Source organism: Mirounga angustirostris, unplaced genomic scaffold (assembly GCF_029215605.1).
Source record: "Mirounga angustirostris isolate CCGP_5_RB_7025 unplaced genomic scaffold, mMirAng1.0.hap1 SCAF_2, whole genome shotgun sequence".
Classification (NCBI taxonomy): Eukaryota; Metazoa; Chordata; class Mammalia; order Carnivora; family Phocidae; genus Mirounga; species Mirounga angustirostris.
Window position 1 is genome coordinate 172,035,391 of NW_026991710.1, and position 288,358 is coordinate 172,323,748.

The 288,358-nt window shown below is 42.3% G+C and overlaps 5 protein-coding genes and 2 non-coding genes across 18 annotated transcripts in view; 4 read left to right on the forward strand and 3 right to left on the reverse strand.

Annotated features, from left to right (window-relative positions):
- Positions 1-3,541, forward strand: part of DUSP26 (dual specificity phosphatase 26) — a 5,339-nt gene extending 1,798 nt beyond the window's left edge. The window contains exons 2-4 of the mRNA XM_045879821.3: positions 493-775; positions 2,206-2,420; positions 2,948-3,541. Of these exons, the coding sequence (XP_045735777.1) occupies positions 555-775; positions 2,206-2,420; positions 2,948-3,147 (636 nt within the window). The 5' untranslated portion in view covers positions 493-554 and the 3' untranslated portion in view covers positions 3,148-3,541. The remainder of the gene's footprint in view (positions 1-492; positions 776-2,205; positions 2,421-2,947) is intronic.
- Positions 3,542-15,383: 11,842 nt separating this feature from the next.
- RNF122 (ring finger protein 122) lies at positions 15,384-37,889 on the forward strand. 3 transcript variants are annotated; one of them, XM_064585556.1, is made up of 6 exons: positions 15,384-15,829; positions 20,842-20,998; positions 26,459-26,504; positions 26,807-26,848; positions 28,474-28,556; positions 36,636-37,889. In XM_064585556.1, the coding sequence occupies exons 1-6, from the start codon at positions 15,805-15,807 to the stop codon at positions 36,664-36,666; spliced, it is 384 nt and encodes a 127-aa protein (XP_064441626.1). In that variant the 5' UTR covers positions 15,384-15,804; the 3' UTR covers positions 36,667-37,889. The 3 variants fall into 3 exon arrangements, with proteins under 3 accessions (XP_064441626.1, XP_045735776.1, XP_045735775.1); XM_045879820.3 differs by lacking the exon at positions 36,636-37,889 and adding an exon at positions 28,783-30,622 and having other exon boundaries at positions 28,477-28,556; XM_045879819.3 differs by lacking the exon at positions 36,636-37,889 and adding an exon at positions 28,783-30,617 and having other exon boundaries at positions 15,385-15,829.
- Positions 37,890-41,714: 3,825 nt separating this feature from the next.
- LOC123849172 (small nucleolar RNA SNORA70) lies at positions 41,715-41,848 on the reverse strand. Its single transcript, XR_006791998.1, has one exon. It is a non-coding gene; the product is annotated as a small nucleolar RNA SNORA70 (small nucleolar RNA).
- Positions 41,849-47,785: 5,937 nt separating this feature from the next.
- Positions 47,786-47,889, reverse strand: LOC123849181 (small nucleolar RNA U13). Its single transcript, XR_006792007.1, has one exon. It is a non-coding gene; the product is annotated as a small nucleolar RNA U13 (small nucleolar RNA).
- A 12-nt stretch (positions 47,890-47,901) lies between these two features.
- TTI2 (TELO2 interacting protein 2) lies at positions 47,902-58,686 on the forward strand. Of its 6 annotated transcripts, none has more exons than XM_064585562.1 (9): positions 47,902-47,919; positions 48,587-49,299; positions 50,456-50,642; positions 51,323-51,415; positions 53,087-53,274; positions 53,346-53,489; positions 55,519-55,681; positions 56,557-56,729; positions 58,543-58,686. In XM_064585562.1, the coding sequence occupies exons 2-8, from the start codon at positions 48,653-48,655 to the stop codon at positions 56,659-56,661; spliced, it is 1,527 nt and encodes a 508-aa protein (XP_064441632.1). In that variant the 5' UTR covers positions 47,902-47,919; positions 48,587-48,652; the 3' UTR covers positions 56,662-56,729; positions 58,543-58,686. The 6 variants fall into 6 exon arrangements, with proteins under 6 accessions (XP_064441632.1, XP_064441629.1, XP_064441628.1 ...); XM_064585559.1 differs by lacking the exon at positions 47,902-47,919 and adding an exon at positions 48,134-48,238 and having other exon boundaries at positions 48,584-49,299; XM_064585558.1 differs by lacking the exon at positions 47,902-47,919 and adding an exon at positions 48,149-48,256.
- MAK16 (MAK16 homolog) lies at positions 56,748-69,543 on the reverse strand. The gene is made up of 10 exons (XM_045879818.2): positions 69,391-69,543; positions 67,269-67,318; positions 67,067-67,176; positions 66,896-66,960; positions 66,155-66,306; positions 65,141-65,195; positions 59,243-59,317; positions 58,514-58,624; positions 57,508-57,573; positions 56,748-57,373 (listed from the first exon to the last, which is right to left on the reverse strand). Exons 1-10 carry the CDS (start codon positions 69,403-69,405, stop codon positions 57,179-57,181), a joined length of 894 nt encoding a protein of 297 aa, XP_045735774.1. The 5' UTR covers positions 69,406-69,543; the 3' UTR covers positions 56,748-57,178.
- Positions 69,544-74,900: 5,357 nt separating this feature from the next.
- Positions 74,901-151,646, forward strand: FUT10 (fucosyltransferase 10). Of its 5 annotated transcripts, none has more exons than XM_064585564.1 (6): positions 74,901-75,310; positions 82,703-82,853; positions 83,203-83,430; positions 86,212-86,506; positions 135,042-135,877; positions 146,149-151,646. In XM_064585564.1, the coding sequence occupies exons 3-6, from the start codon at positions 83,284-83,286 to the stop codon at positions 146,371-146,373; spliced, it is 1,503 nt and encodes a 500-aa protein (XP_064441634.1). In that variant the 5' UTR covers positions 74,901-75,310; positions 82,703-82,853; positions 83,203-83,283; the 3' UTR covers positions 146,374-151,646. The 5 variants fall into 5 exon arrangements, with proteins under 5 accessions (XP_064441634.1, XP_064441633.1, XP_064441637.1 ...); XM_064585565.1 differs by lacking the exon at positions 74,901-75,310 and adding an exon at positions 75,456-75,598; XM_064585563.1 differs by lacking the exon at positions 82,703-82,853.
- Positions 151,647-288,358: the final 136,712 nt, after the last annotated feature.

A 288,358-nucleotide genomic window follows, 5' to 3' on the forward strand; every position in this document is an offset into this window, starting at 1 on the left:
GCCCCAGCTGCTGCTATCTTCCTGCTCATTCTCTCTGGGTGGGTCCAAAGCCACCCCCCCATTCCCCTCCCAGCTCCCTGGGCTCTTTGCCTGGGGACCCAGGCAGATGAGACCCAGATTCCGGCTGGCGGGAGCTCCCACAATGGGCACTGCCACCCAAATATCAAATGTGTGCGCGTGTGTGTGTTTGTGTATGTGTGTTGGGAGTGGGGGTGGAGTGGTGGGGCAAAAAGCCAGCAGCTGGGCAGCTCCCTCTCCCGTAAACAAGGACATGTGACTCCCACCTCCTTGCCTGGCTGAGCCAAAGAGCAGAAAGGAGCTGCTGCAGCTTGAAGGAAAGAGTAATTAGGGAGCCCCTCCCCCCGCCCCCGCCAGGGCCAGACTTCCCTTCCTTCCCTTGAGAAGCTTCTCCCCAGGGCCCAGCCCAGTTGGCAAGAAGAAGCAGCTGCTCCGGACCCACTCAGGTGTGTCTCCCTTCCATCCCTCCTCCAGCAACAGCTACCTGGAGACTGACCCCGCGTCGGCGCAAAGCCACCCCTGCAGCCGCCTCTAAGATGTGCCCTGGTAACTGGCTCTGGGCCTCCATGACTTTTATGGCCCGCTTCTCCCGGAGTGGCTCAAGGTCTCCTGTTCGTACTAGAGGGGCCCTGGAGGAGATGCCAGATGTGCAACATCCCTTCCTCAATGTCTTTGAGTTGGAGAGGCTGCTCTACACAGGCAAGACCGCCTGTAACCATGCCGATGAGGTCTGGCCGGGCCTCTACCTCGGAGACCAGTACGTACCCGGCATCCCGGGGTCATGGCTGCGCGCGCGCGCGCGCGTGTGTGTGTGTGTGTGTGTACGCACGCAAGAAGAAAGGAGAAGGGTGGCAGGCAGGTGCTGAGTCGTGTTGCTGCTTCCGGGGTGAGGAGGGAGGGGCAGGGGTGCATGGGCAGAGAGTGGAGGCTGGAGGGTTTGGGGCAGTTGGGGCAGGATTATTAACTCTGGACAGATAGTCTCTGTTCAAGTAAAAACGTCACTCACTTAGCAAAATTAATTACTGAGTGCCAATGCCATGTGGCGGACACTGTAGATGACTTCCCTAACCTTCCATGTATTGTGCTGTGATGCTGGACACGGGCAGCCATCGGGAGCCAGGGAGTGGGTAGGAAGCCGAGGGGTTGACCAGGCAAAGCCGCCGTGTATGCAGAGGCCCTGCAGCAGGAGGGCCTGGAGAGAAGAGCATCCAGGGAGGAGGCCCCTCACTTCTCTGTCTCTCAAGGGCTTCATAGTCCACAAGGAGTTTTTCACATGCATTTCCTCTCTTAATCTTCACAACAGCCTTGTGAGGTAGGTACCACTGCCCCCAGGTTACAGATGGCAAAACTGAAGCTCAGAGACGTTGTGACTGGCCCAAGGTCACACGGGTCGTAAGTAGCAGAGCCAGGACTTGGAGGTTCAAGTTCAGGGCTCGTACTTGAGGAGTTTGCACTGGACAGGGCGTTGGCCCTGAGGTGTGGCCATGTTGCCTGAGAGATGTCTGCCACTAAGCTGCGGGGGATGGGCCAGAGGAACCCCCGAAGGTAACGTCGTAAAACATGGTCCAAATGAGCATGGAATAACTAGTAGAACATGAGAACATTCTGGGTGTCAACGAGAGCAGAAAGTAACAGGGGAGCTAGGTGTGGGAGCAAGGGTCAGAATCCTATCGCCTCAAGGTTAACAAGGAGGTTGAACGTGAGCTGGTCCAACAACCCAGCTGAGGTCCAGATCCCCTCTTGCGCATCCATGCCTATACACTGACCTCCTCTCTGTGCTTGAATACCCCAGTGACAGGAGAGTCATTCTCTCCCAAGGTGTTTCCGTCTTTCTTCAGCTGGATTCCACGGTTAGTACATACTTCTGTACACGAAGTACAGAGCCAGTCAGTCCTTCCCACAGATCAAGCTGCCTTGGAGGACTCTCAATATTTTATTATGGCTATCGTTCGCCCACCCCATTAGTCTTCTCTTCTCCAGGCAGAACCTCCCCAGTACCCTCAACCCTTGCTCAAGGACGAGACGCCAGGTCGTTGCCCATCTTGGTTCCCCCCTCTGGGTCCTCAGTAAGTACAGCGGAGGCATGGAGCCAATGACGTTAGCTAGGCAGAGGACAGGGTGGAGGCCAGGGCTTCTTGCCCCAGAGCCCAGCTTCCCCACCCTCCCTTTATCCTCTACTCAATGCAGGGACATAGCCAACAACCGCCGGGAGCTCCGTCGCCTGGGCGTCACCCACGTCCTCAATGCCTCACACAGCAGGTGGCGAGGCACGCCCGAGGCCTACGAGGGGCTGGGCATTCGCTACCTGGGTGTTGAGGCCCATGACTCGCCAGCCTTTGACATGAGCATCCACTTCCAGACGGCTGCTGACTTCATCCACCGGGCGCTGAACCAGCCAGGAGGTAGGAGGGGGAAGCCAGGGGGAGGGAAGGAACAAGGGACATCGGAGTTAGGGGAAAGCTGGAGGGTTCAAGGCTGGAGAGATTTGAATGACGTGACAGAATGCTCAGGATCTGATATGAAGGCAAGAAAAACACTCTCAACTATTTGTTAAAGGCAGTGCATGAGAAGAGAAGGAAATAATCCAAAGTGTTAACAGAGCACAGATGCTAATGCACTGGGGAACACTCACCAGATCCCCAGATCCTCACACTGTGCGAGACTCAGTTTTACATTAGTGATGAGCGTCTGTCTCCCTGGGAGCCCCTCTCAGGCTCCCGGACGCTGAACTGCTGCACGTTGTCCATCTTATCCCGTCCAGGCCTCCCAGGGGTCGACATTCTTCCCACCCCTAGTCGGCACCCCATCCTGTCTCCGTGTGCACCTGCTTCCCTGTCGTCCTCCTCACCTGGCCCCGTCGCCCTCTCCCTAGCTGCCTCCAGCCCACCACAGACAGTCCCACAGCCTCCTCATGTGTCTGTCCTCGCAGGGAAGATCCTGGTACACTGCGCCGTGGGAGTGAGCCGATCTGCCACGCTGGTACTGGCCTACCTCATGCTGTACCACCACCTCACCCTCGTGGAGGCCATCAAGAAAGTCAAGGACCACCGAGGCATCATCCCCAACCGGGGCTTCTTGCGACAGCTCCTGGCCCTGGACCGCAGGCTGCGGCAGGGTCTGGAGGCCTGAGGGGAGGGGATAGGGGGTCAGGCCAGGTGCATTTGGCCCTGGCTCCCAGCTGGAGGGAGGAGGCCCAGATACCCCATCTTCCCCTGTCCTGTGCCTGCGCAGGGAGTCAGGGATGCTGCAAGCACGAACGTGACGGTGTAGATATGTTGTGTAGATGGTGGTGTAGAGACAGACGGTAAAGAGAGAGTGTGAAAAGCTGTGAGACCAGAGGGAGACACTCACAGACTTGTTACTCCAAGCGCAGGAAGAGGAGGTGTGGGAGGATTGGCGCTGTGCCCGCGGGCGCTGGTCGCGGCCAAAAGCTGCAGGGGTGCATGCCTGGGAGTCTTTAGATGATGGCTCGCTTCCTGGCTGCAGGTGTCTTGAGGGAAAATAAAGATGGTGGACAAGACAAGATCCTGGTGAAGTCATTGACAGCTTGTAGGAGCTCCCCACCTCTCTCTTGGAAAACCCTAGCTTTCTGGGGATAGCAACAGTTCCTGACTCCCTCACCGTGGTCATAAACCTCCAGTGATTCTCGGGGGGTGGTTCTTTCTCTCAAGTCCAATTTTACTCTGGCCACAAGCGAGATCTTGAAGTGTTGTTCCCCGCTATGTCCACACAGGGGCAGCAGAGGACCAAAAACTTCAGGCTTACAACCCCTTTGTGCCGCTGCGAGGAAGGCACGTCCACCGCCCGGCTTAAAATAGGTTTCTGTTCCCAAGCTCAGGTGTGGACGAAATATCGCTTTATTTTCAAAAAATTTTCCAGTTTCAATATCAAGTCCCCATCGTGATTGGATAGCAGAATGTGAATCTTAAATCAACCCCCGCCCTAAATCCTACATTCCGGGGGGTCTGGGCTTTGCCTGGTACCAAGGAATTGGAGGAGAGGGAAAGAAGGGTGATGTAATTGCTTCCTCTTGTCATCTTTCCAGGTTTGCCTCATTAGAATGTAATGCAATCTACTTAGTAAACTTAGTAAAAATTTAGACTCACCAACCAGAGAGAGTAGTATGTTTGGTCTTTCTGTTATCCCAGCTGCCCAAATTGCCAGCCACCACATCCCTCCTTTTAAAAAAGACGTGTTCCCAGAACAGAATATCTGCATGAAGAGGAGAAGGGGACAGAAGAGAAAGTGAAAAATACAGGGAAAAGAAATCACTTAATATGCCTGAAGAGTCTATCTTACCCCAAAGTATAGAAACTCAGAATCTCAAAGCTGGAAGGTGCCTTCCTAGATGACCCATTTCCACCCTCCAACAAGGCATAAATAAATTACCTTTTTAATATCTTTGATGAGATCCATCACACACCTCCTTGGACACCTTCGATGGTACAGAACTTCCATACCATTGTACCAGCTCTGAATATGAGAAAGCTCTAATATCACACATGCATCATGCAGTCCCGTTACAGTGGTCGTGACATGAGGCCAAAAGATCTGCCAGCCTGAGCCCCCTGGCTATGAGAGCCTTTGGGCAGGTCACTTTGCCTCTTGTCCACCTCGTCTCGTGCGAGAGTTCTGTCTCTTCCATAGGGTTGCGATGGGAGCTTAATTAGATATGCGATACTGTGCTCAGAGCACAGTGGTATTTAATAAGTGTTCTTTCTCTTGCCCCATCCCTTCCCATGGTGTGAAGCCAGCTCCCCTGGCTCTCCTGTGTCCCCCGCTTTCCGCCCAACAGCTCTGATTGTTTCCAAGAGTCTGCGTTTGTCATGTTTCAAGTTTCCTCCCCAGCCAACAGCGGCATCTCTCTCTGTTTGTGGCAACCAGTGCTGGTCTCGGTGCTTCAAGCAAAGCGTGGTTGTCAGGACCTCAGATTTCTGGCACTGTTGAGGGTCAAGAGCATCTAAGGGTCATAGAGTGAGGCCTTCATTAGGAATGTGGATTCCAATTAAAATGCATCAACCCCCTATCAGAACCATGAGCAGGAGGACTTAAGAATAAGTACAAATAACCCAGAAGTAACTCAGGCTCTTGGACGGACTGAGTGTTGACCTGACCAGTACAGAGTACTGTGGACTTGGCACCTCCTTCGTTCTAGTCTAGTACACATATCTGTTACTATTGATGTAACCTGCAGCGCCTTCTAGCTTCTAGTAGAGAAGTATGGCTACTAACGCCGATTTGGCCAAAGATTATCCTCACAGAGCAGGTGAGTTCGAGCCCCACGTCGGGTGGAGATATTGCTTAAATAAATGAAAACACAGCTGTATGAGTGCAGGCCGAATGTGCCTCACGCGAATCCCCTCGCGTTGTTTCAAGCTGAGTCACTTGGGAATTTATTTCTAACTTCTAGTAGAGAAGTACAGCTATTAAAGTAGAGTTGGCCAAAGATCATCCTTCAGAGCAGGGTACGTGTTTGTAGATTTAACAAAGCTGTGTGACGGGGCTGCCGAGGCAGTGTCCTGCCTTTACAGATATTAAGATATTAACCCGTTTAATCCTCCTAAAAACCCCGTGAAAGGTGTCGTTGGCATTGCTTAAGAGCAGGGCAACTGAGGTAAATAATTTTCGGGAGGACACACAGTGGCCAATGAAAGTGCTGGGATTCACCCTGGTGTAATCATCCTGCTGCCATGCCTTTCGTCCCTGCCTCCACCACTGAAGGTTGTGAGCGTGCGTGCACGCGCGTGTGTGTGTGTGTGCGTGTGTGTGTGTGTTGTGGACCTATACGGTTCCAGGGAGAGAGACGGGGGGCACAGCCTGGTCATTACGCAGAATCAGTGCTATCCTCCCAAGCGGTTGGGGGTGGGGGGCGGGTAGCTGTCACAGGTTGGTCTTCCTCCCACCTGCCAAAACTGATGCTAAAAGTCCAGACTCCCTAATCCTCTTCGTGGGAGCAGTTGGCCATTTGAACCCAAGCGAAGGACTTGACGACGGACAGGACTAAGTGAGCTCTTGTCAGATGCAGCCTGAGCTTCCAGCTGGCCGGGCCCTGCCCCTCGGGGACAGGGCAGCCCACGTCAGTCTTGTCGTCCTGCTCTCTTCCTGCCCTCGCCGCCTCCAGCCCCAGCCTGGGTGATGTTGACTCCAGCCTTGGCGGCAAGCCCCGGAACCTTTGCCGCACCTGGGGAGAAGGAGGCCCCCGTCCCTCACCCTGTAAGTAATCCCAGCTGAGAAGCTCCACAGGGAGGGGAGCTAAGGGAGAAGGGCTGCTTCTGAGCCCCGAGGTAGCAGATGGCACCGGGGCCAGAGAGGCAGCTGAGTGTTCCACTGGCTGGAGCGGGCCCCGGCCTGGCGGCACAGAAAGGCCCCTGCTAGAATAATCTCTTACAGAGAAGGAAGCCTGATTGGGGCGGGGAGAGTGAGTCTGGTTATGAAGAAAGATAAACCCCAACTGATCGTTACCAGAGGGGAGGGGTGAAGTAGGTGATGGGGATTACGAATGCATTTGTGATGAACATTGGGTGATGTACAGAATTGTTGAATCAGGGACACCTGGGTGGCTCAGTCGGTTAAGCATCTGCCTTCTGTCATGATCCCGGAGTCCAGGGATCGAGCCCCACATCGGGCTCCCTGCTCAGCAGAGAGCCTGCTTCTCCTTGTGCTCGCTGTCTCTCTCTCTCTCTCTCTCTCTCTCAAATAAATAAATCTTAAAAAAAAAAGAATCTGTTTAAAAAGAAAAAGAATTGTGGAATCACTCTATTGTATACCTGAAACTAATATAACACTGTATGCGGAATTAAGACTTTTAAAAAATAATAAAACAAGAAAACAGACAGAAAGAAAGAAAGAAGCTGTTTATCTTAGGTTTCTCTCCCCAGAACTTTTTTTGAAGAAAAGATTCAAAAGTTTAGAGAAGAGCCCTGTTCATACCCTAATGCCTGGATCCTATAAAAATGTTCCCTCGTGTGGCAAAAGGGATTTTGCAGAGGCATTTAAACTACAACTTTGTGGGATGCCTGGCTGGCTCCGTGGGTGGAGCATGCAACTCTGGATCTCGGCGTCATGAGTTCGAGCCCCACACTGGGTGCAGAGATTGCTTAAATAAATTAAAAAACAAAAAACACTTTAAACTACAACCTCGTATGAGGAAATAACACTGGATTGCCTGGTGGGCCCAATCACATGAATCCTGAAAAGCAGAGAACCTTTTGATGCTGTAATGAGAGATTTGATGTGCGGGCTGAACCCCCTTGCTGGGTCAGGAAGGAAGGAATGCCGGCAGCTTCTAGAAGCTGGGAAAAGGCAAGAAAATGGATTCTCCTCTGATCCTCCAGAAGGGAACATAGCCCTGCAGACAGGGCTTGATTTTAGCCCCATGAGACCTGTGTCAGACTTCTGATCTACAAAACCGTAAGATAATAAATTCACATTGTTTAAGCCATTCAGTTTGGGGTGGTTTGTTTCAACACAATGGGAAACGAATATAAGCCCCTGGACTCTCCATGAAGACCTTCCCATGTGAACATCTAGCCACTGGTTCAAAATGCTGAGACTAATCTCCAACATGGTTTCATTGGGTTTTTTGTTTGTTTGTTTTGTTTTGTTTTGTTTTTGTTTTAAATTGGGAGCTGGTGACACACTGGAGGGAGAAAGATTCACGCAGGAAGGGCTTGCCCTTAGGGGTAAGCGAAGTGGCAGCCGGAGAGCTGAACCTGCCCGCAGAGGGTGCTCCGTGTTCTGTGCCGTGTGTCAACGCCGGGGAAATGTTCCACCAAACTTGGATGTCTAGTTTCTCTTAAAAAGTTGAAAGGGACAGGGACGCCTGGGTGGCTCAGTCATTAAGCATCTGCCTTCGGCTCAGGTCATGATCCCAGGGTTCTGGGATCGAGCTCCACATTGGGCTCCCTGCTCAGTGGGAAGCCTGCTTCTCCCTCTCCCATTCCTCCTGCTTGTGTTCCCTCTCTCGCTGTGTCTCTCTCTGTCAAATAAATAAATCTTAAAAAAAAAAAAAGTTGAAAGGGATAGTGAGCCTACGTCTCCACTTGACCGTGGTGATTGGGGCCTGCCCCGTTTCGATGAGGTACCACCTGCTGTCCGGTTCATTATGACCCATCACGATGTATATTCTAACCCTGGACCTGCCTCACTCCTTAAGATCATTTGCCTGCAATCCCTGTGCTAAACCAACCCCACGGGGTCCTAACGTCTTGCCCAGGAATGTAAGATATTCCTTATCCTAAGAAGCCCAGAGCGGTCCACCTTGCCTCCTTTCTTCCCAATCACCACTTCAATCCCAGCCATTCTTGGAATGTTCTGTTTGTGGCCAGTGGTCACTAGCCTTCGAAATGGCCTAGGATTGTCCCCTTGATTTGGCAGACACTTAAGCCCTCTGCCCAATTCCTGTTTAGCATCTGGAGGTGGCCTGGGAGAAGGTGGTGAGCACAGCCAGTCTCAGGAAGGAATCTTAAGCCGGTGGAAACAAGTAGAAAGTGACCTTGGGCAGCAGGGAAAGGAATGTTTATCAGCCACGTTCTGACGGTCTGCAGACTAAAAGAAAGGAACTCTCTTCCCCCTAGGTAACTTTCCCTGAGGCAGTTTATATTTTTGAGAATTGTGGGATTATTTTGGGTAGGGAAAAATCAGAGAGGAGGGGCCTCTCCCTGTTGCTCTTTGGAGTTCACTCACAAACTGGGTCAGGGCTGGGCAAGTCCACATCCACCACTTATAACCTCGAGGGAACCTGAGCTCCTAATCCCAGTTGAGGCCAATGGCAGCTGGGAAGAGGACAGGCAAGAGGGGCAGTAGAAATATTAACCTGGGGGTGGGGGGCACCTGGGTGGCTCAGTCGGTTAAGCGGCTGCCTTGCACCCCTGTCATGATCTCAGGGCCCTGGAATGGAGCCCCACTTTGGGCTCCCTGCTCAGCAGGGAGTTTGCTTCTCCCTCTCCCTCTGTGGCTCCCCCTGCTAGTGCTCTCTCTTTCTCTCTCAAATAAATAAGATCTTAGAGAGAAAGGAAGGAAAGGAAGGAAGGAAGGAAGGAAGGAAGGAAGGAAGGAAGGAAGGAAGGAAGGAAGGAAGGGAGGGAGAGAGAAAAAGAAAAGAAAAGAAAAGGAGAAAGAAAGAAATATTAACCTGGGAGGAAGACAGTCTGCTTCAAGAATCTCTACATCCCCACCTGTGGGACTGAACACAAGGATAAATTGTACTGGCAACTTAGAACACTCCTTCCTAGCTGCACGGCACCTTGGCCCCTGGCCCAGGGATGGGAGGACACTTGTTTGCATTAGGAGAAAGGAGAGATATGGTACAAGATAAGGAAAGGAGTCAAAGAAGTGAGGAGAGGCCTGACACCCAGAGCAAAAGCTCATTCTGGTGTGTCCCCTGCCAATGCATGCAGGTCCGGGAAACTCCCAGCTGCCAAGCAAGACAAGGCTGTGATCCAGCCCAGCTCAGGACACACAGGTGGATGATCACAACCTCAAAAACACCAGAACTGGAAGGAATCCAGGAGCATTTTTCATTTGGTGGATTTCTGACCATGCCTCACAGAGCCCCAGCATTTCAAATAACTTTTCATGGGGCCACCAATGTGGGAGCATGCTCAGGGAGAGATACCCCATGGTAATTCAAACAGAGCAGATCTGTTTTTATTTCTTTTATGCAGGCAGTTTCTGTTTTAAAATATTATTTAATAAAAAGATCCTGCTAAAAAAAAAAAAGGGTTTGGAATCCACCAATCTCATCGGATTCTGCACTTTCTAAATGAGAAAGCAGCCCTGGAGAGGTAACTAATTGAAAGTCTCAGAGAAGGCACCAACACCAGGACCTGGGTAGAAGAGATCACTCATCGTCCACTAGATTCAATTCCATTCTCCACTTCTTCCTGTTATTAATAGAACCACCCTGAGTTTCAGCAGGACTCATGACTGTCCACCCAGAGACTCCATTTCCCAGCCTCCTTTGCAGCTAGGTGGAACCATATGACTACATTCTCACCAATGGGACGGGAACAAGAGTAATGCTCTATTTCTTACAGAGAAGACGCTGTCCCCCCACTCTTTCATACCCTCCCTTGGGGTTGAAACATAAGATACATAACTGGCAAGCCAGCTTCTAATGGATGAACAAGGAACACATCTCAGGATGAGGCCAAGTGGCAAGAGAAAAGAACCTGAGTCTCTGGATGGCTTTGGAAAGCCGAACTTCCTCCTTGCCTTGCCCCTCCTTTTCTTGGAATATTTACAAGACAGAAATAAACTAGATTTTTTTGAGTCTCTGCATTTTTATGTCTCTTTGCTACAATAGCTGTATTATTTGTCCATTGCTAAACAGCACATTACCCCAAAACTCGGTGGCTTAAAACAACAAAAATTTATTGTCTCATAGTTTCTGTGGGTCAGGAATTCAGTGTGAATGAACTGTGTGGTTTTTTGTCTCGGGATCTCTCCTGCGGTCGCAACCAGGGTGTTGGCTGGGCCCCGAAGTCATTAGAGGTTTGACCAAAGCAAAGTATCTCCTTCCAAGCTCATTCACATGGCTGTTAACAGAGACTTCCCTGTTAACAGAGACCGTCCCCACCACATGGCTTTTCTGTAGGTAAGTGTCTTTGAAGAAAACTGCAGTGCATTTTTATGACCCAGTCTCCAAAGTCAGGAGTTGTCACCTCTGCTTCATTCTACTTGTTAGAAGGTCTACAAACCCAGCACACTCTCCAGGGGATGGGAACTAGGCTCCACCTTTTCAGGGGAGGAATATTAAAGAATTTGTGGACATGCTTTCAAAAACCACCCTAGGGACCCAGCCTGCATCCTAATTAATACACTAGACATACTGGCTCTTTGGTCCAGTGCCCCTTCTGAGCCCTGAGACTTCAGGATGTAGTTTAATGATAATAAGAATGAACATTTACTAGGGGCTTTTTTTGTTGTTGTTGTTCCTGTCATATGCCAAGCATTTATCACGCATTGTTCCGGATGTGATCCTCTACGGTAGATTCTACTACTAGCCCTAATTTTCCAGGTAAAGAAACTGAGGGTTAGCAGAGTTCACACCAGGCCATATTCCAGAGACTTCACTCGTAACCACTGTACCAGTGTTGAGGAAAAGGCTTGTTTAGTGGAGAGAGACGTCAGTTTGGTTGGAAATCTGTCACTAACACTTAAGAGTTCTGTGATTTTTGCTAAGATCTAACCTTCTTGGGCTTTCCATTTTATCCTATAGGCAAGGAGAAAACAATAGTACCTGGAGGGTTGTGGTGAGGAATAAAGGAAAATACACGAAGCACTGGGCACAGGGCTTGGCATGCGGTGGGTGGTTAATCAGAGGTGTGACTCTCCTCCCGTCTACTTTATTATCCTATCTCCACTTGCACACATGAGATGGTTCAGCTGTGGCCTAAAACATCAGCTTCATTCCAGAAACCCAGAGACACAGCAGAACTATGTATAATTCCTAGGAAAAATAGGGCCCTAAACCCCCCTAGCTTCTGTTTCCTTCCAGCCTCCTTTGATACTTACGAAGAGCATCACAGGGGTGCCCGGTGGCTCAGTTGGTTAAGCGTCTGACTCTTGATTTCGGCTCAGCTTATAACCTCAGGGTCATGAGATTGAGCCCTGTGTCAGTGGATGCTGCTTGAGATTCTCTCCCTTTCTTTCTGCCCCCTCCATGGATTTCCCATGTGGGTCAGGAGCTGAGAACAGGGTGAGGAAATTGCTGCTTCACTTTCCTGGGGAAAGAAGGAAATTATGAACACATTTCATCAAGAGTTGTATCAATCCCTGAAAAGCATCTTGGTACTGAGACCTCTAGGGTATCTGGACAGAGGAAGGCCAGATCTCTCAAGAATAAAATGAGTGACGGATCTGATTTGCCCAAATATACAATGAACAGCTCTCAATGCCTTCAAAGAATCGTGTGATCCTCTCATGCAAACTTCTCTTAAGAAATAAAACAGTTAGTTGGATTTAATTATCAGCTTTTCTTAAGATTTTATTTATTTATTTTTATTTATTTGTTTATTTATTTGAGAGAGATGGGGGATGGGCAGAGGGCGAGGCAGAGGATCCCAAGCAGATTCCAAGCTGAGTTTGGAGCCCAACATGGGGCTCGAAGTCACCACCCACAACCCATGACCTGAGTGGCCAAGACCCAGGTCCCAGGACCCAGGCACCCCTTAATTATCACTTAATTACCACCATGGTTAGCATTCTCTTCCATATCTTATGGCTGGCTTTGGAGAACCATAGAAGAGAGACTCTTACTGAAGGTGAAATGGGATGATCAAGTCTTCTGGCCCCGTGCTCCTCCACAGAATTAGCTGTCTCTCCCCAAAGTAGTTCTCTGGTGCTTGCAAGGCCTTAAAATGGGGGGGCTCCTGGAGTGTCTAAGAAGATGTTAGGGTAGGACAGTAGGGATAAAGACAACCCCTGACTCCTTAGAAGTTTTCCTGGAAGAAAACTTTCCTTTCCCTCTTTCTATGGAAGATTTAGAAACACCATTCTACTTCAGATTCCTCAAGTAACTTCGACTATATAATCCATCATCTTCTTCACTGTTTCAATGTCTTCCTCAATGAAATAACCAGATGTGTCTTCCTGATTCACAAGGGGCTGAGGGGCTGAACCATCATCTGGATGGGGGAGCAGGGGTAAGTTACCTAAATTGTATTGACACAATGTGGGAAATCAGCTTGTCTTTGATAAGACCTTTGGTCTAGGAAATGCTGGGAGACTGAACCAATCTTTTTAAGGATGTGTGCAAGACCAAAGCCCTTCAACCTATATCTCCCCCAGTCTATGCCATCATCTGAGGCACAGCCCTGTGGCCACAATGGCCAAGGAAGGTTGAGGGTGAGGAACTGGAAAGGGATGCATTGGGCTTGCCAAATTAGAGTCCTTTAGTGCCTCCGGAGACCTTACTGAATGTTTAAAATATCAGGCTTAGAACATAAATTGTTATAGAACATTGTGTCTGATGACTGAATTCATGGTCCTTGTAGGTATGACCCTAGACGTTCACTGTCCTGATTGACCAGCTCTATTCCCCATGAGAACTCCTGCTGTTCCTACCTTCAAGGCATCTTTCCGCCTTGGGGCTCTCTTTAGTCTAAGAAGGGTGGGAAGAAGAAGTATTTCTCACTTCTTGTCAAGTTTTCCTTCAAAGTTGGAAAATTTGTGCCCTAGAGGCACCTAGCAGGAACTCAATGCAATCAGGCTCATCTATCAACACCTTTCTCTTGAGCCAATGTATAGAAAGAATTATTGCGTAACAATTATACACATGTTTAAATCCTCAACACTGTTCCTAGAACATGGCTTGAATCGTATGGTTATTTATATACATGCACATACATAAATCTATTCCAAAAATACTTATTGGACCAGACACTTGGAACCACAAAAGTGGTTCATGCCCTTGAAAAATCTCTTATTAAGGAGGACTTATGAAGTGTTCAAATTTAGGAAATCATCGAATTATCTTTATAATCCCATAACATACTACATCGTACATGAAGTGTTGAAAGAGATGCCGAGACAGGGATGATGACAATGGTGAGCCACAGAAGAGGTGTATTCTTAGCTGAATCTTGCAAAATGTCAGGCACAGAAAGAAAAAGGGCATTCAAACATAAGTGATACCGTGTACAAAATCACAGTCAAGAAAGAATATCCTCTGTTCAAGGGACAACAACAAAAGCTTTGTGGCTGACCAATAGTATGTGAGGAAAAAGAGCATATTTGGCATTAGAAAGACAGGCAAAGGCCAGACTGAAACCATTTGAATGGGACACTCTACAATTTGGCTTTATCCAGTAAATAACAGGGACCAATAAAGGTTATCAAGCAAGAGAAGTAAATGACCAGGTTTAAGTTTTAGTAAGATAACACTGGCCCAGCAGAGAGGCCGGATTTGAGAGTAACATCAGAGCATTATTTCTCTGCATAATTGCTAGAGAATTTGGCAGCGGAGGGGTGGGGGAGGGGAGACAAGGCATTCTGGGGCCCACCCTTTAACTACTGAATCTCCGAGCTCCAGGCCTCGGAGTCTGCATATGTAGCATCTCTAAACAGAAGTGATTCACAGGGGCTCTAAAGTCTGAGGCCTAGACTAGAGTCAGAAAGGCCAGGTAGGAAGCTTTTGCAATTGCCCAATTAAGAGATGAAATGCTCTGGATCTGTACGTGATTCCGATCCTCAAGAACGGCTCATAAGAAAAAACAATTGTTTTAAGACAATTACGTAATTAAGTGCTAAAGTAGTTGTTCCAGACTGCTCTGTGATTTTAGCCAAGTTATTTAATACCTTAACCACCATGCTTTTAAATGACAAAGCACTCATATGCATAATCTTGTGTTGAGTGTCACAAATTCCCAAGAGTTAGGGAAAGTGTTTATCACCTTCAATTAACAGATTAAGCTTAATTGAAAGATGAGATTGAGTCATTCTTATTTGTTTGCTTGCTTGTTTACTGTCTGTCTCCTCAGGCACTGAAAATCACGGGAGAGTAGAACCCCGCTGACTCCGATGACCTTGATGGGTCCCCTGAGCCACAGTGCCTGGCACAAAGTAGGTTCACAGTGAATACATTCTGAATAAATGAAAGACAGACAAGATAGAAATAAACAAGCGATGCAACATCAGATAAAAAGAAAGCATGGGGGGGCGGTTAAGAGATTCAGTCTTTCCTCCAACTGCTATTTATTTCAACACCTACGTGGTGCTAGATGCTGAAGATACTGCCCGTAAGGTATTGCCAATGTCGATTCCGGGGTTTGATTCTGCTACTCAGGAGCGTGGAGCCCTGATAAGTCTACCTTAAACTTAACCTTCGGGCCTCAGCTCCTTGTTTGTGAAACGAGGGGCTGACCAAAAATGAGAGGACAACTCGAGCTCTTTCCAGATCTCACTTTTGTAATTCGTCTGCTTCACTCTCTTGCTCCAGTTCCTCCATTTCCATTGAGCAAAGGAACGTGGTAGCCGCCACCCAGGACCAAGTCCTTGCCCACGGAGCAGAAATGTGACGCCTCCCTAGAACTGGCTTCTCAGAGAGCAATGGAAATGCTAACCAGCAGCAACTCTGAAGGCGGAAAACAATGTGGCACTTCATTGTTCCGTTTCCTCCAGGTCCTCGGCGGAGGAGGCCGGCCCCCGCGCGCTCCGGGCACCGCACCGCGCGGCTCGCTTCTCTTTAGAGTGAAGTTTCCCGAGGACTGGGGAAGGCGAAGCGGGAGGCGCCCACGGTGCAAAGATGCTCTCCCCTCGGAGGGGGGCGGGCCTGCAAAGAATACCGGGGCAGCAGCAAGGCTCTCATTGGCCGGAGGGCGGGTGACGGGCGCGGGGCGGAGTTTCCCGGGGGTAGTAAAAGGGAGGGGGGTGTGCGCAGCCCGTGTCAGTTTCGGAGTCCTGGCTGTTCACCTTCGCGTCTCCGGGATCCTGAGCCCAGCTTCCCGCTGAAGCTTTTTCCCTCCTCGGCGGGCGAACTGGGCGCCCCCACCCTGTTCTGCAGCGCGCTGCATCTCCCCCAGCCCGGGGCCCCTTCCTGTGTTTCTTCTGTGGTGTACTGATCCAGGGGACTTTCTGTCTGTTTTCTCCTTTTCCCTCTTTGTTGCTCTAAAACCATTTAAGCCCAAACCCGCCGCGCAGGAGGGAGTTCGGTTTCTCCAGAAAGGCGGCTGCCGCGGGCTACACCGGCCCCTCCTGCGGACCCGAAAGCCGGTGCGCCCACCCCACCTGCCCTACCCGCCGCCTGCCTTCGTTCGCCGGAGGAAGCCAGCCGAGAGTTCATTGATGCACCCATTCCAGTGGTGTAACGGTGAGTCCCCGGGCCGGGAGGGCGAGCGGACGCTGGGCTGGCCGCAGACGAGGTGGGGCGCAAGGCTTGAAATCAGACAGACGGCTCGCGCTCTTCCTCTTGAGCTAAGTTTCTCACGAAATGGGACGGGCGAGAAAGCGTCCTGGCGCCCAACTCGGCTCAGCACAGCGCGGAATTTGAAAAAAAAAAAAAAAAAAAAAGAAAGAAAAAGAAAAAGAATCACAAGGCCCGGGACCGTCTCTGAACGTTGCGGCGGGCGGGGGGCGTGGGAGCCGAGGGGTTCGCGGCCTTTGTGTCGCGGCTTCGCTCTTCTACCCCCTTCCCTTGCCTTTGTGCGCTCAAACTCTGGTCTTTGTTGTGGTTGTCGGAGGAGAATTAAATCCGCGCTCGGGTGGGGATCTCCTAGAGGGAGCTCAAGTTCCCGGCCTGGAACTTTGCAGGCTATTTTAAATATGTATACAATGCAGCGTGCGGGACGGGGCGCGGGGGCGGCTTCTTCTGTGTCTTTGTTGGCTTCTCACTCGCTGCTAGGGGGCTTTTTGTTCGTGGAAGACGCCAGATTAAAGAGCGTGTCTCTACTGGGTTGATAAAGCCTTGCAGATGTCTCGGCGCCCGGGTACCTTTGGGTGCAGGGCCAGGCCGGCGGGAGCCGTGCTCTCTGGCCCCGAGGCCAGATTACCGCACCCGCGCCCGAATCCGGGTGGTGGCCGCACCTCCTTGCCCAGTCACTCCTCCACCCCACTCCCTACCCACCCTCCCGGGCCTGGAGTGATGCTAAATCCATCTCACCTGAGGCTTTTTGGCGTTTCAGGTGATACAGGTTGGGCTTGGGGCTGACTCCACCCAAGCTACCTTAAAGAAGGGCCTTTCTGAGCCGGTCAGTCAAAAGGTATTGGTTTGGGATACTAATACCTTCCAATGGCTTTGGTGTTTTAACCGTGTTGTTCCAAGGCATGGAGTTTCTGGAGAAGGGGGAAGGGGGGGGGGGGGCGTGCAGCTGGCCTTATCTCAGTATGGTAAGCTGGCTAGTTAGGGAAAAAAAAGGAAAAGAAAAAAAGAAGAGGAAAAAAAACCCTTCTTGAGAGCAGACCCCTGTCAGATCTTGGATGAATTCTTCCAAGCGGCTTTTGTTTTAAGGCAGGGTTTGGACAGCATGTGTATGAGCGTCCCCCATCCCCCTCTTCCTCTTGCTGGTAGGATCTAATTTCCTGAAAATGAACCAAGCTGTGTGTGATAGGCGGGCATTGAGGGACAGGGGGCGGAGGATGGGGGTGAGGGAGGACGGTGCATCCCAGCATCTGGGAAAGCTTCCCGTTGGCTGGGCAGGGGAAGCATTTCCCAGACCCACTGGTCTTTCTTGGCCAGCCCTTCTCTTGACGTCATTCCAGCCCCCAGCCTGCGCACCACGGAGATGAGACACTCTGATGTCAGGGCTTTGCTAGGTCAGCTGAGACAATGGAACAGAGACTTCAGAAGAACCAAGGTGGCTGGCACTTGATTCTGGCACTCCTATTTCACATGGGGTTTTTAGACCAGGAGAGGGCTTGCTGCTTTTTCTTGTCACTTAAAGTGACTGATAGATCCTGTTCTTTGACTCCAAGGAGGAAGCAGTCCCTTCCCCTGCCCCCAATCCCTTTGTTGGGGGTGGGGGTGGGGAATATCTGGAGTCTCTCTTTCCTCAGGTTGGTATTCTGCCCTTACAAGTTTTGGAGGAAAAATGACTCCTACACCTTTTGGCCAATATATATCTTTACCATTTATTTTTAATTGTAAGTAAATGTACCATCTCCTCTTGGCTGTGAAGCTCTTCTCACCTATATCTTTTTATCACATGAAGTCCCAAGCTCACTGACTCAGTCCTGGAACCCAGGAGAAGTCTCTGTCAGAAGAGCTAAGACGGTCAAGGTAAACGGATCAGAGGCCCACTGAGGCTAGAGTACCTGCAGAGTGCATACACATATCCTCTACAATAGCAGTTTTCCAGGACGGGAAACCAATGAGGTTCTTTGGGACCCTAAAGATAACCAGGATCCAGCTCATAAAACGTGCATGGAGAGCCAAGAGGGATTGGGGTTAGACCCTCTTATGGCATCAAATGTTGCTGAGGTAGGGAGCCTAGAAGCAAGGGCTTCCTGTTGAACATAGCAAGATTAGGAGCTAATTATTTAATCTTTTCAACAAAGTCTTTCAGGACAAGAACTACTTCTATTTTTTGTTTTCCCACAATGTCTAGGTCAGTGCATAAATCAGGCTCTCAATAATACTTGTTGGTTGACCGGTCATTCATTAGCTGAGGGCAGTTTCTGGGCAATTTTCCCAAATATCACTCTCCTTACTTTGAAGTGGGAGCCTTTGCCAAGGGTACCAGGTTGTCTTGAAAATCAGGAGTTATTTATCTGTCAACTAGTTAATTGAAAACAAGCCAAACGCTGGGCGAGGCACTGGAGAATATACACAAGTCCAAGTCCGCTGTCCTCAGACTTCACTCAGACTTACGAACATTCAAGCTGGTTAGGACTGTTTCCTTTCTGATTTTAGGATTCTCGTCCCACCTCTATTGCCATGCCTCCCTTGGTACAGTGAAAGCCTTTGTGTTTTCCTTATCCCTACACAGTAAAATCATCCAGTCATTCTTTGCTTTTTTATATTCAATGTCTGTCATGCTACTTGTCCTGTAGTCAATATTTGAGTTCAATTAAGTTGATGCTTGGAACAGCATCTGAGTGCGCAAGAACCAGAATGCGTTGTACAGGTTGTGAGCCCTGTAGAATTCAGAGGAAGAGGGGGCTTCCTGGGATATCATGAGGAGCAGGCTTGGTGGACTTCCAGAAGGCAGAGGGAGTTTCAGGCAGGGAAAAGTTGGCATGAACAAAGGTCTGGAAGCAGGTTAAGGACAGTTTGGACAAGAAATAGTGAGACAGGTTCCTGGTGGGTGATTCCATAAGACGGTGAGCGGAGGACGTTGAAGAGACCCAGGGCGTGTGTGTTTAGGAGGACTGGAAGCCAATCACAAGCTTGGGAAATAGTGGTGGGCTAAATTAGAGGAGGGACCAGACATCGATGAGGTGTCTGGGACAGGGACTTGGAATAGAATTGGGCCCAACATCTGAAAGAGGTTTGAAGGGAGGCTCATGAGGTTTGAAGGGAGTCTCACCAGATTGATCTAGGGGATGACAGGGCATGAGATGTAGGACGTCAAAATTGACTTCCAGTCCTTTAAACCAGTCTTCTGAGTTCTGGTAGCACTGGAAATTATAATCTAGAATTCTGAAGTATATTTATGGGTTCTGGCTCCCAACCAAGATGTCAGGCCAGTGCTTAAAACCCATGTTGAAGACCTGAGTACAGAGGTCTTTGGATACAAGCCTTCTTAGCTGCTTGACATTAGACAGCTTATTTAGTGATTCTTTTTTTCCTGTTGAAGGGGGAAAGTAAGTTTCACAGTGGCATTACAAAGATTAAATTGGTAGCCTGAGAATGTGCTTGGGATATAGCAGGTTTATGGTAGATGCTAGTTTTCTTGTCTCCACACGTGCTGAAATCCAAGAATTGTATTATGCTTGCCTTTTGGACCACTGTAGTATTTTGTCCTGGTTGCAGGACAGAACATTCCACCCGGCTTATTGTTTATATCCTGTATATATTTTTTCGTACTGTTAAACATTACAGGAAATTTACTGTTTCTCAAAACGAGTACTCCCAAAACAGAGTGGCTCCAGGATTGGTTCATCCAGCAGTAACCGCCATAATCTTGTCTCCTCTTTCCCTGTCCCTTCTGCCACCTTCTACCCTTGGCTTTATATTGAACAGCTTTCTCGTCCAGCTGTAACCTGGCTGTCACCATTTCAGTTGTCTCAGGAAGATGTGACTCTTTCCTTGTCCAGCAGGACTTCACTCTGTTTCTGGCCAGAACCCTGTCAACATACCTACCTCCACACCAAACCCTGGCAAGGAAAAGGTGACTACAACGATTAGTAGGCCAGTCGGGATTTACCCGAGTGATGGGAGAAAGAGAAGTTTCTAGTGGGGGGTCAGTGTTTCCCACAAGGCATGTGTAGGAATCTGCCAAGGACCTTGTTCAAAATGTAGATTCTGGAGGAAAAAAAATGGGGAGGTTGTGCTCAGGTCATGATCCCAGGGTCCTGGGATCGAGCCCCGCATCATCCGGCTCCCTGCTCTGCGGGAAGCCTGCTTCTCGCTCTCCCACTCCCCCTGCTTGTGTTCCTCTCTCGCTGTGTCTCTGTCAAATAAATAAGATCTTAAAAGAACTATAGATTCAGATTCGTTTTGTTCAGGGTGGGCCTGAGATTTTGCATTTCTTACAAGATTCTGAGTCGGTGCCAATGCCATAATATAGCTGCACATTGAGGCTTTGAGTGCAAGCGGGGAAAGTGGCCAAAGTAAGCGGCACCTGAAACACTTTCTGGAACACTGGCCCAGCCTTGGGGTGAACAGATTCTCTTCTGGTCCTAGTGCAGCTTGTCTCCTGGAGCAGGTGACTTCATAATGACAACTGACCTTTGCAACCGCACCTTGCGATTTTACAAAGCTTTGTTCTTACACACGGACTTGGTCCTCTCTGTTTTTTGCTTGTTTTTAAATGACAAAGGGACGCTTAGATAGGTCTATGGTCTTAAAGCCGCATCTCTAGGGAGAGGCGGTGTTTGCAACCCCAATACCCATGTTGTCAACCCAGGGCCCGTCATTTTGCTGCTGAGCTCTGTGAGCTTCTAGCTGATGGGATCAAGTCTTCCATTGGCTCGTAACCTTGATCCCCTAGGTGGGGATGCAGTTTTAAGTGCTAGATGTGCTATCCCATTTCACGGGTGACTTATTTACCCAAGATCACATGGCGGCTCAGTGTTAGAGCTAGGATATAGAGTTAAGCCTCTGTATCAAAGAGGTTTAGGAGCCCAGAGCCTGCCATTTCTCTCTCCATCCTGGCTGACCCAAGTAACATCAGCCTGGTGGTACATTTCCAACAATAAGTCTTCCTCTCCCTTTCTTTGCAGGGTGTTTCTGTGGCCTGGGACTGGTTAGTACCAACAAGTCCTGCTCCATGCCACCCATCAGTTTCCAGGACCTTCCTCTCAACATCTACATGGTCATCTTTGGTACGGGCATCTTCGTCTTCATGCTCAGCCTCATCTTCTGCTGCTATTTTATCAGGTGGGTGGCACCCTGGGTAACCTGGGGCAGGCAGGCAGGGAGAAGGAGGCCAGGGGTGGGGTGAGCCAAGTGAGACTTCCTCAGCAGAGCCCCTGGCTTCCCCCTGGGGCCCCTGCTTTGAGGACAGGGCTTAGCCTGCCCTTCACTGGGCCCCTGAGGCCTGCTGTTTCTATTTTCGTCAGCCTATCAAGTTGTCCAGAGCATATAAGGTCAACCATTGGTTGGGCTGCATCGCACCTCTTGGCCTGTTATCCTAGGGTGGCCTAGGATTACCGTCTGACCACGTAATATCGTGAGTCCATCCCTTCACTGTGTCTCACTACCCAGAGTTGTGAGCCGGGAGCCAGGGATAGGTGGCCATCAGTTACACCAGTGGCATGTCCCTCTGCCCTCCTGGGAAATCCTGTTGTCAGCCCTCCAGATGCTAATATTAGCAAGCTGATGTCTGGAGAGCTGGTTGTTTATTCTGCCTTGTAAGCTCTTATTTTTTGATAGTGGGGTGGGGGACACAAAAACCCAAAAAAAACTAAAAACGTCACTTGTTCTTATTACATAAAGATCCAGGGAAGGACTTGAGCATGGCAGGGCTCCTGAGGCTAGCCAAGCTCCAGGAATGGTTTCTTCACCTCCTGTTGAAAGACATGGGAACTGGTGGCAGGTTTTCTACCAAAAATTTGGGGCATGACTGGTACTTAGACTGGAAATTAAAGTAGTGTTTCTGACGAGGGCATGCTCTTGGTATTAACAGTCCCTCATTGTATGGGACTACCTTGCATACTGAGGAGTAAGGAGCATCCCTGGGCACCCTAGTGGTCCTTAGGGCCATTGTGATAACCACTCCCTACCCCCCCTACACACACACACACACACACACACACACTTGACCAAATGCCTGAGTAGCTCTCAGCTGGAGTCTTGCCACATCATTTAAGTTGAAGGAAAGAAGGAGTTCTGGCTCCCTACTGAGAGGTCTTGGTGGGTCTGAGTGCTTCACCTGGAGGGAGGCTAGGGGGAAGGCAGACACTCTTCTGTCTGTATTCCTGAAGCTAGAAGAGCTTCCTCTGAAAAAGGGGAAGTGCCCTGAGTGCCCCCAGCCAGCTACTTTAGGCCTCTTCTTTCTCAGAACTTAAAGTTCCTGGAACTGGAGTTTTCCACTTACAAGTTTATGCAGAGAAGATAGTGGTTTACTTTCCCTCTTTTACAATTGAGTCCAAAATTTGCATGTGGGAATGAGGGCAATTCTTCTAGTAGCTCTCCGTCCCCCATTTCTCTTTCCCCAAGCCTATATTTTCTTCCTCAAACTTTCTGGCTTCCTGACCACCAGCCACCCCCATCTCCCCACACCAAGCAGTTCATGCAGTTCCCCAGAGACTGAAGATGGACACATACCAAATACCAAAGGTTTATGTATGATGCTGGGGGAGGAGTCTGCAGAAGCAGCTCTGTCTGGTACACACCCACGCTGCAAAGTGGGGCGTCGAGTGAAGAAAAATCTAGAAAATGGCCCTGGGCCAGGAAGTGGGTGACCAGGGTTCATTTCCTAATTCTGCCACTAACAGGATAGGTGTGACCTTGGCTTTTTGCTACTGTTTACCAAGCACCTTCTGTGTGCCACATTATGGTTGGCGTTTTGGGACACACACACACACCCCCCCCCCCCAACAGCCCACTTTGTAAATGAGGAAATTCATGCTCAGGCAGTTACGGGTTTGCCCAAGGTCCTAATGTCAAGGAAGATCCAGACGTGGGCTAGCCTGGTGGTCATGAGCTAGAGTCTGTCAGATTCCATACAGTTGCCTTCTCTGATTCTTACTCCTTGAATGGGAAGGGAAGGGGCAGCTGTGGAAGGTCCCTCAGCACCCCCTTACCACTAGAGATGGGGGTCCCGCAGGAGGACAGGCTGGGGAGCTAGGCCTGGCTGACTTATTTTTGGCTGGCTGGAGTAAGAGAGCAATAACCAAAAGCTTTCCTGACTGCGGGCCGCTTGGCACCACCTGTCCCTTCTGTCACCCCACCTTCTGTTCTGCAGCCTGCCCAAAGCCAGCTGACCCCGGAGTTTCATGGTTCCAGAGGCTCACTGCTGTGTGGCAGCCTGGGGTGTCTATATATAGAAAGACACACACAAGCACAGAAGCCACTTCCTCTCCCTGCTTCTCAGTTTCCTCCACTGCCAAAATAGGCCCATGACCCCTGCTCTCCACCTGGCGAGCTCATTGGCCAACACCAGCCTCCACTCTCCCAACTCCCCCTCACTCCTTCCTCGGTCCCCAAGAGCTGACCTGTGGCCTACACAGGATGGAGGGGCCAGTGAAGTACAAATAGGCAGGAAAGGAACAGTTCTTTTCAAGACCTGGCTGCATTGTTTGTTCCAAAAGGGAAAAGAAGCCAGGGAGAGCCCACGGGCAGTGGCGAGAAATGGTCTCATTGAAATCCGATTATTTTTAGTAGCTTTTCTCACCCGACAGCTGAGAAGGCCACCTGTCCTCAGTTGCTGGCACCACAGCCTCTGCTGGATGGCCCAGGGGGTTTGCCTTTTGCTTTGTTTCCCTTGCAGCCTTTCTCAGCCCCCTCTCCTCACAATGTACACCTTCCTCTTCCAGAAATCTACACGCAGGGTGAAGGCTTTCAGTGTTCTGGTGGTGCTGGGCTCAGGGCCCCCCAGCTACTGGCTGGTCGTTGACTGTGACCCTTAAGTGGAGCCAGACAGACAGAAGGGCTGAGGGTGGGGAGGGGGTACCCCGCACATCCCATGAAACAAGCAGAGAGGCACGACACAATGTGCTCAGAGCCATGTAGGAGGTGAGGCAGTGGAGACACCAAAGATGTGAGGCGTCCCCTCGTTCTTGGAGTTAAGAAGCGGGCTCCTCACCACTTCCTTATTTGCTCTCCTACATAGCGGGTGAGAGCAACACTGTCTCCCTCAGAAGGCAGCTGTGAGCCCTTTGATCATGAGAACACTTTCTTCTTTCCCCAGCTTCATTCAGTGTCAGCCAGGTAACAGTTGCTCCTTTAGGCTTTGGATGCATCCATGTCTGCCCCTCTTGTTTGGAGGTGGGGACGGAGAGGCCTGCCTGTGAAGGGCTTTTCTGGACTAAGGAGTTCCCTGCAAAGTTAAGGTTGGGACAGTGGGAGTCCTGGTTAAGCCTTTGGTCCAACCCTCCAGTGACCAGAAACTCTCCAGTGGATGTGTTACCCTGGGCCTTAGCTCCATGGTGCGGGACTCCACCTGGACTAGAGTTCCTTTGTTTTTTTGTTTGTTTTTTTAAGATTTTATTTTTAAGTAACCTCTACACCTGACTTGGGGCTCAAACTCACAACCCTGAGATCAAAAGTCACATTTTCCACTAACTGGGCACCCTTGGGCAGGAGTTCTTTTTTTTTTTTTTTTTTTTTTTTTTAAGATTTATTTTGAGAGAGGGGAGCGTGCAGGGGGAGGGAGGGAGGGCAAAAGAATCCCAAGCAGACTTCATGCTGAGCAGGGAGCCTGACATGGGGTTCAGTCTCACCACCCTGAGATCATGACCTGAGCCGAAACCAAGAGTCGGGTGCTCAACTGACTGAGCCACCCAGGCACCCCTAGACTGGAGATCTTAAGAGGTTCCAGGTACACAGGCTCGCCAGGGCCCCTGACTTCTGTTAGGAACAACGGAGGTAGGTGGCAGCCTGATCTGGATCTGCTCCGTGACTGGGATTTGGGCATGGCTCTGCTCTGCCCCGCATGCTGCACCTTCCCCGGCTTGGGCTGCAATTCGCCTTCTCCACAGTGTCCGTGGAGCGAGCATCTTCTCTCACTCCTTTTGGTTGAGGCTCATGATTTGAGATCTCTAACTCAGATCAGCACTCTTATTTTGCAAAAGGACAAATATAGGGGCTTCGGAAGTCTTCCAATCTCTTAATGACCCCACTCTACTGGGCAGAAGCAGCCGTAGACAATAGGGAGATAATGAGCATAGCTGTGCTCAAATAAAAATCTGTGGACACTGAAATTTAAGCTTCATACAGGTTTCACAAGACATAAAATATTCTGGGGCCCCTGGGTGGCTCAGTCATTGGGCATCTACCTTCAGCTCAGGTCATGATCCCAGCATCCTGGGATCAGGCCCCACATCAGGCTCCCTGCTCAGCGGGAAGCCTGCTTCTCTCTCTCCCACTCCCCCTGCTTGTGTTCCCTCTCTTGCTGTGTCTTTCTCTGTCAAATAAATAAAATCTTTAAAAAAAGACATTCTTTTGATTTCTACTTTCCACCACTTGAGAATAAAAATCAGTTTTAGCTCCCAGGCCCTATAAAACAAGTGGTTCAGCTGGCTTTGGCCCTTAGGCCATAGTCTGCCACACCGATTATAACTTGATGTTTCCTTCCAATAACACAAATCTGGGGTAGGAGTGATCAGTTCAGAGGAAGCCCCATGGCTCCCAAGTACAGAAGGACATAGAGCTACCTGCTTAATTTGGAAGGTTTCTTTCACTGCAAATAAAACAGCAATAATAATAATACGTAATCATGGTCCCAGCCATTAGTTGTAGCCCTGCTAATGAACGGATGTTTCCCAAGTGGTCTGGTATCGTTCTCAGGACAATGATGTGTTCCACCTAATGGGAAACAGGCCGCAGTATGTGTTGAAGAGCTCAGGCTCTATGGTCTGGTAGACTTTGATTCAAACCCGCCTATGCTGCCAACTAGCTGTGAGGTTTGGGCAAGTTATTTAACTTCTCTGGACTTCGGTTCTCCTCTGTAAAAAGGAAAGCTCTCAATGTACATGCGTATGTTAACACAGGGATCGATGCACAGCAAGGCCACCATAACTACGGTGTTCTTGCCATTAATAACAACATGCTCTGTTTTGGCTGTTGAGAGTTAGGTTGTATGTAGGCCACCAGCTCGAAACTGGAGGGGAAAAAAGAAGGCAGAGGAGGGATCATCTGTGTTTGTCTGGTGCTGTGAAGGGGAGAGTATGCTTTGGTTCCAGAATACTTGAGTTCTCCAGGAGGAAAATTCCCCAGGGTCAACAGAGACTTATTTATCCTGCCGCCCTGGCTTAACGGCAATATTCCTTTTAAGACTATCTAACTCCTGTAGACTCAGTAAGAAGCTTGTTGATCCGTAGAGTTGGGGAGCCTGAAGAAAATGAGGTACTGGGAAACCACAGGCAGTAGGAATGAACCATTCTGCTAGAATGTGTTCGGCCGGAATTCCCCCATCTGTGGGACCTGCCAGGAAGTTTTGAGGCTGCTGGGCCCAAGAAAAAGCCTGAGTCTTTAATCCACTCTGGGTGACCTGCATGGGTCCAAACCACACTCCGTGGCATCTCTGGGATGAGACAGCCCTGTGGCGAGCAGCCTCCCCGGCCCCAGAAGAATTGCCCCGGCAACCCGCCTGCCTCTCTTACTCTGAATGGCTCTGTTTGTAGCAAGGCATAATAATAACTAACCTCTTCTCTCCCCTTTCTCTTTCTCCCCCAGCAAACTCCGGAACCAGGCACAGAGTGAACGATATGGCTATAAGGAGGTAAAGTGCTGCGTCTTTCCCTGAGACTTCCTGTCCTACTCCTTGCCCTGCTAGGGAGCGGGCAGGATGCAGGCAAGCTGGTGCAGTGCTGGCCTGGAACCCCCTTGGCCTCTCTTCTGGCTCCCTTGGAAGCTGATGCTTTGTTACAGTCCTCATGTCTGGCTTGTCCCAGGCAGTGCCCAGAGCCCTCCCCCTCCAGAGGGAGAAGACCCTCCTTGCAGGGCTGGCCACTCCCTTCTTTGTTGAGAGCACCTGGCCCTGTGGTGGGCTTCTGACACCATGCCTCCTCTCTGTCTTCCCAGGTGGTACTTAAAGGAGATGCCAAGAAGTTGCAATTATATGGGGTAAGTGCACTGGGACAGCATGTAGGAAGGGCCCCGGCCGGCAAGGCAAATGGCACCTTCTCCATCCAGCTCTCAGTCTGGGCCTTTCAGGAACTTATTATTTTGTTTTGTTTTGGTTTTTGGTGGGCAGCAAAGCCAAGGTTTATTGAGTGATAGCAGAGTGATAATACAGAGCTCCCAGGGAGGGAGGGTACCTGAAGGGGTTGCCCTTTCAGGAACTTTAGACCCTGTCTTCGTCTCCTTGGGCCAAATGGACTCATCCCAGCAGGTAATCCATATATGGGATGCATGATGTCAGCGCAGGCAGAGAACCTAAAGGGCTCACAGAAGGGTTTGAATAAGCGGGGCCACGTGGCCCCAGGAAGGCTGCTCTGCGTAATGTTGAAGGGGAGGGTGGGCACACAACTCCATGCCACAGAGTCCAGCCGTCCTTGCTTTTACCCCCATACATGCACCCTGTCCTACCCAGCTGCGGATCTGACCCGTGTAGCCATCCCCGCAGTGCTTCCCCGTTTCCCCCCAACCAGTATAGCAAGTCCTTGGGTCTCCACACATGGCCTTTTCAGGAGGCCGTTTTCCTCTTCCTGTCCTACGTGCGCTCATGAGATCATCTGACCTTCTCGAGGCGTCCATCCATAACCCCAAACACTTGTGCACAGGGGGTTTGTGGTTGTCTGGTATTGCTAGACACGAGACAGCCTAGGAATGCCTCATTGCATCCTCTCCTTTTTAGATTTTACTCATTTGCGAAAGAGCATGAGCGGAGGGGAAGGGCAGGGGGACAAGCAGACTCCCGGCTGAGCAGGAAGCCCGACGTGGGGCTCCATCCCAGGACCCCGGGATCATGCCCTGAGTCAAAGGCAGACACTTAACTGACTGAGCCACCCAGGCGCCCCTTGTCCCTCTTTTTGATGTTGCTGCATTTCAGCACATTGCTGGGTGTTCCCTGAGCCCTCCTTGAGAGGGAGAGTTCAGCTATCAGGGGTTAATATATAATGACAAAGAGCTGGATTTAAAGAATATTAACTGAACACCATATCCCCATCCTTAACCTCTAGTTATTGGTACATGCCCCCTTGCCAAATGTACCAGGCGAGAGAAAGGATTAAAAAATACTCTTCTAGGGGCGCCTGGGTGGCTCAGTTGGTTAAGCGACTGCCTTCGGCTCAGGTCATGATCCTGGAGTCCCGGGATCGAGTCCCGCATCGGGCTCCCTGCTCGGCAGGGAGTCTGCTTCTCCCTCTGACCCTACCCCCTCTCATGTGCTTGCTCTCTCTCATTCTCTCTCTCTCAAATAAATAAATAAAATCTTTAAAAAAAAAAATACTCTTCTAGAACAGTACTGGTCAATGAAGCTTTCTGTGAAGATGGAAACGTCCGATATCTGCACAGCCCAGTATGGGAAGCCCTCGAAATGTAGCTGGTGCAACTGAGGAACTAAACTTTTAATTTCACCTTCTTTTGGTCAATGGAAACATCGTGTGGTTAATGGCTACCCTCTGACTCAAGTGTCGGTGGCTGATGAGGAAACGGGGCCATAGCTTAGCTTACTTGGGTGGGGATGAGCTGATGGGTGCGTGTGGTTCTTGCCCGGCCTCCTCTCACACCACCCCTCCTTCCCACAGCAGACCTGCGCAGTCTGTCTGGAAGACTTCAAGGGGAAGGACGAGCTGGGTGTGCTCCCTTGCCAACATGCCTTTCACCGGAAGTAAGTGTCCACTGCGGGGAATGTGCTGCCCAGGGATGCCTTTTGAAAGCAAATAAGCAGGGGGCATCTTGTAGAACCTGTAATCCCTGCCCCCTCCCGTGTCCCCCTCGCCAGGGAGGCCTTACATCCTGTCTGGCCACCAGGCAAGCCGGAGGGGTTGGACTGGGGCGAGGGCGGAGATGTCCTGAGAAGCCGGAACAGGCTGGCTGGCTTCTTCTGCCCGCAGGTGTCTGGTGAAGTGGCTAGAAGTACGCTGCGTCTGCCCTATGTGTAACAAGCCCATTGCTGGGCCCTCGGAGGCCACTCAGAGCATCGGGATCCTGTTGGACGAGCTGGTGTGAGCACCGCTTCTGTGCCAAGACCTGGAAAAGACCTCCTGCCCCACGGGTGCCTGATCCCTCTGCACAGCTGCAGTGAACAAGGACTGTTGGGTGGTGATTGCCATGCTTACCTGAAGGGGCAGGGGTGCAGGGCTGGTCTCCCAGCATCAGGGTGAGACCAGCATCGCCCCACCTCTCTGCCCCTGAAGCCGCTTCCCTACTACTCAGAACTAATGGCGTCCCCCATAAAGAACACTGTATCCTGGTACTGGATTGTCTGCCTGCCTGTCCCTGCTGGGGAAAGCCATCCACGCTTATCTGGCTGAGCGCTTGGAGTTCACCCCCTGAGGGTTCCCCTTAGGAGGACAGGCTGCCCTGACCTCGAAGAAGGGTTAAGATGGGCCCTGCCCCCCCTGTCACCTCCCTCCCCTCTTCACTCCTTGCCTAGGAAGGTGAGAAGGGGAGGAAGGAATGATCAAGGAACCATCAAGGAACCAAGTGCCTCCACTGGAAGTGAGAGAGGCTCTGTAGGAAGTCAGGAAGAGCAGGGGACACAGAAAAAAGGAAAGTCAATGTTTACATGGGGCCTGTGGAAATAAAGGCTGGTGGGCAGGCCTGCTGACTACAGGGTACTGGAGGGCAAAGGCCTTCCCCCTGCTAGGATCTGTGGTGCTATCCGTTCACTCTCTTCCTCGGTTAATCTCAGAGCGTCCTATGCCGTGTTGGGGTTTGGGTGCCCCTCGAGAGGAAGGGCTTGTTCTACACTCATGAATTCCCAGGGGCTTTTTCTAAAGGAGCAAAAGGGGCCTGGGGATGGGGGTGTCTGTCTGAAGGTTAATTAAGGTAGCAGCAGATACCTTCTTCCCCTTTGTAAATAGTATTTTTATACTTCATCCTCACCATCTCAGGCTTTATACATGGAACCCCTGAATGGAGGGGGTAGGGTTTTCTCTCCCCGACCTGGAGTAGGTGAGGGGTGGGACAAAGGTATGTATTTAAAGAAAATTAAATTTAATAACAAGTTTCTCTAACTTTTTGCCTGTGGTTATGGCCTGTGTCTCTTGGCCCTTTTCTGCCAGCAAAGGAAAAAAGTTCTCTTACCGCTGCTTCTCACTTCTCCATACTCAAAACACATGCCCAAAGGTTCCCAAATCTTAAAAAGAAAAACTGATGTCAGGTTATTACCTGTATGCCATAGGACTAACATCCATGTACTTTAAGGCCTGATTACAATATTCTAGAAATGAGCTGAATGAGCCTGGCTTCAGGAAAGGTGATGCGTGCCACCATGGTGTGTGAAAAAATGCCAAGCTTAGTAAAACTTGAAATTAATAAAATCCCACACGACATTCAAGTAATTGTGCTCTTACCACCACTCAAGGTCCGGGTTGCTACCACAGAAGCTTGATTGCTTTCCCTTATTAGTTTTTTCTCACCTCCTTGCTGACAATCATGGACACATGCTACCCTCCTATACCAACATCTCTGAAGTGTTGCGTCAACAAATTCATGCCCCCGTGTGTGCTCGGATCTTTTACCCATGCCCTCCACCTTTGCGAGATCTCAGTGTCTCAAGGGAGTGTGGAATCACTAATGGATATGCAAAATGGACTAGGAGGGCCGAGAACAATTTTCTTGGCCATCATGAGCATGGAGCAGGTGGGCTGTGGTTCCCCAGGGTGGCCAATGGTCATCCCAGGAAGCAAGCCCTGGGTACTGTGCACACTAGGAATATGGAGCAGAGTAGAGGGTGGTGGGGGGTCACAGATGCACGAGAGCTGCCCATGGACTGAAAGGAGTCAGGCCTAAAGGCTAGGTGTGATACCCTCCCACGCCTGCAGTGGTACCATGGAGGCTGTTGGCACAGCTGGTGCTCATGCATGACAGACCTGAGGTGTAGCTGGGGCATCTGCCCATCCTAGGGAAGTTACCAGCACCTGTCTTGGTGGGGTCCTTCACCCAAGTACCTCCTCCACACTCTGAGGAGTGACTCCCGCTCCTTAAAGCCTCTGCCCCCTCCTTGCTGTTACCAACCCTATAGAGTCTGGTCTTGTCTTCATCAGGGGCCCCGCTTCCTCTAGTCCGGTCGGCTTCAGTGCAGGGAATAAAGTGCTTTTCCTAAGGAAGACCTCCCGCCCTCTAGCTCCTGCTGCAGCCTCATGGTGGATGCATTTCTGGGATGAGGAGGAAAGCAGGTGGTCTACAGGTTGGCTTCAATATCTACATGCTCCTACCTCACCATCTCCCTTCCTCATAGCATTGGCATATTCCGATTAAAATGTTGGCTCTAAAATGTTTGCAACTTGAAGAGCATTGTCCTGAAGTCGAAATGACAGGGTAAAAATGCCTTGTATTACTTGCAGCGCTTCAATCCAGCTCGGTAGAACAGTGCACAGAGGCGAAAAACTGTTTTCACAGATCAGAGAGGAATGACAGTAACCAGTCACAGGGTAAATAGTCACTGGTCCCAAATACACTGTCATTAGTGTGGTCTTGTTTCTCGGGGCAGTGTTTCTAGGGCACCTGCCAAGCTGCCAGGTGCTGGAAGGCAGGACAGCCCTTGCCTTTGGAAAGGGTGTAAGCACCGTGTATTTGGAGTGAGCAAGCTCATGGGGCAGAAACTGAGCTCAACTGGTGTGGATGTGACAGCAGGAGTCCTGTGGGGAGGTGATACTGGAGCTGAGTCCTGAGGCAGTGACCTGGATGAAAGCACTCCAAGGGTTAACCAGTCTGGTGGGTGTTAAAGTGTGCACACAAGTCAGATGAAGCTCAGGTGGGGAAAGGCTGGGGGTGAGACAGCCCCATGTGGGCCGGGAGCCTGGAACTTTAGGTTAGAGTGAGAATCCCAAAGTTCCTTTAGATCAGGCTTTTAAAAGATCCGAGTACCATTTGGAAGCTAAGACAATGCTTTTCTTCTCTGTGCACAAAATATTCAGAGGCAGCTACAGTGTGTTTAACATTACTATTACTGAAGAAGAATTTGCATCCTGATCATGTTTCAAGGAGTAAAAAAAAAAAAACGGGCACCAGTCCGTAGAACATGCGACTCTTGATTTCGGGGTTGTGAGTTCGAGTCCCAGTATGGGCATAGATTATTTAAAAAAATCAGGGGCGCCTGGGTGGCTCAGTCGGTTAAGTGTCTGCCTTTGGCTCAGGTCATGATGCTGGGGTCCTGGATCAAGCCTTGCATTGGGCTCCCTGCTTAGTGGGGAGCCTGCTTCTCGCTCTCCTCCCTGCTTGTGCTCTCTATATTTCTGTATCTCTCAAATACATCTAAAAAAAAAAAAAAAGTGAAAACCAAAGTAAAAAACTGAAGGAAGCTGAGTGATAATCGTATATACCAGGATCCGAACTCCAATGATTGGTGGTAAGCAAGCACCATTCAATCAGAAGACAATGACCACTTAGCCACCAAATTCTTTTACAAAATGTTTTGCTTTCCTTTCTGTATATGCCCCCTCTGAGTTTGGGATTAGGAAAAGAGTGTTGAGAAAAGCAAATAAATGGCTTACTCATAATTACATAGATGTGCAGATCTAAGTTCAATGTTGGCTTTGTTGACCAACAATAGCTTTGGAGGCAGACTGCCCTCCATGAAGCTACTCAGAGCAGGAGGTCCTGTTAGCATCTGGGCTGATGCCGTCATGGAAGACAAAAACCCCAGAGTACTGTCAAGTGATTTGTGTGCTTGCCATTAGCTAGGACCATGGATTTTTTTTAACTCCACAATAGATGACTTATTTTTTAAAGATTTTATTTCAGAGAGAGCACAGGCTGGGGGAGAGGCAGAGGGAGAAGCAGACTCCCCTGCTGAGCAGGGAGCCCAACACAGGACTCGATCCCAGGACCCTGGGATCATGACCTGAGCCAAAGGCAGACACTTAACCAACTGAGCCACCCAGGTGCCCCAGATTACTGCTTTTAAAGAATCTGCTGTGGATCCACCATTTACAAAATGGTTAACTGAAGTGGGAATAAGAAACTCAGAGCAGAATTTGAAAGCCAGGGACTTGGATAGATTGGGAAAATGGGTGCCCTGAAGAATGGCACCTTCCTGTTCCCCTTCTCTCCCAACAGGTCTTCCATTCCAACTCAAAGTCATCCATTGCCCACTGGGGCTTTTCCCATCCTCACTAGAGCCTTTCCTGCCTCCCCAACTTTGCCATGCCCACCCACCCTCCACAGACTGTATCTTCCATTCTACCACCCTCTTCTGTCTCTAGCACCCTCTTCTGTCAGCGTAACATGGATGCCCTTGACCATATCACTCACTACAGGTGAATCTGTCAAAGTCACATGCACAGATGCAGAGCAACAGATGGGATCCAATTGGAGACAAGAAGGTCAAATGATGACCAGTCATGTGGAGTGGTATATAACCAGTGCCATTCATGGGGAGAAAAGCAAGCTGCTTACCCTGCCTCAGACCCCAGACCATCAACAACCCTGAATTCCTACTGGTCCTACTTTTTAAGACATCATGCCCATTTAATTCTTCCTTTAGTAAACTAACATACTGGGGTGCCTGGGTGGTGCAGATGATTAAGTGTCTGCCTTTGGCTCGGGTCATGATCCTGGGATCCTGGGGTGGAGCCCCACATCGGGTTCCCAGCTCAGCAGAGAGCCTGCTTCTCCCTCTCCCTCTGCTGCTCCCCCTGCTTGTGCTCTCTCGCGCTGTCAAATAAAATCTTAAAAAAAAAAAAAAACTGACATACTATGTAGACGGGGGATATGACCAATGCCACTTTGTGCTTTGAAGTGGCTTCCGCTTCTGTCCCTATATGACAGTCTCAACAACAAACCAGGGCATGTGCTCTGTAGAAGGGGAAATGTCCAGTTGGTGGCTCCCAGTGCTCTTCACAGTCTTGTTGCTCTCCATCACTGCTATACCTCAGCACATTTTTTCTTGTTCACTTTCTCTCCTTTCTCATTGCTTTTTTCTCCCTCTTCCTGTTTTCTTCATCACAGCCTACTCTGTGACATTACTGAGAGCACCAAAGCCACCTCAGAACCCTCCTGATGGGCCATGATTGTCATGAATGGTTCAAAAGATACACCAGTTCCTAAGGGTTTTTACCCAGATGATGGTGTGAGTTCCTCTGGGGGCCAGCTCTGGGTTTCTAAGTGTTTAATATTTATATATGCTCATGAAGTCTTAAGATGGTGGCTGATCCCCTCCAAGACCGGAGGAGAATCCATGATGACTTTAAAGGCATGATGCAGTATGAGAGGGGCCGACAAATCCAAGCCCAACAGAAGGAAAACCCAGGTTTGCTTCAGTGGCGAGAAGCTGATTTGGAAGCACAGAGGATGTCAAGTTGGGCGAGAAAAATCCAAACAAATCCAAAATGCAATAGCGTGATTGTATCCAGCCAAGGGGTCATCCTCTCTGCCCTCTCCAGTATTCTTCAGTAGTAACCAAATCTCTGTTAAGTAATTTTAGTCGGATTTTTATGTCTGCAGGAAAACAGAGAAGCTATACAAAGTCCTCTGAGGAAGGAACTGGAATATTTTAAATCTGGATGGATAAAGAGGAAGGGGCAAATAACTTCGTGGTGGGCTTCGATATTATGTTGCAAGCATAAACCTCCATCACAAACTCAGTCACTCCAGAAATAGATTGTTTTCTTGCCTTCCAGTTGCCTTTGACCTTGAGCCACCCACTTCTCCTCATCTTTGTGTACACAACTGTGTTTGCCTTCCTTCCTAAATTATTCATGAGCCTTAGAGTCTTACGCAGATCACTCCTCTCCCCCCATCCTCTGTACACACTATGAAACAACCGATCTGTCTGTTCTCTGGGCCCCAGAGACCCCACATCTATCATCCCTGGTGCCCAGTCTGCAGTATGGGAAGCTTGCTGAGGTGTTGAGGGTCCAGCTCAACCAAGAACCCGCAGAACTTCCTCCACGGACACGCTCTCGGGCTGCCACCTGGGAGCTAAGGTGACCGTCCGTATTCACCTTGGGCCCCTCCACCATTTTCCTTTTCAGGTTGAAGTATAGAGTGAACCACTTACATTCCACAATGAACATATTGTTGAATTTGTTTTATCCCATAATCAATGTATTTTTCAAAGCATTTTAAAGTAAACTTCATAGACCGGGACACTTCTTATATTAAATTTTACAGTCAGCTTCTCTGTTTGCAAGTGAACTGATAATGACCAGAAATCTGCCTTGAATATGAAGATACGCACTTTCTGATAACTTGCTGATAAATTCTGAAGGGAAGTTCTGACGTCAGGGTGGTTTTAGAAATTACTCAGATATGAAATCATTTTATATTTAAAATGAGGCGAGTAAAGCATTTTTCACTGCCTCTGGTAACTTTTAACCTTGCTCAATTTTACGCTGGCATCAAGGAAAAAAGAAGGGATGCGGGAGGGGAGAAATGCATTGGGAGTGTAGGACATCCTCCTCTTACTGCACATACTAACATTTCTTGCACAATTACCCATGGAATAGTCTCATTTTGGACTTTTTCCACACCCTAAATTTAGCAAGCTAGAATTATCTTTTAAATACCACTTTAAACAACATTTTTTGAAAGGAAGAATGCCAAAGACGGGAAAATCTGCATTTCTTTGTGGTTAGAATATAATGGCCTCAACTTAATTATTCTGCAAAGCAGCAGATTACTCCTTTATTAAATGCTGAAGATACAGTAAAGACAGTAATATAGCAAATTCATTACAAGTCTGAAAATTAGAAATTTATCCATTCAGATTGAGAAACAGGCAATGCATTTACAGGCATCTCTACTTTATATGCTCTGGTAATGGCGCACATTGAAATGAATAATTGCCTTAAATGTGTAAGGCAGGTTTCATCACTTAAGGGAATTCTATGTTTGAGTCTTTTTAGGTCTAAAAAAGTCTTTAAAATGAGGGCTGAGGACTTTTTCGTTTAATTTCTGAACTTTGAAACACTAAAATCTTCATATAAAATCAGTTTTTTTTAAAGTGAGACATTGCTCTAGAATACAACGGAATTTCCGTAAGTTGGGTCTACACGGAGAAATGCATGAAGCGAGCACAAATGTAGAGAGAGAAATTTTGAATGAATGGTTTTTGTTCGTAATTATTAGTTTTACAGTGGGGGGGGAGGGCTCAGTATTTGAGAAACAAAAGGTTTACAGTGATGAACTGTGGCTTTTTTAGGAGATCGGGGTACCTTCCTTGCTGCTCCTCATTATGAGGTTAATTTGTGCAGTGGAATAAACAAAAAATGCGTTTTAAACCCAGCTCTGTCTCCAGTTAGCTGGGAGACCCAGCCTGGTTCTATAAGTGAGGCCTCACCCTTCTCCTCCGTAAAATGGAGCTAATAGTAACTGTATCCAGAGTGTGGTCAAGAAGTGTACCTCAGAAACCAATAACACATTACATGTTAATTAATTGAACTTAAATTTTTAAAAATGAAAAAAAAGGAAGAGTACATAAAAGCACGTGTAATACAGACTCAAAGTCACATTCAAATATAAGCTATTTTTGTTTCTAAATAGGGACTTAGACCCCCAAGTAAGTGGACCAAGTGAAAAATCTGCAAGAAATAAGAAAGCGTGGGTATCTCCCCCAACAGTCCAATAGTCCTGTATCAAGTATACACGATGTCATAGGGGCTGCACTTTGCTTTCCTTCACTGGGCATAGCTGATATCCAGCGAATAGGCTGTCTGTAGAGAAGCCAGGTATGGGTCATTGTACTTAGAGCCAAAGATGGAGGACTACGTATCTCAAACATTTTAAATTTATTCATCAGCCAATGCCGATGCATCGAGATTTGCCAATGAATTGAATGCCTGCTGCATGCAAGCCACTGTGCCAACCACGAGACCAAAATGGCCTCTGCTCCCAGGATGTGTGTGGTCGTATGAGACACTAAACGAACATCACGTATACATGTGCCAAACATGATCAAGCATGCAGCACCCACCTAAATTAAACGTGGGGTGGGTGTGAGTGCAGAAAGGAAAGGCCTTTCTGAGCAAGAGGCACTGAAGCAGGAACCTGAAGCATTCAAGAGCTGAGGGAAGACCAGACAGAAGAAGCATCTGTGAGGACGGGGAGGCCAGACGGAGCCTGGGTTGTCGAGGAACAAATCCGGTGTGGTTGGAGCTCAACAAGAGAAGGGAAATGGGGTGCAAGGTGAGACTGAAGGGACGCTGGGGCACGTCCTGTAGGGCCAAGTGGCCACAGTAAGGAGTTTTGAGTTGACAGTCTCAGGAGTTAAGAGAAGTGACACTGAGCTAACGTTTTCATGGAGATAATGGTGGGCAAGGATGGAAGTGAGAGGCCAACTGGAAGGCTACCCAAGCGGCTCAGTGAGGCGGGCTCGTACTGAGATGGTGGTAGTGGCAGCAGAGAGAAACTAATGAGGTCAGGATATATTTTTGGGGGGAAAAAAATCAATAGAACTCACTACCAGATTTCATGTGCGGAGGGAGGGACTAGAAAGGATGACCGGTTTCTGGCTAAATGGCTTGGTGGAGGGAAGGGTTATTCAATGAGAACGAGGTTATAGAAAGAAAAGCTTTGGAGGGGAAGATTCCGATTTCAGTTTGGAAATATTAAATTTACCCAAAGGCACACCGAAGGAGATGCTAGGCAGGAGTCTGAAATGCACCATTCCGAAGCTCAGCGGCAGGCGTGACCTAGATGTCCACAGTGGGGGTTGAACCTACAGATGGGATTGAAGGCCACGGGCAGCATGGGCTCCCCTTGGGGGAGAGGACTGGCAATGAGAAAGGGGTCCATGAGAGGTCCTGAAGCACCACCACCTTTCAAGACTGGGAGGGCAGAGCATGTGGGGAAGGAGAAGGAATGACAGAGGTGGAACGAGAACCAGGAGAGGTGAGCTCTCCACAAGCTAGAGAGAAGGCTTTACAGGGAGGAAGATCAAGAGTCAAATGTTCCTTAGCAATCAAATTAAGAGATGTAGGAAAGTGGCTGCTGACTTTGGCAATGAGGGCATTATTGGTGGCCCAAAAGCAGTTTTGCTGAAGTGTGGGGGGTGCGGGGCGGGGGGTGGAGGCAGAGTGGAGTGTGTTGAAAAGTGAGAAGAAAGAAGCCCTTCCTAAAATACTGAAAAGAAACAAAAATAAATGAATCTACTAAACGTAGATCAAGTTGGTCACAGAGCCATAAACGAAAGAAAAAAGTTGGGGGGGGGCGTGTGGGTGGCTCAGTCGGTTAAGCATCTGCCTTTGGCTCAGTCATGATCCCAGGGTCCTGGGATCGAGCCCTGCATCGGGCTCCTTACTCAGTAGGGAGCCTGCTTCTCCCTCTGCTGCTCCCCGCCCCCCGCTTGTGCCCTCTCTCTCTCTCTCTGTCAAATAAACCAATAAAATCTTTTTTAAAAATTAAAAAAAAAAAAGAAAAAGTAAAGAATTTTTTAGGTGGCTTGACGCGTAGCATTTGATTGTAATTATTTACTCGTTTATCCTAAAGACAAAAAAGAACAGCAAAGAAATCTTCAATCATATTCATTAACCTTTAGTGATAACACTTTTATTTAAATACCTATATGTGTATATTTAGGATAAAGCAAAGAAGTAATTGTTAATGTTGTGAGAAGATAAAATTTTCAGTGAAAGAGATGTCTCATACTTTAAAAATATAAGCCTAATATCTTAATTTCAATTGGAAATATCAACATGAGCCCATGATTTATTTTCATTTTCTAAAGAACACATATTTCCTAGATGTGTCTGCTGAGCCTGGAAACCTAAAATAAGAAAAAAACCTCAGGAGCAATGGCATTCCACTGTTCAGATTATAGCCTTTAAATAGCATTTCCCCTTAGAAGGAGCTAGGGCTCCTGAATGGTTGATTCAATCTTGCCATTCTAGAAATCAAGGAAGAAACCCAAGACTACTGCTCATGTCAGAAAGACACAGGAGCCAAAATTAAAAGACTCCCATTGGCAGGGCGCCTGGGTGGCTCAGTTGGTTAAGCGACTGCCTTCGGCTCAGGTCATGATCCTGGAGTCCCTGGATCGGGTCCCATATCGGGCTCCCTGCTCGGCGGGGAGTCTGCTTCTCCCTCTGACCCTCCCCCCTCTCATGTGCTCTCTCTCATTCTCAAATGAATAAATAAAATCTTTAAAAAAAATAATAAATAAAAATAAATAAATAAATAAATAAATAAATAAATAAATAAATAAATAAAAGACTCCCATTGGCCTCAAATATGTGTGGGGGAAGAAAAGGAGGACAAGGGGTATATAGGAAATCTGTACCTTTCGCTCAATTTTGGTGTGAACCTAAAACTACCCTAAAAATTAGACTGTATTTAAAAAAAATTTTTTTTTTTAAGATTTTATTTATTTATTTGACAGAGAGAGACACAGTGAGAGAGGGAACACAAGCAAGGGGAGTGGGAGAGGGAGAAGCAGGCTTCCCGCAGAGGAGAGAGCCCGATATGGGACTCGATCCCAGGACCCTGGGACCATGACCTGAGCCGAAGGCAGTTGCTTAACAACTGAGCCACCCAGGCGCCCTAAAAAAAATTTTTTTTAAGACTCCCTTTGGCCAGGGGCACCTGGGCAGCTCAGTTGGTTAAGTGCCCGACTCTTGATTTCAGCTCAGGGCATGATCCCAGGGGGATGAGATCGCCAGAGAGGAGCCCCTGTTGGACTTCCCGCTCAGCAGGTAGTTGGCTTCTCTCCCTCTCCCTCTGCCCCTCCCCTCACTCATGCAAGTGCGCATGCCTATGCGCTCTTTTAACTCTCTAAAATAAATAAATAAATCTTAAAAAAAAAAAAAAAGCCTCCCTTTGGCAAGGGATGGGACAATTTGAGTATGAAAAGAATAATGACAATGGAATGAAACTCATCAAATCTACAGAATTCCTTGAGATCATATGAAACTAACAACAGCAAAATATCAGGTTTCCACTGAAGGCTACTAAAGCACTAAACTCATTCTAAAACTTGGCCAATAAAGGGGAAGAATCAAGCCTTCACCCTGCTTTTCCTGAACAAACTAATGAAATATCAGGGGAAAGACTGTTGGGGAACTTTATAGCAGATCCATCTCTCATCAATAAAAGTGGGAAATCACAGGCCTCTAGTGATAAAATCGTTAAGTACACGGCCCTGCCCCCAAGGCTGATCCTGCACTTAATCCTGCCTCTAGGTCTGACAATCTCTCCATAGGAAATGGGGGAGACAAAGAGGAAAATTCAATGACAGCAAGAAGCACCAATCTGCCAAATCCAAAGGTTCAGTCTTTTTACAAGACAAACGGCCTTGTTTCTTCAATGGCATTTCACAGAGGGGAGCTATTATAAAGTTTTCAAAACTCAAGAGAGATAACCAGGAGCAAGCTTCCCATAACAAATGAAATTCTAAACGAATGATATAGGTGGGGAGTGAGAGACAACATGTGTGGGTTTGTTACTTTGTTTTCGGTTTTGAGACATTTTGCTGAGCAGAGAAACGGCCCTTGCTACAGAGGGGCATGGCGTCAGGGAGAACATTTGACCAGTGGAACAGAGTGAGCCTTTGGGAGCACCAGCGGGAATGATTAGGGCACAAGAAGGGAATGTCGTTGGGGTGAGGTCCTCCAAGAGACACAGTGAGAAGGAGCCCAGTCCCTGTGGAAGGAACAGCCCCTGGGTAAGATGTGCTTACATCATATACTCTCCTAATAAAAAACACGTGTAGAAATATTAAGCTGATGGCACAGATCTGAAAAAGAAGCTAAGTGAACCTAGGCGTTTAGGAGGGAGAAAGGTATACTGGAGATGTGATGGATTTATAGCACAGTGAAAGCTGACATGCTGGGTCAAATTTTCAACATGGCTCTGACTTTTGTTATTCCGGTGGATATTCTATGTTTACAAGATTCTTTTGTTTATAGCTCTCTTTACTACGGTATTTCAAAGAATTCCAGCTCATTAAAAGCCATTTGGTGCAAATAATTAGTATACTCTTTTCACCCAAACCAGCCTTCATTATGTTAAAACTTCTGTACCCTCACAGGCAAAAGGAGATAGTGGTCACCTCATTCTCCATAGGCCTTCAGGGGTTGTGAATATTGGACTCTCATTTTTCCAGTTGGCCCGTAATCAGAAAAGTGGCTTTGCTGCAAGCAGTAATTACCTTCCAGTGTGTTCCCAATCCTATTATTAACCACGCCGCGACCACGTGAACCCTGAAAGATGGAGCTGCAAATGCTGTCGTGCTCTAAACCCATCAGTTTTGACTCTTCGGAGAAGGAAAGGGAGCAAACACTTGTTTTTTTTGTTTTTACTTTCTCTCATTTTTGTTTCTCCTGATGAGGAAGTCTTCACCTCACATCGTCAGTCATATGGTCTCGGAAAACCTGAGAGGTACGGCTAAAGGTTTAGCCACCAAATCTCTGGAATTTATTGCATTCTTCCATTTCTCCTTAAAGGAAATAGTTAAAAAAAAATTTTTTTTGACAGGAAGTAGGTTTTATTGGTGGGCATGAATAGGGAGGGGGCAGTGCCGAGGTTCTCATGAATGCAGAGCCCTCCATTTGTCCAAGGGGCCACGATTAGGGATGTATTTGACCCCACAGCCATCTGGGATAAGCCGCTTTTCAGCCACCATGTCTTCAAATTCATCCGCATTAAACTTAGTAAAGTCCCACTTCTTGGAGATGTGGATCTTCTGGCGGCCAGGGAACTTGAACTTGGCCCTGCATAGGGCCTCAGTCACATGCTCCTTGTTCTGCAGCTTGGTATGGATGGACATGATGACTTGGCCAATGTGGACCAATGTGCCCTGGGGCTTTCCAAAGGCACTCTGCATACCTCTCAGCAGCCTAGATTGGAGATAGCATGAGGTCAGACCTCAATATCCACTGGAAAGGGCTGTCTTCAAGGTCCCGTAGGGCAACCCATACAATCAACAGGCTGCATACACTACCAAGGAGGCTACTGTTTGCAACCATGGCACACTGGGCCCCCAAGGACAAAGAGAGGAAATAGTTAAAAATTTAACCTCTTTGTCCATAACCACGTTCATAGATAATTTTATGTGGGTACGCACGGTCACATGTGTGCTTTGGGAAGAGGGGTGGCCAGTTTTTCCTTTCTGTGTTTTTGTTTTGCTAAGCTCCAGCCACTTCCTCTCTTCCTCCTTTTCCCCAGCTGAGCACCCAAGGCCATCTATGCTGAGAAGCTGGGATGTATCCTCCCGTGTTTTCTCCTTACTCAGGTATTCCTCGACCCACACCTAGGCATGTATCTACTTAGAAAGGCATGCATTTCTTATTTTATTTATTTTATTTATTTTTTATTTTTATTTTTTTAAAGATTTTATTTATTTGACAGAGAGAGCACAAGCAGAGGGAGAGAGAGGGAGAAGCAGACTCCCTGCTGAGCAAGGAGCCCAATGTGGGACTCAATCCTAGGGTCCTGGGATCATGACCCGGGCCGAAGGCAGCCGCTTAACTGACTGAGCCACCCAGCCGTCCCAAGGCACGCATTTTTTAAAGCACTGTCTTTTTTTTTTTTTTTTTTTTTTAAGATTTTATTTATTTATTTGACAGAGAGAGACACAGCGAGAAAGGGAACACCAGCAGAGGGAGCGGGAGAGGGAGAAGCAGGCCTCCCGCCGAGCAGGAAGCCCGATGTGGGGCTCGATCCCAGGACCCTGGGACCATGACCCGAGCCGAAGGCAGACGCCTAACGACTGAGCCACCCAGGCGCCCCTAAAGCACTGTCTTATAAACAGGTGGCCATAGCGTCCTTTGCATCCTAGGCTCACCATTGCACAACACCTTGCAGGGACCCCTCCTAGTTAGTCCTCTGGTTTAGCTCCACTTCATTCTCTTAGTAAATGGAGGGAGAATTCCCCAGTGTGGAGGTGCTACTGATGAGCCTTCACTTTGTGCTCAGGTTTTTGCCCTATGAAGCCATACAATGAACCTACTTGTTTATCCTCGTGGTCTCGAAGAACCCATAGCCTTACATAGGGTCATCCGTATTTGATAGGGTTTTAGGAGCACAGCTGCCAATTAATTCATTTATTGAATTTTTATTAATTTATTAATTTATTAATTTATTATTTATTAGGTGCCCCTAATTTCTACTATAGGAAAAAAATATGTATTTCACATAAAGAAAAGCTCTTGGGGGTCCTCAATACTTTTTTAGTGTTTTAACTGAGATTTAATTCACATACCAAAGAATTCACCTTTTTAAAGTATATAATTCAGTAGGTTTTAGTATTTTTACAAGGTTGGGCAACGATCACCACTAGCTAATTCCAGAACATTCATATCACCCTAAAAAAGAAACTCCATATCCGTTACCAGTCAGTCTCAATTCTTCCCCCTCCTCATCCTCTTTTGGACTCTGACTTGTTTGTTCTGAACATGTGATATACATGGAATCTTCTGTGTCTGGCTTATTTCACTTAGCATACTGTCTTTAGGACTCATCCACATCGTAGCAGGTGCCAGAACCTCATTACTTTTTGTACCTAATATTCCACTGTATGTATATACCACATTTTGTGTATTCGTTCATCAGTTGATGGACTTTGGGGTTGTTTCCACTTTTGGCTAGTATGAATAATGCTACTAAGAACATTTGTGTCCAAGTTTTTGTATGAATACATGTTTTTAGTTCCCTGGGCTCTATACCTAGGGCCAGAATTGCTGAGTCTGACTCTGTGTTACGCTATGCTTAACTTTTTGAGAAACTGTCAAACTGTTTCCCACAGTAGTGGCACCATTTTAGATTTCAACCACCTATGTATAGGCGTTCCAGTTCTCACAGCTTTTCCAAAATTCGTTATTTTCAGCGTTCTTGATGCTAGACATCCTTGGGAGTATGACTCAGTAATTTTTAGAAGTGTAAAGAGTTTTGAGACTAGAAGTTTTGAGAGTTGCTTTTCTGACATAGAGCTTATAAAAATAAACATAATAATGTCAATCTAAAAATTAACAATAATTCCACACGATTGTGCAACCTCAGGGTAATCAAGTTGGCCCGGACAGACCCAATTTACACCTTTGTAGCCTTTAACTTTCAACATGCCCCGTTTAGATGACAGATTATATGAACACCCTAATAATGAGTCAATGTTCAAATTTCTCCCAGGTGCCTTCAGTATGTCTTTTTCCAACGTATTGAGAACAAGATCCGACACTGCATTTGGTTGAGATGTCTTTAAAAACTTTTAATCTCTATCAGTTCTCCCTCGACTCCATTTCTTTCATGCTCGTCATCGATTGAAGAAACCGGGTAATTTGTGGAACTTCCCACATCCTGATTCGACTGATTAAACCATTGTCGTCTCTTTTCATCTGTTTCTTTGTCCTCCACGTTTCTTGCCATTTGGTAGTTAGATCTGGAAGTTTGATTAGATGAAGATTCAATGTTTGTGCAAGAATATTTCGTAGACGCTGTGTACTTCCTATTGCAACAGGAGGCATGTGCTATCTGTCTGTCTCACTCAGTGATGTTAAGATATATCAGTGGGTTCAGGGTTTTTAGTTTGATTCAGCCAATATAGGTTTCCCACCAACATATTTTAATTTTTATTTTTAAGTAATCTCTATGCCCAAAATGGGGCTTGAACTTAGCACCCTGAGATCAAGAGTCCCATGCTCTACCCACTCATTGAGCCAGCCAGGTGCCCCCCACCTCATACTTTTATTTCTTTTAAAGATTTTATTTATTTATTTGTCAGTGAGAGAGAGAGAGAGCGCACAAGCAGGGGGAGCGGCAGGCAGAGGGAAAAGCAGGCTCACCATCGAGCCGAAGGCAGACACACTCAACTCCCTGAGCCAGCCAGGTGCCCCCGACCTCATACTTTTAATAGCTATTGTTGCTTGTCCCAGTGTTTCTTTATGAGTTGTGAGGAGTGACTCTCTAAGTCCAACTGTTCTGTTGCATTTATTTTCCTTACAAACTATTTGGGTATCCTGAAATGATAGCAGAATAAATGCTTGATTTTTTCCCCTTATTTACCAGTTTTCCAAACAAATAGTTCCTTAGACAATACAAGAGTAAACAATGAGGGATTTTAAAAAATATTACTATGCATTCATGGATTTGTATACATTTGATATGTTTCAATCAATCAGTCATTATTCTTTCTTCAGCCCGAACTGTTCCATCTTTAGCCCAAGGGTGCCCCTTTATCTTTGCTCTTGGGCTCTTTTGACATAACCCCAGTAGTATTTATAGCCACTTTATTCTGGGGCATAACAAAATGCCACAGGCTCATCTTTACACAATCCCTGCCCCAGTTCTGAAATCAGTCATCTCCTAGAGGGGTCTTTGTTCCTCTTGGTGGGCAACGGCATTTAGATGATCAGTTTGGACACTAGGGGTGCTCATGGGCAATGGATTGCCATTGCTTCTTGGCCTTTTCAGTGGACACAGCTAACATATATGTATTTTGTAGAAAGAGAAAAATTAATTATGACTCATACTACCTTTGCTGATTCAAATTTTCCATTATACAACTTATCCCTAACATCATTGACTTGATACTTGTATCCCTTCATCTCTCACTGAAGACCTTGGTATCTAACAATATCAATTCAATTACTTATTTACTATTTTACTTAAACATATAGATGTAAAGTACAAATACATGCAATAGCAGCTAAACAACAATACCAGTATTATTACTAACAGATACTATTAGTAAGTGTAGTTTGATTTCTTTGCCATTCTTTTTTATCCTGAGGATGTGTCACCCTCAGGATATATAGTCAAAATAATGAGTTTTAAAGTCAGTTACTTATTTTTCCAGGTAGTTATGTCAGTAACTCCTGATACACTCTGATTAGTGGCTTTTTTTTTTCTTTTGGAAAATGCTTTATTTTCTTTTAAAAAAATAATCATGTAAGCCATTTACATGATTCCAAAGTCAAACTATAAAACACAGTATATGAAAACAAGCCTAGTTTCCACTCCCATTCCCTTCACTCTGTTTTTTCCTTATATGTAACCATTTTTATTAGTTTGTGATTTACAGTTGCATTGCCTTTTCTTGAAAATGTAAGCAAAAGCACACATCTTTGTTAGAAGAAAGGCAATGTATATGTGGTTCCAGCCTTGCTTTTTTCACTCGATGTATCCTGGAGTTCTGTGGCCTTCCACAGAGACGGGCTTCATTCTTTGGTAAAGCTATACAGAACAGCTTTGTGTGGATGTACCCTGGTTTATTCAGCCAGTCTTCTGTGGATAGACTTGTGGGTTCAACAAACATTTACTGCGTTGCTAAATCGTGCCAGGCACTGGGGATAAAGACATGGTCTCTGGCCTCAGGAAACTCACAGTGAAGGGGGGAGACCACTGCAATACAAGCGCTTTGCTCACAAGAGAGTGAGATCTTGGATCCACTCAGCACAAAGGGTGCGTGGAACAGGGCAGACAGGCTCACACACAGGAGGGACACAATGACACTCTGTTGATTGGCATCTTGCTCCCACACGGACCTTAATATGGGAGAATCCCCATGGGAGGAACTCAGTTTTGTTTTGTTTTTTTAATCAATGTTTGAAACTACTTAGAAAATCATGAGTGCCACCAATTGGTCAGAGAAGGCAAGGCCAAATGAAAGAGGCAGAGAGGAAGGGTCCCAATCACAAAACTCCCTCAAAAGAGGAAACGTAAATTAATACGTAAGCTGTGGTTTAACAATTAACGCCGGTAGTGAATTTAACACTCACCAGAGACGGCTCTAAGCTGTTGACACATACTTAACTCCTTTATTTTAAAATAACAATCCTAAGAAGTAGGGACTATCATGCCTCACATTTTACCGTTAAAGAAATTACGGCACAGAGAGGTTACTGAACTCTTCAAGGGCACACAGCGAGCGAACGAGGAAGGGAGCAAAGAAGCGCAGACGACAGGATACTCGCAAGCAGTGCCCTCTCCCCCGGGTGGGAAAAAAGCACTGTGTCTTCCCGGACCATAATCACCCGCTGCGGAGGAGAAACTACCGTTGACACCTCCCTCCCTACACCCCCCCCCCCAGATCGGAAAAACCCTGCAGGGCTCTCTCTGGACTCTTGGGGCGCGCAGGAATCCCGAGGCCCGTAGGCGACCTGCGGGGTGCACGGCGGAGGCCCAGCCGGCCCGCCCCGCAGCGCGGATTTGAGCAGCGGCCGCGAGCTGAGGGGTTGCCCGCCGAGGGTCCCCCTCGGAGCAGCAGCCGAGCCGGCTCTCCGACCCCTCCAGGTGTGCGCCGCCCATTTCTCCGCGCTCCCGCTCACGCCTGGGCAGCAATGAAGGCCGCTTCCCGGGCTCCTACGACACGGGGGAAGCTACATGCAGCCACGGACGAACTCCCAGGCATCGTTACCCTCCCATGGGGTACCCCATGTCAACTGGACACAGTTCTACACTCAGGGAACCCGCAGCGGGGGGACAAGCGGTGCCGACGTAGCATGACACGGGCAAGAACAAGGGGTCGCACTGGGCAGTGGCTCTCCGCCCCGCTCCGCCTCGTCTCGTCTGTCGAAACCGAGCCAAACACAGGTGGTTGTGGGCTGCCCAGCTCGAACCTGCAGATCGCCTCCGCCCGCCGGCTCGGGAGCTTGCTCCCGGCGCCGCCTGCCGCCCAGACCCAGTACTGCGGGGGGCTGCCCCGGAGCACCGCGCGCTCACACCCGCGGGCCCGCCTGCAGTGCGACTGCGCCGCCGCGCCTGGGTGGGGGGGGTCAGATCCCACAAGCCAAGTCCTCGTCCGACACTGGCACCTAACCTGCAGCAGCCTACGGATATGCGCTCTAAGAAGCCGACTCCTAGTTAAAAAGCTACAGCCAGCATCAAACCAGACTCTGAAACTGAACAGCCAGATACAAACAAACCGGCAAAAACTCTTCCTGCTCCTACAGACGCAACACAGCCTAAGAATAACTAAAGCCTCACTCTTTTGAGATACTCAAAAAGGACCCTCCAAGTTCACGTCAGACGGGTAATGTGCCCAGGTCGTAACAAGGTTTGAGGGAGGCACATGTCACACAACGGCGTGAACACCCAATCATCACGCTTATGAACTACAAAAGGATCGCGAGGTTGTGGCTGTTAAGGAGTCCCGAGTACGTCCCACTGACTTTAAAGAAAGGGTGACAGACTTGGGCTTTACATATTCAGTCTCACAGTAAAACTGGGTATAATTTTAAAATATCTTCGACATTTTTCTTTTGTTTCTACCTTAGTAAATGGAAACAAAAACAAAATTAGCGAGCGGATATGTCTATGCAAAATTTTCGCCCAAACTCCTCCCTTGTGGGGGAACCTGGTCTCTGTTGCTTTACGACAAGCGGGCCGTGAAACGACGAAGTGTTGCCTGAGTATTGGCGGAAGCGAGCCTTGCGCTTTGCGGCAGCGAGGCGAGCTGGGTCCGGATCCTAATAGGTACCTCCGTGCTGGAAGGTCCGGAGGCACCACCGGTGGTGGAGTTTGTGTGATGCCTTAGGGGTTTATTTCTTAAACTCTTAGGGTTTTTGTTTTTGTTTGTTTGTTTTTAATCTTCAGAAAGGCAAGAATAATTGATCTGTTGGGAGTCTGAGGCTCTGTTACTCCCGGAGAGGCTCCTTTTCCCTTTCCTGCATCTTTTTCTTTACGTAGACTTTACTCTTTTGCGGCTGAGACTCGCGCCCCCCCACCCCCACCCCACCCCCCGACGTCTTGCCGTTTTATTTGGTTTTAGTTGCGTTCTCCGGGAGAATGCCAGCCTCCGGGTGATCTTTTTTTCTCTAGCAGATCCGCACCAGCCTCCCATCTCGGCTCCCTGGAGGAGACCCGCTCATCACTGCCGCAGGCTGAGGAATGGAGCAGGACAGCCCTCGGGAATCCCCATCGCAGGAAGGATCTTCCTTGCCGGGAGAGCGGCCTTCCTCCGCCCTCGGACAGTCTTTCTCCCAGGTTTTGCATCGTCTTACCAGCCAGGAGTCCCGACGGGGCAAGGCCAGAAGTGCCGCAGTTCAGGACCTCGGTGCGCTAATAGAAGCCACAGAATGTGATCAGTTATTTGAGGGTAGTGGCACATCGCCCCGCGGAATGCCAGAGATGCTGGGGCAGGTGGCAAAAGCCCTAGAGGAGTATGCAGCCCCACCCAAGGAGCAGCAAGGTAGAGGTCATGGCCACTCTGAAGTGGCCGAGAAAGCGGCAGCCGTTGGGGTACTGTTTCTTAAACTGTTGGGGAAAATTGAGGCGGCCCAGAATTCCTTGCTTTGTCCTGCATGGAAGATAGGCGTGCGTCACTTGGCAGGACCCATCTATATTTTCGCGGTCGCACACAGCTTGGAGCAACCATGGACCAGCCCGAGATCCCATGACGTTGCTGGAGAGGTGCTCTCCTTACTCCTCCGAGTTACTCGGTGTGGTTCTGTGGCAGGATTTCTGCACGGAGAAAATGAAGATGAGAAAGGGAGATTTACTGTAATAATGGAGCTGCTCAAACCTGATCTGAATAAGTGAGTATTCTTGTCAAAAGGGCCACTAACTTGAGCTTCAGCCTAACATTTTAGAATATTAGAGCTCAAAGGAACCTGAGTTTCTTCGATGGTAAGATAAAGGTGTTGTGATAATAGCGGATCTCTTAAGGCCCAGGAAGGTTGCAGTTTGCTATAAATGACATTATCAGATATTGGCAAGTTCGACGTTAGAGCCCAGGTCGTCAGACTTCCATTCCCTAGTGCTCTTTCCAGTCCTCCTGACAACTGCCCTGGACATCGGAAGGCCTGTCCCATTTATTTACTCTAAAGTTTCTTAAGTTAGGTGACTATGGGGATTTGGAGAGGATTTAAACTTATGATTTGAATTTAAACTTAGGGATCTTGAAACTCATCACTAGTTATTAGATGAGGATGGTTGTTAGATATGAAAGTGGTGTTTGGGATGAAAAAAGCCCTTTAGATTGCTATTAGCTAAAGTATTTTCTGTAAGTTCCACTTGCTACTTTATATGTTACTATTAGTACCACGAGAGTGATGAGAGAAAAATGTGTACATAACTGTCACTTTACCAGGAACTTGGAGTTTTGAAGTAGTCTGGTACTTTTTATTGCTTCTGAGTAGGACCAGGTCAGAGAGCCTTTCTGAACCTGTTGCATTTTTTTTTTTTTTGGTAATATGAAGATAATATTATCTATTACACAGTTATTTTGAAGGTTGAGTAAAGTGTGTAAGCCCACTTTATAAGCTGTAAATTGCTTTTGTTCAAATATTGATTCACTTGCTCCCTTGTAATACTTATAATAATACTGAAGATATTTCTTTTACTCCTCTCTCCCTTAGCAGATCTTCCCTGTAACCACCCACACCATCACCACAGATTCTTTACAAGCTACTGTTATAAATGGCTCCTTCTCATTGGATAAGCTTTAGAGCCAGAGCCCTGGCTGATTCATTGTTAAATGTATTTAGTATCAGGTTATTTGTTTTTTGTTCATTTAGTGCAAGTTCTGTAAGTTATTTTGATCTAAATCTTAAAATGTATAACATCAGGAGTTACGTGTGATGTATTCTTTTCAGGGACAAGAAAATGCTCTGTTTAGCTTGAAGAGGTTGGTTTTCTTTGCTGATTAACACCGTGTCACTTTACTTAATGTGGTTTCACATTTCCGTGTAGGGAATCCTGGAAGAAAAACCCTGCCACCAAACATGTTTTCTCATGGACTCTGCAACAGGTCACCCGACCCTGGCTGAATGAACATCTGGAGAGGGTACTCCCCCCATCACTGCTCATCTCGGATGACTATCAAACTGAGAACAAAACACTTGGTGTGCACTGCCTCCATCACATTGTGCTGAATGTGGTAAGCAGCCTCTGCAGTCGGCCATCTGTGTGGATGGGACAGATTGAGGCATCATGATACCATTTTATTGTTGTCTTTTTTATCTTTTATTAGCTTCCTATTAATGTTATGTGACTAAATTCGCTTATTTATATTTTTTTCTGTATATTTTCCTTCTGCCAACCTAGTAGATTGTACCTCATCGGTAACACCTGGACCATTATCCTGCATGTCAAACTGAATAACCAGACCTTGAGTAATTAACAGTTGACTTTCAAGGAGCAAAAAAAATCAGAAACTGAAAGAGGTTTTATCCAAATATGCAAGCCATTATTATATTACTCAAGGAAACTTTTTTTTTAACTGTGTATTTTGGAGCTTTTAAAATATACACAGAAGTAGAGAGTGGTATAATGAATCCTATGGCATGATAGATTCTGTGTATCCATACTTCAGTTTCAAAAATTACCAACATTGGGTGCCTGGGTGGCTCAGTCGGTTAAGCGTCTGCCTTCGGCTCAGGTCGTGATCTCAGGGTCCTGGGATCGAGTCCTGCACAGGGCTCCCTGCCTCTGCTCCTCCCTGCTGCTTGGGTGCACACGCTCGTGCTCTCGCTCTTTCACAAAAATAAATCTTTAAAAAAAAATCAACATTTTGGCAGCCTTGGGAAAATTTTAATTGGGTAATTTGTCTGCTTGCAGCCGGCTGCTGATTTGCTCCAGTATAACAGAGCCCAGGTCCTCTACCATGCCCTTTTCAACCACCTGTACACACCAGAGTACAACCTCATTCAGGTAATTGTAATTTTTGTTTATAACTGTGAATCTCAGTTCTCAAATTTGAGTAGAAGGTGGTATTACGTGAATAAGAATAGTTGAGACATTTTCCTCTTTTGGAAGGTGAGGATGATAGTCGACTAAGTTATAGCCAACTTGAAAATAAAGAGGTAGCAAATGACTAGTGAAAATGCCTCAGTACTGAGCAGGCATCCACATTTCTGAGTCTCCACAGAAGAGCCAGTGTTTTTTCTTCATCTGGGTCAATTCTATATCACTTGAGGGCGGCTTTGTCTGAAAAGTTCTATTTTTATTAACTTGTGTCCTTCTCTGCCTCTTTGTATCAACACACACTTGAAACTCTTTGTAAGTTGGGTATTATAGTGCCATTCTTCCTTCCCAAAGACACTGAGTATCTACTGTGTGTGAGTAACCATTGTAAGTTCCAAGAGTGAATGGATCAGACAGGGTTTCTGGCTTTCAGAAACCCTTTGGAAAGACATGTAAATAAATGAGTATTTATACATGTCTGTAGTACAGGGTGATAAATCTATTAAGAAGAGGTTTGTATAGAATGCAGTGGGTGTCCAGCAAAGGGTGGCTAACCAGGTTTGGTGGTGGTTGGGATGGTTTTAGGAGGATTTAGGAAGGAGGTGATATTTGAAGGATGAACAGAAGTTTTTTAGGATGGGCAAGAACATTCTGAAGGCAGAAGAAACAAGTTATATAAAATCAGAGGTAGAAATAGCCTCTTTTTTTAATGCTTGTCCTCCCTTCCCCTCTCCCCCCAGCCACCTTTCTTTTTAAATATTAAGTATTAAATTGAGAATCCAGGTATTGACAGCCAAAATTTTAGGGCTCCTTAGATGATGGTTTACAAACAAAACAAAACTAAGAGGAAAAAAAAAATCCCAAGAGAGCTAGAAGGGAGTGCTTAGATACTGAAACTTCACATAGGGTGGTCAGACTGGACACAAATGAGGACCATTGTAGATTCTTTTTTTTTTTTTTTTAAGATTTTATTTATTTATTTGACAGAGAGCGAGAGAGGGAACACAAGTAGGGGGAGTGGGAGAGGGAGAAGCAGGCTTCCCACTGAGCAGGGAGCCCGATGTGGGGCTCAATCCCAGAACCCTGGGATCATGACCTGAGCCGAAGGCAGACGCTTAACGACTGAGCCACCCAGGCGCCCCCCATCGTAGATTCTTTGTAGGAGCAGTTTTATTGTATGTGTAACTATCAATTTAATTTAGAAATTTAGTGGCAATAGACTTAGACTCCTATAATTTCGGTTCAAGTCCCAGCTGTGCCCATAAGGTCCCATTTCATAGCTTAGCAAAGAACAGTCTGGAAGAGGAGGTGTTAGGGGCGCCTGGGTGGCTCAGTCGTTAAGCATCTGCCTCCGGCTCAGGTCATGATCCCAGGGTCCTGGGATCGAGCCCCACACATCGGGCTCCCTGCTCAGTGGGAGGCCTGCTTCTCCCTCTCCCACTCCCCCCTGCTTGGGTGTTAACTTGTTTGGAGATGATGTAAAACAAGCTTGAAAATATAAAGTAATATACACTTCATGTATTACTGGTATCTTTCAGAATTCTATCACACGGACCCCAAGGATAGATTAATGAAGTTGCTAGACCAGTCAGCGAATGTGAATGCAAACGGACGAACAGTTCTATTACTTCCTCCTAGGCTGTGCTCCTGTGTCTGCTGGATTTATTCCCTGTCCTTGAGAAAGGCCTGCACTGGAAGGGAGGTGCTGCTCGACCCACCACGCACTGTGATGAGGTACTGCAGTTGATCCTGACCCACATGGAGCCGGAGCACCGCCTTCTCTTACGCAGGACCTACGCGAGAAACCTCCCAGCATTTGTGAAGAGGCGAGTGCCTGGGCTGCTGGTCCGGCCGACTCTTCATCTCCTTGGTGCCACGTTTTCTCTTTCCTTTTTAGGTTGGGGATTCTAACTGTCCGGCACTTAAAGAGGCTGGAGCGAGTCATCATTGGTTATCTGGAGGTTTATGATGGACCAGAGGAGGAGGCTAGATTGAAGATTCTGGAAACTCTAAAACTTCTCATGCAGTATGCATGGCCCAGGTAAAACAGCCAAGCAGGCAGGCGTGCCAAGAGGGGCAGAACTCAGCCAGTATTCTCTTCAGAAATTGCCCAGGTGTACTTTCAGTACAAAGTCTTAAGGACATGCTTTATATTTGAATATCTCCCATTTTTACATTTCTATTGGATATTGAACTGCGGAAGTCACATTGAAAAGATAAAATATACCCGTTGTTACTGCAGGGATCTCTCTCTCTAGGTTTATAGTGTATATTAGAATTTCAAAGGCTATTTAGAAGTGATACAATGCTTAACTTTGTTCACCCCAAAGTTTTTTAAATCTAATTGAGAACAGAGAACTTCATAACACATTACTTGAACATCTGCAGAGCAGTGACCAGGAGAATACTAATTGAAGATGATTGCCTAGAAAGCATTCCAACTCTGGCTGGAGGTTGGTGTCAGGAACAATAAACTGGAACCCAGACACGTTTTGTCAGCAAATACTTTCTTGCATGGACAACAAAGTTTAATTCACCTAGGAGTCCAGTGCTCCAAAAACATCTCCATCTGTTCTGAACCATAATACTCTTGATTTCCTTAGAAGGTTCCCAAAGTCTTTACCCTTAGTTTTGTCTGTTACTGGACTGTCTTTGTTTACTTCCGGTCTTTTTTCCCTGCTGAGCTGTAAGCCCACTCTAGGATACTGAGTATACAAGTTTTCTCAGTACTTGGTTATTACGTACACAAATATTAGAAGAATGAACGGACTAGAACAGACTGAATGGATGGCAGGCCCAAGTAGGAAGGTTAGAAAAGGAATGCCTGTATGGAAGGAGCGGGGCTGGGAAGTGGGAAACAGCAGGTTTTATGTTGATGACAGGAAAGCTGAGCAGCAAACAACGTAGGAAACAGGCTTAATATTTACTAAATCGAGGGATGCAAACTTTTATTCTTCCAGTCACATTTCTGCCCAGAAATATGGTTTAGTATGCATATTTTCCCACTACAAATTATTTTTCAGCTCTGATTAAGGTTTTTAAGGTTTTTTTTATATAAAAAAAAAAGTACAGGGGCGCCTGGGTGGCTCAGCTGTTAAGCGTCTGCCTTCGGCTCAGGTCATGATCCCAGGGTCCTGGGATCGAGCTCCGCATCGGGCTCCCTGCTCTGCGGGAAGCCTGCTTCTCCCTCTCCCACTCCCCCTGCTTGTGTTCCCTCTCTTGCTGTGTCTGTCAAATAAAATCTTCAAAAAAAAAAAAAAGTATACAATTTACCATTTAAAAGTGGACTCAGTGACATTAAGTACCTTCACAATTTTGTACAACCATCACCACTATCCTTTTCCAGATCTTTTTTTTTGTCAAGATAAAAACTTTCAGAAAGGCTAATAAGTTGAAGTAAATAGGCTGGGCTTAACTGATGGTAAGCTAGGATCTGGAACTAAAGGACAGGAAATTCTAATTGACAGTGAGGTCCCCGAAACCAAGTTTCTTTCTCTCACTTTAATTTCCAGGCCCAATGCCAGGGTGGCTCAGTCGTTAAGTGTCAGCCTTCAGCTCAGGTCATTGATCCCAGGGTCCTGGGATTGAGCCCCACTCATCGGGCTCCCTGCTCAGTGGGAAGCCTGCTTCTCCCTCTCCCACTCCCCCTGCTCTCGTTATCTCTATCAAATAAATAAATAAAATCTTTAAAAAAAATTTCCAGGCCCAGGACTACATAAAAGTTAAAAGTATTGTGGACCATTTCCTCTTCTCTGGCCTAAAGTCTAAGCCCCTGGTAAGGGGAGATCCCAGTTCTTCCTTTTCAGGAGGGATTATTTCCTTACAGTAGAACCAAGCTTCTGGAAGGGAGCAAGGTATTTAGGCCAGAGTGTGTATATGGGTACACACTATGCTGCAGAGAAAAAGAGGGGCTCGCAGTTAAGAAATCTGGTGTCTGGTCTCTAGTTCTGCTTCTAGCACTTTAGTTCCTTCCTTTAGGAAATGAGGGCTTTACAATTTAGATGGCCTTTGAAATCTGTTTTAATATCCTGATTTAGAGAATGAACATAACTTTTTCTTCTTGATTCCAGAATTTCCTGTAGACTTGTGGTCTTACTGAAGGCTCTCCTGAAACTGATATGCGATGTAGCAAGGGATCCAAACCTTACACCCGAGCCTGTTAAGAACACCTTATTAGAGGAAGCCACAGATTGCCTGATTCTCCTGGACCACTGTTCTCAAGGACAGGTGAAGGTAAGAGAGTCTGTAACCTGGTCCTTAAGTAATTCCTATGACTGATAATTACTGTTCACATGCCTGACCAAGTTTGTAAATGAACATGGAGGGTTCAGGTTCCCACCTTGGAGACCACTAGCCTTCAACAGAGGTTGATTATTTTTCTTTTAAAGCTCTTCAGAATTTAGACCAAAGGTAAGGTCTCTGGGGTGAGGACAGAAAATGCACAAAAGATTAAGAGTTTATAAAACTTAAGTTCTGTTTTAGTCTGAATTTTTTTTTTAAATGGTGAAATAATGAGCTATAAACCACCAAGGAGTAATAATATGAGTGATTCAGATCGATCCCAGAAATGTTTCCAGTTTTTCCAGGGCAACTGTATTTTTCCATATCCACATGGGAGTTCTTCCTTTAGTTTCATATTCCACAAAAGTTAACTTCTCAAAGCCAAAGCATATAATAGCTATGTGTGTATATTTATATATATTTAATAAACTATTGCCTCATTTCTTCCATTTAGAAATCTTCAATTTAAATTTATAAAGCAGCGTGAAAAGAAATTCATATCCTAAAAGTATTTAGAAATACTGTAGTTTGTTATCAGCTTATTCAAATTACTTTGTGTTGGCTCTTTCATCTCAGGCAGTTTTCGAGCCCCTGGATCCAATCTGATTTGCATTGGCTGGTATTAACTCGCTTCTTCCTGAGCCAGCAGGACCCTTCCATGTACACCAACACTGTTTTTAACGTTAACATCTGTTCCACAAACTGCTGTCTAGTCTTGTCTGTTCATCCTTTCTTTGAGTATGGTACCAAGAAAGAAGAACCAAGGTAAAATGAAAAGAAATATCAATTAAAAAAAAAATCAAAGCCGATTTGGTTTCATGTTTCAGGGTCTCCTGGTCAAAATTCTCCAAAGCTGTGAAGACAGCAAGGTGGTGAACTGTATCAGAAAAGTGCAGCAGGTGTCTGAAGGCGCGTCCTGCGATGGAACTTAAATTTGTCTTTCCTACAGCAGGAAGGCTTCTTGGTCCAACTGTGTAAATGGAATTGTTTAAGAAAAAAGGTATTTTCACACTAAACATTATAACTTAGACCTTCTTTGTCCTTCTTTTATTCCCACAGAAGTAGGGAAAAGAGAACAAGAAAAAAAATGAAGTCTGGACATTTCTAAATAAAGTTGGGGGGTGGGGGGGCAGACGCCAAGGAAACGGGTGGATAGCATTTAAAATTTAGAAATATTTACACCCACAAATTCATCTGTTAAGCTTCTTGGGCTCAAGCTGTTACTTCAAAGCATATGCCAACACTATAAAAATACTCTGTTCACAACTTAAGGCTTCCTCCGCTCCCTCCCAGATTTTGTGCCCCACAGAAGTAGCATAAATATTAAAAACACAAATATTGTGTTAAGTACCATATGAAAGAGCAAAAACTGGAGGTGTGCCCGCTTATGGTAAAAGAAAGGAGGATGCTGAAAGTGTTCAGTCCTATTTATAAATGTCTGAAGAAAAGTCACGTTGTTTTGGCCTTGGCCACAGGCTCTGTCTCCTGCTCATACTCTATCTCCACATAGGCTCGTTTTCTCTGCAAGGGTCCTTTCAAGGGTGTTTTGCCTTTATGTCTGGTATCAAGGGCCTTTTCTTCTTCCTCGATGGAGGATTTATCATCCTGATCTTCATCACTGCTGGCATCCAGTTTATCCATATCCTGATACAGAGAGGAAAAGAAAAGAGAAAATTCATCTCCCAAACTCCTTTCATTGTACTCTCAATTTAGACCCAGAGAATTTATCTGCTGGTGTGTTCAGAAACTTTCTTTTCCCTGAAGGCCCAAAATCTCACCTCAAAATCACTTATGTCACTCTCATCCACCTCATCATCTTCCACAAACTCTCTCTTCCCCACATCCTAAAAAAACACAGAGCTGTTAAGTTCAAAATACAGAATGAAAATTCAGCTTACACATCTAGTTTTATTCTCTGATAAGTGCATAAATAACAAACAGATTCACAGTCTACTTACTAGGCTCAACCAAAATCTACTTATTTCCAAGTTTAATACTTCTGATTTAAAAACATTTCAGGGACATCAATTCTCATGCCTAACAAAAATCATCAGAGGTAAAACATCCTCATTTTAATTTGTTAAAAAAAATCAGTATATAGGTAGGGCTTTACAAACAATTCTGTACATTTAATTAAACCTATTAATTTCAAATATCAAAAAAGGGTTACTACTAGGAAAAGTACACCTATGGGGACGCCTGGGTGGCTCGGTTGTTAAGCATCTACCTTCGGCTCAGGTCATGATACTAGGGTCCTGGGATCTAGCCCCACATCGGGCTCCCTGCTCAGCAGGAAGCCTGCTTCTCCCTCTCCCACTCCCCCTGCTTGTGTTCCCTCTCTTGCTGTCTGTCAAATACATAAAATCTTAAAAAAAAAAAAGTACACCTATGTGCCTATTTGAGTGTACCATGTGATTAAGCAACTACTTGGTAAATCTGGCCTTTTCCTAAAAATACAATCATTCCAGTACCTCCCCTATATTAATAGTGAAATTAAATCCTGTATAAATTTCAGTAGGTTCCTTAATGGTATATTCTATCAGCTAATGAGGATTCTTCATTTGTCCCCTTGCAGGAAAAATTTTAGAATACCAATAAGTAAGATTAAAATTGTCAATGTGTAGTTTGTTGGCTGAACTAAAATTAACCTCATGATAGAAAAAAATGACCAAAGAATTATTTTTGGTTAGGGGAATGAAAATGATATTCTCTCGAGTACACGTAAAGAGATCTAGTTCTACAGATTACTGCTTGATGAAGCAAAAACAAACAAACAAGGCTTACTTCTTCATCTTCGTCATCTTTTTCCTCAGAATCTGAAGAGTCACTCTCTGCCTCCTGCTGTTCCAGGGCCTTGTCGAAGGCATGAATGGGGAAGTTGTAGATGTCGCCATACTGAAGGACAGAAACACACACCAGCTTTAATGACATCTCAATTTTACACTTGAAGTCCACTGTCCAATAAGCATATTCCTCAGTGATTAAATGAGAATACTTAATTCGATAAGTAGTAATATTTCTGTATTAATTTCAAGCCTAGAACCGACAACGTCTTTAAAAGCACATTTTAAATAATCAGTGGTTAAAATCAAACAGGTAACTTCCATGAAGAATAGAAGCACATCACTTAAAACTTAGTAGTGTATAAAACCCATGGGTTGGAACAAACGTAAATTTGCTGGCAGGAAGGAAATGATAAGGAAAAAGTAAGTTTTATTCATCTGTCTTTTAAATGACACTAATTTTTAAAAAGAGAATTAAAAACTCATTTTGAAGAACCTTAGAAGACTAGGGTAATATGCAGGAGGATCAGAACTGCATGCCTTTATACAGAGATCTGGAACTAAAATGGAGAAGCCAAGGCCTATATATTTGTTTTATTCCAGGAACAAAATCAAAGTGAAGCTCTTTCCAGCATCTTTGAAAATAAAACACATTTCCCCACTATTTCCTAGCATGATATTATTGGTCTAAAAAATAAAATTTACATCCCAAAGTTCCTGGCTTTCTCACCGTATCTTGTTTCAGTCTCTCTAGCAATTCCTTTTCAATAGCATTATCCAGCTGAGCAGCTATTAATGCCTTTTCCTGTAATAGAAAAATTTGAGTTAACCCATTTACTTCATTAATACTCATTTTCAGCCTGTAGAAGTGGAAGAAACCAAGTTTTTATTTAAAAAAAAAAAAAATCACTTTTTTTCCCCCCTCTTGCTATCACTGGGACTCATGCCTCTCCAGCCAGATATATTCCTGCTTTCAAACTTTGGGAACCTTTTAAATTTAAAAATTCCAATGGTTTTATAAACAGCATTTTAAATTAAATTCTAATGAAGCCTTTCATAGATACACAAAGCATGTAGGTCTATATACATTTAAGTGTCTTAGAAAATGAACAATCCTGGGGTGCCTGGGTGGCTCAGTCAGTAAAGCATCTGCCTTCAGCTCAGGTCATGATCCCAGGGTCCTGGGATTGAACCCCGCATCGGGCTCCCTGCTCAGTGGGGGGATCTGCTGCTCCCTCTCCTGCTCCCCCTGCTTTTGCGCCCTGTCAAATAAATAAATCTTTAAAAAAACCCACAAGAAAACGACCAATCCTGAAACAGATTTTGTAAAAGCTGAGAAAGGGAAATTGAGACTTTGACTCCTACTTTTTCTAAAACCATGTTAGATTCCATGTGACAGAAAAATAGATTAAAAATCTCTTCCTCCAGTGATCGCATCAAAAACGATAATGATACATGGTATCAAACTACCACCCACAACCAAAACATAAAAATCTAACCTCAATCTATCTTTCTCGCCTAAGACTGCATTAATTTAATAGTAAAGATCATAAAATTTTAAAGTCTTACTGGGGCACATGAGCAGTTAAAAGGCTATCGTGATGTTCTGTACTGTTCTCTAAAGTGGGTGCTCACACCTCAAGGGCGATCCACTGAGATGCAGGCAGAAAATAGTCAAAACTGCTGCGTATGTATTTTTTCTTTAAAAATTAAGTTATATTTTTTTATGCATAATAACACTGGTACCTTAACTCTGGCCATAAAGCAAATAGCTGTGTGTCCGATACAGTGAGGAAGATAACCTGAGGGAAAAATACTGTCCAGAGTCTGAAAGTGGGGATCTCACTACTTTATTCACATGATTACAGCATACAGCAGTTGATGTTTGCTTAAGTGGGTTTATAGATACTGAATACTTTGCAATACCACAGGCCGAGTTATAAAGGTATACTATTTAATTGTTTAGTACTTAAAAAGAATTGTACAACTTAAAAGAATTATGCATTTTTCACAAAAAGAAAAATGTTCCGAATTTTTCAGGATGACAAATGACTGTAATATGTAACAACAGAAGCTTTAAAAAATACACTTACTCCATTCTTTCAAGAGAAAAGCAATATTTTAACAGTTTAAAATGTTTTTAAACTTGTTCTGTGGATAGAACATTTGAAAAAGGAAAGTGATAACATTTATAAGTGACATTGTGAAAACATATGTCTCCCATAAATCACATACTCAAACAATCTGGAAACATAATTTTCCAGCTGATTTAAAAATCTTCCAAATCGACATTTTTCAGAAGGCTTCAAACTTATTTGGTAAAATCAGAACAACTTAATTTCCTCTGAAAGGCTTGCAAGAACACCTGTTTAGCAATCCGGGAAGAAACAAACTCACTAGCTAGATCTGAATAAAAACCTCTGCAAAATTGCTGATGAAGAATGAAAAATGCAGAGCCAGTACTTAATGTAAACTATCAATGATTCACTTCTTGATGTGTCTCTGAGGTACCTATCAGTTATGAGAGCCCTTAAAAACAAATTTCTTCTCTGCAAAGAACCAGACCTTCATTTCACTAGATCAGTAATAGGTATGTTAATTATAATATACCTATTAGTGAAAGTATACATGTATAATAACATTTATAAATAATATACCAGGGAGCATATGTTCAAAAATTTCTCTGGTGAGAAATCAAAACAGTTTGGAGACCAATGCTATAACAGATTTGAAGTCCAAAACTCTGTATGAGTGATAGGAACAAAAGCACCAAATTATTAAAGTGATTTCTTGATAGAATATGACAAATGATCAGGGAAATGTCTGTTGGTAGAGGGGAAGTATGCAGAGCAAATACCCAGAATAACTGAAAATTTGAACTTGTGAGGAAAAGTAATTCCTAGGTCTTGAAAAGCAGAAGAAAAGTCACCTTGAATGAGGTACCAGTGAGGTGGACAGGCAGACTGCTCTCTGCAAGAAAGGCTGGCATTTCCTGACTAGATTTTCCATGGATAGCATGGTATTACCATCACTATTCATTAATCTGGTAACAAAGCTGTGCAGTTTACTTCAAAGAAACCAATAATCCCAATCAATTCCTTATAACTAATTTCAAAATCCAAAAAACTCAATTTAGTGGCGTAATATGACCTGAACTGACATAAGGCTCCTTAAAAAGTTTTTTGAAATTCCATCTAGTGTGAACCTTCTTATATTTCACTGCAGAGCTACTAGTGTATCTGATTAGAATGCTCAAACCCTGGGGACCCAAATAAACAAAATTACTAATGAAAGAGGAGAAATAACAACCAACACCATAGAAATACAAACAAATGTAACAGAGTATTGTAAAAACCTATATGCCAACATTTGGACAACTTAGTATGAAATGGATAAATTTCTAGAAACCTATAACCCACCATAACTAAAACAGGAAGAAACAGAAAATTTGAACAGACCAATTAGCCAGCAATGAAATGGAATCAATAATCAAAATGCTCCCCAAAAACAAAAGGCCAAGACCAGATGGCTCCATAGGCAAATTCTCCCGAACATTTAAAGAAGAGTTAATACCCATTCTTCTCAAACTATTCCAAAAAACACAAGAGGAAGGAAAACTTCTAAATTCATTCTATGAGGCCAGTATTACCTTGATACCAAAACCAAAGACACTACCAAAAAAGAGAACTACAGGCCAATATCTCTCATGAATTCAAATGCAAAAATCCTCAACAAGATATTAGCAAACCGAATCCAACAATATATTAAAAAAATCATATACCATGATCAAGTGGGATTTATTTCCAGGATGCAAGCGTGGTTCAATATTCACAAAACAATCAATGTGATATATTACACCATTCAGAGAAAGGATAAAGACCACAGGATCATTTCAACAGATGCAGAAAAAGCATTTGCCAAACATCCGTTCTTGATAAAAACTCTCTGCAAGGTAGGTCTAGAGGGGACATATCTCAACATAATACAGTCCTTATATGAAAAACCTACAGCCAAAATCATCCTCAGTGGGGAAAGACAGAGCTTTTCCCCTAAGGTCAGGAACAAGGCAGGGATGTCCACTCTCACCACTTTTATTCAACATGGTACTGGAAGTCCTAGCCATAGCAGTTAGACAACACAAAGAAATAAAAGGCATCCAAATTGGTAAGGAAGACGTAAAATGTTCACTGTATGCAGATGACATGATACTATAAATAGAAAACCCTAGAGACTCCACCAGAAAACTGCTAGAACTGATAAATGAATGCAGTAAAGTCGCAGGATACAAAATCAGTGTACAGAAATCTGTTTCATTCCTACACACTAATAATGAAGCAGCAGAAAGTGAAATAAAACAATCCCATTTACAACTGCATGAAAAACAATAAAATATCTAAGGATAAACTTAACCCAAGAGGTGAAAGACCTGTATTTTGTAAACAGTGATGAAAGAAATTCAAAAGGATGCAAAGAAACGGGAAGACATTCCATTCCATGCTCGTGGGATGGAAGAGCAAATACTGAATGTCCATAGTACCCAACGCAATCTACACATTAAATGCAATCTCTATCAAAATACCATCAACATTTTTCACAGAAGTAAAACAAACAATCCTAAAATCTGTATGGAACCACAAAAAACCTCGAATAGGCAAAGCAATCTTGAAAAAGAAAAAACTGGAGGTGTCCCAGGCGTCTGGGTGGCTCAGTTGGTTGGGCGACTGCCTTCGGCTCAGGTCATGATCCTGGAGTCCCTGGATCGAGTCCCGCATCGGGCTCCCTGCTCGGCAGGGAGCCTGCTTCTGCCTCTGACCTTCCCCCCTCTCATGTGCTCTCTCTCTCTCATTCTCTCTGTCTCAAATAAATAAATAAAATCTTTATTAAAAAAAAACAAAAAAAAAACCCAAACTGGAGGTGTCCCAAGTCCAGATTTCAAGTTATATTACAAAGCTGTAGTAATTAAAACAGAATGGTACGGGCATAAAAAGAGACACATAAATCAATGGAACAGAACAGAAAACCCAGAAATAAACTCACAATTACATTGTCAATTAATCTTTGACAAAGGAGAGATGAATATACAATGGGAAAAAGACAGTCTCTTCAACAAATAGTACTGGGAAAACTGGACAACCACAGGCAAAAGAATGAAATTGGACCACTTTCTTTCACCATACACAAAAATAAACTCAAAATGGATTAAAGAGCTAAATATGAGACCCAAAACCATAAAAATCCTTGAAGAGAGCACAGGGAGTAATCTCTCTGACATCTGCCATAAGCAACATTTTTCTAGTTATGTCTCCTAAGACAAGGGAAATAAAGGCAAAAATAAACTATTGAGACTGTATCAAAATAAAGTTTCTGTACAGCAAAGGAAACAATCAACAGAACTAAAAGGCAACCTACTGAATGGGAGAAAATATTTGCAAATGATATAGCTGACAAAGGGTTAATATCCAAAATATATAAAGGACTGATAAAACTCAATACCCCAAAACAATCCAATTAAAAAATGGGCAGAAGACATGAACAGACATTTCTCCAAAGAAGACATCCAGATAGCTAACGGACACATGAAAAAATGCTCAACATCACTCATCATCAGGGAAGTGCAAATCAAAACTACAATGAGATATCTCCTCACACTGTCAGAATGGCTAAAATCAACAGCACAAGAAACAACAAGTGTTGTTGAGGATGTGGAGCATCTTGCACTGTTGGTGGGAATACAAACTGGAGCGGCCACTATAGAACAGTATGGAGATTCCTCAGAAAGTTAAAAATAAGAGAACTACTCAAGAGCCAGGCATCACACTATTGGCTATTTAGCCAAAAAATACCAAAATACTTTCATTTAAAGGGATGCATGTGCCACTTTTTATAAGCATTATTTACAATAGCCAAAGTATGGAAACAGCCCAAGTGTCCACTGACTGATGAATGGATACAGAAGCGTGTATATATATGGAATATTACTCAGCCATAAAAAAATGACACCCTGCCATTTGCAATGACATGCATAGAGTCAGAGAGTATAATGCTAAGTGAAATAGGTCAGACAAAGACAAATACCATAGGATTTTACTCCAATGTGGGATTTAAGAAACAAAACAAGAAAAGGAAAAAAAAAAAAAAAAAAGACAAACCAGGAAATAGACTCTTAACTACAGAAAACTGACAGTTACCAGAAGGGAGGTGGGTGGGAAGATGGGGGAAATAGGGAATGGGAATTAAAGAGGTTTACCTTGGGGAGGGGCAGAGAAAAAAAAAGAAAAAAGAGTGCTCAAACCCTGCTGAGAGTAGTATGCGATGTGTAAGAAAGGCAACATACCGAAGGTGTGATTTCTGAGACATTTAACCTCAAGAATTTCAGACAAGGTATTCCTTCTGTTCTCCATTATATATATACCTAAGAACCCTTACTTTAACCTGCCCTGAAAGTCATAAACTTAAAATATGAATATCCGGTATCTTATACAACTAATACAACAGTATTATCCATTAGTGAACCCAAGCCTGAGCAGTTCACAGACAATAGTGACTGAATCTTTTTCATGATCCCTACCTACACACCCCTACCCTCAATGAAAATACAGAAGCTATGAATACCAAAATAATAAGTTACCTCTCTTCTTTTTTCCCTCCGTTCCACCTTCTTACTCAAGGGAACAAGTTTCCTCCTACGGAAAATAAAACACATTATCAGAAAACCCAAGTGCACGTTCTGTGTGTACCTTTAAAAAAAATGAGAAGAGGGATGCCTGGGTGGCTCAGTCGGTTAAGCGTCTGCCTTTGGCTCAGGTCATGATCCCAGGATCCTGGGATCGAGCCCCACATGGGGCTCCTTGCTCAGCAAGGAGCCTGCTTCTCCCTCTGCCTGCCACTCCTGCTTGTGTGCTCACACACTCTCTCTCTCTGACAAATAAAGTCTTAAAAAAAAAATGAGAAGAAAAAAGGATTGGAGTTGATTTTGTAGGGCTCAGCTCAATATAGCCAAGATTATATACTTAACAATTTTCTAGGTATTTAATGCTATAAAAAGTCAGACATTTTCATATGTATTTTACTTTTTGTTTTCTTTAGGTGTTCTGAGACTTCTGAGGGCATTCACTATGCCAAGATTAATGCTTCAGTTAACAAAGAAAAAGAATTTTCTGTAGAGGACTGCCATCTTTAGCTTTCTCTGCAGGTCAAAATGAAGAAGTATTAGGATCTATCACTCCTTAGGAAGATATTCAGTTCTGTGGATTTCATATCACTTTTAAAAATTAGTTTTCAGCGAACTCAGAGTAAAGTTCTTACATTCTTATTTATTCAAAAATTTTTAGGTCATTGTCAATTCCTTAATTTTATGATTCTGTCAGGAAGTTATAAAGAAAATTTTCTGAAGCTGCTTTTCAGACAGGGAGGGGATCATCGAGTTTTACTAAACTGTTTTTTAAATCCTGCAACATCAAAGGGCACAATTTTAACTGGAGATAAACTTTCTTCTTGTCAGCATATCATAAAAGGTTATCTGAAATTGGATTTAATAAGAAGCATTTACCAAAGATTTCATAATCTCTCATCTTCCTAATATGACCCACAGAAAGATAGACTTAAAAAATAAATATAATAGATGAATGATCTAAATACTTACTGTCGCTTTAGTGTAAGTTTTCTAATTCGTATTAGGTACTGGGTGATCTTGGTGAATCTCTGCTTACACTTGTGTCGAATGAAACGGGGCCAGTAAATTAGATTTTCATCTATTTGCTCCAGTGCTTTCTCATAGTTTTTATGAAGCCGAACCTATCAAGCAAAAAGAAAGCTTAAAGAGTAAGGGTAAATTATTAGGTCTTCACTGCTATGATACCCATGGGACCTAAGGAGGTTGGCTTCAGAAGTTTAATCCAGGGGCACCTTTGTGGCTCAGCTGGTGAAGCATCTGACTCTTGATTTTGGCTCAGGTCATGATTTCAGGGTCCTGGGATCAAGCCCTGTGTTGGGCTCTGTGCTCAACACGGAGTCTGCTTCTCCCTCTGCCCACCCCCACCTCCCCGCTCGTACTCTCTCTCATAAACAAATAAATCTTTTTTTTTCTTAAAGATTTATTTATTTGACAGAGAGACACAGCGAGAGAGGGAACACGAGCAGGGGGAGAGGGAGAGGGAGAAACAGGCTTCCCGCTGAGCAGGGAGCCTGATGTGGGGCTCGATCCCAGGACCCTGGGATCACGACCTGAGCCGAAGGCAGACGCTTAACGACTGAGCCACCCAGGTGCCCCTCATAAACAAATAAATCTTAATTAAAAGTTTAGCTATGGTCAAGGAAGAGAGAAAAGCATGTGGCATTTTTGCTCTTGATTAATGATCACTGTAATTTTATGTCTAAGTCTTACCCGTTCCCAGAGACGCCTAGGAAAAGCTGCTCGCTCTATAACCTTCATATACAAGTAGCACTGTCCTGCAGGATAGAGTAAATACCATTAATATTATTTACAGAGAGACTAGAGAACATCCTTTTAAGAGCTGTTGACTAGTTCTTATGGAAGTTAAAACTGAGGAGTTACCTTTCTCTTCTTTGATAGTGGCATACTGACTGTTTGCCAGGGGACAAGATGACCGATTACACAGTCCAGTCAGGCTATATTCATTTCTGCAAAAACTCTGAGTCTTAGTTCTAGAATGGGAGGAAAAGAGCAAAAATTATAAGATGGGTTACCAAGAGGGCAACTGAAGGAATCTTTGTTCAATATGCAAATCTAGACTCACCTAATCTTAAAGGAACAAAACTGCTTGTTTCCTAGTGTATCCCAGATAACCTACAAGACAAAGAAAAAACCCAATTCAATTGCTTTGACCCAACAGATGGGAATATTAACTCCAGAAAACAATGCCCTAGAGCAGTGCCCTGGTTTACTGAGGAAGTCTCAAAGGGGTCTTTGAGGAATGAGCGGAGGAAGAAATGCTTTGTAAAATAGTCTGATCTGTTTTCTTTTTACACAGATTCTTGTAGAAAAAGAAAATACAAATTGGCAATAGCCATCACCCCATGACCCACAGATAAAATTTCATTAGAATTTTGTAAATATTTTTGAATTTTTTTCTATACATGTACTTTCCATCAACCAGTATGCCTATATTTTTAACAAAAATGAGATGTATATATATTTTGTAACATGTCTTTGGTGGGGGATGACAGGAAACAGGTGAGAGGAAATCAAACTGGGAAAGCAGAAGCTCATTCTAGCTTGTGGCTTTAAATATCATCTGTAAGTTGATGACTCCCAAATTGTCATCTCCTGGTCAAACCTTCTCTCCAGAGCCGAAGTATATATACACACATCTCCACTTGGATGTCTTGAAAGGTATCACACACATTAACCAAATGAAGCTCTCAATTCCACATCTCTCAAAATACTGTTTTCCTTCCCCATCTGCACAAATATAACCACCACTGAACTATTTGGACAAATCCAAAAATCCTTTGATTTCTCCCTTTCCCCTTCACTGAATGGATCACGTGGTGTTTTCAGTTATACCGATAATACAGATCTCAAATCCATCCGCTTTTCCTCTCCACCATTACTACCTTGGTTGAAACTACTTTCATCATATTCTAGTCTCCCTGCTTTCATTCTTTCTCTCCTTCAAAAGCCTTTCACATAACTACACAACTTTTCACAAAATAAGTCAGATGTCATTTCCCATTAGAAGCCCTAAAAATACTTCCTACAAGACTCTACATGATCTTGTCCTTCAAGCATATCCAACTCATTACCTCTCTCTCTTCCCTCGATTCCTATAGCACAGGTCACATTGGTATTCTTTAATATATTCCTTTTCTCTTACCTCCAGATCTTTGCATTTTACTGTTCCCATTGCCTGGATTTTTTGCTTTTCCCTCAGCCCCCCAATGACGGCTTATTCTCATCTTTTAGATCTCAGCTCAAATGTCTTCCATTCAAGGAAACCTTCCCAGATCAGCTTTGTCTGAAGTGGTCTCTGCTAATTACTCTCTACTTCATCAACCTTGGTCTTACTTTCACAGTATTATTACACAGTACAACGGTTTTCAATTTGTTCACGTGTTTACCACCTGTCTCCTCCACCAGAGTGCTCCAGGAAAAGAGGTCTTTTGTCTGCTTATTAAAAACTAAATCTCCAGTAATTACACAGTACTTGGCACACCGTAAACACTTTCGTATTTCTCATACATGTAACTAAATAAATGAATCGAAGGGCGTCTGCCTTCCGCTCAGGTCATGATCCCAGGATCCTGGGATCGAGTCCCGCATCGGGCTCCCTGCTCTGCAGGGAGCCTGCTTCTCCCTCTCCCCCTCCCTCTGCTTGTGTTCCCTCTCTCGCTATCTGTCAAAAAATAAATAAAATCTTTAAAAATAAAAAAAAACATTATTAAATAAATGAATCGAGGATGCTTCCAAAAAATTATGACTTGGGCAGACAATGGAGCAAATGTAAAGGAAAACCTAACACAGAAAAAGCAGACTTAAAAGTAACATACACCTGGAAGAAAGGGATCCTTAAATTTCATGTCCAAACTTGGCCATACCAACCCCCGCCCTTACCCCCCACCCGCGCGTGCCTCCCACGTCCAGTGACACCATAGGCAAAGTCCTTCATTGCTGGGTACCACGGACTGGATAAGCCAACCCTGTGGATTGAAATGACGGTGTTCCAGCCCCTTCACCCAGCTAAGGAAGCGGGCTGGGGATCCCGAGTAGACACGTGAGACACCCACGCTCGGAAATCGGGGTTCTAGAAGCCTCGGTTCTGGAGCAACACGAGGCTAATGCGATGAGCCAGCTGAGTATGTGGCTTCTGAGTCTCCTAAAGCAGGAGAACCCAGGTGGCAGACAAACACGACACTCACATCATCTGACTGCATGGCGTCCGCGGTTCAGATGGCAAAGCCTGGCCAGATCTAGGGAGCAGCCATGCTTCTTCCGGCAAATCACTTCCGGAGAGCCTAGTCTCACCTATCGCGAGAGTTTTGATTTCTCGGGCTTGCGTAGCGCCCCTTGGCGGCGCAACTTCCGCGTCCACCGCCACGTCCGGTCCGTCGCGGCCGGCTAATACCGCCTTACGTCTTGTTCCGGGTCTCCCTCTGGGACGGTAAACACGGTTAGCGGTCCCCTGCCAATCCGCGCAAGTTTCGGACAAGGCCTGGGGCGCGGAGGCGGAGGTCGCTGGGCACGCCCTTGTCCAAAGCGCGGTCTATGACTGCCCCTGAGGGTTGCTGGCCCACGCCGGCGGCGGGCCTCCTCTGTCCGGGTGTGCACCCGGGAAAGCGCGGTCCGCCGCCCGCCGCCCCTTAGCGCTTAGCCGTCGGAGCTGCATTACTTTTACTCCGCCGTCGCCGGGGCTGTGGAGCTCGAACTCGGTCCTTCTTCACCTGAGACCCGCTTTCCCGCACTCACTTCCCCCTCGCTTTACCCTGCAGACGCTGTTTGGTGTGACGCTGGGTCTTGACCTTTGAAATTTATGGATTAGGTAATATTAAAAGCAAAAAAAAAAGGATTAACAGTTTGTCCCCCTCTTTTTAATTTGACAAGAAAAAAAAACGTTTAGTAGCTCACACCGTTTTTCTCAAGAAAGGCCAGTTTAATACCAAAAGAGCAAAAAAGGCATAATCTCAGAATAAGGATGGGCACTTACTTTGCATATTGCATTATAAAATAATTAAGTATATCATAAGTAATGTATTTGCTGCATACAGGTGAAAACTATGAATTGAGACCACCCTGTTGGAGGGGTGCCTGGGTGGCTCAGTCGGTTAAGCTGAGGCTTAACTGATGGATTCGACTCAAGTCGTGATCTCAGGGTCCTGGAATCCAGTCCCTTCCCGGACTCCTTGCTCAGCGGGGATGTGGCTTGAGAATTCGCTCTTTCCCTCTCCCTCCGCCCCTCCCCTCCGCTGTCAATCTCCCTCTAAAAATAAATAAATCTTAAACAAAACGCCCTCTTGGAAACCATTGATTTGGCAGTGGTTTTTGGAGCCAAATTTAGGTTATAAAAACCAACTGCTATTTACTAAGTTATCTTTAGGCAAGTTACCCTTTAGCAAACTATCCCATTTGAAAAAGGGGGCTATATGATGACTGGTGGTATGTTAAATGCATAGTTTACATTGCTTCATAAGAAACAGTTTTGAGGGGCGCCTGGGTGGCTCAGTCGTTAAGCGTCTGCCTTCGCTCAGGATATGACCCCAGGGTCCTGGGATCGAGCCCCGCATCGGGCTCCCTGCTCAGCGGGAAGCCTGCTTCTCCCTCTCCCACTCCCCCTGCTTGTGTTCCCTCTCTGGCTGTGTCTCTCTCGGTCAAATAAATAAATAAAATCTTTAAAAAAAAACACAACAATTTTTTTTTTTAAAGATTTTATTTATTTATTCATGAGAGACAGAGAGAGAGAGGCAGAGGGAGAAGCAGGCTCCCAAGGAGCAGAGAGCCTGATGCGGGACTCGATTCCAGGACCCTGGGATCATGACCTGAGCCGAAGGCAGACGCTTAACCATCTGAGCCACCCAGGCGCCCCAAAACACAACAATTTTGATTGTTCTCACTCATCTACTTGCCTTTCCTGGTTTAAAGACCTAGAGGGCAGTCACACATACAATACTCTTCTATGTTAATAAAATCAAGTTTAAAATAATATGAAAGAGGGATGCCTGGCTGGCTCAGTAGCAGAGCCTGTGACTCTTGGTCTCTAGGTAGTGAGTTCAGCCCTCCCTTGGGTGTAGAGATTACTTAAAAAGTAAATCAAAAGATGAAGCTTCTTAAATAATAATGTGGAAGAGATCAAAAGCTAGATAATACTCACAAGGTTTACCACCCCACACTCCCCAAATTGTTTTAAGTAGGAGAAGTGAAATATTTTTCAGGTTGATTTAGAATAATACTCCTTTCCTGCTCACCACCAATAGGTGAATCCAATGAATAGCTTTTTAAACTGATTTATTATTGACATATATTAGTTTCAGTAGTACAAAATAATGATTGATAGATGTATATACTGCTAGAGGATCACTATAGTAAATCTAGTTAACATCTGTCACTATATAATTGCAATTTTTTTCTAATGATGAGAATGTTAAAGATCTACTCTCAGCAAATTTCAAATATGCAATTCATACTTTTTATTTTTAACTCTAATCACGATCTGCACATTAAATACCTATGACATATTTAAAAAGGCTTTTTATTTATTTTAGAGTGAGAGAACATGAGAGAGACAGAGTGGGGGGAGGGGCAGAGGGAGAGGGAGCATCTCAAGCAGACTCAGAACTGAGTGTGAAGCCCAAGGCTTAATCTCAGGACTCTGAGATCATGACCTGAGCCAAAATCAAGAGTCAGATGCTTAACAGACTGAGCCACTCAGGTGCCCTCCTATGACATTTTTGTAACTGTAAGTGTGTGCCTTTTGACTGCCTTCACCCATTTTCCTCCTTCCCCATTCTGTTCTCTGTTTCTATGAGCTCTGTTGCCTTTCTGTTTTATTTTTATTTTTTTAAGATTTCTCTATTTGAGTTGGGGGGTTGGGGCAGAAGGAGAGAGTCTACAAGCAGATTCCCTGCTGAGTGCAGAGCCTAATGCGGGGCTCATTGTGGGGCTGAATCTCATGACCCATAGATCACGACCTGAGCTGAAACCAAGATTCAGACACTTAACTGATTGAGCCACCCAGGGGCCCCTGTTTTTTTGTCTTTTTTTTATTCCACATGCAAGTGAGATTATATGGTATTTGTCCTTCTCTGTCTGACTTATTTCACTTAGCATAATGCCCTCTAGGTCCATCACATCACAAACGGCAAAGATTTCATTTTTTAATGAAAAATGTATGTATATACATTTACTTAAAAAATAAAAGGATGAAGCTTCTTAAGAAATAATAATGTGGAAGAAATCAAAAGCTAGATAATACTCACCAGGTGTACCACACCACACTCCCCAAATTGTTTAAGTAGGGGAAGTGATATATGTAGATATGTATGTATATACATTTTGTATGTATATACATTGTGTATGTATATACATTTTGTATATATATACATTGTGTGTATATACTACATTTCTTTTTTTTTAAAGATTTTATTTATTTGAGAGAGAGAGAATGAGATAGAGAGAGCATGAGAGGGAGAGGATCAGAGGGAGAAGCAGACTCCCCACTGAGCAGGGAGCCCGATGCGGGACTCGATCCCGGGACTCCAGGATCATGACCTGAGCCAAAGGCAGTCGCTTAACCAACTGAGCCACCCAGGCGCCCTACATTTCTTATCCAACTCATCAACTGATAGACATTTAGGTTCTTACGATATCTTTGGGTATTGTAAATAATGCTGCAATGAATGCAGGGGTGCATACCATTAACCCTTCAACAACATGGGTTTGAATTGTATGGATCCACTTATATGTGAATTTTTTTTTCAATAAATAAAGTGCAGTACTGTAAATGTATTTTCTTTTCCTTGGGATTTTTAACATTTTTTTTCTAGCTTAGTTTATGGTAAGAATACAGTATATAATACATACACCAAAAATGTATGGGGTGGGGGTTGGTGTGCCCCTAACTCCCACATTGTTCAAGAGTCAACTGTATATATATATATATTTTTTTTTGAGTTAGTTTTTCATTTTCTTCAGATAAATACCAAGAAGTGGAATTACTGCATCATATGGCAGTTCTATTTTTTAATTTTTTGGGGAATCTCCATACTGTTTTCCATAGTGGTGTGCCGGTTTGCATTCCCACCAGCAGTGCACAGGGGGTCTTTTTTTCTCCAGATCCTAACCAACACTTGTTATTTTTTGTCTGATTCTGGCCTTTCTGACTAGTGTGAGGTGATATCTCATTGTGGTTTTGATTTTTATTTCCCCAGTGATTAGTGATGTTGAACATTTTTTCATGTTTCCGACATTTTTTTCATGTTGGCCATCTGGATGTCTTCTTTGGAAAACTGTCTATTCAGGTCCTCTGCCCATTTTTTAATTGGATTGTTTGGTTTTTTTGGTGTTGAGTTGTATTAAGTTCTTCATATATTTTAGATATTAACCCCTTATTAGATATATCTTTTGCAAATATCTTTTGCGTTCACTAGGTTGCCTTTTTGTTTTGTTGATGGTTTCCTTTGCTATGCAAAGCTTTTTATTTTGATACAGTCCCAATCCTTTATTTTCTGCTTTTGTTTCCCTTGCCTCAGGAGGCATCTCCATAAATATGTTGCTAAGGTCAATGTCCAAGAGATTGCTGCTTATCTTTTCTTTCAGGAGTTTTATGGTTTTGGATCTCATATTTAGGTCTTTACTCCATTTCAAATTTATTTTTTGGTATGATGTAGGTAAGCAGTCCAGCTTCATTGTTTTGTATGTAGCTGTCCAGTTTATCCAACACTATGTATTGAAACAACTGTCTTTGCCCCATGTTATATTCTTGCCTCCTTTGTCATAAATTAATTGACCATATAGGAGTGGGGCTTATTTCTGGGCTCTCTATCCTGTTCCATTGATCTCTGTGGCTATTTTTATGCTAGTACCATCCTGTTTTGATTACTATGGTCTTACATCTTGAAATCTGGGATTGTGATACCTCCAGTTTTGTTCTTCTCAAGATTGCTTTGGCTACTCCAGGTCTTTTGTGGTTCCACACGAATTTTGGGGTGGGTGGATGTGTAGTAGTATATAATTGTTGTGTTAATCTGCATTTCTCTGATGACTAAAGAAGTTAAGCATCTTTTCACATACTTACTGGCCGGATTCTTCTTTGATGAAGTGCTGTATAAGTCTTTGGTCCCTTCTTTCCCAGAGGAGATTTTTATTAGGATGCTTTTTCAATTCTTTCTTACCACATTATAGGCATTCTTGGCTATATTCTGGATATGAATTCTTTCTTTAAATCTATTGCAAATATTTTCTACTCTGGATTGTTTTCCCTTCTAGCAATAGTGTTTTTGATGAACAGAATTTAGTTTCAATGATACCCAATTTATCAATCTTTTCCTTTGTGTTTGGTGTTCCTTGAAGTTGATACCATTATTATCATCAACTGGTTTTTACAGAGAAGTTAATTGAGGTGCTTGGCACTGGAACTCTCGGGGCCAGGACTACAGTGAGGCAGGCCTAGGGCAGCGATGACTCAGGTCCCTACAAGTGTGCCCAGCATTTACAGGGCTCAGTCAGTGTCTCCTCATATTTTGAGCCCTGGATGCCTCACTTGCCTCAACCTAGGCCTGGCCCTACCAAGGTCTTGAATTACCTCCCTACGTGTATCACCTTCCTGCAGCCTAGAGCAAAATAATTCTACTTGGGTTCTCCGAATTTGGAATTCAGTAGCCTGAAGTAAGTTTCATTTTACTGGCAAATGATCATCCTGCTCAGTCTACCAAACACGGTGCGCGATGAAAGGTACCCAGGTCTCTGCTCTGCTTACCACGTTCTCAGTTTTCCTGAATCGGTGACTGAATTTGCTTCAGTCCTCTCAGAGTTTGAGACGCAGAAAGTGTCCCACGACTGACTTAAGAGAATTTCAGGAGCTTCCCAGGAACTTTCAAGAAATGTGGGGGCTCGCGTGTGAGGGGAGGAACAGACGCTCCCGGGGACCCCTGTGGACTGGATTCTAAGCCCGGCACCGGCGAAAACCTGGATCAAGGATCGCTGGGCCTGGGCGCGCGAGGAGTTATGCCCCCTTCCCCAAGGGGGACTCCTTTCCGAGTCTTCGCCCCAGCTCGGGCAGGGTGCAAACTGAAAGTGGAAAACCGCGGGGCTGCCGGCCGCCGAGCGAGCCTCCTACCCCGAGACAAGGTGAGTGGGAGGCGCTGGGTCGTTTCTGGCTGGAGTGCTACTTGGTGGGGACAGGGTCTTGATGCCCACAAATCAAAGGAGACTTCCTGGTGCGCACGGAAGCTGGGAAGCCGCCCGCCGGACTCGCAGCCGCAGGGCACCCCCTCTTTGCGCCCAGAAGGGAGTGCGTGCCAGAGAAAGACGGAGTTGTGCGCGGAAAAAGAAGCCGAGTCTGTTTTGGGAAACCTTGGGCAGCGCTTTCCGGAGACCGCCTGAGATTTAAAACTATCAGGGGCTGGAAAAGCACAGGTGGGAGGCCGGTGACGCGCCAGAGCCCCCGCAGGAGCCCGGGGAAGGCCCGCGGGTCCCCGCCGCCGGCAACTGGGGGGATTTCACGTCCCTCCCCTTTGCCGCGATCCTCCCAGCCCCGCCGGTTCCAGAGCCTCACTCTGCCAGGTTGTGTTGAGAATTGCATCCTTCTTCCCCACATTTTCTCTGAGAATCACTAGTTGCTGGAATTGTGTGCAGAAGTGGTAGGGATTCTGACTGCCCAGCTATAGCGGGCATTGCGTATTTCATGGAGAAAATGCCCCGGGGGGAGCCCCAAGACCGGCAGGCTTTCGTTATCCATATGCAATCCGTTTCTTCGGTATTTTTCACCCGATTAGCGCCCTCATTTCGTGTAAGATGTAGAAATAACATCGATGTGATTTTCATTTCCTGGGCATCTTTTAATGATTCTTGAATATGTAGCAAATGTCACGCAAAAGGACTGTTTTCCTTAACATCACACTTCCCAACAGACTGCCCCCCTACTCGCTGCCACATCTCCCTAAAATGCGTGCGGTGACTTGGCTGGTTCATTTCATTTGCGGAGTGCTTGCGCTCTGGCTGGGTGTATGGCAAGTTGGTCTTCAGGACCTCATTCTCCTTGTATGCCCTTCCTTCCCTCCATATGAGACAACCCAGAAGCTCATGACCAATCTTGGGCTTGCTCGTGATGTCACACTACAACTAGGGCATTGTTTCTGGTCCACCCCGCGGTCTCTCAAAGGGAGGGGGCTTTCAGGTGGGTCCCAGCTATCCGCATCGAATAAGCAACCCAGGTATTTGCACACTAAAGTGGCAGACCCACCAATCTAGAAGCACCCTCACCTCAATTTCACAACTTTCTCCTGCTGTCTGCAAGCCACAAGCACTGTCCTAGCGGCAGAGGGTCATTAAGGTCAGCTCCATCTTTGATACTGCTGTAGGAACTCTTCCTTTGCGGGCTGCCTGCTAGATGGCAGTGTGTAACAGTGAATTAAATACACAGCCTTAACTGTTAGTGTTACTATGGCTCATCTTTTATCCTTCACTTAAAAGAACTGTTTATCCTACAAACAGTACATTAAAAAAATTAAAACTAGGGTTAAATTTTGAAAATAAAGAACAAGAACATAGTTTGGACAAACAATAATGTTATTCACAGATGTGTAAGTATTGCTCAGATGCAGACATTTCCAACCCATGTTTAAATGCTTTCTAAATGTGGAATGTAAAGTGTTGATTTCAGTGGGAATGCAATACCTAATTCAATTACCAGCATTTCCCGATAAACATTATAGTGTTTCTTTTAAGATTTTGTTTATTTATTTGACAGAGAGAGAGAGACAGCGAGAGAGGGAACACAAGCAGGGGGAGTGGGAGAGGGAGAAGCAGGCTTCCCTCGGAGCAGGGAGCCCGATGTGGGGCTCGATGTGGGGCTCGATGTGGGGCTCGATGTGGGGCTCGATCCCAGGACCCTGGGACCATGACCTGAGCCGAAGGCAGACGCTTAACAACTGAGCCACCCAGGCGCCCCCATTATAGTGTTTCTGAACATGGGTTGTTAAACATTAAAAAAAAATATATGTCTCTCTTTATTTACAGTGTTTTTAAGGTATTTATTTCTTTGAGAATAAAATTTGAGTTTTCAAAAGTTAATGCTGAATTACTAAAAAGGAGAATGAAGATAAAGTAACCCTAAACTTGTTATATAGAAATATTTCTTTATATTTACAGAACTATTGGTTTATGATGACTCAGACTATCTTAATGACTGTCTCTTTACTTGATTGGTCTTTCTTCTGTGGAGAGTTTTTGCTCCTGGACACTATTTGTGGGATCAGAGAGCTTCATTTTGGGATGAAGCCCCAGGAGATCCCCTGGTCCAGCCCTTTGTCTTTGGGCATGTGGAGTGTTAGCCACATTGTGTTGGTGTTATTTAACGGGTGCCTCACTCATGATTACATAAATGATCAAAGCAGATGAGGGATTTCAATTCACATCTTTCCGGTAGGAAGATTGTTACATTGTAACCAATAAACTCTTCTTCGAGAAAGAACAGTTACTAAGAAGACCTTCCAAGGAGAAAGATTGAGAAAGTCTTGCTCTTCGGAAGCTGACTAAGTTCTTGTTGTAATACAGAATCTTCACAATTTTGTGCCCTCACCTTTATTTAAAAAAACCTATTCCCTTTGAATGCTTCTATTTGAGGCTTCATGTCAGTCTTTTCTGTTTTTTGCTTTTTTTTGGTCTGGAAATGTTTTAAGTTAGTTTCTTCATTAAGTAGCACCACTAAATGAAGTTATATTAGTACTACATAATTTGAATGCTTCAGCATGTCCAGAATTTAAGTGTTAAGAATGACATCACCTTTGGTTCTACAATAGAGATGTGAAGGTCTCGGGCTGCAAATTCTCCCCGACTCCCCACCATTAATCACCAGCCTGGCCTCACATGACTGCCAGTATCCCTTCATCTCTCCTTATTTATCTGTCTTACCTGAAATGTGTGCTTGGTGGAAGAGGATGACCTTCCCAGATAGAAATCTTCAACCCTAAGCACTCTAGTAAAAATAAATGCTTAGCAAAATATGAAGTGTTTTTAAAAAGAGTGAGGAAAGCGAACACCAATAAATGTCAATAAAGAAAATTGGATGAAAGTGGAAATGAACCACCATGCCATGTTCGCCATATGCCCAAGGAACAGGCACAGGCACTAAGGAAGTTTTCTGCAAATTAAGAGTATGTCAACTTTTTAATGTTCGACAAGTGTTTTATATGCATCCAATAAAGCAACTTCAGAAAGTTTCCTGAAATCTGCCAGCTTCCTGCATTCTTTCCACTGCTGTGATAGAAACAAGCATAATGATATGGACCTAGATCTCCCAACTTGGCATTGGGAGGGGTAAGGCTGGCCAAAGCAGGTGGCCTGGAGAGTCTAGGAGAACGGCTGGGCTAGTGAAGGAGGTGTGGATGTGCTAGGTAAGGACTAGAGCACAGAATAGGAAGCTACACTCCAGGAAGAGTCGGAACAAAGGCTGTGTGTGGAGGAAGCTGGAGAAGTAGGGTAGGGTACAGGGAGTCTTGTTTTCGGAGCTGATGCATTTGATCTTAATCTTGAAATCTGTGGGAAACCATTGATGGATCGTAATCAGAGGAGAGAGATCCAGTTTACATCCCAGAAACAACTCTACAGTCAAGTGGAGAGTGCAAAGGGTCAGACTGGTAGGAACACCAGTTGTCAGGCTTTTGGAGAAACCAAATAGGAATGAAAGAGGAGTGTTGATGAGGACAAGTAGTTGAAAAGCTCCTGGAGAGTTGTCCAAAGGCCCTTAGACCTTCCCACCAGCCTGCCATCATCTGTCTTTCTCAGGACAGTCCTGTTTAAGGGATATTGTGAGGATTTATACGTTATAAAATGAAAACATACTTTGGGGGAGTCAAACCTACTTGAGAAATTACACCTTAGTGGGTATAATTTAAGCTTGGTAATTAGATACATTCCTTTTAAAGACTCTCCCTGGTCTAACCTTAAGCTCTGTTTAGACAGTCAGCGGCTTATTAACTCAATTGACCCACCAATGACTAGGGGAGAGATGATCAAAAGAGCCTTCCCAGAGTTCCCAGCCTCTGCCTCACCTCTTCCCCTTGCCCTGGGGACAGGAAGGGAGAGACAGAGACACATAAAGTGTCAGGGTCAGAAAACCCCATGCGTCTCCCAGGGTTACCTTCTCATTTTATACTCAGAGATGCAGGGCAGAAATCCTCTTCCGAGTCCCGTTTCTGAGACCCTTAACCTATGCCTTGGACTGGCACTGCGAGGCTGAAATCTGAAGCGGGCATCCTCAGACTGCTAATGTGCCCTAAGACCCCTCCTCTGTCCATTTTAACTCAAAACAAGGTGGAGAAATTTGAAATTATTTTAGGGTGAAGGTATTGCTGGTTTTGATGGACTAGCGCTTGCAGGAGTGTGAGCGAGTCATGCTCAGCTTCAGATCCCGCTCTGGGCAGCAGATGGCCAGCCCCAGGCAGTGCACGCGAGCCGAAAAATGCATTTCAGAAGCTCAGCTCTAGGGTCAAGAGGGTTGGTTAGCGAGCGTCCGTTTCAGACGTTCCCTACCATGGTTGTCTGAGCAAGCACACATTGCTTCATCCGGGAATGGAGTGTTCTGGGGCACCTTCTTGGCGGACTCTGAGATTCACCCTGCGGGCAGTGATGAAACAGGAGGGAGCTTTCCTCCTGGAGTCCCATTGCATGGTGCTTACTGACTTTTGCCACGCTCTCTGCAAGTCCATCTGTCCCACCAGTGGGGGCACTGGTGACTGGATGACAAGCTCCTGGGTAATTGATACCACATATTAGATTGATGTGCCCCAAGGTCTGGTTGATAGCTGCATGCTATAAATTGTAGTACCATCTACACTAACCGGCTCTGTTCTTTAGAGTAGTGGTGGGCATTTAACCACAGCTCAGTCCCTGAGACCTCACTATACCTCTGGCTTTGTGGGTATAAGCTAAATTGAGAGTCTTTGGATGAAAGGGAATTTGTAACCTTAAATTCCTCTGTCATAGTTCATACAGCCATGTCAAGACTTAAAAAGGCCCTACCTAGGACAGACCCTAGGACAGCATTGTGGTAGCTGTAAAAATACCCCAAACTATATCTTCCCATTCTCACCCTATCTTTTTTTTTTATGATTTAAAAAAAATTTTTTGTTTGTTTGTTTGTGAGAGAGAGAAAGAGAGACAGAGAGCATGAGGGAGAAGCAGACTCCCTGCTGAGTAGGGACCCCGATGTGGGACTCGATCCCGGGACTCCAGGATCATGACCTGAGCCGAAGGCAGTCGCTTAACCAACTGAGCCACCCAGACGCCCCTCTCACCCTATCTTTTGTTTTCCTTTATTACTGACCCTCTTTGACTCCTAACAAGTGGTCCTATTTCCTCCATCTCTTTTCTTTCCCATGAGCCTGAAGAGAGGTGACCTGATTTCTAGACCCACTTCAACCTATAGAAACTATGATCTTGGGCAAATCACTTAAACTCGCTGAGGCTTGGTTTCCTTATTGGTGGGAACTAAGAATAAAATCTACCTTGCTTACTTTACAAAGTGGTTATCAATAGGATTGAGTGGAGTGATAGATGTTAAAATCTTCTGAAGAAGATAGAATTTTATACCCACTTAAGGTGGTAATAATTCATTACCTAATCTGGGTTACATTAATTCTAGCTATAATAAATACCCTTTGCATATAAAACAAATTGGATCATCTTCCTGTAATGCAAGGGAAAGAAATAATGACAGTGAACGTTTATTCTTTATTGTGATGAAACCGAAGCTTACAAAGATTTAGTAACTTGTCCAAATTTATATTATGTGTAAATGACAGAGCCAGGATTGAAACCCTAAGTGCTAGCTCCACATTTTAGGTAGTTCATAGCTACTAACATCAACTGAGTAGAGGGAAGGCAATTTTCAGGTTCTTACAGATTTTTGTTACTATTTTCTCTGGTATACCGGCCGACCGAGAGCGATTTTATACAGGTTTTTTTCTCTGATGAAGGCAAATAATCTGTGTTAGTATTATTGGGTGGGAATTTTATAGTCTTAGTGTTAAAAAATATACAAGAATGCATGAACCTCAGAGTCTAATTAGTTTCTGGTTGTAGTCCTTATAAAGTTGTAGTGTTGGATAAATTAATCTACTTTTTTCAAATTGGGTTTTCTCATCCTTAAAAATGAGGACAGCAATTTTTCCTTCATAGAGTTGTGGGAGGATTGAATGATCTCATGCAAGCTGAACACTTAGGAAGGGCCTCGCTTACAATAGGTCACTCAACAAATATTAGTGATCTCCTTTACTTTGGCAAAGTGAGCGTGTCTCCTTTTGAAGTTCCAGTGGATGGGGCAGCAACATACTTTATATGATTCAGCTTCGTTTTACACTTAAAATATGATAAAAATTATAATGAATATTTATTTATTTTTATTTTTATTTTTTTAAAGATTTTATTTATTTATTTGAGAGACAGAGAATGAGAGAGAACACATGAGAGGGGATAGGGTCAGAGGGCAAAGCAGACTCCCTGCTGAGCAGGGAGCCCGATGCGGGACTCGATCCAGGGACTCCAGGATCATGACCTGAGCCGAAGGCAGTCACTTAACCAGCTGAGCCACCCAGGCGCCCTATAATGAATATTTAAAAATAAGATAGCAAATAGTTATTGGACATTTATGTACCACACTCTGAATAAGTAATCTTTAGTAATCTCATCTCATATAATTCTCAATAACTTCCTGATTAGGCACCCTTATTATCTACATTTTGGAAATCAAGATATTGAGAGGCTAGGTTAAACCAGCTGGGAGTTGAGATTTGAATCCTGGCAGGCTGATTCTAGAGCTGTTCTCTTAGTTACTGTGGATTGCAAGAGTTCCATAGGGAAAAGAGGAAAAACACATAATCGGTGATTTCTGAAACCAAGAGTCATTTTGTTGCTGAAGGACTTACCCTGGACTTAAAGTAAATCAAGGTAGATGCACGGGAAGGGAGTACACCTTTAAGGTTAATGTTTTTAACCAGAATTCTACATCATTTTTATATTTCTAATTATACCTTTAATGCTGTATCTGGGAGATGTACAATCAGATCTTAGAACCAGATATTTGGGGTACTATAAAACAGGTTCAGGAATGTTGATCCTTGCTCTGTTCTGAAACTCCACAGGGTCATTTGACCGAGACATTTGACTGCACAGAGCCCTGGGAATAAAAGGCATTGTTTGGAACTCTTTAGTTCATTTTTAAAACTTTTTGAAAAGATCATACATTTCAGACAGATGGAAATCTTATTTCAGAACTTCCAGAGAATCGTATTGTTCACACACCCCGCTGCTTTGTTACACTTGCCATAAAAGACTGAATAAATATATCAATAACCAGAATTCCTTATGTTATGGTGGAAGTTGTTTTCCTTAGGGAAAATTTGCGTCAGTTGATCATGATCTATTTTCAAACCAAGCCTGAACTTTTATTTATTTTCTCCTTAAATTTTACAGGAGTGGGTGGATAATTTTGGGAATTTTTTTTTTCATTTTTATTTTTAGAGAGAGGGAGAGAACACACACGGGGGAGGTAGACTGCGCTCAGTGTGGAGCCCAACACAGGGCTTGGTCTCACAACCCTGAGATGGTGACCTGAGCCGAAACCAAGAGTCAGAAGCTTAACCAACCAAGCCACTCAGGTTCCCCAATCATGGTAATTTCTATTCCACTTTTCTACGCCTTTGAAACCTAAGTAGAAGAGAATGAATACATGTATGTGACTTGTGGAATTCAATCTTCTGATGGCAGAGAAAATTAAGTGGAAACAGAATTTTAGACTCAGGACCTAATTGTAGACCTGTTGCAGTCCTCTAATGGGCTGTGTGACCTTGACCAAGTCACTTTACCTCTCTGATTTTGGTTTCCTTATCTAGGAGTGAGGTATCTCAGATCTCAAAGGTTCCTTTTAGTTTTAAAGTGTGAGGTTTCTATGTGATAACCCTGAAAGACTACATTTATTAAATCTTCTGCACTATGGCTAAAAAATTATTCATTTGTTACAGAATTTTTTGATGCCTTCTGGTTTGAAGAATCTCCAGCTGCTCTGTTGATAGATTAAGAAGACTGCATACTGTTCCCGCTCGATGCCAAGCCAGGACCTTGCAGAACCTGGGATCTCAGTCCTTCATGGAAACCAGATCCCAGCAGGAATGACAGTGGAAGAAATTTGTACCCAGATGGTTCCTCCACGTGAAGTTGTCTTGGGCTGTGGGGCGACTCGAGAACACCTGGTAACCAGGCTAGCCCTCTGTCAGTCACCCAGGGCCGGGCAGCATGGTGTGGATTCAGAGGAGGAAGCTTTTGGCATCTTGCCTATGCATCTCAGCCTCCGTCTTTCTGCTTGTCACACTCCAGGTAGCAAGAATTTGGGTTGCTTAGTGTCGATTGCTGAGCCATTCCAACCTTCCCACCCTCAACCCACCCCTGTTCTCTCCAAGTACTTTACTTTTTGCTTAATCTCTCAGGATTGGGGAGTTTTCTGTCTAAGGCAGGGGAAATACTCTTTTTGTCAATAGATAAAACTGAGGTTTAGTGAGTGGGTGTCAGGTAGAGATAAAATCACTGAGTAAGGGGTCAATTTATGACTCTTGTAGGGTCCTGGTTCTAGAAAAAGAGAAAGTAGAGCTCCGTCTGTCTTACTGGGTCAAATGTAGATGGATTTCTCAAAGCCCCCTATCACGATGACTTGTGAAAGATGGCATTCTTGAAGAAGTCGTGTGTATTCTAAGAATAAGCACATCCATTCTGTGGAACACAAGCATCCGCATTAATACATTTGTCATTCTTTTTTTTTTTTTAAAGATTTTATTTATTTATTCGACACAGAGAGAGAGATTACAAGTAGGTAGACAGGCAGGTAGAGGGAGAGGGAGAAGCAGACTGCCCCCTGAGCAGGGAGCCCGATGTGGACTCGATCTCAGGATCCTGGGATCATGACCTGAGCTGAAGGCAGACGCTTAACTGACTGAGCCACCCAGGCATCCCTGAATGTGGGTGTTTGAACTGCAGCATTTTTTAGTCTTGCCATCTATTTCATTTTGTCGGTGATTCTGAAGTTCATTACTGATTTCAAATTAAAGTAAAAATGATACAGCAATAGAAAAAGTATAGATACGAATTCAGATATAGTTTGGACCCATTCAAGCACCACCTGTCCATTTGGAAATCCAAAAGACTTCTAAAGATTATTTGTGGATGTGAGCAGTTCAGCTGTGGGGCTGATGGAAACAGAGGTGTTCTCTGGGCTTTTTCCTCTTGATCAAGATTGAATGAGATAATGCATATAAAAGTACTTTGGCAGACAGGCTGGTGCTGGACTTGTGCCACCTTCTGCTGCCAGATCAGGATTCTGGTTGGAGGAAATACTTGACTCCCTCTTCGTCTGTCTTGAGGGTGTCCGGGCTTGTGCGGGAGGGGCTGGAGTTCTCTACTCTCTGTGGGAAGTTACCAGAGCTTTGATCTTACCAGACAATTACTTTGGCACTTTTTTCAGTTATGAGGAATGGCTGTGTCGAAGCTAAGAGCTTTCCTTTTTTTCTAAGATTTTTTTTTTTTGTATTTATATATTTGAGAGAGCAAGAGAGAGAACGAGCAGGGGGGAGCAGCAGAGGGAGAGGGAGAAGCAGGCTCCCCGCTGAGCAGGGAGCCCGATGCAGGACTCGATTCCAGGACCCTGGGATCATGACCTGAGCCGAAGGCAGATGCTTAACCGACTAAACCATGCAGGCGTCCCTAAGAGCTTTTCTTTTGATGTCAGAAGACATTGCCATGTTTTTGGTATGCATGTCATTTCTGAGCTTCCATCACCTGTGGGGAATCGCTGTCCATCTATGTCCGCTCTGCCCGCCCTGCTCTCTAGACTCTTATTACTGATGGCCTAGCTATCCAGTGACCCAGACCATCCTAAAAGAAAGAAAGAAACATGGTTTTACATGGAGGGGAGCCCAGTACTCATGGTAGACTTCACTTGATGCCGCAGTAGAAATTATTAGAAATAGAAGACTTGTGTTATGACTCCTTTAACTGTAATAAAAAGAAACCAGTTGGTGATTTATAACGAAATCTCCCTAGAATGCAGTCTCGAGTAAGAGCCAGATAATTGCCCTGACTCTCACGGGTTTCATTAAGAGACAGAAGTATTTCCGGGTACTCTATATGCCGACGAAATGCAGAAATGTAGCTGGCATGTGTTTAGTAGAATTAAGCATGCTTGTTGATAAATATTTTGCCAGCACCCTAATCTTTGGAACTTGTGGGTATGTAAATTCACGTGGCAGAAGGGCTCTTGCAGATGGGATTAAGGTGAGACACTTCGAGATGAGGAGATTATCCAGAATTACCAGTGTGGGCCCAGTGTCATCACATGAGTCCTTAGAAGAGAAGAGTCTTCCCTGGCTGTGGTCAGACAGAGATGTGACAGCAAAATAAGCATCAGAAAGAGGCAACATTGCTGGCTTTGACGATGGAGAAAGGGTGGCGAGCCAAGCGATGGGTGTCTCTAAAAGATAGGAAAGCAAGAAAATGGATTCTCGAGAGCTTCCAGAGAAGAATGTAACCCTGCTGACGCCTTGCTTTTAGCCTAGTGAGACTCAGGTCAGACTTCTCACCTCCAGGACTATGCAATAATAAATGTGTTGGTTACTTTCTTCTTCTTCTTCTTCTTTTTTTTTAATTTATTTACATTTTAGAGAGACAACGGGGGGAGGGGCAGAGGGAGAGAGAATCTCAAGCAGACTCCTCACTGAGTGTGGGGCCCAATGCGGGGCTCAATCCCAAGACCCCGAGATCATAACCCCGAGATCACGATCTGAGTGGAAATCAAGAGTTGGATGCTCAACCAAATGAGCCACCCAAGCACCCCAATAAATGTGTTGTTTTCAGTTGCTGAGTTTGTGGTGATTTGTTCTAGCTGCAATAGAAAACTAAAACGAGGCTTCATCATCAAGATGAATGGGAGACGTGCAAGAGGCAATGAAACCATCTGGCTCTGTAATATTTGTCTTCTCTTTTAGGTAGTGGTTGAACTGGGAAAATTTGAAAGGAAGAAGTTTAAAAATTCCGATTTACCAGATGGACAGGCAAAGATGGAAGAGGAGTCTGCACATCTCTATCCACTGCCTAGGAAAGAAGCACTGACCTTGAATAGGAAAACCCAACTGGAAACTGATAGCTACCCCATCATGCTCTGGTGGTCCCCACTGACCGGGGAGACTGGAAGGCTCGGCCAATGCGGGACAGATGCGTGTTTCTTCACCATCAACCGGACCTTCCTACATCATCCCATGACCAAAGCATTCCTCTTCTATGGTAAGTAGGGCATTTGCCTGTCTCCCATGGCTTGCTGACATCCTACTCCAAAGCTGACTTACTGCTTACCTCCAGGGAAGAGAAGGTGGAGCTCCCCTTGGACACGTGGGACATGCCTGATTTCCTTTGCATTTGTTCTGTGAGAGGCCTGAGCATTTAGCAGATACAAGAAGTAAACAAGCTTCACCCACATAAAGGTGGTTGGCTGGCCCCTTGGTAATTCTGGAAGAGAAGGGATATTTCCTCTCGCCCTTTCACAATTGGACACTGTGCTTACTGAATTTGGTATTTAGGGAATTGGGTATTGATTCTATTGCTGATATTGATTCAGAATGTCACCTGCAATAATAAGCCAGGAGATTTTGATGACCTTAACAAATGTTTAATTGGACATTAGCTAAGCACAGTGTTCTTTATTTCGTTAGAGTAATCAGCAATAAAAATAAAAATATTGTTCAGCACTGGCTGAACAATATCGAGAGTAAGTTGGTATTCATCACTTCCTGAGGCTGATTATATGTCCTGCTGGGATTGAGGGCAACCAAACCCAGCAAGGGGAATTAGCAAGCTGCCAGGGGTGGCAGGAAATACAGAGCTCCTGGGGATGAGTGGAGGGGGCAAGAGGGTAAAGATGAGCCAACTCGACCAAATATAGGCAAGGTTGATCAGTTAGGAAGTCAGTAGAAGCCAATCTGCTTTAGAGTGGTGTAAATGTGTATCTGTATTTGTGTGTGTGTGTGTGAGAGAGAGAGAGAGAGAGAGAGAGGAGAGAGAGGGAGACTTCCACACTCTTCCTTTAGAGATTGGGCTGGGGTCTCTGCCTGAAACCACTAAGAGAGTCTGGTCTCCCCTTGCGTAGGCCAGAAGCAGCCATCACATCGCTGCTGTACGCCCTTGCCAAGTGTAGCTATTGATTTTTTAAAAAGATTTTATTTATTTATTTGACAGAGAGAGACACAGCGAGAGAGGGAACACAAGCAGGGGGAGTGAGGGAGGGAGAAGCAGGCTTCCCGCCGAGCAAGGACCCCGATGTGGGGCTCGATCCCAAGACCCTGGGATCATGACCTGAGCCGAAGGCAGACGCTTAGCGACAGAGCCACCCAGGCACCCCATAGCTACTGATTTTAATAGTGAGACATTTCTTTGAGAAATCTGATGCTACTCCAGGGCAAACAGGCTATGGGGGAAAAGTCATCTTAGTATATGACATGGCTCACTGAGACGACATAATGATGTCAACACTGATTACTAATCTATCTAAAATGATACAACTTTTGAGGAAGGTTCTGGGAGTGAGAAATTGAGTGGGGTGGGCAGGGGTGAGGGAGAGTTGAATATTCATCTTCTGTAGAAAGAATCAATATATACTGTCTAAAACTGACAAGTCAAGAAGTAAAATCTAAGCATGTTATTTGGGAATACTGGAGGTCTATGTGCATGTAGAACATGTTAAAAAGTTTTGTTTAGGGGCGCCTAGGTGGCTCAGTCATTTTGGCATCTGTCATGATTCCAGAGTTCTGGGATCGAGCCCCTGGTCAGGCTCCCTGCTCAGCAGAGAGTCTGCTTCTCCCTCTGCCCCTTTACCCACTTGTGCTCTCTCGCTCGCTCGCTCGCTCCCTCAAATAAATAAAATCTTTTTTTTTTTTTAAAGTTTTGTTTGAAAGGCCGCCACCGTGATATGACCACTTTGGATATTGGTCTGGCAATATCAGTCAACATAAATTCATACCAGATCATCCCACTGCTAGGCATGAAGCCTCACGAAATCTCACACATGCACATGGATTGCTTATTTGCATTGTTTGTCCTAAGTAAGGTTTTTAAAATCACCTAAATGTCCAGCGAGAGAAAAATGGTCAAATGAAGTGTGATATATATAAATTCAATGTGACACTACACAACAGTGGAAATGGAGCTCCTGGAGCTCCAAGCATTTCCAACATTGATAGACCTTGGAAATCATGTAAGAGGAAAAGCAAGTTAGAGAGCTAAGACAGAAAGTTAACACATCCTGTCTCCCCGAGATTCCTGACCTGCTCCAGTCTCCAGTTCTTGCCCTTTTTGGTGGGTACACAGGTGCTGTCCTGGCTTGCTGTTGTTCTGGGGGTTCCCTATGCCTTACTCTTGTGTTATCTCCCTGCTTCTTCTTCCTCTTCCTCTTCCTCCTCCTCTCCTTCCTCTTCCCCTTCCTCTTCCTCTTCCTCTTCTTCTTCTTCAGACTTATTTATTAGAGAGAGAGAGAACATGGGGGAAAGATTGTGGGGGGAGAGGGAGAGTATCCCAAGCAGACTCCCCACTGAGTGGGGAGCCCGATGCAGGGCTCAATCTCATGACCCCGAGACCATGAGCCGAGCTAAAATCAAGAGTCTGATGCTTAACTGACTGAGCCACCCAGGCACCCTTCCTGTTTCTTTTATGCCTTATTTTTCTCTTTCTTGGTTTATACTTTTGTTTCAGTGTGTTCTGAAGGTAAGTCTTCAGAGACTTTGTATGTGTGAAAATGTGTTCATTTTACCCTTACCTTCATTCATGGTTTGGCTCAGCATAGAATTCTAGGTGGGAAATGCTTTTCTTTCTGAATTTGAAAGACATTTTCCCTCTGTCTTCTAGCTTCTGCTGTTCTTGCTGGGCAATCCAAAGCTATTTTGATTCCCTCTCCTTTGTATTCTGTTCCCCTCTCCCTTCTCTGGAAAAATATCAAATATTCTCTTATTCACCGGTTTGGAAATTTAGTAATGATGCTTTGGTGTGGGTCTCTTTCCTTTTATTGAGGTGGGTACTAAAATATCGGATTGCCAGGAAGCCTACAAAGCAGTATTTAGCTTAGTGACTTTTCCAGGACTCACAGATCTATAGGTTCATGCACTTAATTTTATCAGCACACCAAGACTCGATTCTTCTTTCAGAGATGGACTTACCTCCAACCCAGTTCCCAGGAGACTGATGCATTAACTGGAATGCTTCTGGCTTGATCTTCCTATCTCAGGTTTTGTTATTCTCCAGCTCCTGAAAACATCCGTGACTCTCATTGAGATCTAAATATATGCCATTTTATTTTATTTTATTTTTTTATTTTTTAAAGATTTTATTTATTTATTTGACAGAGAGATAGAGAGAGAACACGAGTAGGCATAGTGGCAGGCAGAGGGAGAGGGAGAAGTAGGCCTCCCCGCTGAGCAGGGAGCCCAGTGCGGGACTCGATCCCAGGACCCTGGGATCATGACCTGAGCCGAAGGCAGACGCTTAACCAACTGAGCCACCCAGGTGCCCTATGCCATTTTTATTACCCTGGCATTCAAGGCCCTGAAATATGAATCCAGCCTGTCTTCTAAACTTCTAACCACTGTGATTCTATCAACCAAACCCTAGGTTTAAGAATCAAACTGCAGTAGTCACCATTTTAAGCAGAAGCCACAAATGTACTAATTTACTGCCACTGTTTATTCAGTTTCTGAGTCCTAGATTGTCCTTTCTATATGTGTCTTGTCAAACAATCTCCTGAATGCCCACCATTTGTTTGGCAACATGGATGAATAATGTAGCATCTAATGTCACAGATTATTATCTTGAGACAAAGATATAACCTGGCAGAAATGCAGTTCTAAGTGTACCATAACAGAAGTGTCAGTAAATCTTGTGGAATTTCAAAGAAGGGAGAGAGAACATATGATTGGAGGAGTCAGGAAAGGCTTTGTAAGACCGCCTTCATAAAACAGGAGAAATTTGAAATGTTGAGGGATAACGGAATTGGATTGGGTTGAGATTGGAGGACATGTCGGGATGAGGGATGGCGTGAATGTGAGCAGAGAAGTAGAAAGTTATGGGTAATATCTGAGGTACAGCAGGGCTGTAGCAGAGTTCTGGGTAAGAGAGAGATGGAGATTGAATGGTATATTGGGACCAGAACGAGGAGCACTTGAACGTTGGCTTAAGATTTTGCATCACATTGGAGAATGTTATCAGGGAACCCCTGAGAGTTGAATGGCCTTTTAAAAGCCAACTCAGAACACTGTGAACCACTCCGGATTCCCTCCCATCAGATGCAGCCTCTACAGTGTGCCAGGCACAATGCCAATCCTGAGGAATAAATAAGATAAATGAGGTAACTAGGCATTTGGTTTTGTTCTGTGTGATCTTCTCTTCCTTCACGGAGTGGAAAGTTTTGAGGATAGGGCAACGTCCGTTCATCTTTGTACCTCCTCTACCCCTTATATCTAGCACCTTATCTTTGGTAGGCGCTCAGGAAATCTTCACAGAGAGTCAAGCCAAAAAGGATGCAGGAGTCTAACCTTCTCTTCACCAAGGTAACAAGACTGAGGCCCTGGAAGGTGAGGGATGTGCCAAGATTGCACTGGGGTCAGCAGAAGAGTGGGACTGAGAGCCAACGGGCCCTCACACTTGGTTCATCCATCGCTCTTTTTTCTGTACCACATTTGAATGTATACTCATGAGTATAATTAAACCTGGATATTTGGATTTGGGAATTGCTTAAGATGTGTGGTTTTTAGCTGGCTGAATTAGAGATTCAGTTCATTAAGGAGGTCTGTTGAGCAAAATAGAATGAAGACACCACACGTTTCTGTCTGAGGGCTCCGCAAATTCTAATTAAGTAGGTCACTCACAACTGCGCCTGGGTCTCTGCCGCAGCAGGATTGAAAAAGAAAAGGCAGGGAAAATGATGCTCGTGTCAAAAGCTGACCTAATTTAGCCAAATGGAAACTTGGAGGATTATGTAACCTCGAAGCTATTGTAAACCAGAATATTTTTGAGTTTTCTTGTTTCCTTTGTAGCCTACTTTCTTTTTCTTCTTCCTAGATATGAGTTATTTACTTAATACGAACACTGTGAATACTGTGTCTGGTTTGAGCCATTTGAGAAATGCAAATCTTCAGCTTCATTAACAATTCTCTGAAATGAAAACAAAGCAGTCACAAGTGAATAAAGTGGTTTTTTTTTAAAACCCAAAGTCCAAGGGTTATGGGAGTCTTCGAAACTGTCACTGTAGTGATTTCTAACACAACTCTGGATTTTTAGACAGTTCTCTTGAAAGATGTCTCTCCGAAGGACGGGTTGGAGTCAGCCTTGACGAGAATGGGCTTAGTTAGAACAGGGGAACTGCTTATGTTTTAGGTGAGCTTCTCAACAGAGGTTTTAGTAAACAGAGGCACGTGGAGATAAAGAAAACAAGGAGGCTCCTGAAATATTTTACCCCCTTAGGAATGTGGGATGAGCACACCTTGATGAAGTCTGGAGGTTATGAAGAGGAAGGACATCAGGTTGGCCCTCCTCAAAGGACAGCTCCAGTCCAGCTCTCTGGGACTGAGTGCTGACTGCTTGCCGGGAGCTCCAGTACCTCCACCCTCGTGGTAGGCTCCATGTTCCCCCTACCGCTTCCTTGAACATGATCTCATTGCCTTCTCAAAACAGCCTCATAGGTGGGCATTCTATCTTTTTTTGATGAAGAAGGAAGTAAAGCACGGCATGAAAAGGCTTGTCTTCGGTTACCTGTGTGGGTGGTAGGAACCAGAACTTTCTCCTCATGGACAAGGCATGAGAAAATATAGTCCAGATTATATTTCCAGCCTCGGAGAAGACATAGAGTAAAGGAATCATTAGAAATGGGTGGTATCATTCCGGAAGACTAATTCAAGAACTGGAGTTACAAGGAAGGTCTTTAGCAGAGGAAGAGAAAAAGTTTCTGTTATAAGCCATCTACAGCTTACCAGTTCCCAGAGCGTTGTAATGAAATACATTTAGAATGAATGATAGCAAACCCATTGGGATTTCACTGCCGTTATCATTGCCCACTCTGCCAGGCACCAAAGAGATACTCTCCATGTATTCTGTTATTTAAAATCATCCTAACACTATGTAGTTGACTGGGTATTATTACCATTTTAGAGATGAGGAAACAGGCTCAGAGAATGTAAGTGACTTGCCCAAGGTCACACAGATGGAAGGTGCCTGATCATGTACCCAAATCGGAATATCTGATTCTAGAACTCAAACTCTGTTTACTAATATTTTACCACACTGTCTACACCAGAGGCTACGAGCCTGCACAACAGATCCATCATCTTTCTCCTTTGGAAATGCTAGTTCATCAGTGAACTCTGTTACCAGCCATCTCTCCATGTTCTGGGTTTTGTGCACAGGTTTATTCTTTTGTTTACTCATTCCCCTTCAGACATTTCATTCGTTCGTTCATTCATTCATTCATTCAAAGCCTGACGATGACCAAGCATGAGTTATGGAATGAGATCAACATGAGTGTGTTTCTCACTGCGCTTTAAAGCCTTATTCAGGGGGCTAATTTTCACCATCCCTAACTGGAAAGTCTGGCAGATCTCCAGCCTTTGTGCTCACTCAGAAGCAATGGACGATTTTATGGTCACTTTACGTTGCAAGTGCAGTTTCAAGCTTAGTAAGTGGCATGTTCAGTCCCAGGTAGAATCCCATCCCGACTCTGAATGTGCCTGGGTAACATTTGTTGTGTTCACCAGCTTGGAGCTCTTTTCATGCCGCAAGCCCACTGCCCCGGGCAAGGGACTTGTATTCTTTCTGCTCTCTACCCTCTGCTTGCTCCCTCTCCCCCCATCACAAGCTGCTTTTGGGAGCTCAGTGGAGGTGCAGTGAGGACAGGGAGGAGAATTAAGGAGATAGGACATTTCTTACTTGGCTGCGTGGCTTCATATCTTCTGAACCAGGCAGATGGTTTGAGCCGGTGTCCTTGAGTGGGTCGGGCAGAGGATGAAGTATACTTTTTCTATTCTGGGGCATTTGCATGCCATTTGGAGTTTGCCTGTTGGACTTTTACAGTTTCCTTTCTCAGGAAGCTGCGTCTCTACTCTGCGTAGTCAGATGGCTTCCCAGCTCCTGGCACCCTGCAGAACACATCCAGCTTCTTTCTGCTGAGGTCTCTTTGTTCCTTGTAGGGCTCTCGTAGGAGGACCCGAGGCTGCCGACTGGCTCCCCACATGTGTCAAGGGAAGTATCACCCACCTCTTGCTTTGGCTAGCTTTGGGATCATGGGCAGGTCACGTCCTCTCACCCTCTAGATTTTCCTAGGGAGATGGGTCAGGAGAGCCCATCCCTGGTCCACAGTCCTCGGGTGCCTCCTCAGGCGTGAGGTAGGCACTAGTCCTCTGTCTCTAAGTTACAAGAACATATTACATATTTCAGAGTTCTCCGGGCAGGCCTGTGGAAGCAGGGGGTTCAGAGCAGGGCACGAGTGCTCGCCATAGAAACACTTCAATAAGTGTCCCCCACAGGCTGTTCTCTCTCATCCTTTGCTGTATTCTTGGCCTTGTTATGGAATCCAAGAATCCTAAAAGAGGTTCTCCTTCATTCCATGCATAAATTCGGTGAGTGGGGACAAGGATGGGTTCTGTCTCACAATTACTTTGTATCTCAGGATGTGTCCTATTGGTTCTATTCAGACATGAAGTTGTACGGGGTTTCTGCAGAGCGGCACCGTTTGCCAGTCCCCTTGCCATGCCCTGGAGAAGCACAGAAAACAGACAAGTTTGGTTTCACATGAGTATATCACAGTTGATGTGCTAACAGCCTTGATGGATTTCCTTATATGGCTATAACCCACTTCATGAGTGACACATCTGTGAACCATGCTCAGGGCTAGAGATTTCTGCTGATCTCATCCATTACATGTTAGTTCTTAGTAACTTTTGTCTCCAGAGGTTGAACTTCTTTTGGGCTCTGTGCATTGAATTAGTAGCTAATTGTTCTTAATAGCTTGCCAGATTAAGACTTATTTGGGAGGGGGCGCCTGCCTTCGGCCCAGGTCATGATCCCAGGGTCCTGGGATCAAGCCCCGCATCGGGCTCCCTGCTCGGCGGGAAGCCTGCTTCTCCCTCTCCCACTCCCCCTGCTTGTGTTCCCTCTCTCGCTGTGTCTCTCTCTGTCAAATAAATAAATAAAATCTTTAAAAAAAAAAAAAGACTTATTTGGGAGATGGGAAGGAGATGGACTTAACTGGACTGTGTGGGCAGTAATGAAGTTGAACATGAAAAGAAGCTCATAATAACTAGGTGATAGATTGTATATTATATTATATACAATATATGTATACATATGTATATGTGTTTATCTGTCCACATATATATATTTTTGCTGTAATCAAACCTCTTATTTTATTTATTTATTTTTAAAAAGATTTTATTTATTTTGAGAGAGAGAGCAACTCACAAGCAGGGGGAGACACAGAGGGAGAGGGAGAGAGAGAATCTCAAGCAGACTCCCCACTGAGCACAGAGCCTGTCATGGGGCTCGATCTCCCAACCCTGAGATCATGCTCTGAGCCAAACCCAAGAGTTGGGCGCTCAACCAACTGAGCACTCAGGCGCCCCAAACCTCTTATTGTATTTTTTAATTTTTTAAAAAGATTTTATTTATTTATTTGCCAGAGAGAGACGGCAGGGGTAGGGGCAGAGGCAGAGGAAGAAGCAGGGAGCCTGATGCGGGTCTCGATCCCAGGACCCTGGGATCATGACCTGAGCCGAAGGTAGACGGTTAACCAACTGAGTCACCCAGGTACCCCAAACCTCTTATTTTAGATAGACATCTTATTTTGACTTACATAACTATTTGTGTGGTACTTTACAGAGGGTGAACCCAGTGGCAGGGCTCTGCTCAGACCCTCAGTGATGTCTCCTCTAGTTAGAATTCCAGGTCCTTACTGTGGCCTCTGAGACTGCGGGCTCTGCCCCGCTGGGTTCTTCAGGCTCACCGTGCTCTCTCCTCTCCACCCTGAGCTGCTCGCAGTCCCTCCTCACACACCGGGGAAGCCTTGCCAGCCTCAGGACCTGTCACTTGCTCTTTCTCTCCCTGGGATGCGCTCTCCTGGCTTGTTCCTTCCCACCAGTCGGGTGTCTGTGAGTGGTCCTTCCTCAGAAAGGCCTCTTTCCTCGCTTCGTTCTGGAGCAGTGCTCCCCTTCCCACACCACTTTATTTTCTCTTCATGGCACCCATCACCCCTGAAGTTGGCTTACTTGTCTGGGGCAAATTATCAGCTGTCTCTCCACGTTGGAATGTAAGTACGGGAAGACCAGGAGCTTTGTTTTGTTCGCTTCTGTCTTCCCACGACCTAGAACAGTGCCTGGCCCCTGGCAGGCTTCAGGGAGCCTTGTTGAATGAATGAGTTAGTGAAACTGGCCTGATCTCCTCATGTAGAGATGGGGAGGAAATGAGAACTTTGGTTTTTTGTTTTGTTTTGTTTAAGATTTATCCATTTAGGGGCGCCTGGGTGGCTCAATTGTTAAGCGTCTGCTTTCGGCTCAGGTCATGGTCTCAGGGTCCTGGGATCAAGCCCCGCATCCAGCTCCCTGCTCAGCAGGAAGCCTACTTCTCCCTCTCCTGCTCCCCCAGCTTGTGTTCCTTCTCTTGCTGTTTCTTTCTCTGTCAAATAAATAAATAAAATCTTAAAAAAAAAAAGATTTATCCATTTATTTTAGAGAGAATGCGCATGTGCATGCAGGAAGGCGGGGAGGGGCAGGGGGAGAGAATCCTCAAGCAGACACCCCACGAGGGCATAGCCCGATGGTGGGGCTCAGTCTCACGTTTCATGAGATCAGGACTTGAGCCGAATCCAAGAGTCCCACTCAACCAACCGAGCCACCCAGGCACCCCAGAGAGCATTGGTATTTTTACCTTCACTGGGTCTTGAGATATTACATAACTTACCCACACTGTGCCTGGCATTCTTTTTTTGAATGTGTTCATTAGACCCTATGATTAACATGCTGTTTTATTTAAATTATGTTTTATCAGTTTTTTTCGTGTCCACGGCTGAACGAAACTTTCTGGTACAAGGCTTATTTCAAAGAAACAGCAGACTCGGTCCTCACTTTCTAGTTCCTAGAAGCAATCACTTTTGGCTGTTTTAGCTATTTTCTTAGAACCATGTTATTTCCTAATTTTGTAATCAGGAGGAAGAACACTCACTCTGGCTGCCTGCAGCTCGGGACACACGGCGTGAATGCCACACGCCTGGTCCCGCACTGCAGCAAGTTAGCGTGGTCACTTGGGGGACAGGCGTGTTGTAACTTTTATCATGTCATTCGGGTATGATTGATTCTTACCTTGACTAGATCAGATCTGGCAGCCAGGGTTAACAGCAAGGGAATAGCAGTCATGAGAACAGAGGCATTCAGTCCTATTAATGCCCAGTGTTCAGGTGTCAAGGTCGTTGGTTGGAAAGTGAAAGTTTCAAACCAGGATCTCCACTCACACTTGGGCTTTTTCAATGGGAGTTGTGACAGTTTGTTTTGTTTTGTTTTTGATCATTCATGTAATATAATGTGTGGGTCATTCTTTCAACTCCTGTCAAATTTGTTTGCATCTCTGGAAAGTTTCCTTTAAGTAATGCTGGAACCGATGGAGAACCAAACCCAAATTCTCTGCCACTTAGATTTCTAAAACTTGAGAGTTTATGACCTTACTTATTTTGCTGTAGATGAGTGGTTTCCAAACACAGCTCACCCTAAGGTCATGGGTGAACAAACAAACAAAACCCTAACTCCGTGGGCTCTACTTTCGACATACTCAGAATCTCTTGTGCTGAAGACTTGTAATCTGCAAGGTATGTTGTCAGATTGGCTTAAGAGGCGTTTTATAGGGCTTTGGGAAGGTGTGGGAAGAGTTGGCCGGAGATTTGGAAACAAAAGAAAACAGATTTTTAAGAAAGAAAATGTAATGATAACACACTGGTTTGGCTCAGCAGTAAATAATATTTATACCTGCAATAATGAAAGCATGGATATATACATAATCAAAAATGGATGAGGAGGGCGCCTGGGTGGCTCAGTTGGTTGAGCGACTGCCCTCGGCTCAGGTCATGATCCTGGAGTCCCGGGATCGAGTCCCGCATCGGGCTCCCTGCTCGGCAGGGAGTCTGCTTCTCCCTCTCCTGCTTCCCCCTCTTGTGCTCTCTCTCTCTCACTCTCTCTCTCAAATAAATAAATAAAATCTTAAAAAAACAAAAAAACAAAAAATGGATGAGGAGTCAGAAGGGAGGTGAGTGAGGGGATGGGTTAAGTAGGTGATGGGGTTGAAGGAGCGCACTTGTGATGAGCACCGTGTGATGTATGAAGTGTTGAATCACTATATTGTACACCTGAAACTAACATAACACTGTATGTTAACTAACTGGAATTTGAATAAAAACTTTATAAAAAAAGAAAAAAGATGGAAGAGGAGGGAAGACAAATATGTGGGGGAAGGGTGATCTAGGTGAGTTCAATTTACATCTTCCATAGCAGGAAGATAGTAGGTATTCTCTAAAACTGAAAAATCAAGAAATAGCATGTTAAGCATGTTATTTGGCTGTTTTTGAAGTGTGAATAGAGAAGAAACACCTGAAAGAATAGGAGTGGTGACTTCTGGCATGTGGCAAGGGGGTATGGGTGTGGGGCAGGACACCTCTATCTGGTGTTAATGGCCTGATAAAAGGCCTGTCTCACTTTTAAAGCTATATGCAGGTATTAATTTGGTATAAATAAAAATTTAAATAACAAAGATATCTTGTCTCAGGAGAGAGTTAAGTGCAAGGACAGTAAGAACAGTTATTAATAAATTATCCAATTCCTAGACTTTTTGCTTTATTGGGATGCCTTTGGGAAGAGTGTTAATTATGTAAAGACATTAATATTTCTTCTAGCTAATGTATTCATTTCCTTCCATGAAAAAATTACATATTAATATTACTTGATTTTCATCCTTTCCACATAGAAGGATAAATCAACTGAATTTTGCTAGATTTCGTTTGGTGTAAGGACAGAGGCTTTAGTGAGCCTCATAATGTTTAGTTTTGAGGGTTGTTCAGGCAGGACGGGAATCCTCTTGGCCTTGTTTCTGACCTAGCCTCCCTCTTCTTTTTTAACCCTCTCTGTTCTTTTTTTTTATTTATTTATTTGAGAGAGAGAATGAGAGACAGAGAGCAGGAGAGGGAGGAGGGTCAGAGGGAGAAGCAGACTCCCCGCTGAGCAGGGAGCCCAATGTGGGACTCGATCCCGGGACTCCAGGATCATGACCTGAGCCGAAGGCAGTCGCTTAATCAACTGAGCCACCCAGGCGCCCCCCCTCTCTGTTCTTTTGGTAGCGTTTGGTTATATAGAGACTAAAGAAAGAGCAAAAGGGCTGAAAATCTGAAAGCATTTCCCAGACTAACCTTACAAATCTGGAAGGAAGCACAGAAGTAAAGAGGGCCAGAGCCCAGCACTTTCCTTCTGGCAGACATGAGGATGCAGTGGACAGATCTCATGACTGCAGCTTCAGCAATTTGGGCTGACGGATGGGTTGGCCCCGATCCAGTTCTGGGCAGATTCTCTGACACCGGGAAACCCTCCGAGACAAGCTGGCAGCTCCCGTCTGCAAAACAGCCAACCAGTGCTCATAGGCACCCCAAATAAAACCATGCAGCTTTCACTGATGTGTGCTCTTTGCTCTTAAAAATTAAAAAGCAGGGGCGCCTGGGTGGCTCAGTTGGTTAAGCAACTGCCTTCAGCTCAGGTCATGATCCTGGAGTCCCGGAATCGAGTCCCGCATCGGGCTCCCTGCTCGGCGGGGAGTCTGCTTCTCCCTCTGACCCTCCTCCCTCTCATGCTCTCTCTCTCTTATTCTTTCTCTCAAATAAATAAATAAAATCTTTAAAAAAATAAAAATTAACAAACAAACAAACAAACAAAACAAACTGAAGAGAGTACGGCAGACCCTTTGTTTTCACTGATTTTACACGCACATTTTGGTCCACCCCATCTAGAGCATTCTAAGGTGTAGATTGAGTGTCCTGGCCTTGGAGAGAGGAGGTGCTAGGGAGCGTCCCATGCCTGAGGGACAAGAACCGCCAGCGTCCATCTCTCAGCTGGCTTCGTGTTGCATATGCTGGAGATCTCTTGAAATATTAAAAATTTTTGTATTCGTGAAAAAGTAACCTCTCTGAAGGAAGTAAACTGCCAGTGCTGATAAGGAAAGTGAAGACAAGGCAGTGTTTTAAGAAACCGTGGTTATTGGGCAGCAGATAGCTATCTAGGTAGATCAAAGAGTAGAGCACTAGACTAATTTACAGTTTGGATCTGTGTGAAATGGTCCACCTGATGCCATGTTTTGAGGACATTGTATGCTACCATATGTGTGGTTTGGGAGAATTTGAGAATGTCTCAGGATGTATGCCCTGCTGGTGTCAGGGTCTGCTCCTCATTCATTTATATAAGAAACATCTTTTTTTTAATTATTATTTTTTAAGATTTTATTTTTATTTATTTGAGAGAGAGCGAGAGTGAGAGAACACGAGCAGGAGGAGGGGCAGAGGGAGAAGCAGATTCCCTGCTGAGCAAGGAGCAATGTGGGGCTTCATTCCAGGATCCTGGGATCATGACTTGAGCTGAAGGCTCTGATCTGGCTGAGCCACCCAGGCGCCGCATTTAAGAAACCTTTATTATATGCATAGCCCTCTGCGGGGTGCTGGGGTTATAGTGGTAAACACAGCAGGCTCTGCCCGTGGAGCTTATGAAATATGTAAATAGGATGCTACCAGCTAGGGATGAGCATTTTGGCTTTAGACAGAGTAACTGGGGAGGTCTCTATGAGGACATGACATTTGAGCCTGAGAACTGAAACATGGGAGGAGACAAACCTGTGTACAAAGTGGAGGGAATTAATTTCAGGTCGAGGGAGCAGCTGATGCATAGGAGAGCGGGAAGCAGTCTGATGGGAGGGAGGGTCAGAAAGAAGGTTGCTGTGGCAGAAGCACCAGGGGTGCGAAGGGGGAGCATAGGAGATGAGATTTGAGGGGCAGACACACTCCTGTGATAAAGAGCTCCAATAGACTGAGTTAAAGGTCTGGATATAGTCTAAGTGCAATGGGAAAATGCCAGAAGGTTTTAAGCAGAATTGCTATGATCTGATTTTGGTTTTCTTCTCTTCTGATTGATGTTTTAAAAAGATCCCTGATGGCTTCTCCATGGAGAATGGATTGGACAGTGAAGGTGGAAGCGAGGCACAGTTTCCATTAAAGAAGTGAAAATCATGGTGCTCTGGATTAGGGTGGGAGGTAGTGGAGAAAGAAATGGGTAGATTTGAGATGTGCTTTGGAGATAGAATGGATGTCTTGATGTCTTAGCGGTATCTATTTTTATATACACAGGTGTCCAAAGAGAAAAATTAACTGTGCTTTTTCATTTAACTCGTTGGCCTTTCAGACACTTAGTTCAACCTCACGTTATCAACTTACCACAACCATGATGCATAAACAGCATAAATGCAGCTATTCATTTCCTTCCTGATGGGTAAAAACAATATGTCGTAAATCATTGATCACTAAATATTTTGCTTCCACGGACACATAAATATTTAACCCTCAAGGTTATTGACATGTTCATATTTTACTTTCCTGAGTACAGACATCTAAATTTGATATCCTGATCATTGGTAACTATACTTTTTTTAGTCGCACGCGAAGAGCCGTGTTTAACCCGTAGTCCTATAATTCACTGCCAAATACATTGACATTTGTTTACTGATGAAGCCTTTGGCATTTAGTCAGAAAATCTAGCAGAAAAACATCCATTTTATATGGATCATTCCACACTCTTCCCCCTCCCCGACCCCACGCCCCCCACGAGTCTTTTGAATCACCTGGAAACGTTAAAAGAAAAATACAGCATTTTGTTTCTCATCCTAGACCAAATCAACATCTCTGGAAATGAGGTCCAGGAATCTGTGTTCCTTATCAAACTTCCCAAGAAGTAGCGATGTAGCTAGTCTTGGGGGTGGGGGTGGGGGTATTGGGAACAGCTCTGAGATGGTCTCTTAGGTGGCTTCCACCACTAATGTTTTATGACTTAATATAAAATCTCTAAATTCTATCATGAGAATTTATAGCTGTATCTTTGGTTTTATATCCTGTTGTTTCTTATGTATGCCTATGATTTATTTCATGCTTTGGTCTTTGGTAACAGAATATCCAATTATAACATTATGCCTTCGGGAAAATAAAATCCTCTTTAAGACATCTGCCTTGTGACAGTTTCCAAGAATGTCTCATGTCGAAATTGGAAAACTGTTCATAATTGGACATGTGAATTTGGATGATTCTTTCACAGGCATTATGCAATTACTGTATTCTTTCGGCCACATGGACACCATTTGGTCTTTTAGGAGCACTTCATTGTTGGACTAATAATAGAGCATCTGGTGATGTCTGAAAGTGTCAGAACCAGGGGCCTCTGCTTAGAATAAGATTCTTATGACTTAGCTGATGCTGAGCAAAAGCTTGGATCCAGGAGGGATGAGACAGAGATTCTTTCTGTACTGTCTCCACTCAGTAGCATGCAGACCCCGAATACACATTCCCTGGGGGAGAATTGTACATGCGGTCCTAAAACTGTGCAGCTCTGTAGGCCGAGAAGCTTCAGGGTTACTTGAGCCCGCTCTCTGCTGCAGTGCACATGTTAAAACAGTCCCAGTAGATTCCCTTTTGGTCAGTGACTGTAAAGCTCCTGGCTTTCCAGACCTTGATACCTGATTGGCTAGGGTGGCCCATCTTCTCTTTATTCTCAAGGCAACGAAGCGCTAGTTTTTACTTTCATACGTGACATCAAGCAGTCTGGAAGCTTGCTAGCTCAGTCGTCCTGCGGTTTGAAGCGAAGGCAAATGTTCACGCTCTCATTTCCCAAGTGGCCTATTTTCAACCTCTGGATTCAGCTTTCCAGATATTCCCTGGTTTGGGTCACCAGTATATGGAGAGGAATTGAAAGCATAGAGGTGAAATGAGCAGTTTTGCTGTTCATGGCAACCACTTTTCTTCTGCTTTGGCCCATCCTGTCACTGTGTCCCCCCTCGGCCCGTGCTCTGTCTTCATATAGACATTGGGCCACAGGACACCATGCTGCTCAAACAGGTGGGAGATTTTGTCAGTCACAGCGAATGAAATGGTGGTTGGTAACAGTGGTGGTGATGCAGGGGGTGGTGAGTTTTGGCACATGGGGAAGATTTGCTCAGCTTAAATATGAACTGGGTTATTTCTTTTCATTTTAGTTAAGGTCAAGTGTCTCTCCTCCTTGCTGCTTATACTCATCGCTCCTCTTCCTTATTTACTAGCCAAGATTTTTGTTGCTGTCCCCTCCTCCTCCTCAGTTGCTTGGTGCATTTCCGTCATGAGTTAGAGAAAGTACATATCCACTCTGTAACACCCATGATGCTCTATTTTATATCACATTATTTCTTGGAAGAAAGAAGCTGAAGGTCGTTTTATATTAGCCAGACTATTCTGAAATACTCAGACCGAGAGAAAGAACTTCTCTCGTCATGCACAAAGGCAGGTCTCATTGTATACATTTCCATTCTTTGCAGAAGTAACGGTGGCCTGTTTTGGGCGGGGAGAGCCACACCATAACCAAACTATATACCCCCACATTGCTTGAGAAACTCTGTGGTGTAATGGAAAGAACTGGGTTCGGACAGTCAGTTGGAGCAGGGCTGACTTGTTACATGTGTGACGTTAGCACCGTTTCTGAACCTTATTAAGTTTCTTCTCTCATTTATAATATGAGGATAATTCCAATTTCTGTAGTGTGTTTGAGAAGTTTCGAGATAATTCATGTAAAGTGCAAAACATTGCCAGGGGCATGGTCGATGCTTAATAAGAAATGACAGAGAGTTATTAATACTGAGAGTTAGCATAATGATTATGTTTATAATATTCCTTTATTATCATTTTAATGTCCATGGGATCTGTGGTGATGTTCCCCGTTTTCATTTCTGATAAATAATTTGTGTATTCTCTCTCTGCTTGTCTTAGCCTAGCTAGAAGCTTATTGATTTTACTGATCTTTTCAAAGAACCAGTTTTGGTTCCATTGATTTTCCTCTGTTGATTTCTTATTTTCAAGTTCATTGATTTCTGCTCTAATTTTTATTATTTCTTTGCTTCTGCTTATTATGGATTTAATTTGCTTTTCTTTTTGTAGTTTCCTAAAGTGGAGACTTTTGTTATTGATTTTAGATCTTTCTTCTTTTCGAATATGTGCATTCTATGCTATGAATTTACCTCTAAGGGGTGCCTGAGGGGCTCAGATGGTTAAGCATCTGATTCTTGGTTTCAACTCAGGTCATGATCTCAGGGGCCTGGGATAGAGCTTTGTGTCAGGCTCTGCGCTCAGTGGGGAGTCTGCTTGTCCCTCTTCCTCTGTCTCTGCCCCTCCCCCTGCTCATGCTCATTGTCTCTCTCTCTCTCTCTCTCTCTCTCTCTTAAATAAATAAATAAATAAATAAATAAATAAATAAATAAATAAAATCTTTTAAAAAATGTACTTCTAAGCACTGCTTTCTCTGTATCCCACAAGTTTGGTAAGTTGCATTTTCATTTTCATGTAGTCAAAAAATTTTTACATTACTCTTGAGGTTTTTCTTTGACTGATGTGTTACTAGAAGTGTGATGTTTAACCTGCACATATTTGGAGATTTTCCCATTATCTTTCTGTTCTTGATTTCTAGTTTCATTCCAATGTGGTCTGAGAGTAGACACTGTATGATTTCTATTTTTTAAAAATTTTAAGGTGTGTTTTATGGCCAGAGTATAGTCTATCTTGATGAATGTTGCATGTAAACTTGAGAGAATTGTGTATTCTGCTGGTGTTGGATACAGTAGAGCTTAGATGTCAATTATATTCAGTCGGTGGATGGTGTTGTTTGGTTCAAGTATGTCTGCTGATTTTCCACCTGCCAGATCTGTCCATTTCCAATAGAAGGGTGTTGAAGTCTCCAACTGTAATAATGAATTCACCGTTTCCTCCTTGCTGTTCTATTGATTTTTGCCTCATGTAGTTTGACAGTCTCTTGTTAAGTGTATACACGTTTAGGATTGCTATCATGTTTATATTCAGATGAGCGAATGTAAAGTTCAGGAGCAATGATAATAAGATTATAATAGATTTCAAAGTAGACTGGGGCGCCCCCCGGGACCAGACCACATGTCACAGGTGCTCAGTCAGTTAAACATCCGACTCTTGATCTCCGCTCAAATCTTGCTCTCAGGGTCGTGAGTTCAAGCCCCGGGTTGGGCTCCACGCTGAGCATAGGGCCTACTTAAAAACATTAAATAGAAAATAAAAATAAATAAAAATAAAAGTAGGCTAACAGAGATGGTTTGGGGCAAAGAAGTTTTCTTTCCTTTTGAGTAGGTTACTATCTTCCTTGCTGGTCCAAGGCCTCCATCCCCTTTGGTGGAAGGTTGGACTGCTACAGAAGAAAAGTTTGACATTCGTATGTAACTTTGATGTTCAGCTTTTCTTATTTCTTGTTATTGTCTTTCCTTTCTAAAGTCAGACTGCTCTCTTGTGGGGATTTTCTACATGTCTTTAGTTCCCACTTTAACATAATGGAAGCCAAGACTAGAGTACTCAGCTCAGAGACTTCTCCTCTTGAGAAGGTACCCCTTCCAGTCATGACTGCTTGGACACAAGCCTTGCGCCTCCATGGTAGAAGGAAGGGGAGAAAGCCTCGTGCTTTCTAGCCCTCGGTGTTGTGGGGCACAAACAAAGAGGGAGAAGTAAAGGAAGGTAGATACCAACATTTTGTATTTGCCCATGCCAACCCCAAACCCTGCCTTCGGGTCACATTTTGAAGTGGAGACATTAGAAATACCTTGATATGGGGCGCCTGGGTGGCTCAGTCAGTTGAGCGTCTGCCTTCGGCTCAGGTCATGATCCCAGGGTCCTGGGATCAAGCCCCGGGTCAGGTTCTCTGTTCAGCGGGGAGTCTGCTTCTCCCTCTCCCTCTGCTGCTCTACCTGCTTGTGCTCTTTCTCTCTCTCTCTGTCACATAAATGAGTACAATCTTAAAAAAAAAGAAATACCTTGGTAAGTTGAGGAAAACACAAAGACAGGAGGGTCCTGAGCTAAAACGTAGGGTCCAGCATAGTTAAGTGGTCAGCCTGGTGTAGCCAGGCAGGGGCTTCTGGTCTGTTCTCCAAAGCTTGTGTGTTCTTGTGTTGGAAGTCTGCGGAGTGTGAAGGTGCAGAATGTCCACTGGCCAAGGCGAGCACCTGGCCACGTTGTGGCAGAGCGTGCACACAGACTTACCTACAGGTGATTGTACACTTCGCCCTGGACAGCCCTGCGGTGCCAGCCTCCTCTGCAGTGCCAGCCTCCTCTGCAGTTAGTGCTCTCTGCCTCTCTCTCTCTCTAAGATTTTATTTATTTATTTTGAGAGAGAGCAAAAGTGAGAGAGATCACAGAGGCAGAGGGAGAAACAAACTCCCCGCTGAACAGAGAACCTGACCCGGGGCTTGATCCCAGGACCCTGGGATCATGACCTGAGCCGAAGGCAGACGCTCAACCGACTGAGCCACCCAGGCGCCCCTGCCCTCTGCCTCTTAAAAGTGACCCAATTGTACCAGAAACAATGTGGGTGTCCTGAGAGAGGCATACGCCTGTGAGCAGTGAGTGGGGCTGAGCCTTCAGCGGAGCACCCCAAGCCCTGGTGGGACCCCCCGGGACCAGAACACATGTCACAGGTGCCAGCCTCAGTGGCAGAAGCTGCACCTCGGAGGTCAGAGAAATGGGAGGACACCACACAATCCCAGAGCATCTTCTCCAGTGCCACACAGGGTGTGGAAAAGAGGTAGAGAGGGAGGTAGAAGCTGAGAAACCAGACAGCCATTTTTACCTGGAGAGAATGAATAGCACGACTGTTGGGAGGTTTTGCATTAGATTGCGTTGTATCTCTTGTTTTGTATTCATGCCCAGAGGATGCGGGTTTACAGCATTGGATTAGTTACACAGAAGATGCATTTCCTTTCCTCTCTGACACATCTGAATTGCACTTATGTGAGCAAATTTTGCAACCCAGTCACTGAACAGTTACGTTTTTCTGCAGCTTCTTCGCATCTTTGCTGGGCTTTGTTTTCGAAGGTCTCTCAAGCTGCTAAGACAAAATCCCTGTAAGCCTCATAGGTAGTGGTCAAAACTTTTCTAAGAATATTTAGCACCAACATGGAATAGACACAGCCCCCCCTTTTCACTGTGTCATGTATTCCTACTCATTCAGGCCTGGCCACAGAAGTAGGCAATACTTATTGGAGTTCACCTTATATCTGCAATCCCTTTAAGTGATCTTCAGGGATCTATTGTAGTATTTATAATTGGGAAATGCTTATAGGTAGTTTATTTTTTTTTAACTTTTAAATTGAGGTATGACATTCATAAATTTCACCAATCTTAAGCCATTGTTTTTGTTTTTTTGTTTTTTGTTTTGTTTTGTTTTGAGAGAGAGAGAAAGAGCAAGCAAGCAGGGCGAGGGGCAGAGGGGGAAGGAAAGAGAGAATCTCAAGCAGGCTCCAGGCCCAGCGCAGAGCCCAATGCGGGGTTCAATGTCACGACCCTGAGATCATGACCTGAGCCAAAATCAAGAGTCGGACACTTAAGTGACTGAGCCACCCAGGCGCCCTATCTTAAGCCATAGTTTTAAGATTATTGATTATCTTTACGAATCGGTAAATTTCTATGTGGTGTTTTTTAAACGACTTCCTTCTGTCTTGGACAACAGGGTGACTTAGGGGAGGCTCTGCCACTCCCTGACCTGTTCATTTGCTTATAGGAAGCTAGAATATGAAGGATTAATTCAGAACTCACAGAGTTGCGCTTAATTTCATAAAATCCGAAAAAGTGAATTTTATGGGCTGTCTAAAATGTTTCATCCGGTGAGAGGAAGCCCATCTGAACTCGGGCTCCAGATCCTTCTGCTGCCCATGATCCCACTTTCCCTTTCTTTCTTGCCAACCTCAACCAACCTGAGCTCCCCTGAGCGGAGGGTCCACGTTATCAGTTTCCCCTGGAGAGACAAAGGTCATGTTAGCAAATCTGTGTAGACAGTAAACAGTCCCCTTACTCACCTCATCACCTTTTATCATTTCCCTTTTGTGACAAATCCTCCCAGAACCATGTCATGGCCATCTCCGGGTTCTCCCTCTGCCCCTCCCGCACTTCTCAGCTCCCCGCTCCATTATTGGTGACATCCCTGCTGCCAAATCCTTCATGTTGCTAAATAAGATGAAGGCATTTTCTGGTCCTTGTCCTGTTTGACTTCTCGGCAACACTGGACATCATTAACGCGGACTTCCTTCCCTACATGTCCTCTCCTCTTTGCTTCTCCAGTTCAGCACTTCTGGGTTTCTCCTCTGTCTGTCTGCTCTTGCGAGGGCGCCCTTCTCTGGCTGCCCATTAAATGTTGGAATTCACCAATTGGATCTGCTGCCTTCTCTGATTCTCCCTCTAGATTCTGTCCCTGGGCCAGGGGTTTACAATCCCATCAGTCTAAATGCCTACTTCTTATAACAACATGTGACCTAAAACAAAAACATATACTGCCCTATCTGTAATATACAGGAAAATCATTTCTGTTTGGTGGGCATCTCAATATATGTGTGCGTGCCTGGTCATACAGAAGGCTGAATGAAGTCGGTACACGCTTGTGCCTCTGTGTCGAATCCGTGATTGTGAATGTGGTTATTCTGTATGTAGCATCTGCTGTGTAGACCGACGAAGGAGTGTTGACCTGGTGCTCAGTTACCGTGAGCAGTGATGCGATTTTTCTAAAATGGGGAGTAGCTCTGGGTAAATACTGAGGAGCAGTCCACTCTTCCCTTAATTTATATGCTTCTTACATGCCTGGAAAATTCAATGTAAATTGAAACGAGGCAGGAAATACAGGCCTTGGTGTTTATGCAGAAGATGAAGAGAATTAAAAACAGGGTTTTCACTTGCATGACATGTGGGACATGAGACGTTTCTTCTCCGTGAACTGTGCTGTGCTTTTCAAGGAGTCTCGCATTTTGGGGTCCCCTCCCATCGAGTGGCAATAGCACTCCCAAATCACTGTGGGACACCTGTCCTCATCTCCCCACCTTGGAAAATTCCAGAAATCCCCCTGGGGTTCCTCCTCAGTAGTTGAGAACAACCGCCCTCGGGAGTCTCCTCCTTGACCGGCTCTGCAGCCCCTAAGCAGAAAGCACCCACACTTATGTCTTTACTCCCGACCTCTCTTCTGACCTTCTATTGATATCTAAATAACCTGCCGTCTGCTTGGTATCCATTTTATGGGTCCCAAAGTCACCTCCAAACTCAGAGAACGGCTGCAGTGTCTATCTGTTTATGCAGGTCGGGAAACTAGGTCTCCCTTGGAGACTTCCTCCCCCCTTACCCTCCATGGGTATCCGACTCATCATAAAATTCTTTTGGTTTTATTTCCTAAATACTGAAGATATTTTCTAATTTTTTTTTTTTTTAATCTCTCCACTCTCCCAGGCTCTACCTTAACATTTTACTCCAAGCTGCCATAACCACTTATTTGGCCCCCACAGTGGCCTCTGGCTCATCCAGCTGCTTCCAGTCAGCCTCTTCTCTGCTCCCTCTGGCTACAGTGATTGCCCGTGGTCCCCTGTATTACCATGCTCCCTCCTACCAAACACATGCTGCCTCCCTTCTGGAATGTTCCTCCTCCTTCTTCCTTCTGTTTATTCCAGCCATCCTTCAGTCCCAGCCATGTCACTACCTCCAGAAAGTCGTCCTTGACCTCTCTGACAAGGTCAAGTCCCTTACTTCAGGCAACTCACTGCATTTCATAACCCATGTTTGAGTCTGGCATTGCTTTTACTTCTGTGAGGAGTTGATTAATGTCCGCCTTTTTCACTGTAAGCTCCGTGAGAGCAGGGGCATTTTCTGATTTTGCTCACCACCATGTCTCCAATACCTACCACAGTGCCCCGCACGCAGTAGGCCCTCAATAAACGTTGAGCGTTCCTGAAACCTGGAAGATTTTTTTTTGGCCAGAGCACGACCTGCTCCATTTTGTGACGATGGGGGGCAGCAGAGAGCCGCCAGAGGAGAGGTTAGAAAATCAGTTGTCAGGCCATTTAACCAGGAGTAGGCAAAGGGAGGGAAACAGGTCCAAGTGGAAACTGAGAAGCAAAAGAACAGATTTCGCAGAAGAAAAATGGAGCCAGAGTGAGGAAGTTGGAGTTAGGTGGAGGGGGCTGGAAAGGGACCTCTGATGTGACGTGGGCAGCAGTCTTCAGCGTGGCATATCGCTTCTCCCCAGGCCTGGCTAGGGTTGGAAAGACTCCTTTCTGAATACACCAGAAAGCCATAATGATGCAGGCAGGGAGGGAAGAAAGGGAGGTGCCAGTTTCTTCTTACGGGCACAGTTTTGTTTTGGAAGCTCTGGCTTTGCAGATGGTGACAGTTCTATCCTTGAATGGGGCGTGGGATTGGGGCAGGAGGGGCCGTGGGATGCTGGGAAGAAGGGGAGGAAACTAACATTTCCTTAATACCCTTTCTCTGTGTTACAGGCACAAAATAGTCCTGTAAGGTCAATATTTTCCTCATTGAAAAGACGAGGGTCCTGTGGCTCAGGGCTACAACAACACGCTCCGTGTGATATTCATGTGGCAACCTGAGTTTTTAGCCCTAACTCCCTCGGCTCAGAAACCCGTGTTCTTTCTCAGACACTCTGGTGCCTTCTTAAAAATTTTGGTAATGGCTTTTTTTTTTTTTTTACTTGCCGTTTCTAAAGAGAAGTATACCCTTTCCCATTATGTGCCATATTGGCTAGATTCAAAACTTACCTTGAAACTATTATCCCTGTTTATGAACTTGTTGGCTCTTGGGAAATGAAATGTGCCATTAATATAAAATATATTGCATCTTCAGTTGGCAGTTTATAATCTCTAGTTGCTGACAAAGACTCAGAATTTGAAACGTGCAAGCTTTTTTATGGCACGTCTGTAAGGATCAAAACTTGGGAGAATTGTCATCCTGATTTTATATCGAAGGATACAAATAAATTGTGAGGTTTTCTTAGTCACAGTGTTAATGAAGGGAGTGCTCATGGAGGAAATAGGATCCCTGCTCACTCATCATGAGCCCCAATTAAAATGACCTTAGAGCTGGTTAGACAATTTCTCACCTGAAATATAACTACCAGAGAAGGAAAATTCAGGTGGAAGTTTCGAAGAGAGCACTTCTCCATGGAACACAGGCTACGCTATTGTAGATATCGAAGCCAGCATGACTTGAGCGCCCCCGTCTAAGCCCGTCTCTTTGGGATTAGCAAAGCAAGTGTGCCTCTGGGGCGAGGAGTAACGGTGCAGGGGGAGAAGGGCCCAAGTCGGGGGAGCCACAGGGCTCTCTCCCTGTTACCTAGTAGCAGAGGAAAAGCATCGTGGAACTGAATGTGCGTCAACATTTTGGCAGGGAGAAATGTGTGATTTTATCAAATAGTAAATAATGCTCAGGAAGAAAATACATTCTTCTCATTGCAAAGAAAAGAGTGTGGTGAAAAGTGGAATTTTTTTTTTCCTTTCAGGAGGGGATGGAAGGCATTAAGGTGGACCTGTCATCCTAGATTCTATCATCTGTGTTGCCTTGTCCATATTCGTTAAATAATTTGGTTCAAGCAGTTGTTAGTAACAACGATCACTTTCCTGTGTGCCTACTTCATCCTTCAGATGGCCCACAAACAGCAGAATGCGTTCTGAAGCCAGGCACGCGCCAGACTCAATGTTTTTTGAGCATCTATGTGTCCAACTTCCATCCAGCACTATGTTTGATTCTGTAGCCATAAACCCTCAGGGAATCATGGAGATGGCACACAAATGGGTTCTTTTCCCCAACAGCATAAACGGTTGTTTAGAACTCAGTACACATTTCCCCCCTTCGTCATGAGCAGATTCCAAGGCCCTTCCATCAAAATATTTTGAATAATGACGTCATACTATAAAACTAATAATCCAAGTCTGAATTCTTGGACCTGGAACTGGGAGGCTGACTACCTGGAGAGGCTAGAAAAACGGGGATGAACAGAGAATGTAGCATTTGAAGGGGTCAGTGAATGTCTCGTTTACAAAATGTAAAATGCTTTCCCACGAGGTGACACTAGAGGGCAGTATATACAGGAAAATCTCACAATGGAGCCGGCCGCTGAATTCTTAAATTTCCAGCTATGCTTTTTTTTTTATGTTCAAATATCACTCCTTAATTCTGTTCATTTCTTTACATAACAGGGGGAAAAAGATACAGAAATCCTCTGTCATCATAACAAAAAAATCTTAAGAGGATGAAGAATTTTGTGAATGTAATTTTTATCAAAGTCTTGGTTAAACTTGGCTTAAAAAATCAAGTAATATTAAAAGTTTTTTTTTTTTAATTTAAAATAAAACAGTTCTCTTCCTTTGTCCTCTATACCTTTCTTTCCTGGAATTCTAGATAATATGTGCTTACTTGTATTTCTGGAGACAGACAGTTATGAGGTTATTTTTAATGAATTACCCCAGACACTCATATTTACTCTCCCCTCAGCCCCGAATCTGTCTAACATAGTAAAATTTTATTTCATAAGAAATCATCGTTTACTGTGTCATTGTTATGATTTCAAGTTTTCATCATGGTACTCTCACCCAGCTTCCACAAACATCAGCCTTGTCTCCTTTGTGTCTGATTATCTCTACATTCCTCCTCCTTCTAATGATTTGAAACAATTTTTAAACATCATATCATCTTACCAGCATTGTTTACTTTTTTATTTTTTAAAGATTTTATTTATTTGACAGAGAGAGACACAGCAAGAGAGGAACACAAGCAGGGGCAGAGGGAGAGGGAGAAGCAGACTCCCCACTGAGCAGGGAGCCCGATTCAGGGCTCGATCCCAGGACCCTGGGATCATGACCTGAGCCGAAGGCAGACGCTTAACAACTGAGCCACCCAGGCGCCCAGCATTGTTTACTTTATCCTGAGTATGAAATACAGCTCCACATGGGGCCAGTGATTACATTTCCTTTTCTGATACTTGATTTACCTGAGCTAATAATCATCTTTAAAAAATTGCCTAGTTTTTATGAATTACTTCCCATTAACTTTAGCTTTATTTTAGCAGTGTTCCATCAGCTGTAGCCAATAGCTGTGTGTGGATATGGCATTTTTACGTGTGGGTGTATAAAATACATTTTAGGTACATAAATAAAGTTTAAGTAAGTGGTCTGATGTGTCAGGTAATCTCTTGGTTTTACTTCTCCCCCAGGGAACATTTGTTCTGCTGCCCTCTCCTGCTTTAAACTGGACTTGTCCAGGGCGCCTGGGGGGCTCAGTCGGTTCAGCGGCTGCCTTCCCCTCAGGTCATGATCCCAGGGTCCTGGGATCGAGTCCCGCATCGGGCTCCCTGCTCAGCAGGGAGCTTGCTTCTCCCTCTCCCTCTGCCACTCCCCCTGCTCATGCTCTCTTTCTCTCTCTGTCAAATAAATAAAATCCTAAAAAAAATAAATTAATTAATTGGACTTGTCGCTCTCATTAGTCCTGCAGAATATTCTCGTCCTGGGGCTTCAAATATCCTGAGGAATTATTTTTTCCCGTTTTATGATGGATTCCCTATTTCCTAGGTCTGTTTCAGCTTTCTTGATCTACTCCCTAGAGTGTCTACAGCCTATTTTCTAAACGTTTTGTAAAGTGGGTACAAGGGTGGTTTGGAACTGGAGGCCTGACATCTTCCCTCAGAATTTTGAAGGGTTTGCTCCATTGTCTTCTAGAAGTCTGATGACGTTCTGATTCCTGCTCTTTTGGTAGTGAACCCTGTGGCCAGGTACACAGGCCAGTTTGACTAAGGGACCTCGGATTGCCGATTTGGGTTAGTGGCTATACAGTCTTATGGCTTTGAGGGGAAGCTGCCATAAATACAAATGGAAGAATATTGGCCTCTGGAATTGGCTTCATCTTTATATCAATTTAATACTCTTTGTGTCTGGTAGTATTTTGCTTCCCATTCCTTTACAAATAACCAGTTTTCTTTCTTTCTTTTTTTTTTTTTAAAGATTTTATTTATTTTTTAGAGAGCAAGCGAGAGAGAAATAGCATGAGAGGGGAGAGGGTCAGAGGGAGAAGCAGGCTCCCCGCTGAGCCGGGAGCCCGATGTGGGACTCGATCCCAGGACCCTGGGATCATGACCTGAGCCGAAGGCAGACGCTTAACCATCTGAGCCACCCAGGCGCCCAACAAATAACCAGTTTTCTGTAAATTTTGATGACCTGAGTTGGTGTGGGTCTTTTTCTCTCATGGAACAGGCACTTAGTACCCTTTCTGTCTGGAGGCTCATGTCGTTCAGTCCTGAAAACGTATCTCATACTAACTCCCGTTGTGTAGTCATTGCTGAAGGTCCGTTTTTGACGCCTTTGTAAATTTTCATACCGGCTTCCCATTTATACCTGGTGTTTCGCTTTTGTTTCCTTTGGCCCTGTAATTTAAGGTCTCCGAAGACATTTTGAGACCTTGCTCAAAAAAGTGACTTGGTAATCTTGATCTCAAAGGTTGTGAGTTTCACTCCTGCTGAGGATTTTACTGTCCTGGTTCTTTAGAGGAAAGATCTTGAAAATGTACATTAAGGAAGGATGGACTTTCTTTCTTTCTTTTTTTTTTTTTTTTAAAGATTTTATTTATTTATTCATAAGAGACAGAGAGAGAGAGAGAGAGGCAGGCTCCCCGCTGAGCAGGGAGCCCGACGCGGGACTCGATCCCAGGACCCTGGGATCATGACCTGAGCTGAAGGCAGACGCTTAACCATCTGAGCCACCCAGGCACCCATGAAGGAAGGATGGGCTTTCAATCCAATGCACTGTTATTTAGTCACTGCGCATCTGTTAACCTCCGTCAAAATGGGTTGTGTTGCTGGTAGGGTATGCACAAGATTTTTGACTTTTTGTTGTCCAGCCAGTGAATGAGAACCCAGGGATTGTCAAATGCCTGTTCTGAGCTCAGATGTTGAAAGTCCTGGGAAGTATAATGAAGCCCTGATTTTGAGATTCAGAGCTCTCTGCGGCTGCCCAGTGAAATTCACACGTGCTGTATTTAGAGCGGGGCCCAAGATGGTGTTCCAGATGACTCTCTCTTCATCTGGTGTATTGTTTTCAATCCAAAATGAAGATTTTTCTTTAAAGACTCTTTTTCTTATTAACTAATGGTCCTATGCAATTTTTCATTTTGAGAGAGAGAGAGAGAGCCATTCAGTAAAGTTGAAACCAGCCCATCCTCTTCAGCATATCTACTAAGGAACAGATTAATAGAAAATAAAAATATTACTCCAAGGTTCATTTTGGCCCCCTTCCAGCTGTGCTGTAGATTAAAACTACTTCAGCGTTTCCCTGTCTCGCTCCTTAATCCTGATCCTGTGTTATTCTATCTTAATTTCTTATGTACCTTGGATCCATGGATGTGCTATTTTTCTCATTACGTCATTCACCAATTCTAATCCTCTGATTCCTTTCATGCAAGCCCCAGGATATCTCTGTGGTGCCATTATTTTTCCCGAGCACTAGCTCCAAGTTACTGTGGGAGGATTTACTTTCAAGCCTTGGCATCCGAATGGCGGGACAGAATACCCAGCGGCTAGCCCCTGCTCGTTATTAGACAGGGGCCCGGGCTGTATGGTAGGAAGCCAGCAGGCAATGGCTGCCCCGGGTGGTCATCAGTAAGAGGCGGTCTGCCTGAAGGATCTGGTTTGGGCGGACGGCGCTGCATCGTGGGCCCCCGCGTGCCAGCTCAGCTTTCGAGTCACAGAAGAAGGAATTGGCTCTGGTGCTTCACTGCTCCAGGACCTCAGCTGTGTACTGGACCTCGTTACATACCATCCGATGGGAGAGTCAACCCAATAACTTTCCATTTCCCAATCGGGAAATAATTCTGGGAAGATGTTTGGCTCTATTGCTGACGAGCAGGGGCTGCTTTCCTGGGCTAACAGGAACCAGCCGACATTTGGCAAGTGGAAATGTACAGGCATGCATACACCCAAAGGCTCAGGAGTCTCAGTCTTTGCCAAGTATGTACCCCGGGGGAGACCCTGGATTTTCACTTGAGAAATTTCCAGTGCTAAGTTCATGGACACTTCCCTGCAGGCCTTTTATTTACTTATTTAAAGATTTTATTTATTTGTGAGAGAGAGAGAGCACACAAGCAGGGGGAGCAGCAGGCAGAGGGAGAAGCAGGCTCCCCGCTGAGCACGGAGCCTGACGCAGGACTCGATCCTGGAACCCGGGGCTCACGACCTGAACCGAAGGTAGACGCCTAACCGATTCAGCCACCCAGGCGCCCCCGCCTCCCCCCCTCCGCAGGCCTTTTAAAGACTGGGCCACGCTTGCTCTCACAGTCACCACTAGGAGGCAGCACCCCCCCTCCTGCAGGTGCTACACGCCTGTCTCCGACCTGCTTAGCAACAGAGCAGAGTCTATCATTTCCTGCTTCGGATGCCAACTATTTGCAGCGTTAGAATCACAGGAGAGGCGGGAAACTGAAAAGTGATAGTTTCCTTGGATCAGGGCAGATAACACTCTAAAAATCAAATATTCAAGGACTATTTCCCTGGAGTAGGGTCACTTCATGATGCATTGAAGGACATCTGTTTGGGACCTCTGGTCCCCTCCCAGGTACTTTTGTCCCCGAAGTGTGTGCCTCTGTTCCCTAGCAGCAGGCCAGCTCTCAAACATTTCCTTGAAGTGAGTGAGTAAGGCACCAAGGTCAGAACGGAGACTACCTTCCTGAGCCAAAGCCACTTCACACGTTTTTGTTAGATTAGGTTCCCACTGCTGGGGTTATCTCTGCACTAGAAGCTGTTTATATTGGGCTGCTCTGTTGCATTATTTAGAGGCACTGAAATCTGCACCGCCTCCCTTCCTACCCACTGTGCTTCTGGTCCTCTAGTCGTTTGATGAGTTGATAGTTGTAACAAGGATAAAACATCGTAAAGTGGCAGAACATTAGCTATGCTTTTCTTTTGATATTTCCAGAGAAGGAATCTGTACAATTTCCTGTGATGGATGACTGCACACATTCCGAGTGAATTTTGAATGTATTTCACATGTCGGAGCGGGGTAATGCACTGCGCCCCTAGAAGCCTCCAAGCGTTGAGCTGAAAGTGACCATGGCACTTCAATCTGCCCCACGCCCCAGAAATCTCTCCGACAGCATCCTTAAAACATATTGCTCCAATCTGTCCTGAATCATTTGGGTGATGGAAGACCTCACTCTTATTATTTTTTTATTTTATTTTTTTATTCCCTTGGCGGGAAGCCTGCTTCTCCCACTCCCTCTGCTTGTGTTCCCTCTCTTGCTGTGTCTCTCTCTGTCAATTAAATTAAATTAAATTAAATTAAAAAAAGAAAAGAAATCAGTTGATTTCAACTGATGATTTTTTTTTAATACTTCGGTTACCTATTCAGGATATATTGTGTTTTATTACTATTCTACTTTCCAGAATACTATTTAAAGAGCTCTGACATTTAAAAGTTTAAATGTAATCAAGATTACAAAGTATGTATTTGAAAGCACCAAGATTAGCTAGTAATTATTATTGTGTCAAAGTGCTTGGTTTGATGGACTCCAGCTTGATTATTTTGGTGTGTTTAATTTTAAAAATCCACCCAGTTTTTCTTTTTTTTTTTTTTAAGATTTTATTTATTTATTCATGAGAGACAGAAACAGAGGGAGAAGCAGCCTCCCAAGGAGCAGGAAGCCCGATGCGGGACTCGATCCCAGGACCCTGGGATCATGACCCGAGCCGAAGGCAGATGCTCAACCATCTGAGCCACCCAGGCGCCCAAAAATCCACCTAGTTTTTCAACCGAATTGCAAGGCATTGCTCTCACATGGCTTCTCTGAGGATGTGTGCTAATGTGTCATTTACATCCGAAATAATTCATTAGCTGGGTGTTAGCAAAACATATTCACCTGTTGATGTTCGAGTAAATTATAATCGGCCAGCTTTCTTTTTGGGGTGGATGAAATGCCTGGCAGTTAACTGTGCCATATAATTTTCCACATAATTTCTGAAATATGATACTCTTAAAAGCATGCAGGATTCCAAGGGCAATATTTTCTAAGCAGTGCTAAGGATGTTACGGCAGTTTGTGAGGACATTTGTGAGCTTTTATATATTATACAAAGTTTGTGAGATTTTTTTTTAATGCTTCTTTTCAGAGAGGGGTCTTGTTTTTTCCTTTAATTTTTTGATCTTTAAAAATTACACAAGCTGGGGCGCCTGGGTGGCTCAGTGGGTTGGGCATCTGCCTTCGGCTCAGGTCATGGTCCCAGGGTCCTGGGATCGAGCCCCGCATCGGGCTCCTTGCTCCGCGGGGAGCCTGCTTTTCCCTCTTGCTCTGCCCCCCACTGTGCTCTCTCTCTCAAATAAATAAGTAGGTAGTAAATAAATAAATCTTTAAAAAATACGTAAAAATTACACAAGTAATGCCTGAATATATCACTAAAAACAATAAAGAAGAGAAAAATGAAATTTCACCTTTACTTTCTCAATCCCTGTCCCAGTCAGACTAATGGCTATCCTTCTAGAATTTTAATGTATAATCGAATTCAGTCTGTAGTTTTCTCTGTTTTTTTTTTTTCCTTACCCTGAATCATGTCATAGATATATACTGTTTTTTCCATTAAACATATGTTTAAATTTTTTTTTTTCAGGTTAGAATAGATCAGTTGACTTCATTATTTTTTAAGCTACGTTTATTCAGTGTTATAAAGGTACCTAAATTAATTTAATCATTCCCTGTCCATGGTTATTTACCTTATTGCTGTTTTTTTTTGTCATGTTACTATGAACTTACTTGTATGTCTCTGCTCATATGTGTTATTATTTCTCCAAATATCTGAGAATGGAGTTGCTGTGTCAATGGATAAAGTAAATTAAAATTTTGGTACATACTGCCAAATTGGCCTCAAAAATGCTATACCATTGCTCCTCAAAGTTTGAATTCTTTTTACATGTGAAAAATTTGAAACAAAACAGGAACGGATAATTGAATTTTGCAAGCTCAAACAGCAAATTCGCAATTTGCTCTGCTTTTAATGAAATCTTATTTATGGCTTACTTATACATTTGACTTGTGTAAAACTTCTCAGAAAAACTTGCCACTTGGTTATTGATTTATCAGCTAGTTATAATTTCATGGACTTCACATGAGTTCAGGTTTAGAATGAATTTTAATGTTTTCTACTACTGACTGCTAAGAGGTTTCCGTATCACAAACACTGATGGAAATGTGGTCCTCATGGAATGGTCAAGACATTACCTCTGCCTACAAGGTCTTCTACACCAAAGCTCAGGTTAAGAGTCTAGTTCTTTAGCAGTTCCTTAATATCCCTTTTTCCATTTTTATAACTCACTAATTCCTTCTCAAATCATAGACTCTGTCAAGAAAAAATTTTTTTTTTGCAAAGAATTAATGACCGGATGCCAAAGTGTTGCTAAGACTTCACATTCTTTTTTTATGAGGTGGGAGTACCACTAACTAGTCCACCATGAGGTATTATCATAAGTAACTAAAATAAAACTGCTACACTTGTCGGAGTAAATGAGGCAGGAGAGTGTTACTAAGATGATGTAGGGCTTTTCTCATCAATTCATTTCACCTGCTTCTCCCTAACTTAATATGTCCCTTTATGGTCACAGAAACCTAATGGCCTCATTGGGTGGAGATCAAGTCATGAAAGCAAACAGCTAGGAATGTGAACTGAACTTCCTATCTTGTGATAGGACTGAAAAAGTTTTTTTTTTTTTTAATATTTTATTTATTTATTTGACAGAGAGAGACACAGTGAGAGAGGGAACACAAGCAGGGGGAGTGGGAGAGGGAGAAGCAGGCTTCCCACTGAGCGGGGAACCCGATGTGGGGCTCGATCCCAGGAACCGGGACCATGACCTGAGCCGAAGGCAGACGCTTAACGACTGAGCCACCCAGGCGCCCCAGGACTGAAAAAGTTTGCAGATGATACTTGTATGAAGGCATTCGATGCTTTGATTTAATTCTAAGACTTTTTTAGAGTTCTCAAGGTTTCCACATTTGAGCTCCATCCCTTTGGCACATACTTGCTGTTAGCATCAGTTTCTACTTTTAATTCTTGCTCTTTCTTTAACTCTACTGCCAAAGTAAGCTAAAGCTTGCCTTCTGCAAAATAAGATCTGAAAATGCATTTGTTTATTTTCCAAATATCTTTGAGTATGTACCACGTCCCGGGCATTATGTTAGGTTCTGCAGGCAAAGATTAACAAGGCATGGGTCTGGAAAGTTCTCCCTGTCTGGTGGGGGGCTAGACGGGGGCACACCTAATTGCAGTTGAGTACAGTGAATGCTGGAGTTTAGGTCCAGACCCAAAGCCACAAGATAACTGAATAGGGAACAATGGATATGAGGACGTGGGCAGCCTGGAAAGCTCTTCTTTCAATAGTCTTTACCTCCTAGAAGTCTATTGGCCATAGCAGTGTAGCCTGTTTTAGGAAAAGAGCAGGAAACATCTCATCAAACTCACTGCTTCTAAATATACCAGCATACAGACTTCCCAACTGTCATGTCACAGACTAATGCCAATGCCATTCAACTGCATTAGGCTGTAAGTATCAAAAACCTGACCGAAAGTGGCTTTGCAATCAAGACATTAATTTATTCAGTGAGCTGGAAATCTAGGGCAGGTAGGCCTGTTTTGTTCAGCAGTCCATCGTGTCACGGAAGACATCCTTCTCCTCTCATTTTCCCACATGGTCATCTGATGGCGGTGGCAGCTGAAAGCTCTGTGACCTCACCTACCTGAGCACATCCAAAAACCCCCAGACTCTGGATGATGGTGTCCCTCTCCGAGCCACTCCACGTCTCGTGCTTCTGTTCTGGGCACCTGCTCGCTTACTGACAGCCTGCTTACAGGCATTGCAGCTTGGGATGTCAGGGACCACTGAGCCATGAGGCAAGGCTTCCCTTGTTAGGGTTAGAGTTTCCGAGGGAGTTTTCATTTCTGGGTTTGGGGCCCATTCTGTTCTTCAAGCCATAGCTTCTACAGGATAGAGTGTTTGGGGACAAATTTCATCTTTCTTTGAGTACGAGTAATAGAGCATAAATTAATATCACTATAAATTCTTTTTTTTCCCCAAGACATCAGTAGTGATCGGACTCAGGTGTTGTAATAAGTGTGTTCTTATTTGAATCTCTCATGTGCTGACACACTCATACACATTAATAAACTCAAACACCCCGATGTTAAATATTGCTTTTCTTTGGGAATATGGGTGATGTATCTACTCCTCTTCCATCTCCCCTCTACTCTCTGCTTGTTCTTTTATTTTATTTTATTTTAGTTTTTTAAAATATTTTATTTATTTGAGAGAGAGAGCGAGAGTGAGAGAGAGCACAAGCAGGGGGAGGAGCAGAGGGAGAGGGAGAAGCAGACTCTTCGCTGAGCAGGGAGCCCAATGTGGGGCTCCATCCCAGGATCTATGCCCCAAGCCGAAGGCAGATGCTTAATCGACTGAGCCACCCAGGCACCTCTCTGCTCATTCTTTTATTTATATTTTTTAGCACAGTAGAATTTCTTGTATTGAGCATATGTTTACTAGAAGTTTGATGAAAAAATTTAAATAAAGTAAAAATTATAGGAAAATGTTTACGTCCTTTGCTGTTTTACTCTTTTTGACTGCCATAAGAGAGATAGGTGGATCTTACCTGTTTATAGTATTAAGCTGGCCTATAAAATATCATTTATACATCGTATCACTAAGGGCTCCTAATGTGGACCTAAAATTCTTGACCAAGTTTGTTGTTGTTTTCTTGTTGCTTCTGTGATGAGACATGTACATTAGAAAGTCAAGCTTGAAGTATGTTAGGCATGATGAACTTTGGAGGGCGGTGCTTTCTTCTGCACTGTTTCTCTCCTGGGGAGAGAGAGACTCTAAGATGATTACTTGGAGTGGGACACAGGAAGCTTTGAGAATAAGGAGAGTTTATTTCTCTAGGTCCTAGCTTCCCACTAAGGTCAAATGTGGCCCAAAGGCTAAGTGGAATACAGTGATTTGGCAGTCCCATATCCACCAGATGGATAGACTTGCTTTGGAAAAACCACTCAGTTGTCTTGATCTTTGCTTTCAGAGGATGTAAGAGATTTGGAGATTGATTGCTGTATTGAGAATTGATTTCTGCCGAATGTCCCTCCAGTAGAGAGCCTAAGGACAGACTCAAGGATGGTGTGCACTGAAGTCTTAGTTGCTAGTGAAGAAGTCCGCAATATCAAGTGCCTTAGGATGCAATGCACCCAACTTATGAAAACAGCTATTTCATGACCCACTTTTCAGGGTTCAGCTTTTGTCCCACAAAGTGGAATGTGGGGAGAATACTGAAATGACTATGTACATACATTAAATGGAACAATGCTATGTGATCATTACAAAGAATTGGGCAACTCTGCATTCACTGACATGGAAGTAGCTCCATGGTAGTTTCATGGATCCTGCCAGGTTCATGCAGTGTATATAGTGTGTTTTCATTTATGTAAAAAAAAAAAAAATCTACTTAGTTCTAAAAAGTATTTTTCCTCTTCAAATTTTAGCATCTCCACAATCACCATGTATTTTGTAGTTGATAGCCTCCCTTCAATCACCATCAGCAACAGGAGGGATATGGTTGTGACCGGCCATGTGGCCATGAACTAGGACCATTTGAGGAAAGAATGTAGGCCAAGTTAATGTTTGAACACTTTCTTCCTTATTTATTTATTTATTTATTTAGAGAGGGAAAGAGAGAGGAGGGGCAGAGGGAGAGGGGGAGAGAGAATCTCAAGTCCCTGACACGGGGCTCGATCTCACAATCCTGAAATCGTGACCTGAACCGAAATCAAGAGTCAGACCCTTAACCAACTGAGCCACCCAGGTGTCTCTAATTTTTTTTTTTTTTAAGATTTTACTTATTTATCTTAGAGAGAGAGCTCAAGCAGGAGCGGGGGGAGAGAGAGAGAGAGAGAATCTAGAGCAGACGCCCTGCTGAGCACGGAGCCCGACCCGGGGCTCAATCTCATTACCTTGAGATCATGACCTGAGCCAAAATCAAGAGTTGGACACTTAACTGACTGAGCCACCCAGGCGCCCCTGTCTGAAAACTTTCTTTGATACCTTCTGGTAATGCCAAGAAAGCATTGGCATCAAAACTTGGGGATGGGGTCAGTGGTTTGGAAGAAAATCCCAGAGATGAAGGTGCTGCATACTTTGAAGCAACGCTGTATGGCTAACAGCATTAATGACTCGGAGCGAAACATTGTGTTGAAAACCACAGGCATCAAAGATTCAAAAATGATTCAAAGAGGGGCGCCTGGGTGGCTCAGTCGTTAAGCGTCTGCCTTCGGCTCAGGTCATGGTCTCAGGGTCCTGGGATCGAGCCCCGCGTCGGGCTCCCTGCTCTGCGGGAAGCCTGCTTCTCCCTCTCCCTCTCCCCCTGCTTGTGTTCCCTCTCTCGCTGTGTCTCTCTCTGTCAAATAAATAAATATAAAATCTTTAAAAAAATGATTCAAAGAGTTGGACTCTGAATCTGAAGACATTTTAGATACTTTAACCAATTTAACATATTTTTCTGAGTATCCACAAGAGTGATAAATGACAAAAATCTATAAGCAAATCTAAAAGAGCTCTTTTAATAAGTATAAATAAAAATTCTAAGAAAGCACTAGATCATAGTTTAATTGGAAATACTTTCCTTAGTGACACAAAAAATAATGGTACATCTTATAATTTATTTTTCCTAGATGTAGTTAAATGTGGTATTTTCCTTCCTCCCTCCTCCCTCCCTCCCTCTCTCCTTCTTCTTTCTCTCTTCCTTTCTTCCTTCCTTTCTTTCTTCCTTCCTTCCTTCCTTCCTTCTTTCCTCCCTTCCTTTTTTCCTTCCACCTATGCATTTTTTAAAAAAATGCAGAACATGCAAGAAACTGTTAATGGAGGGGCGCCTGGGTGGCTCAGATGGTTGGGTGTCTGCCTTTGGCTCGGGTCGTGATCCCGGGGTCCTGGGATCGAGTCCCGCATCGGGCTCCCCGCTCTGCGGGGAGCCCGCTTCTGCCTCTCTCTCTCTCTCTCTCTCATGAATAAATAAATAAAATCTTAAAAAAAAAAAAAACCTGTTAATGGAGGGAAGGGACCTGGGTTTCTGGTACGTGGGAGAGGAAGACATTTCTCCTATACAATCTTCTGTTTACTTTATTTTAGTCTTTATCAAAGCTATACATACTCCAGTTTGAGGAGCAAGGAGTTAGCTCTTCAGGTGACTGACCACTCAAGACTTGTATCTATCTGATGACTCTTTTAGTTGTTACCCTCAGATCTTGAAATAACATGGTGGCAGGACTATTTAATGGTTTTTCAGTATTAGGCATTATCTACTGATGCTGTCTTGGAAGATGAAGGTTTATTCTTTTACCCTCTTCCACTCACTCACCCTTCTTGTATCCCCGCCGTCCACTTATATTATTGTATTGGATAGATCAGTATTCACTCTACATTTTTACGACTATGCAAATGATATTCATAGATGAACCAGCTAGTTCACTGATTACTTGTTTGCCTTGAGTTAATAATTGACTTTTATTTATTTTTTTAATTGCTTGTTTTTTTTGTTTTGTTTTGTTTTTTATGTACCTATAAGCAGTTCAGCCCCAAACTCTAACCAGTCAGAAATAATTATTCTGTTCTTTCTCCTGCTAGGGCTATTTGCATTGCTGTTATTCTACTTTGAATTTCAGCTAATGGCTTAACATTTACATTTATAATCATAAGATCCCTGGAGCTTATTTTGTTCCTCTTTGAAGGCACGGAGTTCCCAGTTTAATGCTTTCCAAATAGCAGAACTCAGTAAAACATTGCTTTTTGGGAGTGGCCCTGCTTCTCTGAGTCAGTGGTTTTGTCTCCTGTCTCCAGGTATTTGGCTGCAATCGAATCAGAATGCGAGACCCAGAGACGCCCTAATGTGGCTTTTAATAACGAAGAATAAATTCTTCACATGCCTTGAGAGAGATCACGAACCCTAATCCAGGGTTATGTAGCCTTGCCATGGAAGTCTCAAGTGAGGGCTTCAGCAGAACATTCTAGAACTCTCTGAAGTGGCTTTGTCAACAAGCCCTGGGTGACACCGCAGCTCCTGTCTCCCGGGGTGGGAGCGGGGAGGGCAGTGCCTTAGGCTGCACTGCAGATTGTCACTCCTGCTCTGGTTCCTTCTTCTTCTCACTCGTTCTAATTATTACCGTGGAAGAAATGGAATTCCCTTTTGTGTTTAGGTGTAGACGCTGTCAGAGGTACCTTAATTTGCTGTTAAGCTTATTGCAGACAGAAGTAGCAGGGAGGTAGCAATTGTAGAGGTATTTCAAACACTGGAAGTCCTTTGAGCTTCATGAAGCAAATGATTTAATCCGAGGCAGGAAACGAGAACACACTTGGTGAGGCCGCCGTGAGTTTGGCCGCGGCTGAGGCAATTAGCAATACATGTGATTTATGAGCCATTGCTAGCCAATACGCCCATTGTTTCTTGAGCTTTAACATCTTTTAGCCACAGAAATTTTCATTTCCGACGGGTAAAAGGCTCTGTAGTTAGATCTTTAAGCAACAAGAAAGTCTTCATCTCTTTCTTACATTCAAGGTCAGGAAGCACAGTGGAGAGGATTTGGAGTTTGTGACAAAAGGTAGAATTTGGTCAAATGGAGTTTTACTGGAGGTCTTGGCTTCTACCTCACCCTTCCTTGTAGCTATGTGGGTCATCAGTATTCTGTATGTTTTAGTTAGCAGCCCGGAGAAGGCATTTACAACATAGTACGTGAAGGAGCCACGTGCTTTTGGTTTCAAATAATTTGATGGTTCCTCTCATCAAGGGAGCCTCATTTTCTGATTTTGTATTTTCCCTTCTTAAACAAGAGGCTTGCATTTTTTTCTCCTTCCCCATTCTCACCAGATGGACTGAGAGAGAAATAAACGGAGAGGGGGAACTGGAAGGCTGGGATGGTGATAACAAGGGGGTGAGAACTGTGAAGAAACGTAATATTTTTAGGAAAATCAAGAGTTAAGGGAGCAAGAAAAAAACCTGCAACAGAACCTGGAACAATAAATTGCCATCGGATGGAAGTCTCAAGATTTTGAAATGGACTTCTGTATTAATCAGTGTTTGATAGGAAAAAAGAAATTGCTCCAGGTGTTTCAGACAATGGGAATTTATTATGGGGATTGGTTGCGAAGGCTTTGAAGGGCTAGTGGAGCAAAGGAAGGGAGGGCAAGTTATGCAGAACGAATAACGGGAGACTGCTACCATCCCTGGGCTGGAGAAGCACCGGGGGAGATCGTTCTACCCAGAGTGCGGGACAGCAGTCTCCAAGGCCCCGCTGTTGGAGGTAGGTGAGCAGGAACCCGTGAGCTGGCACTCCCAGGTCATCGCCACTGCCACCGTGGCTGTCCCCACAGTCTACGTGGCTGGCGTCTCCACTGCAACTGATGCAGTCACATTCCCAGGTCCTGCTGCTCTCTGTGCCACAGGAGAAGTCTTTAGGAAGAGACTCCTTCTTGCCCTTCTAACTTCCCAGTCCCCCTACAGTGCTCCATTGGCAGGACCTAAATGCAAGTCAGTCAGCAAGGGATGGATTCTGAGAAATAAAGTTTGCAGGGTCTCCGCCCCCTTCAGTGCAGAGCAAAACAAAGATAGGAATGGAGCTGAGAAACTAACAAGCCAGTAACTAACATGACCTCCTTTTAGAAAAAAGAGCTCAGGTCCCTCTGCTTTCTGTGAACCTGGCTGTAGCTGAGAGTACTGTAAACTTGGGCAAAAACCATTGTGATACTAAGCCTAGCATTTCAGTTCCCAAAGGAATGTGTGGTCCATTAGGGGACACTAGTGTATCTGGAAGAAACTAGTCTCCACCCGAGAGAGGGTCTCTGCCTTAAATTCTCTGCTTTCAGGGGGTGCCTGGGTGGCTCAGCTGGTTAAATGTCTGGCTCTTGATTTCAGCTCAGGTCATGAACCCAGGGTTGTGAGGTCAAGCCCCACCTTGGACTCTGTGTTCAGCGGGGAGTCTTCTTGGGATTCTCTCTCTCCCTCTCCCTCTGTCCCCACTCCACCCCCCCCCCACTGGGGCACACTCTCTTTCTCTAAAAATAAACAAATAAAATCTTTAAATTCTCTGCTCTCATGATGGATTTATATAAAGCATTGACTCATGGATCTATTTTGGTGGAAATTGTTTAAAAATTTTATAAAAAAGAGTAAAATCTTCCATTGCATGATGTTTTGTTCTCACAGGAATTTGTAATTGGTATGTTTCAAGTCACTCCAGGAAAAAAATGCTTGTAAAAAGCAACTTTGTCTGATCACATATAGTGTTGGTCTAGCATGCGAAAGTTTTAGGGATTTCTCAGATCTCTGGGCCATGTGCTCTGGGTGGCAGCTCCTTTATACGTTCTGGAGTTGTCTGTTGGAGTTAAGAAAATTTCGAATACCTGGGACATAGAGTTTCTGTAAGTTTATAATTGGCTCATTGGAGTAAGTGTTCCGTGTACCAAAGATTATAGCTAACCCAATTCTGTGCACCTGACATGTATTTTAAAAGGGAAAAAGCAAAGAAAGGGTTATATTCAAAGGTAGAGCTCCTAGCTTTCTCTAAGAGGCTCAAACCAACGTTGGTGGTAATGTCAGTGGAGAAAAAGAAGACACAAAAAGGATTGGGCTTTAGGGGAAGGTGGCTAGTTTAGTCAGGGCATGGTAGTTGGTGATTTTCTCTGGGCTATCTAAGTGGATATTTCTAGCATGCTGTTAGATATCTGGTTGAAGCTCAGGGGAACAATCTGGATAGAGTATAAATTTAGGATCCATCAGTAACTAGGTTTAGTTAAAACCTGAGTGGGAATGGGACAACAGTCATGTTGGCATATTTTAGAATAAATCACTGAAAAGGAATCATTTTGGGGGAATATGCTAAAAGCAAGAAGTAATCATCCCTCCTGCCCCTTCTCCTGCCCACCATATTGGATGTCATTGTTCAGAGGTTTTAAATCTGAATTTGTGTCCTTGTCCCTGTTACGCCAGAGCATGAATTCTAACCTCCAAGCAACCGTGCTTGGGAAGGATAATTGGCAACTTAAATTTGGGCAGTGGGGCTTTTGGACTCGGCCAGGAGGGATCCACTCTGGCTTTGTCCAGCTGTGCCCCTTCATTTGGGGCGAGGAGTTCATGGACTAAGGTCCGATGCGCCCCTGTAGCCACAGAGCCCATGCCTTCCCCTTAGACATCACACTCCCAGTACCAAGACCCCAGAATTCCCTGCCCCCAAGGCCAAAGTGGAGGCCACGTCCAGAGCCCACATCGGCCACTTCTCTGGTTTATCCTCCCAAGCTGCTAGTATGCACCCCTCGGCTTCAAGGTTGGCCAGGGGGTGACTGCAAAGGTATAGAATGTAAAAGAAAAGTTTTATACTGGATACTTGTTAAGAGAGATTTTATTCGAGCTACTGTAATAGAGGAGAGAGACTTCAGTCTAGAACTGAGCTCAACTCCCAATGCAGCAAAGACAGCTGAGGATGTCTAGCCAACCAGCCGCATGAGGGGGTCAGTGGATGGGAGGTTACTAAGAGGATAGTAGGGGCAGAAAGCTGTTTGCTAAACTGGCTTTAGGATTCATGCTAGAGACTGGCCAAGGACTTGGACATCAGGCGTGGGGGGATGAGGGACTTGGTCAGATATCAGGTGCAGGCAGGGGATTCTCAGCAAACCAACATGGCGGGATTCTTTGCTGAATCTGGGCTCTGCAGGCTGAGGACAGGGTGGCCGGCCATGGTAAGGCATGGCGAGAGGAGGTCTCAGAGGAGCCTGATTACATTTGGTCAGAGAGGGAGTTTTTGTCAGGACAGAACTTGGGCTTGCGGGTTGAGGTGTCCAAGTCTGTGTCACAGGGTCCCTCACGGTGTGGCTCAGAGCCGAGGGTGGAAGGGAAAGGGGTGCAGGCACCCCTGCACTCTAGGTGGGAACTCAGAGGATCTGGAGAGTTCTCAGTTTGAGCTTGGCCTTCTAGCCGCAGGTTCCTTTGTAACACTCTAAAGGCTGATGCCAGCAGGGATGGTGGGCACTCTCAGCTGAGGATCTCAGGAGCTTTAGGAGGCCCCTGGACAGTGGGGACAGGGAGGGGCAACACCCGGGACAGGCCAGGAGTGGAAGAGGAAGAGAAAATGGTTTCTCACCTGGGGTGGTGCTGAGTGAGTGGAAGGGAAGGTTTGGGGGGTGAGGTGAGGCTGTCAGCAAACGAAGGAGAACATCTCCCTTCTCCTTCCACCCTGTGCCAGGCCCCAATGAGAATCATGACTGAGGGCAGAAAACCACGTCGATTTTGAATGTGTTCTCCACGTTTGGTGTGAACTGTGGCTTTGCATGTTTTAAAAAAAATCCACGAATAAGGTGGAAGGATAAAACATTCAACATTTGTTAGATTGATTTATAGCTGTTGAGTGTTGAGGCATATGGTTCTCGGGACTCTGTATTCTTGTCTCAGGCCCTGCACTGCCAGGAAAGGGCTACAGAGTTACCGACTGGCCTAGAGCACAGGCCCAGTAAGGGAGCGTGAGAAATTTCCAGGCCCAGGGGGGCAGAATGAACAGATACTTAATTGAACAGGTATAATTGAGAGAAGGCTCCATGACGCAAAATTGATTAAGGGGCAGGCAGAAGGACTCATGAAGAGAGATGGTGGGAGAAGGGAGAATACCAGTCTAGAAGTTAGTATGAGAGTGTTTGGAGTCCAGTGGCCTGCTCCCTGTCCCCTGACTTGGCTGGAACCAGGCCACCAGCAGAGGCTTGTGTATGGCGGGCGCCTAGATGGCCTTTGGTTAGAATTTCACCTGGGGTGATCGGGGTCTTTCCCATGGGCCAGCACCATTCCTTCTCATCTTTAGCTAACCCTCAGAACCTTAGAGAAAATAAAAGACCTGATGGGGTTGTGTGGGTAAGTCGAGAAAATTCATGTGAAATGGGCTTTTAAAATAGCCATGAACCATGCAAATAATGGATATTAACATATGGTCTAAATTGTTTTCTCCCCAAAGTTTTAGTTTCCTCTACTGGGGTATTCTTTATGGGGTGCACAGTTTTAGGGCAGAATTCTTTTTAAAAACAGGGATTACCTCGAGAGGACATTTTGGGGTAGGGGGCATTTTTGTTTTCCTGGTGAAGGCATGTGTCTTCCCGAGTGGGCTGGGTTTAAGCTGGGTACTATTTTGGTGGGTGTGCCTGGGAGTGCCAGGAGCAAGTCATTGAAAAGAATCAGTGTTGTAGCGGGGGCCAGTGATCTTTCTGGTTCTTTAGCATTAGCTGGTCTGAACATTCTGGTCCCCACCAGGGGTTTTGGGTTCCAGATAAATGACTCCAACTTTGTTAGTAAAGCGGGGTTACTAATACATGTTGCCTTCTGTTTTCACCAGTCTGGGTGGGAATAATAAAAAAAGAACCCATGCCCATGCAGAGGAAAAGGAGTCCATAAACACATCATAAAGTACTGTCGCTCTTCTGCTCATCTGCCACTTCAAATTCCGGCTCCGTAGTTAGCAATCTGGCTTCGTTTGCCGGCATTAACTTTATTCCATTTGTATTCCAAGTTGCAATTCCCTTTACAGTGCACTTTAGTGCTTAAGATCTATGTGTCAACAGCTGTTATTTAAGGGAACAAATAAATTTGTCAGTATTCAGTAAACATAAAATCACCCAGAGAAAGGAAAGTTTGAATCCAAAGTTGTTAAATGCAAGAGCGAGTGAAGATGACTGTGGGCAACTAGTGAGCTAATTGCCTGCAAGTTGGTCACATTTTTTATGGATTACCATGGTGTAATTGAGTTTTATTTCTTTCACTGTTCCAGCTCTTGTTACAGTGGGCAGTGCCCTGGAGTTGGAGAGAGTGAAATAACTCAGTTGTCTCCCTGAGCCACACATATAGACATTGTTCAGTATCGTCACTCATATTCTAGACCATGATCTCCTCAGTGAAGAACAGTGTGGAACCTTGAACAATGCTGGGGTTTGGGGCACCAACCCCCCGACACAGTCAAAAACCTGGGTCTAACTTTGGACCCCCAAAACTTAACTACTAATAGCCTACTGTTCACTGGAAGCCTTGCTGATAATATAAACCGTTGGTTGACACATTGTTTGTATATTATATGTATTATATACTATATTCTTACAATAAGGTTAGCTAGAAAAAAGAAAATGTTATTAAGAAAAACAAAAGAAAATACATTTACAGTACTGTATACTGTATTTATTAAAAAAATCCACATGTAAGTGGACCCATGACATTCAGGTCTATGTTATGCAAAGGTCAACTGTATTTTAAGTCTGTTATGGTTCTCATTTCAGTATTCTCAAGTGTTAACAATCTGAAGCTGTAGGTTTAGGGGAGGAGCTCACTGGGCAAAATGCCATATTTTTTTATTTATTTACTTATTTAAATTTTTCTTTTTAGATTTTATTTATTTATTTGAGAGAGAGAGATAGAGATAGTGAGAGAGAGCACAAGTGGGGAGGAGAGGGAGAAGCAGGCTCCCCGCAGAGCAAGGAGCCCGATGTGGGACTCAATCCCAGGACCCCGGGATCATGACCTGAGCCGAAGGCAGACGCTTAACCGACTGAGCCACCCAGGCGCCTATATTTTTTAAATCTTTCCCAGAGAATTTTAGTTTGGAAGAATCTGATTTAAAAAACCTATTTTAATGTGATTTTGGGTGTGTCTGTATGTCTGTGTGTGTTGTGTATGTATTGTAGGGAAGTAGCTAGGAAATACTTTTTAAGGTAACAAATAATGGGAAATGTTTCTGGAAAGTTAGGTCTTCTTAACTTGCCTCTCTGTTTTGTTTTTGTTTTTGTTTTTGTTTTTGTTTTTGTTTTTTAAGATTTTATTTATTTATTTGAGAGAGAGAGAATGAGAGACAGAGAGCATGAGAAGGAGGAGGGTCAGAGGGAGAAGCAGACTCCCCGCCGAGCAGGGAGCCCGATGCGGGACTCGATCCCGGGACTCCAGGATCATGACCTGAGCTGAAGGCAGTCGCTCAACCAACTGAGCCACCCAGGTGCCCTTGTTTTTGTTTTTTTTAATTATTATTTTTTTTATTATGTTAATCACCATACATTACATCATTAGTTTTTGATGTAGTGGTCCATGATTCATTGTTTGTGTATAACACCCAGTGCTCCATTCAGTACGTGCCCTCTTTTTTTTTTTTTTTAAAGATTTTATTTATTTATTTGAGAGAAAGAGAGAGAGACAGAGAAACAGCACGAGAGGGGAGAGGGTCAGAGGGAGAAGCAGGCTCCCCGCCGAGCCGGGAGCCCGATGTGGGACTCGATCCCAGGACTCCGGGATCATGACCCGAGCTGAAGGCAGTTGCTTAACCAACTGAGCCACCCAGGCGCCCAGTACGTGCCCTCTTTAATACCCATCACCGGGCTAACCCACCCCCCCACCCCCCTCCCCTCTAGAACCCTCACTTTGTTCTCAGAGTCCATCATCTCTCACGGTTCATCTCCCCCTCCGATTTCCCCCCCTTCATTCTTCCCTTCCTGCTATCTTCTTCTTCTTCTTTTTTTTTTTTTCCTAACATATAATGTATTATTTGTTTCAGAGGTACAGATCTGTGATTCAACAGTCTTGCACAATTCACAGCGCTCACCATAGCACATACCCTCCCCAGTGTCTATCACCCAGCCACCCCATCCCTCCCACGCCCCCCACTCCAGCAACCCTGTTTGTTTCCTGAGATTAAGAATTCCTCATATCAGTGAGGTCATATGATACATGTCTTTCTCTGATTGACTTATTTGCTCAGCATAACACCCTCCAGTTCCATCCACGTCGTTGCAAATGGCATAACTTGCCTCTCTGTTAAAGAGGCATTCCCCCACTTTTAAAGATGACCCCACTCCTACAAACTAAACAGAATTCAAATGGATGTACTAGAACCTCACACACTCATTTAAAAAAAAGCTGTGTTCTTCCCCCCCTTTTTAAATAAGGATTTTATTTATATATATTATTTTTTTATATTTTTTTATCATGTTCAGTTAGCTGTGTTCTTTTTTAAAACATGAATATAAATAAACGTTTCTTGCTTAGATTCTGCAGGCTCCTTTTACTACCATAGATTGCATATGCAAGGGACCCCGCGCTCTTCTTCCCTTCCTTCCAACATTGAGGTTCCAGTAGCAATTTGGCTGAAGGTATAATGAGCTGGTAAGCTCTCATCTCCTAGTTATAATGAATGAAGGGCTCATGGCTCATAATTGGTACCAGTTTCAAGTCCTGTTCATATTATCAATACAATCTGAGCGGACCTAGAAACTGGCCACAGAAAGGTCTACACATAGCCATTTTTAGTGCCTGTTATGCTTTACTGATGTGGATGGGCAGAGATGAAACCCAGGCCCTCTCCATTCTCCAAAGCACAGGAGGCAGGCGTTGTGTCTTTCTGCTTCCCTGCTCTGCATTTTGGGTCTTTGCTGTGGCACACCCAGGGTGAGGCAAAGAATCACCCATGTGCCATATAGCAGCAGCAGACAGCCACTGGGGTCTGAGTCACTCCCTCAAGACACCTGTGCCTGCCCCCCCAATTCTAGACCCACTTTTGTTTTAATCATACCCTTCCAATTTTTTTTTAAAGATTTTATTTATTTATTTGTCAGAGAGAGTGCACGAGAGAGTGAGAGAGCACAAGCAGGGGGAGTGGCAGGTAAAGGGAGAAAAAGGCTCCCCGCTGAGCAAGGAGCCCATTGTGGGATTCGATCCCAGGACCCTGGGATAATGACCTGAGCTGAAGGCACAAGCTTAACTGACTGAGCCATCCAGGTGTCCCCATACCCCTCCAATCTTAATCTTACATCTTGATCCCTGCGTCTGACTCCTGTGGATTGGACTCTAGTTCTTCCTATCCCAGGCAAATGGCCTGGATTTTTGTTCTGCCTTCAGTGGAAACTTTCTGTTCTAACTCAAGTGGGTGGGTTCCCGTTCCCATTCTTGGCCAGTTGACCAGCAACCACTTCATGCAATAAATTGCTTTTCTCCTCAAATTCGCTTCTCTTTCAAGTCTTCACATTTGTCCTTTAACCTTTCTGACCACTTAACTCTATATGCCATTACATGTCAGGTGTGTAGATGAGCATTCTTTTTGATGCTAAAGGGCAAATATAGCAAATGCTAAGTAAACGAATACATAACCACTTTTATATGTTAGTCTTTCATTCCTGATCATTGAGAATAAAAGCCTGGTATCAAGACAGTAGTACTTTGTTCAGCAACTTCTCTGTGCTCAGTATATGTCCTTCAACATAATTTTATTCAGTCTTTGTTTAAAAGCCTTTCTTGATTAATTGATTTCTCATTGATGCACTGTTGGCACCAAAGAGTATATATTTATTTGAGAGAGTGTGCATCAGCATGAAATAATTAATTGTTATGAATTCTACCAGAGAATATGTTTTATTCCATTGGAAGCATTTATTTGGGCCTTTTTTTTTCCCCCAGTGAAGGGTGGCAGATGGATTTTTTTTTTTTTTGGCCATTTCCTCACATTTAAAAACTCAAATCAGGGGCCACAAAATCTTCAGTGTCAGAAACACTTTAGGAATTTGGTGTTACATATTGCAGTATTGTCTTAATCGTTTCTCAGTTATAGAAATGACGTCTTCCTGATTGAGTCTCCATCCACGCTGTCAGGAAACATCTGTTCACCACATCCATCACTTCTGTCTGCACATGATCATGTTTCAAAGGTTTCTCAATTAATCCTGTGGAAGCTAGAATCACTCATATTTATAATCCTGTTATGCCTTCTTTATTTCTTGATGTGCTGGTTAATTCATGTCCATCCTGCAGTGGTCTGTAGCATAGTGCTATTATCAGCCGTTTTGTCTTTAAAAGCCTCTTGTCTACCATTTTGACTGTGATTGATTCACTGCACTTTGTTGAAATCGATCATATTGGATGAAAAAAAAAATCTATCCTGCATATTTATTCTGGCGACTTTTGCATGATTTCACTTTTTTTTCAGTGCACCAAGCTGCCAAGCTGGTTGCTTTCCCCTTTTTGGCTTTCTTTCTCTTGCTCTTTTCTTTTTTATAAGAATTGTCTATTGCTTTCTTTCTTTTGTTTTTTTTTAAAGATTTTATTTATTTATTTAACAGAGAAAGATAGTGAGAGCAGGAACACAAGCAGGGGGAGTGGGAGAGGGAGAAGCAGGCTTCCCGCCAAGCAGGGATCCCCATGTGGGGCTTGATTCCAGGACCCCGGGATCGTGAGCTGAGCCGAAGGCAGACGCTTAACGACTGAGCTACCCAGGCCCCCATATCTCTTTATTTCTCCTGCCCTCTCTTAGACAACACCTCTGGGAAGAAAAGCCAGTTGCCAGAGGCAGTGGAATAAATTCTCCCTTTAGAACCAGGCTAGACACTACTCCCATTTCTCTTAACATAAAATCAGAAAGAGGGTCCCTCTCCTTTGTGCTCCTCTCCCTGAGCAGTTTCTAGGGTGAAAGAGTCATGATTGACTGCCAGGTATTTTGCCAACACTGTGACATGCTTCTTTGTAGCTTCAGACTTCTCTGTATTCTAATCTTACCAGGTAGACTCCAAGTTGGACACTAAAATTCTCTTGCACATACTAATGTTTTCTTTTCTTCTTCTAGGCACTGACTTTAATATAGATAGCTTACCTTTGCCTCGGAAAGCCCATCACGACTGGGCCCTTTTTCACGAAGAGTCTCCAAAAAACAATTATAAGCTCTTCCACAAGCCAGTCATCACCTTGTTCAACTACACTGCCACATTCAGCCGCCATTCCCACTTGCCCCTGACCACCCAGTACTTGGAGGGCGTAGAAGTCCTGAAGTCACTCCGATACCTGGTCCCTTTGAGGTCCAAAAACAACCTTCGAAGAAGACTTGCTCCACTAGTGTACGTCCAGTCAGACTGTGACCCGCCGTCAGACAGGGACAGCTATGTTCGAGAGCTGATGACTTACATCGAGGTCGATTCCTATGGTGAGTGTTTACGAAACAAAGATCTCCCTCAGCAGCTGAAAAATCCAGCCTCTATGGATGCCGAAGGCTTTTATAGGATCATCGCACAGTATAAGTTTATCCTTGCCTTCGAGAACGCAGTGTGTGACGACTACATCACTGAGAAGTTCTGGAGACCTCTGAAACTGGGGGTGGTCCCTGTGTATTATGGGTCCCCCAGCATTGCAGACTGGCTCCCGAGTAATAGAAGTGCTATTCTCGTATCAGAATTTGCTCACCCTAGAGAACTAGCAAGTTACATCAGACAACTGGATCATGATGACAGACTATACGAGGCTTACATAGAATGGAAGCTGAAGGGTGAGGTGTCCAATCGGCGACTCCTCGCAGCGCTCAGGGAACGGAAATGGGGAGTGCAAGATGTCAACCAGGACAACTACATCGATGCATTTGAGTGTATGGTGTGCAGCAAGGTGTGGGATAATATCCGGCTTCTGGAAAAGGTGAGCAAATGGAGGTTTGGCAAAGAGGCACTAGGAGGGCCATCTGTATGGTCTCTGCCATTTTGCATCCTTTGTCACAGCCTTTTCCCACAGCTCTTCATTCCCATTAAAGAGGCCAGGCACTGCAGGGAGATGAATATTTCATTACTTTCTTGGAGGACTGTCATGAAGTTTATGAGTCATGTCCTTCTTCCTGAAGGCCTTAACCTTATTGTTTCTTCCGGAGGACACCATGCTGCAAGTGCTTGCTGGGCAGTGATAGAAGCAGGCTGCAGAGGAGGGAAGAAAGCCAAAAAAATAAAAAATTTGGGAGTTCTGAATCTCATCCACATGGTCAGTCCTTTAACTTTTCCATCACTGCTCTGTTTTCTGTCAGACCCTTACATGCTTGCCTCATAGGTGCTTCTTCGAAACTTATTTTCAGGGGGCCTGGGTGGCTCAGTCCATTAAGCATCTGCCTTTGGCTCAGGTCATGATCCCAGGGTCCCAGGATCAAACCCTGCATCTGGCTCCCTGCTCAGTGGGGAGCCTGCTTCCTCCTCTCCCACTGCTGTTCCCCTTGCTTGTTCTCTCTCTCTGTCAAATAAATAAATAAAATCTTTAAAAAAAAAAGAAACTTATTTTCATTTCATGTATGCAATCAATTAACATCTCTCTCTCTCATCCCTGCTCTTTATCTTTCTGGCACACACATGCTTATTAATATAGAGAAAATGTTCAAATAATGATGGATAATCCTTAAAAGATTTCTTTTTCTTAAAGTATTCTAAAGAAATTTCTGGGTCCCTGGGTGGCTCAGTTGGTTAAGCGCCTGACTCTTGATCTCCATTCAGATCTTGATCTCAGGGTCATGAGTTCAAGCCCTGCATTGGAGCCTGCTTAAAAAAAAAATAAAAAATAAATTTCTTAGTATTGTCTTCAAATTTCTTGATGCTCTTAACATTTGGTTATTTGCTTACTTTACTTATTTTTACCAGGAATGGCCCCACTTTGTATATAGCTAAATTTGTTAAAAGGTAATTTACTGAAAGAAAAAGAAAGATTAATTTCAATTACTTTTGAAATTAAAAAAAAGAGATTGCCCACATATACTGCTTGGCTATCACCCATCATTCCCTTGCCTGACTTCCATATACACATAACATTTATCTAAATTCTCTGAAGACAAATAATTTTTGTTAAATATTGAAATGTTGATTTTGGCTAGCATATTAATTTCAGGTCAGACATAAGCCTATACAGTATGTGGAATTATTTTTGTGTATTATATGTATACCATATAAGGCTTTCATATTCTAAATATTTGTATGTTTAGACAAATTAAAAATGTTTGCAAGATCATTTTCCTCATTTTACTATAAAATTTTAAATTATTTTATCTGGTTTTATATAACAAATTTTTACTCGTAAAATCATTTATTTTAAGCCAAGTGTCTTGGTCAGCAACACGAACACTAAATATTATATCATTTCTCTCATCCTGATTTCCAGTGACTTCCTTTCTGACTTAATTTATAAGGCCACATTACAGCAAAAACCAAAATCCACACACTGCAAAAAACATGAGAGAAAGTAGAGGCCACATTAATTGCCCATGGTATCCCAATTATTTCTTCTGAAAATCTACCAAAGCATAAAACAGAACTGCTGACGGTGATGATTTGCCAGGGCTACCTATCACGATCCTTGCCAGGCTTGGGGATTATAGTCACAGAAAGCCAGAGAACTACACAAACCCTAACTGCTTCTGCACCTCACGGACACCCCGTTGGAATGATTGCTGGGGACTGGAAAAGAGTGTACAACAACACTGGTAGCTAGCTTTTTAAAAATCATAGGAGAATACATATATTCCTGCATTTCCAACAGAGACGGCTAACTATGGTGTTTCAGAGTGCCTGAAGGTGCTGAAGGTGGTGTAATTGAATGTCCTTCTCTTTGGAGTCTTTGAAGAGAAGTAGATGGAGTCGGTTGTCCTCTGGTGAGTTCTTATTCCTCCCAGAGGGGTGGTGAGTGAAGATGATTAAAAGGTTTTGCTTGCATTTCAATGATTGTGCTACAATTCTTAAATGCTAATGTGCTCATTATTGAAAAGCAGAACAAAATACATGGTGAAAGTAAATTAAAGGTTTTCGACCAGTTCTTTTCACTTGCATTTATTCATTTGTTTTACAAGATGTGTTACAACTTACATATGGCATGCCTTAAAGTAAGCTACTTATATGTTTCTTCACTTTTTCTCTTTCAGCCAAAGAAGAGCTAAAAGAAATAATTTGATTTCCTCTAACTCCGATTATTTTTTATCTTGTGGTTGATAATAATTTAATTATAGTACTTGGATGTAGAAAATACTATAAGAATATTGAATGCATTTCCCCTTTTTCTACTCTGCTCCTCCCCTGCTCTCCCTCCACACAGACCCAGTGAATTATCTACTGCTGTGTAAACAATATTGTCACAAACTTAGTGGCTTAAAACAACCCACACTTGTCATCTCACAGTCTCTGTGGGTTAGTTCATGGCTTAGGTGGGTTCGTGGAAGCCTGGTATCAATGTATCAGTCAGGGCTGGGTGTTCATCTGGAGGCTCAACTGGGGACGGGTCTGTTTCTAAAGTCACATGCTTGTTGGCAGATTCAGTTTCTTGAGGCTGTAGGATTGAGGGCTTCAGTTTCTTGCTGGCTGGAGGCTGGAGGCTGCCCTTGGCCTTTAGAGGCCACTCATAGTTCCTTGGTATATTGGCTTTGCCAGCCTGGCTGCCTGCTTCCTCAAAGCCAGCAAGGGAGTGAAAGTGCTACAACGGGTGTGTATGTGATCATGTATACATAATCACATACATTCTCTCACCTTTGCTGTATGTCATGGCTTAGAAGCTAGTGATGGATACCATGCATAAGGGCATGAATACCAGGAGGTAGGAATCCTGGGGGCCATCTGCAGTCTGTCCACCACACCTATTGAATCTGAGTAGGCCTGTACTCTGTGTTGCATACTTTATTTATGTAGGGGAAAGTCTTTCAATATTGAATTAATTAATTTAGTCAGTTAAAGAACATTTACTGATGAATGATCCTGTTCTCAAAAAGGCTATCATAGGAGATACAACGTGGAATCATCACAGATACAACTTCACAGAATTGGGATAAACTTTTAAAAAATTAGCTTTGAGGTATAATTGATTACAATACGCTGCACATATTTAAAGTGTATGGTTGATTAATTGTGACATATAACTGTGAAATCATCACCACAATCAAGATAACAAACCTTTCTGTCCTCCTTAAGAGTTTCCTCATGTCCTTTTTTAATCCATCCCTCTGACCCCTTCCTTAGGCAACCATACATCTGCTTTTTGTCACTTTTGACAAAGAAGCTAAGTCAGTTTTCTAGAATTCTGTATAAATGGAATCATGTAATGATTCTCTTTTGTGCCTGGCTTCTCTCACTCCACATGATAATGTTGACATTCATCCACAACACTGTGTGTATCAGTAGTTTCTCTTTATTGTTGTGGTTTGCACATACCAAAATGTCCTTAGCCATTCACCTGTTGATGGACATTTGAGTTGTTTCCAGTTTCTGGCTGTTACAAATAAAGCTGCTATGACACTTACGTACAAGTCTTTGTATGGACCTAGGTTTTCATACCTCTTCTGTAAATACCTATGAGTGAAATGGCTAGGTCATATAGTAGGTGTATGTTTCACATTTTGAGAAATTACCAAACTGTTTCCCAGAGTTGTTCTCTTACCTTCCCACCAGCATTGTATGAGATTTCCATTCATTAACAGTTGGTGTGGTCAGTCTTTTAGTTTTTGCCATTATGGTGGGAGCATACTGTGAGTTAATTTGTGTTTCTCTAGTAACTAATGATTTTGAGTATCTTTTAATGACTTATTTGCCATCAATGTCTTCTCTGGGGATATGTGTCTTCAAATCTTTGCTCATTTAAAAAAATTGAGTTGTTAATCTTGAGTTGTAAGAATCCTTTATACAACAAATGTTTTCTTCCAGTTTTGGGGTTGTTTTTCCATTTTCTTTTCTTTTTCTTTTTTAGATTTCATTTATTTATTTGAGAGAGAGAGCACAAGCAGGGGGAACGGCAGAGGGAGAGGGAGAAGTAGGCTCCCTCTGAGCAGGGAGCCTGACATGGGACTCGATCCCAGGACCCTGGGATCATGACCTGAGCTGAAGGCAGATGCTTAACCAACTTAACCACCCAGGCACTTTGTTTTTCCATTTTCTTAATGGTATCTTTTGAAGTGTATAGTTTTTAATTTTGATGAAGTCCAGCTCATCATTTTTTTCTTTAATCATTTGTGTTTTTTGTGTCCTGTTTAAAAATCTTTGTGTAACCCAGGGTCAGTAAGATATGCTTCTATTTTATTCTAGAAATTTTGTCCAGCAAGACACGTAGGTCTATAGTCAACTTACAGTTAATTTTTGTAATGCAGCATGGTGTCAGAGTTGAGGTTTGTTTATATGGATATCCAATAGTATTGGCACCATTTGTTGGAAAGATTATTTTTTCATGATTGAATTACCTTGGCTTTTTTTCAAAACTCAATTGGCCTTATCTATGGGTTAATTTCTAGACTGGTAAATATGCCTATATTTAAGTACTGTAGCTTCATAATAAGTCTTGAAATGAGATAGCGTCAATATTCCAACTTGGTTCTTTTTCAAAATTATTTTCACCATTTTAGGTCTTTTGCTTTTCCATATAAATTTTAGAGTCAGTTTGCCAATTTGTATGAGAATGCTTGATAGCATTTTCATTGGGATTGCATTGAGTGTATGTATTAATTTGGGGGAGAGTTGACAATATTGAGACATTTAATCCATAAGAATGATAGATCTATCCATTTATTTAGGTCTTTAATTTCTCTAGACATTACTTTGTAGTTTATTGTGTACAGGTTTTTTTTATAACCCTTTGGTCAAATTTATACCTAAGTAGTTCACATTTTTTGATACTATAGCAAATGCTATTTTTAAAAAACTTTATTTTCTGATTGTTTGCTGCTAGTACATAGAAGTAAAATTGATTTTATATGTTGACTTCATGGACTACAACCTTGTTAATTGCACTGTTTAATTCTGTATCTTTTTTATAGATTTCTTAGGATTTTTTTTTACATAAATGATCATATTGTTTACAAAAAAAAAAAAAGATGATTTTACCCGGACTTCCAATCCATTTGCCTTTAATGTCTTCTCTTTTTATCCCTTACTGCACTAAGACCTTCATTACAATTTTGAATAGTACTGTTGGGACCATATGTCTTCATCTTGTTCCCTGTCATAGAGAGAAAATACTGTTTTTCATTATTGTTTATGATGTTAACTGTAGGATTTTGGTTGATGCCCTTTATCAAATTGAGAAAATTTCCTTCTGTTCTTACTTTTATGAGGATTTTTATCATGAGTGGATGTGGAATTTGTTAAATGATTTTCTCTATCCATTGAGACAATCATATGGTTTTTCTTTTTTAGTTTATTTAATGGTGAGTTATAGTGATTATTTTTGAAGGTTAAACTGACTTGTTTTCCTGAGATAAACTTCGCTTGGTTATAATGTATATCCTTCTTATTTATTTTTGGAATTGAATTGCTAAAATTTTTGTTAGGAATTTTTGTGTCTACATTCATGAGGTATACTGTTCCATATTTTTCTCCTAATGCCTTGGCTAGTTTCCTTATATGGTAATGCTGGTCTCACGTTCCCTTTTCTTGTGTTTTCTTTTTATTTTTTTCTCTCTCTCTTTTTAAAGATTTTATTTATTTATTTGACAGAGAGAGACACAGTGAGAGAAGGAACACAAGCAGGAGGAGTGGGAGAGGGAGAAGCAGGCTTCCTGCAGAGCAGGGAGCCCAATGTGGGGCTCCATCCTAGAACCCTGAGATCATGACCTGAGCCAAAGGCAGATGCTTAACGACTGAGCCACCCAGGCACCCCTTTTCTTGTGTGTTCTGAAAGAGTTTGTGTAGAATTGGTATTATTTTTTCCTTACATATTTTGTTCAATTTACCAGCCAGTCATCAATCCATAGTTCTTTGTTTTGTTTTTTTTGTGGGAAAGTTTTTAAGTATAAATTGAATTGTTTTTAATAGACATAAAGCTGTTCCTCTTATTCATTTCTTTTTTTTTTTTTTAAAGATTTTATTATTTATTTGACAGAGACACAGCAAGAGAGCAGGGGAAATGGGAGAGGGAGAAGCAGGCCTCCCGCTGAGCAGGGAGCCTGATGCAGGGCTCGATCCCAGGACCTGGGATTATAACCTGAGCCAAAGGCAGATGCTTAACGACTGAGCCACCCAGGCTCCCCTTATTCATTTCTTTTTGAGTGAACTTTGGTAGATTGTGTCTTCGAAGGAATATTTTTTTCATTTTATTCAAGTTGTGAAATTGACTGGCATACCATTATTAGTATTCCTTTATTCTTTTAATGTCTGTAGTGTCTATATGTCACCTCCATCATGTCTGATATTAATTTGTGTCTTTTTTATGATTAATCCAGATGTTTATCCATTTCATTGATCTATTCAAATAATTAGCTTTTGATTTCATTATTTTTATTTTGCTTTATATCTTAATGATTTCTGTTCTTTATTATTTTAATTATTCTTAATTTGGGCTTAATTTGCTCTTTTCAAATTTAAGGTAGAAACTTGGGTCATTGATTTTAAGCCTTTATACTTTTATAATATACATATTTAATGCTATAAAATTCCCTAATCACTGCTTGAGCTACCTCCTACAAATTTAGATTATTATGTTAATGTTAATTCAGTTTAAAATATTTTCAGTTTTCTGTTCCGCTCCTAATCTTCCTTTTGCGTAACTGATGAAGGTCCATGGGAAAGAGCTTTAGAGTGGGTTTGAACTCTTGTTTTGTGTCTGGGGCTCCTAGGGATTCCAAACCAGCATAGTAGCCCATACTTCACCTTTAAGAATGTGTTAAAAATTTAACTGACTTATTACCTATTTGTATGATGACCACCTCTTTCTCCTGTGTTCTGTCAAAGGTTAAACAGATCATGTATCCATCTCTCTTTAGAGGGTCTTGTCACTGTGGAATTCAGTTTACTTGGTTGCTGTGTGATTTCAGTTCCCTGATGGGCTCAAGAAAATTTATGAATTTATAGTTTATTTGACTTTGTCCTTACTGTTAAAATAGGAGCCATGTCCTCTTTGGAAGCAAAATATTTGTTAATCATACTTTAGAAACAGCCTGTTTTTCTGCCCAGAACCACAGCTGGAAAGTCCATTTGGGACGCTGAAATTTTCTTACTTCTAAAATGTCATAACTATTTCATCAAACACACTTCCTTCAGGTCATACTGTGAAATATTTCTACAAGAACACTAGAGTTAAGAGTCCATTTCATAAGATTCTTTTCTTTGTGATATCACCTCAGATGTAACTTTGTCGTACACTGTTGAATGGACTCTGGAGTGGGCAGGCAAGGAAACAGAGTATTATTACTGGCTTTCTCATATAAACAGTTATGCAAGGTCAGGGTTGGGAAGGCCGTCCAACAGTATGTGGTCAGTATGGCTATCAGCCGACTGGTGATTCAAGTATCATGAACAAGTCATCTGCTAATGATCTTGGAACATTTCCAGTGTTGGCAATTTCATTATTTTTTAAGGCAGCCCATTTTATCTTCTGTTAGTTTTGACATTTATATTGTTCTTTGTTTTGAACACTTTCCCTTCTCTAGTCCATTCTTAGCTACCAGCTTCTGACTCTAGCTCAATGAGTTATAGGTTTGCACCTGTACCTATCGGTCAATAAATGTGAGCAGTGGCTTCTCAAAAGTTTTTTCATGGTAATCACGTTGGGTTCTCCTTACTTGATTCTGTTCTGCTCTTGCTCCAAAAACAGTTTCTACCTAGCCATGAACTCTGGCTAAAGTAACCCCAGTTTGAACTTCTGGTTTTTTGAAAAAAAATTTTTTTGTATTATTTTATATTATTGTTTAGACTTCCCAGATTTTAAGTTTAGCATTTCCTAGTGGTTTGCTATTTGGATTTGTGTTCTGGTTCTCTGTACTCAGTGTTGTCTTGGTAAAGAAACTATGCTCTAGTTCCAGGCCCTTGGAAGCCAAACTCCATGATCATTTGTCAGTGGTCCCTAAGAGCAGGGACGATTTAAGCAACTGTATCCTTGTCCCTCTTCCAAGAGGGATGTTAATTCATTCTTCTACTTAGAGTCCCTTCAGATGCTTGAAGAAAGCTTTATATGCATTCTAGTCATCTCTTTTTCAGGCTACACCCTAATATCTTCTAATATGCTTCTAATGGTAGGTTTAACAAAGAGAGAATATGTTGATCCAACCATAGGTAGGTACCCAAATTATTGTATTTCCAAATTGATTTTTCTCCTCTGCTTTCTAATTTCCTGATGGGTGAAGATTCTAATTATTACAGATCCAAAACATTATAGACCCTATTATCTTCGAGTTAAAATTTTTTTTAGAAAAAGATATATATGCACAAACTTAAACTATTAAGTAACTCTGCAAAGTTAAAAAAAGAACAGTCTTTTATTTTCCCCTTCCCCCCTCCCCAATGGCAATCTCTTACCACCACATTTAGCTAATTATTTTGGTATTTATTCATTGTTTCTAAATAACATGCTTATACACTCATTTTTTTTGATGTTCAGTGTTTATGTGATCACGATTGTGCACCTGCTATTCTGAGATGAACCATTTAGTGTACTGTGATCTGTTTCCCTCGCCTGGACAGCTTTTTGTTTCCCTCTCATTTGCCTTCTTGTTTGATTATTTTTATATGTACATATCACTCAGTCAATCCTTCTTGATTGTTTAACTCTCCTTTGAAGATGTTCAGATCTACCAGACATCCAGTTCATTCATCTTGTTGAAGAAATTGCTCACAGAGCCTTCTGAGCTTCCCCAGCGTGCCGGCTGCCCTCGCCACCTTGCGTGGAGCACCAGCCTGAGAGCTCCCTTCCCCAGCATGTGGGGATTTTCCTTTCTTATCTTTTTCTGACACATCTCTTGCATGCTTGTCTCCCTTTTCCTTAGTTCTGCTCTTTTGTTTGATCCTACCCTCGTACAGCTTCCCGAGAAGGGATACACAAGGATGTCTGAAATGTCTTCATTCTACTCTAACACTTAAGCAATAGTTTAGCTGAATGTAAACTATCCATTTTTCTTAGAATTTGGAGGCATAAAAGACTTTTAATTTTGAAATGATTTTAGATTGACAGAAGTTACAAAGATAGTACAGAATTCCTGTACACCCCACACCTGGCCTCCCCTATTGTTAACATTGTACATCACCATGGTACATTTGTCAAAACTTAAGAAATTAATGTTGACCCACTGCTCTTAACTGACCTGCACACTGTAGTCATATTTCACCAGTTTTTCCACTAAAATCCTTTGTTATCCTTTGTTCCAGGATCAAATCCAAGATACCAAATTGAAATTAGGTCTCATGTCTCCCTAGTCTCCTCCAAACTGTGATCAGCTATTTGGTTTCCTTATTTTTAAGAACTTTGATACTTTGGAAGAGCAATATTTTTGTAGATTGTCCCTCCATGCATTTGTCTGATGTCTTCTCATGTTAAAATGTAGGTTATGGATTTGGGGGAATATGACTACAGAGGTGAAAGGGCCCTTCTCTTCACACCGTATCAGGGGACACATCATATCAATGTGACTTATTACTGATGATGTTAACTCTGATCATTTGGTTAAGGTGGTATTTGCTAGGTTTTCTCTGTGCGTTTACTAGTTTTCCCTTTCCATTAAGCGAGTCACTATGTCCAGGCCATGTTCAAAGGGAGAAGAATTAAGCTCCACCTCCTTGAGTGCAGAATTATCAAACAATTTGTGGACCTATGTCTAACGAATAAATATTTGGGGGGAGGTATTGTGAGGCTATGCAAGTATCCTTTTTCTCCTTAAAGTTTTCCCCACTAATGTTCATTCATCAGTTAGTCTTACCATTGCTTTTTAACTTCCAGTGTTAATGTCAAGAGATCTAAAATCATCCTAACTGCCAATCCTCAGAATTAGATGTTTCCTCTCATGGAGGTTGTAGAATCTCTTCCTTCTTTCCTGTGTTCTGGAATTTCGTAAAAACGTTTAGCAGGAGACTGTTTGTGTCACTATGGAGTGAAGATATTTGCTTTAAAAGGAAAAGTATATGTTGGGTTCTGTTATTTTGTGGCAGGAACCCAGGACTTGTGCTTTCTTATATATTTAATTCTTTTTCCTTTCTCTCAAACAGGGTTTACCACCCAAAAGATGGAAGGCTGACGTGACACACCTGAGTTGCCCAGAACCTGCGGTGTTTGCTTTCTCACCTCTGGCTCCACGTTGGAGCTCTTTGCGGGACATGTGGATACCAAGCTTTGAGCAATCCAAGAAAGAAGCCCAGGCACTAAGGTGGCTGGTTGATAGGAATAAAAATTTTTCAGCTCAAGAGTTTTGGGCCCTGGTATTCAAGGACTAATTTCTACAAGTGTCAGAATGATATAGACTAGAGCTCTCTTGAGGTTTATTTTCTAGGTTGCCTTAATATATGAATATCATAGCTACTTTGTTGACTATCCTTTAGGATAAGGAGTACTTGCTGCAGTACTCATGATGAGCCCTTGCACATAATGGATGTGAATTGCCCTTAGGGGTCACCTCTATATTTTTTATACTAAAAAAGTAAATATTTCTTATGGTCACCTTCCATTTACATGTCTGGACCGATGTACCTGTCGCCTTTTGTGGAAATTTGGCTAATGTGAATTGAGTGCTCCCCTCCCTGCAAGGGAGGCAGAGGGCGGAGCTGTGGATTCTTGATACTCACCTCACAGTCTGCAGTTTATTAGTATTTGGCAAGCCCAGTGTCCTGATGCTGAGCATGAACGTGAAATGCATTAGAACTTGGCAATGAGAGATTCCATCTGTTGGTTTCCAGGGATGTAAGTGAGTAATAAAAGCTGTGTGAATTTTATCCGCTTTTTCTCTTCAAGTTAGAAGAACGTATGCCTGTCTGCCTTCTTATTCTTACTACCTCTCTTTCTTCTTTTCATCTTGCCCTGCTTCCTCCCCCATTTTTCCCCCCTGAAGTGGAATGTCTTCTGAAGATAAGCCTCCTCCTTGTGTGTTTTGAACAGTGAGATGTTCTCCATGGTCCCTTATCCTGCAGAACAGAGTAATAATCATGTGATCCCGGCCGGACACCCTGTACCCTCCGATCAATGTGAGAGTGGAAGTGAATGGCCCCCAGGAACTCTGGTTGTGTTGTGTAGGATGATGTACAGCCTGTAATAGTGGGCAGTCCACTCTGGTGGGTGAGCATTCCTTGTCATTTCTGATCCTGTCACAGAGAAGTTTTGGCTGTCCTGTCGGGAGCATCCACTGGAGCTCCTTGAAAGACAAGGAGACAACACTGGCTCGCATTTTCTTCCCATGGGGGGGTGGGGAGGCTTTTAGAGGATCCTAAAGCCTGTTGTTACCGGACATATCCTGGCTTTGGTGCTCTTTATTGTGGAAAGACGTCAGCTCCCGAGGACAGGAAGAGTCCCTGATTCTCATGTCCCCTATGTGGTGTGTGGGTGAAACTTAGGACAGCTCCCGTGGTGCCAGCTACCCCTTTACCCCAGGCCAGTGCCTTCATGTGCCAGCCATGCGCAATCTCTTCCACGAGGAGTGCTCTCTCTGGCTGTGCAGGGAGAATGAGGACTGAAACCATTGCTTCATGTGCCTGAAACCAGTCCATTCGCTCAGGAACAAGAAAGGTCACATTGCTGGGTGGGAGAAGGTTCTATGACTGCATTTTTCTCAATCCCAGCACTGCCATTAACTGAATATGATTTGGTACAACTCTCTTAACCTCCCTGGGCCTTAGTTTTTGCACCTAAAAAGAAGTGATTGGGCTGGTCATTGAAGTTCTTCTCTGCATAATGTTCTTTGTTTATCAAAATTAAGAAGTTTAATTTTGTAGAAGTTTTTACTCAGGCAGTAGCAAATCATTTAGAGCCACTGCATGGTTTTCAAGGGAAGAAAGCTCTTTGGAGGAAGAAGCATACTTCTTGGGTAGTATTAGGGATAGAAAGGTTGATACTCTGCCATTTTTTTTCTGATGATATCCAAAGGGAAAGCATTGGAAAGGGAGAGTGTTTGTTACAGACCAGATTTTAAATTGTATATTAAATGAGTTTTGTTGTCATACTCTTAGTAAAAAGCCCAGGATGTGATGTGTGCATTTGGTGAGGTATTATCCGAGAGATCCAGTTCTCCATAAATGCCTTAAACAAATACCCAGTGCTCATATGCTGCATATATGTTTTAAGCCTCAATATTGAGTGTAGTTTTGTTCTATCTTGGTTCTTCATCAAGACTCTGTAGACAAAATTCTGCCTAAACTTTTCTGAAGTATGTAGCCCTGAACAAATTTAGGGAAATGAAGTAATTGATTGTTTAATGGGGCATTAACATCTTGTAGGGGAAGAGGATGGAGGAGAGGGAATTCCGTGGGATTGAAAATGAGGTGTGTTTCAGAGAAAATAAATTAAAAGTTCTTTGGGACTCTTTGAGTACCCATAGATTTGAGACTTTAATTATTAATATATTTTTTTTGTTTAGCACATGTGTCTTCTGTAATAGGATTTGTATTAATAAGATGGTACCCTCGTCTGTGATAATTGCTGTCATGGAGTGAGAGGCGTGGCCCCACTGTAGCAGGATTCTTATCTGCAAATGGGGAGCTGTGCGGTTTTGAGTTCTATGTAAGTCCCTTCAGTGACATTGTATCCATTGATCCCATCAGACCATACCTTTCTCTTTACCACACTGTCTCCATTTGTGAACTATGATTAAGAGAGAGTCCTCTCTCACCAGGCTGCTGTGAAGAATGGCTCATGGCTGTGAAGGACTTGGTATGATGCAACATTCTGTTTAGGGCGTCAATGCGTTTTGCTTGGATTGTTCTCAGAGACCGATTTTCTAAGTGATATGACAAGGTGGATAGAAACCTTTTCAGAAATGTTGAAGAAAGGGCTTACTAATGTTAGTCAATAGTCTTCAGATCTTCACCTGAAAATGAGGTAACTTTGACCATTGATCACATAGCAATTATAAAATTTCAGAACCTGATTGTGGACTGGCTTCTTTGTTGCTCTTAAGAGCTAGAGTCCAGTAACTAGAGTATCAGTTGAGATTATTGTCATTATTAGTCACAGATTGAATGCAGTGTTGTATGCGCTACTGAGAAGTGGAAGACATAAGCAAAAATGAACGTCCTTGCATTGAGTCAAACGTTGTAGATTACACATAGGAGAACAAACCTAATATCTATAGAACACTGTATGAATCTGAGCACAGCACAGACCTGAACTTGAAATGTCCAGTGTTATACTGTGCATTTAAAAAAAAAACCATTAGTGTAGCTCATAATTCCTGCTAAAGATGACAAGGCATTAGGGGACTCCAATGGAGAGTTAGTTTTCAGTGAATGATATTATCTGAAGCATCATGGGTACAACTCTACATAAATAACATATGTTTTTCTTGGAATCTTTAAAGTATAAAATGTAAAAGTTCACAGGCTGAGAATAATGGTGGTTAGTTTATGTTTCAAATAACTTTGCAATCCTGAATGTTCTGTAAAACACTTTCTTACCCTTCTTTAGGGAATTTCTTTGTTTTCATTTTTGTTGTTGTCATTAGTGATAATCGTCTTTGCTGCATAATTCTAATGTCGACCTATATCTTTATTTCTTCTGATTATAGAAATAAAAATGCTTATAAAACTTGGAAAATTGAATTATGAACTATGACTCTAGTAAGAAGACCTAGTTTTAGTCCCCAACTCTCCAGTATACCATCTAAAGATGATATCTTGGGGGCGCCTGGGTGGCTTGGTCAGTTAAGCGTCAGACTCTTGATTTCAGCTCAGCTCATGATCTCAGGGTCATGGGATCGAGCCCTGTGTTGGGCTCTGCTCTCAATGGGGAGTCTGTTGGAGATTCTCCCTCTCCCTCTCTCTCTGCCCCTCCCACTCATGCTCCCTCTCTCTCAAATAAATAAATAAATCTTTAAACAAAAAGAAAGACAGTACCTAGGCCAAGTTATTTGGCCCTTCTAAGCTTCAGTTTGCTCACCAAGAAAAGCTTATTATATGTCCAACCGCTCGGTGAGGTTGTGAAGTGTAAATAAGCCAGTATTCATACTTCGCTCGATAAATGCTAGCTGTAGCTGTTACAGATCTCTGCAGTCATCACCCTTTGTTTGTGATGACCTTGATTGAGATTTGCACAGAATTATGTAATGGCTAATGATAGTACCAGCAATGGTACTCCATTTAGTTCTCCATTTAGTTATCTGATACCTATTTTTTCATTATAAGATAGGCATTGTGCTGGGCACCTTAGCCGGTGTGAATCAGACATGGGAGAGAGGTATGGAGGGTTCTGGGTAGGGCTTTGTGATATCAGGATGGTATTAAAGCCAGGGACTGAGGAATGCTCAAATTGTACTATCTCTTCCCTCCATGGGATTTCTGATGGAGTTTTACACAGAGTTCCTAACAGCATGATGGGAATCACACAACCTTTTTATAGTAGCTGTGCAAACCCAACTAAATCCAGTGCAGTGATTGCTGGCAAAAGCCTTTCAAGTTTGCAATTCTCAATCTTGGGAGGAGGCTGTGCCCAGACCATGAGAGAGAGAGAGAGAGAGGTGACCAGGTCTGGAGGTCCTGCCCTTACAAGTAATAAGTTTACTTATTCACTGAAAATCAAACAAGAAGAAAAGAGGAAGAGCCTGCTCAGGACTTCTCCTGGGAGACAAGCCCCGTTTTGCTCTTCATATTTATTGATGCAAGAATATGAGTGCAACGCATGGGAGCCCACTTTTAAGTCACAGTAACCTCTCTGACTAATAAAATATGGTCCATCAATATCGGGGCTTAACCCATTAAATTAGTGACCCTGGTGGTGGGTATTATTAAGGAGAAGGGCACAAGGCAGAGGTGTGGGGAGGAGGAGTGACCTTCATGATTTTTATCTTCTCAACTCATTGGGCTTAACAGCCAAGCTGTAGCTGTATCCCTAAAGGGTGTGACCAGTCATGGTCCACAGAAACCTCCTTTCACCTTCCTGAGGCTTCTTCCGAAATGTCCTAGAACCACTGACATGAGCAGTTGAGCTCTCTGAAACTTCTGAAATGAATGAGTTGCACACTGATTAATGCCTCCAAGGGTGTTTTGAGCCTGATTCTAGTAGGGGAATGAGAATGGAAATTCCCTATTGTATTTCTCATGCAAACCATGGCCACATCATCCAACCTGGCTTACCTAGAGAAGGTTATACAGCCAGCCCAAATAGGCCATTATGGATATTTGGAATTTTACTATCACAAACTCCTTAATTAAAAAAAAACCTGATTGAATAGGTAATTAAAGAAACTTAAAGACCATCAGGGTAGGTAGGGGGTGACATTAAGGGTTTTGAGGCAGGGGCAATATCTTTTTGCAGGAGCCTTTGAAATCAGCCTAACATAACTTGCTTCCTTTAGAGTAAACATGACTATGGGCACTCATCTAGTGGGTCACACAGGAAAAAAAAAAAGGCCAGTTTTATTTAAAAATGTCCTTGATGAAGCAATAAAAATCATTAATTTTATTAAACCTTGATCTTTGAGTCCATGTATTTTTAATATTCTGTGTGACAAAATGGGGAGGATACATGTCACTTCTATATACCAAAGCACAGTAGGAATCGCAAGGAAAAGCACTTGTGTGATTGAGTTGTGAGCTGATCTAGCAGCTTTTTCATGTAATACCATTTTTACTCAAAAGAGCATCTAGCAAATTACAGATATCCAGACTTGGGTTTTTGTCAGTCATCCTCATGAAAAAAAAGTGAGCCTGTCACTTTAAGAAAAGTAATAGATGTTGTTGCCCATGATTACATTTCAGCTTTCAAGTGAAAGGTAGGATTTTGGAAAACTAATTTCCACCACTTTAAGCATCAGAAACTGTCCTGATGCGATTGGTAGTGATATTAACAAATGCTGCTCTTGACATTGAATGAAGACAGAGATGATTATGTGTTAAGAGTGTTTCTAGTTTGTTTGTTTTTATAATTCTAAGAAAGGGAAAGAGGGTATCAAATACTAGAGAGAGAGCAATTTTTTTAAAAATTAAAAAAAATTTTTTTAGTTGAAGACTTCCATTAGTGAAAATGGAACTTCCATTGGGAGATTTTTAAAAATTACTGATTACCTCCTTGAAAACTGGTGTAAGATAAAAGGTAATGAGAGCTTTCATTGAGGGAAAAGAAGCCTTTGTTTTTAAATTGGGAAACAAGAAAAAATGGATTAAGAAACAAGAAAAATACTTTAAAAATATAACAAAATGATCATTATTTGGGTGACTCAGAATGTCAGGCTGCCTGGAATTTATTAATGTATTTAATACATTTTTATTGAGCCCTTACTACATGCCAGGAATTATCCTGGGCCATGGGATCCAGCAGTGAATGGAACTGACAAAATCCCTGCTACCACAGAGCTGACATTCTGATTCTAGTAGGGGAATGAGAATGGAAATGCATTAGCAGAATATAAACCACAGCCTGGAAACTTTATTTCTTTATTTTATAAGAGCCCCATGGGATGGAATTTACCTCCTGACTCCCTACCACCACAGTTGAAACATGAGATGGGATATAAATGGGTTCTATTGATAGAGTGTATTAAACATGCTATATTGACAAGAAGTGTTAAAAGTACTATGAGTGCAAATTTAAAATGAGTTGGCAAGTCTAGAAGTAAATCCTTTCTCTGTTCTTTTCATTCTTTTTTTTTTTATTCTTATGTTAATCCCCATACATTACATCATTAGTTTTAGATGAAGTGTTCCATGATTCATTGTTTGTGCATAACACCCAGTGCTCCATGCAGAATGTGCCCTCCTCAATACCCACCACCAGGCTAACCCATCCTCCCACCCCCCTCCCCTCTAGAACCCTCAGTTTGTTTTTCAGAATCCATCATCTCTCATGGTTCGTCTACCCCTCCGATTTCCTCCGCTTCCTTCTTCCCCTCCCGCTACCTTCTTCTTTTTTTTTTCTTAACATATATTGTATTATTTGTTTCAGAGGTACAGATCTGAGATTCAACAGTCTTGCACAATTCACAGCACTTACCAGAGCACATACCCTACCCAGTGTCTATCACCCAGTCACCCCATCCCTCCCACCCCACCCCCCACTCCAGCAACCCTCAGTTTATTTCCTGCAATTAAGAATTCCTCATATCAGTGAGATCATATGATACATGTCTTTCTCTGTTTGACTTATTTCACTCAACATAATACCCTCCAGTTCCATCCACGTCGTTGCAAATGGCAAGATCTCATTTCTTTTGATGGCTGCACAATATTCCATTGTATATATATACCACATCTTCTTTATCCATTCATCTGTCGATGGACATCTTGACTCTTTCCACAGTTTGGCTATTGTGGACATTGCTGCTATAAACATCGGGGTGCACGTACCCCTTCGGATCCCTACTTTTGTATCTTTGGGGTAAATACCCACTAGTGCAATTGCTGGATCATATGGTAGCTCTATTTTCAACTTTTTGAGGAACCTCCATACAGTTTTCCAGAGTGGCTGCACCAGTTTGCATTCCCACCAACAGTGTAGGAGGGTTCCCCTTTCTCCGCATCCCCGCCAACATCTGTCATTTCCTGACTTGTTCATTTTAGCCATTCTGACTGGTGTGAGGTGGTATCTCACTGAGGTTTTGATTTGGATTTCCCTGATGCCGAGTGATATTGAGCACTTTTTCATGTGTCTGTTGGCCCTTTGGATGTCTTCTTTGGAAAAATGTCTGTTCATGTCTTCTGCCCATTTCTTGATTGGATTCTTTGTTCTTTGGGTGTTGAGTTTGATGAGTTCTTTATAGATTTTGGATACTAGCCTTTTATCTGATATGTCATTTGCAAATATCTTCTCCCATTCTGTTGGTTGTCTTTTGGTTTTGTTGACGGTTTCCTTTGCTGTGCAAAAGCTTTTTATCTTGACCAAGTCCCAATAGTTCATTTTTGCCCTTGCTTCCCTTGCCTTTGGCGATGTTTCTAGGAAGAAGTTGCTGCGGCTGAGGTCAAACAGGTTGCTGCCTGTGTTCTCCTTTAGGATTTTGATGGACTCCTGTCTCACATTGAGGTCTTTTAACCATTTGGAGTCTATTTTTGTGTGTGGTGTAAGGAAATGGTCCAGTTTCATTCTTATGCATGTGGCTATCCCATTTTCCCAACACCATTTGTTGAAGAGACTGTCTTTGTTCCATTGGACATTCTTTCCAGCTGTGTCAAAGATGAGTTGACCATAGAGTTGAGGGTCCATTTCTGGGCTCTCTATTCTGTTCCATTGATCTATGTGTCTGTTTTTGTGCCAGTACCATGCTGTCTTGATGATGACAGCTTTGTAATAGAGCTGGAAGTCCGGAATTGTGATGCCGCCGGCTTTGCTTTTCTTTTTCAACATTCCTCTGGCTATGCGGGGTCTTTTCTGGTTCCATACAAATTTTAGGATTATTTGTTCCATTTCTTTGAAAAAAGTGGATGGTATTTTGATGGGGATTGCATTGAATGTGTAGATTGCTCTAGGTAGCATTGACATCTTCACAATATTTGTTCTTCCAATCCATGAGCATGGAGCGTTTTTCCATTTCTTTGTGTCTTCCTCAATTTCTGTCATGAGTATTTTATAGTTTTCTGAGTACAGATCCTTTGTCTCTTTGGTTAGATTTATTCCTAGGTATCTTATGGTTTTGGGTGCAATTGTAAATGGGATCGACTCCTTAATTTCTCTTTCTTCTGTCTTGTTGTTGGTGTATAGGAATGCCACTGACTTCTGTGCATTGATTTTATATCCTGCCACTTGACTGAATTCCTGTATGAGTTCTAGCAGTTTTGGGGTGGAGTCTTTGGGGTTTTCCACATAAAGTATCCTATCATCTGCAAAGAATGAGAGTTTGACTTCTTCTTTGCCAATTTGGATGCCTTTGATTTCTTTTTGTTGTCTGATTGCTGTGGCTAGGACTTCCAATACTATGTTGAATAGCGGTGGTGATAGTGGACATCCCTGCCGTGTTCCTGACCTTAGGGGGAAAGCTCTCAGTTTTTCCCCATTGAGATTGATATTCGCTGTAGGTTTTTCATAGATGGCTTTTATGATATTGAGGTATGTACCCTCTATCCCTATACTCTGAAGAGAGTTTTGATCAAGAAAGGATGCTGTACTTTGTCAAAAGCTTTTTCTGCATGTATTGAGAGGATCATATGATTCTTGTTCTTTCTTTTGTTAATGTATTATATCACGTTGATTGATTTGCGGATGTTGAACCAACCTTGCAGCCCAGGGATAAATCCCACTTGGTCGTGGTGAATAATCCTTTTAATGTACTGTTGGATCCTATTGGCTAGTATTTTGGTGAGAATTTTTGCATCCATGTTCATCAGGGATATTGGTCTGTAATTCTCCTTTTTGATGGGGTCTTTGTCTGGTTTTGGGATCAAGGTAATGCTGGCCTCATAAAATGAGTTTGGAAATTTTCCTTCCATTTCTATTTTTTGGAACAGTTTCAGAAGAATAGGTATTAATTCTTCTTGAAATGTTTGGTAGAATTCCCCTGGGAAGCCATCTGGCCCTGGGCTTTTGTTTTTTGGGAGATTTTTGATGACTGCTTCCATTTCCTTCGTGGTTATAGGTCTGTTCAGGTTTTCTATTTCTTCCTGGTTCAGTTTTGGTATTTGATACATCTCTAGGAATGCATCCATTTCTTCCAGGTTATCTAATTTGCTGGCATAGAGTTGCTCATAATATGTTCTTATAATTGTTTGTATTTCTTTGGTGTTGGTTGTGATCTCTCCTCTTTCATTCATGATTTTGTTGATTTGGGTCATTTCTCTTTTTGATAAGTCTGGCCAGGGGTTTATCAATCTTGTTAATTCTTTCAAAGAACAAGCTCCTAGTTTCATTGATCTGTTCTACTGTTCTTTTAGTTTCTATTTCATTGATTTCTGCTCTGATCTTTATGATTTCTCTTCTCCTGCTGGGTTTAGGCTTTATTTGCTGTTCTTTCTCCAGCTCCTTTAGGTGTAGGCTTAGGTTGTGTACTTGAGACCTTTCTTGTTTCTTGAGAAAGGCTTGAATTGGTATATACTTTCCTCTTAGGACTGCCTTTGCTGCATCCCAAAGATTTTGAATAGTTGTGTTTTTATTTTCATTGGTTTCCATGTATTTTTTAAATTCTTCTTTAATTTCCTGGTTGACCCATTCATTCTTCAGTAGGATGCTCTTTAGCCTCCATGTATTGGAGTTCTTTCTGACTTTCCTCTTGTGATTGAGTTCTAGTTTCAAAGCATTGTGGTCTGAAAATAGGCAGGGAATGATCCCAATCTTTTGGTACCGGTTGAGACCTGATTTATGACCTAGAATGTGATCTATTCTGGAGAATGTTCCATGGGCACTAGAGAAGAATGTGTATTCTGTTGCTTTGGGGTGGAATGTTCTGAATATGTCTGTGAAGTCCATTTGGTCCAGTGTGTCATTTAAAGTCTTTATTTCCTTGCTGATCTTTTGCTTAGACGATCTGTCCATTTCAGTGAGGGGGGTGTTAAAGTCCCCCACTATTATTGTATTGTCGTCGATGTGTTTCTTTGCTTTTGTTATTAATTGCCTTATATAATTGGCTGCTCCCATGTTAGGGGCATAGATATTTACAATTGTTAGATCTTCTTGTTGGATAGATCCTTTAAGTAGGATATAGTGTCCTTCCTCATCTCTTATTACAGTCTTTGGTTTAAAATCTAATTTGTCTGATATAAGGATTGCCACCCCAGCTTTCTTTTGGTGTCCATTAGCATGGTAAATGGTTTTCCACCCCCTCACTTTCAATCTGGGGGTGTCTTTGGTTCTAAAATGAGTCTCTTGCAGACAGCATATCGATGGATCTTGTTTTTTAATCCAGTCTGATAGCCTGTGTCTTTTGATTGGGGCATTGAGCCCATTTACATTCAGGGTAACTATGGAAAGATAGGAATTTAGTGCCATTGTATTGCCTGTAAGGTGACTGTTACCGTATATTGTCTGTGTTCCTTTCTGGTCTATGTTGCTTTTAGGCTCTCTCTTCACTTAGAGGACCCCTTTCAAGATTTCCTGTAGGGCTGGTTTTGTGTTTGCAAATTCCTTTAGTTTTTGTTTGTCCTGGAAGCTTTTTATCTCTCCTTCAATTTTCAATGACAGCCTAGCTGGATAGAGTATTCTTGGCTGCATATTTTTCTCATTTAGTGCTCTGAATATATCCTGCCAGTCCTTTCTGGCCTGCCAGGTCTCTGTGGATAGGTCTGTTGCCAATCTAATGTTTCCACCCTTGTAGGTTACATATCTCTTCTCCCGAGCTGCTTTCAGGATTTTCTCTTTGTCTCTGAGACTCATAAGTTTTACTATTAGATGTCGGGGTGTTGACCTATTTTTATTGATTTTGAGAGGGGTTCTCTGTGCTTCCTGGATTTTGATGCCTGTTTCCTTCCCCAAATTAGGGAAGTTCTCTGCTATAATTTGCTCCATTATACCTTCTGGCCCTCTCTCTCTTTCTTCTTCTTCTGGGATCCCAATTATTCTAATGTTGTTTCGTCTTATGGTATCGCTTATCTCTCGAATTCTGCCCTCGTGATCCAGTAGTTGTTTATCTCTCTTTTTCTCAACTTCTTTATTTTCCATCATTTCATCTTCTATATGACTGATTCTCTCTTCTGCCTCATTTATTCTAGCAGTTAGCGCCCCCATTTTTGATTGCACCTCATTAATAGCCTTTTTGATTTCTACTTGGTTGGATTTTAGTTCTTTTACTTCTCCAGAAAGGGTTTCTCTAATAACTTCCATATTTTTTTCAAGCCCAGCTAGTATCTTTAAAGTGATGATTCTGAACTCTAGATCTGACATCGTACTAATGTCCGTATTGAGTAGGTCCCTGGCCGTCGGTACTACCTCTTGTTCTTTTTGTTGAGGTGACTTTTTCTGTCTTGTCATTTTGTGCAGAGGAGAATAGATTAATGAAAAAACAAAATGCTAGCAGAGTAACAACGTCCCCAGAAAATATACTCTAAACAAATCAGAAAAGACCTGAAGCAGTGGGAAAAGAAAGGGAAAGAGAGAAAAAAGAAAAAGAAAAAAAAGAAAAAGATAAAGATAAAAACAAAAAGAAACAAAACAAAACAAAACAACAACAACAAAAAAACCAGAATGTGATCAGATATGATCAGGCTGGTATATAGATCAGTGCCACACACTTGATTTGGGGTGTATTTTGGTCTTTTAGAAGAAAGTGCCTCCCAAAATTTTAAAGAAAGAAAAACTTATATATGTACAAAAATAAGGGTTGATATGATGAAGGGATGGAATATGACTGTAAAGATGGAAATTATAAAAAATTTTATAAAAGGAATTGATAAGTTGTTTGAAAAAAGAAAGAAGAGGATTTAAAAAAAGAAAAAAGAAAAAGAAAAAAAAAGGGAGAGAATGTGATCAGGCAGGGGAATAGAAAACACCATATACTAGAGATTTAGGGTATATTTTAATCTGTTAGAAGAAACTATCTCAAAATTTTAAAGAGAGAACAACTTATATATATAAGCCAAAAATACGGGTAACTACTATGAAGGGATAGAATATGACTCTAAAAATGAAAAATTAAAATGTTTTTTTTAAAAAAAGGGATTGATAAGATGTTGGTTGAAAAAGGGAAAAAGAAAAATTCAAAAAAAAAAAAAAAGAAAAGAAAAAAAGACAGTTAAAAAAAAATTAACTTTGCAAGACTAAAGAATCATGGTAAAAAAGCCGTGAATTTTATGTGCATTATTCCCCTAGCGCTGGAGTTCTGCCATTCTCATTGATCGGTAAACTTGGTCTTGGCTGGCTGTTCTCGCTGATCTTCTGGGGAGGGGCCTGTTGCTGTGGTTTCCAGATGTCTCTGCCGGAGGCGGAATTGCCCCGCTCTTGCCCCCTCCCGGCTAAGTAATCTGCTCGGGTTTGCTCTCCGGGGCTTTTGTTCCCTGCGAGCTTCCCCTACAGCTTTGGAGGCGGAGAGTGAAAATGGCGGCCTCCCAATCTCCGCTCTGGAGGAGCCGAGAACTTGGGGCCCCGCTCCTCAGTGAGCCCCCAGAGAAAAGCCGTCAGTCACTCCCGTCTCCCCAGTCTCCGACCACACTCCGTGCTCACCCGGCCTGTGACCCCGCGTTTCTATCTCTGGCACCCGGCCCCGGGTGGAGTCTCCAACCCAGCAGATCCCTGCGGTGCACTCCCGCGCAGCTCCTCCCAGGGGAGGAAGGTGAGTCTCCCCGGATCTGCCGCTTGTTGGGTCCCTGCTGGAGGAGCAGGGGCCCGACTGTGCTGCAGATCACAGTCTATGGCCACCCCGAGCTGAGAGCCCGCGCCTGGGCTCCGTCTCTGCAGCCGGCTTCCCTGCTCCGTTACCTGGGAGCTCTGCCACACTCAGGCACCCCCGGTCTTTCTGTGACCCCGAGGGTCCTGAGACCCCACTGTCCCGGAGGGTTCCACCCCCCGCTTAGCCACCAGAGTGACGTCCCTCGGCGGAGCAGACTTTTAAAAGTTCCGATTTTGTGCTCCGTGGTTCTATCACTTGCCAGAAGCGGCCGACGGAGGCCCCTCCTCCGCCGTCTATCCTCCCGAATATCGCCTCGGATTCACTTCTCCGCACGTCCTACCTTCCAGAAAGTGGTCACTTTTCTGATGAGAGTTGTTGCTATTCCTTTCTTCAATCTCCTGTTGAGTTTGTAGGTGTTCAGAATGGTTTGATCCCTATCCAGCTGAATTCCTGAGAGGAGACGAAATCCAGGTCTCCTGCTCCTCCGCCATCTTGCTCTGCCCCCTGTTCTTTTCATTCTTTACTCCATTGTTTTATTCGTGTTCCTCAGAAGAAGAGGCATTTCTTCTGTCAACATTGGGTGATTTCTGGCAAGAATAAGAACTGTGACTGGGGATTGGCAATAAAGATGGCGGGCCCACTGGGCAAGCCACTCTGCTCTGTCTCAACCACATCTGTTCACGTTAAGTCCAGGGGCTGGGGCCAGTCAGCATTTACTTAGTCATAGCGCCTGGAAAAGTTTTATCTTACAAGCTGTATTCAGTCATCCTGTGTATGGTTCACACACCATTAATTAGAAGACTCATTTCACCACTGAAATCATATCTACTAGTGTGAGAGAATGCAGGTCACTTCGATGAGCATCTTTAAGGAGTGAAGTGTAATCACAGATGTCTTCTATTTCCTGTTTTCATGGTCTAAGATCCCAGCATCAGTGTGAAGTCAGCCTGGAGGTGATGGAGCAGGAACAATGAAAAGGAAACTTGTGATGTCCTCTCCATATTTGTTTGTTGATTTTTGCTGTAGCCCTAGGGATGCCATTGAAAATACATTTTGGTCATCTTTATTCAGAAAGATGATGCCGCTCCCTGTGCCTTTCAGCAACATATGCTGCATATGTTTTCTGGAAAGACTGACAATAGGTTGATGGCCTTATGATTTATTGTCCAAACTGGGACACTTTTGAGAGTGAAAAGGGGAGCTATTAATTAAGCCAGGACAATTGACCTAAACTGGGTTGTGTGGTCATCCTTGTCATAGGGAATGCAGGTGGCAACAGGGCATTTGAGCATCAGTCTGTTCCAAAACAGTCTGAGCATGGAGTGCTCGGATGAGGAAAATGTTACTAGTATTTTTAAAATTTTTTTAATTAACATATAATGTATTATTTGTTTCAGGGCTACAGGTCTGTGATTCATCAGTCTTACACAATTCACAGTGCTCACCATAGCACATACCCTCCCCAACTTCCATCCTCTAGCCACCCCATCCCTCCCACCCCCCTCCACCCCAGGAACCCTCAGTTTGTTTCCTGAGATTAAGAGTCTCTTATGGTTTATCTCCCTCTCTGGTTTCTTCTTGTTTCATTTTTCTCTCCCTTCCCCTATGATCCTCTGCCTTGTTTCTCAAATTCCACATATCAGTGAGATCATATGATAATTGTCTTTCTCTGATTGACTTATTTCGCTTAGCATAATACCCTCTAGTTCCATCCATGTCATTGCAAATGGCAAGATTTCATTTTTTTGATGGCTGCATAATATTCCATTGTATAAGTATATGTATTTATACAATGGAATATTTTATATATACCACATCTTCTTTATCCATCGGTTACTAGTGTTTTTTAAGGATAGGCACTCCTGGATACTGTCCTGTTAGTTGTTACAATAACCATTTGAGATAGATCGTTTTCTCTCCTGCTTTTATAATACAAAATACAATAAAACTCTGTTTAACCAGGGTGGGGTGACATTTTCAACATGTTTAAATTGATGGAAGCCATTATTTAAGCTTTGCCAATAGCTTCTTTAGGGGTAGAGATCTCCGTGTCTCCTGGGTAGAGAAGATCTCTGCTCCAGCAAGAACCTTTTGATCAATTGGTTTATATGCAGCAAGGTTAAGGCAGTTGGGTCCCCTTTGTTCTGGAGGAAGGAAGGAATTTTTTGTGCTTGGAAAAGGTAGCACTTTCAAATACCTTAGTTATGGAAAAATAAAAAACCAATTATAGGAAGAAGGGGAAGTTTGAGTAGAATAGGTGCTGTGGACCCTTGAAAATCACTGAGACTGGGAGACTCTCCCTCCTCATCTTACAGAACTTGTTTTCCCACACATCTTATTTTAACAAAATTTTAGAGCTGTAGAAGAGTGGTAAGAATAATATAATTAACACTTGACATTTCTTCAGTTAGATTCACCAGCTCATATATTTTGCCACATTTGCTTTACCTCCTTTTCTTTTATTTTTCTTTTATTTATTTATTTAGCCATTTGAAAGAAAGTTGTGAAATAGAAGTCATTCAAACTGGTAAGGAAGAAGTAAAATTTCACTATTTGCAGATGCCATGAAAACCTTAAAGACTCCACCAAAATACCTACTAGAATTGATAAATGAATTCAGTAGTCACAGGATACAAAACCAATGTGTAGAAATCGGTTGCGTTCTTATATACTAATAATGAAGCAGTAGAAAGAGTATAATCCTAAGTAGAAAGTAGAAGAAAAAAAAAAAAGGGAAACAATCCCATTTACAGTTTCACCAAAAATAAGATACCTAGGAATGCAGCTTGTAATCCAAAGAGGTGAAAGACCTGTACTCTGAAAACTATACAACACTGATGAAAGAAATTGAAGATGACACAAAAAAATGGAAAGAAATTCCATGCTCATGGATTGGAAGAACAAATATTATGAAAATGTCTATACTACCCAAAGCAATCTACAGATTTAATGCAATCCTTATCAAGATACCAACAGCATTTTTCATAGAAGTAGAACTAAAAATCCTAAAATTTATATGGAACTGCAAAAGACCCTGAATAGCCAAAGCAGTTTTGAAGAAGAGAAGCAAAGCCGGCGGTATCATAATTCCAGACTTCGAGTTATATTACAAAGTTGTAATAATCAAAACAGCATGGTGCTGGCACAAAAATAGACACATAGGTCAATGGAACAGAATAGAAACCTGGAAATAAACCCACAAATATATGGCCCATTAATCTTTGACAAAGCAGGAAAGAATATACAATGGGAAAAAGACAGTCTCTTCAGGAAATGGTGTTGGGAAAACTGGCCAGCTACATGCACAAGAATGAAACTGGACCACTTTCTTACACCATACACAAAAATAAATTCAAAATGAATTAAAGACCTAAACATGAAACCTTAAAACAATAGAAATCCTAGAAAAGAGCACAGGCAGTAAGGTCTCTGACATCAAGCATAGCAACATATTTCTAGATAAGTCTCCTGAGGAAAGGAAACAAAAGCAAAAGTAAACTATTGACACTACATCAAAATAAAAAGCTTCTGCATAGCAAAAGAGACAAAACTAAAAGGCAACCTACAGAATGGGAGGAGATATTTGCAAGTGATATATCTGATAAAGGGTTAGTATCCAAAGTATACAAAGAACTTGTAAAAATCAATACCCAAAAAACACATAATCCAATTAAAAAATGGGCAGAAGACATGAACACACATTTCTCCAAAGAAGACATCTAGATGGCTAACAGACCCATGAAAAGATGCTCAACATCACTCATCATCAAGGGAATGCAAATCAAAACTACAATGAGATACAAACTCACACCTGTCAGAATGGCTAAAATCAACAACACAAGAAACAAGTGTTGGTGAGGATGTGGAGAAAGGGGAACCCTCTTGCACGGTTGGTGGGAATGCAAACTGGTGCAGCCACTCTGGAAAATAGTATGGAGGTTTCTCAAAAAATTAAAAAGAGAACTACCCTATGATCCAGTGATTGAGCTACAGGGTAATTATCCCCAAAATACAAAAACACTAATTCAAAGGGATACATGCACAACAATGTTCATAGCAGCATTATTTACAACAACGAAACTATGGAGGTAGCCCAAGTGTGTATCGATAGATGGACAGATAAAGAAAATGCAGTATATATATATATATATGTACACACACAATGGAATATTATTCAGCTATAAAAAATGAAATCTTGCCATTTGCAATGAATGGATGGAGCTAGAGAGTATAATTCTAAGTGAAACAAATCAGTTAGAGAAAGACAAATACCATATGACTCCACTCATTTCAAAGGAGCAAAGGGGGAAAGAGAGAGAGAAGCCAAGAAACAGACTCTTAACTACTGAGAACAAACTGATGGTTACCAGAGGGGAGGTTGGGGGGCGGAGATGGTAAAATAGGTGTTGGGGATTAAGGAGTGCACCTGTGATGAGCACCGGCTGATGTATGGAATTATTGAATCACCATCTTGTATACCTGAAACTATTATTACACTGTATGTTAACTATACTGGAATTAAAATAAATTAAAAAAAAGAAAGTAAGTTGCAAACGTCACCCCTCCCATCTTCTATGAAGGACATTCTAAATAACCACAATCACAGAATCAAAACCAAGATATCAAACACTGATACAATAATATTATTTAATACACAGTCCATATTCAACTGCACAAATGATGAGTTCTTACAGCTGTTTCTTTTTTCTGTTCAATCCAAGATCCAATTGAGAATCACATATTGCTTTTATGTGTATATAAATAAAGATATATATTTCCTATATATCTTTTTTTAAAGATCTTATTTATTTATTTGACAGAGAGAGAGATAGTGAAAGCAGGAACACAAGCAGGGGGAGTGGGAGAGGGAGAAGCAGGCTTCCCGCCGAGCAAGGAGCCCGATGCGGGGCTCGATCCCAGGACCCTAGGATCATGACCTGAGCCAAAGGCAGACGCTTAACGACTGAGCCACCCAGGCACCCCTCACATGCCCTATTTCTTATATATCTTTAATCTCTTTTAATTTAGAAGATTTGTCTTGTTTTACCTTGTTTTGTTTTGCTTTGCTTTTGTTCTTTTGTGACACTGATGTTTTTGAAGAGTCAGGACCATCTGTCTTGTAGAATATTCCATAATCTGGATTTATCTGATTGCTTTCTCATGATTGGATTCATGGACCCCTTCTCTTTTGAAGTTCAACATCATTAGAACATCTCTGATGCACTGAAGAGACCCTAACTAAGAGAAGACACCAACACCTCCCTCCCCAAGTAGAGATTCACTATATGAGAAAAGAGAATCTGGGTCAGTGACTCAGTCTTGACAACTAGGTCTGGAGAATGGTTAGTGTTTTGTAGTGAGGTGTGTGTGTGTGTGTGTGTGTGATGAATATCTGAGATTGAGAGAATGAAGAAAGGAAGTGGAGGAGAGGGAAGAAAGCTAACAAGGTATTTAAAGAGAAAAATATATATGGTAGCAAAAGCAGTCATGTGGGAAGAGAATGGAAATCTTACAGTGTACAAATTAATTTTTCCAGTTTTTTCTCTTTAAGACAATTGTAAATAAGAACAACTCCTTGGGCTCGGGCGCCTGGGTGGCTCAGATGGTTAAGCATCTGCCTTCGGCTCAGGTCATGATCCCAGACTCCTGGGATCGAGTCCCGCATTGGGCTTCCTGCTCAGTGGGGAGCCTGCTTCTCCCTCTGCCTCTCTCTCTTTCTCTTATGAATAAATAAATAAAATCTTTAAAAAAAAAAAAAAAGAACAACTCCTTGGGCTAATAGACCCTTAATGTTCTTAGATTTATTAGGATAATTAGAAAGAGGGATAAAACCCTTTTTGAGATAGGAAAGATGGAAGTTCGCATTTAAAAAATATGTGATTTTGGGTGCCTGGGTGGCTCAGTTGGTTAAGTGACTGCCTTCGGCTCAGGTCATGATCCTGGAGTCCCGGGATCGAGTCCCGCATCAGGCTCCCTGCTCGGCAGGGAGTCTGCTTCTCCCTCTGACCCTCCTCCCTCTCATGCTCTCTGTCTCTCATTCTCTCTGTCTCAAATAAATAAAATCTTAAAAAAAAATATGTGATTTTATTTTATTACCTGAGTGAAGCAGGACCTATCATTATATACATAGCTTATCCAATGCCATATAACTAATAATTGACAGAACCAAATTTCAAACCCCAGATTGTTGTGTTTGCTCATGTTCTTTCTGCCATATTCCATTTTCTCCGATGGAATCTCTCATGGGATGGATAGGTTGTTGAGATTCTTTGTAGTACCCTGGAAAAAAATGAAATGCCTTTCCTACTGGTATGGAAAAATCCAGTTCTACCCTGATAGACTTTAAAATAAATATGAAATCCTTTATTAGTGAAAGGGAGTCTGTGTCCACATTTACAAGTCCATCTCTCTCTTTTCTTTTTTTTTAAGATTTATTTATTTATTCGGGAGAGAGAGGCAGCGTGTGCATGCATGCAGGGGGAAGGAGCAGAGGGAGAGGGAGAGAGAATCTCAAGCAGACTCCCCACTGAGCGCGGAGCCCAAGCCCTATACGGGGCTCGATCCCATGACCCTGAGATCAGGACCAGAGCTGAAATCAAGAGTTGGTCGCTTAACCAACTGAGCCACCCAGGTGCCCTGCAAGTCAATCTATGTCTTCTTCAGAAACTTTCATGTGACTTTGGAATTATAGTTTGGTTTGAGTGTATTAAACACTTGGGAAAGCCCATAGGAGCTGTGTTCACCTTAAAAGAGACTCCCATCTCTGGGAAGCCCTAGATTTGGTGGCATCTCACCCGACTCCTTTACAGGATGCTCTGTACCTCTGTACACACAAGTCCTTCCACTTCCGCATTGTGAGAGCTGACAGACTGAAGCCCACAGAGGACTGCGAAGTGATGATAATGTATTTGTGCAAACAACAGAAACTCAGACAAAAATAATGTTGGATGTTGGAGCTTTTGGAAATGACACTATAGCAAACCATGATCACAGTTATGGACAAACAGCTTTAATGTTCAAAGAAAAGAACATAATGTGTCATTTTCTGTGTCCTATCTAAGACATGAAGGTACCGCTCATCAAGTCTGGGGTTCTTTCTGGTTCGATACTTATCCAAAATGTCCTCCGTTTTTTGCAGCTAAGAGGATAATGTAGCTCCCCCGTATTCATATACTGCCCTGTCTTTTGAAGAAGCCACACCCCCAGATAAACTTTATAATAAGAGGCTTATACATTTTCAAAATGTGAGAGAGAGTGGCAGTGATAAGGGACAGAGGGGTATGGGCCACGAAGCGACAAATGCACTTTGCGAGGAGACGTGAAACGGTGTTAGGCTGGCGAGGCCAGGCTGTCTGGCGAGGCTGATGCACAGCCTTAGTTCTAGAGAAAAGACTTGCTGTGTGTTTCTTGACAGAGGCCAATATCTCAGTTTTAGTTTCAGGAAATCCCAAAACAGGAAACAAGATGTTGCACGCGTTGGGCTTTGGGGACAGACTCATGAGAGGGATACATTTCAACAACCTAAAAATTGCTCGGTGACTTTCTTGGCTTGTGAGGACATGTAGCCCAGCCAAGGTGAAGCCAGCCTTCCTCCCTCCATCTGCAGCTGGCTCAGGTGCCCACGGTCTTCGTCTACACAGCCACATTCCTCAGCTCTATGCTGGACCTCTCCTCACGTCACACAATCCCTTAGCAAACAAAGGGTCATCCACGAAGGGCATGGAAAACAAGGAGAAAACAACCCCCAATCTGTGTGGAATAGAAAGAATCTGTTTCGGCAGGAATGGGAGGGGGGCTGGTGTGGAGCTCAGGGTATAAACAGTCTGATCTCAGCGTTGGCAGCCTCTGAAATGACCTTGGAAAAGACCTTGTGTCAACTCAGTCTGAACCTCCAGACAAAATATGTGAGTTCAGCCAAACGTTTGAATGTTTCTGACAGTTGCCTGTTTGCCGTCATAGAGGGACAGTCTTCACTGCCCTGGGCTTTGTTTGATGGGACTCAGAAAAGCTGCTGTGAAGGGGCACCTGGGTGGCTCAGTTGGTTAAGCATCTGTGTTGGGGGCTCAGGTCATGATCCAGGGTCCTGGGATCAAGTCCCACGTTGGGCTCCCTGCTCAGCAGAGCGTCTGCTTCTCCTTCTCCCTCTGTTCCTCCCCCTGGCTGTGCTCTCTCTCTCTCCAAAAAAATCAAATCTTAAAAAAAAAAAAAGCTGTTGTAAAGGGAGCCCTCCCCACCCCCAATCCCTCCTTTCCCAACACCCCACAGATTATGGGGGAACATTGGACATTGCAGATATACTGAGCTATTGTATGACTCACATATCACCTAGAATAGAGTGGAGCTGGATTTAGATGAATGTGGAGATGACTAGAGAGTGACTCTAGAGACTTTGAACCTGAATGCGTCCACCAGGATTTACAAATCTTTTAAAATGCTGTTCTCCTCATGTGTGCGTGCAGCTTCCCAATTAAGCAGAGAACTCGGTGTCAGGCTGTGCGCAGCTTCTCCCATGTTTACATGTGTCACACGTTTCTTCAGGGCACTGCCCAGTGGGATCATTGATTAATCTGAGGTAGTCATTAATTGTTTGGTGTCTGGGATATGGAAGGATTGGACAGTCTCAGGGCAAATATAATTTGAGAATAGCCAGGGATGAGTGACAGCTTTGCTCTTCTCTCATCTCCCACTGACTCCAGACATTCAAAATGAGCTTGGCAATTATCTAAGAAAGAAAAGAGTGACATGTGGTTTTTCCCAATGGGGGATTTCATTGTCCATTTGGGTCCCTTTGTTTACTGCATCTCAAAGAAACCATGACAACCATATTTGTCTCTATTTCCTCTCCCCTAGATGCTTCTGATTCCATCTGTTTGATATTCACCAATGAAGTCAACTTTCCTTCTCTTTTTTTTCCATTATACTTGGAAGTACACTTATGTGACTTCATTTTATTTTGAAGTAAAAGAAAATAAAAATGAAAAGGTGGTGCTTGACTTGATAAATTGTGAAGTACCTTCTCCACACTTCCTCTTTCTTAATTCTCACTGGCATGTGACAGGTTCATTTATTTGACTTGCCAGAAAGTGCTAATGCAATGTGCTGAGATGGGCCATCCCAGGAAAACAAAGCAAAATCCCTTCCTCCCCCACTCTGTAAGTGTATAGCTGTGTGATCAAAAATGCCTCCTCTCTTTTAGTCATAGTGGTGTGCAGCTACCTCTAAACTTGCCCCTTTCTACTAACAAAATCTCAGGCAGTGGCAGCCAGGAACACCTCTCTACTTCCTCAGAAAGCATTTTTGTCTTCTTCTTTAAGGCTTTTACAAACGTGTAGGGTCATGTGGCTCTTTGATAGGTGTGAAACACAGAAAGCAGTAACTAAGGGAAAGAGAGACAGGGACCGACTTGAATGGGACACCGAGGAACTTCTTTTGTGCTGTAGGACGACCTTTAACAATTGTAGAAGTTCCTCCCTTTATAATCGAGTAGTCCAAGACAGAGCCATCCCCGGCTCGGGACTCCTGGCTGTGTCTAGCTTTGCCTTTGCTATGAACTACCTTTGTGACCTTGAGCGAAACATTTCACCTCAATATGAACTCCAGTTCCTTCATATGTAAAGTGAAGTAGTATTGCATGACATATAAACCTCCAAAGAGCCTTTAAATGATACTAGTCTGATTCACGGCTAAACTGCTACACTGGCTAACAATTTTGCTAGTTTTCCTCTCATACCCCTTATATACAATTCTAGCCTCAGCCCTCTTCATTTTTTTATTTTTTGGAAGATTTTATTTATTTATCTGACACGGAGAGAGAGAGAGCAGCAGAGGGAGAGGGGAGAAGCCAACTCCACGCCGAGCAGGGAGCCCGATATCGGGACTTGATCCCAGGATCCTGGGATCATGACCTGAGCCAAAGGCAGATGCTTAACCGCCTGAGCCACCCAGGTGCCCCCCTCAGCCCTCTTCAGATCCACTCTATATAGCTTCTTTCATCTATCCCGTCCACTTCACATTTACAACCATCATGAATATACTTATGACTCAAAACATTAAAAAGATTTTATACTACATTATAATTATATAAAATACAGTGCACCCATTTCAAGTTCAATGAGTTATTTTCAATATATATAAAGCTGAGTATCCACCACCACAATCAAGATACAGAACATTTATATCGCCTTAATAAATCCCCTAGTTCTCCTTTGCATTCAGTCCTCCCCCATTCTTGGCCCTACCACATCACTAATCTGCTTTTGACACCAGACTTTTTTTTTTTCCTCCTTAAAGCCGTGCTTCTAATCATGATCAAATATGCATGTTCAGCTCCCACTGGGAAATGTGACTTAGATGCATCACAGGGCCCTTGACCTTTACAAAATGGAAATCAAGATCTTTCCCCAATAAATCTGTCTAATCACCAAAATTGTACATCTGAGAGTCAGCTATGTTCCTTCCTTGCTTCTCTTTCTGATTTTAATCCATCCCACTTAAATAATCTACTCCCTTAATGTATTCACATCTGTCCTTTCCTTCTGTCACTGTTTCCGGTGAAGACCTCACCAACCACAGTCTAGTCCCACCAAGTTCAGAAGCCTCATGGATCTCTCTAAGGTCATGCCTTGCATCCTTCTACCACCCAGCTCAGATGACCTTTCCATAACCTTTTTCCAACAGAGAGAAAGGTTATATGGTGTGAACTTTATATTCCACTCACTTCAGGGCCTTTCTCTCAATAAAACCTTTCTCTTATAAATCAGATACTCCCTAACTTAATATCCTTTAATAGCCACTCATCCCATTTGGGATAAAGATTCTGGTATATGGAGCACTGGGTGTTATACGAAAACAATGAGTCATGGAACACTACATCAAAAACTAATGATGTACTGGATGGTGACTAACATAACATAGTAAAATAAAATAAAATAAAATAAAATAAAATAAAATAAAATAAAATAAAAAAGACTCTGGTACTGACTTTCCAGGCTCACCTTTTATTCCCCTCCCCCATTACCATGCCCTGTGCTCTGCTAAACCAAACTAATTATATGTTGCCTGAATACTCCATGTTTTCTTCATACCAAACATCTTTATAGACACTGTTTTATTTCCTCTGCCTGGAATATCAGCTTGATGAATTCCTATTTATCCTTCAAGACTCAGCTCAAATTATTCCCTCAGTGAAGCCTTCTTTAATACTCTCAAAGGCTATTAGTTACTCTCTTCTCTTTCATTACACATTGTATATATTTCTCCTTTACAAGCACCAAGATTACACTCCAATGTGGAGAAGGAGGGAATAGTACAGCCCATGCCCCGGAGTCATCTTAACAGGTTGATAGGTTGAGCTCATGTGAACATACTCACATTTGTGCATGTACACACACCAAAAGGGAATGAGGAAGAACACTTTTTTTTTTAAGGACTGACTTATTTATTCCAGAGAGAGAAAGCACGAGCAGGGGGTGAGGTAAAGGGAGGGGGAGAAGGAGAGCAGACTCCCTGCTGAGCAAAGAGCTCAACATGGGGCTCTACCTCCCCACTGGAAACCAAGAGTTGGACACTTAACCAACTGAGCAACCCAGGTGCCCCAAGGAAGAACATTTTTGATAGTCTTTGACTTTTGGTTCAAGTTCTACATTCTAGCTCTGAGAGAGTTTTAATGAGGAGTTGTAGCTTTGTGAGTGACTCTTCTCCACGTTTCATTAGGTTTTTCTCCAGTTTCTTTCACTGGTCTGGGACTTGGTATGTTCATTGTCTTCTGTTCCCCACTCAGGGTCCTGCTTCCTCTCTGCAGGTGTACGTCCTTGAGCGCTGTGTCAAGTCCTCTGCTGGATGCTACCCAAGGTGGAGGGAAAGAGGCATTCCCAATGTTCTGGGCTATGTAACATCTGGAATTCCATAGGCATGTTCTGTAGATTGTCTTGCTAAAATATCGTCTGTCTCCTGTTACCTTCTCTTACACTAGTCTAGTATGTTTCTGACATCATGAGGAGAAAATCAAGATGGGAAAAACCTCTCTTGCAATGTCTATAAAAGGACTTATTGTAATTTTTATGACCTGTTTACATCTTTGCCTCTTACAGGCTGAGTTTCTTGGAGATCAGGTAGTGTTTTTTTCTCTAGTGCCTGGCAAAATCAATGGCTGAATGAATCTTATGAGGAACTTGAATCCCGCCTGTATTTCTATTATGAAGGTAATGGTTTTATGTTAAATAGCACATTCTGCCTTAACAAATATCTGCTCATGAGTAAATGAAAATGTGTTTGAATATCTATAACTATGTTTGAATTTGAAATATTTCCATTTAAAATTAGCAACAAGCATAGGCAATATTTTCACATGCTGATACCTCTAATTTAATGCATTCTATTTTAAAATAGAAATTAAAGTGAAGTCTGGATAATTCATTTGGATAATTTATTTGCCAAGTCTTACTGCTGATGGTAGACATATAGATATATAAGATCAAGCAATATCTGAAGAACTTAGGGTACATTAAGAGAGAAGAAAAGAAACAATCAGAAAATGCAACCAAACAATATACAATTTTTTCTTTAGCATGTTTGAAAGAGGAAGCTAAGTGTTAGTTCAGAGTGCTGATTGCAGAGATCAAGGTAGGGCTGCTTGTTTTCCTCCGGGAGTGTAAGAGCCTGGACAGGTTCTCTTGTTTTTTCTGTGCAGAAGGTGACAGGCCCAGGAGAAGGAACACCTGGAAATCAGCTAGCTTTTGATAAACATTTGCTGAAGAATAGGTTGTGTTGTTAAGTGTCAGAAAGTTGGGTAAAATATTCAAGAAGTCCTTTGGAGATTATATATGCCTTTGAAATGCCTACAAGTGTACTGTAATTTCAGATCTTTATGGAGAAAGCATGCTCCCTTGTCAGTGGCTAAAATATCTTGGAAATTTTCTCTGACTAAACTACCTCATGATGGCTCTTGGTTTGCTTTAGCTATAACATTCATGTGGGCTGTCTAATATTCTCTATGTTTATATGATGTGTGACTACATGATACCTCAAGCTAATTCCCAAATTTTATTTCACCTACTAGATTATCTTGTCTTAGGGCTTCATGTTCTTTCTCTGCATTCTCTATAGCTCAATACTCATCTACTATGTTCTTAACATTTTTACATATGGCTATGATGTGACTTGAATCTCGAAACAACTTTGTAAAGTTAAAATATTGTCATTCTGATTTTTGCAGAAGGGAAAACGAATATAGACTGTCAAGTAACTTATACAAATTTGCATAGCAAGTAAGTGGCAGAGTCCAGATTTAGATCAAAGTTCATGACCATTCCTCAATATACTTTTTTTTAAAAAGAACAGAATTATTCCAAAAAACATTCTAAGAGGTCCGTTAGCTGATAAAATAAAATAAACAGGCAGTGTTTCTTGGTCATGGAATTGGTAGATCTTTCATGTCATCTGAAGATTATGTCTATTCCATGTTGGTCGTTCTTGGAGTGTGTAATCAAAGGTTCTGCTTTGAACTGGTGCTTAACAGAGATGGGTTTCTTGGCTGACAGTGTAAACCAAACCCTCAGATGATAGACCATGATGGTCGTCTGTTGATCTAGAAGTTTAGTCAAAACAGTAAGGTAAGTACACCAGAAAGGAAATGTAGCTCACAAGTAAGCAATGTGAATGCCTCTCACAGAGTTTTCTTTTTTCCTTTCCCCTGCACCGAGGAGTGGGCTATTATTTTTTAAAAATGTCATAAATACCAAGTTCTGTGATTGCTAATTACTATCATCTTTCCTCTTTTCATTCCCCACTGTTCCGTCTGCCATCATGATGACACCTCCTCCAGGCACTCACAAATTTCATCTCTCGAAAATGGAATATAAAAACCTATTAAAATACACCACATATGGCGATTAATTGCCAGAAGAAAATCACCCAGAACCTTGATCTCAGACCTATCTTTTAAATGATGTAAATCCAATTTATCTCACACTTAAGCTTCTTTGAATTCTAGTGTCCCAATCACCCTATGGTAGCATTGCTCCCTTCTTCAGGGTAATTTAATAAAAAGATGGAATTACCCCATATCCATTTTTAATTGCATCTCTTTAGATAAAATAGGTTGCTATCAGAGTCTTCTTTCCTGAACCAACTGCAAATGTGTTTTTAATACAAACTGTATCAGTCCATAAGAAATCTACTGGAGCAACAAAATGCTCATGAAAAATAGACCCTGTCCGCTAACTCATGAGTCCCAATTGCATTGGGCAATTTCACATTCAATCTATATTTTGATAGTTCTTACTATTCAGCTCTATTCCTGGGACCCATTGAGGGCTGTCACAATTATCAAAATGTCATAAAATAAGGCCACCAATGACATTATCTTTAGGTACAAAGTAACTCATCCATGTATGAAGGTAAGCTGTAAGGTAAATTGCTAACTTTGACTGAGCAGGGGATTTGTAGATTGTCTCTGGGATAATTTGGTAACTGCTATCTCGGGTTGTTTTCTGTCCTTTTGATGTGTGTCTATGCTCTCTAAAGCTCCTTAGGTTTTAGCTGGAACATCCACTCTTGTGGCTCTGAAGCAGAGCTAATCTGCTTTTCTGCATCACAACCTTCATCTGTGTTTTTGTTTTGCCTCTGCAAGTGAAGGAAAAGGATCAGGGCATTAATCTCTCACTCCATTAGAGGATGCATTTCCACTTTCATCCAATTAGCTGCTGTAATTTGAAGCTTTGGGGGCCTGCTGATAAGGTGGGAGGTTGGCTGCAGCAAGGCCCACAGAAAGCTTTCAGAAGGCATACAGTGAGCTGTTATCATGAGTTTCACTGAAAAGATCAAATATCAGGCCTGCTCACCCCAGCCTGATCCTCAAATCCTTATATATTCATTAACCATCGATATGCGGTTACTCGGGGAGGTTACACGAGGCTTCACACAGAGGTTCTGTAAGGTCTGAAGGCCCAGAACCAAAGCAGCCAGTAATGAGTTCAAATTTCTAGTGGCAAATTTCTCAGGGGCAAAGGATTTAAGCAGCTGTCTTCTTTCCCTCTTTTAAAACATAACAGTATCCTGGATCTTTTAATCTGACTCCCTTTGTTCATTTTTACTGATTTCTGACATTAACAGGGCAAAGGAACTAACAGGGACAATGGAACCTGTTATTTCTGGAAGCCTGAAGAGACTCCTGTGAATTCCCAGCACAATGAGGTGCTGATTTGCATAAGCAAAAGGGCCTGGAGGTCCTAACATCCCATTTTTATGTTTCTCAACCACCTCCTGCAATATGAGCGAAGAACACGTGTACTTCTAGAAATAAGGCCAGATACTCTCTGAAAACTTTAGCTTGACCATGAAAATGATGAACAAGAAAGGGATTCTGCTCTAAATTTTGGAGTTGGACATTTTCTCTTTCAGAATGATCTCCCATTTTTCCCGGGACAACTCCCACATCAAAAAACTGAGCAGTAACTGCACAAGGAAAATTCCTTCCACAAAGAGAAAACTCATGCACTTGGAATATCTAGTCAATTACTTCTGAGAGCAAGGATGGGCTTGGCAAAATGGAGAGGTCCAATAATAAACTTGGGGTCTGGATCTCTCTTATTTTACTTCTGCAATTTCCTCATTAAAATAAAAGGGTTCGTATACTTGGAAATTGCTAATACCTCTTTTGGTTTTAGTATTCTATGGTTGGTGAGGCAGCATATTTCAATTTAGGATTGGCAAATATTAAGCTTGTGTATTGCCATTCTTGTTGGTTATATTGATGGCATACACCTCTAATTAATTGTGAAAACTATTCCTGCTGACCTTGGAATTCCAAGGCCTTAAAATCCTTCTCAACACAGAATTTCAAGCAGCCACTGTCCATCAGATGAAGACAAAACTTAAATCCCATTCCAGATATAATGAACAGAGAGGTGATGACAAGACAAAGGAATGGACAGAGACATGGTCTTATGTCTGGCTTTACACTTCTGTGTAACTCTTGAGAAGTCAATTAAATATTTTAAAATTAAATTTGATATCGCTTTTGCATGAAAATAAGTTTTCATTTCTCTGGGATAAGTGCCCAGAAGTGCAATTATTGGGTCATGTGGTAGTTGCATGTTTCATTTTCCAAGAATTTTTCAGAGTGGGTGTTCCATTCCGACCAAATACATATAAGTCATCCAGTTTTTTTCTGCATCTTCACCAGCATTTAGTGTTCTCACTATTTTACATTTTAACCATCCTGATAGGTGTGTAGTGACATCTCATGGTGATTTTAATTTGCATTTCCCTAATGGCTAATAATGGTGAAGATCTTTTCATGGTCTTTTTTGCCTTCTGTATATTTTCTATGAAATGTCTCTTCATGTCTTTAGCCAATATTCTTTTTTAAAATTTTTATTATTATGTTAATCACCATACATTACATCATTAGTTTTTGATGTAGTGTTCCATGATTCATTGTTTGTGCATAACACCCAGTGCTCCATGCAGAACATGCCCTCTTTAATACCCATCACCAGGCTAACCCATCCTCCCACCCCCCTCCCCTCTAGAACCCTCAGTTTGTTTTTCAGAGTCCATCGTCTCTCATGGTTCGTCTCCCCCTCTGATTTCTCCCCCTTCATTCTTCCCCTCCTCCTATCTTCTTTTTTTTTTTTCTTAACATATATTGCAGTATTTGTTTCAGAGGTGCAGATCTGTGATTCAACAGTCTTGCACAATTCACAGCGCTTACCAGAGCACACACCCTCCCCAGTGTCTATCACCCAATCACCCCATCCCTCCCACCCCACTCCAGCAACCCTCAGTTTGTTTCCTGAGATTAAGAAGTCCTCATATCAGTGAGGTCATATGATACATGTCTTTCTCTGATTGACTTATTTCACTCAGCATAACACCTTCCAGTTCCATCCACGTCGTTGCAAATGGCAAGATCTCATTTCTTTTGATGGCTGCATAATATTCCATTGTATATATATATACCACCTCTTCTTTATCCATTCATCTGTCGATGGACATCTTGGCTCTTTCCACAGTTTGGCTATTGTGGACATTGTCTTTAGCCAATATTCTAATTGGATTTTTTACTGTAGAGTTTTAACAGTGCTTTACATATTCTAGATACTAGTCCTTTGTTGGATAAGTAGTTTGCCAACATTTTCTCCTACTCTGTAGCATGTCTCTTCATCTTTTTAACAGGAGCTTTTGCAAAGCAAAAGTTTCTGATTTTGAATTTATCATTTTATGACTTTATTTTTATTTATTTATTTGAAAAACATTTAACATTAAAAAACAATTTTTAAAAATTGAAGCATAGTTGACATACAATATTATATATTATAATATATAATATATTAATTTCAGATGTATAATACAGTGATTTGATATTTATATACATTACAAAACAATCACCATGATAAGTCTAGCTACCATCAGTCACAATGCAAAGTTATTACAACATATATTCCTTATGCTATACTTTATATTCTTGTGACTTATTTATTTTATAACTGGAAGTTTGTATCTCTTAATCCTTTCACCTATTTCACCATCCCCCTATCCCTCTCCTCTGGCAACCACCAGTTTATTCTTTGTGTTTGTGAGTCTGTTTCTGTTTTGTTTTGTTGGTTCATTTTGTTTTTTTGTTTTTGTTTGTTTTTTAAAGGATTTTTTTTTGTTATTTTTAGTAATCTCTACAGCCAACATGGGGCTCAAACTTAACAACCAGGAGATCAAGAGTCACATGTTCTAGCTACTGAGCCAACCAGGTGCCCCTCATTTTGTCTTTTTAGAGCACTGGTATAAGTGAAATCATATAGTAGTTGTCATTCTCTGACTTCTGTCTGACTTATTTCACTTTGTAGAATACCTTCTAGGTCCATCCACATTGTCACAAATGGCAAGATTTCATTTTTTATGGCTGAGTAATATATATATATATAGCTCAATATATATATCTCACATATCTTCTATCATTCTACCATATATATCTATATATATCTATATACATATATCTCACATATCTTCTTTCTATCATTTCTACCATTCATCTATCAGTGGACACTTAGGTTGTTTCCATATCTTGTGTATTGTACAAGCAAACCTCAGAGACACTGTGGGTTTGGTTCCAGACTATTGTAATAAAGTGAGTATCGCAATAAAGTGAGTCAAATGAAACTTTTGGTTTCCCAGTGCATATGAAAGTTATGTTTACACCATACTGTAGTCTATTAAGTGTACAAGAGCATTATGTCTAAAAAAACAATGTACATATACCTTAATTAAAAAATACTTTATTGCTAAAAAATGCTAACTATCATCTGAGCTTTCAGTGAGTCATAATCTTTTTGCTGGTGGAGGGTCTTTCCTCAATGCTGATGGCTGCTGGACTGATCAGATTGCTGAAGGATGGAGTGGCCATGGTAATTTCTTAAAATAAGGCAACAATGCAGTGTGCAGCATCGATTGACTTTCTTTCATAAATAATTTCTCTGTAGCATGTGATATTGTTTGATAGCATTTTACCCAAAGTAGAACTTTCAAAATTAGAGGCAATCCTCTCAAACTCTGTCACTGCTTTATCAACTAGGTTTATGTAATATTCTAAATCCTTTGTTATCATTTCAATAATCTTCACATCATCTTCACCAAGAACACACTCCATCTCAAGAAACCACTTCTTTGCTCATCTTTAAGTCGCAACTACTCAGGGCATCTGGGTGGCTCAGTTGGTTAAGTGTCTGACTTCAGCTCAGGTCATAATCTCAGGGTCCTGGGATTGAGCCCCACCTCAGGCTCCCTGTTCAAGGGGGAGTGTGCTTGTCCCTCCCCTCCTACCCTTCCCCCTGCTTGTGCTCTCTCTCTCTCAAATAAATAAATAAAATCTTAAAAATATATGCAACTCCTCATCCATCAAAGTTTTATCATGAGATTGCAGCAATTCAGTCCCATCTTCAGGTTCCACTTCTAATTCTAGTTCCCTTGCTATTTTGACCACATCCGCAGTTACTTCCACCACAGAAGTCTTGAATTCCTCCAAGTCATCCATGAGGGTTGAAATCAACTTCTTCCAAACTCCTATTAATGTTGATATTTTGAGCTCTTCCCATGAATCACGAGTTCTTAATTGACATCTAGAATGATGAACCCTTTCCAGAACATATTCAGTTTATGTTGCTCAGATTCATCACAAGAATCACTATGTGTGGCAGCTACAGTCTTACAATAAATATTTCTTAAATAATGAGACTTGAAAGTTGAAATTACTTCTTGATCTATGGGCTACAGAATGGTTGTTGTATATATACCCAGAAGTGAAATTTCTGGATCATACGGTAATTTTATATTTAATTTTTTGAGGAACCATCGTAATGTTTTTCATAATAGCTGTACCATTTTGCATTCCTATCAGCAATGCTCAAGGATCCCAATTTCTCCACATCGTCAACGGACAGTTGTTTGTTTTTGAGAATAGCCATCTTAATTGTATGGAGTTATATCTCATGTGGTTTTGATTTGCATTTCCCTAATGATTAGTAATGTTCAGCATCTTCTCATGTGCTTATCTGTCATCTATACATCTTCTTTGAAGAAATATCTATTTAAGTCCTTTACCAATTTTAAGGTTGAGTTGCTTGTTTTTTTATTGTTAAGTTGTTGGACTTGTTAAAATAAATTCTGGACACTAATTCCTTATCAGATATATGATAAAGTTATATGAGAACTCCAACTTTGTTCTTCTTTTTGCAAGATTGTTTTGGCTATTTGGGTCCTTTGAGATTCCATACGAATTATAAGATGGATTTTCCTATTTATGTGAAAAATATCACTTGGATTTCTTTTTTTTTTTTTAATATTTTATTTATTTATTTGACAGAGTTAGTGAGAGCAGGAACACAAGCAGGGTGAGTGGGAGAGGGAGAAGCAGGCTTCTTGCAGAGCAAGGAGCCCGATGCGGGGCTCGATCCCAGGACCCTGGGATCATGACCTGAGCCGAAGGCAGACGCCCAACGACTAAGCCACCCAGGCGCCCCTATCACTTGGATTTCTATAGGTATTTTTTTCTATAGGGATTGTATAGAATCTGTAGCTTGCTTTGGGTAGTACTGACATTTTCATGTTATCAAGTCTTCCAATCCATGAACAGGGGATATATTTCTATTTATTTGGGTTTTTACTTTCTTTTAGCAGTATTTTGTGGCTTTCAGTGCATAACTCTTTCATCTCCTTTATTAAGTTTTTACTAAGTACCGTATTATTATAAATGGAGTTGTTTTCTTAGTTTCCTTCTTAAATTGTCCATTATTAGTGTTTATAAATAGAACTGGTTTTTGCATGTTGATTTTGTATCTTGTGACCTTACTAGATTTGTTTATTACTGAATTCTAACAGTTTTTCTATTTGTGAAATATTTAGGGTTCTCTACAATAAGGTCATGTTATCTTTGACAGATAATTTTACCTCTTCCTGTCCAATTTGGATGCCTTTGTTTCTTTTTCTTGCCTATTGCTCTAAAAAAAATCAACTAGAATTTCCAATGTTATGCTGAATAGAAGTGGCAAAAGTGGGTACCCTTGTCTTGTTTCTGATCTTAGAGAAAAAGCTTCCAGCACTTCACCATTGAGTTTGATGTTAGCTCTGGGTTTTTCATATGTGGTTTTTATTATGTTGAGATGATTCCCTTCTATTTCTAACTTGTTGGGTGTTGTCGTTTTTAATAATGAAAGGATACTGAATTTTGTCAAATGTTTTTTCTGCAACAGTTGAGATTTTTTTTTCTCTCCATATTTCTGGTAATGTAGTATGTTATTTTGATTGATATTCATATGTTGAACCACCTTTGTATTCCAGGAAAAAATCACCTTTAGTCACAGTGTAAAATCCTTTCAATGTGCTGTTGCATTCTGTTTGCTAGTATTTTGTTGGGGATTTTTACATCAATATTCTTCAGAGATACTGGCCTTTAGTTTCCTTTTCTTGTATCCTTGTCTGGCTTGGTATCAGAGTAAGGCTAGCCTTATAGAATGAATCTGGAAGTGTTCCCTCCTCTTCAATTTATGGAAGAGTTTGAGAATTGGTGTTAACTTATCTTTAAATATTTGGTAGAATTTACCAATGAAGCCCCTGGTCTAGGGCTTTTCTTTTCTCCTTGAGAGGTTTTTGATTACTAATTCAATCTTCTTATTAGTTATAAACTGCTATGGGCTGAACTGTGTCCCTGCAAAAGTCATATATTGAAGCCCTAACACCCAATACCTGAGAATGTGACTGTATTTGGAGATAGGACCTTTAATGTGGTAATTAAGTCAAAATGGGGTTGTCAGTGTGCAATGTGACTGTTGTCTTTATAATAAGAGATTAGGACACATAGAGAGGCACCACATACATGTGTGCACAAAGGAAAGAGAACGTGTGAGACCTACACTGTGAGAAAATACTTGGTCTATGGTATTTTGTTATGGCAGCTCTAGCAAACTAAATCTTGGGTCTGTTCAGATTTTCTATTTTTTCATGATTCATGTATGTATTCATTCATGTATGTTTCTGGGAATTCATCCATTTTATCTGGTTACGCACTTTGTTGTTATATAATTGTTCATAGTACTCTCCTTTACTCCTTTTATTTTTGTAAAATTGTTAATAATATCCCCTCTTTCATTTCTGACTTTAGTCTTTGTGGTTTTTGACTAGAGTAGAAGTGTTATTGTCTAACAGTATTCTGTTTTGCAAGGCTATCCCTTTTCTGGTCCTTTGATATTTTCTAGTTGCCTGTTTCTTCAGCTCCAAATCTGTGTACATTAGGAAAAAAAAAAGATAGCACAGGGAACTCTCCATTGTGTCATTCCTTGGGTACCAGGTTCCCTAACAGATCCACCTCCTCTCCATTTTTCTAAGTCTTTTTTTTTTTAAGAGAGCTTCACACTTTAACTTCTTCAAAGTCTTTTAATGTTTTTTGGTTTTGTTTTTCTTTTAATAATGAGAAGGGTTTTGGGGCACCTGGGTGGCTCAGTTGTTAAGCGTCTGCCTTTGGCTCAGGTCAAGATCCCAGGGTCCTGGGATCGAGCCCCGCATTGGGCTCCCTGCTCAGCAGGAGGCCTGCTTCTCCCTCTCCCACTCCCCCCTGCTTGTGTTCCTGCTTTCGCTAGCTCTCTCTCTGTCAAATAAATAAATTAAATCTTTAAAAAAAATAATGAGAAAGGGTTTTGGTTGTACTTTTCAGAAGGACGATGGAAAAGTACTTCTACTCTATATTGCTGGATACAGAAGTCTCAGTTTGTATAGTTACTTGTGAAATATGAAGACTGGACTAGATTATCTCTAAAATCCCTTCCTGGTCTGTCCTGTTGATTTTCAGATAAATTTTCTGATTTAAAAATGACTAAACCCTAAGTAAGTAAACATAGTTATTCTTCCCTTTAGGTGGGGAGTAAATACATTAGGACTCATTGCTCACATAAAAAAAAAAGCAGAGGCTCCATCATTCTACTCTGCCTTTGGAGAAAACTTAGGTTTTCCCCAAAGCTTTCCATAGGAAAAGCACTTTTTTTGTTCTTTGTTTCTTTGTTTTTGTTTTGTTGTTGTTGTTGTTAGGAGTGGAGTTTAAAGGTTAACTTTTTCCTGTTCTCTTTCTCTCTCACTGCTGGTAAACATGCTTTGGGGGCTGAATATTTTTGCTGAACTTCTAACATTCTAGTTACCTTATTGTCAAACAGGGCCTAACCACTGGCATCAAAGGTTCTGGAGAGAGCAGCCCCACCAGGAGTTTGTCTTCTCCACTCTCCTTTCCCCTTTGGCAACCCTGTCATTGCTTCAGCCCCTGCCTTTGTTCCTTCAGTGTCCCTGCTAATGTCCGCTGTTGAGTAGGACAACTTGTTTAGTTCTTTTCTCACATCAGGAGTTGTTCAGCTATGTTCTGTTATGATTGCATGATTCCATCTGCCAGTTTTTGTTGACATGGTCAAGGGCTTGCTTAGACCTTCCTTAGGTCTAAATTCCTAGAGTATTGTCCCAGAGTCCCTTTCTGGGGACCCTCCATCCCACAGAGCCAGTGGTGTGCTAGAGTTCGTGCTGATTGGCACATGGGAGCAAACAGTTAAATTTTAAGGAATATTGTGAGCTGGGTCACAAAAAAAACCAGTCACTATTAAAAATTAAATTATGTTAACTTACAATAAATAATTTATTTAAAAACAAATTTCAAAAACACTCAGAATCTGTCACTTCTTAATTCGTTTACTGCACTTTTCTATTACCTATACTCATGAGATCATTTACATCTATTTTGCCTGTAGGCAGAAATTCTATAGAATGGCGTGCTACTGCGTGTTCCTGACCTAACAGGTAGTGATATTACACTGGTAGTTTGAAACTGGTCATGGTGGGAGCATTAGAACATGGAAGTTGGAAAATGCCACAAATCAGGGTTGGATTTGTTGTTTTGTTGACCGTGTATACTTAAGAAAATGATGGAGAAATGTTACTAATGCAGACTAAACTCATGTTTGTAGCTGTTACCTTATAAATAGTCCCAAAACTGAAGAAATATCTTCCAATCTTCAAAACGGTCATCCCCTGAGAAGTGATCCTCGTGTCATTGACAAGTGAGTGCAGTGCTAACATATGTTTATGTTGTCTCACTATTTTATTCATTAATGTAAACAAAAATATCAACTGATGTTCTCGCCAGAACTTCATTCATGCCATCAATGACATGAATGGCTTTTTGCTAAATTGCATGCTCGACAAGCATGTTTTCATGGGCTGTTTCTGTCAAAACATGTTTGGATTGCAATTATAGGTTAGCAGCAGATACAAGAGTGTGGTGAAAACAAGCAAAAGGATTCTGTGAGAATCAACTTATATATAGAATTCAAAATAAAATGTATTGCAAATTGTATTATTATTTATAAATCATGTGCTGCACATCTCATATATATTTTCATCTATATAAATAAATAGATAGATAGATAGATAGATAGATAGATAGATAGATAGATAGATAAATTTTTTAACCTGGAGAGCCAGTTATTAAACATTTATCCTCATACCACTGTATAGACCCTGATTCTTTTCAAGGAACTTCAGACCCCTTATTTTGAGGTTCCTTTCACAACCAGAAGATGCACTTTAGGCAAAGTTTTAAGTGTGAAAAAGTTTGCTCACTGGACTCAAATATTCTCAAAGCCTCCGTTGTAATCCACCATCTTACCAGCAGGTGTCACTGTGGTGTAGGGTCACAGTCTGAAGGGCTCCGGGTTTGAGCTTCCTAGAGGAGTGTTGGTCAATTGCTTCCAGTTAAGTTACACACTGAGTACCTCCTAAAGTCTCTTTATGGAAAGATAAGTCACATCCAAGGTCTCTGAAAACAGGCAGCACAGTCACAGAGGCATAATCTGCTAGTTCTCTTTGTGGGCTTGTTGTGTATTTTTAACTCTGCTGCTATGTGTATGTTCAGAAGGCCTAAAATACCTTCTGTTTAGCTCTAGAACTATATACAGCCTAGCTATTCAAAGTGTGGTTCATGAACCAGCATCACAGGCATTACCTGGGAGCATGTTAGAAATGCAGACTCTCAGCCTGTCCCAGACCTACTGAATAAGAATCTGCATTGTAATAAGGTCACCAGGGGATCCCTTTGCACATTCAGGGGAGTTGGGAAGCACCAGTGTAGGCGGCCCATATATTGAGAGTTACCACGCGAGGCTAAGAACAAAATGGAAACATAACTTGCAGCCTCATTGGTCAAGAGAATGAAGTTAGTGGGAACGAGGGGGACACTTCCCGATGTCTGATATTTGCCTTAGTGCAAATGGGCTGCCTAACCTTTTTCTTTTTTCATTCTGGAAAGAATTTTTCTGGGTCTTTTCCCACATAACCTGACCCAGCTAACGTCTCCACGGTATCTCTTGCCACCTCTCTTTCATACTCTGCATCTCGGGCATACTAACTTACCTCCCAGCGTGACCTTAAAGCTCCCATCTGATGGTTTCACGCCACTGCTTTTGGTAGCTTTCCTCCGGCTCCTAGTGCACAGACCAGAGTCCCTGCCGTATTTTACAAGAGCTTCTCAGATCCAGTCCTGACTCGCTTTGCCAGCTTCCTTTTCAGTCCCTCCTCCTCCTTAGATTCAACATGTGGCTCCACTGGACTTTTTGCCTCAGATGCACTCCACTTCCTCATAATTTCGGGCCTTGGCCCATTCCGTGTCGTCTCCCTGGATTGTTCTACCCAACTCATCTATTGCCAGACTGATACTTTCTTCAAATAACTTAGGAAGTCTATTCTACCCCCCTTAGAGGCATTAAAGTCCTTCATTATATGATCCTCTCATACTTGCATTGTCATTTCATATGCTTATCATATTTGTGATGACTCTTTTTCAGAGGTCTCTTTTCTCTGGCAGATTCTTCTCTATGAAGGAGGGGGGTATCCAAACAAGGCTCACATATTCCCCTCTGCAATGGCCTCCAACACCCTGCATGGTCTGCCCCACCAGTCCTTGATCGCTCTGCTTTCATTACCTCCTCCCACTCCTGGTTCCTCCCCTCCCCTTGTTCTCCTGCTCCCCAACTTTGCACTAGCTGACCTTTTGGTTCCGGCCTGTTCCTCACTGTTTTCAGTCTTTGGTCTTCGGGCCCAACCCTAGCTATACTTCTAGAGGTCGACTGAATGGGAAGTGTGGTCCTTTGCTTTGGTTTCAGTCTTGTGCTGCATCTGCCTTTTGGTGGGTTACTTTGTGGTCCACCGACAGGCAGAAAACAGCTGACCCGTCTAGTGCATATTTGACAAAGTTGTGACTCCGGGCGAAATTTCCTTCTTCTGGAACACCAGGTTGCTAAGGTTCACTTCTACACAAGCTCAGACCTGAAGAGGAAGTAGAAGAGAATGAAGAAAAGGTCACCATCACCTTTGGAAAATAAAGAACAAAGAAAACTTGGGAAACGGGGGATTTAATGGTAGTGAGAGTTGTTTGTTATTTTTTGGCCTCTCTATCTATGAGAGTCTGAGAAGTGGCTAAGGGCCCTTCCTTCGTCATTACTCACGAGCTGACAAAAATAATATTAGGGGAGAAGCTAAAATGAAGCCAAACAATCCAAGCTGTTCTTTCTCTTAGCGTGACAACAAAATTGTTGCTTAGAGAATAAATGTGTGTCTTCATTCTTTCCTTTATTCAACTCCCTGCTTCCAGAGTGCTCACTCTACGCAATGTCTTGCGTTTGGGCCCACGATCTTATTTTTCTTAAGCCAACTACAACATTTAAACACTCCAAACCTTGATCCCCTGATGAATTCATCCTTCAAAGCTTTCAAGTTAAACTGTCTGCTCCTATGGGAAACCTTCCACGATTCATTCTTTACAAAGAATTCCTCACTCTCCCTATGTTGATGTGTACAGTTTTATTCACACTATTTAATTTAATACGTAGCTAATTCAATTGAACAAATATTTGTGAAGTGTCTAAACTGTTCCGGGAAGTATGCTAGCTGCTGGAATTATAAATGTGAAAAACCACAGTGCCTCCTCCAAAAGGGTTTAAAATTGGTCTGGGAAGTCCACTCTGGATGGACAAGAGAGAATGAAAGTCATAGACTGAGAGACGCGCAATATCACAATGTGTCTGGGAAAGCAGTCCCGGGTTTGGAATGAACGGAGCACAGTTTTAAGGAAGGGAGGAAGAGGGAGCATGATGGGAGACAGAGAGAGAATAGGCAACAGCAATAATATTAACTCCAGGGGTGCCTGGGTGGCTCAGTCAGTTAAGCATCTGCCTTCAGCTCAGCTCATGATCTCAGGGTCTTGGGATGGAGTCCTGCACTGGGCTCTGTGCTCAGCGGAGGGTCTGCTTCTCTCTGTCCCTCTGCCCCTCCCCACTTGTGCTCTCTCTCTCTCGCTCCTCTTGAATGAATAAATAAAATCTTAAAAAAATATTAACTACAACTGCATTTATTTGTCAGGCACCAAGTCAAGCAGTTCACGGTAGCACAGAGATGTTAAGTACCCTGTGCAATACCATACAGCTTGTTAGTGGTAGAGCCAGAATATGACGTGCAGTGTGAGAACTTGAATCTTGTTGTAGGTAAATCATCAGGCCAACGAGCATTTATTAGACACCTTCAATGCATGAGACACCCTTTTAGCTAACGCATGTGTCTGTCTTCCCTACTGGTTTGTGATTTTTCTCTGATTTTTTTTTTTAAGATTTTATTTATTTATTTGAGAACGAGAATGAGAGAGAGAGAGCAAGCATGAGAGGGGGAGGGTCAGAGGGAGAAGCAGACTCCCCGCCGAGCAGGGAGCCCGATGCGGGACTCGATTCCGGGACTCCAGGATCATGACCTGAGCCGAAGGCAGTCGCTTAACCAACTGAGCCACCCAGGCGCCCCCGGGATGGAGATTTTTATATTTATCCTTGTCAGTCCCCTGTGTTGGAGAGAGCTTGGAATGAAGCAGCCATAATGGAATTGCAGCTCCGTGTCCCTTTCCATCCTCACCTTCCTGAAAGCAATGCCTTTCTCTTTAGACTTAGAGCTCTCTGTCATCACTAAACCCCAGGATCTTCTCATCTCTTCCCTGTAGTGTTAAGTATTTGCTGGTGAGGCGATTTATAAGGTAGAAATGATTGTTATTCTTTTATACTCCCTTAGGTTATGCTTTTGCCTAAGTGAATCTTTGGACAGAAAGCAACAGAAATGTTCTTTGAAGAGTAAAGACCCATTTATAAGAAATACCAAAGGCCTAGTGTTATATTAATGGCAGACTAGAAACATTAAATCTTACAAGAACACCTCATTATGAACACTCATAATTCTTGGCTGCCCACATTTACTTAGGAGTAAAATGAAAATGAGGGGGGTTGTCTTGTAGCACTGGGGACTCCAAGTCACATGATGGGATGAAAGGGACAATCAGCCTAGTGTCCCCTTTGCAGTGTCAAGGAGTTGCGTTATAGACATCATGGTTATGGGTGCAGTAGCAGAATGAGAACAAGGAGAAGTATTAAGGAAGGATTCCCAGCTTTCCCAATTCGACATAAAGATAACTGCCTCTCTTTTAATAGACCTCCTGAGAATTAGATGTTGTCTAAGAAAGTTCTACTGTTGCTTTGCTTTCTGAAAACCTACTTCCAAAAATTACTCGTAAGCCCTCTAAATGTCCTATGTTTCAAATTTTCCCATAGATAAGTATGACTGATCGATAGCAATACATTTTCCCCAACTTTTCCATTCTGAAATATTTATTTCTTAATTTTTTCCCATGTGATTCTTGGAGATGAGAAAGGAAAGGAATTGACTGGGAAAAACAGGATACTTTTTCTTTTTTTTTTTTTTAAAGATTTTATTTATTCATTTGACAGAGAGAGAGATAGTGAGAGCAGGAACACAAGCAGGGGGAGTGGGAGAGGGAGAAGCAGGCTCCCCGCGGAGCAGTGAGCCCGATGTGGGGCTCGATCCCAGGACCCTGGGACCATGACCCGAGCCGAAGGCAGACGCTTAGTGACTGAGCCACCCAGGCGCCCCGAAACAGGATACTTGACACAAATCTGAGGTGTGGTACGTTGCTGGAAAAGCGTAGATGGATGTCAGTGTGAGCAGTTGTGGGGTATTGTGTGCACAGCCTAATGGTCTTCAGAAAAGTCTAATATATTTTAATATTATGTCCAGTAGGCACGACACAAAATACCTAAATGTTAGGTAGAATATCAAAATTATCTTAGTAATAGGTTAAAATAAGCAAGTTTAACAATAGACGTAAAAAAGTGTAAAAGGGTTTGTATTGGTGTATAGTTGCTTGCTCAGCTCCCCTTCCTCAGAGGAGTACCCACCCCCCTTGCTCCCCGTGTCTCCATGGATGCTCCCTCTGCTGTTGACCAGGTGGCATTTTCTTTCTCTTGACAGATTTGGGTGTGGGTACACAAACCAGGATGGCCAACCAATGCTCTAATCTCCCTGGTCATGGCAATTGGTTCATGTTTGGGCAAAGGACTCACCAGGGGCAAAAAGTTGTGGCTTCTATTTCTTTGCCAAGGAAGGGTGGGGGGCAGATTTTTAGATCAGGCCTTACCCAGCACCTGAAGGTGAACAAGACAGACAGGTACCTCTGCTGAGGGCTGTTGGCTCATGAATTGCTCCCTCCAAGGGATCTGTGCCCAGAGACCCCTCCCATGGCAAGCTGTGCAGAGTTTCCCTGAGGAACCACCCACGTGTGGAAGACAATGCCCATAGCAGCGGGCAGCTTCTTTGCACCTCTCTCCCTTTGTACCATATTCTGAGATTTCTGAATAAGTGAGCTGCTTTGTTGTGCTTACAGACAATGCAGAAGAAAAAACTCCCTGGATAATTTCTCAGATTCCAACCACTTCACGCTTTCAAAGAGGGAGTTGAGTGTGGGCACAGCTAGGGGCCCAGAGGAAATCTTGTATCAGCTCTGAGTTGATGAGATGGCACTGGAGGAGTTGGCCCTTCTCAGGCAGGCTGCCCTGGAAATTCTGATTCACCAAGAAACATTGAAGCTGTCTTGAATGAGGTTATCAGCTCCGGATCCACTTGAGAGATAAGAAAACAAAACCACTACTTTTCCAAGAAAAGAATTAAAAGGGTAAATGAGAAGAGTGATTTATACTTTTAGCTGTCACCTTCAGCAGGCAGTTAAGATTGCCCTATTGAGTGGAAAGAAGGAGCAAAGAGAGAAAAATGGAGTTAATGTTACAATAAAGACATGACAGAGCCTTTGGTTTCCAGGATTGGCTTGAAATGAATTAAAGCCAAATTATACCAACAAATCTGTCATGCCGCCCTGAAAACAGGAAGTCTAGGCTGGGCCAATAGGAATTAGTCACGGGACACACTGGCAAACCCTACCAGACCAGGAATGAAAAATGTGCTTCATCTGCAAAAACTAACTTTTGGAATTTGGACAAATTTTCCATTACCCTCTTTCCATTACCCTCTTTCTTTTCTCCAAAGGCCAGTCATCAAATAATGCTTGGCTTACTTCTGCTTTTGCTGCACCATTAAGTGTGTGAATTTGTATGTGAAATGGAATCCCTACTAGATGTTTACCCTGAGATAAGTAATATCATCTCTCTGGACCTGAGTTTTATCTTCTGAAAAACAACAAAACCCCCCAAACGAGGTTGGCATCTCATGGTTCTGGGACTTTAATTTTTGGAGGGATTAGGAAATAATGTATTGGACATTCGTTGTGTACCCACAAAGTGTTCAGCGCTGTGCTGAGAAATGGTGAAACAAAATGAAGATTCAGTCTTTTAAAGACTTCCCAGTGCCTGCAGGGAGATGTACATTTAGAAAAATGTATTATAAAACAGTGATAAGGCCAACAGAAGTGTGTATATATATGTATAAGGCACTTAATAGTGTGTCAAAATGTTTTTTTTTTTTCGGCCCCAGAATCGTAGCCAAGGCCCAAATTTGGACAAAGGCCCTATATGCGGCACATTCCAAAGAAACTCTTGAGTTAAAGAGGCCAGCATTGCCTCCCTGGGGCTTATTTGGAGGGCCCAGAGCTATGCTGGCCCTATCTCCACCTACCTCTGTCAGGAGAAGGGGACAAGAAAGTAGAGAAGTCTTGGCTGAGTAAACAGTGCAGTGTTCCAAGTGAGAGACTATTGCCTTCCATCCCTAAAGCCAATAGAGTGGGATTCTTAGAGAATTTCTTGTAAAGACTGGGAGTAACTTCAAGACCTGGAAGTTGGCATCTCATTCCTTGGATGGGGGTATGCTGAATCATCAACTTTCTGGAAGCACCCTGATGCTCCTGTATACAGTGCATGTCTTAAGGGTTATTGGAGGAGTTTGCTGAAGTCCTAGGGCAGGGCCTATATTATCCTTTTCAGTCCCAGAATCTCACTGTGCCCTGAGGTTTGTGGACATACTTAAACCAAGAGGGTTCAGATCTAGAGACTTCTGAGGATGAAAGGCCTACTGGAATGGGCTACTCTAACAGGCTTGAACAGATCATAGTATCAGGTGTTTGGGAAAAAGATGGGACAAGCTGTGTTTCATCCTGGATCTTCATAGGCCTTAGAGGGTATAGGAGGGGACTCCAATGTCCAGAGGACGTCAGAGTCCTGGTGGCTCTACAGGAAGAGTACCAGGTTTAACTGAGAAGCAGCACCGTGGGCTGGCCTAGTGAGCCACTGTGCCAAACAATACACTGTTGTACCTGGAGAGTGTGGAGATGGTAACACCTTCTGGGAGAAGTCCTCAGTTATGGACGGTGCTGAGTTAAAGCCAATCTTTTTCTAAGAATGCCACCATACCACTGACTTAGAAGCCACCAGCACTGGATAGAACTAGATTGAACCAGAGTGAGTCTGGGGAGAGTCCCTTACCACGCAAGGAGATTCTGCCTCCACTATCCCCCCTTCCTTCTCTCAACACTAGAGGAACATCAGGCTAGAGAAAAAAGAAGCAGGGGTTTAAGATCCAAATCAAGAGATTTTCTGGTATCCAACAGGTACTAAAAATTCACTGAATCTGTTTCATGTTGTTAAAGGAGCTACTGCCCGGTGTGGAAGAAGGAATCAAGGTAACATAGCTGAAGGTGTAGTAAAAAAGTTGGAGTAAAAATAAAGCAGTTTCGTATTTATAGCCCAGGAAGCTGAGAAACTTTAAAAATTAAGTTGAAACATCATGGTGGTGAGGCTAACTCTGCTTGGGAACATTCAGGGACTCATCATCAACCAGAGGAGATGGACTCCATTAACTTTAGGACAAATCATAATTGATAGGTGAGAGAGGTTCGGGTAAGATGCTAGGGGAAAATGGAGGCAGACCAGATGAACTCTGGTTGGAGGAGGACTGTTACTCTCATGAGGTGATATTTGAGTTGGAGATGAGAAATTTGAGAGAAGGACGAAAAGGTGGGCTTTCTAGATACAAGGACGAGAACCAAGGAGACACAATATGAAGTGTGTGAGTAGTTGGTGTTGGCTGGAACACAGAAAGGGAGGAGGGGACTGTGGGAACTGGGATAGAACTCAAGGCCTTCCCAATATGGCTTGACCCTCCTTTTCAGCCTTTTTTTTTTTTTTAAGATTTATTTTATTTTATACATTATTATTTTTTAAAGATTTTATTTATTTATTTGAGAGAGAGAGAGAGTGTGCACATGAGCCAAGGGAGGAGCAAAGGGAGAGGACAGGCAGACTCCATGCTGAGCACGGAGCCCGAGGTGGGGCTCCATCTCATGACCCTGAGATCATGACCTGAGCCGAAATCAAGAGTCCGACGCTTAACCAACTAAGCCACCCAGGTGCCACTCTTCTTTTCAGCTTTAAGGATTATAGACTTCATACTTGCAGACAAATAAAAGCCACTGAAGTGCTCGATAACATATTTTAGAATGCTTTAATGATATGACTCTGGCAATATCAGAGGATGAAGAGGCCAGGGAAAGCAGGGGCATTTAGTAGGATTTGCAATAGTTCCATTCAGAAGCAATGAGTGTCTGAGACAGAGTGTGACAAGGCGGAGGAAGATCAGGCAGCAGCCTGGAGTTATCTGAACATGACTGGAAGGTGGTAAGAGCTGCGCGAGAAGGGCAGTGACATGTGATGTCCAGCTTGGCCTGTTAATGTAGGTGACCCTGCTGTGAATCATGGGATGGGAAACAGATTTGTGGGGGTGGAAGGAGGGAGGGAAAATAATAATAATCAACACTTATTAAGTTTCCACTAGGTACCGGCACTTTTCTGAGTGGTTTATGCATATGGAGTTATTTAATCCTTACCACAGCCTTAGCAATAGATACTATTTTACAGAGGAGATAAGATAAATTTGGTTTCATGCATGTCAAATTGGAGGTGCTTATTTGACAATCAGATAGATGTACAGTAGGGTTTTGGGAATCTCTCTCTTGAATTTAGGCAGTGAGTTGTGTTGGGACACTTGAGAGAATCCCATAGATAGTAATCCTTGCATCCCGAAAGCATATCCTTTTAGAACACTGCGACAGACCCTGTGAAACTGGAAAGTCCACTACTAAAAGAGCAGGGAGGAGAGGAGTGTGGCAGAGACAGCTAGCTGCTCACATAATCCATGTCCTCTTCTTCTGGGGCACCCAGTTAGGTGACATCTCACAGCTTCCCTTGCAGCTAGGTGTGGCTGATTTCTAGCTGGAGGAATGCATGCACAGAATCAGTGTGGCCATAGCCCATGCAACATTTCACATGGGTTTTTCCATGCTGCTTTCCCCTTCCATCTGACTGGGATGGAGAGGTCCAGGAAGACTGTGGACATCATCTGTATTTGACAAAGCCTCCATCAGCCTAGTTCTCTGAGTGATGGTGTAGGGCAGAACATTCATCCTCGTCATCACCAACCCTGATCACTTGAAATGGTCCTGGGCTGCTAGGTGAGCAAAAAATACATGTCTATTTGTACTTGAGTGATTACATATTCTGGAGTCTCCTTGTTACAGGGGTTACTACCCTAACCAAAGCACAGAGGTGTGCAAAAGCGACTACGAAACACTAAAGAGGGACGAACACTTTTCTATGCTGTAGCATCTTATGTCGAATTCATACTTCTTTCACAAGGACGCGTATGCTTAGGTTAGGTTTGTAGAATAAGTCAATAAAGTGACTTCACTTATTATAACATTTCTCACAAAACAAGTGAAGACTTAAGTCCCGGGGTGACTTAAAAAAAAACTGTTTTCCCCAAATCCATCCCCAGACATCTGATTTGGGCGGCTTGACTCTTGAAGTAGGAGCAAGTCTGCGGTGAAACCTCACATCACATGCTGCAGGGATAAGCTCTTTGCTTACTTCAAGGCATCTGACTTGCACGTGTTCTGCTCTATACAGTGTATCAGCGTTCCCTTTCTTTGCAGGCACAGCACAGAGGGAAGGTCAATCAGCACATAATTGTAGGAACATTGCTGTGTTGAAAGCAGACTTCATTACCCTTTGTGAATGCTACCTGATATTGACTGAGGCATCATAAGGAGGAAGAAATTTAATGCATCCTGCATATTTTGCAACGCGATGTACTGTGATTACTGTGGAGGATGTACTAGAACTTTGGTTGACAATGAAGCACATTTCCAACAGCATTTTGCACAGATTTGCAGACACAAAGCACACCGTCCAAATCATCAGGACACACATTTCAGGCATTTTCTAGGACCAGCTGCTAAGTCATGATTCAGACACATGCCTTACTGCAAATTCCACTTCAAGCCGCTGCAACTTTTTATTCTGTGCGTGTGTGTGCCCACAGGAAGCCCACAGAGGCTGGACAGGGAAATGAAATGCCCAAAGGGCCACTAAATAGGCCTCACCCACTTGTAAAATTGGAATCCTCAGCATTAAGATAAGATTGGGTGGCAAAATGCTTAACTGTCATTTAAACAAAACAAAGCTTCACATAATCAGGAAAACGCACCTTGGAAATAAGACCTAAGTCACAGTGAACTCCAAAGGAGAAAAGAAGGAACTGAATGCACCCCCATCATCAAGCATATCTGAGAGACAGCCAGTCTCGTAAATTTCACATCAACTTCGTTTGGCCTCTAAACCAAATCTGCCTTAATGCTATTTGTAGATATAGATTGCTGTCTTTTTCATTACCGTTATCAAATGATGCATTTGCGGCTCAGCTTGGAGCTCCTTGACCCATTAAGTGGATTAGATTGCCTGTTGCCTTTGTCTTTTTGGCTTTTGCTTTATCCTCAAATATTCTACCCTTCTATACTATGTGGATACTCTACACACATTATCATGTATGACATGCACAGACACATGCCCGCAATCCCAATTAGCCCGACGACCCCAGCCCTTCTGTTTTTTAAGAGGACTGTGTTCAAATCTCTTATCAGAGCCATCAATCCTTCCCTGTAGCAGCAGCAGCAGCTGAAATCTTCTGAGAAATGGAATGTCACAAGCCCAGCTCAGGGCTCCTTGTAGAGCTATACTCAGCAAATTGCGGATCATGCTCCCTATTAAGCTCCTGGCTGGTGCATCATGGTAGATTCCTTTTCAGGAGCAGCTTATGCCCCTGCCCTGTCTCTGTCTCATGCCTGATAATCACAAGCCCATAGGAGCTGCAGCAGGGGAAAAAAAAAAAAAAAAAAAAAAAAAGCTCTGGACAAGTCCTGATGGTGTTATTATCATGAAAATTGATGCTCTTGTACATTTGGGAAAAAGTTAAAGGGGGGAAAAATAAAAGAGGGAGACAAAGACCAAGGATTTGCTCCTGACTCTTGAAGCCAAAGGATACCTCTAGCAAAGTTTGCTGTAGTCACAATCAACCCCCATGATTGGCTGAATATTGAGGGTCCACCATGTGATGTACACTGCTGGGTACTGGGGATGCAGCTCTGAGCAGGACAGGTGCTCTCAGCAGCAGCTGGTTCAAGGAGACACATAGTTAAACAAGTAATCTTAGTAAAATATAGCAGCAATTGCTGTGATACGTGTACTTAAGTGAACATTCAGAAGGGGCTTCTAATGTGTTCTAAGGTAAAGGGGGTTCTGGGTCCAGTTCCAATGCAGTGGTCGTAGTGGGGGAGTTTTCCACACACTACCAAGCAATTCTTGGACACCAGTTAGGTGTCCTATTTCAACTCAATTCTGACACTATTTACCTGGAGAGAGAACATCAAGAACCCGCAGCACCAGTCCTATGAGATTACCCCCCTTTTTTCAGATGCCAGTCACAAGTCCAGGTTGTCATCTGTGCTTCTGACTGATTGGCTGTAGACTGGGGGTCCCAAATCTCCTCCTTAGGTTTGATAAATTTGCTAGAGTGGTTCAAGGAACCCAGAGAAGCATTTTACTTACTAGGTTACTGGTTTATTATAAAAGGACATAACTCAGGAACAGCCAGATGGAAGAGATGTATAGGGCAAGGTATGGGGAAGGAACATGGGGTTCCATGCCCTCCCTGGGTCCTGCCACTCCCCCCAGCAGCTCTACTCATTAACCAACCTTGGAGCTCTCTGAAACCTGTCCTTTGGTTTTTTTATGGAGGCTTTATTACATAGGCATGATTGATTAAATCATTGGCTATTGGTGATTGATTCTACCTCTAGTTCCTCTCCCCTCCCCAGAGGTCAGGGGGTAGGACTTAAAAGTTCCAACCTTCTAATCACATGGTTGACTATGGTGGCAACCAGCTCCCATCTTTAGGTATGGTCCAAAACTCACGTCATGAGTGTAACAAAAGACAGCTTTATCCCTTTCATCAGGAAATTCTAAGGATTTCTGTGCCAAAAACAGGTCAAAGACCAAACATACATTTCTTTTTTTTCCCCAGTTCTATTGAGAAATATGGACATACATCACTGTGTAAGTTTAAGGTGTAAAGCATGGTGGTTTAATTTATATATAGTGAAATCATCACCACATAGGTTCAGCTAGCATCCATCTTTTCATATAGATACAATAAAAAAGAAAAGGAAGAAGAAAAGAATCAAGGAAGAAAAATTTTTCTCCTTGTGATGAGAACTGTTAGGATTTACTCTCATACCTATTTCCTTATATATCTTACAGCAGTGTTAGCTGTTACATCCAACATGATGTAGTCAACAGGTTGTACATTACATCTCTAGTACTTATTTATCTTATAACTGGAAGTTGGACTTTTTGACCACCTTCCTCTAATTTCCCCTCCCCCACCTCCTGTTTCTGGTAACCACAAGTCTGATCTTTTTTTCTCTGAGTTTGTTTTGCCATATTTTGTTTTTTAGATTCCACATATAAGTGAGATCACACAGTATTTGTCTTTCTCTATCTGACTATTTCACTTAGCATAATGTCTTCAAGATCCATCCATGTTGTCACAAATGGTAGGATTTCCTTGTTTTTTTTTAATGGCCAAATAATATTCCATTGTATATATATACACCACAACTTCTTTATTCACTCATCCATTGATAGGTTGTTTTCATACCTTGGCTGTCATAAATAATGCTGCTATGAACATGGGAGTGCAGATGTCTTTTCATGTTAGTGTTTTTGTTACCTTTGGATATATTCCTAGAAGTGGGAGTGCTGGATCATTTGGTAGTTCTATTTTTATTTTTTGAGGATCTTCCATACTGTTTTTCATAGTGGCTGTACCAATTTATAATCCCACAAACAGTGTAGAGCATTTTTTTTTTTCTCCTCCTTATCCATGCCAGCATTTGTTGTCTCTTTTTGGTGAAGGTATGAAGTAGTAGCTCATTGTGGTGAGGTAATATCTCAACATTTTTTATTTTTTTATTGTTGTCTCTTGACAGTTCCTTATCAATGAGATTACCACTTGGGTGTTGCCAGTAGGAATTTGGTCTACCAAGATCCATGTGCTAGTTGTTGCAAGCACCTCCCTGCTTCCTGTCACAATCAGATTCCCAATGGTCAAACCCTACAGATTTCCTCTGCAATACCTATGGCGTAAGAGATTTGTAGGGGCTTCCACAAAGTGACCCACAATGCTGGGGGTGGTGCTGGTTGTCCCCTCTGGGTTCTCTTTTCCCACTGGAGGAATCAGAGGCTTAGGAGAGACCTCTCCATGGTGCTGCACTGGCCTGGGGGAGGGGCAACGTGGTCAACCTGTAGCGGCCTTTCTTACCCTTCTAATGCAGTGTGTCTTGGTCTATGAGGTGCAGGGGGATGCTTCCGTCTCACCGCTGTGTTAAAGAATTCTCTCAGCGCTGTCTTTTTTTTTTTTTTTTTAACTGAGCCACCCAAGCACTCCTGAATGGTGTTTTTAAAATTTTTAAAATTTTTAAATTTAAATTCAATTAATTAACATATAATGTATTATTAGTTTCAGAGGTAGAGGTCAGTGATTCATCAGTCTTATATAATACCCAGTGCTCATTACATCCCGTGCCCTCCTTAATGTCCATCATCCAGTTACCCCATCCCCCCACCCCCCCTCCCCTCCAGCAACCTTCAGTTTGTTTCTTATGGTTTGTCTCCCCCTCTGGTTTCATCTTGTTTTATTTTTCCTCTCTTCCCCTATGATCCTCTGTTTTGTTTCTTAAATTCCACATATGAGTGAGATCATATGATGATTAACTTATTTTGCTTAGCATAATACCCTCTAGTTCCATCCATGTCATTGCAAATGGCAAGATTTCATTTTTTTGATGGCTGAGTAGTATTCCATTATATATGTATATATATATATATACACCACATCTTCTTTATCAATTCATCTGTCAATGGACATGTGGGCTCTTTCCATAGTTTGGCTATTGTGGACATTGCTGCTATAAACACTGGGGTGCAGGTGCCCCTTTGGATCACTACATTTGTATCTTTCTCCCAGTGCTGTCTTGTTCTTGAATAGATGTCAGTTGTTCTTCTCTGTGATGGGAAGTAAAGTCAGGAATGACCTATGCTGTCATCTTGGCGATGTCATTCCTATATTATGGATCATAATATCACATACAGGAATCAAGGAAAACTGCCTCGAGAAACTGACATTTGGGCTGAGACATGGCAGAGCAGAAAACCTATTTCCCTAGGAGACCTCCATGTCTTTGGTAGATAATAAGGGATACTTGTAGCTTGTCTCCAAAATGGCCACCATCAATTCCTTTCCTCCTTCACAGACATGCATTTCCTCATTGAGAAGTGGATTTTCCCCTTTAATCCAGGCTAGTCTTAGTGACTTGGATTGATACTATAATATTGCAAAAGAGATGTTCTGGAACTTTTAGTAACATCTTTGGAGAAGTCCAGTGACCAGGTAAGAAGTGCAGCTATCCTAAGGCCACCATGCAGTGAGATGCTATAGTGGTGTGCAAATATCTTAGAGGTGATGTTGAGATGTCATGGAGATGGAGATAAAGAGGCAGGGAGAGAGAGAGAGAGAAGGGGAGAGACCAGGTAGCACCATGGCTCCCAATGTGTGTGGTGAAGAAGCCATCTTGGAGGTGATTCACCAGACCCAGCTGCTCCAGTTGATGCCTAACATATAAGAGCATATTTATATATGCATTTTTATATAGCCCCCTACCCTTGAATCTAGGCTGATCCTATGACTCATTCTTGGCCAATAAAATGTAGCAGAAGTGATACTGTGTACTTTATGAGGCTAGAGGCCTTGAAGCTTTTGCCTGGGCCTCTTGTAATACTTACTTGTCTTACTCTCCCTCTTGGAATCCAGCTGCCATGACATAAGAAGCCCAAACCCTATGGAAGCCATGTGCAGGCACTCTGGCCACTCTGGCTTAAAGGCCCAGGTGAGCTCTCAGCCCATAGCCGGCACCAACTGCCAGCTACATGAGTGGGCCATATTGGTCTTTAGCCCAGTCAAGTCTCGGACGGCTACATACCCATTTGATATGATAAATCCCAAGTGAGAATTGCCTAGCTTGGTCCAAATAACCCCAGAACTATGAAAGGTACTGTTTTTAAACCACTACATTTTGGGGCAGTTTATTTGTAGCAATAGATAACTGGAAGATAAACCATTGCACGTAGTATTTAATTTGGAAAAATCCATTATAAAACTTAATGTATCAGAAGAATTTAGACTAGGTCAACCCAAAAAATTTTTGAAAAATTAAAATGTAGCATGCCAAGTACTGAAAGGCAAATGAACTCTCTTAGGCTTTTAAGAAATCATTTGCAAATTTTCTAATTATCATTGATCATGATCTTACTTAGATCTACTTCAACTTTGGGTGATATCTTCCCCTTCAATCATTTTGAGAAGTGAAGATATTGAAGTTGCTCTGTAAGGAGGGATATAATCCTACCACTAGACAAAAAATGTACATCAAATTCCTCTCTTCCATATGTGTTAGTAATCAAAAATCAGTCAATCCACCAACAAATAAAAGTTTAATGACATCCTATGTATGACATATATATGGCATAATTCCTCTTCTTAGGTTCCCCAAGCATTTCCTAATAAAGTCTTTCTAGACAGTGGGTGGGAAAACACAAAGTCCTGAGCCCAAGGAAACTGTATAGCCTATCACAGTGTCTGACACATGGTAGTTCCTTACTAATTCTGTTGAATAAATCATGTGGGAACTCAGTGTCAAATACTGGTTACCAACTCAAGTCTAGGTGTGGCTTTACCTTCTGCAGCTCTTAAAGATGATATATGCCTCAGGGGCCTGCCTATAAGTCTGAAAATTCAATTGGTGTCAGGATCAAGGAGGTCAGAATTGAGAATATTTTATATATGTGTGTGCATATATATTTATGTATTTTTTTATAATTATACATTTATACACAAATGTAAATATGTATGTATATATGTATGTATGTATAAAATCTTGCCTCCCTCTTGCTCTTCTTCATTTTGTGCAAGGTAATGTGTTAGACATTATAGGGTTTATATACATGTCGGGTCCTAGCCTGAGGTCTTGAGAGTACCTAAGATTCTGATTTACTTAAACCTCTCTTTTTTAAAAGGTTAGTATACTATGGAGTAGTTTAAACTTCAGAGGGAAAGATCTTCAATAAATACAAAACAGCATGAAATAAAATAAGCCTAAGTACTTTACTGCACTATGGAATTCGTACATGGAAACTAAGACATAGAGACATAGGGGCTGCTCCCAAACATAGGTAAATGAGTAATTTATGCCCAGATCATCAAAAGATCCAACTCCCCAACTCTTCTGACACTTTGCCTGGAATTCCACCATTAGAGGCATTTCTTTGGGATTAGCATTTTATTCATCAGACATTTGTTCACAAATATATTGCACAAAAGGAGTAATGTAACCACTGGGAAATCAACAGAACGTAAGATCATGAATACAAGGGAGGCGACAAAAAGTGAGGATCAAGAATGGGGAGATGAGGGGCACATGAGTGGCTCAGTTGGTTAAGTGTCCAACTTGATTTCAGCTTAGGTTACGATCTCAGGGTTGTGAGATTGAGCCTTGCTTTGGGCTCCATGCTGGGTGTGGAGCCTGCTTGGGATTCTCTCTCTCCCTCTCCCTCTGCCCCTCCCCTCTGCCCTCTGTCTCCCTCTCTAGAAAAAATTTAAAAATTAAAAAAAAAAAAAAAGAATGGAGAGGTGAGGCTGCAAGCATTGGGGGCCTGTTGGGGAAAATGAAGGTTCTACCTACAAACTCTAATCTGGGACTGTGGTTGCTAGGGCAGCATGATGGGAGGCGGGAGAAGACATTGAACAACTGCTACACATATTTGCTCTAATAAGATGGTTTTTAAAATCTGCTCGAGGGACACCTGGGTGGCTCAGTCGGTTAAGTGTCTGCCTTCAGCTCAGGTCATGATCCCAGGGTCCTGGGATGGAGCCCCACATTGGGCTCCCTGCTCAGCAGGGAGTCTGCTTCTCCCTCTCCCTGCGGCTCCCCCTGCTTGTGCACTCACACTCTCTCTGTAAAATAAATGAATAAAATCTTAAAAAAAAAAAATAAAATCCGCTCAACCATTCAATATTATTTTCACTTGCTGACCATAGCTGTAACCTCAGAGAGGAGACACTTCCCCTTCATAACCATGGTTTTTCCACACTTTCCAAGGCAGAAAAGATGGAAACTAGTCTTGTAAAGAGAATCTTAGGAAACTCTCCTCACCCCACCATTGCCACCAGCTTCATAGGAGTAGCAAAGCAACTTCTCAAGAACCTCTCTGATCCCCATAATGACCCATTTCCCCCAATAGATAGTAGTTTGGTGACAGGAGATATAAGATGAACAAGGCTGCTCTCTGAGCATCACTGCCCTATTGGCACTGGCTCTGCTTCCGGGTAGATCGACGTGTTCTTGACATTTGGCAGCAAAGATAATAATCCACCTCCATCCACATAATTAGACAGTATCAGGAAAAGCCAAAGTTGCATGAAAATTAGGAACCTCATCTCTATCTAACTATAATATATACATTACTTTAAAGAAAAAATAAGAGATGTCCTGGATTTAAGTGATCCACCTTATGGCTTTATAGGCAGTGTCAAAGGAAAGGAATATATTTGTTAGGATTGGGGGGGGCGGTTGTTGCAGTGATAGGTTCCTAATTAGTTTAATGTGAAAAAGGAACTTATTCCTCAAATGCCAGAGATCTCATGGAATCCAAGGTCAGAATTGCAGATGGACTCCAGGAACAACTGGAACAAAAAATAAAATTCATCACAACCATCTCTGTCTTTTCATTTGTTCTTTCATTTTCTTTCTTTCTCATTTTTCTCTTTCTTCAAGATATCTGCCTCCATTCCTCCTGAATACAAGGTGGAAATACAGTCATGGAGGACTTAACTTTAAAGCATATGCTGTGAGCAATGGAAGGGTACCAGCTTTAAGCTCTGGCCTCAAGTCCAAAAATGGTGGAAGGGGCTCTGATTGGCTTACCTCAGGTCAGGGGTCATGGCTAGAATCACCCTGGAGCTAGAATCACACAGTGTAGATGGGATGCTCCTGAGGTAACTGTGTGCATGATGGCCATGGAGGTAGGAGTGAGGGAACAGGGGTTATAGCCACTAGATAAACCAAAGAGCCAGGCAGGCAAACATCATAGCCAACACAGAAACCTAAAGTCAGCACAGCAGACCTAAATGCAGGTGTGGGCATGACATGACCATTATGAGACCATTTCTCTAAGAACTGGGTTCTCCCCAATCCTGTTTAAGGATCCCTCTGTCTAGAGCAATAGAGATACTTGTTTAATCAAGACTGAGACTTCACCTAAACCTCACTGACAACACTGAAGTATTCCCCCCAGCAGACCTTCCTCTCTTACATCCCATAATTCATAGCCTCACCCGCTCTCAGAATGACCTCTGGGGAGGGAATGACAACACTCTCCCCTTACCTTCAGACTTCCCCTTTGCAACCATCATGGCTCTCTTAGCTTTTCATTTGGCAATCCTGGGATTCAGGGGAGAAGTGTGGCAGTAAGTGGCACAGAGAACTGCGTTTGTTATCCACAAATGTTGTAGATTTGCTGGGATGTTTCATTACCCATGGACACCATTTGTTTAAGCAATTAGGAATTTGGATCTAGGGCATTTCTAGGGATTAATGATCAGGTGTAAAAACTGACTGCTTACAGCCTTGTCAAATGCTGTTTATCAGCAGGAAATGACCTGCTTCAAGGTGACTGATGATATTTAGTTGGCAAATTAGATGAACAAGAGCACATATTCATTTTGAGTGAGTCAAGGAGGACAGTATAGTGAAAGCTTTTCTTGGGCAAGACTAGCTTCTCGGTTAGCCATTTGAAGCATTTTGCCCTTGGTTTTAGACACAGAGGTTCTCTCTGTACACATTCTTTTCTTTTAGTGGACCATAAAAAAACTGAAATCACAAAATGAGAAAAATATCTGCATCACTGTTGTGTAGATATTTAATCTTAAAGTTCATCAGAAATAAGAGGTTGTGTGATGCAGTGGAAAGAATAATAGACCAAAATTTGGGACCAGAATTCTAGATCTGACTGCCATTCCTTACCCTTGTGACCATGAAGAAGTCATCTCACTTCTAAGTTTATTCGTGTCCTAAATAAGGCATGTGGAAGAAGTGATGTCAAAGGTACTCCTAGCTCTGTCATTTTGTGTGTATGGCTATAGATTAATCACCATCAAGTTACCTGCAGAAAATCTGATGCAGTCAGCAGTATGATGTTGTACATATTTAATGCTACTTTTCCTAAGGCAGTCAAAGAATTCTGTACTCGCTGGTCACATGGGCTACTCAGCAACTTATTTTGGTGACTGAGTCATTTGCCTGGGAAATACCATGCTTCCTGCTGCCAGATTTGGAAGAGAGTTCTGAATAATGAGGTGGCCTGTTGACAAAGGGCATCGACCAGGCTGAAGGTAGGTATAAGAGTATGGAGCCTTGGGAAGCTCACAGGGCTGTGAGGGAAAGTTGGGGCACTGGGACCTTCATGCTTAGGTTACAGTGAAACCTGGATAGCCAGGACAAGGGAAACAGCCCCCTGTCGGAAAAGGCAAGTCAGGAGCTAAGGTTTCTTTGTGGCATTAGGATGATGAAATTCTCTTGTTCAAAGAACAGTCTTTTCCAACCAAGAATGCACATTGCTTTTCATGCAGCCAAAGCCATAAATCCAATAGGCATTTTATGGAACAGCTATGAACACTTAACTCACCTGGATCCCACAGTAGCTCTGTGGAGCAATGAGAAAGTTGAGGCTTACCTAGGATAAATAATGTTCCCACGGTCATGCAGCTGAACGCAGATACTATTCCTTGCCCGTCTGATTCCAGAACCTGTTATATCACACTGTTTCTCCAGGGGGAAACAGAGCAGATAATCTGCCTCCAGGTAATCGGGAGTGAATGATGAATTTATGTATTTAATGGAAGCTAACACTTAAATGGTGTTCACTGGGTGCCAGCTACTTTTTCAGTGCTTTCCACATATGAACTGATTTAATGCTTACTATGTGCCTTGGACTTAGTTACTATCACTAACTTCATTTTACAGAGCAGTTGAGTAACTAATCCAAGATTCCACAGCCAGCATTTGGTGGATTTTGTATCTTTGTGCCTCTTTTGATGGTTTGTCCCTGTTGATTTAGGAAGGTAAAGAATAAAAAAGAACACCCGGGGATTGGATTTAACCTCCATACCACATGGTTTAATTTTCACAAGAGGGGGCAGGCCAGTGAAAAAAGAATATGAGTTTTCTCTGTGATCCCACCCTCAGCTGGAGAGGCTGCCGGGCAGCCACACAGTGTTCTCTTGCTCTGAAACAGTGGGATTCACCTCTGGCAAGGGAAGCAAAGGACGGAAACAGAAGCTGCCATCAATTGATTTCTCCTTAAACATTAGAGGGGGAAAGATAGGCAGATGATAACTCAGCACTTTAAAGCTATGCAGATTGGGATGGTGTTAATCAAATCTGTAGGATAAAGTAGGCAGAGTTAGAGGGAGCAAAAGAGGATACCTAGAGGTCATTACATGCTGTGAGTCCTGACTGTCACAGCTACTGCCCTAACTTGTTAAATTTTCCCCAAAGGTAATGAAATCAAGAGGAAGGAGACTCCACAGAGTGGAAAGAGCTGGGACTGAAGACATAACAATTTCTTAGCAATCTTATTGAGTTTAGGTTCTGTAGGAATCAGCAATGCTATATGAGAAGAGTGGGCACAACTGTGTTTTCCCCATCAGATATAAAGTACACAGAATAGAGAATGTCAGAGATGATGGGCCCATTTTATTCTGTGGCGGTCAGAGCCCACCTGGAATAGGGTGTAGGAGGTCTGGGCATCATATCCACAGAGAGTACAGCTGGGGCAGAGCCACCAGAATGCTTGTAACCATTAGACCCAAAGAGAAGGGAGGATTATGACTGGGGAAGGGCTAAGGTTGGAACAGAAGCTGTCCCAGAGAGATGAGAGAAAAGGTGTGGATCTTGGGTACTGGGGGTTGACACTTTCTAGAAAATCAAAAGGAAAAACCTACCACGTTTCAAAGCAACCAACAGTTTGTGCAACCAAGTACTCTTGTTAGTTGCATCTTGCTATAATAACCAGGGGTTGGTTTTCCCTGACTACCCTTCTAAATTGCACTCCCACCTGACCCCTTTCTCTATCCCCTATCTCTACTTAATTTTTCTCTGTAGTCTTTATCAACACCTGACATGCTTTATTCACTTACTTATGATCTCCCTCTATTAAAAATTACACTCACAAGGACATTCATTGTCCATTTCCTCCTGCTATATTTCCAGTGCCAACAATTGTGCCTGACAGATTAGGTGCTCAGCAGAGAGGAATTAAACGGATGAACAAACGAATGAATGAATGAATGAATGAGGTAGCAGCAGCAGAAATAGTGAGATACTGAAGATATGGGGTGGTCCACACGTTTCACTACCTGGCTGCTGGAAGCACAGATGACTCTGACATGGGAGATTGTGAATGCCTTGTTGGGTGGAGGTTGAGTTAGATGATGATTTCTAGACTAGTGTTTTTTTAATTTTTTTAATTTATTTTTTAAATTTTATTTTATTATGTTATGTTAGCCACCATACAATACATCATTAGTTTTTGATGTAGTGATCCACGGTTCATTTTTTTCGTATAACACCCAGTGCTCCATGCAGTACATGCCCTCCTTAATACCCATCACCAGGCTAACCCATCCCCCCACCCCTCCCCTCTAGAACCCTCAGTTTGAATAGTATTTTTATGAAACTTCAGGTATATGAAGGGGAAGGGTGAAAAGAGCTTTCTGAGAATTTGATATACAGTATGGCTCCAGCTAATGCCACAAACTGGACAGAACAAACTCTAAAATGAAACATAAAGGTTTTCAGCTGTGGAGGAGCGAACATTCTGGGTGGAAAATGAGTTCTCCAGACTCTTATAAACTTTCTTAGTTTTGGTAGTCTTTGGTGCCAGGAGAGATTTTGAGAAACTTTATTTGGAATATAAAAACCCCTTAGTAGAACTAACCCATCACAGCTGAAGGCTAAAGATAGAGAAAAGCAGGTGGTAGAGAACATCAGGCTCATGTTCTCTGAAGGCTGTAGGGGAGAATCCTTCCTTACTTCTTCGAAGCCAGCGAGGTTGCCAGCAATCCTTGGCATTCTTGGGCTTGTAGATGCCTCACTCAATCTCTGCCTCTGTTGTCACGGGGCATTCTCCTGTGTGTCTTCTGGCTCAGTGTCCAAATTTCCCACTTCTTATAAGGATACCTGTCATTGGGTCAGGGCCCACCTTAATCCAGTACAAGCTCTTCTTAACCAGATTATACCCATAAAGATCCTACTTCCAAATAAGGTCACATTCACAGGTTCTGGAAGTTAGGACAAAAACATATCTTTGGGGGGAGGGAGCACAATTCTACTCACAACAAGAATATGTCAAAAAACACTAAGTTAGACATCTGAGGCCTGACTGAACCAATTTTTTCTGGATGGTCACACCTTGCCTCCCACCCTGCCTTTTGGAGATTGTGTGTATAACAGTAAAAGGGATCCTCCTACAGTCTCCTTTCCATGTTCAGAAATTGCAGGAGAGTACACTCTCCCAAACTCTGACCTCATAAGAAATGTAAACATAACTGAAAATAAAAACAATTTAAATTCAAAGTTTTTGCTTGGGTCTTTGAGTAGCTAAGGTAAGGCTCTCAAAGGGCAGATTTCTCTATAATGAGATTGTAGTTAATATTATTGTTGCTTCCCTTTGGATGAGAAACTAATGATGGCGTTCCCTCTCCCTTACCAGTGATTAATTCAGGTTTCAAGACAATTTGGGCCAATATGATTTATCTATTCTTCATTTATTCAACAAATATCTATTGAGTTTCTATTACATGCCAGATACCTCTGAAATGTGGCTAAAAATGCTCTATGCATAAGATGTACCCTCTGTTATTGATTTCTAAAACTTATCAATGTTAAAAAAGATGTCTAGAAGAACATGGAGGGGCTCCTGGGTGGCTCAGTCAGTTAAGCGTCTGCCTTCGGCTCAGGTTATGACCTCAGGGTCCTGGGATCGAGCCCCGTGTTGGGCTCCCCGCTGAGCGGGGAGTCTGTTTCGCCCTCTCCCACTACCCCTCACCCCCTCTTTTGCTGTCTGTCTCTCTGTCTCTGTCTCTCGCTCTCCCAAATTAATGAATAAAATCTTTTAAAACCATAAAAATAAATAAAAGAACATGGAGAAAAATGGTAGTTTGTCTGGAAAATGGTAATATGCAAGCAACTTTCAACTGGCATGCAGGAGGTCTTCATGCTTCAATGCTGAGGATATAGTAACAGATAAGGCAAGATGGAGAATAGGCTTGTTTGAGGTTTCTGCAAAGAAAAGCCAGGGTCCCTGTCCCATTGGGTATGAACAAGGATATATTGCTGTTACAGTTGCTGACTCTGAGGGTATGAGCCCTAAGATCAATCTAATGCTTTGTTCAACAGAGCAGAGAGAGGGAAAGAGCTCAAATATCTGATGATGTTGTTGAGTAACAAAACTAATCAAACCTTATATTAGGGCATTCTGTATTATGAGAAAGTAAATTCTGAAAATAAACACTGAATTGGGTTTGGATTGAGTTCTGATTTCTTGCATGCTAAAGATATCACTGACTAGGCATCATTTCTTCTTTCTTAAATTCTGTGCAGTCTGAGAGCCACAGGAGAATAAAGGGGAGTGACACCTCTCTGCTTAATGATATTGTTTTTTACTATGGTTTTTGTAGGAGATTTTAACTGTTGTGTTTTGAAAAAAGGAGACAGTTGGTGAGAAGAGAGTGCATTTATGGACAGGGTCTCAAGGCTAGGAATTGAGCTGTGTCTTCAAGGAGACTGCATGTCAAATACTTATCTTTTTTTTTTTAAGCTCTTTCTCTAAAGTACACAGTTTTAAAATATCTTCCTTTTTGTATAGTATGGTAGTTCCCCCTTATTCATGGGGAATATGTTCCAAGACTCCCAGTGGATACCTGAAAATGTGGATAGTACCAAATATACTGTTTTTTTCCTATACATACAGACATAGGATAAAATTTCATTTATAAACCAGGCACAGTAAGAGATGAACAATCTTAGAACAATTACAATATACTGTAATAAGTTACGTGAATGTGGTCTCTCTCAGAACATCTTATTGTCCTGCACTCACCCTTGTTCTTGGGATGATGTGAGCTGAGAAAAATGCCTATGCAATGAGATGAAGTGAGGTGAATGACAGGCTTGAGGCTACGGTTGACCTTCTGACCATCTGTCAGAAGGAGAGTCATCTGCTTGGACTCCAGCTGATCGAGGATGACTGAAATGGGGGAAAGCAAAACCAATGAGGATAAGGGGGCGGGGGGGCGCTGCTGTAATCCTTTTCGGTTACCTTCAGTTTAGCAAAATCTCAACAGCCTTGAGCTTGAGCTGAGGTGGAATCCTGGGGAGTGGGAGGAGGAGGCTGTAAGAAGTAGAGCCTGCTCACAGTCATCACTGGCCAGTGCACACGAGGAGACGGCCCACCAGGAGCTCCAGTCAGCGAGCAGAGCTGAGGATGAGTGGAGGTAAACAGTCGTTTGGTCATGGAAACCCGTGAAAGAGCAGAGAGCTCTGGAAAAGCAGCTGCAGGGTGGAACTAGCTTAGAGAAGAAATGAAACGAGCCCACCTTTCCCAGAATATACTAGAGTATTCACCTTTGCAGGTGAGAGAAATGCTGGCATTTGCATTGTATTTACCAAGAATTTAAATAAAAGAAAATTAATTAAATCTCAGACATCTTAAATGATTAAAAATACAAGAATGTCCCTTTTAATGGGCACCGATCCTTTTCTGGGCTCTGTGCCCTTTCCAGGATCTCCGTGCCCTTTTCAGGATCTCCTGTTTGAGCAATTTACTTAGATTGCAGGCAAATATGTATTGCTCTGTGACGTGTGCAAGAGGCAGCTCTGCGTGTATGTGGAGTGTGAGTATTTCGCTCTATAAACACATGTTCAAAGACTTTAGGAATTTACATTTTGAGAAGCTGACTCCTGCCTCCTTTCCCACCCTCCATCTGCCCCCTTTTAAAACTGCCTCCGATCCTTTCCCAAAGTTCTCACCAGCATGTGCTTCCAGATCTGGGGTGTGCTTTCTCTTGTCTTCTTTATTTTGTCAAGTTTTAATTTAAATGTTTTCCCTCTTCTGCCATCTGCTTTTTCTCCCTTTCTTTTTCATTCCCATCTCATCATTCCCCATTTTTCTACTTATCCCTAATAAGAACCCTATACACATGGGGCGCCTGGGTGGCTCAGTCAGTTAAGCACCTGCCCTCGGCTCAGGTCATGATTCCAGAGTCCCAGGATCCAGCTGCATCGGGAAATCTGCATCTCCCTCTCCCTCTGCCCCTCCCCTCTTCTCATGCTCTCTCTCTCTCTCCCTCTCTCTCTCAAAGGAATAAATAAAATCTTTAAAAAAAAAAAAGAACGATATACACTTTAAGTAATAGACTTAGACTGGCCTTTCCATTTTTGCTGTTGCCAAAAGGTACACAGAAGCAAATACCCACACACTTGCATTTCCCGTTAGGAGAATCTATTGTTGGAGAGGGATTATTGTAAGAAAGAAAGAAATACGGGGGGCTTGCTTTTATTCATTTATTTGTTTATTCTTTTTCACATCTTTATTGTTTTTCTTCTCCCTAGTGTTTTCTTGCTTCTTGTTTCTTGCTTCAGATTTTGTTGTTGTTCTTCCAGATTTTGTTCTATGTCTCTTATTACCACTTTTTCAAATCATTTGGGTATTGCATTAGTCTGCCAGGACTGCTGCAACAAAGTACCAGCCACTGAGTGGCTTAAACACAGAAATTTATTGTTTCACAATAAATGAAGCTAGAAGTCCAAGATCAATGGGTTGGCGGTGTTGGTTCCTTCACGGAACATGGAGAAATCTGTTCCGTGCATTTCTCTTAGTTTCTAGCAGCTTTTCTGGCAATCTTTCATGTTCTATGGCTTATAGACCCATGACCCCAATCTCTGCTGTCATCTTCACATGCTGTTCTCCCTGTGTGCATGTCTGTGTCTACATTTCCTCCATTTTTTTAAAAAATAAGGATGTTGGGGCACTTGGGTGGCTCAGTCAGTTAAGTGTCCGACTCTTGGTTTCAGCTCAGGTCATGATCTTGGGGTCCTAGGATTGAGCCCCACATTAGACTCTGTGCCCAGCACTGGGTCTGTTTGTCCTTGTCCCTTTCCTCCTCCCCCTGCTTGCTCACTCTCTCAAATAAATAAAATATCTTTAAAAAATAAAACAAAATAAGGACATCAATTATATTGGATTAGGGCCCACCCTAAAGATTTCATCTTAACTTGATCCTATGCAAAAACCCTATTTCCAAGTAAGGTCACACTCTCAGGTACTGTGGGTTAGGATATCAACATCTTTTGGGGGGGACACAATTCAATCCATAACAGGTATCTTATGATTGGTCATATGACCAGTCTTCCATGGTAACCCAAACACTGCTGAATATTGTGATTTCTTCTTTACATGTCAGCAATACATCAGGGATTTCTTAGGGACCATCAAACTCACAAATTCTATGTTTCTATTTGTCAGAGATAGAACTCAGATCAAGTCTTGAATCTGGTGAACAGATCCACATTAGTGTTTCTCAAGTGGTCGCAGACTTACGGTTTTGGGATAAAACCTCCTTCATTCCTTCCTATTTTTAATCCACTCAGGTACAGAGAAGGCATTAATTATACACATATATCATGCAGAGTAATTAAGCAGGAGAGTTGGGTTTTGAAGACATCCCTCAATACTCAGCATTGTTTGTGAGTCATCATAATGATGTAAAGAAGGAAGCATTGCCTTAGATAACTTCATTTTTCTCCATGCCAAGTAGCTAGTTGGCTCCATTTATAAGTGGGACTTGGCTAAAATGTCTTTATCCACAATAACCTAAAGGATAATATAATTTCAAAACTGTGATCAGAATTCATGAGACAGATTTTTATTTATTCCCACTGGCTACTGACTAAAGGGCCTGGGAAAAATTGAGGATGATACTTAGAGGATGACACCTCCAGTGTCGAGAATAGACTCTAAGCCAAAACCCCTTACTTTACAGAGCCAGAAACTGGGATCCAGAGAAAAGCTGATTGGGTTCCTGCCACTAGCCAGAGACAGAGATGTGGCCAAAACAGAGATCTCTGGGTGGAGCTCAGGAGGAATTCTTATAATTCCATTTATCTCCTTTGTTGCCTTACTAGCTATAACCCTTGGTTTTGCCTTAATATTTAGTCACTTCTCTAAGGTTTATAGTATTCACCTTTATCACAGTCGGTGTTCAAGTGATATTTTACCACCACTTCACATATAATAGAAGAATTTTATTTCTCTCTTCCCAGCCTTTATGCTATTGTTGCATTTTACTTATATAAATGCTATAAACTCCCAAATACATGGCTGTTATTTCATTTGAAAAGAGGCAATTGTATTTTAAAGAGATTAATTAAGAAAAAGGACTCATCTGTTTATTCATGGTCTTTTTGTTTCCTGTGCTCTTCATTCTTTGTGTTGATCCGTATGTCCTGCTGGTATCATTTTCCTTTGGTGATACATTTTTTCAGCTTTTCTAGGTCTGAGAAAGTCTTTATTTCACCTTCATTTTTGAAGGATAGTTTTTGCTGGATGTAACATTCTACATTGACAAACTCTAGCTGCCTTAGTCTCTTCAATTCGGGAAGTCTGCTGGGCTCTTCCTGGGTCTCCCTCCTGGCACTGCAGCCTGGAAACTTTCTCAAGGCAGCAAGCTGGGATAACCAGAGGGCTCATCTTTTCTGTTTTCCACTTCTTAGAGATTCTCAGAGCTCACTGTCCTTCGTTACCTGATGTTCAGTGTCTTAAAAACCATGTTTCATATAATGTGTCTTTTTTGGGGTGGAGGGAGTGGTTTCAGGTAGGAGGGTAAACTTGGTCCCTGCTAATCCATCTTGGCTCCATGCAGAGCCTGGAATGCAGAAGGCTGGGATGGTAGAAATTTAATCTTAGTGAATTTGGAGGATTTCCCACTCCTTCAGGGTTTTATCAAGGGTCAGGGCACCTCCTGTAGTACTGAGACATGGACTGGCAGGAGCGTATCTGGTCCTGAACCACTGATTTGTGCAGGTGGCTTCTGGGACATCTTTGGTCTCCATGATCCTACGGTTCTGGTAGCTCTTTTGCTGCTTCTGGGCTGTGCTGGATATCCAGGAGTCTTTGTGAATCTGTTACCCCCTAGACTCAGCACCATGTAGCCATTCTCTCTCTTTCTGTGATCTGTTCACCTCCCCAGGCCTTGGCTGGGGAGCATGTGCATGTTCTTCTCCTAAGAACACACTGATTTCTTGGGTCTTACCGTCTCTCTTTCTTCACCTCTTTCTCTCTCTTCCCCCACCTCTTTATTCCCTCCTTAGCTTTGGGGAAATCTTTTCCTTATCTGGAGTGGGAGTGGACATTGGGGTCTTGTCTATAAGCAAATCCAAATTCCTCAAGGGCTTGGGGCCTTGGGAGCACAGAACACAGCCTCTCAGGCCATTTGTGCTTTCTGCCTGTCATGTCCTTCTCCGCAGACAATGAAGAGAACTGACCATTTGCCTGAAGAGAGGAGGTAGGAAAAGTGGAAATGCCACGATAAAAAAGAACTTTTCTAAAGCAATGATATCAAAGTAATGAGAAGTGCTCTGCATTCTGCTGGGACATTTACTTTTTGAACGTATTCCATTTGTAGTGATTTAAAAGTAACAAAGTATTTTTCTTAAGGAAGGGTGTGCTAAACAGAGGCTTAACTTCTTTATCTTTTTTAGTCTTACTATATTGGTATGGTAAATGTAAGCTAGATTTGGGATATATAATTACTTGGCTGTATTCAACAGGAATGTTCAACATGGCAGACAAAGCTGTTATTTTTAGCATCCTGAATAAAGATGTTTTCTCTTCTTAGCTCTTGCCTTCCCTGCCACATCCATTCAAATTAACCTTGATACATTATTGATGTATCCTCAATACATAGTTTCTATACATAATTTTTAACCAGTAAACATCTTTAAAAGATCTAAGATGCTTAATTACATAACCTTGGAACTTTGAGGTATTTAGTGCAGTCTGGCTTCCAGCCCCACAATGCTCCTTTCCTGTGCTTTGGGTACAGGACCCCCAAATAGCCCCATGCCTGTCGCTAGGACTAATTCTGACTTTAAAATAGGTGAAACTTATGATTCTTATGCCCACACTGGGAGGTGAATTTCCAAGTTGCTCCTGGGTTGCTCCTGACCTTGTACTCCAAGCTCACAAACTGGACTTTTGATGTGCTTCTGAGACCCACTGAGTCTCAATTCTGGTGCTCAAGCCCCTCTCAACAGCAGATCTAGTATTGCTGTTCTCCTAGGATTGGATCACCGCCTTCTGGCAGAGAGAATGGACCTTTCTATCTTCAGACAGTCTTCTCCAGGGTTAATCATGTGCCCACACATCTAGATTTCTCTCTCTCTTATCCTTGGATCCCTCAGTTTATAGCTCTGCCTATTTACTGAACACTGTGGTAGTCAGAGGCCTATTCTAGCACACTTTCCTCTATGACACACACCATTTAAAGCGATGCTGTTTCTTAAGAACTCCTATTGTGCCTTATATACAAATCCCTTGCCTTAATAAGCAGCTCTATGTAGCCAGTGCCCAGTACTGAATATTTCAGCTGTGTGAGATATATGTCCTCCCCACATCTACTAGAAGGCAGCTTGGTCCTATGGTCTCCATGTCATAGTCTAGTCCAGAGTTAGATGTTAAGTGTATATATGTATTACACACACCCACACAGCTAATAAGGGTAACCCTGGAATTAGATGTGGAGTCTTCCCCCCTCTCAGCTATACTGAGACCCCTTTAGAGAATTGGGTTCCTTTCTGAGGGCTCTCTTCCTCCACTTGAAAAAAGAAGAATTAAATGTGCTGTCTCATGTGTATAATGGACGGAAATGATGGTTATAAAGAGATATTCCTTGAACTGTTAACATGGTGCTTCTGAAGAGTGGAGTTGTGTGTATAGGAGGGGAGAACACTTTCAATTTTATTATTCTGTTTTTAAATAAAACAAGTAGAGAAAACAAGTAGAGAGTTTTATTTAAAACAAGTTTTAAATAAAAAAAGTAGAGAAAAATGAGTTTGAAAGAATAATTCAGGTAAGAGCTGTTTTAACTGTGCTTCTCTATCCTCTCATGCTCCTGCTCCTCCAAATTCAGTTGCTTTCTGGTAGAAAATCTTTCCCATTCTAGGGAAGGACCACCACATGCTCTCAACATCCATTATGTACCACCCAAGTAGTTACATCACTGCTCTCAAGATCAACATGAGTCCTATGGTTGAAGGGGGCTTTCTCACCATCTGTAAGAATACTAGCTGCCATCTTCCATCTGTCATTACAGACTTCACGATGCTTGACTAAAGGCACAGAGCCATCAACACTGGAATTGTCAGACTTGTATTCAAATATTAGCCTTGCAACTTAAAGGTATTCATGGTCAAGATATCAAACCAATCTATGCATCATTTTTCTTTGTGTGTAAAGTGGATATAATTATAATCCCAACTCTATAGGGTTGTTATGAGTGTTAAATGAGATTATGCACATAAAGGATTTAGCAGAGTGACTGGAATATTATAAATCCTCATGAAAAGTGAGTTATTGCTATTGTTGTCGTTGTTGTTATGTTCCTAAGGGACAAATATTTAGTAACTGAACAAAAGGGTGATAATTTCCCTTATCTTCATTACTTCCTCGTTAGAATACCCATGTGGTCTACGGCCATACCACCCTGAATGTGCCCGATCTTGTCAGAATATCCACGTGGTGCCTTTTTCTCAGATTTGGTGGTTTCTTGTTTAAGAAGATTCCCTGTTATCTTTAAAAATAGGATTCTTTCAAAACAATGCCTCTTTGGTCTTCAAGGTGCCCTGTTTTGGGGTGTGAATCATGCCACTGGAAATTTTCTCACAGCTAGTGAAACATCACACCAAAGTCAGACTATGCCTTGCTGAACCATCACTCTTGCCAGAGGTATTCCAACAATGGTGCTTTTCCTAGGCAAATAGGACATCCAAGTGCCATCTCTTTAGCAAACGTCTCCCATTTTCATAACGGTTCATGTTAAAAGTTAAAGGAAATGATGAAGTAACTTAGTCCAGAGAAGCAATTTGTATGTCAAGGAACTATGTCATATATTCAGCATTTATGAGTTGACATTTAGTACGTACCAGGCACCCTACTGGGGGTTGGATGTAGAGAGGTGAATGAAATAGGCATGGTGTGTGCCCTTCATGGAGCTCACTACTGGGTGGGCATGGGAATGAGGCATTGGACTAATAAGTAGGTAAGCAAATGCATAAATATGTAATTATAAAATGAGGACATCTAACATAAGGAACAATGGGGTAGGGATCAAAGGAAGCCTATTTTAATCAGTAATATTTAACATGCAACTTTGATGATAAGGAGATGCCATTAAAGAGCATTCCAGACAGAGAAAATGGCAAAACAATGGCTCCAGAGCAGTGATAATCTCAGCTAGTCCAAGGAATTAAAAAGAGGCAGTTTGGTTAGAATGTAGTGAGGGGGGAAGAGTGAGTCAACAAGGCAGACAATATGAACAGGGGGCAAGATCAGGCATAGTCTTGTGGGCTGCCGTATTGTGTGTGAGCATTTCCAAAAAAGAAATGGAGAATGGATTAAAGGAAAGCCAAGGAGGAAACATCCCTCTTCTTTCCTTTTTTCCCTCTCTCCCTCCCCTCTCTTACCTTTCCGTCCTTCCTTCCTTCTTTCCTTCTTTCCTTCCTTTCTTCCCTCCCTAAATATTTGGCAAGTGCTTACTATGTGTCAGTATAATTCTAGTTACTAGAGACACTGAGCTACATGAAGAGGTAGAAATTTAGCCCTGTTGTTTCATACATTCTACTCAGGAGGCTGTTGCTGTAGTCCAGCATAAAGGGGTGGGGACCAGATGAAGGAGTGAAAGTGAAGAGGAATGGAAGTGGAAGAGTTTTACATCCCTCTTTTCACCCGTTGCCACTCCACACATCAACTCACAATGCCAATGTTTCACCTAGCTCCCAACTTGGGTATCGTAGAAAACCATTCCTTTAGCTCTCTTGCCTGACCTCTCCCCTACCTCGCTGTCATCTGACTCCATGTCTCATTTCCAGAAAATGATGATGATGAGAAAAGCAAGAGAAAGAGCCTGAAAGTACAAATCAATATATGAATTAGAACATGAATCAAATGAATGGAAGGAAACGTTTGAGGAGAATGAATGATGGCAGAATGCCAGCATCAATGTGCCCACTGCAAGAAGAATGGATCATGTCTTAGGGAAAGGATGGGTTAACTTGGTTCACTTGGAGAGATTAGGTATAGGATTTTATAAACTCAAGTTCTCAGTCAATTTTCTGGTTTGACACTGCGTGGGGGGGTGCTGAATCTTGGGGCTTTTACCTTGGTTGGTTGGTTTGTTTGGTTTTTAAAGATTTTTATTCATTTATTTATTTGAGAGAGAGAGAGAAACAGAAAGAGAGAGAGGGCGTGGGGGAAGAGTAGAGGGAGAGGGAGAAGCAGACTCCCCACTGAGTGCTGAGCCCAACGAGGGGCTCCATCTCGTGACCCTGAGATTATGACCTGAGCCTAAATCAAGAGTTGGTCCCTTAAGCGACTGGGCCACCCATGCATCCCTACCATAGTTTCAAAGAAAATAGCATGCATTTTAAGAAGTCATTGTAACGAAGAATCTAGGTTCTAGAAAGCCAGAAAAGAGTCATTTCCCCATAGGTTTTCTCTGTTATAGCCACTAGTGGCTCTTGAGTATTTAATACTATGTCTAGTCTGGACTGATATGTACTATAATTATAAAATACTCATTGGATTTTGATGACTTGTATGTTGAAATATTTTAGAAATTAGGGTAAATAAAATATATTATTAAAATTGCCCATTACCATTTACTGTTTTTAAATATGACTACTAAAAATTTTAAATTATATACGCAGCTCCCATTATGTTTCTTTTTTTTTTTTAAAGATTTTATTTATTTGACAGAGAGAGCACAAGCAGAGGGAGAGAGAGGGAGAAGCAGACTCCCTGCTGAGCAAGGAGCCTGATGTGGGACTCGATCCCAGGACCCTGGGATCATGACCTGAGCAGAAGGCAGATGCTTAACCAACTGAGCCACCCAGGTGTCCCCCCATTATGTTTCTATTGGATAGTACCACCCTAGATAGTCATAGTAACCAACACTTACTGGCACCCAGTGTGTTCCAGACACTGTTCTTTTTTTTTTTTTAATTTTAATAACCAACCTTTATTTTTAGATCAGTTTTAGGTTTACAGAAAAATTGAGCAGAAAGTACAGACAGTTCTCATCTACCACCCCCATTCCCTTATTATTAATATCATGCATCTGTGTAGTACATTTGTTATAATTAATGAACCTATATTGATACATAATTACTAACTAAAGTCCATAGTTTACATTAGGGTTACTCGTCATGTTATTCAATTCTATAGGTCTTAATAAAAGTATAATATCATGCATTGTCTATTACAGTATCTTACAGAACAGTTTCACTTCCCTGAAAATTCCTTGTGCCCCACCCATTCATTCTTCTGATCTCTCAAATCCTGACAATGACTGATCATTTTATTGTCTCTGTCATTTTGGCTTTTCCAGAATACCATATAGTTAGCATCAAATAGTATGGTGTCTTTTCAGATTGACCTCTTTCACTTAACAATACGCATTTAAGACTTTGCCATGTTTTTTCTTGCTTGATAGCCTATTTCTTTTTCTTGTTTTAATTTAAATTCAATTAATTAACATATAGTGTATTATTAGTTTCAGATGTAGACGTCAGTGATTCATCAGTCTCATATAACACCCAGTGCTCATTATATCACGTGCCCTCCTTAATGTCTATCACCCAGTTACCCCATCCTCCCCACCTGCAGCAACCTTCAGTTTGTTTCCTGTGATTGAGTCTCTTACGGTTTGTAAGCATGTTACATGTGAGTTCTAATTTTAATCCTCACAACTAATTTAAAGGTACATACTAACATAGTTCCATTTTTAGAAATAAAGAAAATAAGGAATAGATGGGTTAAGTAAGTTCTCAAAGCCCCTACAAGCGGGCAGTAGCAGAGCTGGGATTCAGACCCAGCCAGGCTGGCTCCAAAGCTCACATTCATTCACCCCATTACCCTACCTCCTGGTGTTGAGTTGAGAGTTGCTTCAGAACTTTATACGGAGCTAGGAGGATATAAGGAAGCTAACAAGGACTTGATGATTCTGTGTACTAATTAGCAATTCTAGGCTGTAAGAAACAAAGACACACCCAGGTTGCCTGAGTTGATGGGGACTTATTATAAGGATGGAGAAGTAAGCAAAGAGTCCCACCAATGTCAACATCAGGTTTCATGGGGAACTGGAAAGTTCTTTAGGATATCACAGTGATTCCAGTGTAAGACACAACTCTCAGACTACCATTCTTGGCTCGTGACTTCCCTCTGCCTCTGTCTGAATCCATTACTGACTCGCTGTCTCATAGCTTTTATTTACTTAAGACTACTAACTGCCTTATTTATCAGACAGAGAGAGGGAGAGGGAGAGAACTAGCAGGGGGAGCGGCAGGCAGAGGGAGAGGGAGAAGTAGACTCCCCGCTGAGCAGGGAGCCCGATGTGGGGCTCGATCCCAGGACCCTGGGATCATGACCTGAGCCAAAGGCGGATGCTTAACCGACTGAGCCACCCAGGTGCCCCCTAACTGCTTTTTCTTAACATACTGCTCATTTGCTTCTACACATCTTTGTTGTCTCTAAGATTTGCATTCTGAGTAGCAGTCCACAGGCAACCAGATGAGCTGGATTGGACATTTCCTAATACAGACTGGTTCTAGCAAACAGAATTTCCTGCCAGACTCCCTCAGGTCACTGGGCTTCGTTATGTTTAGTTATATTTTGGACAACAGCCATCACTGATTGGCTAGAGACAGCGTTCCAAGATCATATGACCCATGTAATGATGTGATAACAGGGTTTATTGGCTATGTCACTAAGTGCATTTATCTCCATTCATTCAGTCACCAAATACTCACTGAGTGTCTGCTATGTGCAAGTACCACTCTTGACTTTTGGAATTCGTCAGTGGGAAAGAAAAAGGCAAAGATCCCTGCTCTCATGGAGCTTACATTCTAGCTGAGAGAGATCGACAATAACTAAGAAGCATAATAAGTATAAAGTACAACGTTATTTAGAATGTGATAAGGACTATGGAGAAGCAAGTAGCATAGGATGAAGAGTGTTGCCTAAGGGGAAGCAGCTTGTATCGTGTCATTAGGGTAGGTCTCAACGAGAAGGTGACCTACGCACAAAGCCATGAAGGAGGAGAGGAAATTAGCTAAGAAGGAACCGGAGGAAGAGCATTCAGGCAGATAGAAGAGTTAAAGCAAAAGCCGGAAGCCTGGCATGTTGGAGGAACAAGGAAGTTAGAATGGCTGGAGCAGAATGAGGAAGAGGAGGAAAGAAGTAGGGGATGCAGTCAGAGAGGACAAATCAGGTTGCATTTTCCCTTTGCAAGGATTATGGCTTTTACTCCAAAGAAATACGAGTCATCATCACGGGTTTTGGCAGAGGAGTGCCATGACCTGACTTACCTTCTAAGAATACTCTGGATGCTGTATTGCAAGTAGACTATCAGGAGGCAAGCATGAAAGCATGAAAGCAGAGTTCCAGTTAGCAGAATATGGCAATGTTCCAAACGAGAAATGATGGTTATTTGTGCCTGGGTGACAAAAATAGAGGTAGTGAAGGTAGTGAAAAGTGGTTAATTCTGGATATAGAATATCTTGCTCAGATATATATAGATATATACCTGAGCAAACCCCAAAGGATTGCTTTGCCATAGATTGGATGTATGGCATGAAAGAAAGTGTAAAGTCAAATATACAAGGTTTTGGACCCAAGCAATTGGAGGGATGGAGTTACCATTGACAAAGACGAGGAAGGTTATAGGTACAACAGATACTGGCATGTAGGAATGACCAAGTTCAGTTTGGCCACACTGAGTTTGATATGAATATAGGCATTCAAGTGCACATGCTGATAAATAGTTGGATATTTGAGTTTGGTGTTTGCAAGGGAGTTCTAGGTTTATGATATATATTTGAGAGCTTTCGGAATGTAGATAGTATTTAAAGCCATGAGAATCAATGAGCTCATCAAATGAGTAAAGGTACATAGAACACCGAAAAGGGCCAAGGATTGAACCCTATGGTATTGCAACATTAAGAGTTTGTTTAGAACAAAATCCCACAAAGGACACAGAAGTCACTGGTGACTTAATAGAAAAACGGAGAGTGTGGTGTCCTGGGAGCCAAGTGAAGAGAATGGGTTAAGAAGGAAACAGCGTAAAACCATGTAACAGGTGAAGTAAGAAGAGGACAGAGAATTGACTATGGGATTAACAACGTGGAGGTCATTGGTGCCTTCAAAAAGAGCAGTTTCTGTGGAGTGGGGTGGTGGTGGATGCTGACCAGAGTGGGTTAAAGAGATAAAGAGAAGAGAGGAACGAGAAACGGAGAGTATAGATCACTTTCAAGGATATCTGCTACAAAGGGGAGCAAAAGAATCCAGCATAAGTTGGTAGGGGAAGTGGAATCAAGAGGTTTTACTTTGTCTTCCTTTTCTAAAATGAGAGAAGGGCTTACATGTTAGTATGCTAATGGGAGTAAATCAGTGCGGAGTGAAAAATTGATGATATAGAAGAGAAAGGAGAATTCAAGAGTGAAGTCCCAGAGCAGACTGCAGGGATGGGACCTGGGACCCATGGGGAGGGTGTGATTGTAAATAGCAACTTGAGAAGTTGATCCATTAATAGGTGGGATGGTGGGAGATAAGCTGTGGGAGTCTGCAGAAGGTCACTTCTGATTGGAGTGGAGGAAGTAGGAGGTAATGTCATGAGCTGAGAGTGAGGATAGTGGAGTTGTGGATATAGCTAGGTAAGAGAAGGTTTGGGATAATCTTCTAGGAAAATGGGGAAGTGAATGGATTCTAGACAGTGATGGGATTCCATAGGCAGCAAAGCCAGACCGCTAAGGATAGTAAGTGACTGTTTCCTGGTTGTTGTTGTTGTTGTTTTAATGCAATGAGATTTGCCATTTACTTGGTTGAAATGAGTCAAATGGGGGCACCGGGTGGCTCAGTTGGTCAAGCATCTAACTCTTGATTTTGGCTCAGGTCATGATCTCAGGGTTTTGAGATCAAGCCCCACGTCTGGCTCCATGCTGAGCCTGGAGCCTGCTTGAGATTCTCTCTCTCCCTCTGCCCCTCCCCACTTGCTCTTCTCTCTCTGTCTTCTAAAGAAAAAAGAAAGAGTCAAATGCTGGCTAGGCGGGGCTATTGGCAAAGGAGAAGAAAGGAGATAGATTTTCAAAAGCTGAGCCAGAGCTGGGCATCAGTGATTAAAATGAGCAGGTAATTCATCTCCTTTATTACATGTCTGGTAAATGCTTAACTAGCTCTGAGAGAGACAATGACATGCAACCATATCAGAATGTGGAGACCAGGAGAGATGTCATTCTGCAGGACTGAGCATCCTGGTTGTGGCCCGGTGGAGGAGAGAAATAGATGAACAGCTCCCTAACTTATCACAATGTGAAATGAAAAAGCTCTCTAAATGTTCTGCCTGCAGGTCTGTCACATTAGACTTGATTTCCAAGTTTGGAATCTCAATAGCCTCTAAATAAGGGAGAGAAAAATTAAAAAGAAAACAGAGCCAGGGTGAAAAATGATGAGGACAGCATGATGAGGATGGGATGTTTCCTGTCTGCCTTTCTTGGCGGTAAACCTGATAAACCAGAACCTCTCCACTATGATTTCCAGAGGGCTTGACTATGACTGTAAGACATACAGTCATATCAGAGGACTGGATGTTATCAGAGAAACTTACTCTAATTCTCTCTAGAGAAAATAGATGTGATTATCAAATTCCATTTACTTTTGGGACTTAGTGAAATCATATTAGTGGGCTTCTGTAAATGTAAAGTCTTTGGCATAATTCTGATGCTGAATGCATCATTACATATCTCACACTTTAGTCTTCTAGATTTTTAAAAAAACTTTTTGTTAAAATGAATGAAAATGGATGCCTCAGAGAACAAGTTCTTTAGTCTCTCTCTTTTTTTTTTTAAAGATTTTATTTATTTATTTATTTGACAGAGAGAGACACAGCGAGAGAGGGAACACAAGCAGGGGGAGTGGGAGAGGGAGAAGCAGGCTTCCCGCAGAGCAGGGAGCCTGATGCGGGGCTCGATCCCAGGACCCTGGGATCATGACCTGAGCTGAAGGCAGACGCTTAACGACTGAGCCACCCAGGTGCCCCTTCTTTAGTCTCTTTATTCCTGCTCCTATAATCTGGGGCTTAGACCAAGAACTGGGGAACCCAGAACCCCTTCTGGTCTGTAAGACCCTTCACTTAGGTCTCACAGCCTGGCTCACATCTGTGGAGGGGCTGGTTGTACACCCTGCTCTATATTGCTTAGAAAAGCATCTGATTTTCCTTCTTCCAGAGCAAAAGTACAGCCAACCTATATGGAGTGGAGACTACATCTGTGTTATTAATCTGTTCTAAATCTAAGCCATGGAAACTGTGAGCTAATTAACAGAATAGAGTATTCACCAGTCAGGAACGCGTTAGTGACCTCAGATTTGACATGCCCATCATACTGTGCCTATCAAAGACTTGGTGAAACAGAGGGTAAACCAGAAGAACATTCTATTCCTTAAGCATTCATTACACTGTTGCTGAGATTTATCAGGAATTCAAGTTAGAAAGAAGGAGACACAAGGAAGGTATAGTTTCCTGACTGTTTTCCCCCCAAGAATCCACCTTTCAATTTAACTGGTGTTTATCGAGCACCCAATATACACCTAGTACTGTTCCTTTAGTTTGATTTGGCTTTTAGACAAGAGCTAGTGAGAGGACCATCTATTTCATGTTGGTAGGTTTAACATGGTTTAGAGGATTGCCTTCTAGGACTGGAAAGAGATTGACATTTATACATTGATTAGCATTCTCTACCCATAAATTGAATAGGTGGTGACAGAAAAAGCCACAAATCTTCCAGAATTACTTACCCAGGGGCTAAAATTTCCACCATTAAGAAAAGAAAACATCCACATGCTTGAGCTAGTGTACTGACTGTTCATGAATTCTTCTAAAGCGTAAATGTCTTTAGGGGAACAGATAACTCTATTTTCATCATTGAGACCTTGGTGATAGATGAGTTTCTCAGAAAATTTGTTACTGTTCTGGAAAGTGAAGAGAAAGATCATGAAAGAGTGGAACACTACACCTGGCAGGATGCCATGGGTTGACCAAGGGGTGGTTTCACAGCAGAAGGGCTAGGGAGGCTACCTGGCTGCACAGAGGTTGTTTAGGTCAGAGAAAGAGCAAGTGAAAGCAAAGAGCAAGTGTGTGGGCAGACAGATTTTACATGTCTTAACCATCAGCTTTTGATTACTCAACAATTTTACCGAGGGCTACTCCTTGTCTCAAATCTGTTTAGTTCTTTCTAACAGACTTTGGGATTGTCAGAGCAACATTCAACACTTAGCTTAGTTAGTAAAGAGCAGTGACTTAGGACCTTAGGAATCAGTGTCAAGTTCAAGCTTTGTCTTTACTATTTAATGCCCACCTTTAGGCAAATCATTAACTTCAAAAAACCTCAGGTCTCAACCTATCAAAAGAGATAGTACAAAAAATCCTTGACATTGGAGCAGAATGCCACATGAGTTTTCATAAATTATCACATTTGGAAATATTGTTCTATTGTATCTTTACCTCTTAATTTTTTAATAAATTGGAACAGTAAAATGTTTAAGACATATTTCTAATGTTTAATTAATATAAATATAATTTGATAAATTTTGATATATATATATATACACACACACACATACCTGTGAAATCACCAGGACCACAACCAAGATAACAAACATATCCATTATCCACCAAAGTTTTCTTACATCTCTTTGTAACTTTGCCCCCCATCCTCCACCCCACCCACATATCATTAAAATTTAAGTTACCCTTCAGATCAAAGGAGCCCATGTTGGCATCAAGTAGACATGTTGCATCAGGATATGGATGTTGAGCAATTGGCCAAATTTACTCAGTTTTTAAGAACTTCTTTGCCACATTATATTGTCATAGCACAGACAATTAAAATATATAACTGCAAAATTTGAAATTAATCTATGTGATATATTTTCAGTGCTGCTTGTGACTGATTAAATCTAGACATGCTGATGGCCTATTATTCACTTCATGGGCTGTTTTCAGGACAAATGCAATAATATATGTAAAAGTTCCTCATAGATTGTAATGTGCGATACTTACAAAACGTATAATTTTTATTGTGAAGGTCACTGCTTTTCCCATATGGCCCCATGCATATGAATCTGTTGGTAGCACATACAGCTTCTCTGAGTCCAGTATTTTTTTTTTTTAAGATTTTATTTATTTATTTGACAGAGAGACAGTGAGAGAGGAAACACAAGCAGGGGGAGTGGGAGAGGGAGGAGCAGGCTTCCCGCCGAGCAGGAAGCCCGATGTGGGGCTTGATCCCAGGACCCTGGGATCATGACCTGAGCCGAAGGCAGACGCTTAATGACTGAGCCACCCAGGCGCCCCTCTGAGTCCAGTATTAATTATTAATTAGACATCCTTGTTAAGGGCTCCACAATGTTTATTGCTATGATGGAACCACTTTGCACTTTGCACAAAACAAAACAAAACTAAAATGACCATGGGTCAATCTTTTAAGGATTTTGGGACATAGAGTGTAGTATGCATAATCCATAATTTAAACAATACCTGGACTAATAATACCCGACGAGAATATATGGTAACAAAATCAACCATGAATATTTCCCTAGTCTATTCTGTCTCTGTTAATCCTTAGGTAACACATTCAGAATTAAAAAGCCTCTTTTCTCTGTGATACCTGTATGGAGAGATGATGGGCTAAGGACAATAGCATGAACTGAATACCATGAAGACTTCATGAGTTTTATCAGCCTCAAATATAATCTTGGCAGCTGTCAGAGTCTGTACTTTCTTTTTCTTTTCTTTCTTTTTTTTTTTTTTTTAAAGATTTTATTTGACACAGAGAGAGAGACAGCGAGAGAGGAAACACAAGCAGGGGGAGTGGGAGAGTGAGAAGTAGGCTTCCCGCAGAGCAGGGAGCCCGATGCGGGGCTCGATCCCAGGACCCCGGGATCACGACCCGAGCTGAAGGCAGACGCTCAGCGACTGAGCCACCCAGGTGCCCCCAGAGTCTGTACTTTCATAAAGTATTCTATATCTTGGAGGTAAGACAAAGTCCATTTACAACATTAATTGGATTTCCAGGCTTTCTCCCTGACCTAAGAAAGTACAAAAATCCCTCCTCAACCAAGAGAGCTCCGATTCTGAAACCTCTTGAAGTAGGGTAATTCATGGTTGAAGAATGAAGGGGAGGGCGCCTGGGTGGCTCAGTTGGTTGGGCGACTGCCTTTGGCTCAGGTCATGATCCTGGAGTCCTGGGATCGAGTCCCACATTGGGCTCCCTGCTCGGCGGGAGTCTGCTTCTCCCTGTGACCTTCCCCCCTCTCATGTGCTCTCTCTCACTCTCTCAAATAAGTGAATAAATAAAATCTTTAAAAAAAAAAAAAAAAGAATGAAGGGGAAAAAGACTAGGGGACTGAAAATTTACCTGAGGGCAGATAGGAGAATGTCAAAGACCTTAAAACAGTAGTAAAACATCTCTTAAAATAGTAGTGACAAATACTGTCCATTTCAATGAAGCTTTCACTCAGAGATGACTTTCTGAGAAGATGCATGCATGAGAGAAGGGAAGGGAGGTGGATTATACTGGAAAGAGGAATCATTGGCATCTTCCTCTTCCATAATGGGGCATGCTAAGTAGTCTAGTTTTTAGAAGAGCTCTTTGCTCCTTGTTATCAGTTGAGGTCAATTCCTTAAACTCATTCCTTTTGGGTTGCTTTTACCTGTGTTCAAAGAGGAGTCTTTAAGGGCTAAGTTTTAATCAATTGATTTCTTTGAAAGGTGTTTTTTTCTTCAGAAGGTTTTTCCAGTATTCTCTGAGAAACACTGCCAGCCTGCTTTGCTAGTTACTGGGAAGGGCTGGGTGATGGGCAGACATCTCTCTAAGATGAGGGCCTCCTCCTGCACTGTCTCTATATTGTTACTCAAGGTTAGCAGGTTGAGGTGACAACAGAGGCAATTTAAAGTCCCTTTGTCAGAAAGAGTCACTTCCAGTACTTATAAAATAATAATAGAGCATTTTTGCCAGTATTTCCTATGTATCAAGCCCTCTTCTAAATGTTTTCATGCATTATCTCTCTCTCTCTCTCTCTCTCTCTCAAGATTTTATTAATTTATTTTAGAAATAGAGAGAGACAGCATGGGGAGGAGCAGAGAGAGAGGGACAAGCAGACTCTGAACTGAGTACAGAGCCCGACATGGGGCTTGATCTCATGACCCTGAGAGCATGACCTGAGCCGAAATCAAGAGCTGGACGCTTAACTGACTGAGCCACCCAGGTGCCCCTTGCATTATCTCTTTTAATACTTATATCTGCTGAATGAGAGCATTTTATGATTTTTTTCAATTTTACGTGTGAAGAAGAGAAATGGCAGAGGAGAAAAGGAACTTGCCCAGGATCATATGCTAAGTGGCAAGGTAGAAGTACGTAACCAGCATTGTGATTCCAGACCTGTCATTCCTAATCCTTCTGTCAGTCTTCCTTCTTAGGTATCATTTATTCAACACCTCTTCCTGCAATCACAAATCCCATTCTGATCTTAATCCCCAACCTTGCCTGGTAGCAACACCTCACAAAACTACCAAAGCACCATTAAGTATTGCACAGAGTTATCTGTATTCATGAGAGAGCACAAAAATCATCTATGGTCTAGGGAGAAACACATGGAAGAATAAGAGTAGAGGTGACAGCCTTATAGACCTATCTGGTTTTATAATATTCTTTCATAAAATAACTTTACATTGACTTAGGGTGACTTCTGTGAGATATTCCACAATTCAAGTGGTTGTAAAAAAAGCATACAGAAATAAGTCTGCAAAAAATCCTAAATTCCTTTAAGAGAACTACAGGCTATTTTCTTTGTCTGTTACTTTTAGGGACTGCCCCCATCTGTAACCGCTGATTATTTTAAGAGCAGGAACACCAGTCAAATAATCTAATGTAGGACCTGCTACTTTTTAAGTTGACCTTGGGCCCACTTAGCCCTGACTGAGGTCACGGAGCAGTAAGAATAAGAGCTTTATTCTTGGCTTCACATCACATCTGTCCTTGTTTTATTTCTTTTGTCTCACTTTTTTTCTTATTAACCTTGTCATACTTTACATTCCATACTAAGCCTCCAGAACCTATTCCTTAACAAGGTGAGTGAATAAATAAGCTTTCTATTTCGTAGCTCTCTTGGAGAGTAAATGAGATAATAAGAAAATGGTTTTGAAAGAGTAAAATGCTATATAAATGTAGTTTATTGTCATGCCTCCCTTCCTGAATGTCTTTTCCTTCAACTTGCACGTAACACATTTTCTCTTGGTGATAGTTGTTTGGGTTCTCGTTACCACCAATTTTCTGGATGCATGTGGTGTGTTCTATGACACAAACAAATTATTTGGTCTCGTCTGTGTGTGTTCCTGTGCATATGTCCTTGACCTCCCCCATTATTATAGTAATTTTTTCCTGGGGGTTCTTCATTCTTTAACCCCTCATCCTCTCCTACCTGTCTGGCATACTCTACACAATCCTTGGACCTCTCATTTTGCCTTCAAAAGAGGAGAAAGATCAGAGCTGTCTGATGATACTTTAACCATTTTATCTCTATTCATTTATTTAAAAAAGGCACCATTACTTATTTTCTATGATCAGAATACAATCAGATTTTCACCCTTTGGCAATTCAATATCGGTCATCATTCTGTTTATGGGTCTTTCACAGGCGAATGCATCTCTGTCAGTGCAATTTTTTTTGAGAAAAGAAACTCACAAGGCAATATAGATTGAGAATGTACAGTCATCGGCATACTCTGCTCTTTATCATTCCTGATTTTCCAGGGTGAAGTAATGTATTGTACCATTTAAGTCTCAAAGGAAATGAACAGAAGGGTCATTCCTCACACAGGCTAGGAAATTGAGATTATTCTATTACATCCTTTGTAGTAAAATGCTTAAGAATGATGAAAATTTATATAATTTTATTTTGTATTTTCTGAATAAACGTGAGGATTCTTCTTATATAGTATCCTAAGAACTTGAATGTGGGTAGATATAGATATAATTAAACAATAATAAAATACAGTGTTAATGAAACAATGTACTTGAATTTAGTAAGAAAACCAAACTGAGGAGTTTCTGAATGAAATTGTAAAATATCTTGAATTTATCCCTTTGCAGTGATTCAAACATAATAAGAGGATACGCCAACAGGAAAGAACAATGCTGGGAAAATATTCAAATTTGTAACGTTGGATGCCCCCCAAAGGTACCTGAGCTGACCTACTGTTTGGCAATTTCAAGAAAGTGTCTGTGCCTTTCTGTCAAGGCTGCAGTCAATATGTTGGCATAAATCTCTTTTTAATGGAGTGATAGGAATCTGGTTCTCAAAGGTTTAAGAGGATTCACTTCTATCACGTGTTCATATCCACCTAGGTTAATTAATGTTTAGACAAAGCTAATCTCATTAATAGGATTGTCCAACCCTGTGTAACAAGAGGACACTGAAGGCGTGTCAAGTGGAGCCCTGTGGAGTTTGAAGAGCCGCTGGCCTCACCAGAATGCCGGGGTTTTGAGGGGGTGTGCATTACAGAGAGGTGTTCTTGTCCACCTTACCCCCCTGGCTTGTCTCCTTCTCTTTCCTCTTAAGATGGTCCTGTGGATGGCAAGGGTCACAGGCAGGGAGTGAAGACACATCCATCACCAGGAGATGACATGCTAGAGGCCCAAATGGGAACTGCGCCATCTGCCCACCCTTTCAGGGTCTCAGGGGGACAACACCCACAAAAGAGGCATGGGCATTGGGCTTATTTCGTGTTGCCCCCAGTTTGGTGGGTCAGGCTTGGTATAAACTGAGGAGGATGAGAGGCATCCTTACTAAGGGCCCAGAGTGAAACCTGAACCCCTCCCTCCCACTAGCTCAGTGACCCTGCAGGAATTTGATCTTTGAACTTTCACTTCCTCCTCTGTACAAGGCAGATACAAACAGAACTAACTCCTAGGGTTGCACTGAGGAGTAAATGAAAGAAATAACTAAGGCCCTTAGCAGCGTAGGGTGCCTGGTATTCAGAAAAAATTCACAAATGGATGTTGTTTTTGTTGTTGTTATTATGATATAATTTGACCGTTCTGTCTTTTTGGCCTCTTTTGGTGTGAGGCCCCACCCAGTGATGAACAATGCCCCGGGGGTCCGACCATGCCCCAGGCCCAAGCCCATGCATGGGAGAGTGTGAGTCCAAGAGGGAGAAAAGGCAGGCTGGAGAGTCAAAGCTTAGAAATGAATGAAGTCAGCAGGAAGAACACTATGTCATAGGAGGGGGGCCCTGAGAAGCTCCCCGCCTCCAGGGCTCTCTAGGGAGGCTCTGTGCCTTTGGTTGGGGTCGGGGAATAGCTCACAGGGAATGTGTCTCTTTCTGTTCAGTGATGTGAAACTCTCAGGTGTTTCTCAGCAAGGACACAATTACCACCTCCACCCCTCTTACCCAAAGCTCTTTGCTGAATTATATGCTGTAACTGTTATAATCATATTATTTTACTTGTGAGACTATGCTATTGTGGATATAATAATAATAATAATAATAATAATTCTGGCTTCACATTTATTATGCCCACAGGGTACCTAATGCCTTAGTAAACCTCTCCTCTTCTGTTGTACTTTCCATTTTGTCCTTCCTTAATTTTCGAAGCAAAGTGGCTGTATCAAGGACTCCGGTATTAGTTAGAAATTTAATGTTTTTTACGCATTCAGGGGACTACAGCTGATGACATTTAGTGCATAATCTTTTTTTCCCTGAAAAAATTAAATACCAGCCATGGAGTTGAGTTATTATAATGACTGAGATATTCACAATAAATGCAGTAGAAACCTCTTGGGGGGAGGCAGGGTCTAAGTGAATTAATGATTGCCCCTTTTCTGCTCACTGCCTTTCCAAATGAAGACCTTCATTTCCCCTTTTGTAAAACATGAAGCTGACCCCTAAGCGACTGGTTGGAACAGGAGTGGGCCCTTGAGCTGGGCCCCAGGAGAAAGATTTAGTCTCTCGGGGGACTGACTCACGGAAGAACAGAGGTGTGCTGGAAAAGCGAATGACGCTGGTAAGAAGAGAATGACACAGGCTTAAAAATGAGAGCAGAGAGATGGGGGAAAAAGTGTCAGGATGTGTTCCTAGTGCCTGGTTCTCATTCCTTTCTAAGTCTGGAAGCCTTCAGATCTGCTCTGAGGTTTTGTGATACACCGTTGAGTTCATACCATCAATTCCTTTTTTTTTTGCTTAAGCTAGCTTGAATTTTAATTTTATTTCTGTTATTTGCTGCCAGAGCTGCCTTGATGAATTGAGCAAATATTCCAGATCAACTTCCATGACCACTGGTGTTGGCTTTGGTTGGAGCGGGAGATAGGGCTCTGCTGTCCCATTGCAGGCTGTCCCTCGCGTCTTACACCTTGCGCTTCAAAAACGTGTTTTCCTTGAAGAGGCTCTTGAGAAGAAAATACTTTGACCTTGAGTTCCCCTAAGGAATGAGCCCTGAGCTATGTGAAACCCGAGAAAAACAACAGCTTTCTTTTCAAAATGTCAACATTTCTTTGTGTTGTGAGAGCCGGAGGCTCGATTGTGCCTTTGGGGCTGACAATTCCTTTGTTTTGGAAAAACATCCTACAGGTTTTGCAAAATTAAAGCCCAGATCCTGTGTTGGAAAGGGGACAACGAGAAGCTGAACTGCTCCACGAAGTTATGTCAAAGGTTGTCTTCCTCAAGGGTACGATAGCATCTCTGAGATTACGTGTGAGGAGAGGCTGGTTTGCAAGACAAGGGAAGGAAAAACGTGCTTTACTTTTTGTGTTTTTCCTTACCGCAGGTGGTGGCTATGGCCAGAGCCTGACACCAGCCTGCCTGACACCAGCCTGAAACTCAGCTCGGCCCTTGAATCAGTCAGAACGCAGACAGGCAGCAGAACCGCAACAGTCACTTGAATAAGTGAATTTCATAAAGAATTATTAACGAGGCAACAAGTTGTTAACTAGGTAACTACAAAGTATCACAGAGGCAGCTAAAAGAAGCAGCTATCACATCTAGGGCTGCGGGAACAAAGGGGCCACACCAGAATAGTTAAAACTTAAGTTATTGACGAAGGAGCCCCATGGAGATGAAACACAGACTTCTGAGGAGGGGCCTCTGATTGGCTGGTGCTGGCGTGTTTGAGGCGGAAGGAGGGGCCTTTGGGATCCACATCTCCCAAGAGGGGCTGCTGGTTGCCTAGTGCTAGTATCTTGGGAGGCGGGACAAAAGAAGGAGGTAGTTCTGCAAGGCATGTGTGTGCGCATGCATACATGGGCGTGTTGTAGGTCCCTTATGCCTTCACCCAGCTTTCAGCCAAAGCTTATCGTGTGGTGACAACCTGGTCTCAGCTTGCTTTGTTTTGGGAATTGATGGCTAAACTCATGTCCCGTGCATAGGGCAACACATGATGGAGATCAAAAGTCACCTGAGAAGGCTACTTTTGAGATGGCTAGAAGTAAACTGTGGAGGAGTGCAGCTGAGCACCAGGTCCACATGCAGACCATGCAGAAAAGGGACAGATGGGATCCATTTGTGACAATAAAAACATGCCATAAGGACTCTCAGAAATATGTTGGGGAGAATTGGCTCAAATGGAATTGGATGGGGAGTGTGGTGTCTCTCTCCATTGGATGGGAGCCCCCAAGACAACCCGGTTGAAGCCAGCGGTGTGGGTGGTAAAAGGATTCACCCAAGAGAGAACAAAAGAGATAAAAGTTTATTGAAAATACTGCAAGGAATTTTTGGTGGGCAGGACAGCAGAGGAGAGACTGTCTCCAAGGAGGCAGCGGGTGGGGGCTATTTTTAAAGAGGGAAGGTGAGGCAGTAGGTAGGGCCATATGTGGAATTTTCCCTGTTTTGATAACTGTGCCTGGTTGTAAGTAGCCCATTGGTCTTAGGGCTTATGGATATTTTGAGGTGGGTCTCGCTTGATGGGACTGTCTGTATTCAGCCTGGTGGTTGCTTCCAGCCCTTTTGCCTTGATCAAGCTTCCATTGGTCAAGCCTGTTGTCTAAAAGCAGCCTCTACAGAGAGGACTTAGGCTTCTGTCATGATGAAGTAACTCATTAGTTAATGATGGAGTCAGTGAGATATTATGACCACTTTGAAGAGCCCTTAGGAAACTTGGGTATTTATGCACAATTTAATGAGAAAACACTAGAGTGAGATTGGAGAGTTAAATATAAATCTGTTCGATTTTCAATAAGCAATCAATCTTTGGGATTATCTCTTCCACCGGACAGAAATTATTTGCATTTCTAACCAATAAAATAAAAAATTAACAAGTAACTTTACTAAGTCTGGAAATTTTAATCTATAGTGAAAAATGAGATGAGCTAAATATATTCTCCTAGGCAATCCTTGGGTGTCCTTTGCCCCCACATGATATTGAAAGGATATGCCACCCATGGTGGGCGCCTGGGTGGCTCAGTTGGTTAAGTGAAAGGATATGCCACCCATGGTTTTGCCTTAATTTAAAGGTTTGGATACATTTCCTGACATTATTTAAGCATAAAATAATGGTATGATCTTGAAAGCTTCTCTAGAGGACTCACATAATTCTGCATGGCAACTACATTAGAATCGACCTAAGGCTTTGTTCTGTCTTGGGTTCTAGGCCACCTTCTATTGGCTACTTTCTTAGTCTTGAGCATTTCCAGTTGCTTGGATTCCACCCAGTGTACCAAATGGTTCCTGCTGTATGCCTAGATTATTTGACTATTTTGACAAGGACTAGTTATCCTGGCTTTGAACTTAAATAAACTGACAGGTAATGACTTAAAATCATTGCCTTTGAACACTATGTATTTCCCAAACCACTTCTCCATTTATTATCTATAAATATAATATGTATGACATATGTAGTAACATATATATGAATATAGTATATAAATAAGTTATATAAGTTATATGAAACACGTTTGTGTGTGTGTGTATTTGTGTGTCCAGATAAAAAGTTCGTAAAAGCAAAAGTCAAAGCTGGATATATAAACCCAAGTTTCTAGTCACTGAAATAAGACCTACAATGGTACAGAAATGTCATTAGATAAACTAATGGTCATCCCAGCACCATTTCCCTTGCTGCTCCCAACTATTTGCATATGTTCCTATCTGCTTAGCTTCCAAGCGCATTTAAAGTCTAAAAGTTCTTTTTAATAAATTCAGTTAGTAAATACTCTTTAATAAATTTTCTGCCCAATGAGCTAGAATGGATTTTGTTTTTTTAATAAAAAATGCTGATTGGGGCATGTGGGTGGCTCAGTCAGTCAAGTATCTGACTCTTGATTTCAGCTCAGGTCATGATTTCAGGGTCATGATCTCAGGGTTATGAGATTGAGCCCATGTTTGGCTCTGTGCTGAGCGTGGAGCCTGCTTAAGAGTCTCTCTCTCTCCCTCTGCCCCTCCCCCACCACTCATGATCACTGTCTCTCTAAAAAATAAATAAACAAAATATTTTAAAAAAGAATGCTGATTGCTCTAAAAGATAATGAAAGGACTATAAACTACTCTTACTGATCTTTAAGAAAATTGAAAAGAAGAAGATGTGCCAGAAGAGGAAAGATAAACAAAAGCAAGAAAAAGAAAGATTTCAGAAGTCATGTACAAGGGAGAAAATTTCTCCAACAGGATATTAAATAAATGGCATACAACACTTGGAAAAGAAAATAGTCCTCCTCAGGAGCCCCTGTGGATTCATTAAAGAGTCAAGTCAAATGAATCTTCTTTCTTTTATTTATGTATTTCTAACAGTCATTCATAACTGTTCAGGTTGTTTCTTCATTACTGACTTTAATAAAAAACTATGTATGATTTAATCAAAGTAGTTAACAAATTGATCATAATGGAAATAAAACACTTTTTATATTCTCTCTCTGGACACCTTTGTGCACATGGTAGAAGAAATCAGAATAGGATAATTGTTGCAATTAGGGGATTTCAAAGACTGCTTTAATGAAGGATTTGAAGTCACTTACAATAAAAGATGACTACAGTAGCAAAAGGACTGGAGAAAGGGGAAAAGAGCATAATGCTCACCATGGAGGCTGTTATTGTTTTGACTCTATGTTAATCTGGGCTCTCTTTAATAACGACAAATTTGAAGCAATTTTGCTAATGACATGAGAAAATGCTAAAATAATGTTATACAAAAAAAAAAAAAGGGTACACAAAATTGTATATATGGTTTGGTCTCACTTGGGTAAAAAAATTACCTAGAAGAAAACTTAAGAGGTATATATTAAAATCTTAAAAAAAAAAATATATATATATACACACACACACACACTGTGATCCAAAGTTAATATATATATACACACACACACTATAAGCCTATATTATTTTTATAATTAGAGTTAAAGTCAAAAAAGAAAGAGAAGAGAGGCTTTGGGCATTCTGGTAGCAGGGAAAATATGAAGTGTAATAACATACACCTGTTATGATAAGATTGAGAAAGAGAAGGTAGTTCTGCAATTAAATTCTATGAGAGTTTTTTCATATGGAATTTCATAAGAGGGAAATAAATATCATTTCTGGTGCTTTCTCATGTACAAAATTTATAGTTATATTAGAAGTAGAATAATTCATAGTATTAGAAGAATTAGAGTAAGAACAATTTATGTTATTGTTTCTTGAAATGGCCTTTCATAAAAACCAAGGGCATAACATTAAAAGCAAAGTCAGTGAAGGTTAACTCTGGAAGGAACCACAGTGCAATAAATAGGTAGATTCTGAGTGGCTAAGCTAGTCCAAGAATAGATCCTAAGGAATAATTGACTTAACCAAGGTCACAGAATATGTTAATAATAGAGCCAGAGTTAGAACCTATGACTTGATTTTTCAGTCTGACAATGCTACCCTCCCTTTGCCTGGCCCCAAAAAAGAAATGTGGAGATTGGTTCCTATGATCACCATCTATCTATCATTGACTTGAATCCCTTACCCCAAAGTGTATACTTACCCACCTTACCCCCCTTTACATTAAGCTACCTTTAATTTCAAATCCTATCTTTGGATGAATGTGTTTGTGTGTGTGTGTGTGTGTGTACTTGTATATGCATTTGCATATGTGAATGTCCTAGGTTGACAAAGGCCGGAGGAGATTAAGACATATTCTACACCCAGATTTTAGCCACAACAGACCAAATACTTGCCTTTCAATGATTAATGGAGAGAAATTAAGATATTACGGATGGGAAATTTACAAGATGCTTTTAATATAATTAAAAATAATGTCTCTATTGGCTCTTAACTCTTCTCCAAGCCTAGTATTGGCTTCTTTCCAAAACTAATACATTTTATCCAGCAATTGGAGAGCACATATTAGGAAAAAAAATTTCCATCTTTGAATTCATACTTGACTGATCAAAGTGTAGCTTGTGAAATGTAGTATTAGGTTACTATATTGGGAAAGAATTACCAGGTTGCTGGTAGTCATATTTTCAGGAAATCATGAAATGTTTTTAAGAGCAGGAAGAAACATACACATTCATTTATACCTGTCTCATTTTACAGATGAGGAAACTGAATAGTAACCACGAATCTGTGATTTTCCTTTTTCTCTTCTTTCATTTGAAAAATAATTTTGAGCATCCTTTATGCGTCAGATCATGCAATAGCTCTTAAGGAATTAAAAATCAAAAGCCTTGATTCATAGCCTTAAGAAATAACATACTAGGGAAGGTGCAGCATGCATTAATAAACATTAATCCATCAGAGCATATGTTATATTGTATTATAGTTATGTTCCTAGAGTTACAAAGATAAGGGAATAGTGCAATTTGCCAGGGTGGTCAGGAAAGCTTCCCTAGAGTAGATAATGTTTTATCTAGGCCATGAAAAATGAGCAGAAATACACCAGCTTCAGAAACAAGGGAAGAGTATTCAAAGTAGAGAGAAATGAGAGGCACAGGATAGAAGCATACAGGTTTGTGTTTATTTGGGGGATACTAAAGACTGGCTTAAGCTCTAGGGAGTGACTGAAGGTAAGATTGCATAGGTAGGCTCTGATATAGTTGGGGAAGGCTTTATAGAGTCAGCTAACTTTATAAACTTTATTTTACAGGTAATGGGGAGCTATTGCATAATGCTAAGCAGGGAAATGACATTTTACACTTTCACATGGGTTTATATTTGAGAGAAATAACTGGTCGCACTGTAGAGGATCGGCTGGAAGGAGACAAGTTCAGATGAAAATGGTGAGGTAATGGACAAGATCAATGAGAGTGTGCCTTACAAAGAAGGAGGGGATATTTATGAGGTTAGAATTGGCAGGACCTTATGGCTGTGAGGGATAAGAGATAGGGAGCAGCCAAGGGGGAAAATGAAGTTTCTGGTTTTGAAGAAAAGTCATGGCGATGCCATATAATTAGGCTATGAAATACATGAAAAGTGCGGCAGGAACAAAGTTTGTATGTCATGTTGGACATATTCAGCTTACCCAGGATGGAACTTTTAAAGGGAAGATAGATGTACAGGAAATAATTGAAAATCATGTCTTAAGTTCAGAGGAAAAGTATGGGCTGGTGTTACTGATTTTGGAGTTGTTAAAGTAGGTAAAAATTGAAGCAAGAAAGGGGAATAGAGAAGGAGAGAGGTCTAATAACAGAATGCTGGGGCATACTATGTTTAAGGGATGGTTGGGAGAGAGGAACTAGCATAAGACATGGTCAGAAAGAATTATTTGTGTGGTAAGAAGAGAGTGAAGAGAACAGTGTTGTGGAAATCATGTTAGTTATAATGCTTTCATCTGCAATTAACAGTCAAACTCAAAATGACTATAATGATAGAGTGATTTATCTGCTCATGTAACAACAGCAAAAATGATAACAATAAAACCTCCAGAGGTAACCAGAGCAGAAGGGGAACAGATGTCTTAATCACAAATCCAGCCACATTTCTTTCTGAGTCTCTCAGAAATGCCCTTCTCTGGGTGTTGGGTTCATCCCTAGACTGCTGGGAGGATGGCTGGAGCAGTTCTGGACTTCCCATCCACATACAACAAAGGCCCTTCTTCCAGTGGTTTTTATCTTAAAAGTGAGGAAATACCTCTCCTCCTCTCCCCCAATTCCTATCAGTCTTGCTCTTCCATTTTATTGGTTTGACAAACTATTCTTGAACCAATCCCTCTGAACAGTACAATTCCATATGCTGGTTGCATTAGGCTTGGGTTTCTGAAGTGGTCACTAGCATAGGAAGTAGAGATTGGGGACTCATTGATCCCTCTTTTGTCTCACAAAGTGCAAGGCTGTTAACCAAAGAAGGTGAGGCAGAATGGGTATTAGGCAGGGGGGATGTCTGTTTTGAAAGCCAAGAGAAGATAAGATTTTCAGAATGAAGGAGTAGTCATTCATACAAAATTGCAGATCAAGTAGAATAAGTACTATAGGGAGATCATTAAATCTATCAGTTCATGGTCATTGGTGACCTCTGTGTGAGATCTTTCTGAGAAGAGCTGGGGCTGCTCTTGAAGAATACTCTTTGAAGGAGTGTGGCAGCAAAGAGGAAAGAGATGGGGAATGCCGATGTTAAATCAATTGCAACTCAATGAAGCATATAAATTCCTTTGAAAATGCTATTTTACTTCATTGATAAATTTACATCAGCTCACTCCTTCCCAGGTCCAAAATTAATCCTATCACACAGAAAGACTGCAGCAAGTCTGTGAACAAAAGGAAGATCCAAACAAAGAGAGAGTGATAAATGTCTATGGGCTTGATGAAAGGTGGCCACTAAAAATGTGAGAGATGAGCTTCGCAACAACATTTCACTGTATCTTTACTATGCTGTATCTTTGGTATGTCTTGTCAGTTGGTTTCTTTGATGCAAATAAAAAAATGCATACATTTCATTTACAAGGTCAGTCTTAGCAATATTATATGCACTTTGTAATTGCACTGTAATTACATTAAGAGGTGGAGGCAATTTTCTTCGAGTGTGGCCAACCACTCAGAAGATTGGTATAGGAAAGCAATAGGGTGCGGTTAGTCAATGTCAAGCCATAGAATTTCCAGATTCTTAATGCTCAAAGCACACAGTAAGTTTTCAAACTCTATGGTCACCAAGAATTTAATATTATTAATTCTGTGATGCTAATAATAATAATATTGAAGTTATCCTCCTGTGGCTGAGAGATGTGTTATTTTTCAGGGAAAGTAATTCTAGTAATAGTCCCCCTTTCATTTTCATAGCACTTTTCACAATTCATTCCGTTTTCTCCCCCAGTCACAGTCAGCCTGTGAATTAAGAATAGATCATGATATCTTTATTTCCAAATATGAAAACAGAGTCCTAGAAGAGTTGCTTAGTGATTAGCTGAAAGTCACCAGTTATCTTGAATGGTGACTTAGTGTCTGGGTTGTAGCCATTCCACAGTGAATGGAGACATATCAAGACATGCAGAGTGGACTCCAGGGAAAATGTGAGGACCATGATGACACTGGGAGAGGTGACTTTAGCTCTGACTGGACCAAGTGGACTGGGGTGAGGGTGAGGCTTACAAGGTAAATAGCCAGACTAATGATTGACCTTGGCTCAGGGCAAGGATGAAAATGTACAGGAAGTCCATTTCATAGAGAGTTACATTTGGAAATGACTTTAAAGGGCATTCTAATACACCCTCTCCTTTTACCACAAGGATGCCAAGGCCCAGGGAATTCTGAGCTAGGTAACAGGCAAATTCTTCTCCACTAGTCCTGTGATTCCTAGCCTACTGATCCCTCCACTTCTCTAAGTCACAAGTTGGAGTCCTCAAGAGAAGGAGCATAAACCTGATGGAGAAGCAAGTACAGAGACAGGTGATGTGGTTCAGAGGCTCATCACCTGGCAAAATTCAGAGACTAGGGTAAGTGTCATTTCCCTAATGCCAAGGGGACAACTGGTCTAGTCAAGTAACTGTGTGAGAGGTTCCAAAGAGGGGGTGTAAGAGATTCAAAGCCAGAAGGAGGAGCTCTCCAAGTGTTACCTGTTACGAACATGTCCTGATGAATTATGAAGCTGGCATTGGGACATATCCCACATTCTTTGCAAAGATACTGAATATTTGGAAATTTTCTATAGTGTTGATATAATTTGTCTTGATTTTGGGAGAGGAAGTTGAATTTTTAAAACTGCAGTTACTTTCCAGTAATAGGTAACGCTCTTTTGGGGGTTGAGGGTAGAGCAGGGAATGCAACTTCTGTCTGATTTATTTCCTTTAGAGCAAGAAACAAATAGCCTTGTTTATTATTAGTCATAGTTATTACACTATTCATAATCTGTTTTCCCATAAGTATAGTACTGCAATGATGAATGACAACATATATATAGAACAAAATGAATTTATTGCAGGATGTATTTCCAGTGACATGAACAAGAAATTGGGTCTGCAATATATTCAAGTTGTGCTGGGTAACTCTAATTCTGCCCAAGAACTCACCTTGGGTAAGGATGAGGTAGGAAGGATAAGACACATTTCTAACTGGTGTTCGATTGCAAGCTCCCCTCTCTGAAGACAGGGTCATGTCTTTTTTTTTTTTTTTTATTACACAGAGTCTTATTCATAGTACACAATGAAATAAATGTAGAGTAGAATATATTGAAACGAAGTGACTTTTTTATTATGATTTTCCCTCCATCACAACGATTAACATATATTGAGTGCTTACTGTATGTTAGAAACTGTTCTAAGTGCTTTACATGTTTTAATTCACTCAATTCTCATAACAACCCTGTAAGGTAAATATTATTATCACTTCCTCTGTGTAATATAAGGAAAACTAGGCACAAAGAGATTGTGCAATTTGCAAGATTAAATAACACAGGCAAATAAATTAGATCTGGGATTTAATCCTGGACTTGCTGACTATAGATGCTGCTTTCTTAATCACTACACTCTCCTGGTGACTGAGTGTGTGTGTGTGTGTGTGTGTGTGTGTGTGTGTGTGTGTGGAGTATATTTGCCTTCAAATTGCTAATGATTTATACCGCTATCATTTATTTTATGATCTTCCCTTTCCTCATTGAATTATGTTGCAAATATTAAAGTCTTAGTTTTATGTTTTATTCAATTGATGTCTATCTATTCTTGTGTCAGTACCATGCCATAATTCCATAACATCTTTTAATATCTGTTTGACCTATCCCTTCCCACTTCTCTTATTTTTCAAAATTGTTGCTATCTCTCCACATTACTTGATCTTTCCTTTTTTGTTTTCAATGTGTTTTCCTGACTTAGGAAAAACTCTTCTTCCTCCAGAGTAAGGAGACGTTAGGCCAGGAGCATTCCTTTCAAATGATGCAGGAAACAGAGCTCAAAATGGACTCTGAGGCAGATAAAAAAAATAACCTTAGGAGAGGGGTAAAGTCAGGGTGTTGGGCACATGTAATGAGCTGGGTCTTATCATTCTGGCCTTGCCCTTTACGTGTGTGTGTGTGTGTATGTGTCCATTTACAAACATGTATGTTTTTGTTTTTTTTCTGGGCTTCAATTGACATCTTTTCTGGATCCAGGAAGGGTGAAGGATTTGGGAAAGCAATTATTTTAGTTCACAAAATAGCAACTCTGGGTGGAGGAGACCTGATTTTTCTCTAGGCCAATGTATCCTTAAAAAGATGGTCACAATATGAAGAGCCAGTGGAATGGTAGAAATGGTAGAAAATGGTAGAAAAATGATTCAGAGTGCTTCAGTGATCTTTCTTACGGGATAAGGCTTGGTGATACTCAGCAAAGAATCTTCTGCAGTTTGGGGACTTCTGCAATTTGGGGTGGGAAAGGTTGGTCTGGGGGAAGGGGGTGGAAGTTTCCTCTGCTTTAATGATAATAACTCTAATTATTGCATGCTTATTATGTGCCGGTGATATTCTAAGAGCTCTACCTATTTTATCACCCAATTCTATAAAGTAGGGGGCACCATCCTCTTTTCACGGATGAAGAAGCAGAGGATCAGCTCAGTGGGGTCACATAACTCATCAGAGCAACACAACTGATAATTCAGACCTGAGTTAAAATCTTTGGACATGGTTTAAAAGGCCCTCCACAATCTGGCCTCTGCTGATCAGACTCATCTCATGACATCTAAATTCAATTACATGGAGTTTTTTCCAGTTCCTTAAACATGTCTTGTTTGCTGTGGCAGAGGCCCTGCTCTATTCCCCAGAACATCTTTACTTCCCAAGCACACAGGAAACTTCCTTTGTCAGCCTCCCCGGGATTTTGGTGGGACCATACGACTAATAGGCACTAGAGTGACACAGAATATTCTCAGATGTGGCCCCTAAAGCACTTCACGTCTTTGACTATGTTTTCTGTTCCCCATCTGCCCAGCTGGATGTGCAGGACCCTTGGAGAGCAGACGGCAGAACCTCAAGATGGTGCCCCTCCTTCACTACTTGGATAAGAGCTATCAGCTCAGCTGCTCACAGAGCTGAGATAGGAGAGAACAACATTTATCATATAAGGATCTGAGATTTTGGAGTGGTTTGTTACAGCATCTAGTATTACTAATCATGACTTACTCTAGACTAGAGGTTGGCCATTTTTTTCTTTTGGAAGGCCATGTCATAAATATCTTAGGTTTTGCAGGCCCCACAGTCTTTTTTGCAATTACTCAACTCTGGTACTATAGTATGAAAATGGCCCTAGGTCATACATGAGTGAATAGGAGGCATGGCTGGGTTCCAATAAAACTTTATTTTTTTTTTACTTTATTTTTTTTTCATTTTTTTATTCTTATGTTAATCCCCATACATTACAACATTAGTTTTAGATGAAGTGTTCCATGATTCATTGTTTGTGCATAACACCCAGTGCTCCATGCAGAATGTGCCCTCCTCAATACCCACCACCAGGCTAACCCATCCTCCCAACCCCCTCCCCTCTAGAACCCTGTTTGTTTTTCAGAGTCCATCGTCTCTCATGGTTCGTCTACCCCTCCTATTTCCCCCGCTTCATTCTTCCCCTCCCACTACCTTCTTCTTCTTCTTCTTTTTTTTTTTCCTTAACATATATTGCATTATTTGTTTCAGAGGTACAGATCTGAGATTCAACAGTCTTACACAATTCACAGCGCTTACCAGAGCACATACCCTCCCCAGTGTCTATCACCCAGTCCCCCCATCCCTCCCACCCCAACCCCCACTCCAACAACACTCAGTTTGTTTCCTGCGATTAAGAATTCCTCATATCAGTGAGATCATATGATACATGTCTTTCTCTGTTTGACTTATTTCACTCAACATAATACCCTCCAGTTCCATCCACGTCGTTGCAAATGGCAAGATCTCATTCCTTTTGATGGCTGCATAATATTCCATTGTATATATATACCACCTCTTCTTTATCCATTCATCTGTCGATGGACATCTTGGCTCTTTCCACAGTTTGGCTATTGTGGACATTGCTGCTATAAACATTGGGGTGCACGTACCCCTTCGGATCCCTACTTTTGTATCTTTGGGGTAAATACCCAGTAGTGCAATTGCTGGATCATATGGTAGCTCTATTTTCAACTTTTTGAGGAACCTCCATACAGTTTTCCAGAGTGGCTGCACCAGTTTGCATTCCCACCAACAGTGTAGGAGGGTTCCCCTTTCTCCGCATCCCCGCCAACATCTGTCGTTTCCTGACTTGTTAATTTTAGCCATTCTGACTGGTGTGAGGTGGTATCTCATTGAGGTTTTGATTTGGATTTCCCTGATGCCGAGTGATATTGAGCACTTTTTCATGTGTCTGTTGGCCCTTTGGATGTCTTCTTTGGAAAAATGTCTGTTCATGTCTTCTGCCCATTTCTTGATTGGATTCTTTGTTCTTTGGGTGTTGAGTTTGATGAGTTCTTTATAGATTTTGGATACTAGCCCTTTATCTGATATGTCATTTGCAAATATCTTCTCCCATTCTGTCGGTTGTCTTTTGGTTTTGTTAACTGTTTCCTTTGCTTTGCAAAAGCTTTTTATCTTGATGAAGTCCCAATAGTTCATTTTTGCCCTTGCTTCCCTTGCCTTTGGCGATGTTTCTAGGAAGAAGTTGCTTCGGCTGAGGTCAAAGAGGTTGCTGCCTGTGTTCTCCTTTAGGATTTTGATGGACTCCTGTCTCACATTGAGGTCTTTCAACCATTTGGAGTCTATTTTTGTGTGTGGTGTAAGGAAGTGGTCCAGTTTCATTCTTCTGCATGTGGCTGTCCAATTTTCCCAACACCATTTGTTGAAGAGACTGTCTTTGTTCCATTGGACATTCTTTCCTGCTTTGTCGAAGATTAGTTGACCATAGAGTTGAGGGTCCATTTCTGGGCTCTCTATTCTGTTCCATTGATCTATGTGTCTGTTTTTGTGCCAGTACCATGCTGTCTTGATGATGACAGCTTTGTAATAGAGCTTGAAGTCCGGAATTGTGATGCCACCGGCTTTGCTTTTCTTTTTCAACATTCCTCTGGCTATGCGGGGTCTTTTCTGGTTCCATACAAATTTTAGGATTATTTGTTCCATTTCTTTGAAAAAAGTGGATGGTATTTTGATGGGGATTGCATTGAATGTGTAGATTGCTCTAGGTAGCATTGACATCTTCACAATATTTGTTCTTCCAATCCATGAGCATGGAACATTTTTCCATTTCTTTGTGTCTTCCTCAATTTCTTTCATGAGTATTTTATAGTTTTCTGAGTACAGATCCTTTGTCTCTTTGGTTAGATTTATTCCTAGGTATCTTATGGTTTTGGGTGCAATTGTAAATGGGATCGACTCCTTAATTTCTCTTTCTTCTGTCTTGTTGTTGGTGTATAGGAATGCCACTGACTTCTGTGCATTGATTTTATATCCTGCCACTTGACTGAATTCCTGTATGAGTTCTAGCAGTTTTGGGGTGGAGTCTTTTGGGTTTTCCACATAAAGTATCATATCATCTGCAAAGAGTGAGAGTTTGACTTCTTCTTTGCCAATTTGGATGCCTTTGATTTCTTTTTGTTGTCTGATTGCTGTGGCTAGGACTTCCAATACTATGTTGAATAGCAGTGGTGATAGTGGACATCCCTGCCGCGTTACTGACCTTAGGGGGAAAGCTCTCAGTTTTTCCCCATTGAGAATAATATTTGCTGTAGGTTTTTCATAGATGGCTTTTATGATATTGAGGTATGTACCCTCTATCCCTATACTCTGAAGAGTTTTGATCAAGAAAGGATGCTGTACTTTGTCAAAAGCTTTTTCTGCATCTATTGAGAGGATCATATGATTCTTGTTCTTTCCTTTGGTAATGTACTTTATCACATTGATTGATTTGCGGATGTTGAACCAACCTTGCAGCCCAGGGATAAATCCCACTTGGTCATGGTGAATAATCCTTTTAATGTACTGTTGGATCCTATTGGCTAGTATTTTGGTGAGAATTTTTGCATCCATGTTCATCAGGGATATTGGTCTGTAATTCTCCTTTTTGATGGGGTCTTTGTCTGGTTTTGGGATCAAGGTAATGCTGGCCTCATAAAATGAGTTTGGAAGTTTTCCTTCCGTTTCTATTTTTTGGAACAGTTTCAGAAGAATAGGTATTAATTCTTCTTGAAATGTTTGGTAGAATTCCCCTGGGAAGCCATCTGGCCCTGGGCTTTTGTTTTTTGGGAGATTTTTGATGACTGCTTCAATTTCCTTAGTGGTTATAGGTCTGTTCAGGTTTTCTATTTCATCCTGGTTCAGTTTTGGTAGTTGATACATCTCTAGGAATGCATCCATCTCTTCCAGGTTATCTAATTTGCTGGCATAGAGTTGCTCATAATATGTTCTTATAATTGTTTGTATTTCTTTGGTGTTGGTTGTGATCTCTCCTCTTTCATTCATGATTTTGTTGATTTGGGTCATTTCTCTTCTCTTTTTGATAAGTCTGGCCAGGGGTTTATCAATCTTGTTAATTCTTTCAAAGAACCAGCTCCTAGTTTCGTTGATCTGTTCTACTGTTCTTTTAGTTTCTAGTTCATTGATTTCTGCTCTGGTCTTTATGATTTCTCTTCTCCTGCTGGGTTTAGGCTTTATTTGCTGTTCTTTCTCCAGCTCCTTTAGGTGTAGGGTTAGGTTGTGTACTTGAGACCTTTCTTGTTTCTTGAGAAAGGCTTGTATTGCTATATACTTTCCTCTTAGGACTGCCTTTGCTGCATCCCAAAGATTTTGGACAGTTGTGTTTTCATTTTCATTGGTTTCCATGTATTTTTTTAATTCTTCTTTAATTTCCTGGTTGACCCATTCATCCTTCAGTAGGATGCTCTTTAGCCTCCATGTATTTGAGTTCTTTCCGACTTTCCTCTTGGGATTGAGTTCTAGTTTCAAAGCATTGTGGTCTGAAAATAGGCAGGGAATGATCCCAATCTTTTGGTACCGGTTGAGACCTGATTTATGACCTAGGATGTGATCGATTCTGGAGAATGTTCCATGGGAACTAGAGAAGAATGTGTATTCCGTTGCTTTGGGGTGGAATGTTCTGAATATGTCTGTGAAGTCCATTTGGTCCAGTGTGTCATTTAAAGTCTTTATTTCCTTGTTGATCTTTTGCTTAGATGATCTGTCCATTTCAGTGAGGGGATGTTAAAGTCCCCCACTATTATTGTATTGTTGTCGATGTGTTTCTTTGCTTTTGTTATTAATTGCCTTATATAATTGGCTGCTCCCATGTTAGGGGCATAGATATTTACAATTGTTAGATCTTCTTGTTGGATAGATCCTTTAAGTAGGATATAGTGTCCTTCCTCATCTCTTATTACAGTCTTTGGTTTAAAATCTAATTTGTCTGATATAAGGATTGCCACCCCAGCTTTCTTTTGGTGTCCATTAGCATGGTAAATGGTTTTCCACCCCCTCACTTTCAATCTGGGGGTGTCTTTGGGTCTAAAATGAGTCTCTTGCAGACAGCATATCGATGGATCTTGTTTTTTAATCCAGTCTGTTAGCCTGTGTCTTTTGATTGGGGCATTTAGCCCATTTACATTCAAGGTAACTATTGAAAGATAGGAATTTAGTGCCATTGTATTGCCTGTAAGGTGACCGTTACCGTATATTGTCTGTGTTCCTTTCTGGTCTATGTTGCTTTTAGGCTCTCTCTTTGCTTAGAGGACCCCTTTCAAGATTTCCTGTAGGGCTGGTTTTGTGTTTGCAAATTCCTTTAGTTTTTGTTTGTCCTGGAAGCTTTTTATCTCTCCTTCAATTTTCAATGACAGCCTAGCTGGATAGAGTATTCTTGGCTGCATATTTTTCTCATTTAGTGCTCTGAATATATCCTGCCAGTCCTTTCTGGCCTGCCAGGTCTCTGTGGATAGGTCTGTTGCCAATCTAATGTTTCTACCATTGTAGGTTACATATCTCTTCTCCCGAGCTGCTTTCAGGATTTTCTCTTTGTCTATGAGACTCGTAAGTTTTACTATTAGATGTCGGGGAGTTGACCTATTTTTATTGATTTTGAGAGGGGTTCTCTGTGCTTCCTGGATTTTCATGCCTGTTTCTTTCCCCAAATTAGGGAAGTTCTCTGCTATAATTTGCTCCATTATACCTTCTGCCCCCCTCTCTCTTTCTTCTTCTTCTGGGATCCCAATTATTCTAATGTTGTTTCGTCTTATGGTATCGCTTATCTCTCGAATTCTGCCCTCATGATCCAGTAGTTGTTTATCTCTCTTTTTCTCAGCTTCTTTATTTTCCAGCATTTCATCTTCTATATTACTGATTCTCTCTTCTGCCTCATTTATTCTAGCAGTTAGCGCCCCCATTTTTGATTGCACCTCATTAATAGCCTTTTTGATTTCTACTTGGTTGGATTTTAGCTCTTTTACTTCTCCAGAAAGAGTTTCTCTAATAACTTCCATATTTTTTTCAAGCCCAGCTAGTATCTTTAAAGTGATGATTCTGAACTCTAGATCTGACATCGTACTAATGTCCGTATTGAGTAGGTCCCTGGCAGTCGGTACTGCCTCTTGTTCTTTTTGTTGAGGTGATTTTTTCCGTCTCGTCATTTTGTGCAGAGGAGAATAGATTAATGAGAGAACAAAATGCTAGCAGAGTAACCACGTCCCCAGAAAATATACTCTAAACAAATCAGAAAAGACCTGAAGCAGTGGGATAAGAAGGGGAAAGAGAGAAAAAAGAAAAAGAAAAAAAAAGAAAAAGATAAAGATAAAAACAAAAACATACAAAACAAAACAAGAACAACAAAAGAAAAACCAGAATGTGATCAAATATGATCTATATGGTATATAGATCAGTGCCACACACTAGATTTGGGGTGTGTTTTGGTTTTTTAGAAGAAAGTGTCTCCCAAAATTTTAAAGAAAGAAAAACTTATATATGTACAAAAATAAGGGTTGATATGATGAAGGGATGGAAAATGACTGTAAAAATGGAAATTATAAAAAATTTTATAAAAGGAATTGATAAGAAGTTGTTTGAAAAAAGAAAGAAGAGGATTTAAAAAAAGAAAAAAGAAAAAGAAAAAAAAAGGGAGAGGATGTGATCAGGCAGGGGAATAGAGAACACCATATACTAGAGATTTAGGGTATATTTTAATCTGTTAGAAGAAACTATCTCAAAATTTTAAAGAGAGAACAATTTATATATATAAGCCAAAAATACGGGTAACTACTATGAAGGGATAGAATATGACTCTAAAAATGAAAAATAAAAATTTTTTTTTTTTTTAAAAAGGGATTGATAAGATGTTGGTTGAAAAAGGGAAAAAGAAAAATTCAAAAAGAAATAAAAAGACAAAAAGACAATTAAAAAAATTAACTTTAAAAGACTAAGGAATCATGGTAAAAAAGCCATGAATTCTATGTGCAGTAGTCCCTTAGCGCTTGAGTTCTGCCGTTCTCATTGATCGGTAAACTTGGTCTTGGCTGGCTGTTCTCGCTGATCTTCTGGGGAGGGGCCTGTTGCCGTGGTTTCCAAATGTCTCTGCCGGAGGCGGAATTGCCCCGCCCTTGCCCCCTCCCGGCTAAGTCATCTGCTGGGTTTGCTCTCCGGGGCTTTTGTTCCCTGCCAGCTTTCCGTACAGCTTTGGAGGCGGAGAGTGAAAATGGCGGCCTCCCAATCTCCGCTCCGGAGGAGCCGAGAACTCGGGGCCCCGCTCCTCAGTGAGCCCCCAGAGAAAGGCCGCCAGTCACTCCCATCTCCCCGGTCTCCGGCCGCACTCCGTGCTCACCCGGCCTGTGACCGCGCGTTTCTCTCTCTGGCACCCGACCCCGGGTGGAGTCTCCAACCCAGTAGATCCCTGCGGTGCACTCCCGCGCGGCTCCTCCCGGGGGAGGAAGGTGAGTCTCCCTGGATCTGCCGCTTGTTGGGTCCCTGCTGGAGGAGCAGTGGCCCGACTGGGCCGCGGATCATGGTTTATGGCAACCCTGAGCTGAGAGCCCGCACCTGGGCTCCGCCTCTGCAGCCGGCTTCCTTGCTCCGTTACCTGGGAGCTCGGCCACACTCAGGCACCCCCGGTCTTTCTGTGACCCCGAGGGTCCTGAGACCCCACTGTCCCGGAGGGTTCCACCCCCCCGCTTAGCCACCAGAGTGACGTCCCTCGGCGGAGCAGACTTTTAAAAGTTCCGATTTTGTGCTCCGTGGTTCTATCACTTGCCAGAAGCGGCTGACGGAGGCCCCTCCTCCACCGTCTATCCTCCCGAATATCGCCTCGGATTCACTTCTCCGCACGTCCTACCTTCCAGAAAGTGGTCGCTTTTCTGATGAGAGAGTTGTTGCTCTTCTTTTCTTCGATCTCCTGTTGAGTTTGTAGGTGTTCAGAATGGTTTGATCCCTATCCAGCTGAATTCCTGAGACCAGATGAAATCCAGGTCTCCTACTCCTCCGCCATCTTGCTCCACCCCCCCAATAAAACTTTATTTGTAAAAACAGGCGCAGGATTGATTTGGCCTACAGACCAGTAATACTGACCCCTGTATTAGACTAAAGGACTAGAAGAGCATGCTGTCTTGTCTTTCTCCATCTTTGGAGACTTTTCTGTCTTTCTCCATTGCTCCCAGACTTAATCCACCTTTTGCCTGGCTGAACTGTGACTTACTCTTCATACCTCAACTACAACTTCAGTTCTATGCAAAGATGTTTCCTATCTCCCCCCCTTTTCTCTAACTCCCCCTTTCAACCAGGTCAGGACCCACATCAGATATTCCTACAGCAGCCACCTGTACTTCCTTTTTCATAATTAGCCTCCCATTTATAATTTGTTCTATGTTTTTCTTCCTCACTATGCTGATCCCTTCATAAGAAAAAGAAGTTATGTCTACTTCATTCATTGTTTTATCTCTAGAACCTAACATAGGACCTGGCACAGAGTAGATGCTATAAATACATGTTGATTCAATGGATAACTATGAGGCATATATTATTAACCACTGCCTTCAATATATAGAATCTGTGGAAACTCATCCTCCTTCCCCTTCCCTCTCCTCTTCCTCCCTGTCCTTCAGTCCATGAGCTCAATATAGCCAAAAAGGAAACCAAACCCACAATTATGGTATTATTGTCACACTCTTGAATGGAGAAAATGCCACAGAGATATATATCCTTAGGCATATTTCTTTGGTGTAAATACTGACCTTGTCTTCACCTCAGTCAATATTTTTTCTTCAAGACCATAAATCATGGGATGTCTTCTCATAAAAGCCAATCTGTGTCACAGCTCTGAAAACTAATTCCATCTTGAGCCCCATAAATGAAGAGAGGCTATTTCTGAAGTTCTGTCATCATATTGCTCTAAATATTGCTCTAACACCTATAAATCTGAAAAGCTTTCCAATTTTCCTCAATATGGTACATATTAGGTTAGTGGACCACTCCAAATGGTCAAATATAGTTTTACCATATACAAATAGAGAGGGTAGGAGAAAATGTATTTTATTTCCAGGATAAAGAACACGTAAGAAATAATGGCAGTTTAGAATAGCATAAGAACAGAAAGATCCATAAAGAGTATACCAGGGAAGCTGACGTAGACAGTCCATGAAGATGAACTCGTAGTTCTGTTAAATGTTTGGTTTCATCTGATAAAATGTGGGAGCTGGAGAACTCAAATACTGTCATCGGCAAATTTAGAGTGCAGCTAAAATTACTCGGGCCACCAGCCGAGGGCCGAGTGGCGCTTTTGAGTTCCTCATGTGTTTCCCACTGATGTCTGAACCTCAGGCAAGAGTGACAAGTTGCCCACCTGGGAAAAGTCCAAAGGCATTTTACACAAAGGCAGCAGGAACTTGCCTCTTCCTTTGTTGTGTGGTCATGGAGAGTCAGTAGGAGTTTGTACAGGTCGGATAGAGAAGGGGTCGGGGTGTCAATTCCCAAGGGACCGCAGCGTCAGTGACGGTGCTTTATACCCATTTATATCCTTCAGTCTAAGATATAGCCTAAGAAGTATCTTACATATAATACACTTTGGGGAATAGAAGTAAATTACTAATATTTTTCATATAGGAAAGCCTCACAGATCCTAGATTGGGAGTTCATAAAAGAATAGCTGGCCCCGATTCATTTACAGAAATGAATCAGCGCCCAAATCTGGATTCTTAACAACTGAGCCACCCAGGCGCCCCCAAATCTGGATTCTTGATAGCAGATGGAATCTTCATCTCTGACAAGGAAGAGAAAAGCCTAATTCTCGATCATCATTCTGTCCCTGGAACCCAATTCATTGTACTGTGCCATAAATATCTGCAGAATTTATGAAAGAATGATGTGATTGACTGGATGGATGGATGGATGGATGGATGAATGAATGAATGAATGAAAGACAGCTATCAAAGAGAGCAGAGTTAACATTTGGCCCTAAGTCCATCTGTTTTCTCTTTTTCTTATGCTCTTTATTGCTTCCATAATGATCATTCATCAACGGGCTTTATAATAACAACACAACAGCTAATCTGTAGGCAGCACTTTTACAGACCTTATTTTATATAATATAAAGCATTCAATTCAGCCTCACTTTTCTGGGTGCATTTCATTTGCTCGTGTTGACCCAGATGTCCATTAACAAGTAATCACCACTTTCAGCTTCACGTGAGCAGAGCACCTGTGTGACAGGGTTTCCGCTCAGCACTCAACAGACAGGACACGTTGTCATTCTTAACATAGATAACTAAGTTAAGAGACCTTGCTTAGTTACATTTAAAATGCAAGGCTTCAAATTATGCCTTCTGAGGGAATTAGGATAAGTAAACACATCAGGCATTCAATAGATATGCCGAGCCAAATGTAATAAAGGAAAAAAGAAACTTTTTTTTCTCCACTGTGTCATTTTGTTTTGCAACTCTAAGCGTTACTGCATGCTATAATTCTCCAGAATGACGTTTAATTCTTCAGTTAAAATGCTGTTATCAGACATATTTCAAGCTAATTATTTGGCATTATAAGATCGTATTCTGTTCTCTAATAGCTTTGCAACATACTTTTTCATGAGAGCATCGGTGATTTCCAATGATTAAAAAAAAATGATTAAAGACCAATAACGATTATCTGTCTGGGTTGTCCGAGCTCATTGCTGCGTGGGGCTGAGCCTCTGCTTTGGGAAAGTTATTTTATGCTCTGCTGCCCGGGTGCTGGATTTTCCTGCTAATTAAACAGCCACATTATTTTCTTTCTTGCTTGCTTTTTTAAAACAAAGTTTATTATTTTTCTATTGCAAATTTAGAGAACATAGAACAGCAAATATAAAAACCAAAGTCACTCTTCTCTCTCCCCTCTTCCCCCACCCCATTTATCCACCTGTAAGTCTTTATTGAGTACTGATTATGTGTCAGGCACTGTTCTAGGCACTAATATTGTCATGACTTTCTAAATACCCATTTCAACTGAGATTAAGATCTGTGAGTAAAATGTCCTGTAATGAAAGTGTAGCTAGCGAGGTTTGTCTTTAGTCCTCTGTCCCTTTATCTCTGCCTTAGTCCTTCCATTACTCTCTTCACTGCCTTCCAGAAATTCCCTTCCCAGCACATTAGGTCTTCTTTATGCTGACATAAAACTTGCTTTCAAGAATGGTGCTGATAAGACTTCATGAAAGAAGCTAAAAAAGAATTCATGACTCCTGGTAGCTTATAGCAGTCTGGGGTTTCTGGACTTCTTGGGCGTAATAAAGGCAGTTTTAAAGCCAAAAGATGAAAGAGAGTATATGTTTACCTATGATAATGCTCCATGAGCTAGACAAAACAGAAGCTTTGCTTGGAATTTCTATAGTCTTTGATGTATAAGAGGAGGAAAAAATATTACTCAAGTACAGCTTGATAAACAAAATCTTTGACAACAATGTAACCAAGTGGTAAAAATAAAAGCTCATCCTCTTTACCGGTGAAATTTTCAGCACAGAACTGAAGGCGGGTGTGGGCTAAGCCTGGTAGGTAGGTTCCTACTGCTGACCTTGCCTAAATATTTCATATTTTCCATTGTAGTAGAAAGAGAAGGGAGCAAGTGGAGTGTGGCAAGGGGAAATGCTGGTAATCTGCTTTCCCGGACATGGTGCCTGGTGCTCTGACAACATGGAAACTGGCCCAACTTGCTTAATGGATGTCATCTCATCTTGCTAAAGCCAACCTGAAAGGATGCCTGTTATATAGCTCAAGAGCCTTCTTTGGGCATTGGAGTCTTGAGTTGCTCAGAGATCAAAGAGAAGAGCCCTTCCTCCAGATTTTGAATATCAAGATTTTTCTCTAAAGAGATTTTTCTTCTATGCTTCTCTGGGCTGTTGTTAATTTGCAACCCAACTGAGTGGGTTAAAAATGTCTTTTGATCACATACCAACATGTGGTCATCAGAACACTGGTGACATTCAACCACAAAAGAAAACCGGGGAGGGAGGGATCTCAAAGTGACCTTGGTGACAAAAGGGACTTCCGCAGTGAACCATATATCTCAGGCAAGGGTGTCACACAATGAGCAGACTGTGACCAGCTGACATTTCTTCAGTGAGTCGCTGCTCAAGTATTTGGAGGGGATGCATTGATCCCACTCTCCTGGAAACCCCCAAAAGCTCTCATAAAATGCCCGCTTTCATTTAGCTGTTGTTAAAACAACTAAAATTCCCTTCTCATAATTGTTGGGACATCTCAACAATATAGTCCTTTCTTTCCCAGCTTGCAACTCAAACAAATATTGTTTCTTTTATTTCTTGCGGGTTCCCCAGCCTCATACCAATGTAAACAACTTTTCTTGTTGAAAGGCATTTTCCAGGACTCCCTGAGGGTGGCAGTATTGTTCACACGTCAGTGCCTAGTACAAGAAATTAGGTACCTGTTAGGGAAATGATTTAAGGAGCATGGATTTATACTACGGAAATGAGCAAAATATATAATGAGGAATGAGGATTCCTTTAGGCCTCCAGTATAACCAACACCCCCAAAGCCATTCATTCCAACGTGTATATGAAATGCAAAAATAAAAGATGGAACCTAAAATGCTCGTGTCAACAGGAATAGATGAATAAAAGTGGCAATGCAAACACTATTTCAAATAGGCTCAATTCCAGATAATTACTTAATACAAGCTTACTACCCACAATGCCTTAGGGCCTCTGAGTTATCCACAGACAGCTGGCTGGGCAGATTTAGATGATGTCAATTCACCAGGAATTTTCCAGGAGAAGACAGGCTGCCATTGCTCTCATCCAACTTAACTCTCCAAGAATTTGCAATTCTTATTAGTAAACACCCTATTGTCCTTTGAGTTAAGTCATTTGAAGGTCATGTAGCGAGACTGCTCTAACAAGATATTTCACTCTCATGCTTACCATGAAAAAAGCTTCTCAGAATAATCCACAGTGGAATTGAGCAACTAGAATTGGTAATTTTAAATGAGGGAAAAAAATCATTATCCATAGTATCGACTTGGAAAGGGGATGTCCATTTCTAGGCACAATCAAATCGATCACTTCCCGTAATCTCTATTCCTGTGATGGTGTTTGGCATACCTGGTGATGGTGTCATAGTGTCACCAAGGAACTTGGTAAATGATTGATGTCAGACCCTGAGTGGGGAAAATGGCTTTTTTTCCCTTAAGATCTATTATTCACTTTTTAGAGACAGAGAGCAGGTACGCGAGTGCATGCAAGTGGGGAGAGGGGCAGAGGGAAAGGGGAGAGAGAATCCTCAAGCAGACTCCCCGCTGAACACAGAGCCTGACTCGGGGCTCAATCCCTGGGCCCTGAGATCATGACCTGAGCTGAAATCAAGAGTCGGACACTCAACCAACTGAGCCACCCAGGCGCCTTGCTGAGTGGAAATTTCAAAGGGATACATCAAGTAGCCGAACGAGCGAAGCCGCCATTTAGTTTCTACAAACAAGTCGGGGATGTAAGGAAAGCCCCTGGAGATGAAGAGCTGGGAATATCCAGGCCTTCCCAGAAGACTTCAGATTGAGACTTCCCTGATTTCCAGTTGAGTCACTTCTACCTTTTATTGTATATGGTTACCGGGGTTTTCCAGTTTTTAGGATTCTCAGAGAGGAGGCACAGATAACTGTATTTGTATTTAAGTGACAGAAATAAGGCAGCGTAACTTTTCCACTCTGCATTGCTTGATATAGCAGTGAGTTGGCTGACAGTGTGTCACATATCAGTGTCAGCCATTTACTGACTCCCTTAAGAACTTTCCTTCCTGGAGCCATTGATAATTTAGGAAAAGTCTCTGTAAAGAGGTGCCATTTATAGAAAAGTTAGAGTTAATAAATAATATATTTACTAAACGGTTATTAAATTCCAGATACTGTTATAGGTGCTTTACATTTATTACCTGCTCGAATCCTCAAAACATCCTATGGGGAAGGTACTAACATTACTTTTTATTTGTTAGGCAATGAGATTGAGGCTCAAAGGAGCTCAGTTTGCCCAAAGCCATTACTAGTAAGGAGTGGAACTAGGATTTAAACTTTATGCTTCCTTCTTTTAGAGGACAGAGCAGATAAATTTATGAATCCATTGAATGGGCTTGTGAATTTATTAAATGTTCTTTAATTTGATGAGTTTAGTTTGGCAGAGGGTAGTTGGTTAGCTTGGTTATATGTTGACTGTCAAGACATCAGATAAAATCCTTTACTTGAGGTCCGCCATTTTGAAAACATTTCTTATTGGCTAAAAGGAATCAGATAGTAGGAGTGTGATGGGCTGGCACTAACCCAGATTTTACAGGGAAAAGGAATAGTTTGTTTCTTACTTTAGAGGATAATGTAGGAAGGCCTACATTTAGAGATGACCAGTTGATTTAATGGCGGTCACCCCAGGGGCTCAATTCTCCAACCATGAACCCAAAGCTTTGCCCGCTAAGTAGCCACAGCTGCTTCTTTTGCCATTACTGGAGCCCCTACACTCCCCAACAGAATTTCCCCTGCTGGATTTCTGCTTTCTTCCCATAAACGGGACCTGGAAGATGTCCATGTGCCCAACCGCAGGCCGCACAGTTGGATAGGTTATTCCTTGAAGGAGGAGAAAGGAAATATGTGCCAGCCACCTGACATGTAAACATGAAAAGACACCTTTACTCTTAAGGAGATGTCTTCTGGCTCTGTTGAAGTTAGGTCCCAGCGCAGCTCAGTAGTGAACTCCCTGAGTGCTGTCATCTATCTGGCGTCCAATGATTACTTGCCCGCCATCTACTCTTCAAGGGCCAGTCCTGAAAACAGTGTTGGTGCTATGCCAACAGAGATTCCAACTAGTTTCTTTAGTTAGATTTAGTTATTTTGCAGTAACTGTGGAACTGGGGGACTCTCACTCAAAATCATTCCAGTCTTCCAGTCTGGGCATGGAATATGCAATTTTAAACAAGCAGGGGTGAGGAGCAGGGAGGAAATCTGATTTTAGTAGGGCTTCAGACAGTAGGTATAATCTGCAACAGGGCTCTGCTACTACAGCTATTTTTGGCATCACAAGTATGCACAGGCTGTACCAAGGAGTTAATATTATAAATATAATAATTTTCAAAAAAAAAAAGGACCTACATTGGCATTTCTCAGCATAGCACTTGCATTGGAAACACCTAGGAGATTTACTACAAATTCAAATCTCTAAGTGACACCTGTTGAATCAGAGCCCTAATCCCTTAGCATACAGGCAGAAATTAGGATAGTTGATTCACGGTTTAAATGGAGCCATGGTTCTCAAAATGTAGTTCTCAAGACTAATAGAATGAGCACCACCAGGGAACTTGTTAGAAATACAAATTCCTGAGTCCTACCTTATTAGACCTATGGATCAGAAATGGATTGGGCCCAACAAGCTGTGTTTAACAAGCCCTCCTGGTGATTCTGATACATGTGAAGTTTGGGAACCACTGGAAAAGAGAGTCCTCCATAGGCCTATAATGACACGAATTAGCTGTTGAATCAGAAATATGTGGGGGTGGGGCTCTGAGATCTGTATTTTTATTATGCTTCCCTGGTAATTCTGCTTTACACTTGTTTGAGAGCAATTGATCTAGAAGAACAAAAGTTTTCTTTTCTTTTTGTTTTCTGCCAAGGTATTTTCTGTTATCTCCAAGGCTAAGAACCAGATCATTCCTCTAGTTACTAAAAACCCACCTACTTGGGCAAAGGGCAGGATAGAAACATAGTTCTGTATATCCTTTACAAGCTTGGTGTAGGGAGATATAAGTGTGCATGTGTATGTAAATATTCAAAATAATGATCAACTCTGCCCAAAAGACTGTTACTGTACTATGTCTAAAAATTAACCAATTCCCCCTTCACTTTACTACATTGTTTGAAATTTTACCAGTTAGAGATATATTTAGGTTAATAAGCATTTTTAAAAATTCAGGTATAAAAGTCAAAGATTTTACAGAAATAGAATGAATAATCCTAAAATTTGTATAGAACCACTAAAGACCCTGAATAGACAAAACATTCTTGAGAAAGAAAAATGAAGCTGGAGGCCTTATGATTTCAAACTATATTACAAAGTTATAGTAATTAAAACAGTAAGGTATTGGCATAAAAATAGACACATAGACCAATGGAACAGACTAGAGAACCCGGAAATCAATTCATGTGTATACGGCCAATTAACTTACAACAAGGAAGCCAAGAATGTATAATTGGGAAAGGATAGTCTCTTCAATAAATAGTGTTGGAAAAACTGGACAGCCACATGCAAAAGAATGAAACCGGACCCCTGTCTTCCACCACAGCCAAAAATTTACCCTGAGTGGATTAAATACTTGACTTTAAGACCAGAAGCTGTAAAACTCCTAGAAGAAAACATAGGTACTAAACTCCTTGACGAAGGTTTCAGCAATGATTTTTTGAACCTGACATCAAAAGCAAAAGCAACAAAAGCAAAAATAAACAAGCGGGACTACATTGAACTAAAACGCTTCTGCACAGCCAAGGAAAGCAACAGAATGAAAAGGTGACCTACTGAATGGGAGAAAATATTTGCAAATCATATATCCAATGAGGAGCTAATACCCAAAATATATGAAGAATTCATACAAAATTCATACAAAATCCCAAACTGATTAAAAATTGGGCAGAAGATCTGAAAAGACATTTTCCAAAGAAGACATACAGATGGCCAACAGGTACATGAGAAGATACTCAGCATCACTAATCATCGGGGAAATGCAAATCAAAACCACAATGAGATACCAACTCATACCAGTCGGAATGGTTAGTATCAAAACACAAGAAACAACAAGGGTTGGCAAGGGTGTGGAGAAAAGGAACCCTTGTGCCCTGTTGGTAGGAATGTAAATTAGTGCAGCCACTGGGGAAAACAGTATGGAGGTTCCTCAAAAAATTAAAAACAGAACTGCCATATGATCCAGCATTTCTACTTCTGGATTTTTATCCGAAGAAAATGAAAACACTCACTGATAATGAGGAATTCTTAATCTCAGGAAACAAACTGAGGGTTGCTGGAGTGGTGGGGGGTGGGAGGGATGGGGTGGCTGGGTAATAGACATTGGGGAGGGTATGGGCTATGGTGAGGCTATGGTGAATTGTGTAAGACTGTTGAATCACAGACCTGTACCTCTGAGACAAATAATACATTATATGTTAAAAAAAAAAAGAAGAAGAAGAAGATAGTAGGAAGGGAAAAATGAAGGAGGGGAATCGGAGGGGGAGACGAACCATGAGAGACTATGGACTCTGAGAAACAAACTGAGGGTTCTAGAGGGGAGGGCGTGGGGGGATGGGTTAGCCTGGTGATGGGTATTAAAGAGGGCACGTACTGAATGGAGCACTGGGTGTTACACGCAAACAATGAATCATGGAGCACTACATCAAAAACTAATGATGTAATGTATGGTGATTAACATAACATAATAAAATGAAATTAAAAAAAAGAAAATGAAAACACTAACTTGAAAAGATATATGCATCCTCATGTTCATCACCGCATTATTTACATTATAATCCATATTCCAAGATAGGGAAACAACCTAAGTGTACATTGATGGATGAGGATGAATGGATTAATAAATTGTAACATATATATATATAGAGAGAGAGAGAGAGAGAGTAGTAGTAGTAGTAGTATTCAGCCATAAAAAAGAATGAAGTTTTGTCATTTGTGACAACATGGATAAACCCTGAGAACATTATGCTAAGTGAAATAGGTCAGACAGAGAAAGACAAATACCATATGATCTCTTTTATATGTGGAACAAGCTTATAGATAACAGAGAACAGACTGGTGGTTGCAGAGGCAGGGTGAGGGGTGGGTGGTGGTGGGAGAAATGGGTGAACTGTTTTTGTTTTACTTTAAATAAATTGAAGTTTTTAAAAAAGAAAGTAAATGTATAAATAGGTATTAATATTAGAAGAGCTTTTAGAGATCACTGATCTTGTATATTTCTTTTATATAATGGTACTTGTTTAATATTTCAGTACCTTTTTTCTAAGTAACATTCATACTTGCAAATAAATTTCTCCTAGATGCTAAGGTAGGCACTGTCCACTATCCCTTGTAATTCTATGCAGGAAGGTAGGGAAATTGACTACCATGATCAGCTTCAGCAAGACACTGTTGGAAGCCAACAGCCCTTTGTTATAGCTCTTTGGCTTGAATAAACAGGCCTATCTCATGGGGCCAATTTTTTTAAGAAACTCGGTACAGTATTACAAACTGCCTAGAAGACCCATAGATCCAATCTCTCTGAGTAAGGATATAGCATGTCTCTCAGACACCAATCTTGGTATATATTGACAGAACCAGCCATTTTCCTCATAATCACCTGAGATACTAGGTATAATCATCATGGCTGAACACCACCCAGACTGCTGGCAAGGTTCAATTCATCTCCCCATGTACCCTGTTCATTGCCAGGAAGGGCAGGAGGGTGTTCTGTATCCCTACAGAAATGACACTGATATTCCAGTCAAGCATAAAAATCATGGACTTTCTGGCAAATTCTGAGGATCAGCTTTGGTGTGGTAGGTCCAGATGCTTACATAAACCAAGGTCATACCTGTGTGTGAAGCCTGCTGATAGAGCAGCCTCTGCTGGGTGAGGCACAGGCTACTTCCAGTGAATTATGCATGGAGAACATGATAGAGTCTATGGCTGTTTTTTACTATCCATGTTTTCCCCACTCTTTGTTCTCTTCCGTCTGGAACTAAGACCTCTTTCTTACCAAGATCCATGCTTCCCACTGAACTTCAGAATCCTACCACCAGCACTGCCTCTATCCCTGTCAGCCTGCTTCAGGAGACCTCTTTCCTACCTTGTTCCATCACCTCTTTCTCAGGCAATCCAGATTGGCCAGCTAGGGGCAGATGTTTTCTTTCTGGGAAGCAGTACAGCTGTGTGAGAGTTTAATAACTGACACTTGGGTTACTGAAAAGCATATATACTTCCTTTCTGTGCTCTAAACAAAGTTCTCTATAAAGAAATACATCTGAACCCTGTGGGATTGCTACCTTCTCTTGCTGCTTCCCATTTTCTAGTCTATACCTCTTGATGATGAATGGCTCTTTTTTTTTTTTTATTCCTTTTTATTTTATTTATTTATTTGACAGAGAGAGACACAGCAAGGGAGGGAACACAAGCAGGGGGAGTGGGAGGGGGAGAAGCAGGCTTCCTGTGGAGCAGGGAGTCCAATGCAAGGCTCGATCCCAGGACCCTGGGATCATGACCTGAGCCAAAGGCAGATACTTGACAATTGAGCCACCCAGGCGCCCTGATGATGAACAGCTCTTAATGCAGTTGATGCTTTAGGTACCCACAGGCTCATAGAGATCAACTGGAATGTTGGGTAGAAGGCAATCTTCCAGAAGTAGAAACAAAGAGTAATGCTCTTCAGCTTGTATTGTGCTCTTATATCTTCCTGTGAAACTGATGAATCTGATCCTACATACCTCTTGGGCAAAGAGATCTTTAATCTGTTTGGACATTATATTAAATCATTCCTTGAACAAACATTGAAGCTTGCATAGCATTCTCCTTGGGAAAATCCCAAGGAATGTGAGTTTGGAAGCCCATAAATATGACATTGTGTCAGGAAATGTAACTTCCTGAAATTAGATAAGATGTTAGTGAGTTTGCTTTAAGACTCACTCTCTAGAATAATCAAAGATGGCCAGAAGCTATTGGTGATTTATTCCCCACTGTTATATTCTCAATAGGCTTGGTAACTAATTTCAAGAAAAACAGAGGAAACCTATCTGTTCTACACACCTATGATCTTTCCGAAGCTAAGGTCTTGTTCACTTCTGACTTGACCTGCTTTACCCAGACCCAGACAATACCCACACCAGTTATACTGAAAGGGATCACAGTCTACTGGGTAGGGCTTATTGCAGTGACCTTAGGATCTGAGCCCACCATTCTTGGCTCCTCTCAATCAAATTAATTGCACTCTGCAGGAATGGGAGTTAATAGTCAAGAAATTATTTTCTGGTAAGTTGTGGGGACGTTACACTGAGATTTTGCATGCCTTGTAGAAGTGCTGAGACTATGACAGCTTAAAGATGTTGGAATATGATCAGACTAGTCTATTTCGGACCAGCCTGGCCTCCTTCTCATGTAATTAGATCTCATCAAACATGTGCCAAGCAGCTACAGTTGGAGGGCTGATGTTCTCTCCTGGAAATGGGTGGTTCCAAAGGCGGTTCCCCTCAGGAAAATCTCTCTCCTGAGAATTTTGTCCCTTTTAAATGTACGTGGCATTTCCATCCAAGTGACAGGGAAACTACATAAAAATCCACTATGCGTACTGGTACAGTGATTCCTCGTCCTTTCAAACTTGTCTCCCTGCACTCTACCTGCTCACTGTCATCCTCTTTGCTCATTGCTCCTCTGGCTTCTCCTCTCATTTTGAAACTGATTCTTGGTTTCTGCTTTTCTTTTGGCTACTTGAATTTGGCTACTTCTCTGTTTGTCGTTTTTGTTGTTCTTTTGCCAAAAGATTCTGAATTGGAAATTGATTCCCTCTGGGGACAAGACTTCAAAAATTTTCTCATCTGTTCCATATGCTGAAATATGGATAAAAAGCTCCCCGTTCTCCCCTCACTTGAGTGTAGGGAGGTTGGGTTGATTAGTGTTTTTATTTTTAGTCCCTTAAAATGCACAGGGCATATCCATGAGTATGGCCAGAGGAATCATGTCATCTGGTGGCTCTAAAATTCCTCTGATTTGCCTCACCTTTCCTATCGCTCCCATTTTCTGACTCTTTTGCTCTCCTTTGCACATTGGCTTTCTGGTTCTCTCTAATTATTTTGGCTTTGTGCCTTGGCTTTACCATCTTCTTCCTTTTAAAAAAAACCTGCAACTTAGGACTTTGCAAACTTTAAAACAAATACTCTGATAGTGCTCATCTTTGAGATTATTCCACCTTGGCTCTGGGTCTTACTCAGCACTAACTTTGCCTAGACCTGCTGGTTACATGCATGTTAGACCATGTTGACAGAAAAATAGCATTGATTCTTTTTCTGTAAGCTCAGCTTTCAGGTGATTGAAGGCAATGGTCTCCCTGCAACTGCCTTTCGGCTAACCAATCCTAGTTCCTTCATCTGTTCATATGACCTAATCATTTAGTCTTTTGACCACTCTCAACCTTCTCTGCTGGCTACATTCCAGTTTGTTCATACCCTTCATGGCGTGTGGTTCTCAGAACAAAGACAAATTAGCATCACGTTTAAGGTACCATCATGCCATTTGTTCCATGCACTAAGGTACTCCTTTAACGGAGCCCAAGTTCCTATTTGAAATTCTGGCATCTCTTTCACAACACTAACATTAATGTTTAACATTTGGCTAGTGAAAATCCAGATGCCTTTCTATACTGTTCGGACATACCTTATCCTTTCTGTAATTGGACACTTCTCATCCTTTGAAATTCTTCTAGAGTCTTCATTCTAAAAAAAATAAAACAAAACAACTTGATACTAAGTACAATACAATGATTTTCAAACTATGCTCCAGTTGAACCTGGAACTCTTCAGACTGCACTTCTAAAATTAATCCATGTGCTTGCTTATCAATTCACAGAATAAATTAAATTGAAAGAATTTTATCAAGATTTAACATATTTTTTCAACACATTTACATCTGATGCCACCTGTGTAGTAGTGCTCAGCTGTGCAAGTAAATAGTTATATTAGTTTTTTTCCCCCAAAAGCAGTATTACTTCCAGCGGTTTCCCCTTAAAACAAATTTAAGAAGCTGCCATTTAATGTATTACAATGTATCCCTCCCCTTTTCAAGTAATTCACACATTTGATCAAAAGTGGTACCATTTTTTATTAATTAAACTGCTGACCAGACCTCTCCAGTGCAAACAAAATGCATTAATTTGTACTCTTTAGGTAAGGTCAGTCAGTGAGTAGGAGTTTGCCCTCAGTGTGTCTCTCTAGACATTTCTATTTCTTCTATAAGGACATCATGAGACCTTGTCAAAGGCTTTCCTGCAATTCAGATTCATCTGAAGCATTCATTTCGTCAACTAATTATGTATGTGTGTGTGGTGTGTGTGTGTGTGTAATCAGTTGGGCACGATTTGTTCTTGATAGGTCCCATGGTATCTTCTAGTATTCTCTATATCTCCTTGTATGTGCTCACAACTCAATCTATTAATATTCTATCCCAGAAATTTGCCTGGATTTCACATCAAGCTTCTAAGTCTGTAAATGACAAGCTCCATCTGCATCTTTTTTTTTAGATAAGAGGGAACACATTTACCCAATCTCCATAATTCCACAAGGTACTAAAATTCTTAAGGAACACTACACCACAATGTGTTTTTTACTGTCACAGAACCAAACCACTTCAGAGATGCCAGGTGTTGCTTATTATACCTTACCCATCTATCAATATTTCTCCTACCCTTTCCGGAATAAAAATCAAGTTTGCTGACAAAGCAGTCTAACGCAAAATCAAAATTGAGTTCCTTTCTATCTCGTTGTCATCTGTTAGCACTACACCAGTAGCCCAGGCAGCTGATAAATAAATTTCTTGTTATTCTATTTACTTTTGATATAACAAAAGATGTTTGTTTGCTCTTTTAGCAATTTCTCAACTATTTGAAAGTTTTCAGTATTTTAATATCATTTTTAGAGATTCAAACCAATTCCTTCTCTTTTCTTTCCTTTGTATGATATCTCCCCCAACCCCTCTCTTTTGCATATGCCTGCAGAAATGTGTTTCTAGAGGCTTCACATTGAAGGGCATTGGTCTCTTTGGCTATGCCCTCTCTTTGTTTTTTATTGGGATCATATGTAATTTTATTGTCAGGATACAATTTTTAAAAAACCTGCCCACTCTCATGAGTCATTCTCATGTTTATCATGTCAGGTATGAATTAAGGTGGAGGGACGGGCTTAGAGGTTTCTTCTTTATTCAGCTTGTTTTCTCAGATGCATGGGAAGGAGGTTGGTTAGGAAGCACATACTCTTCCACACAAAAAATAGAAAAATAAATAGTAGAAATGGGGCTTTAAAGTCCTCCCACAAATTGTTTAGTTGATTAAAAATAGCTAATGGCATTTAAATTCAGTTTTAAGGAAAATCTTTTGACAATATCTGATTTCAGAAACCACCTGGTTCCATGGTGTTAGTCCTTGCCTGCCCCAATCTTGCTTTGCTGCCACAGTAATAACCTGCTCCTTCCTGACTACCTTGTCTCCAGGACATTTTATTTCTTCTGATTCCTGCTCCAGTTCCTTATTGGGACTGCAGCCAATTCTTAAAGCACCTGCACACAACTCCTGAAACTTCCTTTCTGAACTGGACCTATCTCCCAACCTCTCTCACATTGACCCAAAGGATTTGCTTTGTTTATGACTCAGACATGCATCTGACAGAACTGTTGGTGGCCCACAGTCCTGCTCCCAGCCCCATCACAGTCTTTAGATATTGACATCAATCTAGATTTGTCTGTAGTTCATGATGATCAAAGATGGCAACTGTTCCAATGTTAGCCTGCTTCGGGCTCATTAACGAGTTCTCAGAATGCAGGGAGTTTCAGAAAGAGGGAACATTTACTCTTCTCTGGAATCGATATAAAATCAACTTTCTACAGAAGTTTAAATGAAATCCATGACAATATTCAGATTCTAGACATATGACAGGATTTATAGTTTTGAATTGAAAAACATTTTGAAAGGTGAAGTGTTACTTGGCCACATGAAAAAGAATATGGTAAAATAACACAAAAATCCCTTATTCGATTGATAAAAGATAAAATACACAATTTGGGTGGAATTTTGGTCTTCTTGCTGAATATGTCTATCAGTAAAATTGAGTGCCAAATGTCATTTGAATTTCCCAGGAACTATACTTATATTTAAAAATTTCAAAACAATCCATTATTTCCATCTTAGAGGGGAGCGAACTGAAATTTGGGGAAGTAATTGGAATGATATTTTTCAGCTAGTAACTTCCAGAACTAGAAAGTAGGGTGACCAACCCTCCCAGTTTGCTGAGATTGCCCTGGGTTTAGCACTCAAAATCCTGGATCCTGAGAAAGCCTTCAGTTCCATGCAAACCAGGACAGGTGGTCACCCTACTAGTGAGCCCAAATTTGGAAAATTCTGAAGCCCATGGTTTTTTCCTTTAATTGCCCAACTTTTATTGGTTCTTTTGAGTTCTGCAATATTCCTATAGAACACTTCAGCTGAATATTAAAATACTGATAATCATCTGCTGGAAAGAGAAACAGAGCCTTTTAGCTCCTTCAAGGTCTACCAGTGGAATTTTAAGACCTCTTACTTTTGACATACCAGGACTTTTTCATAACTCACTACTTTCTTCTTTGTCCAACTTCCAACTGAGTCAACTTACTCTCCCTAAAATATCCCTTTAATATTAGTGACCTTATACTGATAAGACTTGCTTTCCTGGTAAGAGCTTGTTTGAATTTAACTCAAATACAGAAAAAGCGTTGGCATCCTGACAAGAGGGAAAAATCATGCTGTTAATTCTCATGACTAAATTTCTAAGTGTCCGAAGCAGCATTTCTTTGGTGAAATCAGTTTGATTAGAGGGATTTGCTTTTTTTTTTTTTTTTTTAAAGAAATAGGTCATGAGGATGTAATGTGCAGCAAGATGACTGTAAATAATACTGTATTGTATACTTGAAAATTTCTAAGAGGTAGATCTTTAAAGTTTTTGTCACAAGAAAAAAAATTTTTGTAACTATGTATGGTGACAGAAGTTAACTAGAGGATTTTTAAAATTCTTCAGTGTGGATTTTGATAGTTCACATTTCATTAACTCAACATGAAAGATGGGAAGAAACTTTTCCTAATTAGATTTATAAATCATAAACTAGAATTAACATCACTACAAAATTTTAATGAATTCAGAAGAAAATGCTGCATTTCCAAGTACAAGATAAAAATTTTCCATTTCAATGGGGGGGGGGGGGAAGAAGTCTTGGGGGTAGGATGGTAATGTGAAGAATGCAGCCTAATGCTCATGTTAAATCTTCCCAACTTACTCTAGCTAGTAGCAAACGTCTCCATCTTTGCTCTGCATAGAGATGTTCAGATTTTACAACACCTGCTGTTACTTGATTCAGTGTCAGCTCCCCATCACACCGTGAAGCCTCCTAGCTGGGTTTATCCCAAAATGTTACAGTGTGCTGCGTCTGCTCAGACTCCACAGCCTGCCACATAGAATCGGGACTATTGCAGAGGGTAATTAAAAATATTATTTCTCGTGGGGAACAACTTTATAGCTTCTCCTCTCTCTCACCTGGTCTTCCTGGAGAAATAGCCACAAGAAGTTTGCAGAAGTCAGGCATCTCCGGGAAGAGTGTTTTAAAGTAGGCTCGAGCTCCCAGTACATCCTTACTGGGTGCTTGTTTTTGCTGGGGACCGGATTAGAGGGGCGAACAAACACAGCAGCCCCCCTCGTCCAGGGTTTTAGTTTCGGTTTTGTTTTCCGTAATCTCAGTTCCCGGGTTGGTCAACCTCAGTCTGCAAACAGATGCGCCTCCTGCTCACGCAGCGGCGTCATAATGTCAAGAGCCGCCCAATGGTACGTCACAGCGCCTTCGTGTTTACGTCACTTCCTCTCATCACGAGGGCATTTTATCGTCTCACATCATCACAACAGGAAGGGTGAGCGCAGCTCAGTAAGATATTTTGAGAGAGAGATCCCATTGATGTAACTTTTATTATAGAGTATTATTAATAATTATTTTTAAAAGATTTTATTTATTTGACAGAGGCGCGAAAGAGAGAACACAAGCAGGCGGAGCGGGAGAGGGAGAAGCAGGCTTCCCGCGGAGCAGGGAGCCCGATGCGGGGCTCGATCCCAGGACCCTGGGATCATGACCCGAGCCGAAGGCAGATGCTTAACGACTGAGCCACCCAGGTGCCCCTAGTATAGAGTATTATTATAATTGTTCCATTTTATTATTAGTTATTTTTATTTTTTTTTAAAGATTTTATTTATTTATTTGAGAGAGAGAGAATGAGAGACAGAGAGCATGAGAGGGAGGAGGGTCAGAGGGAGAAGCAGACTCCCCGCCGAGCAGGGAGCCCGATGCGGGACTCGATCCCGGGACTCCAGGATCATGACCTGAGCCGAAGGCAGTCGCTTAACGACTGAGCCACCCAGGTGCCCCTATTATAGAGTATTATTATAATTGTTCCATTTTATTATTAGTTATTTTTATTTTTTTATTTTTTTTTAAAGATTTTATTTATTTGAGAGAGAGAGTGAGAGAGCACAAGAGGGGGGAGCGGGAGAGGGAGAAGCAGGCTCCCCGCCGAGTAGGGAGCCCGATGCGGGACTCGATCCTGGGACTCCAGGATCATGACCTGAGCCGAAGGCAGTCGCTTAACCAACTGAGCCACCCAGGCGCCCTATTATTAGTTATTTTTAATACCCTACTGTGCCTACCTTATAAATTAAACTTTATCGTAGGTATGTATATGTGGGGAAGAAACATGGTATATATAGGGTTTTGTACTATCAGTGGTTTCAAGCACCCACTAGTGGTCTTGGAACGTGTTCTCCGTAGATAAGGGGGTTGCTGTACAACCCTTCTCTCCTCTCAGTGGGCCTTCTCAACTAGACAAGTGTCTCTGTGTTAGAAAGTCAATACTAATACCACAAAGGATTATTGAACACCTACAAGGTGCCAGGCACCTTACTAGGCATTGTGGATACAGAGGTACATATGAAAAGGTCATGGTGCTCATGGAATACTCAAAGCATAATGGTGAGAACCAGCATAATACACAGATAATTACTAGAAAGGATGGGAGGTGTTAATACGGGGAAAGAAGAGAGGGCTGCAGAAGACGAAGAAGGGGGTAGTGATCTGGGCAATTACGTGTGACATGGGACAAGACCAGAAAAGATGGCTGGCAGCTGGAAGAGAGATTGGAAAAGGGGTTAAGTGGTTTTCCAGTGCCCAAACCAGCTCTGGCCAGCCTGGAGTGGATGCTGGGTGTGAGATCCCAGGGAAGACTGCTGCCCTGGGCAGGCCTCCCTCTTGTGGGCACTGCCTCACAGCATGTTCCATGCATCTGCCAGCTGCCCAGGATTGGTTCCTCCCCCCACTGAACTGAGAAATGAATTTTAGGGTCAAATTCCTCACTCAAAAATTCATTAATCTCCTCCAGTGGCTGGTTACCTTTTTTTTCAGTCCTCAGCCCCGTGAGCAAGAATACCTACAGTTTGTTCAGCTGTTACTCTCTATTCTGCCTAACATGTTCCCAGCATGGGTTTCTCTCCTCTGTCTTAGGGCCTTGTCTGACGTTACATTAACTCCACGGGCATTCTGTAAAGCCTGGAGCCAGGAATTCATATCCCAGGAAGGTTCTCCTCACAGACGTCACATTAGGGAAGCCAAGATAAGGGCTTGGTGCATGACTAACATCTGTACGTTGCCTTTTTCCTTTACCTGAGAGGACAGAGCCACTAGGATAGAGATGGGGGGGGGAGGGGGCTGATAAACTATTAAGCTTTTTGAGATATGAAATGTTTTGAAGTAACAAACATGTGCAACATGCATTAATTTGCATCCTACTGGTACTGAATGCTTTTCATATAGGTGTTTCATATAGGTGTTTCATATAGGTGTATATGTACATTTCAAGGTGACAAAAAGAGCTAAAAGCTGAGCCCATTACAAATACCTTCTTGAACAGGGACAGGAATGCAAATCCCACAATCACAAGTTTTGTCAACAGGGTTATATTAATCTGTTCAAATGATTTAAGGACGTCGATTTTCCATTACTCCTCTAAAACAGTGTCACATGAACTGGGATCATCAGAAGGGAGGGAGTCTGAGAGTACTTCTATTTGGGTGTCTGAGTTACTAAGGGAGACAGCACCACCAGCAGAATGCAAAATGCTTGGAATCTTAAAAAAGTTAAAAATAAAGCAGGGACATATGGAAGCAACAGCAGGACTTGTGCTCAGACTCCGAATCAGTGCAGAGCATGGGGTGTCTGGAGTTAGGTGCCTCTTTCAGCTTTGCCAGGCTACCCTCTGCCCTCCGCTGCAGTGATTCCCACTGATGGCAAGGAGGGGCCAGAGGCCTCTGTAGTCATTGTAGGTATGACAAAGGCTGCATCTTTTATCATTCAGACATAGAATCACTTTAATTAAATAATTTAAAAAAACTTGTTGAATCCCACTATTCTAACCCAACAATTGCTTTTCTTTCTTCCAGTTTAATCCATAGCTTCATTCCCATAGGGACATTTTTTTTAATGTTGCTGCCATACTGCATTTGTAATTGTATGACTTGCTTTTAGGAAAGGAAAACTTCAGGAACATTTATTGCAGGGACATTTTCCATGTTGTTCCAAAGGCTTTATGTTTATCATGTTTAATGACTATACCCATTGACTGGACGCTTTGTAATTTATATATCAATTCCCTTGCTGTTGGGCATTTAGGAAGGCTATTGTTTTTGGCAGACTTCTGCTGCTGCAGAATTCCCAGCTGTGTGGGCTGAGATGGAAAAGGAAAGATCATTCCAGGGCAAGCCCAGATTAGATGCTGGGGAGCATGTGGACAAGAGGCCAAAATTTAGTCTATGGAGCAGAGTGGATCAGCGTTAGAATCCAGGCCAGTACAGAAGAGCTTATTCTCTCCCCCTCCTTGTTTCACTTATTTGTTCCCTTTTATCTCCATTCCCCAATCCTACTCCTCTTATCCTTCCATAAACACCATTCCAAAGTGTTTTCCAGAAGCAGCTATCCACTGGTTATTTGTAATTCCAGTGAGGGTCATTGGGGCAGGCTTTCTGCTGGGCTTCTGCCAGCATGGGGGTGAGGGGTGGGAAGGGCGACGGGAAAACCCTGGTCAGAGGTGCTGGGTGGGTAAGGCTGCTTGATGCCGGAATTTACCAGTGCACAGATAAAAGGTACAGTCTTTAAAATTAGGTAAGGTAGGCTCAGCTACGCTAATAGAAGGTACCCAATATTTAGTGACAAAAGGACAAGTGGTTTCTTTCTTTGTCTCCTAACAGCACAAGGCTGGTGTTCAGGGCAGTGGGATGGAACTTCTCCATGCAGTCATTCTAGTCTGCTCTCTTCCACACGTGTCTTCTAGGATCTCCCTGAGTATCTCCTTTCCTGCCCACAAGAAGGGCAAAGAGAATGAAGGAGCATGGGTGGGAAGTCATATGGGCCTGGTCTGCAAGTAGAGACACCACCTCCATTCGCATGCCATGGTAGAGAACACGGTGATTTAATGGCACAGGAGCCTGGGAAACGTGGTCCCAAAGAGAAAGAACAAACCTGGGGGGCAATTAGTGGTATCTGTACATGTGACATTTTGGCCTCCCATTTGCCTTTCTCTCCTTTGTCTTATTTCTCAGTTGGTTCAGAATTATTACAAACAACGGCACTATCTGAGAACCCCCCAAAAGACTCCAACAAAAATTATTTTGGCAACACACTGGTATTATTGATATGAGTCTACTCTCTCAGTGATATCTGAGGGAGGGGAGGGGGGAGATTGGGGAAAGTTTGAGAAAAAGAGAGGTAGAAAATACTTCTGTGCAATGGGGGTCTAGATAACAGTCATAAGGTCATACCCACCATGGGGCCACATTCAGTGTACTTAAAGGTACGACTTTATCATTGACAACTCATAGGCAGACATTTCAGTTGCATGGACCAGCATCTATTCCTTAGCTGGTAATTTAATTTAATTTAATTTAATTTAATTTAATTTAATTTAATTTAATTTAATTATTTTATTTTTATTTAAACTCAATTAGCCAACATACAGTACATCATTAGTTTTTTAAATATATTTTTTATTATTATGTTCAATTAGCCAGCATATAGTACATCGTTAGTTTTTGATGTAGTGTTCACTGATTCATTAGTTGCATATAACACCCAGTGCTCATTACATCACGTGTCCGCCTTAATGCCCATCACCTAACCCCATCCCCTCCACCCATCTCCCTTACTATAACCCTCAGTTTGTTCCCCAAGTCAAGAAACTCTCATGGTTTGTCTCCCTCTCTGATTTCTTCCCATTCAGTTTTCCCTCCCTTCCCCTATGATCCTCTGCGCTATTCGTTATATTCCTCATATGAGTGAAACCATATGATAATCATCTTTCTCTGATTGACTTATTTCACTTAGCATAATCCCCTCCAATTCCAGCCATGTCGATGAAAATGGTGGGTATTCATCCTTCCTGATGGCTGAGTAATATTCCATTGTCTATATGGACCACATCTTCCCTATCCATTCATCTGTTGGAGGGCATCTTGGCTCCTTCCACAGTCTGGCTATTGTGGACATCACTGCTATCAACATTGGGGTACACGTGCCCCTTCTTTTCCCTATATCTGTATCTTTGGGGTAAATACCCAGTAGTACAATTGCTGGGTCACAGGGTTAGCTGGTAATTTTAAACTCAGACTTTCCTACACTTTTATATGCCTCACCTTCATTCACTGAATCAACACTTACTAGGTTCATGAAACAGCTTCTATTCTAGTGCAACTAGTAAATATAAAACATCAAAGGATATCAAAGTTTCAAAATAAAATGAATTTGAAGTTGTCAGAATCAAAGATAAACTCTGAGTTATACAGTGCTTTCAGGATAGGAGAAGTGACTGAAAAAAATGACAAAATAAAATTTGATAAAACAAAAGCTAAAACTCTTGGGTTCTGAAAATAGGTTAGGCAAGTGAGTGGATAAAAAATATAAGTACTTTCTTCTTAAAAAGCATTTCATTAATCGTGAGCCAGAGAGAAACAATCAGGTGGAGCATCCTCTATGAGTTCAAGAAGGTGTTTGCCAATAGCAGTCTTTACAAGGGCAGGGAGAGAAGAAACTCTTTTCTGTACTTCTCCAGTCTGTGCTAACCTGCTTCCTTGCCATAGCCCTGTTCTGAATTCTAAGCCCCTCTTGCCTAGTAAGCAGCAATCGGTAGACTCCCTGAGCTTAAACTTGGCAGCTCCGCTTGGACTGTGTGACCCCACATCCCACTGGCTTTGGGAATTCTGGGGTATGAACAGGAATCCTCACAGGAGCCACCTCTCCCTGGGTGCTTACCGTCTGCCAGCCACTGGGTGAGAATCACTTTATGGGCCTTGTTACGTTCAGTTTTCATCGCCTCCCTCAGAGGGAGGCACTATTCTTTCTTCCACTTGGCATATTCATAAACTCAGGCTCTGGATATGGAGCTTCCCCGGAGGTTACCTGGTGAATTAGGGGCAGGTCTGGGATAAGAAGCCAGGGCCATTAATACCCGAACTTGAGCATAAGCCATTATACTGTTCGGCCTTTCCTTAGAGCCACAGAGCAGGTGCGGGCAACACATTCTCAAGTTACAATATACACACCCTTATTATTGTTTTGTTTTGTTTTTTAATAAAAAGACTGTCTTCATTTAAAAAATCCTCCTCTCGGGGCACCTGGGTGGCTCAGTCGTTAAGCATCTGCCTTCGGCTCAGGTCATGATCCCAGGGTCCTGGGATCGAGCCCCACATCGGGCTCCCTGCTCCGCGGCAAGCCTGCTTCTCCCTCTCCCACTCCCCCTGCTTGTGTTCCCTCTCTCGCTGTGTCTCTCTCTGTCAAATAAATAAATAAAAATCTTAAAAAAAAAAAAAATCCTCCTCTCCCTGTCCTTAAAACTGAAACAAAATTGTTTACACAAGTATCTTCTGAGGTACTTGTTGCCTAAAGTGTTTAAGATGAAGAGGTGTGTGTTTTGAGTAAGGAACCTCAATTTTTCACACAAGAAAATGGGGGCACCTACCTCAAAGAGGTCTTTTCCATTTTAAATGAGATGATATGTAAGGAAATCTCTAAACTAAACAATTAAATACAAATGATTATTGTAATTGCTATGTGGACGAATCTGGAAACATACGAATGTGTTATGAAATATTTTATGATAAAAAACAAGTACTTTGGTGAAAAAATGCTTCCAAAAACCTTATAGGTCTTCTCCAGTTTTTTCCCAATCACTCAATCTATGCATTTATGCATTGGTACTTTTTTTGAGAGAGTTACTTGTCTACCATCTCTCATCTGAGCCTCTGGGATTGTGTACAATCCAACAAGAGAGTGAATTGCAGTAGAAAACCAGCGATAAGGTTTTGTGGTTTTGGTTCAAAGACTCTTCCAGAGGGTTGGAATATTAACTCTCTGCAAATGAAAAGCTGTTAATTGGCTGGCAGGGAATTAGACTGGTCTTATTTTTCATCAAGGCTTAACTCCTCTAACTGCCCGTATTGTGCTCTTAAACTGAAATAGATCACTGTGTTAAAATAAACACCCTCCTCTTATTATCTGAAGGGTTTTAGCTCAGTAATTTTAAATGAAACTCTGTCATTTTATTTTTTTTATTTTTTATTTATTTATTTATTTATTTATTTTTATTTATTTGACAGAGAGAGACATAGCGAGAGAGGGAACACAAGCAGGGGGAGTGGGAGAGGGAGAAGCAGGCTTCCCACTGAGCAGGGAGCCCGATGCGGGGCTCGATCCCAGGACCCTGGGATCATGACCTGAGCCGAAGGCAGACGCTTAACGACTGAGCCACCCAGGCGCCCCAAAACTCTGTCATTTTAAAAGTTCAAGAACTCTTTAGGTCTCGGGAAGGATTTGTGGATCCTATTCTGAAAAGGTGAAACGGAAGCCATTCATTAAATGTCATCATTAACCAAACAATCTTGATGAGTATTTAGATCCACTGAGCAAAATGTATGCAGATTTTCCTCAGAAATAAAATAACCGAACATTGTTAGAAACAACTGTGAGGTTGAGAAATCACAGTTCTGTCTATCTCCAAATCTTTCCAGGGCTCCTGGGCCTCAACACAAATAAGTGGCAGTTTCCTCTCAAATAGAACAAACTGCATTCTTTAGTCTGGCCCTGAAGTTATACTTAATGGCACAAGGAATAGCCGAGTCTCTAACTAGTGATACCTTTCCAGGGCTCTTTCCTCGTCTTCCCATGCCAGTCAGTTTCCAAAGGAGGCATCTGCCTTGGCTCCCACTTTCTTTAGCTGGGTATTTGTGTGTGAGATGTTGGTGCACTATCAGTCATACCTCGGTCTCCAGCCAATTCAGCAGCGTTCCCATGGAGACCGTTGACTGAGCAGAGAGTGTGAATTGAATCAGCCAGTCATCCCCAGAGCTTGCTGTGCTCCTGCTGTTGTGAGCTTGGTGGTTTATACCCAGCCCAGTGGCACCATGATTAGCGCCATCATTAGTTTTCTAAGCCCGTTGGCCAACAAGGCATTATAATCAACATTTACTGACTGCCTGTCATACTGTTCATAGCCCCCTAACTGGGTTCCCTGATTCCATTCCTGTCCCTCTACAGTCTATTTTCTGCTCAGCCGCCGGAACGATCCTTCAAAAATACAAAATCCAGTAAAGTAAAATGGGACATTTGCTGTGGAAATGGTACGGCCGCACCTCAAAAAATTTAAAAATAGAATGACCATATGAAAATCACATATGTTTGTATTACTCTTATGAGGCTTTTCTGAGCCACTCCATCTAAAACGGCACCCTTATCCCTGTGTTCTCTTACTCTAGGTTTGTTTTCCTTCACAGTACTTACTACTCCCTGATAGTATTTTTTGTACGTGTATTTGTTTGTGTGTATCTGTCTCTCTCTCCAACTAGAATGTTCGCTCAATGAGATGGAGGATGTTGTCTGTCCTGTTTATCACTGTATCTCCAGCGCCTGGTCCCAGTGAATATTGTTGAATGAATGACGAATGAGTGAATAAATGAATCCGTGAACCAGGGCTCTGAGGAGGGTGCAGGGAAGGGATCGGAGGGTCTAAAGCAGAGGGCAGGTGACCGTGGGCAGCTGTACGAGTGGCTAGGTGGGTATGGTCCCTTGGACAACTAGGTCAGGCCTCCCCCTCCTCTCACTTAATAGAGCTTAGGGCCACCCTGGCTGTCTGGGGAGACTGAGGAGGAGGACTGTTACCACCTTCTCTTGTTGCCTGCATTGCCTGACATTCTTCAGTTAACACCTTCCCGTTTCCATGTCTTGTCTGGATCCCTGCCTCTCAACATGGGTTTCAAAGAATCAAAATCTGAGCCTGCTGTCTGCGTTTTGACAAAGGCAGGCCCAGTTGTTACCACCACCTCTAGTAGAGGTGCCGGCCACTTTAATGAACTCTGTTCAGAGAACAGAGGAAAATGCATGCCTATTCTTTCCACTTTAGGCTCCAGTGTTTGATAAAATGTTTGCCTCTTCTCCTGTCTTGAACTCTTGAGGGCCAAGCATGTTCTTAATTCAAACCTTAACCTTAGCTTTGACCCTTCCCCTTTCCCTCTCAGGCCCAAGTGACCCAGGAGGTAGCGTTCCAAGTGATTCAGGCCCAAGGATTATTTTTTAATAACTCTTTAATACTCCGGAGCTTTTCCTATAGTAATAGTCACTATCACCTAGAGTAATCTGCCCGCATCCACACCAGAACAGCTGTGATGACCTGTCAGCTGTCCCGGGGGTCACTTTAACTTTGTTTTGGTTGTGAATCGGGATCAGGGCCTGGGAGTCCTCACTAGGGTCCAGGCTGATATCCAGCCCAGATACATTTGCACTCGGAAAGCCGATCACACACATGTAGCTGAGTGTTTTGTTTTGTTTTCTCAGATGCTTTCGTTCCAGCCATTAAAGCTGAAATCAAGCCTGGGATGCGTTTTTCGAGCTCTTACTAAAATGGAAGAAGGCGAGTTATCAGATGTATAGCTTAGAAATCCATAAAATTCTTTTTTTAAAGTTGAAGGTTGTCAGGGCCCGTTTTTGTCCAAACTGGTATGGCTTCCTCGAGGAAAAGATGTCTAAGGCGAGAGCAGAGGAGGAGTAGGTCCCCTCTGAGCAGAGGACGGGGGAGGAGGGAGTGCAGTGGAGAGGAGAGAGAACAGGTTTGTTAGGGAAGATACAGGCAGCTCAGCAGCCCTTCGGTGGGGTAGGTTTTGTGGGGAAGACCTGAGCGGGGAGAGCAGAGACCAGGCCATGGAGGGCTTGATGACTCATGTGAAGGGTTCAGAATTGTACTCTGAAGGCAGTGGGGAACAGTGGACATATTTAAAGCTAAAGAGGGGACAGTTTTTTTTTTTTATTAAAAAAAAGTCTTCCTTGAGGTGCCTGGCTGGCTCAGTTGGAGAAGTGTGTGATTTTGATTTTGGAGTTCTAAGTTCGAGCCCCACATTGGTGTAGAGATTTCTTAAAAAGAAAATCTTTAGGGGCACCTGGGTGGCTCAGTTGGTAAGTGTCTGCCTTTGGCTCAGGTCATGATCCCAGGGTCCTGGGATCGAGCCCCAAGTCCCTCTCCCTCTGTCTGCTGCTTCACCTGTTTGTGCTCTCTCTGTCAAATAAATGAATACATAGATACATAGATACATAAAATCTTTAAAAAAATATTACAGAGGCAAAAGATGGAGGTAGCTTGAACAAAAGTATGGAAATTGCAGTGGAGAAAAGTGGAGAGATTTTTAAAATAGACTTTATCTCATTTCTTAATCATTATTTTTTAAATAGACTTTATTTTTGAAAGCAGTTTTTGGTTTCCAAAAAAATTGTGCAGAGTTCCATACACCAGCTTCCTTGGTGCCCCCCTTCCCGTGTATACACTGTTTCTCCTATTATTAACATCTTGCCATTAGCATGGTACATTTGTTACAATGGATAAACTTATTGATAAATGATTATTACCTTAAGTCTATTGTTTGCATTAGGGTGGATTCTTTGTGTCATACAGTTCCATAGGTTTTAACAAATGTATCATATCATGCATTTACCACTAAAATAATGCACAGAATAGTTTTACTGTCCTAAATATCCCTTATGCTTCACCTATCCATCCCTTCGTCCTCCCCCTAAAACCATGGAAACCAATGATCTGTATATTGTCTTACAGTTTGCCTTTCCAGAATGTAATACAGTTGGAATCATACAGGACAGACAACTTTTTCAGCTGGCTTCCTGCACTTAGCCGTGTGCACTTAAGGTTCCCCTGTGTCTTTTCATGGCTTGATAGTGCTTTTTTTTTTTTTTTTTAAATCACCGAATAACATTGCATTGTATGGATGTACCACAGTTTATCTCTTCACATACAGAAGAACATCTTGGTTACTTCTAATTTTTGCAATTATGAATAGAGCTGATATAAATATACATGTGTGGGTATTTGGATGACATAAGTTCTCAGTTCTTTTGGGTAAATACACGCAGTGTGATTGCTGGATTATGTAGTAAGAGTATGTTTAATTTTGTAAGAAACTAGCAAACTGTCATCCGAAGTGGCTGTACCATTTTGCATTCCTACCAGCAATGAATGAGGGTTCTTGTTGCTCCCAGCCTTGTCGGCATTTGGTGTTATTGGTGTTTTGGGTTTTAGCCATTCTAATAGGTGTGTGGTAGTATTTCATTGTATCAATTTGTGATTCCCTAATGATATATGATATTGAACATCTTTTCTATGGTTATTTACCATCTGTGTGTCTTCTTTGGTGAGATATCTGTTCAGATGTTTTTCCCATTTTGAAATTAGATTGCTTATTACAGTTGTTTCAAAAATTCTTTTTATTATAGATTCTAGTACTTCACCAGATGTGTGTTTTACAAAAATTCTCTCCCAGACTGTGGATTGTATTTTCATTCTCTTGATACGGCCTTTGCAGAGCAGAATTTATTTCAATGAGGTCCAGCTTGTCATTTTTTTTTCTTTAATGGATTATGCTTTTGGTGCTGCATCTAAAAGGTCATCACCACATCCAAGGTTACCTAGATTTTCTCCTGCAGTGTCTTCTAGGAGCTTTACAATTTTGTGTTTTACATTTAGGTTATTTATCAACTTCAAGTTAATTTTTTATGAAAGATATAAGGTTTTGTTTAAATTCATTTTCTTGCACGTAGATGTCTAGTTGTTTCAGCACTATTTATTAAAAAGACAATTTTTCGGGCGTCTGGGTGGCTCAGTTGGTTAAGCGACTGCCTTCGGCTCAGGTCATGATCCTGGAGTCCCAGGATCGAGTCCCGCATCGGGCTCCCTGCTCAGCGGGGAACCTGCTTCTCCCTCTGACCCTCCCCCCTCTCATGTGCTCTATGTCTCTCTCATTCTCTCTGTCTCAAATAAATAAATAAAATCTTAAAAAAAAAAAAAAAGACAATTCTTTCTCCACTGAATTGCATTTGCTCCTTTGTCAAAGATCAGTTGACTATATTTGTACAGGCATATTTCTGGGCTCTCTCTTCTATTTCATTGATCTTTTGTCTGCTCTTTTACCAACATCATACTGGCTGGATTATTGTAGCTTTACAATAAGTTGGGTAATGTCAGTCCTCAACTATGTTCTTCTTCTTCAGTATTGTGTTGGCTACTCTGAGTCTTTTGGCTTTCTATACAAATTTTAGTCAGTTTGTCAATATCCACGAAAGAACTTGCTGGGATTTTGATTGATATTGCATTGAATCTACAGATCAAGTTGGGAAGAACTGATATCTTAAGAATATTTAGTTTTCCTATCCACAAACATGGAATATCTCTTCATTTCTTTAGATCTTCTTTGTATCCTTCATCAGAGTTTCATAGTTTTTCTCATATAGATCTTATACATATTTTGTTAGACTTATGCCTAAGTATTTTATTTTGGGAAGTTCTAATGTAAATAGTGTTGTATTTTTTTATTTCAAATTCCAATTATCCATTACTGGCATATAGGAAAGCAATTGACTTCTGTATATGAAACATTAAGTAGATGTTAGCTGCAGGGTTTTTGTAGTTTTTTTTTTTTTTTAATCAAATCGAGGAAACCTGCCTGTATTCATAGTTTGCTGAAAGTTTTGTCATGAATGTGGTTGGATTATTTTGCCAAATACTTTTTCAGTATCTATTGATACCATCATGTGACATGATTTTTCTTCTTTAGCCTGTCAATGTGATGATGGATTACATTAATTGTTTTTCAAATGCTCTATCAGTCTTACACATCTGGGATAAATCTCATTTGGTCATGGTATATACTCTTTTTATGCAATGTTGTATTTGATTTGTTAATATTTTCTTGAGGAGTTTTGCATCTATGTTCATGAGAGAGGTTGGTCTGTAATTTTCCTTATTTGTAATGTCTTTGTCTGGTTTTGGTATTAGAGTAATTCTGGTCTTGTAACAGAAGTTAAAAAGTGTTTCTTCTTCCCCTCTGCTTCTATTTTCTGGAACAGATTGCAGACAACCTATTAATTTTTTCTTTAAGTAGATGGTAGAATTTAACAGTGAAACCATCTGGGCCTGGTACTTTCTGTTTTGAAAGGTTATTAATTATTGATTCAATTTCTCCAACAGATAGAGGCCTATTGAGTTTATCTATTTCTCCTTGTGTGAGTTTTCTTAGACTGTATGTTTCAAGGACTTGGTCTATCTTATCTAGGTTACCAAATTTATGGGGATAGAGTTGTACATAATATTCTTTTATTATCTCTCTTTGTTTTAAATAAGCCATATGCTCAATGTGGGGCTCAAACTCATGACCTTGAGATCAAGAGTCACATGCTCCACCAGCTGAGCCAGCCAGGCACCCCTCTTTTATTATCCTTAAAAAAAAAAACAACTTTATTTATTTATTTGAGAGAGAGAAAGAGAGAGAGAAGGAGAGCATGAGCAGGGGAAGGAAAGGAAGGCGGGGAGAGGGAAAGAATCTCAAGCAGACTCTGCGCTGAGCACAGAGCTTGGTGTGGGGCTCTATCTCATGACCCTGAGATCATGACCTGAATTGAAACAAAGAGTCTGAAGCTTAAGTGACTGAGCCACCCAGGCACCCCTTTATCTTTTTAATGCCCATCGGATCAATGGTGATGTCCTCCTTTCTATTTTCGATAATAGTAATTTGTGTCATCTATCTTTTATTTTTAGTTAGCCTAGTTAGAGATTTATCCATTTTATTGGTCTTTTCAAAGACACAGCTTTAGGTTTCATTGATTTGCTCTGTTAATTTCTTGCTTTCAACTTCATTGGTTTTGGTTTATTTTTTAAATTATTTTATTCTGTTTAATTTGGATTTAATTTGCTCTTCTTTTTCGAGTTTCCCACAGTAGAAGCTTAGATTACTGAGTTTAGATTTGTCTTCTTTTCTACTATATGCATTCAATGCTATACATTTTCCTCTAAGCACTGCTTTTGCTGCATTCCACAAATTTTTGACATTTCATTTTCAATTAGCTCAAAATATTTTAAGATTTCTCTTTGACCTATGTGTTATTTAAAAGTATGTTGTTTAATTTCTAAATATTTCAGGATTTTCCAGTTGTCTTCCTGTCATTGATTTCCAGTTTAATTCCAATGTGGTCTAAGCATAATTTATATGATTTATATTCTTTAAAAAATTTTAAGAGTATTTTATGGCCCAGAATATGGTCTACCTTGGTAATTGTTCCATGCAAGCTTGAGAAGAATGTGTATTTTAATGTTGTTGGATGAAGTATTTTTAAAAATGTCAATTAGATTTAGTTGACCAGTGTTGCTATTCAGTTCAACGGTACCCTCATTGATTTTTTGTCTGTTAGATCTGTTAATTACTGACAGAAAAAGGATAGATTTTTTGAAATGTATGATCCTTTGGATTTTAGCCATTCCAATAGGTGTGTAGCATCATCTCATTGTTGTTTTAATTTGTCTTATTTTTATCTTGAAACAATCTTACGCTATAGAAAATTTCCAAATATAGTACAAATAATTTTTTCTCTTTTTAATTATTTGAAAGTAAGTTGCTTATTTAATGTTCCACTATCCTTGAACACTTTAGGGTGTATTTCCTACAAACAAGAACATTTTTATACATGAACACAATATAACCATTTACATCATGCTCCCAGATCCTCTTAGTCAATAGTACTAAGGGATAGACATATATACATGTGTATGTGTGTGTGTATATATTACTTTTTTTTTTTATATACCTGTTCCTCCAATCCTAATCCAACAGGGGTTCAATATAGTTTTCTCCCTTTCAATGCTGGTAACTCCCTCTTGTTCTCATCCCACTCTTGGTCTGGCACCTTGGGACACTGCAGCTTTCTGCCACCCCCACATATTGATGTGGATGCATGCCTTTCCTGTCCCCACTTAATGGCTTTTGTACTGAATATTCAGGAAAGGAAGGGAAGAGAAGAACAGGGTGAGACATAGAGGAGCAAATGAATAGATCTGAGAGAGATTAGGAGATAGAATTTATAGAACTTGGTGATTCATCAGATGTGATGGTGAAGGAGGAACAGGAATGAAAGATAATATTTGGGCATGATTCAGGTAGAGAACAGAACAGGAACAGGCCTGGTGAATGTGTGGGAGTGAGATGGGAATGGTGGAAATTCAGCTCAAGAGGGAGATATGGCTTAGACATATTTCAGACACATTTCAGACACATTCTCTGAAATGTGTCCTCTGTGTCCTTCAATGATGCACATTGCCCTTTTTGTGTTCATCAGATTGTATATAAATTTGAAGACATAGAAATGGGTGAAATTCCCCCCAAGAACATATATATAAAACAAAAGAGAAAAAATCTTAAAGAAGAAATCTATAGAGTACTCTAATTTAAGAGATGGGCCAAGAATAGCAATTGGTTATTGTGTCAGGAAAGTCCAGGGAGGGCAGTCAACTGAATCAAATGCTACCAACAGCTCAAGTAAGATAAGGACAGAAACATGCCTCCTGGATTCAGCAATAAGGCTGTTAGTGACCTTCAAAATTGTTCAGGTAGATAGGAATGTTGGTAGTGGGGACAATGATTGAAAAGGGAATGTTATTTTAGAGAGTGTAGAAAGTAAGCAAATGTCTCAAGAAACATGTCTGTGAAACAGAAGAGAAAAATAAGAGTCTAAGTGGGTAGGGGGTAGACAGCCAAAACTGATGAGTGAACTATGCCAGTTTAAACATTGATGGGAGATGTGCAAGACCCAGGGATGAGGGGAAATAAATATTGTAGGTCTCTGATGAAGCTAGAGTTTAGTCATTTTCATACTTGAGAGAAATATCACCTAAAGTTTTTTTTAAAATGCCTAATTCTTTGATGCCAAATCTAGAGATGCTAATTCTGAGGTCTGGACTGAGGCTTCTGTACCTTGTCAAGCCCCCAAGATGATAAGGATGCTGGTATTGCACAGATAATACTTTGCAAAATAATAGAAGTTAAAGGTATATAGAGCACAACGATGGGATTCTCTGAGGACAGAAAAAGGGATATTTAATCCTTTTGTGACAGGACCAGGTGTAGACATTTGTGTTGGTTGAGAATACAAAGTTTAGTGGTTCTTGTCTGATGTGTTCTGTTTTCTCTATGAAATAGGAGGTGAATATTCTCCCTGAGAGTGAGGGGTCCAGATGTTTGAAGAGAGTGGCATAGATTGGAAATAGCTAGGATGGAGAATGGGAGAGAGTGTGCACTAATACAATAAAGAAGGCTTTCGGAGAAGTCTGGGAACCCAGCCGAGGTTCATAAACTATGAACTTACAACAGCCACTATCTGCATTGTTTTTTCAAGTGTCTCTCACTGAACCTAATATCCCAGTGTTTGCACCGAGAAAATGGTCAGTTGGGTTGGTCTAGGCTTTGTATTTTTGAGGTGTCAAAGATAGAAAGATAATAGAAGAAAGGAGTTGCATTTGGTGCCAAAAAATTTTTGAGATGATGAAATCCAAAATGAAAAAGAAAAGAAGTAAAGGCAGAAGAGCTCTAATGAGGCAAAGAAAAATGAGTCATGGAGCAGAGGTCCCAGCGAAGCCCCAAGTGGAAGGACAGAGCTTTGTGGTCATTGGGGGGATATTTAATTGGAAGATTTCAGAGTTTCAGCTGTTCTGGGTGAAGCTAAACTGTGTAGGATGTGGTCATGGGAGCGGAATAATAAAGTGGAATTGAGGTGAAGATCACTAGAGATGCAACAGGTCAAGAAACGTAGACGTCAGGGCTTTTGGAGGGCTGAGTTCAATAGCTTTATATCTCTGGCACATAGGAAATAGAAAGTGCCAAACTGCACATGCATTGGCATTTTTACTCCGAATGTGAATTTAAATCAACGCATTACATCTGTAGAAAAAGAGACTATTCGGTGTGACCTCCAATTACAGAATGCCTGTGTCACCTCAAGGAACCCAGAGGCCCAGAAATCAGATCACTTAGGTTACCTTTCTCTGTTTAAGGTAAGAATAGCTTAGATAAAGGTACTAACAATAGCATTCTTTTTCTTATTATGAGTAACTTAAAAATTGCTTTATAACAGTGTTTTTGTAAGTATGGTCTTTAGACCACCTGCATAAAAATCACTTGGGGGTGACAGTTAAGAATGTATACGCCTGGAGTCAACCCTAGACCCATTAATAAAGTTAAATAGAATGGGGGACTGAGATGGGTGCAGTTGGAATTTGTATTTTAACTAGATCTTGAAAACATTTTTATGTACATACTATACACAGACATATACACGCCTGTATGTGTGTGCTTTCCATGCCCGAGAGCATGTGAACCCGTGTTGCTTATGCATGGGATTCATGCACAGACCCACATTCTCGGAAACGTGTCCTCTGTGTGCTTCAGTGATGCACATTGCCCGTCTAGCAACTCTAGCTCCCTTTCTTACATAAATGCTAATACAGTGAATACAGGGAGCAATAACGTGACTTCCTGCTTATTACTCTGACGTATACAGAATATTTTCCAGGGGGTTTTAAGCAAATATTTTTACATTTTACCTCTGGTTGAATTACAGAGCTTGCATCCATGATATATCTACCCCCAGAGAGGGCATAATCTTTAAACTCTAAAAAATAAATATTACCTTCACTGGTTTTGTTCTTTAAACAAAAGAGTATATTAGTCAAGGGTGAACTGGTAGAGGAGAATTTCAGGTTTCCAAATGTCAAGAAAGAGACAACACCGCAGCCTACTTTAAGAAGAAACCACCTATTCTAATTAACATTTTTATCTTTGACATTTCCTGACTGCTTTTCTATGTCCCTGGGGCTATTATTTTAATTTGAATTTAAAAATAAAAATCCAATATTCACTCCTACCCCCATTTTTATAGTTCAGTTAATCCCACCTAGCTCCTCTGCTTTGTTGATTTACGTTGCTAATGCCACTTATGGAAGGCAATCAAGGATGCTTATTACATTTTGCCTATTTAGTTTACCGCTACAATCATCCAAGATAAAAGTATCAGTTATTCTGTTCCAATAGTGAACTCAATAATTTTTTTTCCTTGGGGTTAATGTGTTCTCTTATTTCAGTTTTTCTTCCTCCCTTTCTCTTTATTTCCAAAAAGCATTGCATTTACTCCCCTGTTTCATTTCCTATTCAGCATTTGGATGTGGCCACTGACACCTATCAGGTTCTCAGTAATTTACCTGAAAGTTCTCCAGCTCTCCCAGCCCCTGCTATTTTTAAAAGGATTCATAGAATAACCTGAAGAGACCAAAGTTTTAGCCAGTTTATTTTTTGCAGCTGGTTTGGACTTCATAAAGCAAGCAGTGGTGTGATATTAGAAGAAAAAGAAGGTGGAATAAATAAAATGGTCATTTACTACACAATACCTTATGCTGGAATATGTGCTAAATGTGCTATATTTTATTGCATTTAATTATCACCAAAATTTTTGCAGTCGGGATTATGCTTACTATTATTGCAGATTAAGAAACACATGAGGTTCCAAGAGATAAAGCAATTAAGTCCTCCTTTTTCCTCAAATACCTCCCACACTACTTATATTTTCTTTCTTTTTTTTTTTTTTTTTTTTTTTAAAGATTTTATTTATTTATTTGACAGAGAGAGACACAGCGAGAGAGGGAATACAAGCAGGGGGAGTGGGAGAGGGAGAAGCAGGCTTCCCGCGGAGCAGGGAGCCCGATGCGGGGCTCGATCCCAGGACCCTGGGATCATGACCTGAGCCGAAGGCAGACGCTTAACGACTGAGCCACCCAGGCGCCCCTTTCTTTCTTTTTTTTAAAAAAAATTTTATTTATCTGACAGAGAGAGAGAGTGAGAGAGCAGGGGGGAGTGGCAGAAGGAGAGGGAGAAGCAGGCTCCCTGAGGATCCTAATGTGGGCTGGATCCCAGGACCCTGGGATCATGATCTGAGCCAAAGGCAGACGCTTAACTGACTGAGTCACCCAGGCGCCCCCCAAACCATTTATATTTTCAATATCTGTATCTTTCCATTTTCCTTGTCTTATTACATAAACATGTTAAAAATCTCAGAACCTAAGAAAACAAATCTTCCTTTGACGGCAATTCTGTATCACCTGGTTTCTTCACAGTCAACCTCTTGGAGGAGCAGTCTCCAGTCTGCTACAAAGTCTTCTTTGTTTTTGCTTCTTTACTACCCTGAGTTCACTCTGAATGGACAGCAGTCTGGCTTCAACTGTACCTGTACTTATTAGCACAAAACCATAGTCCACTCCGGTCCTCATCTTGCAGACCATGCCCTCATGAAAGAGCTTGACTCGATACCGGGGTTGTTATCAAGATGAAAACACTTAAAGAAGTTCAGAAGTGTTGAATGGCCCTTCGTAATATATATACATATATATGTATTTTAATTCTGCATGTTATCCTGTTTTGACATCTTAAAAAAAACTTTCTGGTTGGGGAGAGTCTGCCCCTCCCTAGATTAACCAATTCTTAGAGGTAACTGAGGGCCCAGTTAAGAGCATGGCCTTGATGTATAAACCAATCCAGAGCCACACCTCCTCTATCTGGTCCCTGCACTCAGGAGGCAATATTCCTCTGCCTTAATCATCCCAGGGCCAGGTACCAGGTACCTAGAGACCACCCCCATAGCCCCAAGCCATTAACATACTTCAAATCGGCTAGTCCTTAACTATTTACCATTCTTTGCCTTTCCTGCAGAAACCCCAATAGAGGCCATGGCCTAAGTGCTCCCCAACTTCTGTCTTGTCCCTTGACTACTCTGGTGTTTTTCCACGTGGTGCTGTGTCTCCTGTCTCTAGGACTATATACTAAACTCTGTTTTCCAGAACTTCTCCTTTGTCTCTTCTCATGGCTGAACTTGATTGACCATCCCCAAAACAAATACAAGCCAGAAACCCTCATTAAATGTTAGATGTTGCTGAAGTGTGATGGTTGCTGTTATTCCTAGGCTTCTATGAACACAGTGTGCAGGGGCTCTAGTTACCCTACAAATTATACATTTTTAGTTTCTTTTACTAGTTTTTGTTTTCATTACTGCCCTGAGATGCGGGCAAGAGGGATCTTTGCTCGGCTTCCCTTGCACATTTAAAAATATTATTTATATTGAGATATAATACATGTTCAGTAACATTCACTAATGATCAGAGTACAATTTGATAAGGTTTGGCAGATATACAGAGCCGTGTAACCACCGTGATCATGACACAGAACATTTCCATCATGCCCCAAATGTCCTTGTGCCTCTTTGGAATCAATCTTCTCCCCCTTCTCTTGGTCCTTGGCAACCATTAAACTTCCTGTCGTTATAGTTTTGTTTTTATAAAGTTGTGCGTAAACGGAAACTATACACTATTGAGGCAAAAGATTATGTCTGGCTTCTTTCACTCAGCACAGTGATTTTGAAATTTATCTATGTTGTTTCCTATCAGTTTGTTATATTTTATAGCTGAGTAGCATAAGATTATTTTTATTCAAGTATCAGGCAAGGGACATTTATGTTATTTCCAGTTTTGAGCTGTTATGAATAAATGCTGTAAACATTTGAGCACAAGTCCTTGTGTGGACATATTTTTTATGGCTCTGGAGTCAATATCTGAAAGTAGGACATTTAAATCTTATGGTGAGTGGATGTTTATAAGAAAATGATAAACTGTTTTCCAAAGTGGTTGATACTGTCTTGCATTTGCAAGCAATCTATGAGAGCTCCCATATCCCCACATTTCTTGCCAGCACTGAGTACTCAGTCTTTCTGATTTTAGCCATTCTAGTGAAAGTGTCATGGTAACTTCTTGTGGTTTTACTTAGCATTTCCCTGAAGACTAATGATGTTAAGCACCCTCTTATGTGCATACTCGTCATTCTTCTTTGGATGATATATCTGTTCAAATCTTTTGCCCACTTAAAAAAGTGGGTTGTTTCTTTGTTTTATTCACAAGAGTTCTTAACATCCTAGATATAAGATTTCTCCCTACATTTTCTTCTAGAAGTTTTGTAGTCTTCGGTCTAACACTTAGGTCTATGGTTTATTTCAATGGGAGTTGAGGATCAAGGAAAAATATATAACGGATATATGGATATCCAGTTGTTCTACCTCCATCTGGTAAAAAGCCCATCCTTTCCAAATTGAACTATGTTGCCCCTTTGTCAAAAACCAATTGACCAAAAATATGTGGGTTTATTTCTGGCATCTCTTCTGTTTCATTGAACTATCTTAAATGGAATCTTAGATTGTTGATTTGACACATATTCTTTTCTAATATAAATATTTAATGCTAAAATTCTTTCTAAATGCTGCTTTAGCTGTATTTCATAAATTTTTGTATATTTGCATTTTTATTCAGTTTAAAATATTTTCTAATTTCTCTTGGTTTTTTTTCTTGGCTTATGTGTTATTTAGAGATATATTATTTAATTTCCATTTTATTTGAGCATTTTTTCCAGATATCTTTTTGTTAGTCATCTTTGGTTTAATTCTGTTATAATCAGAGAACATACTGTATGATTTTAATCTCCCTTAAAATTTTTCATCTACTTGTTTATCAATTACTGATAGAGGAATGTTGCAATCTGCTACAGTGATACCGATTTTATTCATTTCCCTTTTCAGTTCTATTATTGTGGATTTGTTTGTTTTTCCTTTTAGTCCTGCCAATTTTGTTTTATGTATTGAAACTCTATTAGTAGGTGTATTAAGTTTAGGATTATAATGTCCTCTGGGTAAATTAGTGCCTTTATTATTATGAAATATTTCTCTTTATTCCTGACAATATTTTTGTTTTGTTTTGAAATCTTTGTCTGGTATTAACATAGCCACTCTACTTTTTTGTAGATTAGTGTTTTCATGGTATATCTTTAAATAGTCAATTATATTTCAAAGAGCTAAAAATGAGAAAAATATATATTATATTTTCCCACATATTTATTATTTCTGGCATTCTCCATTCCTTTGTGTAGTTCTAAATTGTCATCTGGTATCATTTTCCTATGCCTGAAGAACTTCCTTTAACATTATTTGTCATTTAAGTCTCCTGCCAGAGGCAGGAGAATAAATCCAATCCCTATTACTCTTTTGTGGTCAGAGGGAAAATCAGGGATTTCAGTCCTAACTCTTCAGAGTCCTGCTGTGGCACTTCTATGGCTGTACCTTTCTCCACAGTGTGAGGATTCACTGGGGCCAAGGGGAGATACTCACTCAACCCATGTTCTCCCTCTACCTAGGCCATATTCTGGATACTCGGGACCCAGGAATTTTCTATTTACACA

Excerpts from the sequence above, each read along its gene's own strand:
- RNF122 (XM_045879819.3), top strand. The coding sequence starts at position 15,805 with ATGCACCCATTCCAGTGGTGTAACG. Across the intron at positions 15,830-20,841 it reads CCCATTCCAGTGGTGTAACG|GGTGTTTCTGTGGCCTGGGA; the intron begins GTGAGTCCCCGG and ends CTTTCTTTGCAG. Across the intron at positions 20,999-26,458 it reads TTCTGCTGCTATTTTATCAG|CAAACTCCGGAACCAGGCAC; the intron begins GTGGGTGGCACC and ends TTTCTCCCCCAG.
- TTI2 (XM_064585562.1), top strand. The coding sequence starts at position 48,653 with ATGGAGCAGGACAGCCCTCGGGAATCCCCATCGCAGGAAGGATCTTCC. Across the intron at positions 53,490-55,518 it reads ATGCAGTATGCATGGCCCAG|AATTTCCTGTAGACTTGTGG; the intron begins GTAAAACAGCCA and ends TCTTGATTCCAG. Across the intron at positions 55,682-56,556 it reads GTTCTCAAGGACAGGTGAAG|GGTCTCCTGGTCAAAATTCT; the intron begins GTAAGAGAGTCT and ends TTCATGTTTCAG.
- MAK16 (XM_045879818.2), bottom strand. Across the intron at positions 67,177-67,268 it reads TTTTGTTCCTTTAAGATTAG|AACTAAGACTCAGAGTTTTT; the intron begins GTGAGTCTAGAT and ends CTCCCATTCTAG. Across the intron at positions 66,961-67,066 it reads CACTATCAAAGAAGAGAAAG|GACAGTGCTACTTGTATATG; the intron begins GTAACTCCTCAG and ends TCTATCCTGCAG.
- FUT10 (XM_064585564.1), top strand. The coding sequence starts at position 83,284 with ATGCCAAGCCAGGACCTTGCAGAACCTGGGATCTCAGTCCTTCATGGA. Across the intron at positions 86,507-135,041 it reads CAAAGCATTCCTCTTCTATG|GCACTGACTTTAATATAGAT; the intron begins GTAAGTAGGGCA and ends TTCTTCTTCTAG. Across the intron at positions 135,878-146,148 it reads ATATCCGGCTTCTGGAAAAG|GGTTTACCACCCAAAAGATG; the intron begins GTGAGCAAATGG and ends TCTCTCAAACAG.